The 288,358-nt window shown below is 29.5% G+C and overlaps 1 protein-coding gene across 3 annotated transcripts; it reads right to left on the reverse strand.

Annotated features, from left to right (window-relative positions):
* Positions 1 to 5,632: 5,632 nt before the first annotated feature.
* On the reverse strand, positions 5,633 to 171,135 carry LOC113559929 (protein muscleblind). 3 transcript variants are annotated; one of them, XM_026965712.1, is made up of 9 exons: positions 170,561 to 171,135; positions 110,851 to 110,912; positions 79,701 to 80,396; positions 31,768 to 31,941; positions 20,732 to 20,932; positions 13,206 to 13,247; positions 8,414 to 8,534; positions 6,708 to 6,789; positions 5,633 to 5,997 (listed from the first exon to the last, which is right to left on the reverse strand). In XM_026965712.1, the coding sequence occupies exons 3-8, from the start codon at positions 79,884 to 79,886 to the stop codon at positions 6,758 to 6,760; spliced, it is 756 nt and encodes a 251-aa protein (XP_026821513.1). In that variant the 5' UTR covers positions 79,887 to 80,396; positions 110,851 to 110,912; positions 170,561 to 171,135; the 3' UTR covers positions 5,633 to 5,997; positions 6,708 to 6,757. The 3 variants fall into 3 exon arrangements, with proteins under 3 accessions (XP_026821513.1, XP_026821514.1, XP_026821515.1); XM_026965713.1 differs by lacking the exon at positions 170,561 to 171,135 and adding an exon at positions 111,499 to 111,646; XM_026965714.1 differs by lacking the exon at positions 13,206 to 13,247.
* Between the last annotated feature and the right edge of the window lie 117,223 nt (positions 171,136 to 288,358).

Raw genomic sequence — 288,358 nt, forward strand, 5'->3', positions numbered from 1 at the left:
GTTTATTGATGCTATAAATTTCTTTATTTCTGGTTTTGAATATCTAGTAAATTTAGACGATTTAGTTATAGTATTCATATTGAAACACTGGATAGAATAAAAAAAAAAAAATAGACTTAAAACTTTAACTAGTGCTTAAAACTACTTTAACCATTAACAAAATAGTCACACATTTGTAATTCAATTTTTTATAAAGAATATAAACACAATTATTGTTATATAAGGTGTACTATTTGTCAAATCCCCTTTATAAATGTTACTGTATTTGTTAAATAATCCTGTTACACTCTGTATATTATATATATAAACGTTTTCAATAAATAATAACATTATAGTGTAATGATTATTTAAATAATGTAATTATTAAATAGGTACTGTATTTATTAAAATAATCCATAATTATTGTAAATAATACTCAAGTATAATTTTATAGTGGGTTACTGTATTTAATTGTAAAATTATTGTAGACCACTTAAATATTGTGTAGGGATTTACCGAAGGCTAACACTAGTAACACTAATTGGCTTGTTTAAAAATACATTTTTTGAAAATATTGATAATTATTTTGTGGTTACACAAATTGACACTATTTTATTAGTGTGAATTACAATAAAAAATATATATATATATTAAAGTTGAATTTATTTAGATAAGACATAAGAATATGAAGTTTTGAGCCTTTGAGGGTTACAATATTTGGTTACCTACATATTATACAGTTATACGGTGTGGTTACAACTTTAAAAATCAAAAACATTTACTTTACTACAGCAAAAAAATATGCGAGTATACCTAATACAATTAGAATAATTTAATGTAGATTATAGTATATATTTAGCAAGTACTTTTTGAATTCAAATTGAGATTAATGTATCATTACTAGGGCTCGTAAGTTAATGTATTTTACATTTTTTTTTGGAACTTTTTGTACGATGCTTTCCTGCATACTTCTTATCGTTACTTATCGACCACTATGCCGATAACTTACTTAAGACTTTGAAATTACCACTGACTAAGATTAGTACCTATCCGATTTTATTTCACCGATTACACTCGTCGTTGTCGTTGTCATGTTATAGTGAATAATATTGTATCGAATTTTTATTATTTTTTCGTAATATTTTCGGAATGCCGAAAATTTTTTTATTTAATTCTTAAGGACATTTTTTTGTCATTTTTATATCATATTTTGAGTAATTTGTAAGCTTTGATAAATGTATATATAATTTTAGAGTAAAATAGAGTACAATTAAAAAAATATATATATATTTATTCATTTAAAACAAATATTTGTTAATTTTGGTCATTTTTGTAATTTTTAAATGTTTTTAAGGTCATCAACTTCCGAGCCGTAATCATAACTATATTTATGTTTTATAATTTGAACTTTGCGTATGTACCTAATACCTAATACATTTTATATTTTGACGTACCTAACGTAATTGTTATAAATTATATTACTATGATTACGAACTCACATATTATACTTACTATAGGCTGTATACTATGTAGCCAGAAACTTTCAACTTTATTAATTATATGTATAAAGGACTTCAACTTCAATTATATATAGAAATAATAGGTACAAAGTTTCGAAAGAAAAACCATAATAATTATATATTTTTAGAATGTAAATATGTTTTTATTTTGTCTTAAATATACACCAATAATAAATGTTATGATCTTTTAAAAATTTTCATTGAACTTGAGAATTCTCGAAAATCAAAAAAAAAAAATGTATAATATAATAATAATCACTAAAAATAAATAGGCACATCAATAACAAACATATCTTATCTAACTATAGTAAAAAAATATCACGAAAATCATAATGAAGTTAAAAAAAAAAACTATCCTTAAAAAATATACGTATAAATATAAGCTTACAATATTATACATATACAATTATATATGTTTATTATATTCATATGCATAATGTATGTACCTATATACATACATTATAAATATGTGTGTGTGAAGTGTTGTGCATATTATGTTACAAACATGTTACGGATAAATAATTAATTTAATAATTTTAAGTAGGTTTAGGTACTATATTATATTAAGTTTATATTTTATATTGAATTAATTTTTCACTATAATATAATAAAATAATGAATTAATCGAAAAAAACATTAAACAAATAAACATAATACGAAATAATAATTATTAAGTCCATTTTGAATTAGTAAACAATCGTCATCGTGTGTGAGTCAAGATCAAATTAAAATGTCAATATAATTCTGATTGTCTGTTTTTATGTTGTTCCTTATATGTTTAAAATGAAAAATAATGGTATATCTTTCATAATAATATCCAAAGAGTTGACGTAAAAACTTAATACAACATTTTCATACATTTTTATTTTATGTTACAAAAAATATATTGTAATAATTATAAGTTAAATTGGTAGTTAAAAATAACAATATTATTATGTATACAGGGAGTTATATAATAATAATAATAATAATAATAATAATTAAGACGTTTATAGAAATGTCTGTCCGTCATTAGAGGTAGATAACAAAAAAAGAATGTGTTAAAAAATATGATAGAAATAGCAACTATAACGAAAATATAGGTGTTAAGTATCATATAAATGAGATTAAAGACTCAATAAATTAAATTCAATTTTTTTTGTTAAGCAATAATTTAATTAGAAATTATGCATTATGTTAAACGATATGTGTATTATTATCGGTTTCCTAGAGAATGCAGTTAATGACATTAAAAATGTTGAGTGAAAAAAAATATCTTTTGGCACAGCCTATTATTTTGTTAACTATATCAAAATGAGGACAAACATTACGTCTCGCCGTTCTCATGATAGACTTGCATTCGTAATATTAGATAATAATAATAATAATAATAAAAAAAAAAATTAACAAAAAAAAAACACAAATAAATAAAAAAAGGAACAAAAATAGAAACTTTAAAACATTTTTAAATAAAACAAATCCTATTAGGCATGTTAAAAAGGTTAACTAATTAAAATTAACTATAAAAGTACACTCTGGTATAAATGTATTTATGTAACTTAGTTTAGTACTAATAGTTTAAAATTTAAATTTATACAGGATGGCCCAAAAAGTCGCACATTGTCAAATATACTTCCCAGGAAATTTATAATATTTTTAACTTTTATTTTTCATATTGTGTATATAGAACAGCCAACGATATTTTTTATTATGAACGCTTGTTTAGAAATTCTAAGACACCTAGAAAACTTATAAAAATATCCTTTATCGGATTTTGTTGTCAAAAGTTGTCAGTGTCGAAATGTCTGAAGATGTTGTGTCATCGTAATAAGACGAAAACGTACGATAATTACATCGAGTAAATAACGAACTCGTACGCCTAACATGTAAAGACTGATTTTGGTCTGTATTGGTCGCAAGTGTCGTGTTAATAAAATGTTTCGAATAAAGAATTTTGGTGAGTCTGTATAAACATATTGATTGGTATTAGATAATTTATAATGATGCCAAATGAAACACTCTTATAAGAAGTATAATATACTTAAAATATTAAGGTAATGATAATGACTTAAAATAGATACTTAAAATATTCTGAGTGTTTATTTGGATTATTTGTATGTTTTGTAAGACTACTCTACATAATAGGCTATAAATAATTAATATAAATATATTTCTATAATTATATATACACGTGTTGTGTATGCATGTATATATTATATGAGTGTGTGTGTGTGTGTATACTGTGTAGATTTATATTTATATTTTAAAACTAAACATACAGATATAAGTATATATAAAAGGTATTGGGTAAATATAAGTCAGGGTAGATGAATAATTTTTTCAAATAAAATCAACGGTGTAAAAACCGTTTTTCGTTTTATAGTAGCAAAAAACTAGCATTGCGTGTATTGCGATTGCTTGGAAGCATTGAAATGTAATAGTTGTAGTTGAAGGTGATTCGGTGATAATTCTACGCTTACAAATTTGTTTTGAGATACATGACAGAGTAGCGATTTTAAGAAAAGTTTTCGATGATAGCCACTTAGAAACTTGCGTATGAATCACGACGCGTATATAATAATTATCTTACATTTATACATTTATTTAGGTATATATAAATATATATATACTTATTTTATCGAAAATTAATAATTAGCGACATAGATAGTTAAAAATGACTTGGCTGAAAATGTATTTTTTGATGTAAGAAAGATATATATATATATATTAGATTAGATTGGCACCTAGTGTAGTAGATTGTTGTTTATTTTATCGGAAGATTAAAACGAGATCGTTAAGGTAATATTTAATTTTAATACTCCCAGACTGTTGAGAAGAATTTTATTCATTTTGCATGTAAGGAAGTCACTGGGGTCAAAAAAAAAAAAAAAAGAATAATAATAGTAACAAACTGCAGAGTTACCGTTTACGATTACAGTTTGAAAAATCACGAATTACATTAGACATTTTGTTTGTATTTGATGTGTGCTATACATTTTTTTACATCGCGTATATTATGTTTATACGCAAATGGTAAAATAGATTTTGGTTAACGTAAATGAACGTAAGTTTCAGTAATGTAATAATTTTAAGTAGTAAATTCTAACCAAACATCGCGTATCGTAGCATATATAATGGGAATAGCTTTAGTAGTATTAGGTAGTGATGGTAGTGGTATATGTGTAGTAGTAATAGCAGTATAGAGTAGGTATTATTAAGGTAGAGTAGTAGTTGTTGTTGTAGTTCAATTACGAGCAGTAAACCAAGGGCGCGTCCGAATAGAGTAGCCATAGTACTCGGTGCATCTATAATACCTATATAATACCGGTTCCATAAAAATAATATCTCCAGGTGAATTATATCCCTTTGGGTTCATAATGCGAAATTCGTACCTATATAATGTATTTTACGTATGTATAATATGTATAGGTATACTATACAGATATGCGCGACCAAAACCATCCGAATAATAATATTTTTTTACTGTACGGACGTTCGCCGATATCATTCGTTTGTATTGTAACGCCAGTCAATCGTTGGGTATATAATTGGATAGATAATATATTAATATATATATATATATATGTTTATACTGAGGTTAAACATTTGAACACATATAATATTATTGTTATTATAATATTTTACACAATTAGTCATAACATGTTAAATCTTGTAATTTTTATAACAATTTATTGAAAACTCATTTATATCATGTCAATTAATATTCGATTAATAATATCTTATATAAACATATGCATGTATATAGAAACATACATATATAATATTTATTTATTGTATATAGGAGAAGGATAATTTTAATTTTAAAAATTACTTATATTTCGAAATTTGTTTTCTAATCTAAACTCGATGTTATACAATTTTATTATTAGTAATAGATACATAAATTAATAGTGTACCTATACAATTTGCCTTAACTTAATTTTAAGTACCTAATCTAAAAATATTGTTAAATATTTAATAATATAATGTATAGTAGCTACCTACAATCAATTAGCATAAAAAAAAAAATAAAAAAAAAACTATTGGTGCGTTAAAATATAATAACAATAGATTAATATTAATATATATTATATATTGGTAATATAATTAGTTATATTTTGAGTAAAATAATGACTTTAAATAATATGAAGGGTTTTACATATTATAAATAGTGAGAAACCAACCTGATTCTATACAATTTAAATAGTTTAATAGTATTTTAACATTTCTCTATGTAAAATAGTTTACTTTTGTTAACAAAATACAAAGTGCATCGTTTCTAGTTAGATTAATTATCATTGACATTAGTTTCCGACCTATTTTAAATATTGGATAAAGGAAACTTAAATCAATCTAATTTATTTTATTGTTCAATATTATTCAATTCGTATTCTACAATATTATTTATGAATTATATATGTAATGCAATACACTATAAAAAATTTTTACTGTGTATTAAACTGATGACTTGAATCGAACGTGATTTTGTTAATAAATATTAGGCCACGACCATACATTCCTGTGAACAAAAAAAAGCAACATTTAATTTATAAAAGATCTGTTTAGCACTATACTAGTGTTCAGTCATTAGGCAGTGTACCCACTGACTTAGAACCATGTTTTTTATTTAAAAACATCAGAATGGTAATAAGTAATACCAAACTCTTGTATTTAATTTGATATTATTGAACAACAAAGATAAAATGTCAAATATAATTTGTAATTTATTTGTTTCAAACAAGAAGTCTCATAATGTCTATCCAAGTGTACTTCTAAACAATCTTAACCTCTCAGTAGAAACATATTGGATGACGATAAAATATAATATACTCGATGAAACAGAATGAGTTCAATTTAATCAAGTTTTCGAGTTATTTTAGTTGTTATACTTTTCTCACGTTGAAAATTATTTAAATATTGAATAATTTAAATTATTAATTAGGTGCATCACATACTGTGTAAAAAGCACAATGTGAACATTTAGTTTAATTTAAATACATAAATTATTATTGTAGAATCTTTGTAATAACCTTATTGTTGGTCATGTTTAAATTTATCATAAAAGTTAAAAGTTTCACGCACAATATTATTGTCGTTTGTGTTCGAATGAAAGGAAAATTAATTTTATCACCGACAACTTTAAAATTTAAACTGTAATTCATTTTTAGAATACAACTTTTGTACTTTTGTGTATAATGTTTATATGTTGGGTGCTTATGTTATACTTACAATGGATGCATGGTGTAACACAGATTGATTTCTGGATCGCAGTCGTTATGTTAATACCTCGGGATGCCCGGTGGTGCAGCAACTAATACAAAATAAAAAAAAATTGTTAGCACCTATTGAATTATACAATTTACGGCAATCGTCAAGGTGGTCGAGCATAGGTACATTATACAAAATTATATAATACTAAATATTTTTCTTTCAGCGGTATTTCATTGGTTACAATAATTATGAAATTATAAAATGTAATCTTACGTGCTCTTATATATAGTGTATCGTTTGCCTTAAAATTATCAAAGATGTTTAGCAATTAGCATGTAGACGGACTGATGCCCAGAATAATTGGTACATAGTATCATATTTATGAGTGATGTATGAAATATATTTATTTAAAAATATCTCTCAGTCCGCGGAGGAAATTCTCAGCTCAACGTTTTTAAAAATAAACCACAAGTATGAATCATAATGAAATATTCATAAAAAAAAAAAAAATTATAAATAATATTTTTAATTGAATAATACATTTAAGCTTGATAAGAAAATTATTCATTATACACTACAATAACTATAGTTTATATATCTGAGGGAGAGAGAGAGAGAGAGAGCAGTAGAGTTGCAATCTTAAAAATAATTAAGAGTAGAAATATGAGATAATATTTCATTGTAAATATAAATGAAGGGATGGCCACAAATAATAACCCTGAGTGGTCCATCGTCCATCAATTTAACCAGATAATAAGCTATTTTGTACATTAAACAAAGTTTTTTTTTTTAATTTATTAGTACAATTATTATCTCAAAAAGTATAACGTTTTTTAAAATATTTCTCTTATTTAATTTTAAGTCACTACAAACAAAATTTTTGAAAAATAAATTAGATTTTCATTATATTTTATTGTTAATATCATGAAATTTCTTACTTTTTTAAAATATACATTTTGTACGATCTTATATTCCGGATGATGTTTACAAGATACAAGGTGATTCTTAATCAGATAACACTTATTATTTCAAAATATTTTAGCGTTTTTGAAAAAAATATATTTTTACATAATTTCCGGTCAAAATATTTTGAATTTCACATTCTGAAGCAGAATTATTTTCGGATTATTTCAATATATAAAAATCGAAATTCGGACTAGTAGTTAATGAGTTATAAATATTTAAAGTTATAGTGAAGGGAGGAGCAGCTCAGGGTACATTTTAAGTATTGGTCCACTTCTCTGATCATCTAAACTTTAAATATTTATAAATAACTACTCAGCTACTTGTTTAATATAAGATTATTATACTTTAAAATTGTTAAAAAAGTTAAAAAATAATAAAATGTATGATTTAACAGTCTGTACTTAAATTGCAAAGCAGTTTCTGTATAAAACAATATTATATAATCCAATCTGATATAATATACGAATATTTTTTATAAAAGCAATATAAAGGTTTATATTTTTGATATGGGATTTTAAATAGCCTACAATATCATAATTTTAAAACTGGGTATATTTTAGTAGTCATTCGGCTTTCCAGAACATCTGTTTCCTGCCCCTTATTGTAGTTGTACAACAAGAACCCGTATATTTGCCGAGATTACTTTGTTGATTTAATCAAATTCTCTATTGGCATAATTCATAAGAATACATATTTAGTATATACACCATCTCAACAGGTATCTAACACAGGTTTCGTAAATATTTAATGAGACTTACAAGATAGGGTTGGCACGAATGGCTGAAGCAATTGTTGGTAAGCTCCCGTATTTTGTTGAAACACCGGCATTCCAGACTTGTCGCCCGCGGTTCGTTTGTACTGCATCATTCCCGGAAATGCCTGGAAATCATTAATATTTGTCTTGTATAACAAAATAAAACACCGAATATTTGCACTTTAAATATTTGTATGTGTACTTGCAGTCAGACCAGCAGTTTTAACTCATTTAATAACGTATAATATGAATAATTGTAGTGTATTTACAATTTATAATGATAACTAATAAATTATTGACTGACTGTTAATGATAAATTAAAAAAAAAAAATCGGTTGTATATAATTATTACAACATAATTCAGTTGTCGTTTAAGTAAATGAAAAATAGGTTAACATAATAAATTTAATTTTTTTAATAAATTAACCAAAATTATTTTGCTGATGATGCATATTATTATTACAGCAATGCATTCATAGGCATGCGCATACCGTCGGTGAGCAAGTTAGGGCCTGACCGCCCAACTCTAAATATCCCTTCTTATCGCAACATCACTATTAATCAAAAATATAATAACCAGCTTGTACATTTTAGCTCAGTAGAGTTGTTTTTAAATAAATATTTCATCAGTTTGTATTTATTTATTAGAAATATTATAAAATATAACAATAGGTGTTTTGAAAAAGATAAAAGGCTATTTTCTATTTTAAAAAGGATTTTAATATCTTTTTACTTAAATTTTAGCTTCTTCAAAATATTTTTGTTTTATAAAATCACTATTAAATTGTATGTTGAATACTCAATCAATGAGTTTATTATTTAAATGCCCTTAGAAAGCGCTTACTTTTTATATTTCAGTTAATACTTTTAGGTCAGTTGAAAAATATTAAATTTGCTTTCAACTCCTTTAAAGTACAGATTACTTTGAAATTTAATTTTTTGAGAAGTACCTACTGAAAAAATACTTTACATAAATTTAAATAAAATAATTGATTATTTTCCACTCAAAATTATTAAATAAGAATAAATAGAAATAACAACACCAATGTGCTGATCAAGTTGTTGGTGTTATATTTAAGATAATATAGATTCGGGTTGATCATTGATTTATTTTGTTAATAATTGTTATTAGTAATTATTGAACAATTTTCTGATTTATCGGAATATATATCAATAATATATTTAAAGAAAAAAATGAATTTAGCTTCCTTTTTTACCGTTCCACCATGCGCACGCCTATACCTATAACATTTGCGTTATATAATAATAATATTACGCATTCATATTAAGTTAAATAATAATTATTTTTATTCCTTTAACTCAGTATGGCATAATGACGTACTTCTAATGTACAAATATACAAAGCCAATTGAAAATATTTAAATTATATTATTTTATATAAGATTTGTATTGTGATCTGATTGCACATTGCAGTTAACCTTTACATTCTACACAAAATAAATATAATAATAATAAAATAATAATATAAGTTTTATTATAAAATATTATATTTGTATTATATAACTAACTCGTTACACAAAATACAAAATATATTTAAAACTAATAGCATGTGTACTTTTTTTTAGTTTATGAAAGCATATTATAAATAGAGAACAGCTCAAAGCAAGACAAAAATGTAGTTAAAATCAGCTAAATGATAATCAATGGTGCCGTTTACGAACTATTGATGTACTAATTTGATATATTCATATATATATATATATATATAAATATATTTACGACATGAAGACTTGCAGTGCATGAATTGAAAAAAAAGTAGTAAAATTACTGAACAATGTAAGGGTGGTTTTACTGATAATTTGTTTTCAAGAGATTTATCGACTTGTGTGTCATTAAGATAAATTAGAAGGGGTGCGTTGAAATATTTTTTTTAAAAAAAAGAGTATAATTCGCTCTTTTTCAAATTAAAGTAACAGAGATAACTTAAAACAAGGGGTGCAATAATGTACGTAAATAACGGAAACTTTTGAATGGGGTGTATGTTATTACGTTATTTTGCATTTGTTAAAATATTTTTTGTTTTTTTTTTTTGATAACTTTAGATACAAATTCAACAATAAGTATTATGTTTAAAGTTTTTACATTGAGTATTATAAAATTATAAAATAACCGTGAGTTCATGGATTTAATATTAGAGTCGTAAACTTATACGCCATACATATGTGATATTTTATTATAACCTATTGAATGCGATAGAACTATGTAAACAAAGCAAAAATAAGAAAGCTTTGTAAAAGGTAAATTTTCTATAAGTGTTTCGAATCTGCTGATATTTTGCAAGACGATAATATGAATAATTATGGTTTACTGTCATCAGAATATGATGTGTAGGTATATAGATCAAGCTAATAAATATTTGTTTAAGTATTTTTTATGAAATAGTAATTAATAAATGTAAAACTTTGTTATCTAGGTATTTAATTATAACAGTATTATAAATTGATCAAAATTTAATTTTTAATTGTAATTTCAAAGAAATTTGGTTTCCTTATTTATTTTTAATAATAATTTATTATACTAATGATTTGAATAAAGATTATTAAAGATTATGGTTAAAAAGATTTACAATTTAATAGTTTGTAATTCTAAACAGAAAAATCGCCTATTAGATAGCTACCTACCTAAGAAAAAATAAAGTAACAACTTGCACATAAACACAAATATAATTTTATGTATTTAAGATAAAACTTAAAGAGGAAGGTATAAAATATAAATTCGTATAAAAGAAAATAATTTTATAATAAATATTAGTTTTTTATTCTTTATCTTTTTTTTGTTTATAAATAAATCATATAAAAGTTTAAACATTATTATTATAGCAGCTCAATGATTACTTATATTATTATTTGATTTAGTTGTATACTAAGGAAAGAGGTAAACGGCTATATCTCTCTTCGATATTTTAAAGAAAAAATATTATAATTTCAAATTTCGATCGATAACACAGTTATTAATTTTTGTTAAGCACCTACTTACTTAATAATTTAACGGAGTTTTTTTTATAGGCAACTATTGTATTACTTATAAAAAAATGAATAAACATAAAATACGATACGCCATATATTTCAATTTGAATATACCTCAGTTCGACGGGTGTTGGCGTACCTCACTCAGAAAATAAATCCGACCGAGATGATGGTTAACTCGCCTGTGGTTGAATGGATTATACACAAGCTTGTATCCAATTTTGTTTTTAAAATTGTAACTAATGAACAAATCGGCTTAGGTAATTAGATATATGGTCGGAAAAGCATTAACACGGTGAGTGGTTTCATATAAAAAGTTTTTAAAAGTCTCTATAAAACCCGAGCAGATGGCGCCACGAATTTATTTTTATTTAATCGCTGAATATTTCGGAGACTTTAAATAATACATTTTGCTTAAACTTTATACACGGTGTGCTTTAGTGCTTAATTATTAAAAATAAAACTAGGTATATTTAATTGTTAATGCATTTATTCAAATTCTGTTTTATTAGCATTTTTAAGTGTACGAATTTAAAACATTGTGTATTTAAATAGTTAGATTTTTAATTTTTTTCACCACTTTAGGGTAGTTCTGTGGTGATCCAGACTGTTTTTGAAATGTATAATAATTTTGTTTACTGTTAATTATAAATAGGATCATTTGTTTTGTTGAAAATGTTGACGCATCTAAATCGAAGTTCAAACGAGTAATTTTAGAATTATTTAATTTTATGAAATAAGAATTTATTATATAGTCCTTAATAATAAATGTATATACAATATTAATGTATTATTTAGTTTAATTCTTAAAATACCTATAAAATGTTAACAAACTATACAATTATAATAAATTAATATTAATTACTATAATGTTCAAATAATTTTAGCCTTCAATCTCCATTCAATGGTTTTAGTAGTACCTATTCGTATATTAAACTTTTATATGAAAACAAATTATGAGATAGAAATTGCTTATGAGTTATATAGAAATTAATCTCTCTTTAAAAGTGCGGTAAACAAATTACTGCAATCCGTACTTAACTAAAATAGTTTTGTACGAAAATGAAATGTCTCTTTTGATTTGTACAGTAATCAAGACTGTTTCGAAATGTATTTCATAAATTCATCATCTGAGCACCAACTTCTATAAATTTTACCAGTTTTCGAGGTCAAACATGGAAAATTACGCTTTCCGAAATTTCAAAAATATTAGTCTCTCTTTCGCTGGAAACGTCCGGCGGCGAAAGGGTTAATTTATTAAGGTCCAAAATAGCCGTTGTTACTGTGGTTTTTGCACTACATTATTAACACATAAATCAACCTTCCCGAGTTAGTAAGCTTCAAGCAGATAAGCAAATGGTAGCAATTAACAAAATAAATAAGGCACGTTAAGCAGCATTTTCATTGTATCGATTTCTAAAATGAATATGATATGACGATGAAAGGAAATCGAATAACGGAATAAATGGATAAATCAGACCGTATAAATAACATTAATATTTAAAGGCGGTGACAAAAATGGTCTCATGTTTGCATTGGGCAATTAATGTGTGAACAATAATGTAACGAGACGACAGTCTGTTATGATATTTGCAATAAAAAAAAAAAATTAGCTTGGACCGATTGTTGCTACACCACGGAATGCCTCTTATTTCTAATGCGTTATTATATTATAATATTGTCTTTCGTTCTTTTGCATACAACACATTTTTAGAGCATATTGGAATGTGACTCTTTGAAATGCGTCATTTCGAAATCAAAAAATTGCACATTAACAATATCAACAGTATTTACAAGTTATTTACTTACAAAATTTTCGTAATAATATGTTCCAACGGCTTTCATATCCATCTGAAACACATAACTCGTTGATAAACTAATTGTAAACCTTAACACATTGAGCTGGGAAGTGGGATGTGATTATTCAATGGAAGAAAATAATAATTATTTTCACACGATTATATGCAGTAGTAATTTATTATTATTACCTATATAATGTAAGTATATTATGGGTTATATTTTTACTTTCGATAAAATTGTATGTTAAAATTTAAAATCGTACGGAGTATAACTTTTTTTCAATAATGTTGTGTTGCATTAATTTAAAATTATGTTAAAACAAATATTACCGATAAAACTTAAATTTACACTTAAATTTTCTGATTACAAATCGATTATTTGTAGTCTCAAACCTAACCTGTATATTATATACCTATATATTATTATTTACAATACCAGTATACCTATATAAAACATGTCACGAGTTTAGTTTCGTCAATACTTATAACTATACGTTTTCTATGTGTGTTTTTCAGACACAGTGTTTCATATCTTGGCACGCATCGTTGTACAATTAATTAATAAATAACAATATTTATTACTCTACTTTAATCTTGACAGAAGTCTTTATTTTTTTTATACATCGAGTATGTAGGTAGGTATCTAACGTTGTACAAGCGTTTCAATCAAAGTCAATAATTAGCTTTTCTCTTTCAAACTACTTATATTTCTTTTGAATTTTGTCGATATTGTTTTCTTACAAAAGTCAGGTTTGATGATCAAATATTATGTTGAATGAACTATAAGATTATAATAACGTCTCGTTGTTTAAAGACGTATCGTTTGCTGCTCTTCTCTTAGTTGTAAAAATGATTTGTTTTTATTAATTTATTATTACAAAATATTTTAATTGAAAACAAAAAATTGTGTAGTTGATTTGTTCGTTAACTATTCACAATCACGCTCGTGTGCAATTTTGTTGTATGTATTTTTATTCGCGTTATGATCATTTTTGTTTGTCAAATAGCTGCGGGACACGAAAGGCATAAATTGTTCGTTCGAATGTATTAATGCAATAAATCAAAAGTAGATGCCTCACAAAATACACTTAGCTAATCAACATTTATGAGTTATACATTTGAATATTAAAATTGCTATCTTAGAACGAGCCACGCTTTATTTATGGCCTTTGGACATGGACGAAAATTCTGTAAAGCTTAAGAAAACTTTGGGATTACACGTTGTATATACTAATTCCATTTACACGGTGTCTGAATATTATTATTATTATTATAATATATCGTTAAAACAATTTTGGTACCAGCTCTGTTCGATTATTTTGCAGGCGACAATTATTATTACTACGAATTTCTGAGCATATATTATAATATATGTACGCAAACGTGATAATTATTTAGTTTATGAACGTAAAACGAAATTGATGGTTACATCCGACAACCATGTTGTGCAAATTCATTATTAGTATTGATTGCTGTGTACTGTAGTATACATACATATATACATATAAAATTATTATTTGAAATAGCTATAGGCGCGTATTTAATAAAATCATTATGTGTGTGTGTGTGTGTGTATATATATATATATATATATATATATACACATTTAAATATTATTTCTATACTTATAACGAACATCGTGGGTTGGTTGGTATATTTAAGAGTTTGTCATTTACTAAACGTCATTCAAAATTATTCGAACGAAATTCATTTCCATTTAGGATACATATTATAACCACCCTAGCTATATAACAGCTATAGCGAAATGGAAGCCTACAGATCACAAGTATTTTATATACGATACATAATTTTATTGAAGTTCGTTTATTCACTCCAAAACCAATTACGGGGAACATGAAGATGAACACTTAAAATAAACCGATGTAGCGATAAATTATTGCCATACGACTACAATGTATATATAATATAATACGCGTGTATGTTCTCGGCAAGAAATACAGTAGATAATATACAGCATTCGATAAAGGTCCACTAAGTTACTGAAAAATTAATGTCTTCAAATATTATTTTAAATTTAAATTGTAGGTATAAAACAGAATTCACAATCAAATTGTATTTTCGAATTTGTCATTATTATTTATCTCGTTTTTATAACGAAAAAAAGTCCCCCGCGTGTCTGTTAAGAAGTTATCGATTTCAATTACGTCTGAGCGACAGGATCTTTCCCAATTATTCCTTCAATTATTATTGGTTAGATAGGAGAGAGCGAGATTTTAACAAAAAAAATATATTATATTTACGTTAAACAGTTCTCCGTATAATATATTATATAATTTATATATAGTGTTTCTATTTTGTGGCGTGTAAGCTCCAGTTTTCAGACTAATAAATATTCCGAGTGGTTGACAGTACTGACAATGTGTGACTATTTAGTATTGAGTATATGCTTTACACTTATCACTATATAGCCTATAATATATTATTATTGTTTTAGTTTTGTTTCACTTATTGAATTATTGGCAAATGGAATTCTTATAAATACAATTTTCGAGAAATAAAAATCTTTTTTAACTTAAGTGGAGATACAGTTATTTTTATAACTTTTAAAATGTTAAAACTATACATTATTAGATTCGTTTTTAATGTTTTTATATTTCTGACTGATTTTAGTCTTATACATATTGCCATAAAAATTATAAGTCATCGTGTATTAGATTGTTACTCGTACAGGATTGTCGAATTCGATGCGTATAATTATAATATGTTGATTGAAATTTCGTTCTTTACACAAATCTTTGGGACTATCATCTGCCATATGATTTCTGATCGATATATATATTTTGTAACATTCAGGTTTCGGTGTACCGTAATATAGGGCTTGAAATTGATTTGAATAATTATCTATATACAGTCAAGTCACTGAAAATATACTGCACAATACGTAATAACAATACGAACTCAATGATATGATTTATTAATTTTATCTATGTACCTACACGGCTACGCGATACAATCTGCTCTAGGACAACCGAACTAAGCGTGTCAAAGAGTAGGCGTGAGCAATAATATTATCACTTTGGTTTATATTCGCATTTGATTTATGCAAGTCCGTCCATATAATACGATGTACGCCGTAGCCGTTTTTGTCGTTGTTTGTTCAGGAAAGGATCTGATGGCATTTTAATTAAACCCGGGTTAATTGGTCATCTCATACATTAAATGTATATGTATATATTTTGCGACCCTCGACGTTGACGGTTCTTCCGCATAATTCGTTATGTATGGACATCGGTATTTTTAATTTGCTATTAATATTCTTAACCTAAACGGTTTATGCGACGTCAGGCACGTGTTATAAATGATGAAAGGAACTCTAAATGCGTTTATACATATTTATTTTAACGGTATTTTAGTCATAGCACGATAATTTTTGTCGTGGGACCACACCGAGTGAATATTATATTATGTGTATTGCGAAATACTTACCCAACGCGCAACACTCTTATTCGGACTACAATTAAAAATACGTCATATAGTCGAGGGTTGATTTTGAACTCGAACGCGTCAGCACGTGATATTCGTGTATAATATATAATCGTGTAATAATATTATTCAACTGTGTTTTTCGATATGGCGGTATAGGTGTTATAGACGTCGTGTACAGTAAATGACAAAGGTACACGAGAAAAATTATTATTTAGAAAATAACCGTACTACAGCAGTACATCGCGTATAGAAGAGTATGAACTGACGCGATTGACATACAGGGCAAAATGAAACTATATTTTATATAATTTATGTAACGAAGTAACGGAGAGATAAATTGGTCGAAAAGATTCTGAAATAAGTCACGATGGTTTAAAACATCAACGGCACCAGATTTCGAAGGGTTTTTTCGTACGCTATCTTAAACCCCCATTAATTTGATATATTCATATAAATCAAACCTCAACGACTCACTCGCGTACACTAAATCTCGTCCTTGTGATTTTGATCACCTCCTTAACCGCATCGCCTGCTTCTTACTGATATAATATATTCTTATTTAAATTTAAAAACTTTGCCTCTCCAATTATTATTAATGTAATCCGATAAGTATTAAATACTTAATAATAGCGCTTCACATCTCGATTTCCAAATTTACGATTCCATCGTACACTGCCACTCACTATTAATGATTTATCATGTCAGTTATTTCATTATTATTTTTTTTAAGTATTGATTTTGCGTTTATATTGTATCTTTTAACAGATCAATCTCTTATCAGTTACTCAGTTTTCAAGTTCTTTAGTATATTGAATATAATATAATATATGTATTATGTAGTATAGAAAAACAGAAAAATTATATATTTATATAAGCTAAGACCGAAAACTTAACGCGTGACAGGATTTGGTAATATTACTTAGACGTAGAACGACCATATATTGTGGTCACTGAATAATGGATAACCACGGTTAAATAATATGTGATAAAAATATGAAATTTCTGGTCGGAACGTTCATCATTCGAAACCATCGTCGTATTATAAAATCACCATACCTATTGAGTTTATGTTTATGGTTTGTAAACAAAAATCTAGTCCTAAAACGATCTTGATGCTTCCGAAGTTGGGGATATTGTGTTGGAAAGTCGAAAGTATGTGTATTCACTATATCGATAAATTATACTTTAGACGCCGTACAAAAGTTAAAGTGTAAATGTGTATATGCGTATATGTCACAGCCCAATAATAAGTAAAGGAAAACATGGAATTGAATTCAAATTTAATACATCGATTTCGAAATCGACTAGACGACAGAGCAACTTCCTCGGTGTTTATATAAATACCTATAGCTTACGTTTGATTTTTAATAGGAAAAAAATAATTCAAGTCGTTTTTGTAAATATCCTTTTTGAGACCAATAGCGATCGGAAAATCCGCGGTATAGAAACAGTTTTAAGCCGACAAAATGAAAAGGAATCGTGTTGAAGAGGCTTTAAAAATACCCCTTGCGGCCTCGGTACACACACACACACACACACACAAATCCAGGTATCAGCACGGGAAGGTTTGTCGATTAATTACTATTAGTTGTTAGTACTCGCGGGTATGGTGGGAATAGGATTTCTGGTCGGTAAGAGCACGGTGATAACAATATAACAATAATATCTATATATTGTGTTGGTCGACGTTGGCCCGGGCAACAGATTCAGCTACGGCGCGACCCTCCTATTTGCTGCAGTGCAGTTCAAACGTTACGGGTGGAAAAAGTTACTACTAATGCCAAAATAAATTGGTGGGTTATATATCACACATGTATCGAGTCAGCATACCCAGGGTCACGTAAATAAGCCTGACCGAAGTTCATGCGGCAACCTGAGGGTGTGTTGCTGCAATAAGGTGTGTCGGTGTATATGATGCAATATGAAATGTAATAATAAGTAGCTTTTTTATATATCGTTGTTGGTATCAATTAACAAATTGTTCCGTTTCGCGTATTATAATATTATATATTTATTAATACCCCGAGGCATTTCAAAACGCGAATTTCACGATTATTTGAAATGTTAAGTATATAGTATCAGTTTTATTATTCAGTTCATTATCGATTAAGTTTTTGTGAAATAAAAACAAGTTTACAGTTGTTAATTATTATTGTCACACATAATGCAATATGATTTAGCATAATATATTTAAAAATATTGTCACGAACTTAATCGAATATAATTGATGATGGTGTGTTTTAAAAATAATATTTTCTGCGACAACGCGGATAATAGTGATAAAAATAATAATTTTATTTTTTGATATTTCATTACAATGCGTACAACGTTATTTACTTATTTTATTTTAAGTATATAATTTTAGATATTTAATTAAGTATATAAATATAATGATTTTTGGTTATAAATTTTAATACATTTTAAATTTATCAAAAAGTAGTTAGATATGTTTAGGAGTTATATTATTTTTTGATAAATATATTATGTGTGTATGTATATATACTATATAGGTACATAGATTTATAATTATTAATGGGGAAAATGTTTCGGGATCATTGAGTAAATTAAATTTTGGCGACCAAGCAGTCAACTGGAAATGCATATTAATGATGTCATACGAGTCATTTGATGAGAAAAATATCGATTTACTTATACAATAGTGATTTTTTTTAGATTTTAACCTTTCTCTACTCAACCAATGGCGACTTAAAATAATTGTAATATTAATGAATTTCGCGTACGATATTCGTTAAATGAGTATTAAAATGTTCTCTATTGAACATTTATAAATTAAGATAATTTTTCTCGCTTTAAAATTAATTTCCTTTGAAGTTTGAGTAAATAAATGAGGGATAAAAAATGAAAATGATGTGAATCAATTTATAAAATAGTATGTAGGTAATAGGCATATACTAGAAATATGTAAATAAATATTCCTATTAAAATAAAAATAGAACGATAATAATATTACGAAGGCTTTCCGGAATAATATTTACTTAGGAGATAAAAACTAAATATGTAGTTGATATAATATTATATACCGCCATAACTAGGTAATGCATAATAATATAATATTATGTAGTATTAAATTAAATTAAACTATTATTTATTGAGTTTTAGGTGGACTCATAATTTTAACATAATTGGTACTAATAATTTTGTACAACAGGATCGAATCATCGATACGTACTTTAAATATTGGCACCATTATTATGGTAATAGAATATCGCACGGGCTACGGAGTAAAGTTGACATCGTATAAAATATCGTACAAAAACCTAACCGTGGTAGCTAGGAGGTACCTCTCTCGGTTTCTAGTGATACGTAAGTTCAATGTAAAAAGTGATTAGATAAAAGCCACACGAATACTATGTATGTAAAGTAACAAAATATAAAAAGGTGTGCGCTAAATATAAAAACTTTTGTCGCATTAACGGTAATACGATTTTTATTAGATAAGCAAACATAACTCTGCCAGCGGCATCATATAAATATCTAAGAGGACGTTATAAGTTAAAATAATAATAAATAATAAAACAAATTAAAATATGTCTATACCGGCTGATGCTAGTTTGTTTAGCAAAAGTAAATGTTTATAATTAACAACCGCGTGGCACGATAACATCTATAGTGTTAATTATCAATGTTATCGTAGATACCTCTTTATTATATACACGCACTAGAAGTAGTATGTATAGGTATTATAAGTACGCATATAATAATAATAATAATAATAATAATAATTGTGTGTAAAAAAAAGCTACTATATAGGTATATATCAATATAACAGGTGATAATATTAAAATAGAAATAATTGTACAGTCTAATAATATAAAATAACAAAAACAACACCACGTATATGGTGAGAAAACGTAGGTATTAGCTAAAAAGACGTAAGAATTGAAAATAAAATAAAAAAATGTTTAGCTAAAAGATCAAGTATAATAATGATAATATTATAGTTTGATCTCGTGGTCATGCTTTTTTTTTTTATTCATAATTGGGCGGAAAAAAATTAGTAAGTACTTAAAATAAAGATGAAACTATAAGGTCAAAAAAGGATTTGTTTTTTTTTTTTATTTTACTAACGTCTAGACGGTCGTTCCTAGGCATTTTCTGTTGCGTAACCATTGTCTGCTGTACAGCCATTGCCAGCGGATTGTTCGGATCTGAAGTGATTATTGTGGTCGGTCCAATCAACGGGCCGGCGGCGCTAAAGTATGGCGTGTAAGTGTTGCCGACCTGGGTACTCGCGCCAGGGATTCCGGTCAAATATGCTGTTGGCGCTGCCTGCGAATGAGAAAAAAACACAACGGTCAAAATACGTATTTGTATACATATTATAATATATTCGGGTACGATATTAATGATATTTTATTGTTATGGTTGTATAATAATAGTATTATTATTAAGTACCTATAATGACAATACGTCAACATGTTATTGTGTTCTAATATTAAAATAATTGGATATTTTCTAATTAGATTTCATAATAATATCTCAAACGTGCACAAGATCGCGGATTCTTAGCCGTTTATACTAAAAATTATTCAGAATATTCCGTATTCGAATCCGAATACTTTATCGAGTATATGATGTAGAAATAATCCCAATAAGTATTCTGAATAAAAAATAAAAAATACATTAGATTATAAAATATAAAACAGTAATTTTTGATTTATTTTTAATTAGATACCTGTACACAGATATATTATATAACATATAAGCATACGCGGAGCCAGCCTTCATGTTTAGGGGGTGAAAATATTTCTGAAAATCTTAACCCTCCTCCATAATAAAGAATATTATTATTATAAAAGATACTATGTACTGTATTTAGTAACTAAAAATGCTAGAACTTAACAAACTGCCAGGTTACTTGTATCATAAGTAATTATACACAATGACATGCTCCACTCAGAATCTAAAAGGATCATATGTAAAGAACATTTTTGTTTAAGTGGTGCCACACTTTGCACACTCATTGTCTCCTTTTTGTTGGGAAGTATGAACTTTTATCGGTAAAAAATGTGTGTTATGATTGTTATTTTAATGAAAAGATCTATAAGATATTGTATTGATCATAAATTAATAATATACTTAATAAATAAAATGCCAAGATAAATATGCTAATAGAGTATAACTTAAAAGTACTCTTAAATAATATAATAATAATATAATTAAACAATAAAGCACAATAAGTCTGAAATTGTATGTGTTAATGTTATATATTACAAATTTTAATTACTCTGATAAGCATTAATTGATTAATACATAAGATTTATAAAATAATAATGTTTAATATTTTGATCTTTTAATAAAGGAAGAAAACGATTCGAATTGAAAATTAATCCAAAAATTACGACTAAATAAATATCTAAAGTAACGATTATATAATATCATTAATATCAAATATTAAATTATTTAGATATTAATAATATACCTAAAAGTATTTAAACTAATATCTAAGTACTAATGTTAGGCTTAGTGATAGTCAACAAAATTATTCAAAATATCGATATAGCAAATTGCCCTAAATATACTCTTATATCACTTCTAAAAATATTAATTTGATTAATGTTTTTTTTTTTTTAAAAACTAGCTGAATTTAATTTCAATTAAATTTATTTTATAAAAATTTCTCGCCGAGTATCATTATTTGTGGCTGCTATAGTAATAATAATTCATATTGGGTCGGTAATGAATTCAATCTGTTTCCAAATGAAAACTCGTTTATTTACCAAAATCATTCATAAATGATAAAAATATTGCTTTCACTTTATTGAAAAATTTGTATTATATACCAATGCCCGAAAAACGTTTTGTTTGCACGGACGTAACGATGTACTGAATGGCTTAAATAGTCTATCGAAAAATCACTAAGCTTTCCAGGGATAGATAATAATACTGTATAATATAGGTAGGATACTTATTATGATTTGCATCGAAAAAACACCCACTCCGGATACTGAGGCGATAAAGACGATAAAGTCGAAAACAACATAATATAATAGTAGGTAAGTATATACTAGATACAATATAGCTACCGAGTCTCGGCAGTAACTTAATTTAAAGGATCGAAAGGACGAACTATATAGCTATTTTTTTTTTTGCCCGCGAACAAAGCCGCGTAGTGTACAGGAATGAGTTTCACTTTGGAAGGAACTTTTCAAATACCGGTTAAGGAACACACACACACACACACACACCACCCACATGCGTGCGAATATTACATTATACGATCGTGTTTGTTATCGGCCATCGTTCGTTGTACACTGCGGTGGAAAATCGATTCGGGTGTTTTTCGCGTTTTTTCTATTTTTTACGGCCACACAATGCCGAATGTGTCGTGATACTATAAAATATTATACCGTAAATCGTAACAATTTAATCGCATATAATAATAATAATACATTACTCCGTCGGCGGCGGTGGTGCCAGAACTATTGTAACCTAGTTAAGGGCCGGCCGGCTGGCTGTCCGTGGCCAATTCCGTCTGCCGTTATTTTAATAACATTTTGTTCAGCATTTAGCGACCCGAGCGCGAGGCAATACCCGCGGGTCGCACAACGGTTGACAGGTATATCAAATTATATTCATATTATTATTAGTTCAATCCATATATATATATACCAGAACTGCGTGTAATAATTTATTAACACACGAGCGCCGTTATTGAAGTTTTTTTTGAACTTTGACGAATGACGAATGACGCTTCTTTCACATATTATTATAATGCATAATATTAAAACTGATATCATATTAGTAATTTTTTTTTTTTTTTGTTTAACAGTTCCTAAACTAACGTTTATTTTTTCATACAGTCATGCAATATATTATTATTTTATCAAGGTGGGGTCCTGGCGGGCGCCGTCACTGGCGCCACTGCACCGACAACGGGACTACGGTCTATAAAAATATATAATAAAATCGGCGACGGTATGCCGACTTTAATAATGAAAATGATGCGTTCGTGTGTGTGTGTGCGCGCGCCTGCACAGTAGTAGTGCACTGCAGTACACACATTCCGAGCACCTAAAACCGAAAATAATTAATACCAGCTAGCCCTGTAAATCGCGCGCAGAAAACGCATTGCTTAAAAGGTCGCGCGTGTCGCGTGACGCGGGCGCGGACGTAAATCATCGACCATTGTCTCAGAGACTGCACACACACACACACACACACACACTTGCGTTTCACATTCCTTCTCCGGTGATTACGAGCCGCATTCAATTATTATTCGCGAGGACATTTTGTGCAATTATGCGAACGGAAATCGCCGGATAAACCGACAACATAAAACTATGAGCGAGAGTATTATTATAATCGTCGTCATTATATGATGGCATTCGATTTGTTTAATGTGATAATTATCGTCAAAAGTTACGACTCTCGTATATAATACATCTAAAATATATATATATATATGTATGTATGTATTCGAAAACGAGTCATCGTCTGTGGTCATCGCAATAGGTTGTCTGTGCGCGCAATGTTTGCAGATCTGTGACTAAAAATAATAAGCCAACGTCGCACGCGTGAACTTTAAGATAAACCATATGGTTACATATATAGTTATTATTCTCTTATGATCCACGATCTACGCGTTTATCGTTATTTCGTTTATATTAGTCATTATAGGTGTTTATCTTGACATTGGATTGATAACTATATATATATATATACGGTCGAATGAGACATATATTGTTTTTCTTCATACGCCAAAATTGATTTGCATAAATTTTTTTACCTACCACCGTTTTTCGATTTCGAAACATTTATTTAATCACGATTGTACGGGACCAGCAGTGGTGTGCTCAGATATTTTGAAAGGGGGAGATATGAATTGTTAACATTCTCAGACTACATTATACCGAATAGCAAAAAGTATAATATATTCTTGCATTTACCCATAGGTGCTATAGTTAATCACAATTCAATAAATCATTAAACGTGTATAAGGGGAGTTGTATATTTATATTATTATGTATTATATGTTAATTGTTATACTTATTAGTATAATCTTGGACTTAATTACGATGGACGGAGGTTAATATGCTTTCATTACCTTATCAAATATTTATGGTTATCGATCAATTTAACTTTTATGAAAATGTAAAAACCACACAGAAAAAAAAAATGTTAAAAACGTGAACAATGCATATTTTAATAATAAATTATGTGAATCAATAGACAAAAAAAGCCTAACGAGGATATGACACCCTTGTCCTTCCTCCGTGGACACGTCCCCAAACAGGTACAAAACAAATTCAATTTTTTCGTATTTTTAGCTTGTAATTTAAACTATTGAAAAAAATGAACCGATTACAGGGGGAAAAATGACGTCCGATAACCCCAGTTTTAGTACGATTATTGTTGTGGACGAACAAAAATTAATTTTAGTGACACTCCTCGCGCGCCCAACGGTATCATCGTCGTTTACGATATGCAATATATACATGTATACCTTATACGCCATACATTCATACGATTATATTGTATTTTGTACTTAAATTACCTATATATATATATATACATATTATATTACATTGACGTGCCTCGCGAGACGACGATGACAATAGAAAAACAAAATAAAGCATTTTCCTGGGCAAATGTATATAGAAGACGAGAGAGTAGCAACTAGCAAAGAAACACCCGTTTGGCGTGCCGCTGAATACTGGCATTTCATTTCAGGTGCGGATCGATACGCGGAAACAAAACAATTCGATAAATTTTTATTTTATACGGAATGATGGCGCGCGTGGGGTGTGTATAATCCTGCTGCCTCCGCCGCCTGTCCGTTCGACGTCTGTGAAAAATCATGTAATCAGTGCTCGTCTATGTATTGCGGTCCGCGATAAGGGCGAATCTCACGTCCGGTTTGTTTTATTCGTTGTAAAATAAAAAAAAATAGTAATAATAAAATCGGTATTTTGTTCACGTACGCCGGCAGTCTGATTCGCAGGCGCGAGGAGACCGTTTCTTCCTCGACGAGCGCGTTTGCGAAATACCTATATATATATATATTTACTTTTTTTTTGTATTTGGCGATCCCTCGTAAGTCGCGTTCATCGAACATTCGTCGTATTATTATGTACATACGGTCCGCCCTCCGGCGAAACATCACTCGAATTTATTATTATTTATTATTATCAGATGCTATATAATATATTATATAGGTAAGTACAGAGTGATTTATCTCGCCATTCACCTTAACTCAGTCTCGTATTTGAACTGTTTGTTATTTATTATAATTCTGATTTGGACGTTATATAAGTAAGTACATAAAAAAGAGAAAATAAAGTAGAAACCCACTAATATAAAGTACTCAAAGATAAGATTTTCAAATTCTTAGATTTGTTACAGTATTACTATAGTCTTCAGTGTAGGTTAAAATACTGCGGTGGCGTTTTTCCAAAAATATAGTAAACTTCTTTTTTTTTCTGGAAATTATGGGTCATTATTTATTTTAGCTTAAAAATGGTTGAAATATTCAAATATCTACTTATTAAAATCAAAGTAACAAAAAAACTGTAGGCAAGTGGGTATCGCTCTGCTGTATATTAGGTGTCGAGTGTAAATATTTAATTATGATAATAATATGTATTTTTACTTTTACTATATCAACTTATACAAATTTAAATTTAATAAAATATTTTTGTAAATACTGTAAAACAGTCAAAATAGATTCACAGTCTAAATAGAAAATAAATAAAAATATCATTGCGTAAAATTCATAATAATATAATATAAGGTACGTAAAATTTTTGATTATCCATTATCAAAATTTATGATTTTGAATAAATATAACAAAATAATTAATAACGTTATTTATCGTTTAGATAAGTAATTTTATCCCCATTTGAATTTCAAATGTTTCTAAAAAATAATTGTCTGTTTATATTTTTGTATTTTATAGTTTTAGTATGAACTACTTATGAGAAATCTTGTAATAAGTTTTCAAAACTTAGGTATAAAACGAAAAGTTTTTATGAATTTTTAACTACAAAATAATTTGTAATTTTTAGCGGTTTTAACTAATTTTGTAATATACGATTAATTTAAAACTTTTTTTTTTATTGTTTATTTAACAAAATGCTTATAAAAAACGGAGTGCTAATTATGAAAAATATATGTATGATAAACTAACACATGCAACGGAGCATATCGTGCTGATCGTAATAAGAGACACATATAGGAAAGCACCCAAATACAATTTAATTGATGAGATATAGGAGTGTGTGCGCATAAGAGTGGTAGCTTATGAGCTTTTGTTACCATATTTATTACTATAATTTATTGCTGGTTATCATTATCGAATGAGATCAGCTAATATTAAAGATATAGGTTAAACATGAGACATATTAAAAAAAAATATGTATAAACAAATATTATATATTTGTAAACTAAAAATTATTGATCAATATTTATTTTATGTTTTATGTATAACCCATAAGTACGAAGGTACCGTATTTGAATTATATTCAAATATTCAATAAACTTTAATCCTTAGATCTTAGTACACACATAGTAAAATAATTCAGGAACTACTCGTTTGAATTTCGATTTCAATATATACGTCAGAATTTTCAAACAAATCATCTGCATGACAATCTGCAAAAAAATAGGATGGTTCTCAATGCGTTTTAAAACTTCATGACACCTCTCCCCCCCAACCATTGAAAGTTATGTAAGTAGTAGTTTCTAATTCAATTAGAGGAATATAGGTCAAATATTGTTATTAACATTAGTGGCGGATCCAAGGGAGGGGTAAAAGGGTAAATACCCCCTCTTGACCTTATTATATTTAAATTTTATAAATTTATAAAAGTATAAAAATGTTGTCATTGATACCAGTTTGTAAGAATAAATTCTAAATGGTAAATATTATAATAAGTAAATAATATAAGTAATTAATGTTTATATTAATAAGTATGTTATTAAGTAGGTATGAATAGTATCTGGTAAATATATTTTAATTACCCCCCCTTGATGAATTTTTGGATCCGCCCCTGATTGACATATTATATTGAACATTTTTGTTTTGGAGTTTAATGGCCTATTTAAAACTATTACAAAGATGGAAATTAGTAACTTTTGCCCTTTATAGTCACAAAAAAAAGGTATAGGAATAAAATGCTGTGTCTTTGTTATGGCACTTTTTTCTAGATATGTTAGGTACAGTCACTATTTTTTGTAAATTTTGATACTATACACACTTAACCATTTTCTTTTTTTAGCATATCTAGACAAACATCATTTAAGGGTTGTAAACATAAACTTTTTTTCGTCTATTTGTCATTTGCTACTGCACACTGTGTTTGCTATTGCACACAAAAATAGGGACTGGATAGGTACTTAAAGATGCATTTACAATGTATTTATTTCATTAGTCTCTCAATATTAGCTTTACCCTACCTAAATAGACGTATTACCAAGAATAAAATAATATTAGTATTATTATGTATATTGTTTTAAACTTTGTTGAACATCATTTACATTGTACGTATTTACTGATTTTTGAATGTGCTTACGTTGGTAAAAAAGAAACACAGTTCAAATATTGTTTTTTTTTTTGAATAAATGAGATGGTTAATTTTAAAAGTTAATATTGGCAATAGTATATTATAATATTAATAAGTAAAAGAGTCATTAATTGATTGATACTATGATTATTCATTTTTTTAATTTAATTCCATATAATTATATGGTAATAAATTTGTGTTATTATAATAATAAATATACCTATACTTACAATTATTTATTTTTGTATTTTCATTGATTAATGAAGTATAATAATATTTTATAATATTAGAAAAATATTTTATTTATATTAGAAAAAAACATTTTTTTCAGCAATAAAAGCGGTTTCATTTACACCATAGCTATAAAATGTTACCGTATTACAATATGCAGCCAAACGTTTCGATATGATAAAATACTTTAATAAACGGCACACTCCTTTGCGAAGTCGCGAGCGTTTAATTATAAAACATTACCTATACAAATAAAGAGTACACGGATGGCCGCAATTGAAAGATGTTGTCATCACTTCGCGAACAAGTCAAGTGATACTGCTGTAGTAGCAGTGTATACCTACAAACGTCGTGCATATGAATAATAAAGCACGTAGTTTGAGTAAGTACATTTTCTTAGATAAAAAAAAAAAAAAAACATTCAAAGTGCATTTAAGTATTGGACGCTCACGATCTGCCCATTTATATTTTATTACGTTATGTCGGGCGGCACTTTGCGTTGCGCCTCCCCGGCGTAGCTGGATTCCCGAGATGAATAATAAAATAAAAACATCGGTTCGCGTGTCTCGTTTTATTTCGTTTGCGCCGTCAAGATATTGGTTTGTATATGTAAGTCCTTACTTCGAAACGACAAGTCTCATCAAATGCCCCGTCATCGTCTCGGACGCCAACAAACCCCCATTAACGTCGATTGACATTACGCGTACAGGTCCCAGCATATTATGTACAGAGGACCGAGGTTTCTCGAACATCGCACATAAAATATAGATAGAACATATAATATATTATTTTTCCATCTCGCCTTTGTTTTTATTATTCATATTAGTGATGAAATTCGTACACGGTGATTCTGAGAAAAACGATAAATCACTAAATCGCCGTGGTCACATCGAAATTCCTATTGCTGTTAATTTTTTCCAAAAAAAAAAAACAAATCCAGACCCGTTCACCCCCACTGACCTATTTTTTCTTCGTTATTAATATAAGAAATTGTCGCACCCGTTTATTAATATTGAATAGAAGGTACCCCCATCATAGGCTGCCTAGAATATTGATCCGTGTATTCGCAGTATGTACACTGTACTGGTAAATATCAATTATGAAACAAATTAAAATTAAAAATCATTGTGATCGAGTATGGTAAAATATTAATTTTTATAATAATAATTCACTACCCACCAATATTATGTGCATTGTGCATACTTATCTACTCGTCTTTTGCCTATTTTAATACTTTTACGAAATAGAAATTAGTTGATTATTAAAAATGTTGTGTAGATTTTATACCATTTATACTAAAGCCATTTTACAATAATTACAATAGTTCAACATGTTCAAGTGTGATAATAAATTTAAAAAATGTGTTAATTAGTATTATACACGATAAATAATTTTGTGCGGTATGTTTTTATTTTAGGAGAAAAAATCTATAGTAGACGTTCCCAGGCAGTGATTGCGCCGTAGCTTGGAATAAAATAATATTTAAAATGGACTAGGAAAAGATGAAATTGTTGCCACCAAAACACTATTGACATAATTATGAATCTAACTAAGACATGCCGAACGAGCAAAAACTGAAAAATTATTGCTATCAGTGCTATTATAGAAATCGGAATCGGGATCGAAAATTACATGTACTGAAACCATACGATAGCAAATTAGCAACAACATGTAGTGCAATATGCATTATGCAATCACGGCAGTACAATAATTTATAACAAATGTCATTGATTAATTAAAAACCAAAGCGGGGTTGCTTTTATATTTTCCAACGTATATAATTATTGTTATACTCTACCTCGGAGGTATATGACAATCGCATTGGCATAAAATAATTCGTATGGTACAGGGGAAAAAAACGAACAATAGTATTGAATATTAAACATTGGGGTGTCTCATTTCCCTCGTCGCATATACCTGCACCCGACATCATGAATTTGCGGAACTTTGGTCTACTTATAGTCCTTCAAAGACCCATGGTTTCGTAAATATTATATTTTGTCATCGTATAATGATAAGTTGAAACCCTAAAGTATAGTATTTACACGGTAGACGGAAAAAATAACCGAAGAAAATATAAAAAAAATCCGAAACATAAAACAACAAATTTATATATTTATTAGCCATTAAGGTTATAAGGTATGACTTCTAATTAAAAATGTTAGATCAAAAATTAATAATTGTAACTAAAATTATATTTATCTAAAGATGCATTTAAGTAATTAAACAAATATATATAACTATTATTTTGTATACCCGTGGGTATTATGGTTAGGTATTACCCAACTAACTTTTTAAAATTTTTATGTTGAATTGTATTATTATATACGAGTAACTATATTATAACAAGATGCAATATTTATTTGTTATTTTTATTCTATGACTTAGTTGAACTGACCAAATTTGTATTTGACTGACATTTTAATGTAAGCCATGCGGAATTTAATAAAAATAACCTATTACAAAATGTTTTTATATTTTATTACATTTGACGTATACAATTGTATTGATTTATATGTCTTATATTTTATTAATTGATTTCACGACACCTAAGTACGATTATATCTAACCAAGGCACTTTGGTCAGTAGGATTATTGATCTAATGTCGTGGGTAATTATACAATTAGGAATTTATGTCTATTAGCTAAAATACAATGTGATAGCAAATAATACAAATTTGATTATTTTATTTGTTCCTAAAGTTACGTTTTACCTATACCGTGAAAACATACTCGTAGACCCTTACAATTATTAACGATACGATTTTGATTTCAAATCAACCACGATAAAAAATAATGAACGCAAATGGGTATATCAGTTGCCGCTCAGATATACCTACAGTATATGTAAATAGTATAGCCTAACCCGACGATTCAGTAAATATAACATCATAATTTTATTGACGGTTAAACGGGTTACCGGATATTCGAAAATAAAATTCGTAAAAGCACTTATAATAATATAGCTAAATTATCAATGTGTTCTGCATTGTAATTACGTAACGATTTATACCTGAATCGGCTAAGGATTATGTAGATTTTGATATAAACGTTAAACCGTCCATTTCAAAATGTTAATACTTTTAAAATGTAATTAAATAAATTGTAATTACTTCTGCAGGGTGCTCGTTTATCATCATACAGTCCGTATAATGTATATATATTATGTTTGTGTGTGCGTGCGCGCAAGCACAACGTGATGAGATGAACATTTTCTGATCTATCTAATAAAGTGAACGTCCCCCCCGCGGCCACATTATATTTTATATAGCATTATTATTACACCTGTATAAATTAATTCGTGTACTTTAACTGAAATTATATTTATGCGTTTTGGGCGTAAGCAATATACAAGTTTAATGAACTTACCACTGCTGTAGGAACTTGCCCCGGCACTATCTGTTGACTAGCAGCCATAGTCATTTGCTGCATTAATGCATTCTTTAGGGCCAAGTGGTTACGACCATTTATCAACAGCTGGTCCTTGAGATGCTGCGGTGGATGGAAATATTTGCACGGCGGTTTCTCTCGGTTACACCTGCCCTGTAATTCATTAACATAAATAAATTAAGTATTGAACATTCGCTTATTGTGTTAAACAGAGGTAAACATAAAACATTTAACAGTGTGCATAATTTCCGTTTCATCAAAGAAGGTCGGTAACATAATTTACACGTGTTTAGCAACATTACATGCAGTCGTGCATGTGATATTGTATTCGTTCCGAAATAAGACGCACAGTCATGTCCCCTGCCTCGCTCTACACAAGAGAGACGGATATTATTATAAGTAGTTGTTAGAACATTGGCATACTTTCTAGAACTTTTTTTTTCTTTTGAAGTATAGTAGGAATAAAAATGTCACGTGATTAATTAGATCATAATATTATAGATCAACGATATTGTACTATCGAGTGAAATACGTTCTATTCACGCAAACATTATTAAAACGCGGTCTTTTATTATTTTTCCACTTAACATTTTAGTAAGTTCCATTTTAAAAGATTGTAATCACTTTGGTCGTTAACGCGTAACTAATTGTATAGAAACAACGTCTCATAATAATTTCTAACTACAGTGTATACTATGAACAATAGCAAAACTGATTTTTATATTATAAAATATATGTCCGAACGCAATTCGTATACCGAACGGTGATTAACTGCGGATGCAACTTGACATGTTTATGGTTTTTTTTTTCCCAGGCGCAATTCGGATTCAGCCTTTACCTAAATAAATTTCGATCTACGACACTAAACCGTGCCAATGACGAGAGCGTAACAATCGGATTAACGTGGCTCGTGGGTATTACAATTTGAAGTTAGTGTTTCATTTTTTTCCAGATCGACAAAACTTTATCATTACAAGCCTAGAACAACACTGTCGCATATTAATATATTAATATTATATCGAAAATTCGATTCATACGTTCATATTATGTTTGCGATACCGAACGGTTTTTTAATAGCCAAACTAACCTACATTTGGTCTTTCGTACCAACAATAAACTTGTAATGATATCATTAAAAAAAAAAAAAAAAAATTAATTGGCGACCATTCTACCAAATTGACGATGACTATGTGTGGGATTAATAATACCTTAAAATATATATTAATAAAGTAAATAGTAAATAGCTTTAAAAAAACACATAATGTTTGCCATTTCCTTTATAATATTGTCTTCTTTCAAATTTTTAATAAGTGTTTAGTTAATTTTAGCACGTCTATATATTCAGTAATAACTACATAATGGTCGACCTGAGTCAAAGTGTTTTTAACGAATTTCTATAGAATTTTGTTAGCACGCAACAACAAACAACGGCAGTGACACGGGACCACCTGTAAAACATTTTGAGTTTTTATTTCATATACGTAATAATTCTTCTCTTTTTTTTTTTCAATTTCTTTGAAATTCGCTAAATAAAACCTCATAAAAACATAGGTGAAACTTATTTTTATATTAAAATATCGCGAGTGCAGGCGTGAATATTGTCATAGTAATATAATACATGACGTCCTAATTCTTTTTTTATGCGCTCCTATAACTAATAATAATATGTTATAATGTTAATTGTTTGCAACGTTGTTTCATGTTATGGCGTAATGCGTAACGCTTGTTATGTCTTATTAGATCAAAAACACGGTTGATTGGTCAAATGGCACAGCAAAGGCTCACCGGATTATAGGGCTTATGCGTATGAAAATTGATGTACACATACTCGCCTTGCATATAATATATTATACTCGTATAGAGTAGTTAATCAATCTAAAATAAATATATAGAGAAACCTCTAATTTACAATTTATATGTACGTATATAATATAGTTTTTCATATTCTGCAACATAATATCAAAACGTTCAAAACATTTCAATTTGATTTGTAGTTATATTTAAATTAGTATTTTAATTCCAAATATATTTTATCTTTGATTAAATACAACCGCAATGTGCCTTCATATAATCTATAATATATTTTAATAAATACCTAAAAGTCTATTTCTTTATTTCAAACCGAAATTATCCAAGTTTAAAATATTCGGTTTGGTTCAAAAACTAACTAAAATTGCTATTATTTGAATTGAAGCAAACTATAATAGTTTAATTAAAAATTTCACGCTTAATTTGATCGCTAAATAAAAATTAAATGTTATTATTAGGTATTAGAATGAATGCAATGTTGTTTTGTTATATTATACTTGTTGGCACATATTATAATATTGCATTTATCATTTCTTTTAATATTTTTTTAAAGAGGTTCGGTTCGGGTTGGATATAATTATTCCAAGATTCCGGTCGGCGTAAAAAAATCAGGGTTTCTAGCTGATAGATACCTATATTTGTACAAACAATTCGTCATATTTTAATATACTATGTTAAATATAAATGGCAATCGTCATCCATCGGCATTTAATATACAGTGCACAATTTACGCATATATAATATTATATTGTGTCTAAAACGTTTCTCTAGAAAATTTGATAACGTTGCATTTGTAGATGTGTATCGATCGCGCGGTCAACGGACAGGGAGATACGCGACCAATGACGCACTGGACTATGTAGTATAAATAATTTATTATACTTTATACCTAAACATATTATAATGAAATAATATTAGTTTTTTATCGTCGTCCGTTTTCTTTTTTAAGTTATATGTTGTGGTCGTATAATATTGTGTGATTTCTCAATAAAATGTTCTCTTCTTAATTTTAATAGATTTCTTCGGAGGATACCAAACACTTATCCAGGCAATTCATAAGTTTAACAAGTCGTGTGCTGCACGATTGAAAACCAAACGCACATTATCACTCATCAATAGGGTCGTTAATGTTTAGATTTTTCCTGTAGTTTTATGAAAAAAAAATCTGTGACAAGAGCGAACGGACATAAAAGAAAATATATTACATGAACCGTTTTTATTATTATTATTATTATTTTTTTGTTGGTATAATAGCTGCTGATATCTGCTTTTTCAAGTGCAATGATTTATTACTGCTTTCTGTATTATAAAGATGCGCGCCCAAGTCCTGTGCGAAACTATTTTTTAAGAATTTCTCGAGATGCATATAAATAATATTTTACTATTTGTATTTATGTTTTATACACCATACATGAAACGTATGTTAGTTCACTCGTTAAAATGGGACAAGTAATACTGTAAGGCGGCTTATAATAATACTGTTCAATTCAGTTATATTCATAGCAATGTTGATATACCTAAAATATATGAATGTCATATTATCATGAATTATGATTATTTCCAAATCTGAAATTTAGATTTTATTATCGTAACAATATTATTATACGATTATAATAACTGTATTTAAATCTTAAGAATTTATCAAACACGGTGTACACATAGCTTGCACATAACATTTCTCAATTATTTAAACATTTTCCATAGTAAGTTATGAATATGATTTGTGTTTTCTAAAAAAAAAAGCTTACTGTATATTCGATAGTCGCTATACCTATCGGCGTATTAATTTTCTATTAATGGATGTATTGAATATTTTAGTATAATATTATGTTGAGCAATGTGTGCGCGGAATAATAAGAGTGATCTGACGTGGCATTACGTGAGCTTTATTCAGCTTCGAAAACGAATAGTGGCGTGAAATATGTAATTTGGCAGTTGGCAGAAGTTCGATTTATATCATTTATGCGTAGTATAATATGTAAATGTATTTAGCCAGAAATATCTATGTACACTTATTTATTGCTGAGCAATATATTCCATCAAAAAACTTACCCGCCATAAAAATATCACATTGTTTTAGATAATTTTTCATTACTTAGCTATTAAAATAGGAACTTCTTAAGACATACTCAACGAAATAAACATGTAAAACACGTAATTTGACGAAGTTTCCGTGAAACAATTGAGTAATAATAAATTGGTAATCACGTAGTTGGTTAAAAAATATGTCTACCTGGTTGCCTGGGATTAGACGAATTTACCGATGCAATTTTATAGAATTAAAATAATCAAGGTAAGTTTACTTTTATAAAAATAATATGCGGGTACAACCGCAATATAAAACTACATGTACGTATGGTTGCACGGACGCCCATGATTTTCAACGGCAAGTTACAACTGTAAAAAATATCCAGCATGAGATTTTATAAATTTTAAATCATTATTACTGTCGGCTTGCACAATAACACAAGTGACCTGCAATTTGCATCTATTTATTCTAAAACAACCCGTACGGAATTATGCAGTCATCTATTATTATTTAGTTACCTGCAGATGATATCGCGTCAGGTATAAATATTTTATAAGCAATTCTTTAATGGATTTATGGCGTTTATATATGTTTACGTCATGGAAGATTAAAGTAATAATAATATTATGCTGAATTTATTTTATATTTGTTTTTCCACTTTTAATATATTCAAATTCCGACTATACTTGAAATTTATTAAATTTTTATTTTTAAAAATGCAATATACATATTTAAACGCGTAGTAAAATATTTCGGGTTCGCCCTAGTCGAGTATTCGGGATAGTATTTGGTTCCTTATTAATATTATTCGATCCAAACAAATGAGAATAAATATGAAATACTAATAAACTGTTCCGTGGAATACATTAAGGTTATTATATGTGCGTTGTTTTGTTTTACAGGTCGTTTTCGTATATTATATACTATGTGACTTTCGAAACACTATGATCATCCAATATACAGTACTATTAGCTCGAAGTCATCTGAAGCGATCAAGGGCGTCGGATTTTCAATAAAAAAAAAATAGCCTATTACAAACAGGCGGCGTACATTTTTTTCTGTTAATATGAAATCTTTTTCTACTTTTTATTATTATTAATATTTTTTTTTTTAATACAAGTTCGTATTATACGCAACAACGATCAAGTAAGGTCCGCCGTTCATTTTCCAATCTATGGCTACCCACGAGATACGAAACATTATTTTTATATATGTACCTAATTCATCTATACCACGCTCAAAAAATGTTTTCCGAAAAAGCATACCAACTAAACCATAAATTATACTATTTAGAGTGTATCTCCAATAATTATTAGTACAACAAGAAGTCGGCGGTTGATGATAATAATATTATTGTACTGCGTGTGAACAAAAATAAGTCATTGCCTATATATTGTTTACGGCTGCAGCTGCGTAAAGAAAGAGAGGAAAAAAATTCATCGCGGTAATACTAAAGAAAATATTTGTATAAAATCGTTATACGAATGAATATAAAATATGTTTACTTTCTCTCTCCCTCCCGTCAGCCCCGCCGCGACGAACCGGAGCTTTTAATATATTTTTTTTTATTCAATTGTACACACTGCGTCTAATGGTTATTTAATTTTTTAAATTGCCAGCCACAAAGTCTCCTTCGGGTGTTCAATTTATATCTCGTTTGTTTCGTTTTCGCTGCCCTCGTGGTTATCGACCACCTCGGTGGTCCGCGACCGACGACCGCGAAACCGCCGCTGATGCTGTGCGATTCGAACCCCGCAGAAAATACGTCTTAATTAATCACCGGACGACTATTGCGTTATTACATATTATACGATAGGAGCGTGTGGCAAACGGAAATACCGAAACAGCCATTATTACATACTATATTATTATATCTTAGCCCAAATGACGATTACGATTGTACGTATACATAATATTATACATTATAACTGGGGCCAGTATTTCAACGCAGTGCATTATTCTTTGGGTGCTTTAGGATAATGCGTTTCAAGTAAATGATTGGTGAGATATAGATTTTTTTAACATTTTCGATTAATTTTATTATTTTTTTGTTAATTTATTAATAATATATTGTACTTAGCTATACAAACTCAGTGTAAATTTAAAAATACAAAATATTAAAATGTTTGTTTTTTAGAAAAGATTTATTGGTTTTTAGGTATTTTTCATTCATAGCCTCATAGGTACCTAATGTCAATATTGTTCTGCGTATAGGAATGCGCAAAACGTTTTTGTCAGTTTTCCAGTGAGGCAGCGGTTTTGGGATACAGTGTCTTTACCGGGACTAAAAAAACAACAACTAATAAATAATATTAATTATTCGTTTGCATGCAAGATATCAATCGCGATCGCGTTTATTTACAGCATACCGTTTATTCATTATCGATAGTCGAGTTAAGACGAAGTGCCAAATGTTTTAATCGTCGTTTTTCTATCGCTTGCGTTTCTATAAAATACATTTTGGTCATATTGATAGCATTTTTTTATTCACATAATTTTTATGACATTTGAATCCAGTTTTAATGTATGACGATACATTCGAGTAAAAAATCGAGTCGGTATCGCTAGGGTTTGCAGTCTTTCCGTGTTAGATACACGTGTCTATTCTTTTGTTTGTTTTGTTTACACGTCAATTTAGCTGCATAATGATACCGACGTTTTTCTATTTATTTCTTATTTTTTTAATTTTTTTCCCCGACGTATCGCATCGAAAATAGTACGGCGCCGGCGGTTAACCGAGACGATCGAATTCGTCGAATAGCAGCCGCCGTCACTGCAGCAGACTGCGGTTTTAGTGCGTTCGTTCTAGACGGAACATAATGGGACAAACACTAGTGACGTGATCGGTATTGTTTTTTTTTTTTTTTCAAGAAGCTCTTCTGTGGTTGAACACGGAATCATATAAACGGAAATCATTCGCTTAAAAAAAAAAACAACAATTTTCTCTATTAAATCGATTTAATATTATAAAGAGGTACTATACATATTTTCACTCGCGATGACCTTAGTGTTCAGTGACATTACTATAGGTACCTATGTAACTATTATTTAATCGAGAAAATTAAAGCATAATAGTATTCTATAGTATCTTATTAAAATATAATTTCTGCACTATATATATTAAATAATATACCTACCTACCTACGACGGACTAAATACTAATTTAAATAATGTCTTTTTATTTGAACAATTTTTAAAATCCTTTTAGTTCAGTTCACGCTACAACCCCATTAGGCATTAGCCACAGTAAACTTTTATTTTTTTTTTAAGGCGTGTGTTGCCATGCCCAAATGTAATATATATACGTAACTAGGTCACCTCCGACAACGATACAGAGATTTAAATAGAATGCATTTTATGAAATATTTCATTTTTGCGAAAAAAAAATAAAAAATCATATTTAAAGTAGATTAATGCTGTAGTTGAAAATTACGAAAGTTTAAAATATGAAAATATTTCATAATAATTTATACGTGAACTAATCGTGGTTATTTACTTTTAACGTATAGTCATTCTACTTTTATAAAAAATTATATTACATTTTGACATAATGCCATACGACTGTATTAGCAGTTATCTTCATTAATCATTGATAAGTATTAAGTATACGTATTCACACAACTTTCATTAGATATTGGGCTGAAAATTCACATTCATGTCGTAGTTATATCGTATGATAAAATATAGCACTTTTTTCGTTTCGCACGAATCTAAATAATGCGCAACACCAGAAAATTCAAAAATTATTTCATCGAAAAAAATTACTATTTTTAACAGCCAATGGGATATATTAAATATGTAAACCTTATCGAATTGTACTGCTGTGTTAGAAATTATAATTGATTGGTAATTATTGCGCTAGAATAAAAAATGGCTCAAAAAAAGGTCAAAAGTACAATAATAGTAATTTGCGTCCCAACGATTATTTTTTTAAAATCTAGTTGCCACCCATACTATTAATAATGTATAGAATGAACAGAATTATTATAAGTATTAATTATAATTTCTGTTTTATATTACTATGATTTCACAATAAGGACACACAATTAATAATCATAGCAAAATTGTCACAAGGAATATTATTATTTTGAAAAAATACATGTCATGTCAATAATTATTCTTGGTACTGAATGTATCAGAATAATTCATACATATTTAATTATTCTTATTGGTTATAAGAAATTTATTTTATTTTATTGAACAATTTTAAGTGCATTTTTTCCAAGAACTTAAATATAACTTTAATTTAAATAAAAATAATTATTATATTAAAATTATATTGACATAATATATAAGTTTTAAATGTATATGTAACTAATAATAATAGTGTACAATAATATTGCAATAATAATAATCAAAATAATTTTAATTTAATCGCCACAAAAATATGTTTTACTGCATGTCAAAATTTAAAATAAAAATTGATAACTGTTATCTCAAAAATATCGCCTACCTACTTCTAATTACGTTGGTTGTGTCCCTCTCAAAACCACATTATAATAATTTTTTACACTAAAATAACATCAGAAGAAGTAAAGTCTTCTCAAAAAGCATTTCAATTACTTTACATAGATTTGCAAATTCAATTTTTGATCTCAGTGGTGTACACATACGACTGCCTAAGATTGGATGTGTTATTATTTTTTTATTACGTTTAAAATATTATACTGTATATATTTGCGTACTAATTTTTCGCATCCGCCTGTATATACGTATGTGTTTATTCCACGGACCACTCCAACGTTTTATCATCTCCGTTTGCCACATACACATGTCACAGTCCACACTTCCACCCTTACCTAGCCACCACCTTTGTTTAAATTACAATTCCACACGTTATTTACTTATTCATACGTTTATACTGTTACATTTTTCTTAGTATATTCTAGTGGCGCGTACAACTGCTAGGTACACGGCGGGTACTCCAAAAACCATCACACCTCTTGTATTATATATTTATACCTAACCTACTCGTTATTAATTCTACCCACACAAAAATCTTCATATGCGCGTGTATATTTTACAATAATAATAAGTATTATATCTGCCTCGACATTCTCACTTCCGTTTTTTTTTCTATTTTCATTTTGTTTCGTCGCCTGTCATTCTCAATCGCACTGTAATATATTATATTATAATATCATAATATATTATTATGTTATATGTTCACGTCATTCCTCACGGATTTCTCGACACCCTACTCGGCCTCGAGCCCATACATGGCGTATATTATATTGTTTATACAATTCACGCCGCGAACTTGTATTATAATACGTGTGAAATAATGACCGGAGAGTATGCGATACGTATATTTATGCGATATAATAATATTATAATTTATAATATTGCGCCATCATCACAACGAATCACGTGTACATATAGCGAATAAATTAGTTGAGCGTGCCACGTGCAATCGTATAATAATAATTATTCGGATTGCGATTAAACTTTGAAGTATAATAAATTCAATTATAGAGATGCAGTCACATCTGCCGCCGCACGACTACCAAACTGCAACGTGGCGTCGGCACGACTGCAACAGTGGTGTGTGATATGTGGGGAAAGGGGTGGCAGGGACGGAAAAACGCAAATATATCGAGTGTGACAATAATATATAATGCACCTATATATAATTATATCGTACGCATAATATATATCATTATCGACCTTTTTTTGATGCGGTCACTGGACAACGTTCCCATTTCGGTGCATATATTACCGCTGCGAACATTGTTCTGCCGTCCTACAGTGGTGCAAAACATGTCAAATTTGAAAATTGTCAGCAGCAATATAATTTTTTACCGGACAACCGCCTTATGGCTTATCCTCACTACGCACCGGCTTCCACTCACCCCGATCATCGATCACAGTAAATACATGATTCCGATAAATGCGTTTTTTGTTAACATTGTATAAATTAATATAGACCTATAATGCATTGTGACATAAGCCACCGGTAAAATACATACCTGTCATAATTATACCTAACAATATCATATTATAATGGTAAATCTATAGATTAACAAAATTTTAATTTTATAATTGATAAACCACACTTTGGGCTATATCGTGCCGAGGAGTGTGTTGTTAATATATAACAGTTGGTTTTTTAACTTTACTGAGATTGTATATATTGTAATATAAATGGCAATTCACTCCCATTTTTCATTTAATAGGAGTTTATTTAAATTCTTCATTTCAGGATAAAATGTTCAAATTTTTGAAATTTATTTGATTACTTAAGGAGTGTCTTTTACACAGAGGTACAAACTTCTGTTTTTCAAATGAGTTTCTCCCATTTCTATTGTAAATTATTTAGTATACATATATTAGGTATATATATATATATATATATATATTATAGAATAAAAGAGGATGCGTATACTTATAGTGAATCTTCCTGTATATTATGGTCACTATACGTACTACAAACTCACTGCACACATGTTATTTAAAAGCCCAGCAACGACCAAATCTTCGCAATGGAAAATAATATTATATTGTTGACTGTTCTATTTTACTATGAGAAATTATCGTTTCTCTTGTTTTTCTGTAATAATTCGTATAAAATCCGAGTCGATATTTGGAGAGTGAGTGTTGGGCGAGACAAAACGGACCTCCAGGATGTAAGTAGTGTATACGAATAATATACGAAAATGCACTTTAGAAAGTCCCGTGGGTCGCATGCACTGCGGGCATTTCGCGTTAACAAAGTTTTTCGTTCCGTTTTTTTCCTTTTCCATTTACGAAACCAAATAAAGATATACAATTTATTAGACGTGATTGTTAAAAACGAGTACAAAAGGTCGTCGCATGCCTGTTGTTCTTGGGGAGTGGTCTCTCTTTAAAAAAGGCGACGGCGGCGGTGTAGTGGAAACGAATTGATGGCGCCAGTACGTTGGCAGACAGTATCGCTGTCTATAACCATGGCAACATTAGCAGTGTATATAGTTTAAAAGTTAGATTACTGATTAAATACAATTATTCAAAGGGTTAGCGCCTAGCAGGGTGTAGGGCGGGTCATCGTGTGCACTGTGAGAGGGTGCGGTGCAGGTGGATAATGTGGTGGAAGAGGGGGTGGACGTTCGTGTCGGGATTTACGATTTTTATCTATTCGAATCGGTCAGAAAAAAAACACACCCAAATAATAAACTTTTACGATAATTATGTGGCGTAGAAAGGAAACTATATAGAATACTAATTTCGCGATTGTCGGCCGGTAGAAAAAAATATAATGATAATTGCAGAGTAGGTATGTTTTAGGAGAACAACGATTAATCAATCGCAAAAAAAGTATAATCGAGAAAATTTATCTAAGGAAAAATAACTGGTAAGAAGCTAAAGAAAACTATACAGGACAAAGTCTATATATAATGTCTTATAAAATGTCCCTCCTCATCACTACTAGTTCAGGATTGATAGCTTCCGGGTTTGTGTAAAGGGTCGATTGGATTTTGTGATGTGCTTAGAAATTGATTATAGTTGCAGTGGTCACGATTTTATTATGGTAACAATATACTTACATTTTTATGTAATACACAATAAACTATATACATCGAAAATGCTGGCGTATAAAATTAACGAAAATGTCTATTATAGTATATACAGGGATGATTCACTATGCACGTTCACTCAATTTTTCATTTAATAATGAATTTATTTGAATTCTTTAGAAATTTAAAATAAAATTAAAGACAATATTTTAAAATTCTTGAAATTTATTTATACTATACAAAGGATAATGTTCTGTGAGACGATACAAACTTCGGAATTTTCAATGAAAAACAAATTTTTTAATGGAAGTACATTATTTAATGTACTTAATTTTTTGAAAATTTTGATGAACCTGATAATAATGTTTATCGAATAGTTTTTTTAGATATAAAAATATGTTTGTACAAAAGATATTATACAAAAATATGAAATAGATGTAATATTAGAATATTTGTATTTATTATACTTGAACTAGTTTTGCAAATTATAAAATATTGATAGATTATTGATTAATATTAGTTATTAAAATTTTTATAATCCGAAATCATAACAATTATAGTTCATTATTACGGTATACAAAAACAACAATCTTAAAAATTTACTCGTTTGAATTTTTAATGATTTTACGTTAAAATTTTTAGAAAAATTATTCACTTAATCATTTATAGTAGAAAAGGGAGAAAGAGGTTTAACACAGAAGCTTGTATCTCCACAGAACACTCCTTAAATACTAGAAAAAGTTTCAAAAATTTAAAATACGGGCTTTAAGTGTACTTACAGTTTTTAAAAATAAAATTTTGAATAGCTGCATTATTGATAAAAATAAAAGGATAAGAATGCTTAGCGAATCACCCTGTATAGACCATTTATATACATTCATTACAATTTATCGTTATCTATGCACACATATATTATATATATGTATACAAATTGTTTATCGATAAGGCTAATGACACGGTATATAGTTGTTATCACATATTTATCTATCGGTATTGGTTCATGGTTTTCACTAAAAATGTTCGTTTTTTAAGATATCGGTTATCGGTTTTATACACGATATAGAGTAATATTTACATTAGAATATCGAGTATTAGTAGAATAAAAAGTGCTATCGGTCCATTCTCTAGTTATATAGGTCGGCGCCACTATGTTTGTAAATGATAAAAGTATTCAGTAGTTCAACTATTAAAATGCACAAATATGTATATCGTTTACTTCCGGGATATACAGGCAACATTATATCACCGGGCTTATAATATCCGTATACAAAACTCCCTTTTACCGCCGACTATCTTATCAACCCAAAAACTCTTCTCTCTGTGTTACGAGTAAAATTCACCTATAAATGTAATATAATATTTAGAGACGATAAGTACATAAAATCCAAACACTGTTCCAACATTCACTAATTAAAATATTATGTACACACATAATATACATTTTATTATTATTACTAATTATTCAATTGACATTTTGAATTTTCTAATTATTCTGTACTGATATAATTATATTTTTCGAAATACTTTTAAAAACAATTTTAGAAATGATTTTCAAATTGGAATTTTAACTTGAATGAAAACATATTAATATATATATATAAATGTATTTGAATACCTAAACATATCTATGAAGTTTAGTCGATATTTATTATTTTTAATTCAGTGGGGGACATAATATGCATATGATTAAGCATTCAAGTGTACTAGGGTTTTTTAGTATTTTAAAAATAAAATCACAACATAATTAGTATTTCAAATACTTATTTTCTGAACGTATTTCACATACATTTGAAATATGTATATAAAAAAAATTACCTATTTTAATTTGGAAAAAATCTCAAGTAAGTATAGTTTTGTAAATAATATGACGTACGTAATAACATGTCTGATGTTAAATTGTCAGCACTGAATATTTTGTTCGTTAAATTCATCACGTCTGCTGTTTAAAACACTCAATATTGTGTTATTATATGGGTGCAGTATGTTGGTCCTTGGCCAGTTTTTTAAACGGCGCGTGTCACAAAAGCTCTATTCACACGTCGCTGAACTCGCCGGTACGGACACAGTTCAAACAGCAGTCAACTTGTGACAATTTTAATAGATTTCAATTCGGTTTACATTATACCCATTATATTATGTTTTGGATTTTAAATAACATTACATATTATGTGTATAATCAGATTGTAAATGATTTCTAACAGCGATTGCCTAAAAGTAAGTCAGCTAAAACGATATGCACACAAAAACTCGTTAACATCTAAGTACAAAATTATGCAGCTATACACGCTAAAACTGTACTGCTATACATTATAATAAATTACAATATTTACCGGAAAATAAGAGGCGTTTAAACCAAACAACCCAAAAACCGCTTCGTCGTTCTCACACAATATACTTTACACTTTTACAGAATGGGCACTGTTTTCCAGTTTTATTTCCCGATTCATAAAGTATCTCATCCTCATATTTTTCTTCAATTTTGATTTTATTCAAATTCCGATTTTTGAAAATTGTATCCATGCTTAAAACTATAATACTTACAGTATATAATACAGTAGGTTTGAAACATATATGGAGGCGAAGGCTATGATAAAACACCATTAATTATAAATGGTATAACTAATCTTAATATTTGAAAATAAGGTCTTGAAGAGTATACTCGACAATATTATGGACAGTCAGAATTTGAATAAATTCAGTAAATATTATATATACATGGATAAATGGTGTGGTAGTGGGTGGTGTGCTTGGTGAATCATCCTGTATAATTGTAACATCGAATTAAAAAAAATGGTATTAAATATATATATATATATGTTGGATCCTGATGGTTCTAAATTTAAACTTGCGACCTCAGCTGTAATATGCTATGCAAACGTGGAGTCACGGTATGCCGTATTTAATCACTGTTCTTGTTCACCATATACATTATACACAAACACATACACATACATATATATATATATTATATCATTTCATTACTATGACAAGTCTTAAAATATAAATATTATTATATGTCATACCACTCATAACATACATTTTTATACAGCGTCGAGCGTGTCTAAAAAGTTTGAAAATCTTAAACATTGTGCGTTTACTAATATGGCGTACCCGCGTGACAAAGTGTATCGATTTAAACTTAAATGAAAAACTTTCTTTGTGCTTAAAGAACAAATCAAACGGTTATTATTTTCATAATAATATAATACCTACGTGTTATTATTATAATAACAGTACTTATAGGTACCTGTACCGACTACCCAACACGATGACAGTTATCGGTTATCGTTGTTTTTACGATCGTCGGGTTAGGGTTTATTTACTAACTTTCCAGACATGCATCTCGTTCAACGTTTTCGTCGCTCAAAATCTGATTCGATTATTATTACTATTAATGTTCTACTATACATATTATATCACACGAGTACGAATAATCCATTTCCTGTATTCTGTCGATTTTACAGTCTCATCTCATCATTTGTATAAACCACAAGATAAAATCCGGTGTGTATGGTAAGTGTAGATACGACTTGTAATGTATTTTTTTTTTTTTTTTAAACACGATATCGATTTTTATTCACACGGATTTCCGCGATAGAATTATCAATTTTATTAGTGCGCCTAAAAACCTATTCGTGCACGGTAAACATATTATACCCTTCGTTTTGTTGCGCGAAACCCTATGCCCCGACATTTATATCATAGCTAGAATCGATATTATGACACGAATTAATTATATTTATAATACAAGCAAAACGTTTTTAATAATTATTTGTTATTTTTTCCCGGTATCTCGATGATACAATTATTACAATATTATGTACACACATTACTTTTTCGACGTTTATCGACGTATTTCACTTTTATACGTATTCCCTCAAACCTATAAATATAGTTACCTATAACAAGTATAGCAACAAAGCTACACGCATAGAAGGACTTTTTGTATACAATATTGTTACGGCGTGTGTGGATGCGACACGATATTACGTTCGTTGTCATTACCACTGCGAGAATATTGAGAAGGCTATTAGTATGTTTATTATTATTATTGTCATCTATTTGCGCACGTTGACGATCGCGTTGGTGTATGATATGGAAATGAGGTAGCTCGTGATTTGCATCAAAATATATACGTATATGTACCACCTACCTACGCATATTAATAGTAATAATAATATTATGTTTATGTGATTTTCACCGAATTCGAACGAGATCAAAAAGATATACTACGAGTATATGTTTAATAAATTTGTACCGAAACCTAAAAAGTCATATTGCCACAATTTGAATCATTTCGGTTCATAATAACTCTCCCCTTCTACCCTTCCGCACGTACAACTGTATATAATAATAATTGTGGGAATATCTCGGAAAATTCGGTGCAACTACAAACCCCACATTTGTATTCGGGGTGCGTGTCCAACCGTGTACGCCGTTATATGCTCGTGCGTGGTTTATAAATTGGCACGTCAAAATATTGTCAAACATATACCTACGAAAGGTTATTAAAGTACTTTAATATTTATAGTTAATTTAGTATTTTTTATCTACACGCTACTCCATTATAATGTGTAACTGAAAAGTACCTATAGTTGTATAGGTGATTTGGTAGGCAAGTCAAAGTATTGATTGTCGTTTAGAAATTTTTGAAATATTTGTACAGCTTAAATATTTCGTCTATTCGTTTAACTAATTAAATAAACTAATAAACGGAAAAAGCGTTATCGAAATTTTTTTACGAGTATGAAGATCTAAGGGAAGTCTATATTTTTAGTTTTCGCAGCATTACGTCCTGCGTATTCCATTAAAAAAGAAAAAAGTTGAGACACACTAAATTTTCTGAAACATGACCAAGTACTAGGCCTCTACTTCCCTGCAGCTCTTCACCACTAGAAACTAGATTATATACTTATAATGCGTTTACCATCGATTACCGTTTTCTGCGGTGGTCACTTATCGCTACTTTAAAATACCGGACTATAGCTAGTCTACCACGTCTAGCAAACGCTGACTGACTACTATAATACAGTGACGGTCCTCTGCACCGAGTGCACTGTAATACTTGCAGTGTATATATAAATATATAATTCCAGACGATATTATCATTATTATTGTACACGTGACAAAAACAACATTTCAAGTATCGCGTTGTAATGCAACCGATGATAATTTAAATGGTGTGTACACACTGATTGTGCACGCGATGGCTTCCACGTTTTATCATATTGTATGGATATCGAAACGCGTTATCTGCAGGTACGGTGTACCTATTATATGGCTATACATATATTATGCTTAAATCGGCACGTACAGTTCTATACCTATAATACTCGTATTCGAGTTAAACAAAAATATATACCCAACAACGTGAATGTCGATGTTGCTTTACAAAAAATGAATAGTAATTAATAAGGGTTTAAAAAAAAAAAATAGTAGAAGCGCTCCGTTTCGCTGATTTCATCTCTCACCCGAAAAAATACCAGTTCGAGCTCCGACTTTGACTGCTAACTTTATGTATTGAATTCGGCACGGCGCAATGATATTAAGGAGGACGATAAACTATAACGGTGTGCTGCACGGCGAAGCAAAATCAACGATAGCCTATATTTCTGAGAATATTTAATTACACACCTATATTGTTAATAGCAATACGGTAAATTGCGCCAACTTTTGCCGAAAACAAATCACATGATATAAATTCTATGATAATATTAATGTTATTTTACGTAATATTACTAGGAAAATGTTATTAACTTTTAAGTCGATACCGCCGTATCGTAGAACGGCATAAATAGGTCCATAGTATAAAAAGTTTAAAATTAATCTAAAATCTCCGTAGAAAATTATTAAATTGTTTATATTAAATAATATACGGAATGGCAAAAAGTTCTAAGTTTCTGCGAAGAATATTATTATTGTTTGAATTACATCAAAATAAATAAAATTGTTATTTTTCATTTGAATATTCAGTTTTGATATTTTTAGGTTGTTGTAAAACAACTCGTGAGAAACATTGTATTACATTTCCAAGCCTTAGATATTATGTTCGCATAAATTTGATAGCAAAAATAGTTTTTTATTACAGCAAACAAAATCGATTTCAACAGACTGGTAATGTTTAAGTATTGCATCATTTTCCGTAATTTATCATAAGTTTTTTTCGACTATTCTGAACATTTCAGAGGAGTTTTTACTTATGAGTGTAGACTTTACCCAAAGGTTTATTTCAATTTTCCATCAAAAACCACCTTCAAAGTTGAAGATATTAAAGCAAAAGTAATATTATGTATACATATCTTTATAAAACCAATTCAATCATCAACGTTTTGTTCAGATTCTAATATGTATTTTCAAATCACCAACCGCCAATCGAATGTAAATGCTTAATTATATATCGTATAGCGGCGCCGCCGGACTGTGTATCTACAGCAACAGGTATGAGTAATAATAATTTGGACCCCGAGGACTAATCATACCCGATTCCGCATCAAACACCAATAAATTATACGAGGACGACGCGTATACAAACTAAATAAAATTTATACAGCTACCTGCCTACTGTTTTAAAATTATAATTATACGTGATTGAATTGGATGTATAATTTTATTTTTAAGATACAATATAAGATTAAGTTCGTATACACTGTAATTTTATCGAGTATTTGATGATACCAACTACACCTTCTCCCGTCCACAATCGATCGGTTGGAAATAATGTACAGATATTATACTATGAATCGATAGCAATATCCTCAGCAGTTTTGTTTTTAGTGCTAGGAATAATGCAGAAGATAATAATACTAACTATTAAAGAAATTCGTCTATATTTGTCTGTAATTATTTTCACCGTGCTGGTTCATACGTAACGTCCACCGCGATTTCAGTAGTGTTTCAACAATACTATAAATTCGAAGAAAACTATTTCATCATATTTTATTACGTACCTACTATGTATATTTACAACAGTATTGTCGTATAATGCAATTATTATTGATTTCCATAACATAATAATTATATACATCTACCGTTTATGAAATTATTTAATTTGACTAGTAATTATTTTCGAACGCACAAACGGAATAGTATAACACGCGTACACAATTAACTTTGGAAAAAAACACGGAAAAAATCGTTCAACTCGTCACAATATGTCCTCGCTGCAGGCTGCAGAACAAGAGAATTACTGTGCGCGTCGTGATTATGTGGCAGCAGTTGGATCAAAATATTGTGTTTCATATAGTAGACGAAGGTAAACACGACGGTTTCTAAATTCGACTTGCCTTCAAGACCTACGAATTTTTGTAATATGCGTTGTAAGTGATGATGGATTCGCTGAGCTGAGATTTTCGAGAGAGAAAAAAAATGGGATTTATTTTGATGAACGTAAAGTTGACAATGGTGATTGATGATTTTAACATTATGAACAGAAAAAAAACGAGTAACCTAACATTTGTTATTAATTTGTATAATATTGCCGCTAACTCGGCTATAATAGTTTTCTACGCAAGTACCTATATGTATATTATAATATACTGCAGGGTTTCGTCGATGAGATACCGCCTATACACAAAATTACGCGCTATCGTGTAATAAGTTTATAACTTTCATCTGCAGGTCTTCATAAACATATTATAGCTAGTTGTTCAAAGCGTCTGGTTAGTGAAATAACTGCAAGACACTGTGTATTCGAATAGACTGTTATTGTATGCGCATTAGAAGTATATGTATATATTTATTTTGATTTCATCATAAGACAAATTATTACACGTTTTAAATTCACGAAATAAAATGTATGTGATAAACTGATAACAAATTGTATAAAATAATATTTATAAAAAAAAATAGTTCACTATTATGAGGATCTTTATTCACGAATATCTGTGCGGTAAAACAATTATTATTTGTTTTTTGTTTTTTGCAGTTTTACAATGTTATTCACACGATCGGGTATTGATTTGTGACTTAGTCTTTGAAAAAACTTGAATAATATGCAAAATTTGTACAAATTGTAATTATTATTTATTATAACATTGAAACTTCTATGAGGCGTCGATTAATATTGAAAAGTGACGAAGAAAATAGTTTTTTAAATCACTCAAGACTTATAGTACATTTCAAATAAACCAGGTGAAATATCAGACAGGTAAATATGTTAACTACATATCATGTACGTATATCCGTTGTGTTTATACTTTATAATTTAAACTAATCTGCTTATTTGTTTAAAATTTAGGTTCAGCACTACAGTGGAATATTCAGCATTGATTTTCACGGAAGACTGATATTTTATAAATAAAATTTTAGAAGCACCGGGTAACACGAGAAGAAAAACTACTTGCATCCCATATACCTTTTCGTGAATTAGTTGAGTCTGACCTTTACGTTAATTTGCGTTAATTTTAAAAGGGCTTAGAACAGTTGCATCAGGAATATTTAAAACCATTCTTTTTAGCATAATTATACGACTTTGTTCGGTGTTAAAAACAATTAAAATAAAATAATTACATACATTCAATAATACATCATTTAGAACAAATAATAAGATATCACAAATATTTATATATAATATATACATTTATTTTTTTAAATCGATATTACTTATTACATTAGACATTGTAGTACCGTAATATTATGAAAAAATTAGTTTGATTTTGTTTAGTTTAATGTCACAAACACACAAAGAAATCGTGTAATTATTGACCTTTATTAAAATGATTCGATTGTTTCGTTTATTTGATTATAAATTTATGTATATCTATTCCTTAACAATGCCATTGAATCAATAAATTAATAACTGGTAACTTGTATTCAAAATCCGAAGACACAAATGACGTAGGTATTAGAAAATTTAATGAATATAATTTGGAAATTTTACAACTGAAGTACCTATTTCTTTCTTTTGAGGACACTTCCTCCGAATACAATAAAATTCCATTCATAGTAAAAGTATATCTACGGGTATAGAATAAAACATCTAAATCCTAATAATTTTTGGCGACCCTATTAAATGGCAGTTTTTCGTTAGGTCTATTTTTGTGGGAAATACCTATAGTTTCTTATGAATAAATTATTGCATACTAATATAAATAACCCCACTTCCCCTTTTTTTTAGTAGACAATAATAATATTATTATTATGTGCAATCATAAACAAATTCGCAAAACTGGACGCTAACCCGTGTTAAAATTTTTGTATAGGTTACAATTACGTTTAGTCCAAATTAATTGTTTATATAAATATATATATAATAGTAAAGAAAGCTTTAATTATATTTATTTAAATGAACAAATTACACACAATATATTATGTTCTAACCGGGAACCGATTCTGACGTTTCGGGACCAAACCTATAGGAACTATACAGGAAATAAAAAACACGAAAACCGTATATATATAATATTATATTGTATTTTCACCACACCACCTGACGTCGTGGTTGTGGTCGTCGCCACCACCACAGCGTTTGCATTTTGCACGGATATTAATAATATAAATAGAAATATCATTGAATATAGTTACGTATATCGTATATATAATATAATATTATACTGAATGGTAATATTATTAATAATAGTAATAATAATCGCGTGAGCATGACAAGTTTAAGCCACCGTCGCAGCGATGACAGTCACGCACAGCTGCAAACCAATCAAACGCGTCAATATTTTATAATAATATAATATTATATTATTATGACGGCGACGACGCGGCGCGACGGTTTTGTCCGTCAACGTAAACCTATTATACCCACAACGATCGACACTTACAAATACGACACCGTACGATATACTATTTTAATGGCAATACTATATAGGGCTACATGACGTCGTTATTACGTTAATTCGGGAGAGTATTCGGACGATATTATCACAGAATAGATATGATATCACATCATAACATAAATTATAACTGCAGATGAACCGGTGGTCTCTATCAGAAAGTATTAAATAAGACATAGTCGTATACTCTCGCTGAGCTGTGCATGCGGCCTTTTCGAGATGAGGTAAACAGCTTAATAGTAACTAAAATGATTCAACTATTTTAAACTACTTATACTACTAAACTACTATCTGAAGTTATATAATTTATTAATCTTGCGTGGATCCCTGAACACTATATCATCGTATAGCATCAATAAGCAATTATAATTTTGTGTAGGTTCATCCAAGTTAATATAACATATTGTAGTTTAAACGTACACTTGCATTTTAGACACATCAATGGCTTTACATAGTTAGAAATTTCGTGTTTATGAACTGAAAGGTAACAATAGAAAAAAAATGAACAATTAAATTTATTAATAGAGCGTGTTCAAAAAAAAAAAAAAATGTGATACTTTCAAAATATTCCAGAAACGTTGTTCTCGTTAATAAACACAAATTTTGTGTGAATTCAATGTACAACTGTGTGTAAATAGAGGTATGAATTATCGTGATTAATTAAAATATCATAACGTCATATATTGTTTTTACTGATGTTGGCTTTGTCTCTCCACTGTTATCTTAGAAAATATACACATTTTTCATTGGTTCTTTCAGGCTACACCGCTACGGTATGTTTTAACTGCAGTTTTTGTCTGCATTTTTTTACCTTAATTGTCCGCCTAGACAAATGCGATAAATTGACGTTTTAATAAGATTATAAATTTGAATTAATTTTCCAAAAAAAAATAATAAAATGTATAATAAACCTATGATTTCAAAAATGAAACACGAATGTAGTTCAAAATGACAATTCAATTGATTGGAACAATCAAATAACTGTTTAAACAGCCAATGGAACGATTAATGTATATATATACATTTTTCCGATTATATATTATTATAGTAGCGCTTGATGGACTGCCATTCCAAACATTATAAGTACGTACTTGAATAATAAATGAAAAAAACCACCGACGTCTCTGCGTTCACTTCAGATGAGTGGCTCTACGAGTGACCTCAAATTAGTTGCACCGACCCCATTCATAAACGAAATTAACGGTCCCGGGTTCCTTACGAACTATGAATTTAATTTTGATTGTATAAAATGACTACTAAGAATACCGCTCAGTTCAGAAATCGCGCTTGTCGCCCCCGCCCAACTGTATAGACAGTTTAAAAGTTAGTACCACACACTTGATGCACCTGGTGAGCTGAAACTTGTAATGAAAAATGTTTATAATAACTGTAATGTCTGTAACCATAATGAAAAAAATTTAATCATCACAGAGTTCTCTATAGTTATATATATTGAACCCATTTGTTTGAGGAGTAGGTATAAATCAAATTAAATAATTTCGTTTATGTGCAAGCGACTATGGCGTGTAATATAATATAAATAATATTATGAAATATATTTAGTGATGTTGATAAAAGATTTTCATTACACAATTTTCAAAAGAAATTTCATTACAATAATATTGTTTATTATGTTTAAATGTGAGGTATGTTAATTAATGATTAGGTAATTGAAGAATTAAGTTTATTTAAGAAATTAAAATATTTATATATTGAATGGTTATTTAAGATAATATAATTTATTATATATTAGTTCTATTGTTTTTGCTTTGTTCCGAACTATAGATAAATTAATATAATATTTTTGTTTTAATATTCGTAATTTATAAATATTATAAGTGTTGTGGATAGACTTAACTTTCTTGGGGGTGGGGGTCGTAGAAGAAGTACGAGTTTATAATACCCACTAGTAATTACTGGTCCGCCTCAACGTAGATTAAAACGTCCCTACGATCTTTTTGCCTAACAACTACACACAAATAGCAGTATGTTATCTGTTAAAAGTTCAAAACTCGCATATATTGTTATATGTGCTTTCATTATTGTTGTATATGTCTATATTATTTGTTTATGTCTCATATTGTTATTATTATTTAATCAGTTTACTGTTACTTAAATTATTATTATAGTTACTTCAATTGGCGTAACAATCACTAATGTATATATTGTAATTGTAGATAGCTAATATTCTATGTCACTAGTTAAATTACTTATCTTAATTATTATTCATGTTGAAATAACCAAAAATGTACGATTGTAAATATCATTAGATGCAGATATCCAAGACTAGGAACATCTTATTTTTAATAAATTAAAAAAAAAAAAAAGTAATTAAGTACTAGTAATATGAAGGTTAAAAACAACTAAACGAGAAAAATGAGCACAAAACCCTTGACTCGAAGATCAAATCGGAAATTTAAATTACGATAACTAGAGGTGGTTAAAAAAAAAAATAATAATCCGAATCGTATTTAATTCAAATAAATAGACGTTCAGAGTTCCATCATTCGAATTACGTAGAGTGAAAAAAATATAATGTTAACTTTCGTTGGCGATAGTCAATGTTGTATACGTTCAGTTGGTCTACGTGCCGAGTACTATGTGATTTTGAAATAATGAGTTGACAATAGTGCAATAATTGTATGCGTATAATATGGATAATCATAAAATTATTATACATTTCGAATGAGATTTTTATTTTCCATCCACAGATTTTATTCTCAAACACATTGTCAAAAATATTAACGATTTTTAATGTTGTCATAAAATTGTTGTAGGTATAATATGTAATTTATTGTACTATGCATACACATTTAATTAGATTAAAAACGATAAATGTCACGATTGCGCCATTGTAGGTAGTAGGTACCAAATTACTAATTGTAATTGTACTGTTTAAACTTTAAATTGTTCACATTTAGTTTGTATTCGATCGATCAGTATGAAAGAATTTTGTTTTCTATGAAATAACACATTTTTAAAAGTACTAAAAAATATATATATTTTATTTATGAAAAAAGTTATCAAATTGTTCTAAAATTATTTTCAGCTAAATTTTTATGTACATTAATCGAGAAAAATACGATTTTTTTAAAATTGTAAAACCTACATCAATATTATGTTGCTGGGAGGTTTTTTTTTTGCTGGCTCAAGTGGAATTTGAACCAAAGTAATAATATGCGCCACTATAATGTAATATTATATGTATCAGAAAAAACCTCACTGCTCCCACTCACACATAATCTACACACGCGTGACAGTGACGCACACACACACACCACGGTAGTTGTAGACAGACAGGTCGTATATTTTTACGTTCGGACAATAATAATTATCACATTATTATCATGTGGAATTTAAAGTTCGATAAAAGCCGCGTGTCTGAAATAATATTAAATTATAATAATACGTGCAATGTGTAGGTAGTATATGCCGCACGATAACACGATTCTGTAAATTTCTAATATTATATATTATTATTTTATTTTTACAGCGACGGCGTTTTTTGTTGTTTTTTTTATGTACAAACAATATAATATACGGTTATAGCATATCATTATACGTACGTATTACATTATTATACACAGGTAAACAGTCATTATATTAGTTACGCCGAGGCCGAGGATAGATGTGTACCTACGAGTATAATATACGTTTTAGTCTTAGCTTTTGTTTTACGGGCTGTAGGGTGTGGACGCCTTCAAGACGATATATCCCAAAGTAGAAAAAAAAACTGAACAAAACAGAAATGAATAAATTATAAAACCATTCGTGAACGACATGACACATACTTTTATTATAGACAATTAACAATAATATTGCAACGATCGCTACTAAATAGTTAATTAAAATCATTATGGTAGTTTGTAATATATATAAATGATATGTACCGTGCGTGTATTTTGTATAAGTTAAATTTGTGAATAATAAGAAAAATAATTTCCTTAGTCGAAACACTCGAAATAATTTGTTTTGGTGAAATTGTGTCACTGTTTGTACGGACCATCGATAAACGCAGGAAAAATGTCGGAGTGCATCAGTCTGGAAGCATAACTTTATAGGCAGATTTATCGATTAGTAATAAAACCTTTCGAAAAAATAAGGAACTATACAGAGTGAATAGGGATGATAAGCTTTGTTACCGGCAGATATCGATAGGGACGCATATAATTATAACAAAATAACGTGATCGTGAAATCGGAAATATATTATATTTTATAAAGATAAATGAGACTATGAGAGTACCGACATAAGATAACGCTGTACTTTGGTTTTATAACGAGTCGACGGGTATTTTCAATTTAAATAGAGCGACCGTTTATAAATGTTATAAAATAAGATTTCGTGTGATCCTGTCCGGTACTCCGTAGGTGTACAAGTGATGCTAAAAAAAAAAAAAAATACAACGAGAAAATGTCCTGAATAAAGCTTTATCTCAGCTATTTGTCTTCAACTTGCGTAAGTAATTCGTATGTTCCAAAAATTCTTAAGCTCTCAATATTATATGAAACTTTTATAGTTTAGCACTACAATGTGTATATTACAAGTGAATATAGTCTATAAAACGTTATGATCTCGCAGTAAATATATAGGTACTAAAAAATTATTGTTATCGTATCGATATCCGTGTTAAAAAAAAAGAAATTTAATTTTCTGATAAAATAGATTATTCCGTGAAATTATTTTTCTCCAAAATATGTACGATTCTTTATAGGTATCTACAACTAAATCACCTACTTCTTTTATTGATTTTTTCATCATATAATTTTATCTCTATTACATTGAATATCGGACCAACGAAAATAATTTGTTGCGCCAATATAGTACTTGTAGTAAGTATATTAGGTATAAGAACGGTACATTCACATTAAGAGGTAGGTATCGCAAAATATTTCAGTTGCAGTATGATCTTGAATTAAAATGAGATTTTTGGCAAGAAAGAGAGTAACGAAATTATCCACTTAGAGAAATTTAAAATATTGTCAGTCCTTTGGTCTCGGGCAAGTGCAATACGTTATAGGATACTTAGTATTTTTATATAGCTAAAGTAAGTTTAAATTTTACAAATTATCTAAATACCTGTTTTTAACACATCCGTGTTTTTGTAATTTACTCTAATTTTATTTTTTTGTACTTGCGAGATAAGATAAAATATATTATTTAAGGTATTTAATGGAAATCATAAATTTAAAAATTCATCATGACAATAATTTATGTATTTAAATATTGTTATTTGATAAGCACATACTATATAGTGTTTACTCAAGTATTTGACGTGCATGTAAATGGTAATTTTACAATATCACGGATTATTCGAGTATGGAATGAATTTGGTTAAAGTTTTATGTAATTCCTAAATTTAATTTGATCATATAGTTATAAAAAACTTTCTAAAAAAAAAATAATTTTAAAAACGTAATCTATCTGTATCTGTAGAAAACAATGTACGTTTGTTATTTTAAATAATTGACAAGTTGTATTGCCAAAAGGGTTTAATATTTTAAATTTCTTTTTAAAACGTGTATTTCTCTTTTGCCTCCTCAAAATCATATTTCGATCAAAAGTCAACCAGCCAAGAACTGAAATAAATTTTAGTGAACACGCAGTGTATAATAATATACGCACCCCGTTTTCGAAATAAATTCAATTCCGATTAGCAATACACATGTAATCCATGACCCGTGTTGTAACCGTTTACGAGTCGTTCGTGTAGGTACCTAAACAGGGTGTCCCGCGAGGATTTACCCATTACGATATCTCCTGAAATAATGGAGATATCATAATTCTTGGTTTTTGAATAAGATTCACAGGGACAAGAACTACAAATATTTCATGTTTTAATTTATTTTTATGTTTTGGTAAAAAAGTTAAAAAATGTATGTTTGTAATGTTTAAAAAAAAATTGAAGATAGCCAATTTGTAGAGTTTTTTTTCTGAAAATATTGACGTTTTAATATTTTAATTTCATCAATTTCTTAATTTTTAATATTTTTTCTAGTTTTGAAAAAACTGCGGACAAAACACCTTTTTTACTAAATTCAAAGTAAACAAAATACATTTGTTTTATCTACTTATTATAATATAACCGTATTTAATACTAGGTATAACAAAAATGTACATATTGATATTTTGTACAATAGTAATTAATTTTATTTAAAAATTTAACAATGTTGAAGAAATAAAATATGACGTTTATTGCGAGCCACACTGAAACCTGTTCGCCAGCCGTACGAGCACGCGGGCCACATGTTTGATACCATGATACCACTATGGCACTATCGTATTAAATAATTCGCAGTTTTTTCGAAACTAGAAAAAAAATACTAAAAATCAGGAAATTGATGAAATTAAAATGTTAAAACGTCAATATTTTTCTCTATTATTTCAGGAGATATCGCAATGGGTAAATCCTCGCGGGACACCCTGTATAAGCTATGAGATGATTGGTCAAGCGGCCATTGACAGCTGCCGGATAACAAAATAATCTCGTATGTGATCAAAGTTCACATTTTCCATCGGAAACGGAATAGTATTGGGGCGTATATATTACCGGGAATATCTCTCTCTATATGTAATATTGTCTTCAGTTTAAAGTAAATATAAAGAAGAAACCCGAAAAAAATTATACGATTTTCAACCGTCAGATGTTTTTTTTTTGTCACACAAACCACTATTATGTTATGGTGATAAAAGTTCCCACTACGAGATTTTGCTATGTGTACATTATTATGAAGAGATCCTTTGACCCGGTTTTGAGATATCCGCATGTCGAACGTTTACTCCAAAGGTATCCTTATAACAAACTATCGTAAATCGCCTAGTCTTGATATTTTTATGTACAAAAATAATATAATAGTACTACTAAGTACTAATAATAATAATAACTAAAAAGATAAATTCGGGTTTAAGAGTTTTAGATATTTTGATCATAGATACTGCACTTGGAATGAACTTTTTACTGACGTATTCCGTTAGGTTAGGTTAGATACGTATAGGTAACGTATATTATTTGCACCTAAATATTTTGGATCCGACGAGAGCGCACGAAAAAAAACCAAACAACGTCAGCGGTGACATATTATTATACTAATCCGACTGACCTGACGGCTTGGAAAAAAACTTAAAAAAGTTCCACACGCGTTTCGCCGATGAGTCGATTTTTTTTTTAAAATAATACCATTGAAAAACCAACGCGTGCAAACTGCTATTATTTATTCCATGTAATGTGAGTATGTGACGAAAGTATATACGATATTACGCGTATTTACATTTGTTGTTAACGTTATTTTTATAAAGGAACCCGTTAAATTTATTTTTCCTTTAATATTAAAGAAACTCGTTTTATTTCTTGCCCCTTAACTGAATCCTTTTTCCACCCTTCCAAAAAAAAAAAAATAATAATAATAAAGTATAGATTATTGAACTGTATAAATACTATTCTAATCAATACAATATTCAAATTATAAAAGAGTATTAAAAGCAAATTTTTTAAATACATTTTTGAATAAGTAAATCTGTGATTTATTTGATACCTATCGTCTGTATCTTCCCGCCAATATTGGTCAAACGTTTTTATATTTTAAAATAATATTGTAACAATTAGTAATTATTTGATAATATTATGACCGCTAAAACAACAATACTATAATATAAAATCAATATTTAAATTTTAGTAAATACCGATAATCATATTGAAATTGGCGGAGGAATTAGCTCGTGATTTTGATTAACAAACACTTGGAAGACGACGACGAGATTCTTCGCTTTCAATTATTGCAAAGTTTTGAAAACGTATTTTCAACGGAGAAAGAAGAATTACAACATTTATGTGAAAATAAGGAAATAATTCACGTTTCTATTCTTTTCAAAAACAATGGAACCCGCCGTCCCTTCCCGCGCTCCTTAAAAGGCGAATGGTTCCTTAACAACGCTGTTCACGTAAAGGCGACGGTACATATATACATATTATACCTAAATATATGCCATTACTTGTGTTCGCCACATTAGCCGGTAAACTCGCGGAATTTCGTTTGTGAAAAGACACCGTAATATTTTTGTACAACGATCGTTAGGTATTATTATTTCTTTGTTTTCGTATATCCGCAAGAAGTCGTGCCAGTTCAAACGAAATTCTACGTACATCAACGCGAGCATGTGTGATAATTGGCAACGACTGTCAACTGCTATTAACTATATTTTTTTTCCTTTATGCAACTTTTGCACTCCTGTCGTCTAAATTACACTCAGGTCTCGGATACATGCGCACACACACTCACGCTCGGGCGCATGCACATGCTCACGTGCACGCACGCACGTACACACATCACGCGCACGCAGAGACTCGGGCCAAATTTGTTTACGTGTTTTTAAACGGTTTACAAAAGTAGAAAAAAATAAAAAGGAAATCGCGTACAACAAAATATATATTATTATTATTTATCTACGTAATAATATTATTCCATTGTCCTAGTAAACGAATTTATCGTGTGTTTGAGTTAATAATTGTTATTGTCTTATATACCAGTAGTTATACTGAGATTATTCGGGGCTTGGAACCGCAATTATTAAAAATATTCGTATCTTAGACCCGGAACTTGACCTAACCTCTGTGATTAATTCTCTCGTGGTAACCCATTCGAAATCGCTATCTATTGTTTTTGGTTTTTATAAATTTAGATTTCAAATTATTATTTTTATGATGAGATCTCAAAAAAAAAAAAAAACAAAACTATTACAAAACATTTGTGTAAAGTTATTATTTTATTCAATATTTTAAAACAACTTATACGAGGTAATCAGTGTACAGTGTACCTAATGATTTATTTTTGTATAACTTTTTTTTTTACGTCCGTGGCAATTTCCGAAAACTATACACTATATTTGTGTACTGAATACGATTGTTCGAATTGTTGGTAAAAATTAATTTCGTATCTTTATATAATATTATATTTACACACTAAAATTAGAACCGAAACCATTTTTTAATTTTGATTAATTTTGAATAACTTAACTAAGCCCCGTTCTTTACGCAAAAAAATTAAAATATTATACCTCGTAAGCAATTCATATTTCTATACTTGATTGTTTTAATGGCATACCTACATTTTAAAATTTTTCTTTTAGTTAGGTTTGCACACATTTTTTAGAGTTTCTGTAGTCATAAACATCCTAATCCTAGTTATAGCTCATACATACTAGGTGTTCGATTGAATTATGTTGGAAATTGAACAGAACATACTTTTATGAGAAGTTAAAAATCGAATTGCGTCATCGGTTACGAGTGGCATTCGAAAATGAGAAAATAATAATACAACGTTAATGGAATTACGAAGAGGCGTCATCGCGAATCCGTTTTCGGGTGAAATATATTATTATTATTTGCATCCCGTCACAAACGCACCGTATCGCATCTTTACAATATTATATTATAATACGACTCTAAAGGGTTTCTTCGTGATATTAAAATATGATTTCAAATTATTCTCAAGCGAACAATATTGAAATAGACGAAAATGACAAAATATAAGTAATGCTGAAAGTTACTTTACTCCGATGTTTGATATTTGTTACTATATGTCTGTATCTATCATCATAAATGACGAGTCTTATTTGCACTAGTTTTTGTTGTCTTAGGATGGGTCTACTAGGGGCTCTGAGTCTCTAACACTCTAAATATCTAAATGCTCATCGTGCACACCCTATAACAAAACAAACTAGAGCTAATACAACGTAAGTCCTAGTTCACTGTATATCCTCAAACACTTCCGTCTATGCCTTATATAATATGCTGGAACCGTCTTGATTGTACTATGGTTCTCAGTATTTTCCTCATTTCCGCGTATTCTATATCCTGCGGTTCCACAATGAGTTATAACTAGTAATCAAAGTGTCATTATTGTTATTGCGCCAGTAATTCTAGTACTGCTAGTACCACTACGAATCACATAATAGTACACACCTATATGTCGTACGGCATTGTCTCAAATAATACGTGTTTATATAGTTTCAGATCGTTTAAGAAAATATTTTAAACAAAATACACATATAATATAGAATTATAGATAGAAAAATATTATTAGGTATATTTTGAAAAATGTAAGTTAAATTAAATTCTAATATTTTATTTTTTCCATAGTGCATTATTTGTGTTTTTGTTTTATTCATGTATAATTCATCTGTCGGCTCTTAATTTTTTAATCATGATCAATATTTCTGTTCACACATACAATAATTATAGTCTGAAGCGCAGAAGATTTTAGTATGATTAAATTAAACTAAAATTAGTAAAATACTAACATTTTATTACAATTTTTAAAATATACAATAAAACCACCTATGATTTTCAACATTGCTTAAATATAAAATAAATGTATATTATGTGTATTACAAGTTTGCAAAAAAAAAAAAAAATGGCGAAAACCGCTGTGGGTAGGTACGAATCGAAAAGTTAGAAGCTGCGGAATAAGATATTATAAATTCTGTGTGCGGTATATAAATATAATACACGTAGGTTTATTAAAAATAAACGGACTTTTTAAACAAGAAGGTCTCGCTACGTAATTTTTTTTCTAAACTCCTTTGAATACGTAAATACTTGCATAATGACTCTTGTATCTCGATTATTATAATACGCACGTTATAATCGTATATGTTGAACTTTTGTATTATAATATACGCAGTGTGTGCAATGCCGTAGCAACATGTGTAGTCGCCGAATACGATTAACGTAAAACCGGAAAATAATTATTACAGATGTAATAATTTATTTTTTGAGTACGACGTGAACTCTTTAATAATAATATAATAATACGAAAATAATATGAAAATACATTCGTATCATTAAGACACGAAACGATATTATTATAATGTATAATACGACGCGAGCGATGCTTATGATACGATATAATATACATATACATAGCATGTATATTATAATATATACCTATTATTATTATTATCTCGCGAGGGATGTTATTCAAAGTGAATTCTCCAATTTCAGCGAAAAAAAAAGATGAAAAACACAAGGTGGGGTAAAAACGCGTGCGGACTGTATCGCACACTTATCATATTTAGGCTCTTGAGACCTATTATGAAGTTTCTTACCTGCTGAACTAACGATGCACCGGAATAAATTTATATTTCCATAAAAGTAAAAGACGAAACCAATATTTTCCGAAATAAAAAAAAAATACAACGCCATAATGATATACCCACACATAACCGCGCAATAATATTATAATAATAACAACGACGACGATGATGATGATAATAATGTATTCATGCGCTAACCATAAAGAGTATGTCTGTGAACATTTTATTTTCTATATATTTTTTTTTCTATCTCTCCGACCGCCTTAAATACTAAACTGTGTTGTGTGCATTTTCAATGACTACAGATCTGTTTATTAATTGGGGTTTATTTCGTTTGCATAGTTTGTATTAAACATTTTTAAGATTCTTTAAAATTCAATATTCTGCTTATAAGTGTAATACAAGTATCAAAACTTTTTGGAGCATTTTATGGTCCACCTATAAGCTCTTATACCTACTCACATTATTTAGGCCCTAAGTCTAAGTATATATTTTAAGATATGAAAATATACCTAAAATGAATTAAATAAGATATCAAAAGATTACAGATGAATGCGACGCAATGATAATAATATCGAAATCATCCAAAGGGAGTGTGAATTAATTTTGTATTTAAATAATAATATAATGCATATTATAATACGTAATAGTAATTTTAAATAGTAATTTCGATCCAAGTACGTTTAATTACAGTAATTGAAAGCATGTAAACTTTGTTCAATGTCAAATATATAAATAAATAATTTCTTCTTTATTCTTATAATTATTTCCAATGAAAATAAACGTCAAGTGCGTAATGTCATGGTATAATTGACAAATAAGAAAGAAAAATAATACAATACAGATAAAAAAATGAAGTATTATTATTGTCGATAAGAAAAATAAAAATTTGTTATATAATATTAGTAAATAACAATAACTCGTACAAACGTTTAATTATTTCTATGTAATTGGTCACGTGGAAACGGTTAAAAGTGAAATGTACGCTATAATTTATGCAATATATTAATATACAATGTGTATATAGTATTAACCTCCTTATTGTTTAAGGCGATGTTTTAAAAATAATACTCATTCTCTGCCAAGAGTATATTATTTTTATACTGTATTATCCATCAAATGGGTGGATTTAGAATAGAAGATTTACGTAAAAAAATGTCTCAGAGTAATGTTTACTTTGTAGTATATATCGTTGTATTAAGGTGACCGCACAACGTCATGTTATTTGGAAATTTAATAATAATACAGAAAAAACTCGATGGATGCTTTGCTTTGACGAAAAGGAAAAATTCGTTTAAAAATATATGTCAAGATTTCGCTTTGTACATCAAAATAGAAGCATTGGCATTATTTCCGTCGGTATATTATTATTATTTTTTATATGCCCTTATTGAAAAAAAAACTTATATATATTATATTTATGTATATGTGTATGGAAGCCTACAGTACACGATTGTTCGGTCGGTGTAGACCAAAAACCAATTTATCCGAAATACTGTAAAGGTCAACGTGGACATAGTGCTCTCAAAAGTCCCACGAGAAACGTCGACCTGAGTCAATTGCATATATCTATCTCTCTAAAAATAAAATGAAATGAAAAGGAGAAAAAACCGCTCACAGCAGACACAGACGCATACACACATTTTCACGTTTTATTTATTTTAAGATGAATGGCATAAGCAATTTCACTGAGATTAGAAAGATGGCTGTTACCTAGCTAACGCCGGTAAAGGAACTTCCTATAGGTATATATTAAATTATATGCAATATAAATAAATAAAAAAAAAAACCGGCCTTCTTATAACCTTTTTCTCTTGGCATTTTCAATTTCGCGACAATGTTTTCGAGCGATGTTTTTCCTTTAAATTTCTCATAATAAAATATATTAACTTTTACACGAAAAAAGGGATGGGTTTGCCGGTGTGTTCTGCCCTGAAATAACTTCGCTTCAGGGAAATATACACCGTATATAAAGCGTGTAGTACACAGTGCTGCAACTAGAATTTTGGAGTCCTAGGACAAAAGATTATTTAGGGGTCACTATGTAGCACTCTGCACCAGGGTTTAAATTATTCAACAAATTTATTGGTGTCAGTTAGATAAAATTCAAAATTTTTTAATATCTATCATATTAATTATAAATTATAATTATTATTATTAATTTTTTTATTATAAATAAAAACACATGCAAGAATAAGTTCATTATAATATTTTAGAATAAAGTAATAAATTTTATAAAAAAATATGATGTTAATATTTTAAACGAATTTCATCTTTCTAGCTTTAAAATCAGAAAAAATTTTAATTAATTTGTCTGTTTTTAATTCTGAAGTCCGTTATTGTTCTATATTGAGCTTAGCAATGTTTGTAAGTCGATTTGGGCCACATGAATTTCTTAAATAATTTTTAATGATCTTTAATTTTGAGAATGATCTTTCAGCATTTGCTATACTGTAACTGGCAGTGTTAAAAATATTGTACAAGCTACTAAAATTTCCGAGTAATTTGTTGCTATATCATTAGTAAGTATAAAAGTGGCCATTTCACTTAAAGTTTTTAAATTTTTATTTTTTATTAATTCTTTTAATGATAAAATCTGAACTAATGTCATCTTCATATGTTTGAATAAAATCATATGACTCCTTTACAATATTTTCTTCTCGTAAACTTAAGAGATTGTTTTGATTAAGAAAATCAAATGTAGTGCATACATTCGCTAGTTAGGGCGTTGTGGTGACGTAAATAGCGGAATTCCTCGTTAAAATTCCAACAAACGATAATAATAAATCAATGACGGACTAAAATTTTTAGTCTACGACATCAATATTTTGATAATTACTGTTATTGTACAATGTATAAAATTTTTCAAATTAATTTAATCTTATACAGATTTGTCACAAATTCTCATAATACAGTAGGTATTTTAATATAAAAATTAAAAATTGCGAATATTATAAATAAGGGCCATAAAAAAGCAATAGAGGCCGTTCCCGGGGCATTGCCCCGACTGCTCGTGTGGATGTTGCGGCACTGGTAGTACACGTTCTTTATGTTATAATATGTATATTGTATAATAATATTTTATACCGCGAACGGGGCCGAAGGCTGAAGAGTATAAATTAGTACGTATTATAAATTATAATAATACTATTATAATGTACGCGTTATGCACTTATCTATTTTTAACTGAAACCGTCAGATCACGATGCTGGGGCGGTGTGGCTCGCGTGTGAAGTGCTCTGCGCGGGACACGTTTAAAACACATTTTCTAGTATAGCTTTTGTATAACGTTTTATGTTTATCTATCTATTCAAATATTTAACTACTACGGCTGGCTGTATTGTGTACGAATAAAATTATAACAATAATTAATCAATGAGAAAATCATGCACGGTCTGCAGCAGCGAGGCTTAAAGCGATTAGCGGCTGGCTGCCTTATCTCGTCGCCGTGCGTGTGCGTATACCTGCGTCTATTAAGATTGTTTATAAATATTTTAAACGCCCCGGTTATTAAACGCTACCTGGTTGCTGGTTGTTTTCGGTGACCCGGTAGTACCAAAACGTCAGATTTATTCTTATGTTATTGCCTTGTAGATATAATATGTTTATTCGTCCACTTTATTCGTACCGGTGCTCGGTATAGTTATGTACGTTTACTGTCACCGAAAAAAATCACCATTACGAGCACACACACGCATTATATCTGTTTCCTGAAAATCATTAGAATATAATATTGTGAACACAGATCTCCTAAAATACAATATAATCATCATCAAATAGTAAATATTTTCCGCTAGTAGTGAAATGATAACAAATGGTTTATTTTTATCCAGTTAAAATTTAAAGGATTATTTTTGCTTATCCTTAAAAGTTTTTCAAAAAAATCGTTTAGAAACACTACAAAATATCTTGTATCTAATTGGCGAAAAGTTAATGTATGTTTTTATCGACTAAATAGGTTAATGACGGTTTGGTTAACAACGATTTGCTTTTTGATTCATAATAAATAATAATAATATGGTAAAACAAGTAACTTTTAGACTAACAGAAAAAGACTTGCACAGAAATATCCAAAATATTATCAAAAATCGTGAAAAATCACAATTTGTATTTATTAAATATTACGAATGTTTTGTAACTACTAACTTACCCATAACGAAACGTATTTCTATTGAACACTGCGTTAAACGCTTTACAGGACTACAGGATAAATGTGCTTGCACACAATATTATGTCGTAACTAACTGGTTAGACTAAAATATACAACACATTTATGTAGATTACATGTACTTATATCTACGGAACACCTATTAATCATCTAAATAAATTACGGTAACGTTTAAAATAAATCAATAGTCGTTGTTCAACCTATTCTTCAAAACGTTTATAAATACAGGATGAACATGAACGAAATTATGCACGAAAAATAGATTATACAAAATACTCAATAATACAAATAATACATTAATTATGCATTATAACATTATACGTCTAAGTTAAATAGTGTAATATTTATTTATAAATCATATTGTTATAATATTATAGCTACCACTACCACCACCATCACCTCATAGCGTATAATTATTTTAAAACTGCAGTGGAGTGTTAAACAAATCGAGCATCATGTCACTTTCGCCGCCTTGCAATATCGTCGAATAACGATTTCTGCGGCCGCAGGGCGAACGGTCACAGTTAATATGATTTTATATTTTTAGTACTGTTTTACACAGAAAACCACTACTGACACGCAATGCGAGAATTTTCGTGCCCGCAAAAACTGTTGCTGTAGCGTTCTAGTAAATCCGTATAGTGCCCGTCAGGGAAAAGAAAAATACATCATTACATACAGGTAAACACAATTACTATTATTGATAATATAATATTTTTTCATATATTTTTCTAGCGCAACAACGACAGCCAAACTACTGACTAACACGCCACTACGGCTATGCGCGGACGTCCATACCATTATTGCGGGTATATCGTTAACTAATAGTAAACGTACGGCTAAATGGCTAAAAGCGTTATATTCATTTTCTCTCGTGGCGCAGGTACATTACGAAATTTATGTATAAACATGTATATGAGTATATTATATTATATTATATTATATTATATATTATTAATATTTTTTTCATAATAAAATAAAATACGAAAACGGATAAAACGCATGGGGATAATATAATACGGTTCAACGCGTCACGCGGTCGCAGTGACGTGACGGTGCGGGTTTTCATTATAGTAAAATGGATATCTGACCGAAGTTATGTGACAGATTTAAAAAAATAAATATATTTTTATATATAAATTCGTTTCAAAAATTGTCCTGCGAATACAACAAGCATACGTATATAGTACCTACGTATAATGTGTTGTAACAAAAAAAAAAAAATATTTTTTTTTTACGAAACAAGAACCATTGGTTTTTTCACCGGGTGCGAACTTTGAAAGACACAAATTTTAATATTCAAAACTTTCCTGGGGGGACAAAACTAAGCAATTCTTTCGGCTGTAGTGGTATTATAGCTGCTATATCCATTCGCTAACCAGCAACAAGATATTGTGTTAAATTAAAGTAAAGCAAAATTAACTTATTTTCGAAAACTATTTTTGAATTTATTATTAAAAGAAAACCTTCGTAGCATACCAAGCAGTATATGCGTTTTATTTATTAAAAAAAAAAAAAAAACTCTTAAACTTTGATTACGCACAGAATAAGTAAAACGAAACATTATTATAAAGTAAAACTTGACGCGTGCTTTTGCACACCAAATATTATGTTTTGTGTTTTTATTTAAATATTTTTTTCCCTCACGGTAATAAGCCTTATATATAATACATGATTAAATCGTAAAAAATATTATAATATTTATCGGTCTTGTTCAGGATTTACCTTATTGGCATATATTACTATGAATATGAAATTTTAAAAGTTGAGTTAATTTTTTTATAATATTTTCGTCAGGAAACTTTAGTGTTGTGAGTTTTTTATGGGTTACAATATCGTATAAAGTACCTCGTAAATGCGTAGTTGGCGCAGGCAAGGTCAGATACGGTAAACATTGTAAACAATATTTTACGTGTGTGCACTACATACGTATAATATTATCATGGATAATATTATAACAAAACATCCCTTAACGGGAATATCCAAACACCGCGAATGGCGGGAATCGTTAACTAAGTAAATGTGAAGTTAAAAGCGTAATATGAATCTCTCATGGCATAGATACGTTACGGAATTCATGAATAAAAGTGTGTATACCTATTATTATTTTTTATAATAAAATAAAATAATATGAAAACGAGTAAAACGCACGGAAATAATAATACGTTTCGATGCGTCTAGTGACAGTGGCGTGACGGCGCTCGTTTCATTATTGGTTCTAAAAGGATACCTGACCAGAGATATGAGACAGAATAAAAAAAAATTTATAAGCTCGTTTAATTAATGTTACCTGGACATATTTTGTGAGAACAAACTTTAAAACTAACATTTTGAATAGTGGATAAAATGTTAACAAGTGTCCTGTATATTTAAAAGTTTATAAACATTATGGACCAGAGCTTGGAAATAAAATAAAATTTTTCGATTTTAATTTTAATTTTGGTTACAGGTATTAGTTTTATCTAATACAAATCTAATATGATATATTGATTTTATAATTTTTTTTTTTTTTATTGCACAATACTTATTTAATTTTTTTTCTGATTTTTAACTAAATTAAAAAAAATACTTTTTGGATTTAAAATATACCAATTTTACATTTGTATGATTTTAATTTTGATTTTTACCTACTTGGGGGATTGTCGAAACAGGCCTAAGAAAATTAAATATAAGTTTTTAATATTTTATTGTTATACCTATTGTAGATAAACAATATTTTTATAGACCTGTTTCATATTGTTAAATTTTAAATTGATTTATTGATTTATGTATACGAATATTATAAAACAATTATTATTTTGATATAAACTATTGATTTAGATTTTTTCAATTTGGATATAATATATTTTGAGTATTGTCAGAAAATATTTTTAGTTTTAATTTTTAGAACAGTTTTTAACGATTTTTTATCAACATTTAAATAGATTTTGATTTAGATTTTATGCACTGATGTGCACTGCAGGGTGACTGAGACACGCACACACAATAAGTAAATACTAGGGACGCACAACGCCATGACGACAGTAATTCAAATAATAATATTGCGTAGAGTGGGGAACCCGAAAAATTGATTAGATCGTTAAGATTTTTTGTTTGTTCTCTTCTCGTCGTCGAGCGCGACAATACAACGACGGTATTAATATATCATTAATAATATGCTATTTGTGATTGTTATGCCTTAAACGTACAACAATTATTTTGACGACAGAAAATAATAGAAGAACTGCTACGGAGGAGGACGTCGTCATTGGAGCACAGGAAAAAAAATTATATAATATTATAACAATCGTCGTCGTAATAAATATTATATTTTGTAAGTTTTGCCGACGTACTTAAAATGCGATCCGTTTTCATTCTGCCGTGGTTCCTTCGTTCGGTTATTATACGGCACGTGTAGGCTGACAACCAGCGGCCAAACAATTAATTCTGCATCTACTCGTATACTATATTTTATTATAATACACTCGAGTCATCGTGTAATAAGATGGCACGTTTTATTTATTTGCGGCAACCACACATAATATTATAATGAGTATAGGTATTACAATCGCCATCGTTGTTATCCCCTGCAGTACATGTACACGCATAATATTATTAAACGTGCGCAAGGACGGTCAATGCATAAGAGTTAATAAAATATCATAAGAGTCAAAGTCAATTCCGCACAGTCGAGGCCGTCACGAGTAGTTTTACTATTTTGATTAATTATTATTAGCTTTCGACTTGACGAGTTAATTTTGTTCTGTCGTATTATATTATGTGCGACTATACGCGACGTGCCGAGTTATTTCGCAACCGAACGATACTTTATTATAAGTACCGATACATATATTATAGTATTTTTTTTTATTATTATTTGTACAAGTATACACGCAACAAATTGTTTTCGTTCTATTTTTATTCGTTTGATTCTATTACGTGGAATAGTATATTATTATAAATTTATAACATTATATACAGGGCTATTCAAAATAAATAATCCTATGCTTTGCACCTAGCTTCCTAGGTCACCCGATCTTATGCCATTTCTTCATATTCTTTTAGACCACTGGGAAAAATAATTTTTGTATATATACCATCATTCACATAAACCAAAGAGGTAATAAAAACATTATCAAAAATATTAAGTAAATATTTAAGTCAATTACATCAGATATATGTATGGAATGAATTTGAGTTTTGACTAGACGTTTTTCGCGTGACCAAGGGAACAGCCACAAGGAATGTTAATAGATACCATTACCATACATTTGAAATATTAATTTATTTAGTGTGTTCTATAGTACTTTAAAACAAAAAATTAAAAATATACAAGTATTTAAAATCGGATGAATCATTTTTGTTAATTCTGTATATGGCCGTTAATTGTCGGGATGGGAATATTCACCAAATGATTGTGGACCACAAACAATTTTTTTTTTGAACTTTGAAGAATTTCAAACATTTTTATGTGAAAAGTTTTGATACAATTATTTGTCTGTTATTCGTAAATAATATTTGAATTAATTCCTTGGCTATAAACACGTGTACATGAAAGTATGCACAATATACACAATAATTAGTATATTATATAATACCAGAAATGTTATTTTATATGAGTAGCAACGAAATTTTTGAAAAATAATTGTGTAAAAAATATTTTGGATCTCTATTAGAAGATTATGTTATAGGTACACAAAAATAGAAAATTTGTCTCCGAGAATAAGAAATCGAAAATGTATGTATGTTTAGAAAAAATAACGAAATAATAATAAAGGAAAAAAATAATTTTATCCTCCAAATATGTTACGTTGTAATGATTTCAAATTTGACTAAGAAAAAAAATGTTTTCAAAAATACAGTGGCATAATATTCGCCGATAACATAATTTCGTGATAAATGAATCGGCAATGCAGTGCGCGTGTACGGTCGTAGGCGTTTAAAACAAGTCACCGTACTCAAATTACGTGGTTCGCAAAACTATGTTATTACGTATATGTGAGTAAGTAATATACGGCAGAAGGGTCGTCGCGAAGCGCAATGCGTTTGACCACTAATCCGATTTAGTCAGTATACATAATATGTTATTATACCCACCACTTATTACGTAACGTTAAAAAATCGACAGTTACAATAATAATAGTAATAAAATAGAATCCAAACGAGAGCGTATCGTTAACGACGGGCTTTCGGTTCGTTTCGAACAATACTCTCTATTACTATATTACCATGATAATATATTATTATTATACGTTGCCATTTTGCGCTGTCGGCCGGACATGAATCAGTAAAATATAATATTTGTAAATATACGAATTAAATAGCTCGAGATTTACTCGTACGAATTGCGATTAAAAATGTTAACATTTTCAAAAAAAAAAAAAATTCATCAACTTCCAAATTAATAGTTAATTAAAAAAAAAGATGAAAACTTCGTGATGCTTACTAAAGGTCAAAATCAGAATTTGATTAAACGTGTGAATGATAGAACGAGGGCGCTTAATGAATCGGCCTGTGACTATAATATATATTATGTATGCGTTTATACTATATAATATAGTAATAAGATAAATTACGTACCTATTAATTGTGGTGGAGATAGTGAGATAACGGCGTATACTCTTTTTAAATTTACAATAATACGCATGTTTACGGCTGTATTTTTTAATTTTCAATGACTAAACCAAATAATTGCTTGTAATATTTTTTAACTCTCAGGTGGTATTTATACTAGATATTAGGTGATTATAAAAAAAATATTTTATTCAATATTTTAATGACCTTTTATTTATCTTCCTCATATCCTTTTCCCTCTATAGTATCTTGAATTTGTGTATTTTTTTCGGTTTAAAATTTCAAAAAATAAAAAGTGTCATGAATATGTGGTTGAATTCCTTGGACGTTTTCCATTGGATTTTTATGGTTTAAAAGTACTACAGAACAATGTATCTACAAAAGATTACCTCCAAAAGTATTACGTAAGCACTCGTGTCAGATAGTTAAGTATAATAAGGGTTACAAAGAAACTTTTTTTTATCATTTTTTGACGATTTAATGACAAAAGGTTTTTACCATTGTCACATAACTACGTAAAAATGGCATAAGTATATACATACTAATATGCTTATAACGATATATATCACTGAATAAAAGTGAAATTATTATTGTAATAATAATATAATATACGTGTATAATGTATATTGTACCTATACCTACATCAGACTCTGTTTCGCTGCTACTCTACATACCTGCATTATAATAATAATAATGATAATAATAATAATATATGCTCTCAAGAATAAGGCATTATCATAATAATTATCATAATAAGCGATAGTGATAATCGAGAGAATCAGCAGAGAAATATTACGGTTACGTTGAAACTTTTGTCATGAATATTTAAATGCACGGCCATGTTATAGTATAGGTTTGGATGGATATAATGATAAAATATTATATTGTGTCGCCTATATAACGCTGCATGCATTCGTATACACAGTGTATATAGCATATAACACTATACAATATAGAATGTTTGATGGTATAAATATACGGTTTGGCGAATACCGTATTTTGTTTGTACATTAATATATTTATAATATTTTACGTCAAGTGTCGCATCATGAACCTAATAATAATTTAAATAATAAATTACACCTTGACCTAATTATACACACTGCCACGTGGTGTGATGATATTTTATCGCCGAGTCGACGAACGCCTCGCGGCGGCAAACGTTTTATGATGTCACTGGATGCTGCAGCAGTATGGTGAAAGATCCGCTTTTATAAATTAGTTTTAATTTCCCTACACGGTGTATCAGTATAGAAACTTTTGATTCGTGTTCGTTCCGAACGCCTAAAATATTCTCGAAACGTCAATGAAACGTATATTAAAATAAAAAGTAACAATATAGTTGATATTTCAATTAAGTACGACACACATTAATCAGAAATAAAATGGAAATGGAATACAAAAATCAATGTATACGCGTAAGCTATTGAGGCAAACTGCACTGTAGTGAATTATGTAACAGTAACTGACTCAATACGAATATTTTATCATAAAATATTAGTGTCTCGTCATGCCATCGCGAAATATATACCGTTCGAAAATTCATCGTAAATAACAATTGGTCGCGAGGTAATTTCAAGCAATATATAATTACCAAAACAATAAAAATAATAATAATAAAAATTTGAATAGGTATTAAGTCTAAATTACGTATTAATTAATAAAAATGATAATAACAATCAATACCACCGATCTTCAATTATTGTATATTCTTATAAAATATACGTATATTTTATATTTAAAATTGAAGTTTGAAAATAATTATTCTTCGTAATGCCAATAATATGTTTTTTTAAGCTTAATAACTACAGAAATATGATTTGTATATACCTATAGTATGGTAAGTTATTAATCTATATTCTATACAACGAGAGATAACGAAAGACTAACCCATATTAGATTTTATGATCATCGATCTACGATTAATTGGCTCACGCAATCAATAATTATTGTCATTTAGTTAAATGATTGGGATTGATTATTGTGCAGTGAATTGCTTATCAATCATCGACTATCCACAAATATGACATCAATATAATTATTATAATTGTTTGAATACTGTATCCATTAGGTACTATAATAGTTGTGTCGATCACTATAACGTTTGCGCGAAGACATGAGTATATATGCCAGTCATATTATACTACGAAGTGTGCCGAACGACTGTTTATTTTGTCGACAAAAAATGATAAACATAATAATATATGCTGCTATAATTATCTACTGTTTTTGCGCGTTTATTAATTATATTTCGAAAACAAAAGTTCACGACGAACTCCTCAACGTCAAAAACACTCATACGAGATGCACATATCTAAATACGCAAATATTTTGCATATAGTACTGTGTTATGGCTGCATTTAATTTGCATGCTATCCCTTGAAAGGGTCATCCCAAATTGCATATCATCTTTTAAACGGGTCTACGAGTTGCATGAGAGTCGTGGGCATCAAATGGGCAATTTAATTATGTATATTATTATTAATTGCATTACATTTTTAAAAATTAAATATATTTTTTTTTTAAATACTAAAATTTGTAATTAATTTTAAAATTATTTGTATTAATATTTATAAATAATTGTTACCAATGTTAAAAAAAATTAATTTTATAATTATTTCATAAATCGTTAATTCACTTATTTTTTAAAAAATAACATAAGAATTATTTTTAATTGTATGTATCAGAGAAATATTGTGTTAGATATTTTGCAAGTAGATATAAATTTATATCACAATATAGACATCGCTTTGAAAAAAGGTGCAAAAATGTGAACGTTCTGTATAAGGGTTCAATGATTTTATAAAAAAGTTGAGCAATAAATTATTATGAAACTTTAATGTCTTTAAAATGTTAATCAAGTAAGTAAGTATATAAATTATGGATATTATAACTTATTGTATCATTGAGTTGCTCTATAAATTTAATTTAATGTTTCTTCAATTATCCATAAAATGGGATATTCTTAAAAGAATACGTTCCAAGATTGATGTTATTTACTAGTTGTACATTTCCATACAATTATGAAGAATGACAAATTGTCATTATTTCAATCATAATAGTATGTGTACGATATTCTCTATTCAAATTCAAATTAAAAAAAAGAATATCTATGAAAAATTTATTTTTATTATAAATAACGTGTAAAAGAATTTTTATGAGTATTAATGATCAAAGCTATATAACAGTGTATTATATATGTGGAGGCAACACACAGTACTACATTTATTATAGTTTTAAACATGATTAATATTCCACATATGTTTGAAATGGAAATAAGTCACTGTCAATTAAAAAAAAAAATTAAAAAAATATAAGACTTTTGTTTTTTTTTACTGCGTTTAAATTAATCAAAAATAAATAAATAAAATACCGCGATCCTTTGAACAATATGATAATCCGTTAATGATGTATCCAACACTTCAATATTCAAAAAAGAAATGTACCAGAAAGACAAACTCGTGAAATTGGGTTGGAATAAAATAATACCATTCATCCTGTATTATTGCAATAGTCGTCAAACCTAGCTAGTATACCTGTAATACATTTTATTCACCACGAAAATATTTGTGGAACAAAAGGTTTGACCTTCGGACTGAAATGTCTAAATCCGAAGATGCCAGATGGCGGCCAGAATTCATGTAAAGTAGACCCATAGTGTCCCAAACAAAAATATTGCGATTGCGGCCAATCACACATTTTTTCATAAATTATGAACGTATAAATACAATTTTACTAAAATATAATATTTTTAATTTTTTACTCGTCTTTAGATATATATAAACTTCTAAAATATATTAGTTAATCTTGGAAAAATATTAATACAGATTATAGGCAACTCACAATAGAATAATTTTCATAATTTTCAAAATTTAGTTTTTATGGGACAAATTATTAATATACAAATGTGTATTGATTGTTAAGCATCAGTTGGACACTGTTTTAAAATTTCTATAAATCGAAATAAATTTGATCGTAAAGTATAAAATTAATATAATTTCACATGAAAACTTTTTATAGTTAAAAGTTAAAATACGAGTATACATACTAATGTGCTAGTTTGTGTAAAATAGAATATAAAATTCATTTTAAAATACTTAAAGACAAAATCTGGATATTTTGTTTGTCTTAATAACCACTGAAAACAGTCTTTTAAGCTACCTATTGTAGACGAGCTTCAACCGAGATTTTAAAAAGGGAAAAAAGGTCATTTTGGGTCATATTCTGGCGACACCCGGGCGTTGACAGTAACAACAGGGAGTGGAAATTCGTGGGTGTTGGACCGATAATAGAGAATCAGTATTCATTTTGATTATTATATTCTGAGGTAGTATTATTGTCGACTAACCTTAAATGTTTCTTTTTCTGACAAATTTCGAATTAAAACTTGGTCAGGCCACTAGTACCGCGTTCACTAGGAACGCCTATTTTCGTGGCGCTTTGGTGATAATATTATAATAATTACGTTTACAAAATATACATAAAAAGGTCAGTCGATGGTTTTTGAACTCTTTGCCACCAGCTCACCACTACAAAATATCCATATATATATATATATACGCATTCAAACCGTCTGAATAAAGCGCCTGATTAAAACGCCGCTACAAAGGTATCGAATAACCAAGTTGGTTAATCATTAAGTCTCTCCTTTCTAAAGCCATTCGCCTGTCGTGGTGCCTTTAATTTTGAAAATTGGATTACACGCGAGCCGAATATATATATATGTATATTGGAGCTGCGGCGCGGACTCGCGGATAAATTAGCGGGTGGGCTCGTCTATTGCATACTAAATTTTTGTCGTATATTTACGTTACGCGTATACCCACCCAAATATATATGTATATATATATAAACTGCTGCAGGTTTACCGTACACCCGCATACACGTGTAGGTACTATATTATATTATATATGTATGTGATATATAGTGCGACACGATCGCACTCATATTACATATATATTATATTATATAGGGTACGTATGTATGGTGAATGTGTAATCATATACCACAGTAGTATTAAAATAAATAATAAATATACACAAAAGCACATGCATAGAGCATAAGTGTGAGTCCAGAGAAATATAATTTTTTTGAAGGGGGGGTGGTGTAGTTATACTTCTTTAATTCACATTTGTTTTTCTGTCCCCTCATTCGGTTCTAATTTTTCAAAAAAAACCAATACACCCGTCTCTTATAATTGTAATTTTAAATGCAATGTAATAATATTATTGTTTTTTATAAAAAAATAAAAATTAATCTCAATCTACTTATAGACAAAATAAAAGTAAATTATAAAGATAATGGTTAAAAAAACCGGCGAGAAAACAAGTAAAAGCCCCGGAAATAATTATTATTAGTTGTTCGGTAACCGACAACAATATTCGTATTTTGTGGATATCTACCACGTAGTACCCACAGCAACGCGTTATTACTGTTTCAAGACTATATTATTGTTTATTGCTCGATGTCCCTCCCGTAATATAATCATTTCAAACTCCTTTATCAAGTCCTGTATAATAGTTATGTACAATAATGCGCGATCGTGGCGGCAACACGGTCTAGCCGTTTACAAGTCATCCGCAATAATGTTTAAAGCATAAATCGTAACGGATCTCAAGCAAAACCACTGTAGGTATGATCGCAAAACAAAAGCTCGGGCGTGTATATATATATACTAGGATAGGAAGAATAAAGAGTGATTTTTTTTCGAGCAACACTAGATGATATTCGTGTATCTAATCTAACCTTAGTCCAACCGATGCGCTAGGTTAGGTTAAGGGATGTGCGAAAACGTAATCAACTATTATATATACAGTTATAGACATGGCGCATTATTATATTATTATGAGTATGCATGCAGATGATCTCGAGTGACGTCAATGTGCCCGAGATAGAAAACCGAGGAGTCTCTCTCTCTCTCTCTCAAAAAATAATAATAATAATAAAATGCCATACACACACACACACATTTACACACGTTCAAGTACCTTTATACTATCGTAGCATGCGGTGACGCGTCCGTTTTGAACCTCCACGTTAGCTGCCGGGTGCGCAAACTTGCAATCCGTGTCGGGTCTGGAGCACTTGTTCCGCTGGTATTCCCTGCACACTTCCAATTGCAGCCATCTTGAGTCCTTGCCGTTCAGCAAATTGTTCATGTTCACTACGGCCATGTTATCGCTGTTTTTATATCACGGTCTCTATACGTTTGATTGCCAAAAACGTGAAAAAGAGCTCTGTTCGTTTGCCGGACGTCTGTATCGTATTTTGTACGTGCGCGTGAAGCGTTACAACGGACGGCGACGATAAATCGGGTTGACGGGAGTATCTGTCGGGTGCAGAGCTATAATGGCAATGAACGACCGAGTTCACGCGACTAACAATGCACTATGACGACTACTGTACGCGCCGGACGTTATAGTTTTGTCTCCGTAGAGGACCGACGACAGTGTGCTGCGGCGCCAACGATTCTTCCCTCTCCGGTCTGATGCGTTTTTTCCGTCCGATTCCGGCTCACTGGGTGGTGTACGTAGTGTCCCGTGGCGTACCTATACTGCAGGTAGTTTCGGCAGTGAGTGCTACTCCAAGAACGTGTCTATAATAATGTTACAATATTATTATAACTGACACGGGAGCGGACGAACCGATTCTGGACGAGATTTATTGTTGCGTGCGTGCGCAGTCTGAAAAACATAAGCAAAACAGAACATATCGATGTAGTTGTGATTTGTACGGTGTGCTTACAAACTAAATTATATCATAATATCACATGAATGTGTGCAATTCAATTATAACAACCAATTCTAGACATATTTATTATTTACGTGATATTTCATGTGTTCTTCTATTAAATTAAAAAAAAAAACAAACATAAAACAACGTTTTATTCCTAAGTTAACCCTTTGGGACAATCTTCTGCGGAATGGAAGGGAGAGGGTGAGTAATTTACTCAATATATCAATGACTAGGCCAATTCACGCCATCGCCGTGATACATATCGCTTTCGATAATATTATGTACTTTACAATATTGTTTTTTTCTATAAATTTTTAGTATTATAAATTACAGTTTTGGATTCGATGTCATGTTTCACTTCTATAACTACTATTACTGTCAATAATTTTAGTAAAAAAAAAAAGATACTTTTACATAAAACAACCCACCCACTTATTTTTAACATATTTTTATTGCTAGACGTGCCTATCCGGCGTCCAGCACACTTGTTATGTTTAATACATTTTAATGTTCTATATATATATATATATATGTAATACGTGTCTACATTACATGATGTAATTGTAGTAAAAACATAACTAAGCTATTTATCATATTATATAAATAAGTTCTGTTTAATGTATTTACGTTTGTGCGGGTCATTTTGATTCTATATAAGACGATTGATTGTGTAAAACATTTGTTATTTAATTGCCGTTTGTCATAAACGTTTGCATTGTTTTTATTATTCCCCGCAGATCAAGTGACGTATATTATAACAAAATAATAACATGATCTCGCTCCCCCTCCCAAGACGACCTAAATGTACCGCACGAATACACATTATACAGAGGTTTCGATCTTAAAAGAATTCCCGAGTGTCCTTGAGTAAAGTAGAATACTGTTTGAGATTGAAATCGTCACTTTAACAAGTAAATTATTTTGGGAACGAAGCTACATCGATGCAAATCCAAGAAAACGTTTCAATATTACAATGAAAATAAGATGTGTTATTTAAATGATATTGCTATGAAAGCTGGCGATCAAGTCCAGTTTGTGGTGAATCGTGATGAAGCACAGATAAGTTAATAATATCATATTATGTCCCGGTTCTTACTCCTTTTCGTACGGACTTCAGATAAAAAAAATACTATTATTTATTTTTCTTATTCAAAAGAAGTAGCTGGACACAATTTTCCGCCGTCCACCTGCGCGATTATTATGAAGTTTATTATGCGAAAATTTGTATTTAGTAATTTAAATAATATGTATTTATGCATTTAGGAGACACCTACTACAACTGTCTCATATAATATAACGTTATAAGTTTGTAATTTATAATGGGTATACGCGTATACATATACGCCCGGTATAATAATAATATTATAATTCATTAATTTTACACGGTAAAAAAACAGTTTTTTTCACACCGACCCACGAGTATTTTAAGTTTTGAAAACAGTCCTGTATAGTTGGCACGTGGTAGTTTTACTGTCCCCTGTGCATACGAGGTATATATATATATATATGTATATACGCAACGGTGGCGGTGGCGACGGACCGTGACGACGAGGGATTTTTTTTTTTTTTTTTACTTCTCCGCGAGAAAAGGACTTTCGCCGCGGGACGACGGGAGTATAGAAGAGGAAGGATACTGCTACGGACGGCAGTCGGTGGCGCACCGGGAAGAGCGTGACGCGAATTATAAGATTGCGGCGAAAACGTGTGTACGAGAATATAATCATTACAAAAGGGACGTGGTGGTCGTCGTTGTCGTTGTCGTCGTCGGTGGAGCGTGCTCGAGAATTATTAAGAGCCGACTAAAGACGCGCGTGTGTGTACACTCGCGAGGGAGCCACACACACACAGAAGCAGTAAAGTCGTCGTGTATAGTGTAAAGTACACCGCAAGTCGGTGTAATGTAATAAAGTGTATACTGTATACCATTTATATACGTGGTTGCGGTGGAGGGGGGTAGATAATATGCCATGCGACCGGACGAAAACATAATATAACTCGTTTGTGCCGCTAAGTCCGAAACTCACGAATTACATAATAATATAATATTATATTGTTATATCTTTTGCAGATGCTTGGGAGCGACCAATATTGCACGATAACGTGCGACTGTGGTAACCGTACGACCATACGATTGAAAAAAATATCGTATAGTTGATAAAAATATATTGTCTTAATGCTACGCCAGGTTCTCGTATACAAAAGGAAGACTGTAAGGGCTGTTAAACCCCCACTCCCCTAAGATACTATCTCTAATACATTATTTTCACGTTAGTAATAGTTAATGTCTACAAACAAAAAAGTTCTCAATCAAACCTATCTTATCTAATCAAATTTATTTTATATTGATAAATTGGTTTTACAATGTTTGTTTTTTTAATTTTTGTATCATATAAAAGAAGGTTAGTTTAGGTAAGGTTAAGGGAGGTTTCTGGAAGTAAATTGAATATATTTTGTAAAGTTGAAAATTATCAGTACTTTTTTTAATAATTAGAGAATAAAATACGAATAGTTTTTAAAACGTTGATATTATTATTAAAAATTCTGTTTGGTAACCATATGGTTAAAATATGTAGAATCGTTTTTTGTATAAAAATACAAGTAGGGTAGGTACAGGTAAGTATATTATTGAATTGAAATTGAACACATCCATTAACGATGAGGTACACTCGACGGGTGTCTTCTGATCTCAGCCTAAAGTGACCTTTTTCTGTTTAATACCCCGATTAGAAATTGGTAAGAAATACTGTTTTCAGTAGCAAATAAAACTAAATAAATATTCTGATGTATTTTAATGTTGGTATAAAGAACACAGCGCATTCACATTAGTCAAAAATTTTCGGCGTGAATAGTCTATTTTAGTCTATTAAAGTCTTAAAAATAAGAAAGGCAATTAACTTCAAGATCATTAAAAAAATTTATATTATTTTGAGTTTATAAAAAAAATGAATTATATGAATTAACATATTATATGATAATCTAATGTTTAATATTTGTTGTTGTATTCTTTTATAAATTCTACTGTATTATGTATATGATATGTATGTACTTTGTACTTGTCTTTAAATGCATTTTACTAATTATATTATGTTTAACATATTTACTATTAAAACATTTAAATATATTATTGGTATGTTGCATACAAAATACATTATTAATTCTACTAATTATATTGTCATGAGTTGGCTGGATTTATAATTTTCTTAACTAAAAGTTAATATCTGTGTAATGACGTGTAAAAAAAATTAAATTAAATTATATTTTTAGTTTCATCAAACCTATTTTATTTATATATAAATACGTTTTATAAATGTATGCTTGGACGCAATCTGGATCTATCTATCTACCTACTTAACCGCAGAATGGTTACTTACTTGTCTACTTTTTGACAACCATAAATATTGAATTGAAATTTTTATTATAATAATTGTTATTGTATATCCCCTGTTTTTTTTCATTCCTAGTTGAAATCCAATAAAAAATATTTTATTAGTGTAAGGAATTACACCACCCACACTCCCTATAAAATTCGAAACCTGGTAAAAAAGTTGAAAAATAATTATTATAATATAGGTAAATTAAAATTACTACTTTTATACTCCGACTGTTTTGTTTTCCTTTTGTCTTTATTTTTATTCGTGCAAGATGGTTACAATCAAAACTTTAATGTTAATAGGTGACACAAAACATTAGTTAAAAGAAGATATAGTTTGATATATCTCGAAGTATAAAAATAATAACAGAAAAGTGTTAAACTATTACGTTTTGATGAAAAACAAACAAACACACTCGCTCAAAACCATTATGGTCGGCATTACATCGGTATAATGTGTTCAATGTTCATATTAGTATATTACGTATCAATACGGATTATAACCGGGCAGTCTGCAGTGTTTTATTAGTATACGCGCTTTTAAAGTATACCGAGAACTGTCGGGTCAAATATAATACCTATTACCTGTATCTATTATTGGGTTTTCCGAAAATGAAATGCACCCGATAATCCAATTTTCCGGGGACAATATCTGACGTGATCGTACACCGACGTTCACCGACGCTCACCGATGCTCACCGAATAATTATGATAATGTGCGCCCGTCGATGAGTCGACGACCTCTGGGTCGTACTGCTTCGGAAAAAAAATAATCATTTGCATTCATTACCTGCACCGTAATTCGCCTTGAAACGCGGCACCCCTAATCTATACCAACTCGGCTACACAAAATAATTATATACGTTTTTTTCCAGGACAGACATAAAACTTGTCCAGTCTTCTGGATCAATGAAGTTGTATCTAGTTAAGGCCATGCTCAAACATGACATTACAAAGGATCTATATTATATACTGATCTTCCTCAATCTAATATTCAAATATTGTCAAAGACGTTAGGTATATTTACGTATACTCGCTACATACAATTTCTTAAGAATAATATAGGAAAATACTATTCAAACTCGTAGTTTATTAATTAAATGTTATTTTCGTGACACAAATACATTTTAAAAGTCGTCGCGCACTTTGAAAAACGAGAGCTATTTCACTGTAATTATATCGTATAAGTCCCGACGCGTATACACGTAGCATAAAACATATCAGTTTATGACTATAAAATGGGCGCAATCATAGGAATAATGTTTTGAGGTTACTAAAATTGTCGACAGCTGCAAACCAGTGTAATTGTTAGTTACAAGTATTTGAAATATTATAATGTTAACATCACAGATGATAGTAATACCGACTCTTGTGCACAACAATAACATCATATTTCTATATAGTTTTTATTATTGTATCAAACCATAAAAACCAAAAAGCTTCAAAGGACAAAGCAAGAATCGTAGTTGTATGATCCACCACTGTGTGAACATTAACAACAAGCCCAATAATCGCAATTGGTTGCATGAGTACTTAACATTTGAAATTAAAAAATTTCCACTGTTGTAGTTTTCGTGGGATGAAAATTATGTGAAAAGTATAATTTAATACACATTTAATAGTCGACATGGTGGCTATGAAGGTATAATATTATAACTATAATATTCACCGCACACAAAAAATACCTATGTTTTTCTGGCACCAAGTATAGCATATTATATTATTATGTGTATAGGTAGGTACATGTGTGCTGCTGGATTATTGCAATAATTATATTAGCTCGCTCGGTCGATTCACGATTAATGTGAGCACGACGAAACGGAAATGAGATGAATAAAAACAATGATAAAAACGCACAAAAAACGTACCCTCTGTCCGAACGTTGTCGATATATGCAGATTGCTGGGGTACCTACATGTAATATAGCGGTAATTGTTTCAAACGGGCTTTTTCGCGTCACCGATGACGGTCATATAATATAATAATATAAATATATAAATATAATAATTTATACCCACCGGCAGTATACTGCAGAGAATATAAATTATTATAGCGATGAAATAATATCATTATACCAGGGCTAGGATTTTGCAGAAAACGATTTTTATTATTATTATTGTTATAGGTAGATGGGTACTCATATTATTATACGTTAGGTTATTCCATATTCACTGCACATACGGTTGTTTCTACTTGTTCCGATAATGAATAAAATGAAATTTTTTTGTTACAAAAATCGATTTTCATATTTCTTTTTCTTCTCCGGGTTCGAAATATAAAAAGAACGCTTTTTATATAGGTACAGTAATAATATATTTATACATCGCATGCTCGGCCACGGGGGAGTTATATCCACGGCGACCAAGAAATATTGAAGCTCCATAATACATATATCGTATCATATCCAAATACAATTTGTAAATGCTAGTACCTAAGTACCTAAACTAAACTAAATTGTTTTTATGATTTATACATTTGATTAGACCGCATTGGTTTTTCAGTTGCCGACCATAATATCATATAATTAGTGCTACGAATTTTATGCACTTTGTATTATTTTCCGAAGTTTGAAAAATGTACGGATGTTTGTTTCATAAAATAAACTCGTTTCATACATTTTTGAATTAAAACAAGAAGTTTTTACTTTTGTATTTTCTGACAATGTTTTCCTTCTTTAGAGCATTATTGTTTTTAACATGGAAAACAGGTTATTTGAAATTTTATTTTAAGATTTCTATTTAAATAAAACTTTGAAGCGTGCTAACAAGATTTTATCTAATTGAATATTCGGATATGTGTGATGTAAAAATCGATATTATATGAATGACGGTGGTAAAATAAATGAGAATACGTTTTTTTTAGATTTAACAAAGCCACGTAGAAGACTTGTAAATGTGCAATCCTGAAATTTGTTATTAAATCTATCCAAGAAATATTATTCGATTCAAACCTCATTGAACATAAATAAAATGTATTAACTCATATCATATCTATTAAGTTTATTATTTAGGTGCATTATTTTGAACTTTTAAGACATAAAAGCATTTTGTCTAGGTTATTTTTTTCTGGTTTTTGTATTACATTTGTAGCCCTAGTCACAATGTACCTATACATACTAATATATTTTATTGTTATCATTATTTATTTACCAATGTTGTAAATTGTAAAGTTCAGAAAACAATAATATTATATTGGATTTGTACACGTAGGCATACAATATATAAGTGATAATACTAGTTATATAGCAGTGAATAAGAAGTACAAATCACCGGCGTACGGACGCACGAAAGGTATAAAATCAAATTTATCGAACGTCCGCCGAAATAGACATAGGTACCTAACATAGACCATAAAAACATTTTATATTTTATACATCGCCTATTGTTATTTATCGAAAAACTTTCATCCGGGAGGACTCGTATAGATCTATAAATATAGTAATATTATTAACACGGTTAGGTTAACCTACACTACTAACAACCAGCACGTAGTTTATATTTATGTATATACATATGCGAGCAAACGGTGTCGAACGAGGAGGTAGGACAGTGGAAAAAAAATTACGCTGCAACACAAAATCGTCAAAGAATGAATTCCAACAAAGTTTATGGGCCACGCTCGACCGTTTTTTTCCGTCTGCCGAACGTCCCAGTCGCAGCTCGCTCTCTCGGAATATTATGCATCTGCAGTTATTATTATACTGACACAATAATAATATACGCGTTTGTAATTAAAAAAAAAAAAATCCCTAGACCGGAGGATAAATAGGGTCCTGCAGCAGTCCTGACGGCAACAACGAAAGAAGTCCGCGTACGCGTTTCTCCTCTCCCCACGCACACACGCACACACACAAGCGGGCACGCGTATATTTTTTAAGGACTCTGGATGCTGCAAAACACGCCGAACAAGCACAAATTATAGGATTTATTTAATACAGCTACAGAGTGTGTGCGTGCGTGCCGTGTATAGGTATACATTATATACATATATATATTATATAATATAATAACGTGTAACGAAATCCTGTGTGGGATTTATACCCCGGCTTTGTTTCACTGCGATTTTGTAACTATAAACGATTTTATGTATATAGAAAATATTTGTCAAGATTTTTTCGTGTTATATTATATTATGACGGCGTAATAACGATTATACGCACCTGTCTGCGTAATACATAATATAACTCGGCCGCGTAACCAGGATTTTTTTTTTTAAGGTAGGGTGGGTTGTTTTGATTTTATATTTAAATATTACTACGTGATGGGATGGGGGAAGTCTTTACTCAATCGCCATTGTAGTCATAAATTTGAATATTAATAATATCAAAATATACAAAACAGGACCATAATACATTATGACAAAATATTTTGTAGAAATCTGAATAAAATAGTACAAATACGGCTGTTTGGATGGGGGTTACCCCTTAAATTTAGGTAACTGTGGAATGGATTTTTTACTTATTCTCTACATGTCACGCATATATAAATTTTCATTATTAATTATTAGTGTTAAAAAAATAACATTAAAATTATTCTTAAATTATTTTTAATCATGTATCGCACGATAGTCTGAAAACGAACAAATAATCGGGTAAAGTCGTATCGTATTCAATCAGTTGGCGATACCATAACCATTGATTATAGAATTACCTTATGTAATGTAATGTGGTCTCTCTTCATTTAGAGTTAGTTTTCATTATATTTTCAAAGATTTATTATTGGTTTTTAATTTAACTCATACAATATAGTATCAATACTCAATAACAAAATACGACCGTATTATTTTATTTGTAAGTTATAATAATATAACTAAATATATTTTTATTATTATTTTGACAACTTTAACACAGTATAATATGTATTTTTTTTTAAATGTTTATCATTTTTTATTTATAAAAAAATCAGTGAATATTAAAAAAAACTTACGATATGGATAAGATTTGCTATATTTATTGTTAAAGTATGATAAATCTAAGTGTCTAATGTCCAGTAAAATACTCCCACTTAAAGCAGTTTTTACCGAATCATAACACTGAAAGGTAAGTAAATTTTTCGTAATACTATAGAAGATTGCTCTCTTTTCGCGTTTACCGTATGGCGCGGTGTATTAATGTATTGTTAATTGTGGCGATCATATAATGCTAAGAAAATATCGGAACCCTGCCACAACCCGATACAGGAATATGTTTTATTTTTTCATTAATAATAAATAATAACAAGAAAATGTTCATTTATAATATAACGCTATCCACCGGCAGCTATTATAAATACATTTTTAGTCTCCGAAAATCCCTAAACCATTGCCTGCCTATTTGTCAATTCTATAATCAATGGTGATACTATAATATGTATTAAATTAAATCGTATGAAATATTGAATGTTCAATATATTTTTTGCTATCATGCATATGTTTGCCCTTAAAATAATATTACATATATGATATGTTCAATATCATCGTGTCCGACTCACTGCGTATACTATTTGATATATATCAAGTATAGCAGGTGCACTGTGCAGCCTATAAGGATAACATATAATAATGGTATAAGCAATGTCAACTTTATCAAAATATTGTTAGCTACAATACAACAGTCGATAATAATATTTATTTATATATATTTATGAAAGAGGGTCACCCGGGTGGTATATCACTCTTTAGAGTTTATTTTTTTTATTTATTGTTTACTTTTTTATGTTTCAATTATTTATTTAATACATATAATCATACTTTATTGTGTAATAATAACGTCTAATCATTATTATTTCTAAATATATTTTTATAGAAATGATTTACTCATCATGATCTACTATATTTTGTGCTTTGAAGTCAACCTTAATCTTCGCCAAAACAAAAAGAGAAAACCGTAAAAAGACGCCATTGCAAAGTGCTCAGCATGTGCATACAAAACTATCAAGATGACGTAAAATACATAATATTAATATGGTGAAGATATGGATTACGAAAAAAAGCGTTCTACAAATAAATCAAAATCTATACAGATTTTTGCAGTATTATACATTCCACTCTATGACTGTATTATACACGATTATAATAAAATAGGAAAGTTCAGTTTCCGACGAGCGTGCTAAATTCTCGGTTTCTAGACATATTTTAATACAACACAATACAAACTATATAATTTCACGAGGTCCAGTAACTATGCACAGTAACAGCGACGGTATCGTTAGTTGATATAAACAAATATCTCGATATCCACACTCGTATGATATATATATTATATAGGTATGCTGATAAAATTAGGTATGATTAACAGACGGACGGACACAATAACGAGGATGATATAACCTATTCCAAACTTGTGTTTAGAAACCTAACAATATATAGATACGTGTGTTGTATGGTTGTATTGTACGTATTTTTATTATAATATTATTATATTGTGTGTTTATAGGCGAAGTCGAAGTCGAAGCGTTTCGTAACGTTTCACCGCAGACGCTTTAACACAATATAATAATAATAATATGCTCGTTTTCGTTTTACCTAGTTTTCGCGATCCACGTGTCGTCCCGACTCGAACCTATCGTACTCACCACCACAGCCTGCAGCTGTGATGGAGGATACCGCTTGTATATTTTACTTTGTATATATACCAACGCGTTTATTTGTGGCAGCGGCGGTCGCGTGCGATTCCTAGTCAAAACGGTATACCTATCCTTCAAACGCACCACATCGTGTCTGAGTGTGTGTATATACACTTATATTATATTATGTGTATAGCTGGTGAGTAACACTCAAAGGAATCGATAATCAGCCCCTATCTGCGGTTGGTTGAACGCCGCCTGCATGGGGAAATGGCACGGCCGTAAGACGGGCTCGGTGTACGGATACGAGTACATAGTACATAGGTATGTCCCCCCGACGATATACGTTATGCGAGGTACCCACTCTACTCGTGTACCACCGGAAGGATTGTTCGATTGACAATCTCCCGTTTTTCTTTGTAGGAAGAGTCGCGGATACGACGTCTTCACTGCAACATACACGCGTAGCCGGTCTGTCCACTGCGACACGCGTGAATATCTAATATCATACGATATTATATATTATAATATTAGCATATTCCAGCAGAACGAAATTCCTTTATCGTGTACACGCCCCGGTTGGTAACATCTTGGGGAACACAAGGAATTTCGTACCACACGGGTACTGTTTTACATTTTTCTTTGACGAACAGCATTTGATGTAGACACGGAAAAAAATATATTATATTAAAATATATTGTTTCCTACAAGTCCAGATAAAATGATCGCTCTATATAGGTTACAAGGTTACTATTTCGAAGTTAATAGCTTATATTACCAAATGGTATTACAGTTTCTAGCGATGCATTTTTTTCTCCATAATTTGATGATAAAATATTTTTTGAAAAAAAAAATATTAACTATTTTTGTCATTATTTTTTATTGACAGTGGAATAATTATAAGATAATTTAAACGAATTAAAATCAATTTATGAGCGAGTAGGTAGTTAATTTGGTTGGTAGTTATAACTTATAATTATTTAAATCTATAGTTTTTACATTTTGAATTGTAGTGGACCAACATTGATATCCCTATTTTTTTTGGCTTTTGCCACTGCACTCCGATATACTAAACTTTTAACACTTTTACTCATTACGTATGAATAAAAAAAGTCTGTGACTTTTTCAAATAAGTGAAAATTTGAAAATAACAATAATAACAATAAGAAAGAGTAAAAAATATTATTTTTAAAAATTTTGTTTTCGAAGGACTTTGAGTTATGTAAAACATATTTTCAAATACGTTAATACTTTTCAAGAATACGTACAAGTGTTTGCTTTAAAATAAAATCGCCTTTTTATAAAATGTACACGCCGAACGGTACTCGTCGTAGTATTTTTTATTTCGGTTTTCTCTTCACGTATAGATGAAATCTTAAACGAATCCTCGTATACACAATATAATAATATATATTAAAATATTATGTATGTCAATAAGCTGCAATTACATATGCGAAGTAATATTAAATTTCCATCGATTCGTTTCGAATGTGCGTAATACAATATATCTATCTACATAATACGTGTAGATAAATTATAAGTAATTGAATATGATAAGATATCGCATTTATCCGAGACGGTAAAAATATACAGTAAAAGCATACGAATGAGATGTTATCTTCCTTACATCTTCTTCGTGAAATATTTCATTAATGTTATAATAATTATATTGTAAGTCCCGTACTGAATTATCTAATATGATGATTTTTTTTTTAATCCGATGGGATAGTAGCCCCTTGTGTCCACCATCCACGCCTGACTTTTCGTTATAGACGCTACTGCAGGTGTGCTTTCCAGCATTATTTTCAACCCCGTTTTCCTTTATTTTCTCGAAAACCATTAAACCATGTGCTATTTCTGACATCTGAGTCCGAATTCCAATCTGCGGGAGGCAGTGCTGCATGACGAAGATTTTTCGTCACCCCTCAAAAAGTATGCGTTGATCGAAAAACCACGTAGAAATATCACGTCGTCGCAAACCCCTGCAATATATCGTGCACGTTATTTACTTCGTCGGAAAAAAAGTTTCGTAATCATTCATAATCAACATCACGTGACTCTAGAAAATCGCTATAAATACCTGTAAATATCATATAAATTATGATTGTTTGAAGGGCGCCGCGAGATTTTTTGCAGTCTTCGTCCGCATTATATAACTGTACAATGCATAATATTATACAGTATTATAATAATTATGTTGTCTAGCCGGTCCGATATACCTTTGCAATCTTGTGATTTTTTGCCCATCACAGAAATAGTTTTGAAGCTCCGTTCAAAACACGGTTTATTATAAAATATTTGTGTAAAGTTGTACAAACTTTATATAATTACCCACATCAAATAATTTTGTTATTATCTCGATTTTTATTTTGCCATTACTACATTATATCCAAGAATACATTTATTGAGAAAACATGTTGTAAAGCCTTCAAAGTTTTTGGATTTATCCAACGAATGTGCTCCGAATTTAAATTACGTTCTTCATTCTAAACTCTTTTTTGTTCATAAGTTTGTCTTCTACTTGAATACGGTTCTGTCATTTGGAATCCATCACCACTAATGACTCTTAAATGTGGAAAATAGTACAATGTGAATTCCTAGGTTTTAGATCATATTATACTTTTAATTCAAAATATACTGTCTTTCTCATGAATTCGTAATAACTCTTTTGTCCAATAAGCTTAAAATCTGTCTTCTATTTCAGATCAAAGACTATAGCTGCTGCTAATTTAAACTTTTAAGAAAACTTCTGGCAGATGAGGTTGATTCTACTACATTGCTTTTCCGTAAAAATTTTAGAGTATCACCTCACCAAACGAGAACCAATATTTCTTTCTATGTTCCCTTTATCCTTTAACAACTATTATTATTATTCCTTTTTCCTTAATAGGTCATATGTGACTTGAAAATGAAGATATTAATATTTTTCTTTTAAAGTTTATAAATTATGCTTCAAGTAGGTCAATTATTAGGTTTAAGTTATTTTTTCATTTCCTTTAGTACCTACCTATTCATGTTTCATTAGGCAAACGCGTGTCATAAAATAAAAAAATTCTACCAATGTGTTAACAAATAAATGTTTTAAATAAATATAGCTATTTTATTATTATCATTTACTGCAATAGTTGATGAAAGTGTACTTCTGTAATATTTATGTCATAGGGAACTCGCATAATAGGATAAATGTATAGGTAAATTTATAGGTAGGTAGATAATATATGGTTTTAGTCGTGCAACAAAATTAAAACTTTAAACTTGTGGCGATGAGAGTGGACATAGGAATTTTATCTCTACAACCGCCACCAGTAAATATGCCGCTGATATCCATACTCGTACTACAATAAGGGCGTTTCGAATACCGTCACCGGTAAAATGTTAGCGGTAACGATATGGGTATCTACAAAATGTGCATATTATACAGAGCGAATTTGAAGTTTTGGACAAATTTAGATATTATGTCACGTCTTTCAGAAACACCCGGTATATACGACGATTTTATTTGAATATTATATTTACAACAACTGAGGGCTGTGGTGTCGGCGATGCGAAGCGCATATACAAGGGACTGTACGCGGAAAAGATATTGTTTCGTGTACAACGCAGCTGTTACAGTATTATACTTAAACGTATGCTTATACTACGCGTATATGAATAATAATAATAATAATGATATACCGTCGGCTTAACGATAACATTTTACGCGAATCAAAGAATAAACCAACATCATATATTATGCAAATTTAATTATGTTCGCATATAGAATCTAAAAAATATGATCTTCATAAAATTATTGTTATTATATTATTTTGTATTGTACCGACTACCACTGTCTACTTGTAAGTACTTATTATAATACAACACATATTATGTTACGTATAAGGCTGCAGGTAAGTAGGTGGCAGTAGTGGGTATTATAATATAATAATCACATATGCAAATTGTTTTCCACATTTCTAGTTGAACTGCAGTATTTATTGGCGACAGATGTTTTTTCGTAATTCATTTTACCTACTGATACTTTATTGTCGGTGTGTAATACCTAAATAATAACCGTTACTATCGTGAACACCAAAAGAATTGAACCGTACACTCATTCTCAACATCCTATAAAATATTTATCAAATGTTTGGACAAATCATACTATAGACTGTAAAATTGTGTAATAATATTTTAAGTTTACGTATAATCAGGATGGGCGAGATACTTGAAAAAATATAACTAGATGTAAAAATCCAGATACATAAATTATTTTAACAAACGCAATTTTTCGCTTAAATGTAAAATTTAAGTATAACTTATTTAGCTCGGTAATCAATATGGCTATTAAATTAGTAATACAACGAGATAAATTACGAAAATAATATGTATTTTTTTAGAAATCCAGATAATAAAACCAATTTTGATGTCTATACTCGAGTAGTATACATATTCGTACAACAATGGAGATTAGGCAATATTATGTGTTCAATAAAGATTTTTTATATTTATTTTTATTGCAAGTTAGAAAAACAATTTTTACCACAAAGTATACTATTCACGGTTAGTTTTACGATTCCGTCAAACGACACGAAAATGATAAGTGACATATTAAAAATCATATTTGAATATATTATTCATTTTTTTTGTTAAATTCTCTCGAAAGATGTGTTTTTATATGAAATGTCTTTAGTATCTTAACGCAAAAAAAAAAACAAAAAGTATCTAAATGCAATTAACAAACATTAAAAGATAAACAACATCATTCCATCCCCTGCGTACAGTTTAAACACCACAACGCTATATATATAATAATAATAATATTATCCAATCACCAAGTATAATATCTTATTATATTATAATATTATATACAGGACCAAACCTGTCGACCCACGGGGTTGGCAAACTATAATATATATTATAATATGATGCCGAGAAGGACCACATATTCACAGAGTCCCATAGTGTACATGTACATATAATATGTATTACGGGCTGACCGCGCGCTCGTCCCTTCATATACATATAGACTACACCACTAACATATTTTACGCACGTCGTATATGAAAATAATATATATATATATACGATGATTCACCCGCTGCGTATATTATATTATTATTATTATTATTATTATATGTCCACCGCGTGGCGCCCATACATGGTAAAGGAATAGTATAGATATATATTATACATCTATAATCTATATATAGTGTGCGAAAAGTGAGTCCGCGCTTGCGGTGGGTGGAAAGTAGCTGAAAACCACACAAGACGTTGCGGTTCTTATATTTTCGGTAATATGTATATATATAATATATTGTATAATGTACTTAACTTCTACACAGCTAGGTGCGCGTATAGTATATATATACACACGAGTATAGTACTGTATACGTACTATCCCTGTAGCGGACGACGACGACAAAAACTTCAAATAAAACACCACACCCCGATGGTGTTTTGAGCGCGGAAAACAAGAATCAAGGAGTGTGTGTGTGTGTGTGTGTGTGTGTGTGTGTGTGTATATATATTAAATAATACTTTGTAAAGTTTTCGTTTTCTTTTCAAATCCCAACGTTATCAGACTATCGTTACCGTACCACTAACTCGGTCACGAGATGTAATACTTATACGCGAATATGTGTATCTCCGGCGAGCGTAAAAATAATATACCGAGGTGGACATCAAAAGGAAGTCGACTATAAAAAACAACCACCGCGGTGAAGAGAAAACAAAAAAAAAAAACTTTTCCGGACTAACGACGTTATAGACGCAAGAAATCTGTAAAAAAAAAATAAAACTAAAAAACTATATACTTACTGCAGAACTATCGCCCACGCAGGAAAGAAGACGCGGACACACTCAGCAGCGGCAGTTATCTCGCTTACATACGTACAACTACAGTGTGTGTAATATATATAAGTTTATACGACGTTATTATTATTATTATTATATATTATATAGGATCGGTGCTATAAATAAAGAAAACTTTTCGTATCGCGTGCGTTATTAAAAATAACGAAACAAAACGATTTACGCTCGCGTTTGGCGTCTACGGCGGTGTTATACAATATTATATCATACGGAGTGATCCATTTACACGCTACGCTATCTTTCTGGGTTCTTTTCTGTTTTTTGTTGGAAAATATTGATTTGATGTATACTATAAACAATCATTGTTTATAAAAATAAATATTAACCGTTCACGTCATTTTTTATCATAGTAATTATTTATATTTATACTATTTTTTTAATTACAACCTATATATTTTTCAGCGGAGTACTATTATTTAAAAATGCTGACACGTTAATATCGGATAATATTGAATAACTGGATTGCATTGACTTTTGTGGGTTATAAGTTGATAACCTAAACTTAAACTTTAAATGCCGCTTGATGATAATAATAACAATAAATCAGCTAATATTTCATATCTTGACATATATTTTAGAAAATAATTCGGCATCTGATTTAGAACAAAAAATGTAGGTTGTCAGCAAAAAATTGTAAAACCTGAAAAACTATGAAAATATACTTAAAAACGTATATTAGACCTATTTATATGCAATTAAATTATAGTCGTGAAAAATGAATCACTCTGTACTCAATGTATTGTGCATGTATATACCGACAACTAAACACACGACGATCGATATACAACATGTAATAATATCGTTATCATTACATACATATTATATACATATATGTGTGGCATATAACAATAAAATACCGAATCGATAAGTTCGTCTGCAGTATAACGCGCTTATATTATTATATATAGCTTATAAAAAAAACGAAATATACGTCGGAAAAACTGCGGCGACGACTTTGCCAGCGAGTGTAACTCGCGTTTACTTTAGATTATATCATTTTTTTAGTAACAGATGTTTATTTTATTTTTTTATTTTTATTCTGGCCGAGACACGCGAAATATATAATATCGTTATAAATCATGATATATCACTTCAGCGGTATGTTTTACGCACATCGGGTATACGGTATACCTGCTTATAATACATTGTATACATTGTATATTATGTACAAAGCAAAACACTCACGGTCAACTACTCCTCTGCGCGCGTAATAATTATTAAATTATACTGTAATATATGATTATACGATTATACGATTCGACCGAAACGATCAAAGCTCGGTAGATAATATTGTTAATATTGTGCGAAATTTACAGCGAATCAAACGTTGTGACAACACAGTATTATAATTCTATGACAAAAAACAAACCCCTATTTCGTATAGTAGCCTCAATAACTACATTTAATAATTACAAAAAAATTTGATTTATTATACTTACACAAAATATTAGTTAAAACATTATTTACTATAGGTTTATCCTTATATACATACTACACACAAGCGTCAGTCAGTGGGTACAGTTTTGGTCCGGGATCGTACTTAAAAAATATATAGAAATCGGTGTATGGAAGAAAAATTATTTATTAGTATTAGATATAAATGTATAATAGCTGGTTTTATAATTGAAACTAAAATTTAATGAACAATGTACCAATTATAATTCGAATTGATAAAATAAATATCGATCTTAAAAATATATTAGTTGCGTGTTGATCGTATAGAGCAAGATATTTTTATGGTTCATTATTGTGCACTCCGTGTGGTCTGATATTACATACACACACACTTAATTATAAAGAATTATTTACCAAGCATGCTCAACCCCTTTTTCTTCTTCAATAATTTGGTTATTCAAAATCTTGATTTTAGAATATTTAAATTGTTGATATTTTTTATACTGAAAATATCTTACTTAAGGAATATAATATTTACTAGATCCAATATTATATCTAATGAATATTTTTTTAAAACCATTTTTAAGGACTATTATCCTGAGTATAAAAATTGTAATAACTGAGAAACTACTCGTTAAAATTTGAATAAGAGGTACACTATAATTTAAAAAAAATAGTATCCACGACATAGTTTATAGTTAGTAAAGGGAAGAGGGGTTCTCATTTGAAAAACAAAAGTTTGTAGTATCCCGACGGGACATTCCAAATAATAAGAACAATTTCAAGCATTTTAAAATATGGTTTATAAGTATATTAGAATAATTTTAAAAGATCTGATTTTGAGTTAATTTATTATTAAATTAAAAAATGAGAAAAATCGTGTTTGATGAACCATTCTGTACATACAAAGTAACGGATTTGTTATATATTATATTATCTATATATTATGTAGTAAATATATGGTAACATATTATATTGCATTATCTTACGGGTCTACACGGTCAGAACAGTAATTATTATTTTTTATAGTTAACGGGTAATGCACTTGCGCATTGCTGTGCCGGACAATATCGATCTAATTATTAAAAATGTATAATAATATTATTATACCATTATATAATAATATTATAATAATAATTGTAGGTATACAGTCGTGGTATTATTATACGCACGCGAACACCATATGCAGCCAGACCCCTATTGCAAGAAGGAGGAAAAGGGCACACCTCGCTTTTGGTTCAATGTTTATAAAATATATGATTATATTATGCTGTACGAGTATGACTGTATAGCATTGAGTGTATATTATACTAAACACATTATACATCATACTGTCGAAGGACAGTCTTTTCGTCACTCGAAATGCTTTTGATGCCCCGTCGGGTTCGACGTAGTTTAATTTAATTATAATAATATACACAAGTTTTCCTTCGTATCGTTAAAATTCATTTTTAATAATGTTCGTAACGGATCGAATATTTGTAAAACGTATGGCGTATAATAGGGTGTTCAACATTTGAAAGGTTACGCTAATAATATAGTTATCGCGTCGATTTTTATGATTTTAGAAAAATAAAAAAATATATATATTTTTAAAACACATCAAAGTTGATTGCATAATCTCAAGTATATATTTTTATTTTTATTAAGGGTATCTTACAAAATAGTTGTATAATACTCAACTGAACTTCAAATGTTTGGGTATTAATAATGAAAAAAAATATTTATTTCATAATATGCATCGATATTACGAGTATTTTAGACTAAATTTGTCTAGTATAAATTATTGTACTCATTGTAATAGGGTCAGTTAATAACTTAAATATACATTATTTTATTATATTATACGGGTGTAATAATTAAAATATGCGTTGTATATGGTGATCTACAACGGACAAAATTGTTTCAGTATACCTATTACCTATACACTTCGAGGGCGGGCTTAACGAGTACTCAATTTATAAAAAATCCTCGAGTACCCGTCCGAATCGGGTCATGCTACTGCTTTGCAGCGATTACAGTATTTTAATATTTCATGGTTTTATAATATTAATACTATACCTACTTCGCATTAAATGAGCCCAAAATCAAAATACGGTGCACGTATAGAGGTACTGTCAGAGAACAATGGAAATGCATTACGGTGTATGGAATTCGATAAAATATATTGTTATGCATTTATCGCATATTATATTCATCGTGTGTTTTTGAATACAAACACTGTATAAAAGTACAAAATAGTATTTAAAAATTACGGCTAAAAGTAAAAAACTTTAAAACGTTGAAATATAATATATATATATATATATATATATATATATATATATATATATATATATATATGTATAAGTACCTACACGAATACTTGACGCACGAAAGTAAAAAAATAATAATGATATGCAATCCGCATATACTCATTACATATTTTATGCATTATGTAATAAAGAAAGGTGCCTATATAATTATATATTATTATATTGATAGTTGAGAAGTAAAAGATAATTTGTCACACAATATTTTACAGGAAAATGGTTTTATATTTTATATTTTTTAATTTATAGTTTATGTGATCTTCATTTAAAAATTATCCATTTATCATAAGTATCCACCAATATTCAAATAACAAATAGAAAACAATTTGAAAAATATTTAAAATGCAATGATAATATTATTGTTTATGTTAAAATTTTATTTTACTTCATTATCCATACTAGTTTGGTTATAATTTATAAATCATATTATGTACATAGTACATACCTACTGATTTTATATTTAGTACCATTTTAGTATCCAGATTACTAAGTTTTAAATATTTTTAAATAATAATATTTTTTTTTTTTGTAATTTGAAATGTTTTTGTCATAAGTGGATTTTTTTTTCATTCGAGCTGATATGGACTATCTATGTTTTGATGGTCTTATTACAAATATTAATAATAATTGAAAGAATACAGCCACATATATAATAAAAAATATTATACAAATGCAGGATAACATCAATTTTATTTGTTAAAAAATATAACAATAACACGTCCGTATAACAATGCTGTGGCATGCATATGTGTAAAACATTTTATTTCTCTTTAAAAAGCTCGAAATTGGTTGTTACACTTTTGATGTAAATAACAAGTCCGGACACGTTATAATATATATGCACTTTACATGCTTACATTGAGCCCGCAGTTGAGGTAAATATATATATTTTTTATGTACATTATGTAATATATATGCGTCAGTTTTTTTTTTTTAGGACAAGGATATGTTTTTACACTAAAAATACGTGTGCCTACAAACCGAATACGGAAAAATGAATAAATAAATAGTTTTTTTCAGGTTTATAATATTTGCCATGATGATAAAATCGTTTCAAATGACGAATTTGGGTTTGATCAAAACGATTTTGACGAAATAATTTAGACTTGTCTGACTTCTCAACCGTCGAATAGCCACGATGTCGGGACAATAATTTAAAATAAATTATAATAACGTGTTATTAAATTATTTATCGATTTGTGGACGAACAACAACGAGATTGGATAGCTAGTAGGTCAGACGCATGACATCTAAATATCACGATCTAAACGGGTGCAGATGCTCATCGTTACATTTGAGCACGCCGCGATACGTAATAGCAACAATAATATATGGATCAGATAACTTTTTTTTACCAATATGAACTAACTTAATATTTTCACTATGAATCATTAAGCAAAATATTATGTTTTCTGGAAAATCGTTGAATATCTTTTTTCTAATTCGATCGAATGGTTTCCGGAATTATTAAAATACACAGTATATACCTAGTCATGTTAATACAAATAAAATATATATTAAATGTATTAATAAATATGTTTAAAATGTAGTATTTATTATATATTTCTGCCGAACAATTAAAAAATAATGATAAGATGTTAATAGATTAATAATAAATATTAAAATATTCATTCATCATAGTTTCATGGACCTATCGTATTTTGAATAAGAAATTGAATGACTCAAAACAATTCATTTCAAATTTTGACTTATAAACATAAAAAATGTAAAAATTTCAAAATTTGGTCTTTAAATATACTTAAAAGTTTTAAAAATAGGAATTTAAATAAATTCATTGTTGAAAGATAAAGTTGAGACCACCCTGTAGATATAATATATTGTTATTATTATTACAGCTCGTAACGACATCATATACAATAATATGATATTATATACACGACGTACGTAATATATTATAATGTTATTTTGTGTGTATACTTAAAGTGTGCGCGTTGGAAATATTATGTTTTATAGTACGCATGTGTACGATTAGATTTTATAGTATCGGCCCGCTTAACAATAATAATAATAAATATAAACAACCCGCCGGATCCAAGACGATAGAATTGAGTTTGTCGACGACCGCTGCGCAGTGTTGTTTGTCCTAAAAATCGCTGACTGGCAGATCCTATATAATAGTATGTATTATAATAATATGTTATTACATGGACCGGAGCAGACACAGTGTAAATAAAAACGTCTGTTACAAAAGCGGTGCAAGGCAAGAAATAAAACTAAGAAATAATATACATATTATTATACGAAATCATTGTGTATAGACCAGCTACGCGTACATAATATTATTATATTGATCGCGTGGTTTTTTTATTTTTTTTTTATTATTATTATTTACAAAATATGAAAAAGTTTGAGCAAAGAAGCCGCGCCCGTGTGACGTGTAACGTAGAAAAACGAAAGAAAAAAATTATATATCTTACTCTTACCCGTTCCTGACAACAATAATAATAATGACAAATAATATTAATATCATATCGAACGGCCGACGTTCGGTGGATTCTGCAGTAAGCGCGACGATAAATTTTACCTTTTATCCCTTTCCGCCCGTTCCGGATGACGCAGTACCGTGGTCGACAATCCGACCGCTGTGGTTTGCAGTCCATAGGTAAACTTATCTGAATAGCCAATAGGTATAGATATAAAATATGATACGAGGATTTCTATCAAACTGTCTGAAGGTGGAAATCGCCAACTATACATAGTTAAGAAATTAACGCTTAAGCTTTTCTACTTGACTACTATTATAAGTACCTTATTGGTTAATCATCTATTAACTATTGTTGAAGTTATTGTCAATATGACTTAGCTTTTTCGGTCGATCCGAAAATAATACGTTAAGTTAAAACCGTGTATTTGCACGCATATTATCTGTATAGAACTATAATTAGTTGAGGGTATTTTTTTTCTTCTAAAATCATCATAACTTACAACAATTAAATTTTAAAAATTATACATGTTGGTCTATCTCTTTTAAGTTAATTAGACTATTATAATAATTAAAACTACATACAGTGATTTCAAACAAAAATTCTCTAATACATATTCTGCGGACTGTGATTTAATAATTGAATTAACAAACGTATAAAATAATATTGGCAATGCTTACTATTATACAATTAATGTGCAATAAAAAGGAATAAATTTGAATACACTGTTAATAAAATATTTAGTCATTATTAAAATAAAACTGAAGTAGCACAATAAATGTGACCCAGGAGTTAGTTTGAAATAAAATTAAAATAATAATCAACTTCTTTTTAACTGAGTTGAATTAATATTTTTCTGCATTTGAACTTTTAACTTTTAGAATTAAATATATTGTTTGTTATAAATTAATTTATAAATAAACCGTATTAATGACGACTTAACTTAATTAACTCAAATTATAATCATTTTTATTATTTTTTTTATGGCCCAAAGCCATAGTCGCATTGCTGTATTTTGATTAAAAATATATTATAATATTGTAGCTGTTTTAACAGTTAAATAATGAAAACATTTTAAAACATTTTTTCGCAAGAATGTATACATTTAATAGCGTAAATTAAATTACCTATTACAAAATATAGGATTTTTAGTTTAAAATTATATAACTAATATAAATATATATCTCACTATAATTTGGTAGCGTGGTGAGTTGGTTATTGCTGCATGTGAGGTGCCTAAACTAATTTTCAATGTTATGACTAAGTTACTCAATAATGTTAATTTACTGTGACTTAGGTAAGTATTTTCTTTTATAGTTACACAAAATTTACACAATGTCATGTTGAAAATTTGTATACAGAATTAATGTAAGATTTTGTTTGTGATTGAAACTATAAAATAATGCAAATTTGTTTAATTTCGTTCTTGATTGAGTTTAAAAAAAATATACATAAACTTTTAACTAATTACTTAATTTATGTTACTTTTTCATTAACATCGAATAGTAACTTAAAAGCTTAATCAGGTTAACGTTTCTTGTAGAATAACTTTACCTAATTTAGTTAAAAATAATAAATATAGTAACTCTCCCTGTAACCCTGCTTTTTCACAATAGGCCAATCGCGTTACGATACCGACTACACTTATATGACTTGTTTTTTCCAAATAAAAGCACATAAGTAATATTGTAAAGTTAACGGAAAACCACATGTATTTAATTTAATATATTTATATAATTAAATAAAGTATTCATATCCCCCAACTGTTTTGCATAGATTATATTATACAGCAACTAGCTTTAAATTACTAAAAAATTAAATTCTACTACATTTACGCTTTGTCTCTTAATAACATCTATATTTGGAGAACGTGGCGGATTTTTGGCATTTTACCATGAACACAAGTTCGATAAATATTTACTAAAATAGTGATATATCCATGGCCTCACGTGACAAAACATTCAGATAGTTTACATTCACCAAAACAGATTTTTAGCCATGTTGATCTCAATCTGATAATGGATGGTAGATGGAGAAGCGCTGTACACTAAGATGAAACATACCTAATGAATAATAACATAGACTGATAGACAACAAGCGAATTCGATGGCAATAGATAATATACCTATACAGGTTTAACGTCGAATCGATAAGTACATAATAAATGTCATTATGTGTAGGACGGGTTGTTTCGTATTTCCTTTTTAATTTCTACCATTCGAATGCATATTATTATTATTATATGTTTGTATATTATAATATAAAATATAATCATAATATTATTGTGTACGTCTGCAGTATTGTTCGGTGTGCCGTTTTTAAAATCGATTTATTTCAATGACGCTTTAATTCAAGTCTCGAACACTTGCATGTATTGTAGTAACATATGAAGTATATAACTCGGAAATTACCATTCGTTTAGAGTACAGTCAACTAGGAACGTCCCCGAACGCGCGTCCGCAGCGCGAGCTCACGAGAAACGTTAACGAATTCAAATGGCATTACCGACGAAAAATACGTGCCGGGCTAGTCCTCTTAAAATAATAGTAGTAATAATAATAATAATATCAAATTGTTATTGCCTTGTCCTTTGAACCGCAGTTTGCATGCAGCTGATGGGACTTCGGAAGGGGCGAATGGGCGTGATCCGGCGAACTAAGAACGGCATTACGCGCATAACAATATTATACATTTTTTTTTATTACTCAGCTTTTATTTTCAGTTTTCACAATTTGTTACATAATACAGCGACAATATAAATTCAAACGAAATCTAATGCGATGTGAGCACCACGAGGCGTACACAGGTACCTATGGCGTATATACACGAACTCTATAGCGAACGACAACGATAGTAATAATGATTGAGTAACGGATTCGGGTTGAAATACGACATGAATAATATGATTATTGCTCAAATTGTGCAAGTCTGTCACGGTATCGTCGCTTATTTTATTCTATTTTTTGTGCATTGTTATTTATAATGACTATTGTTTAGGTCTTTTGTGGGGTAATTTTTTTTATCTATGTGTTGGTTACAGTAGTGATTAGAGATGACTTACGTTTTTTATTTTATAATGACGTATTTTATTATAATAAGTAGTACATGTACTATCTATACGCCTTAAGTCTGGCAATATCATATACCAGTCGTGGATCAAAAAAATCACCGTATATCAACTGTATCGTTTAGCACAGAAATTCTCTATTTGAAGCTGTAGAAGTCTTCATTTTTATTCTTGAAACCAAAATTAGCGATATTGAAACCAGAATATGATCATAATCCTTAAATATATATTTAATTATCCCTGTATGCAAAAATCAAAACAGGTCTTCAGTGAAATCTGGTGTTACGGTGAATGGGTAGTATTTTCGATTTATTTAGCTTCTATAATTGCATTTCTTTGAACTATTAAGTTTTTTTAAATGTAATTATTATCAACATCGCCTAGTATCTTAAATGGACGATTAGTTTATATTTATAATAATACGTAACTACTATGAAAATATTATTTTGGAAAGCAATTTTTTTATTTTACTGTGAAGCTTTAAAAATTAGGAAATTAATTGTCACTGTAATATTATTTTTTTTAAATACATTTTGGTAAAAGTTAAGTATTTACTTAAATTGTATTGTAAGTAAACAATTTAGTTTTACATAAATTCTTTGGTATATTTTATTTAAACTTAGGATTTTATACTTTAAGTACTATTATGAACTAAAAATAAATGAGTTATTTTTTTTATTGTGATTTTAGGAACCAAATCTTGACCCGTAAATTAAGTTGTAAAAACCTAAAAATTTAAACGAAAGACTATGAAGATTTAAAAGTCTATTTTTGAGCATTGTTTTGATGTTAGTTACGATAAACTTAATAATATATTGTTATATTATTACAATACTCCTCACTCATTTAATACTATGCATAAGGAATTTTCGAGGTGTTTGTTTAGAGAGCTGGATATTTTTTGCATCCGCTACACCACGACCTCGATCACCGCCCCATTTTATGTCACACTCCAAACTGCCTCGTCGCATAAATACACTCAATTAAATAATCGAAACTAACGCGGAATTAAAGACTGACGTATAATAAAACTTATGGGTTTCGTTTTTTTCCTAGCACCTTTTGAATCCAATTACTTGTACATGAAACGGGCTACATATGTGCAACAGAGATTTAAATAAAACATATAATATCATCGATCATTATGTTATATATTAATATAACATTATCGTATTATTTAAACACGACAATTAATTGATTGTATAATAGTATACTTATTATGGAAATGTGCTACCGTTAATCAAAATTATTTTGTGCAATCATTTACATAATATAAATTAATAATAAAATAAACTGAGCATTATATTACATTTGTATCTATGAGTGGATATTTCGACGGGATGAGTTATTGAGTTGATATTACTTAATAATTTTTTGTTGAACACGAACAAAGTTCACAAGTAATTTGCTAAAAGTTATGATTTGATGAGCTTCATAATCAAATCGAAGTCTTTTGCACGTCTTGAACGGGCGACCGTTAACGTTTAGTGACGAATAATAATGATTTTGTCATAATGTACCAACGTCGTTTAATAATAATATTATACACGTGTATAATAACGAAAAACGAATTAAAATTTTGCATATGTAAAATACTTCTGCTTGTATTATGTAATTAATTTTTGTACCATATAGCTGAACGGCAAAGTCACTGATTAAAAATACAATTTTCCACATTTATTCAATGGCCGAGTATAATATATTACACGAATTTTATTTAAGCACTCGATTATTATACGCTTATTACGCCGTCATCTGTTGTACATACAGCCATATTATAAACAATATTATATACGAGATACACATATATATTACAACTACACGGGTCAAGTAAACTGAATAAAAAATTTCACGGTACTCGGAGCTTTAATAATTAGTTTAAGTTGTTTTATAGAAATCTGTAAGTAGCAAAATTCGCGGCGAAGAAGGGGGGGAGGGCGAAAAAAGGAGAAATATTCTTCTATAATAATTTCAAATGAAAACTATGTTTGCGTGTACGGATAAAATATAATATAGTTTCTTCGTTTCCAATATAAATTAAATAAAAATAATAATAAACTTTTTCCACAATATTCGTTTGGTTGCACGTACAACAATGATAATAAACAATTACATAATAATAATTACGTACTCACCACTCTATCATTCTCTATCCCTCTCTTCCTACTAGTTCATTCGCCATATGTGTTGGTGTATAATATATTAACTATATATATATATATATTATATATAGGGTAAACATATTTTTGGGAACAATATAAAATGACTGAACATAATTTATTTACCCCTCATAGTTATACTGTAGCCGGTTACGGTCTATAAGTCAATTTCCGATATCAGAATATAATTTCATAGCCCATCCGAAAACTTGTATACGACAATAATTGCGAAGATTAAATAAAAGTCTGTTGTCCGAGTATAAAAACATTATTGCGGTCAAGGTAGGTGTACATGGAATTATTTATCGGAGATTGAAGACCGCATAAAATAGGGTCTGCAATGCGTAGCTTCCATATGGTATAGGTTAATCTTATTGTTTTTCCATCATTATAACCAAACTTATGGAACACGACATGTGATTTAATAATAATAAAAAAAAAACTTGATTCCCGCGGGATACGGAGAAGAAAAATCCTAACTCGTCGATCAATGCCGTGTGGTTTGATAAGTCTATTATATTATGTACGTTTTGAACAAAAGCTAATTGGTATATGTTCGAACGCGGAAACACGTGTATTCGCGATGGATTATTGAAAACATCATACTCGTCACGATATAGTTTATATTAGATTTTTAACGTGTATGACGGGGGAAAAGAATAATGTCACGTTATATGCCTATACGATACGATGCAGACACGTCGTATATATTATATTATTTGATTTATTCGTGGGGTAACAAAAATAAAAAATAAATATGATGTAACAACACACAGACAGACTTCCTCTATTTTATATATATATATATATATATATAGTATAATCACCCAGATATCTGTCTCTACGCCGCAGCGGGGATAAAGTGCGATTCCTCGAATATTTTGATTTTTTTCGAGACGTTCGCGCAATGTTTATCCGGTCGTTCGCGAACCTTTTATCTCGCAGACGTACGACAATATAATATTCTTTGTAAGCAGTAAACCTATTTTACCATCCATGAAACCACGTCGCTTTAATAATAGTACATTATATAATACAAATTATACACATATACTTACACTACACCACGTGCATGTCTGGAGATCTCATTATACATTAATCACTCGCGCTCTCGTATTCGCACGTAAATGATGAAATAATAATATTGGTGGGTAATGGCTAGAATATGCAATATTGATAACGACACGTATAGCTTACATTAATAAGAAATGTAGTTCTCGAGTCGACCACTCCGTGATGTAAGTATAATTATGAACTATTGCGTAGACTTTAATACTTGATTCGGATTTTTGCTCCAGGATTGACCCAACGTAAAAAAAAAATAGCAACCGAAATTGGCAAAATATAATGTTACAAGTACGTATATCTTATTAGCTTGTTATTAAAATTTACAAACGTAACGATAATAGCCGGGATGAATAAAAGTTAAAATATATTATGAAAACCGTATATACTATGTGTTATTATTATTATTATTATTTTTATAATAGTACAGAGGTACTTAAAACAGTTCACCTATTCGCTCGATTCCCAGAAATCAAGGTTTTTTTATTCTCCTTGCTAACTTAAATTTCTCTACGAACGCTCCCTTGCCTAAAATAATGTCCAATTATAAACTATTTCAATACCCTCGTTTTTGTACTTAGGCACACGTATAATATTTCAATTTTTATATTTTTTAATTTAATGTAATTTTTTATACTTATATTTGTAACTATACCTACATGTATATTTTTACTTAAAACTTTTTATATGTTTTGTTTTATTTTTTAAAGTTATTTTGTTATCACTTACACAAATAATATGTATGAAATTTCATTACATTTTTTGTAAAAGCCTTACAAAATTATTTCTTTTAAATAAATAAGTATTCAATATGTAGATATATAACTATTATTTTATTGTTGTAATATTGATGTCAACTCGTCTCAATATTTCACAAAAATAACCTACCAACATCCTCGGATACTCTCAATAAATAGGTACTATTAATGATTTTATATTCTAAAATCAATGGTACTATCAACCACAAATAACAAAGGAAACATGGTAGAAAAATTTAAATTAAGTACCACTTACAAACAAATTAAGAAATACGTATAAAATCTTCCATAAAAAAAAAAACCGGAAATTCCCCATTATTTTAAAAAGAAAATTTGAAGTAATAACCACCTGAGTCAATAAAATTTAGGACACAAGCAATTAACCCATTCTTTTCTCATTCCTAAATAACCAGCTCCATTGTATGACACATGGACGGAAAAATAAATTATTGAGATATATTATTATTAATTTAAATGATACTAAAATTTGCATCAGCGGTAATTATTTTATTTTTGCGTGATTATAGAGAATAAACCTGACAAATCTACTTCTAACTTTACAATAATATGTTTAAATTCATTACATCACCATTCAACCAAATGAATGTGGCATACATACATCAAAGATACGTATTTACTTTTGTGATGTGAAAAAATTATCAGCTTAAATTTTGGCACCACTGGTGTTGTACATGTAAAATAACTAGTATAACTACCTACCAAGTATTTTTTTTTTATTATTATTACAATATCGTCTCATAGTCGTATTCTCGTTAATTCGGATAACGAAAAATTAAATGTTTTTAGTATTTTCTTGCAGTGCTTCTTTTTTTATCAATATGAGTGGAAAACGTATAAAGTGAAGTGGTACTGAGTTTCGTAAAAAAGCCGAGGAAAAAACCGAACTAATTATGTCTATGACATCTGTAATTCAAAGTTTCTACAAAAAGGTAAAAACTAGCGTAAAATAAAAATACATTTATAATTAAAACAAAATAAAAAATTTTTATAAATTAGTACTCGTAAAAAATGTAAAATACTTAATTTATAATACTGCAGAGTACGGTTTTATTTAACACGTTTTTTCTTTATTGCTTATTTTTTATAAAGGGCGGATCAACATTATTTGTCATGTATAATAACTTTAATTCTATCCATAGTCTTACATGTTTTTAAACAAATTAAACAATTTCAACAGTGTTATTTTTAATATAAATTATTTTTTCATCGTGGGTACAAGGGTTGTAAAGGGCGGGATCTTAAAATCTATTCTCTTGCAGCATAGTCAATAACCCAGCATCGAAAGTAAGTAAAATAAAAATATAACAATAATATATTCTAATGGAAAAATATAAGGATGTACACACCCATATATTATATTATTTGTATATAGCTTGTTTATTTCTTAAAGTGAGTATAATAATACATATATATATATACCTGCAGTATAGACAAGCGAAGACGGACGACGATGACCACCACACGTGGGTTTTCGGACTTATCTGAAAATAACATAAATCATCTTTCATAATACTGGAATATTCGTGACAAAAATACATTTATAATAAATAGCATGTAATAAAATAAAAACAATGTCAATATCCCGGACACGGAGTTCTCGGAAGGTACGCGAATACAACTATACCACTGAATTTCCTTTTTTAAAATTGTATAAACTGACCCCGTCAAAAAAACCCAAACTGCGAGCGGTAATTGTCGTTAGTATCAGCTCGTTCTACAAAATAATAATATAAGTAATAGGTATCCCGTTGACACAATCCGTATATCTATGATTTCGCAGATTCGGAACGAAACTGATTTCGTGTAGGCATATACCTACCAACTACGTTGTAAACTCTTAAAATTGAAATACACAAGAGGTGACTAAATTGTTTTATAGTTTATAGCCTACAATATTATTATGTCAATAGGTATAACATAGTGCATTGTGCGAGATGCCGCACGCGGTCATTCAGTTGAATTATATAGAAAGTGAAGCGTGTCATCAACCGAAATACCCCAACGTATTAAGCACGTACAAAACCAAGTATTTCAATACGGAACGTGTTTATGTGGAAAAAAACGTACCTTTAAATATTTGGATCAACGTGCACCCTACCGATATGCACTATAATAGTAATATGAAACATATTAAAGTGCTTCTGAAGTTAACACAAAATCGATCGTTACACCTTTAAAATGTCGGCATTTATCTTCTCCTTAAATTTGATTTAAAAATGTAAGAAATTCAGTACTTATTTTCACGATATATAAGTAGTGTGTGTACGAAATTGAAAAATTAAAAATAATCATAAAAGTGGTATTTAGTAATCGGTCTCGGTGAGTTAATTTTTACACGTAGTCTATATTTTCATATTATGATAAATGATTGTAATAAAAATTATTTTCACATAACCTTGCGATGCACTTTCAAATACGCTACGGCACCCGTCAAAATATTAACCGAAATCAATTAAAATCGACACTGTTCCGTCCCGATGTTCCGTTTCTATCGTTCGGTAGTTCGGTCACTACTATAATAGCTACGGTGTTCAAAGCCGGACTCCTGTTTAAGAGTAGACAAACAGTGTGTCATGCACAATTTTTTCGTTCGATTCCGCAGCAAACTTGTGTGTGATAACCGACAATCATTTACATTCTCATCTAATCCGCGTTATTAAATGGTGCTATATACGCGCACCCGCAAAATAATAAATCGTAATAATTGTAAGGTAACAAACTATGAACTAATCAACTAAACCTATGTGTATAATATAGTACAGTTTGACTTTCCGTCACTATTGACGTGTCTTATTCGCGGGGTATATTAATATACGACGTATTGCATAATTATTTGTATGACGTGCATAATATAATATAATTTTATATTGCAATGGTCGTGTAAACTGTATACCGTATAGGTATAATGTATACGCGCGTATTATACTGCACACTTACTGACGGTTGTCCCGGGTCGGCGCTTTTGTGCCACACCGGACACCGAGTGGCCATATAACATTATACTTTTATACGTTTATAATAAAGGTAAGTAATTAAATATGTCTCGAGTGGACCATCGTTTGATCTTTTATTCCGTGATGAAAGCACCTAAACCGACAAAACGTTCCCTACGCGACTAACATTAGCACCATAGTCGGTGATCGGGGAGGGGGGCTTACGGGGGCTTAGCCCCCCAAAATAAATAATTTGAAGTTAAAGCCCCCTTAAAAATATTAAACAAGCAATACCGTAATTTTGTACAGTTTGCAGAATTTTTATCATTATTTTATATTCTTATATCCACATTTATATAAATGTACCTAGTACAGTGGTTCTCAATCTTTTTAGTACCGCGGCCCAAATTTACCCCGAAAAATCTTTCGCGACCAACATGGTTTCACTTTTCAAAAAGTAGTTATAAAAAACAAAATTTGTATAACATAAATATTTATAAATTTGTAATATATATTTAGTATTTTATAGGTTTATAACCAATTTATTTTTATAAATGTACTTTTAATAATGAGGTGTATGCGAAACATGTGCTTGTTTTCTGTTATGGTTAATAACAGCATTGACATCATAATACAAAAAATTGTTCACGACCCACTAAAAATTGACTGACGACCTAACTTTTAAATACAAAATCATATTATTTATTCTTTAAAAGTCTATCTGTAGCTTTATCTGTACTCTATGTCTCTGTGATATGTGTCGGTTCATAAATGTTTCTGATAGAAAATGCATAACTATTGCATAGAATCGTCTTACAAATCGTCAAATACAATGTTTTTTTTTTACAACTAACCTTTTGTATAAAATGAATTAATAAAGAATAATTATTTTTAAATAAATTGGTTTCTGATTTGTGATATAATAAAAACCTATTTGACAAAACCTAACATTTAATAAATACTTTCAAATCTATTTTTTTATTTTTTTTATAGTTGTATACTTGTATACTTGTATCTATTTATTGTTTTAAATTGAAATAAATATGTCTTCAAATAAAAAAATAAAACAAAGTTCATTAAAATCATTTATTATTGCACCAGTTGCGTGTCCATCAGATCAGACAGTCGAATCTTCAACATTACAAATTCTTGAACCACATACAACAAAAAAACGTTCTTTATCGTCCAATATTGATAAATCAAATACATTTTTTGTTGGATTTATTAGATCCCCCGCCAGAAAAAAATTGAAAATACGCCACTGCTTTGAGAAACGCTGATCTAGTACATTACATACATACTATTTACCAATTTATTATTTACGGTAACATATCGAACAATTAAGACATTGTTATTGGTGATATTGAAAATACTAAAAAGAATATTTCACCTCAAATATTTCCTAATCTTTATAAAATGATACAACTTGCTTATTCTGCTACTTATACATTAAAAAAAAATGTAATGAATTTTCAATATAATATATTGAAAAAGATAATACTAAAGCTTTAAGTAATGAAGCTATTTTAAATACTTTTAACAAAAAATGTAATGTAATAATAATAATAAGTTAAAAATGGTAATAGTATTTTATTAATTATTCTTTTTTTCTATGTTTGTAATTATTTAAGTTATTTTGATAACGAGAACAATTTTTATGAGTGATTTAATGTAAAAATGAGTTTTTTGGGGTAGAGGGGCAACGCCCCCACGGGTCTGTTTGGCATCAAATATTTGAGCCCCCCTCAATATTTCACAGGATCTCCACCTATGATTAGCACCCACTTTTACATAATCATGTACACGATATGTATAGATATATATTTATACAATACTAAGGCCAAGAAAATTTGGATTAGGTTATTGGACGTGTGCGTTTGATATTATAATGATCTGTGATCAATTAAACAATGTGGCCGTCTGGGTTTATAAAATACGTTGGCAGATGTACTTTATTCTCTTAATATAATAATATAGGTTATCCTCCATATCTTGGCAAGGTTAGGTTAGCTTTAAAATAATTAAATTTATGGGTAAACAGTTCCATTTAAAAAAATGTAAGACAATAAATCGAATTTTAACTAGGTAGGTAAAAAAAAATGTGTCGAGTCCTGGCTATAATCATGTCTGTTTGCATTGAACAAGAGATACCACGACGTGGAGGATGAGTAGGTAGTAAAATTTTGAGTTGCGTGGATTTAAAGAGCAAATCCAAAGATGAATTTCGTTTTTTAAGTTTTGTAAATTCCTAAATTATTAGTTTTTAACCATTAAAAATGAACATTATTTTGTTTAGTTTGCTTTTCATTGCGTCAATATGTCTATTCAAATATATTTAAGGTATATTTTGATGTTCAAAAATACGCAAAAATATTGACAGTGAACGACTGCATATTATATTATAAGTTATTAATTTAGTTTTATTTATTGAAATTCATATATTCTGTTTGTTTAAATTGCAATATAACTCATTCTATAAATATCTTCATCGAACTATATAATGATTTAGAAAAATGTTTTATTATATAATTATTAAATTTACTTTATTAAATAATGTTATTTTCGATGAAAAAATAAGATATGATTAATTAAACCATTCCAAGAATCATTCAAGCGCAGTCAAAACATAAAACTATATGTTTACTATACACAATTATTTATGCATATTGCACTTAGTAATTAGAATAAATGATAATATAATATTATTTATTAATATGCTATATAAGCAGTAAAATATAAATTCCTAGTACCTACCCACTATATTTTTAAACCTGGTTGGTTTATCGTTTGAATCGATTTTCAGAATAAATTAGTAACTCAAGGAAATGAACAAATTCAAAAAAAATATGTAAACAGTGAGTATCATTAATAATACAATAATATATAGATCGTTTGAATTATTTATGTTACGACTTTTTTCACAATTTGTTTTACCATCGACCACCGTCGTGTTATGATATTAATATTAAGTAAAATATTTTAAAACGTATAAGTCATAAGACATAATAATATAGCATGTATTAATTACTGGACCAAAAAAAAAACCACAAATAGGTACTGAAAATTAGTCGTTAATAAAATTGTTATGTTCCATTTGTATATTATGTACTTAATATTAAAATTATTTTGTTTCGTTACGAAAATCCAAAATTATTTTATATTGTAACTGTTATAAGTTACAAAAACACAAATATGATCAATTGTTTCTAGAACTTTAAAAGCTTTTTATTTTTTCAATTCAAATTTGGTGGTTTTACTATTTTACAAGTACACCTACTGAAAAATAAACATATGCCCACATATATTTTACCGAACGATCTATTTAATGCAAAACTCATTATTTGAAAATATTTTTTTACTTGATTTTAAGTTGTTAAAAACAAATTTTCTAAAAACTATATTTTTACTATTTTTATCACTATTATGTTTTTAATTTATCTACTTATTTTAGTGACTGCGTGCATTTATAATTTTTTAATCCAAAACAGGATATTTTTTAAGTTTTGAAATACTGCGGTACATAAAAATTAAATTTTGGACGAGTAGTTCATGACTTCATGAGATTATATCTTATAAGTATTTAAAGATTTTATGAACGGATTGGAGCAGTACACGAATACCTCATAAAATGTTTGTCCAAAACTCCCTTCACTAGAACTTATTAAAGTTATAACTATAATAAACTGCTTGTTCTAATTTTGATTTTTACAAATAAAAATACACCAAATAATTTTTTATTCTGGAATATGAAATTAAAAACATATGTTGTCATTCAAAAAAGTAAAAATTAAAAAATAAATAATAACGATAAGAATAATAAAAAATAGATTTTTCCCAAAAATGTTTTGTAGCAATTTAAAATTATGTAATAATGAGTATCTTACGATATAAAAACAATCACTCCTTGTATATCAATATAACTATATAATATTCAGAAACAGAAAAAAATCCAATACTTAAATTCAAAAAGTATTATTGGGATGAAAATATACTGTCTTACATGATACGATATATCAAGTGCAGCGGGTGAATATGTGGCGGACTGCAAACGTTCAGAGAGAGAGAGATTTGAAATTTGAGAGTGAGAATTGTCGGCGCGCGGATTTAACGCGTGCCCGAGAATACCGCAGATGAAGGGGGAGTGAAGAGTGCAAGCTGTCAATGGGTAATCTCGATTTTTTTTTTCGAAATGCGATCGCAATGTGAGCAATGTAAGGGGTTATGAGGTACAGTTCACTGGCGATCACGTCAACTGGAACGGTGCCATTTTTTATTTTTTTTTAATCGCAACATTTCGTTTACACTATATTATATAATATATATACACTCTCAGTGGCGACTCGTGAAGGCAGTTTCCGAGATTGTAGGGAACAAAAATGTTTTCAAGCTACTGTCTATACAAACCCGAGTAATGAGAATACTGTTAATGTTTAATGTATAATAGGATCGATGCGATAATAATATTGTTTGAGTTGACATGCGATTTCTCTTTGGTGGGACATTGTGACAATTATGTTGTTTAGGTTATATTAGTTAAATAAATTTTTATACGATGCAATATTTTTTTTTTCTTTATTGTATCGTGTTTTTTGGTTACCCGCACAGCCGCGTTGTCTTATAGTTTTATTTGTTCTGATAAATCGAGGCAAAATATTTATCGTTATACTTGTGATGTTAGTAATTGTAGGTAGTGAATAGTGATGCTATCTGCCGCTGGACAGTTACGGTAGTATATTTATCGCAATACGAAGTCTTATCATACATTTTTTTATAATTTTCAAGATAAATCTATTAGTTAATTTCAGATAATCTATAAATAAACAAATAATTTTAGAAATTAAAAAATTAAGAAAATTATATTAATTACCCGATTGTAACGAAATATTAAAATGAAAAATATGTATTCTTATTTCTTTTTCTTTTGGCTTTTATTATAATTTATAATAGATGTAATATGAAATGCGGCCATACTATTTCATTAAAATAATTTTAAAAATAAATTGAACTATAGTGATGATAAAAATAAAATGTATTTCAGTAAACTTGTGCTTTGTATAATCTAATATAAAATAAATTGATTTTCAATTTCCAATATTATTATCTTCAATAAAGAGAAAACATTTTAATGTTATTATTTGTAATCTATTTATAATGATGACCATATAAAATAGTATTGAACATTTCATTCTAAAATTTGGTCTAAAATCAAATCATATAATATTATTCCACGATAAAACAAAAATGTGTAAAGTAAAATAAATGTGATCAATTTCAAGTCAAGAATTCTCTAACAGCAGTCTCGCATTCACCCGGTCCTAGTCGGATAGCGTATACTAACAATATTTATAGCCTGTTTATTTAAATCTTCCAATCGCAGCAAAATGCGTTGTTATGCGCACGGAAATTCGTGGAAATCGATTTCGATTCAATGGACATGATTAAAACGATAGCAAGAAAATTCCGGTCGAGCGATGACATGACGTATGGAAAAAAAATTACAATCGTTCCTAGGTTCGTAATATATTTGTGTATATTACACGTGTGCACCTTTGTTGTGGCCGACCTTTTAAAATAAAAAATTTTCTTACGACATCGTCGATATAAAATGCACGAGTATAAAATATTTTATCGCTACATACCCAATACATATTTATAAAACAAATATCGAAACGAAAAATTATAGGTTAGAGCCGTTTTTAGTGCAATAACATCCGGTTCCTATTTATATAATAAAATGTATAAACTATTTTATATTATAATATTCAATGTAACCGGTGAAACTATACACTATTACTATTATAACAATAAGATAGGTATCGGAAAGTTCCTAGAACGGGTATGATATTTATAAGATTATTTTAGCGAATACTTCACTATACCTACAACTATGCCTTTTACCTACGCAATAAACAATTAAATTAATATACATTTTTAAACTGAAACACTTTTACATTAATTAAATATCAGACAGATAGGTAAGCGAGTAAATATTTAATAAAATATATCAACGACAATAATGTGTACTTCAGCGCCGTCACAAAGCGAGCAGCGGTTTTTCACCGTAGAGTAGACGCGTATTTTGTTATCGTTCACTGTTTATTTTTTCTCATCTTTCGTTTTCGACGTCGAGACGTCTTTAATTTAACGCAACTCTTATTTTTTACAATACCATTTCCCTTGTTTTTATGCGAAACGGTTTTTTTTTATTTTTTTGTCGTCGCTGACATTGAACATTGAAATACACACACACTCTCTCAAACTTGTATATATACATATTAAATACATATATACATTATTATTATACCGTGAGGCGACTCGTCTGCCAAATATTTAAATTGTTTTTACCGCTTTATGAACGCGCATTTTTACGGATCAGACACAACGCCTGCGCATACGTACAAATTAAATAAATTGTTAACTATATTAAATGTATAATCGTGCGCATGATAGTATTATATTATACGTCGTGAGTATATTACAATTAAATTAATATTAGTATAAACGAGTCGACGCGAATAATAATAATAATAATAATAATAATAATAATACAAAAACGGAATAAAGTTTTGGAATAAATATCCATAATCGCATATACATAATGATGTTATACCAGTTACCACTCGTATAATCTAAATGAGGAAATAAAACAAATTAGGATTTTGTCGCGACGCGTAAGTATAAATTTACAAATAATAAATGTATAAATATTAAGTCGACAGCGTAATCTGCATATTATTATAATAATATGTACACCAATTGTATAATAATGTGGGCAAGAGGAAAATAGTGAATTATAACCATAATAAACAAATGGCGTGTAATAATGTATGTTATACTGTATACATAATATTGACATAGACGTCTGACGATTGCGACGATCCGTCTTGCAGTGACAATATGATGTCTGTATTTGATCTCAATGGGCCTGCGAGAAAATGTTTTAATTTTGGACGCCGTTTATTTAGACAACTAGGCATGTGGGCCTGTCAAAATTATGATGTTACGTATAGTTAATGAATCAAAAAAAAGTAAATACATAGATCCTAGATTTTAACAAGATGAAACTCAAGAGAAACTCACTAGTTCAAATTTATTGAAGGTAGTTGATGTTATATGAGAGATTTCAAACTGAAATCTATACTGCAGTGAGATTCGCTGTCAAGTTATCTACAGGATGGTCTCTTTCGGTTATCACACGCGAGACACAATATCAATATCGGAGAATTCTATGAATATAATATAATGTATAATAAGTACGTGACTTTAAAGTGAAACAGTTTCTTCTAAACTATATAAGTACATATTGATATTAGTATTATTATTATTGTATGATGCACGAAGAAAATTGAACAACGAAATTTTCATTATGTACATGTAACTACATATTATTATATAATTATCTCGTTATGGATTTAACAACAAAAAAAAAAATCCGAAAAACTCGTAGCCTTTTAAAGTGGTTATTTGATTGTGGTGGGAGTAGGGATGCGAGTACAGGACTATAAGAGAGTCTACAGAGTTAGCGTTAGAAATAGCGTCAGAACGGCTAAAAGCTTTACGCCTGTGGGCGGTGTCGAGGGATTAGTCAGTGTGGTCGCCGCACAATCAAATTGAAGAAAAAATAAAGGCATGTACGGTTTTATTTTATCGTATCTAGGTGTATATATATATATATATATATATGCGTATCACGTATGTGTTACTGCTAGTATATTATGTTTCTATACGGTTATCATGCGATTGAGCATAAAACATTTTTTTCACGACAGGATTGAGAACATTTTTCAGTGCATTAAAGGATAAAGATGTACATAAGAAAACCTTCTCGATTGAGCATAAAAAATTATACGATGTTCCCATCATTTGCCACGTTAAAAAAAACAAACTATTTTACACAAAAAATATTAATTTCAATAATATAATTACAATAATACAGGTATGGTATGAGTAAAAAAAAATAACACGATTCCATGGTCATATGAACTGCAGTAACTGCTACATTTTTGTACCTTATTATAGTAGGTATGTGTTTCCGACTTTTCTTGAATAGAATAGTAATACAAAATTGTTAAAATCAGTTTTACAATTCAAATATTAGTTGATAGCTTTTGTATGTTTTATTTATTATTTTTAAATTATTTGGCTGTTTTTATAGATTTATGAAATTTATTATGTTCAATTCAATTAATTGCATCTATGCTCAATCGGAGTTTAACAGTATGCCTAGAGCTACACTAGATGTTGGTTGACGCTACTCCGCAAACGACTGTTGAGAAACAAAGAGTATGGGAACAGTGATTTAAAAAAACGACAGGTAAGCGTTCGGTCGGTCCATCGTTTTTTTTTTTTTTAAAAAAAAAAAAGTAATACGAGTCCGTTATACTATTTATGGTTAAATACTTTTGATAATATTATAATATTATTGTATAACGACGTGGACCACAACGTCAGTGTATGATGGTATATGTTCGCAGCCATCGTTCTATTATGCATTCCTAGCACGAATCCACGGCGTTTTTCGATTCGGTCGCTTATAAAATACAATATAATATTATTATGTATCAGAAAGCGATTTGGGCGCCCCTCTCTGTTAACCTATATTATTATTGTATGACGACCCAACGAGAATTTATTTTTAGGGCAGCGCGATAGTAATTTTCTACACGCATATTTTTTTTTTTATTTATTTATTTCCCTGGAGCCGTCGTCGGCGCACGTCTATTATGGGCCATAACGGGAGATGCGGCGGCAGCACCGCGTATATGTACACGTTTTGCACGCAGACCTCGTTTTCGACGCGTTGGCACCGCAAGCTCGGGATTTATTTAAGTTGTCGAGTCTGTCGGCCGCCACGCACCGCACGTTAGCGTTTCACGGCTGGTGCGGTGCCGTCGAGTATTTTTAAACTCGCGGGCGAGCTCCCGACACACAATAAGCCAGCTGCCGCCGCCGCCGCCTCCGAGAGGCCTCGACGAATCTCGGTGGGTGTACGTGACACGACGTACAATACTCGCCTCTCAGACACGATAGATTTTTCTAATATTTTTTTGCGGCAATAACGTCGATATAAAATTACCATTCAGAAACTATCAATCGTTCGTCGTTCGGGAAACCGTGATGGTTTTTATTTTCCAGCCAGAGAGCCGCGGTGCTGTACGTTGGTGTATTATATTACACTACACATAGTACATGGTAGTAGGTATCGTATTATAATAGTACAATCGTAGTCGTAACTACATTATCATTATTAATCTTACACTCTTGCCTGCATAATGTTATTATTTTTTAGTGTATATTATCATAATCATGACGTGTCATTGGCCCGCATCGTGTATCATAATATATACCGTACACTCATTATTATTATTATTATTATTATTATTATAACACTGCCGTTTAAATTATATCAATCATAGACGTCTATGATATTATAGCGATTGACGACGACCTACACTCACGACGAGCGCATACTGCTGCAATTGCGGTGACATAATAATAATGGTAATGATGATAGTATATGATGTAGGCTTCCTAAACGGACGAAAGACGGTGCAGCGGGCCGGAACGCGTAGGTAGTATAATAGTATTGTAATTGTACATTCGATGGGGCCTGGATGTGTATATATATAGGTATAGATGCGCGAGTTATGTCGAAATTCGGTCTTGTAAAAAAAATTACAATATTATTATTGTTCTCGTCCGGGAGTAATATTGGTATTAAATACCTACGTTGCGTTATTACTCCCCGCCCACTACACGACTTCGGATGAGAGAAACAAAATATTACTATTATTACAAGTCGCGTGAGATGCGAAAAACGGATGTTACCTATTTATAGTTACAACTTACAACGGCCTCGCGGACCGATTAACATAATATAATACCTAACCAACAGTTTATTATTATAAAACGATCACCCATTTTTGTTGGTAGAATATCTGAAATGACGAACACAGAAAGTCTGCGATATTACCGCGGCTATGTGCATGAATTGGAACTACATATACACCGAAAAGAACCGGTTCTGCGGTCAGAACCTTTCCCGGACTTAAGTCACAAGTACGATTATTGAAACCGTAACAGATGGTTCGATAGAACTAAATCTATATTATAATCGATGGTTTAGTAGTTTCGATTTTTCATAGATTTTTTTGTCAAGTCATGCGTATACATTGTATAGGAACTGGTGCATACTGGAAATCGGAATCAACTGAGTCAGGTACTTATTTAGTTTTGAAAAACTCAAATAGAGATTTTTGCTTATCCTATAAATCGAACCAAAACCGAAATCGAAAAAATTTAAAGTCCTCAGTTATAGGTAGAATAATATATGATATTGATAAATCGGTACTTAACGGAGTAGTGAGTACCAATCGATACAACGATCAAATGCACACTTTTTTTTCATATTATACGATTGACCACGAGCGTTTACTATGTTTGAATTTTAGTTTAATGTATTAAAGGATTTTAATAATATTTTATTATCATGCACAACAATCAACATGCACATTTTGTAAATTAATGTAGACGAGTACGGTTTTGAAATATTTTAGAGTTTTTAAACGTTAACAGGGTTATTTCATAATTGAATATAATAATATTATTATATAGGTATACAATATAGGCGGCCGTAAGGATTCTATGAATTATTATGAGACTGGGCGAGTTATTGATAATTTATAACTGAGTTGTGAAGTTGATATAAATATTTAAAACAAGTTCAATGTTGATAGTTTACTAATTATTTTTATTGACTTAGCTATATTTCAAGAGTCTTACAGTTATACGAACAATAATTAACTTGCTAAGTTAAGTTCATATTTTTTAAATATATAAATAGCTAAAAGATATTTTAAAATAGTTGCCTGTATTGTATCAAAAATAAATTATTGTTATTAAATTTAATTCCGATTAATGTGAAAAAGAAGACAATTTGAGAATAAAAATTTTGATTTTCAATTACCACGATAGATAATCATTGATCGATAATAATTTTATTTTATAATTTATAAATAAACGTAACTTGGGTTTGATTGAGATTAAATCGTTATTTTATTAAGTTAATTTCAATAAAAATCAAAAATAATTTATGTAAAACGGTCAAGTTAAAAAGTTAAAATTAACTTAGTTTTAGACTTTTGAATTCGCTTATGCGCACAGCATAGCATTATCATAATAATAATAATATAATGTGTCATACACTCGTGCCGATGATGAGGTTATTTTCAGATGGACAGGTATAATATTAGAACGGCGTATTTACGGTTTAACGTTTATCTATAGAATCATACAGTGTTTAGACATTTAGTGCACACGCGTAAGGTCGTTGTCGCTGTGCGCGTGCACCGGTGCAAAAGGGGGTGAAAAGTAGACGCCACGGCCTTGCTTGGATTAGGCGCGTACATAGATATATGCGTGACCTCTTTTGCTCAGGAGGGGAGTGTGCGCGCGGAAACGAAAAACAAATAAAACGAATCGACTATATTGGATATTCACAACTCACAAGTTACTACATAATATTATGATGTGTATATTGTTGGATCAACCGTATAAAAATGTGCGTATAATAATAATATACAATACTATAATGGGCGGGTATTGTGTTACATAAAAAAAAAAAATAAAATAATAATAATAATATCATGTACAGGTATATGTCAATATTATCAGTAAATATAAAATCAACATTTAGTTTACTCCTCAGACGAAAGTTGAAATTCCGTTCCAGAGGTATACAACACGTCCTATTGCAGTACACGATTTTGTCCACTTATAACGTTTATAAGATTAACACCCGGCTAAATTTTAATTGAAAATAAGCTTTTGTGAGCCAGATAGGTAATGTATTATATAAATAATTTAAAATGTAATTCGTAGATTTTATGTTTACACATTGCATATTATATTGTGTCAATGATATTGTTACGCACAAAAATAAAACCAAACAATAATACTATCAAACTCATTTTTAAAAATCAGTACATTTTAAAGTCTATAGGGATAAATCAATAAAAAATGTTTCTAAAAAGTTGGCCAATTCTGGAAAAATAAAATCCAATGGTACAAACAAAATATTATAGGTATAATAACGAGGTATACACAGACCGCGACGCTTTGTCCAACCATAAATCTATACATTTCGGACAATGCGCTGCCGTCTCGGTAATATAATATACATATCTATTATATAATAATAATATTAAGAGCGATTACCGCTGATGTTGTCGCAATCTATGTATAATATTTAGGTATTGTAATCATTCATTTTGTCGTGAAATTTTAAAGGAATAGTTCAGTGAGCCCAAATATTGCCGGCTACTTGCCTTGTTCTTAATAATAATAATATCATATAAATATTGGCGTATATATATTATATATTATATCCGCCGGACCGGCCCTCGAAAAGCCAATATCCGCGATATTATAAAAGCTGCGTGCGCCGACCGTTTGCTTTTATTACGGCAACAAAACGGCGTAATACCATTCGCAGTATATAAAATCCGCCGCCGTTGTCGGTACAACTTACCGCCCAAACAACCGTGTAATAATAATATAATATGACGAGGAAACGCACTCTCTTTTCTCCGGGACATTTATTTACATTACACTATATATTATACGCTACGCACACACACGCCCGCGCGCGTATTCACGTAATAATAGTGGATATTATATATATACTGTTATATTATATTGTGGTTGGGATTGTGTTTGTTTGGCGCTTACGGACATATACAAACGGATCGCGTCATGTTTTGTATTTAATAGTTCGCAAGATGTGTTGAAAAAAATTACGAGTGGTCGACGAAGACCATTGTTAAACTGTTATTATTATATTGTCATCATACTGTCGTCGTTATATTCGTTATTGTGTGTCTATTGTACAGGGTGATTCTTTTGATTGCAAGTAGATTTATGAGTTTTTGAACATTATTTTTTTTCTACGTGGATAATGGACATTGGCCAATTGATAATAATTTTGTATTAACTAGTATTTTAGTATTATACAAATTCCATAGTAAATTATGCTTTAGTCGGGCTTTCAGTCGGTGACTGGGTGAATATTATGTTAATTGCCTCTGAAAAATCATGAGTGCATCACGCCACTGAGTATCCCCTTGTATGACGTATTAATTATGACAATGGAATTATTATTATTATTAATTATTACTGTAGTAGTCCATATTATGGGGTGATAGTTGTAATCATTTTTGCTATTTCATAGAAGTTTTGGTGCTCAAGTATTATTTATGAACAATTATTTCTATCATTAAAAAAAAATATATATTTATATATAGCATTCGTAATCGTGCACTTGCGTTAGTTTTTAAAAATTATTATAACGTACGATAAAATAATTTAATAAGTATCCGAACCGAAAGTAATAACTACAAACATTATAGGTACCTACCTACTATGTAGGTAAAGTAGTCGGCTAAATGTTAATACTACATAATATTATAGTAAATACGTGCTTATACATTATAGCAATATTATAGTTTTCATTGATTCGTTAAAAATATTATAATTTATCAACAAATCATATTCGAACAATTTATTACGATTTATCATTTTATATAGTGTATAACGAAATGGCGTGGATGACAATTTTTTGTCGTATATATAGTTTCAAACAACCGTCTTAAAATCACCCAACTCGGTCTATACTACACTACGGCATTATGCGGAGAACAAAAAATAATGATTATTATATGTTCGTCTGTTCCGGTCGCGTTTTGCTCCGATATCCGTAGAACCACTACCATTATTGCACTCCGTTCCGGTTCCAAATCGGACGTGGTGCTGTTCATCACGCGTTGCAGTTTAAAATATTATATTATACGTCTGTTTCTGTTGAAACAATAATAATAATAATAATAATGTAATATCATGCATTACCTATAATAATGCCTATTCAATTATTATATGTAAGTATCTTCATCGTCGTCATTGCACTAGCGAAACGTTCGCGGGTGAAAGTGAAAACGGATTAAAACACGATTTGAATTTAAATTATTCCGCACATAGGTGCACATAAACGAATGAACACTCATACGAGCACACCACATAATATATTATAATATTAAGTGTTTGTCGCTAAAACACGTGTATTGATCTATTCATGTATTTGTACAATGTTCACCGTTTATAATTCATTTTGCTTATTTGCATAATATGTATACGCTCGCACGTTTCGGTGCATTGCTGAATATAATATAATATGTGATGATATACACAGTACCTACCTCTATAATAGTAATGATAATAACCATCAACGTGCGTACTATATAGTATTATATTATTATTATTTAAGGTGATCACTGTACAGCATGTTCAACCACATTTTTCCTTTAATATAACGCAGGTCATATTTTCGAATACTAGTGATTTTCGTATCATTTAAGAAGTGTCAAATATGTCGATACAAACTTTTGTTGTTCAAACGAGTACCACCGTTTTTCAAAGATTAATTATTCAGCGGATAATAATTATTATTCAGATAAGATATTTAGTACAACAAAAAGGATACCAATGTAACTTTTGCTATTTAATTGAATTGAAAATTATAGCAGGTAAACTATATTAATCAATTTACATTTTACAATTTTTAATAATTGTCTGAATAATAATTAATAAGAACATCATGACTAAACAAATATTCAATTTACATTCATTTACATATTTTTAAAAACCACAGTACTAGTATTATTGAATATTATACTTAATATAAAAAGTTTAATAAGTCGGAAACTACTGGTCCGAATTTTTATGATACATTAGATTTTTTTTGAACGGGCTTTATATAATTTATATTATATGTTATATTAGGTTTAAGTTATTTAAAAAATTACGAAAATCAGATTCTCAACGACTACATTATAAAAAATAAGTAAACAGGGGTTGATCACGCTTGATGAATCACACTGTATACAAGTAATATACATAATAATATATATTATATTAAACGGTTTAGGTATTAGCTGACGTACTACACGTTCGGGCGTACCGCAAAACGCAATAATTTTCCAATCGATCGCAAGCCGAAAATTGTATTTTTTAGTACGTAGGACTAGAAGATATTTTACGTATAGTGATGTGGTAGAGGAGGGGGATGCGCTGAGTGGTTCCGAAACGATTTATCACCGATTTATATGAGGATTATTGTAATTGGCCGGATATACGTTATGCATATTACACGATTTAAATTATCGCCGAATAAAAATTTGAACATCGATATAAATGCGATCAAATTATTATTATATAAATTGAACATAGGGGTTCCTTTTTTTTTTTTGATAGGGAATGTTTGTGACCTCAAAACCCCTCTCCATCACGCTGTGTTGGCGTAATTTACTTTGCATATAGCCACCAATGAAATTTTATACGTGATAATTGCGTATTTGTTAATTATTATGAATTGTGTACGATGTGTAGATCGCTGCAGTGGAATTGCCCTAAAAACAATGTAGGCTATATAGCTAGTACTATATAAACTTACAAACTGAAAATTTATAATGTCAGGTAAACATATACGTGTTAAGTGTAGAGAAAAAGAGCTCGTTAAACTATACATGGGTAGATAAAAAAAAATTATTCTTAATGATTGACCTTTTTTATATATTTTTTCTATCAAGTATAGTGATAAAGAAAAGCGGCAGTGCAAGAGTGCAAGATAAAAAGACACGGACAACTACTATATAATAGGGGAAATTGGCTTAAAAACTCTCAACAGGACACCCCTCAAAAAACTTTGCACACCTTGTATATATGTACATGAGTACTATAGGTGTAGGCGTTGAATAAAAAAGGTCTAAAAACATCCGTTTCTTCAGATGATAAATCGTACACGACGATGGAAAAAAAATATATAATATATATTCCGATCATTAGGGTAAAACTTTCGACGTCACACCTATCGCGAAAAAAACACAGTTGTATCGTTATAATATGTATATGCTTATGACATAAAAAATGGCAGACATTTTAGGTTCGGATAAAATAAGTTTAGACGTTTTAATGAAATAAATCACGATTTTAATACTCTATTTTTTTTATGCACTCGGCGGCGGAGTATATTTCACATTTTATCGTGTGTGCGCAATTTGTTAAATAGGATTGTATTAAAATTGAAATCAAAAGGCTTATTCAATTTAAAAAATATATTACTATGGTTTACACTGAATAAAATATTTATTCAAATTTGTTTGAATATAAACTCACACTGAAATTCACGGCCTAGATGATAACATAATAATAATATAAATGTGAGTATATTACGATGCATCTATTGCGTCTACAAAGCTGCTTTTTAATCATGGATGATGTATATTTTACGTTTAAGCAGGGAGAATATACTTCATAATACCATCATTGCATTAATGCATTATATTACACATGATAATATGTAATTGCTGTGGATTTTCAAAACACGATTCGTTTTATTATTTTCACAACGGTTAACGGCTGTTTATAGGCATTTTATTTCAGCGAAAAAATATGTAACTAGGTGGTGAGTTGTATGTTTAGTTACTATTATAAACTGTGCGAAACGTTGAGTTGAACCAATGGGAAGATAAAAACATAATTATTAAAACCCAACACCCGGGACCAGGATGATTTGGCAATGGTATCTGGTCGGACGATATAATATTATAACATAATAATTAATGGATGAACAACAAATAAAATTTCGTACTGCTACACTGTGTTTTTGTCGATTGAAGTATTTAAACAAAGAAACATCTACAATTTTGTAAATGTATGTTTTTGATTTGGGGATACGACCCAAAACTGTTGGCCAATAGCATGGTAAATAGACTATAACTATATATAGTGTATAAACTAAATGGATCTGGCAACAATTTCATACAATATATTGTTATATGTCGAGCAGATGTTTATTCGATTAATAGCCATGAATCATATATTATAGTAGTAGGTATATATAGGTAATAGTACTAATTTTTTCCCGACTGATAATGGTTTTATTCATTTTTTTTAAGCTTTGCCGTATTACACAGTGTAATCATTTTTTATTTTCATAAACTTTTTACTTCGTTAACTATGGCGGTGGTCTGTACATTGGAAAGTTTTCGCGCCGTAGTAGTTTTAAAGCGTGCGAGCGACGGACGGACGGACGGACCGACCAGCTGAGCCAAGCGTTTTATATTATGCGGGGCAACTACAACAACAACAAATAATAAATAAATTAACGAAAAAAAAAAAAAGCACCCCCGTAATCTCGACGCAAAATATCTCAACTGTTTTGCCGCCTAGGTACCTACGGCGTTTTGAATTTGATAAATTATTATGTCGTGCGATACGCAACCGAACCTCGGTGCGGTGCGTGCGCGATTGATGGGTACAATGTGATATCGTTACATTATTATTCGTATAACCATATAACAATATATACGATTAATATAATAATGATGTATTACTATATAATATGTGTGCCGACAGCTCAAAAGTTATTTTATAAACAAATCAGTATTATGCGGATAACGAGAGTAAAAAATGAAAAAAATAAAAAAAACGTCAAACACGATTTATTATGTTTTCAAAAAATTAAAAACCTTAAACGGGCCGCCGGTATAATTTGATATTTGTGACGTACGAATTTCGGGCGATATTGTAAGAACGAAAACCCATTATAACCGTCACACGAGCGTGGCGGCAAAAACTTAATCTCCGTATTATTAGCGGAGGATTGTCGTCGCAAATTGATCGGTCTCATATAACCATCACCGTCGCCGCCTTCGTCGCCGAATTCGAGTTCAAAATTGCACGTGCGTGTGCGGAGCGTTGTTCGCAGCCATGGGTGATGGCTGGGGGGGGGGCAGAGACGAGCTGGTTAAGGGAGAGCCGGTGGTATAGTGACGTGATGAAGTTAGGCGGCGGGCGCGTAGGAGTGTACGGGCGAGAGGGTGAAGCGAGTCCAGGATGTGTACGCGACACGCGTACATAAGGAAATAAGCCAAGGATATATACGCATCCTTTTATTCTCCGTCGCCAAAATCGATCGTCGTACACATCGTTTTTCGTCGTCGTTCTCCCATATATACGGCGCGCAGTGTATAGAGTATTAGGCACCACAAATGTATATTACAATATACTTATACGTGTGTACTGTGTATATGTACATACATACATATAGACGCATAAACTGTCAATATGTCGTCGTCGTCGTCGCCTTACATTGTCCGCGTCGTACATCACGCGACGATGTTGATTTATCATCGTCTCGTACCTATGTGTGTATATATATATATATATATATGTATAAACTGTTACGGTATAACAACGTGTACGCGAGCGCCGCGCCAATATACTTTATATCATAGTCGTGTACGCAGCTCATCTCCGACGCGATCGTCTATACACACACACACACACACACACACACACACACACGAGCACACGTGTATAATATATAACATGTACGTACACATAATGTATCGCGTAATAATACTTACGACTCGAATCGCGCGTGTCTCGCCGTTTAACTTCGGCGCTCGTGCCGTATGATATATGATAAGTGATGTGTATATATTATATAGATATACAGTATATTATACACATATACCTATAGCTTACGGACGTTATAATAAATTGCGAAACGCGACTGTACGGTATTATGTGCTTTTGTACTCGCGGCGGCGACTGCAGTCGTCTTCTGCAGTTGCAATATAACTACGCGAAGACGCGAGTCTGCAACAGAATGCGACGACTCAATCGATTCCTATACAGGACGCGTATCCTGTGCGTGAATAATACGATGGGCCATACGTATACACGCGTTCGTGTTTAATTATCGTATCGTATAGGTACACGAGCCACGTCCGTCAAGTCGGCACCGGCGCTATACGATCTCAAAAACACAAATATCAATAATTTTGCGAACAATTTTCTTAATTTTGCTATATATACTCGCTATATACGAGTAATTCGTGTACGAGAGCAGAAAGCTAGTTACACGGTTTTGAAGAACCTCGAAAACTTTGTTCGGATACGCCTCAACACTATTGGTTTGAAAATCGCTAAATTTTGCGATGTAGAATTTTCTTCACTAAGGTTATCCGCAATCTGGGAAAACCGAAAATTTTCTAGCGCTGGCAAATTGTTTAAATACTTCGAAATGCGGTAATAGGCATCAAAGTTTTGAGAATTAGTTATGTTAGAAAACTGAGTCAAGTATTTCATATATTGTTAAATAATACATGCGTGCGAAGAGCGAATTGCGGCCTTTTAACTATTTGTCGTAAAGGTCCCGTGCCAAGAACTTGTGCCAAAATATAGGTAACTACGTAAAAACTTTCAACTTGAGGCTAAAATCGATTTTACAGATTATATTTTTTTGGCATTTTAATAACCAGATTAGATAGATTGGTACTATGATAAGTATATCGCATGTATATAATGTACAATTTTGATGTTCATCGTGAGTTTTTTTTATTGTTATCATGGCAGTTAATATAATATAATATGTGATCATGATTATCATACCACAGACGTATAATATTATATTATGACACGTCCACAAATTTTTCATCTTCAGATGACCGTATACATATTAAACTGGTATAAAGGTCTTACAGAACTTGCTATCTCGTCCACGACGCGAGTAAATGTAAGTGCTCGCTTATTTGGACATACAATCTATGATGGTCTTGTACCTACTGATATTATTTTGATATTTTAATTACATGTTAAGTACCTATATATTATGCGTGAGTATGTCATATTGTATATGTATAAATAGTTTAGGTACTTTCGTGAATTTCGTAGAATTATTCGAACTTTTCGAAACCGTTATTTAAATATTTTGTGATTTATAGATCAACATAAACTGTAGTGTGTATGCCTATATTTATTTTAATCTTTAACCTTGTCAAACATGAAATACGATCGGCTCTATTTTAACCGTTTTGATTTTGACATAAAAATTATTTAATACTGTACCGCGAGGTATACTTTTTGAATAAACGGGTCAAAATAAATACAATATAATATAACATAGTACCATTGTTATTTTCAAATATGCAATAAAATCTGTTCAGTCGAACGTATTTTTAGTATATTATTGGCGGTCGAATGAAAGTTGATCGATCGACCGTATTTTATTCGTCAATAAATAATAGTAATACAAAAAAATATTTTTATACCTTATTATAACATTATCATTTATTCAAGTACATTAATAATTCACCGTGTCATTTTAGCCGTATGTAGAACAATAATAAAAAAAAAAATTAAGCTAAAATAGCCAAAAACGAAGAATGCGTACCTACTTATATATTATATACACATATACATAATATAAGTACACGCTATAAACGACCAAATGTGTGCAATATGTATGTATAGTGCGTGCATGCTAGCGCATTGTTTGTATTATTGAAATATTCATTTCAAGATGCGCTGGCGGTGAGTTTACAAAAAAAAAAAACTAATAAAAAAACGCAATTGCTTCATACCGAGGATCCTCGGGCGGCCTGCGCGTCGGCCGTTAAGCCCGCCCGCGAGTTAAGACGCGTTTTAAAAAATTCACGTCGGGACTCGAATCTGATGGTAACATACACACACATACTTACACATACATAATATACATTATATAATCTATATATATATATATAATATACATTTGTATTTTACGCCAGCGCAGTGCGGACGAATCCTATTGATTTTCAACAGTGTACGAGTGCACCAGTTTTTATTTTCGAAACCGTATGTCTATATAATACTTATATTGTATTATTATTATTATTATATTATTATGCACGAGCGTGTGCTTCTATACACGTTTGTTATGGTGTACGAAAATACAGAATGTAAACGGCGCGGGAAAAACATAATACTGCAAAAAACGAGTGGTTGTTCATATATACAGCTCATATCTATCGTCACCGCCCGTTGCAGAGCGACTCTGTGAATTATATAGATATTGTACGCGGACAATTATTGGGATACGCAAGAATGATATGATATGATATTATATATATTATTATCTGTTCGAACAAAATGACGAGGGTGCAGCGAACTTGTGCGGTGGCTGACAGCGGGTGGAAACGCGAAGAAAATATATACGACACACACACACACACACATATATTATTGTTATAATAATATAATGCATAATAATAACACGATATAATAATATTATGCGGAAAATGGAAAAAAAAAAAGACGAAAACAATCTCTGCAGTAGTATAAAGTTATATACAAGAAGGTATATAGTATATATATATATATGTGTGTGTGTATGTAATATTTACAATATTGTAATATTACTATGATACGATACGCGCACGGCTGTCGAATCCGAAATTGTATAATATTATCGAACCTTGAACCGCCTTCAAACTCGAATGAAAGCGTTGAACGTACTACATAATACTACGGGCAATAGTTTCAAACTCCCAAATACACGACGCGTGTTTTGTTTTTTTTCACGTTCGCGGGGTAGAAAATGTGACTCGATTACCTCTTAGGCTTAGGGATCATATATGTTTCGAAAAGAGAGCTGTACATAGTACATTGACTGTACACTTAAGTTTTTGCCATTTTTTGATTTTCTCACGTTTTCGTGCTTATACTGCTTAATGCGTTCTAATAATGTATACGACACTACACTCGCTACTATAATATGGCATAAGGCACGGTTTTAATATTTTTTTCGCAGGATACTTGAATTTCTCACAGGTTATGTTATTTTTAAATGGCCATGTACCAAAATTATGATTGAATTTAGAAAACAATCTGAACATTTTCTGCCGTGTGCTTTGAACGGGTGAATATTTGTTGGCGTTATACCATTCTATTGAATTTTCAATAGGGCTTCGTTCAGAATCATTTTATTTTGTATTACGCGCATTGATATTAAGTTTTAGAAAATAGTGACTGACTTTAAAAAATAAATTTCATTTCATTCCCGGGCGACGATTATTTATTATAATGGCGTCGAGCGAAAACGTCGTATTATTCTTATTGTCACGCCACACGCATATATAAATATAATGTACCTATACTACTGCAAAGTGTCAATCGCTTTTCCCGCGCATTATAATGCGAGTGTATAGAATACCTGAAACGTAACGTACGCGTACAAAATGTTATTTACACACACACGCTTTTGTGTATAATATGCAACGAAAAGGACCGGCGAACACAAAAGGCGGTTCGGAGAGGATAAGTGTAAATGCGGCGGATGTGACACTATATTATGTATACCTAAGCGGGTGTATACCGTGTACACTAATACAGGGTGATTCATCAAGCATACTCACCCTCATTTTACCCTTATTTATGCATTTGTTCAGATTCCGATTTTTGGAATAAGTTTCAAATATACAATATTTTTAAATTCCTGAGATTTTTTTGTACTATATGAGGAGTATTTTGTGGCGATATAAACTTTTATTTTTCAAATGAAAACCCCCTTTTCTAGTATATATGTTATTATTTAGTAGATAATTTATCTGAGCTGACGTACCTAGTCTAACATTTTAACGAGTAGTTCCTCATTTATCAAAATACTAAAGATAATAGTCTTTTAAAAACTGGTTTTACAAAAATATTAAATAGATATAATATGAGATTTAGTATTTATTATACTTGGAATGTTTTTACTAATTATTATGAATATTGATAGATTAATATTAATTACTAACATTTAAAAATCACGTTTCGTAACCTTCATTTTTTTCAAACTCATATGAATAATAAAAACAAACTTATAGGACATAATATTATCGTTACCTAGTACACAAAGTTAAATAACTCAACAACTACTTGTTTTTAAGTTTTAGAAATTTTTAGAAAATAGATTATAGTAAAAAAAATGAGTTAAAACAGAATTTGTACTTCCACAGGACATTCATTAACTATATGGTATAATATTTAAAAATTCTAAAAATCAGATTTCGAACAACTGCATCATTGAAAATGATATGCTGTATGAATCACTTTGTATGTGATGTACATGATGTTTAGTATATGCATAACGATGATTATCAATGATTCCTTAGACTTTGATAAACATATTTTATTTGTAAAATCACATCAATTATTAAATCTAAATGTTACATTAGCATGTTCACATTTTGTATAGAGCAGTATCTTCTATGTGCAACCATTTTCCTAAATTTGTATGTAGTTGACAACGAGATTATGAAATTCCACATTTAAACATATTTTATTAATAAATAAAATTACGAATATAAATTATACTTGTAATTTATTATTGCATTACTATTAATCCAATTTTAGTGCTTTTATTATTTTATATTCATACTTATTTTATACACGAATCCGATCTCCGAAAGAAAAATATATTCTCGAGAAGATCTTTATCGAAAACAGATCAGCCACCCCTGCTGTGTAGGTTTATTTGCGTGAAAAAGTAAAGGAAAATATACCTACTCAAGTGGGTCATCTATGTGGAGGGATGAAAAAAAACCTTTATCTTTTAAAGTCAACCGATAAGTAATGCCTAAACATGAATATTCATGAATATATAGGCTATGTATGCTTAGCTCGTCAGAGGGTACTCGTAAGTAACTAAAGCAAGTATTTTCCGATTTGCTGTTATTTTTTTTTTCCGTTACTCGAGTATTCCGCGTGGCAATATCACGGCTTAATCTGTGTTTGCATGACGTTTTCCCTAAACAAACATAAAGACGTAATATTACGTGTCGTATTTAATGTCTTATTAATGATATTTTACTAAATATTATATCAGATGGGCTATAAGGCGCTGAAAGTATTTTCTGACCGCAGACATCAAATTTTACACGGGAAACGTTTAAAATATTCTAATTTATTCGTGAAATTTATTATTATTATTATTAAAATAGTAGAAAAAATCGTGATGTTAGACTTCTATAATTCGTTTATGACACATATTATGTAATGATAATAACTATCTGCGATGGACTCATAAAACGATTTCGAGAAAATTTTGGACGTACGATTTTGGGTTTTTACCCAACGGTTTATTAATATAGATGCGGAAAACAGGAAAAGTGAAACGGGAAAAACAAGTCACTCAAAAAAACACAGTGGCGCGTCATCTCGCCGTGATTGTTTGCTAAACACGCCGATAATAATAACACGTCCGTTATCAATAAATCGTTATCGAAGCACGTCATTACGGCCGCGTATTCGCATATTCAAACAGAAGCAGCATACGAATTTAGTGTACGAGTAACAGATATAATATAGTGCAGGTACTGGTTTAGTACGGCCACTATACGGTGGTATAGGCGTCGGGATAGGTACATGGTAGCAAACGCGTGGTCGCGGTACCCGATGCACTGTTACCCATATCATAATCATATAGGTAGCCGATGCACTGTTACCTAATTCATAATAATATAGTGTAGTACGGTGTTTGCATTATTATAACAGTATGCAACCATGTCGTTCAAATATCACACTAATCATAGATAATGAATACGTATAGCGTTGCTGCGGCGGCAGTCGCACAGTGGCTGTTTGAAGTGTACACACCGTATTATTACTATATGGTTGCATTCGACGTCCGATACATTATCATTGCACAGTATTAAACAATGTATTATCGTGACTCGTGCTCATCCGCGTCACGATGTTATAACCGTTTGTAGTTTGGTGAATAGTTAATGGCGGTGAACCGACGCGGGTGCATTTACGCGCGAGTGCATATTATTGTTGTTTGCCGTCCACATGCAGTCGGACGCAGCAACATTATCGTCGGGCCGATTTCGACACACACACACACACAACTGTAAATTATACACATGTGTACGTCGGCCGTGCAGACGTATATCGTAATGTACTTATCTTAAATATTACACGACCGTATATGATATACTGCGACGTTCGGCTCGTCTGTCACGCGATGACCAATAACGACAAGTTAGGTATAATAGGCATAGGTTTATATAATATTATATTCGCACGACAGCGTTTTCGTCGGACATTGCAGTGCAGCAGATTTGCGCTGTTCGCGACTTTATAGTCGGACGGCCGAAAAAATTTTTTTGCTCGTGATATTATCATCGCGTACGCTGTATATTATACACCTACTGTGGCAGTATATTATACTCGTACGCGATCACTCTGAATGTCATTTTTCAATACCTACAACGCATATTATAATAATTTACTACTAGGCGGCCTTACGCTCGCAGGCGTGTATAGGTACTAGTGAAATACGGTTTTATAATATGACTGACGGCTGCCGCGGCGGTTTTCGTTTCGCGGCCGCCGCCGCTCGCCGGTTTTTTTCTCTTGCCTACCCCGACAGTTCCGACGTGGTTTTCCGAAACTTTCTCCCGCACGAAACCGTCTATAATAAAATATATACGCGGCGAGTGTACGACGCGATTTGTTTCGTATACATATATATATATATATACGTACACTGTACACCGAACGATATACAATATATATATCCTTCAGGAATATGACAAATTTCTCAGGGCCCTTTACATAATTGCTTTTGTTCTGCGCCGCATATAGTTATTAGAATAATACCTTTAAGCATTGTGCTTGTACGCGGGCGCGCACGCGCATTGACCGATGATTCGTTGTTAAGCATTTAATACCGCGTTTCATTAATAAGACAATTTTTTTTTTATTAGTGACGCGACAGACGACGAAAGGAAACCGTTTGTTGGCTTTTCAGAGAGACACGCTGCACCTTCCCGCAATGAAATGTTCGATTCAACCACAGTTATCTTTATTCATAAATCTGGTTTGCCTATTTCTTCCGTATATTCGTATACTCCTTATTCCGGTGAATGCCTATAAAATAATACTTCATGCCGTGGTTTGCACTCCGTTACGCGGCCTATGTTATGCACACAAGAGTCTTGTGTAACGAAATCTAATCTATATAATATCGCGAGGCTTTATTTTTCTCGGTGCACTTATCGGCTCGCAAAACTCTTATATTATACTCGTTTGCTACCCTCGGGCCCCAGTTTATGTCTAACAAGTATTTGCAATAAGCAGCATCAGCAACTACTTTCATATTATAGGTATATATATTATACTGTTTATTACAAAGCGGCACAGTATAGTGGTGGAATACACAGCCGTTTTAGAGGCCTAAAGTACGAGTTGTCACCGTGAATATATATATATATATTATAATATTCGTACACGAATAAATGGAGAATATAGTATGTATAATATGTATAATAAATTGGTACATATGGATAAAATGTAGTATAATTTTAAATCTGAGCAATTTAATTATTATCATACGTAATCTGAAAAAATTCATTCTGTTGTGTGATTCGCGCGAGTGAATAAACGGTGAAAACTAATCTGAAAAAGCTCTTTGGAGGCCATAAACGATATATTTTATTAGATACGTCGAAAAACGACTGTATAGTTTACATATTCTGATAGTCCATTTTTCTCGTAACTTGACAATGTATAGTGTATACCACACTTTATTACTGTACACAACATTACACGAGTACATTATTATTATCGACGTGTATACGCACAAGGACGGACTGCAAAGGTTCGGCCGGACGTAGTGTAGGCATGTATACAATAATACAATATAATGTAAGTGCTGCTCTTACGGTAATTCAGTTAGCCCCGCGGGGTGCGCCGAAAGTCTGACGCCACGCCGGGGCGGCACCACCTCGCACCACTACTACTACAATGCCGGATTTTACGTTGGCGTGAGCGGGTGGAATACACCGAGGCCTCAGGACTAAGGAGAAAAAACCATCGGATTTTTGGAGAAAAATCGTACAAACGGATTTCGGTTAATTGGTTGGAATTACTTCCGCTATAGGTACATACGTTGGTTACCGGAGAGTATACCGGTGTTGCAGAGTCACCTGTCGGGTGGTTGTAGGATAAATAGGGGTGGGTCGGTCTCAGCGCGAGGTCGGACAAAAACGATGAGAAGAAAGAAAAATCACACAAGTAAAGTTATATTGTTCGTTTGCGGAGGCGCGACTGCGGTACGTAAACACGATAAAAACATAAATAGCGAATATTCGATTAAAAAAATTCGAAAAAACAACATTGTTCTAACGAGTTCCGCCGGCGTCGAAAAGAGAGGGTGTCGACAAATTACAGACGAAGAAAATTGATGACGGATTACACCGGAAAGGCGGGTCGACGGCGACGTCAGGCGTTATGATTAGCTGACGCCGACGGACGCAAGCTGCCGGAAATTTCGTAAATCCATCCACTCGCGTGTTTACCTATATATATATATATATATACATAATGTTATATAGCTTTCTACTACTTAAGTCCCGACACTGTTAATTATTATATGATCGCGGAAAATTGGCCTGAGCGGTGGCGCTAATTGTTGCTATCCCCTCGGTGAATGGAGAATACATAGGTAATTTTACATCAGCAATTAAGATTATCAACATAAAAACAATAAAACATGATGGTATAATAAATTAATGTTGATGACTGCCTATATAAAATTATAAACATGGTCTAACTTGAACTTAAAAACACACAGATAGTGCAGAGAAACTGGGAAAGATAATAATAATATTATCATGATAATACTATGAGTTCTTAACTGCGGGTTATGACTGAATAAAGTTATTTAGTGAGAGATTAATTTAATATTGTGGTGAAATTAGTGAGTTTGATAATAAAATTCAAGTAGGAATCAAATAATTAAAACCTATGGTAAAATATTGGTAATATTTATTTAAAAAGTGTAGTATTGGATTACGATTTTCGTTATGAGAAGGGGCAACATTTTATCAAACGTAATTAATTCAACTTAGACTTACAATAGTTTACTAGTATATAATTTTAATACAAGCTATAGCAAAAGATGCTGTTCCCATTTAAAGATAATTGAAAATTGTTCATGTTTAATAAATGTCTAAATAGTTACAGTATGACTGTATATTTATATTACAACACATACATTTTTTTTATGCACGGAGTAAAAAATAATTTGTCAGAGGGTGGATGCTCTGTATTCCCCCTAAAATATGCCACTGTAAGTGAAGATAAAAATCTATACTATTGTTTCTGGTTACTTTCGCTGATGATTTTATTTTGAGCAGAGTATGGAACGTTTTTTGGAAAGATATTTGACGTCAATAAATGATATTATTGTTTGCAAGAACAATGTACCGCTTCTGGTTGTAGATTATTGAATGAATGGAAATATTTTCACAATATACAAAATTAAAGTTAAAATTATTTTATATTTTAAGTTCAATTTTTTTTTGTAGTGGGAAGGGGAGGGGGGTTATCGATGGCAATCGGCAGTTACAATGTGATAAAGTTAACAATTTAAGATAACAGTCGAAAAATAATATATAAGGATATGTTATATACAAATTCAAAAATCAATAGGTAGTTCAGTTTAGTATATAGTTTTTGAGCACGTGGTTACGACCGTACAAAATGGCGTGATTTGGAATAGAAAAAGGAAGCTGTTTTTGGGTAAAGTGAGAGATAATTTTAAAAGACACCTTCTGCGAACAGCTGGAGCATCCAGAGAACCATTTAAATGGGAATTAACACACTGTCGGTCAGGTCTAATGCGTTGTGAGGAAAAAGTTTCAATTTCGTGGGACTTTATCACCATTTTAGAAGATGGCCTTTTTCAAACCATTTGATATAACATTACATAACATTGGAGGTATACGTGTGATTCCGTTTAGTAGTGGTTTTTAAACGGAGTAAAAGGTTTATATGGTTAAATGAGTAAGCGTATACGCGCAGAGCGACGTGTAAGTTATAGTGTTCATCTGGGGTATAATTGTACCCATAAAGGACACGAATTGCCGCTTCTTACGATATTTAATTTCGGCGCTCTATCCGCCGAGTATAATCTCGGCCATTAACGCGATACAAATCGTATTAAACGTGTATATATATATATATATATTATGTATACGCGCGTGCGGGTACATAATATTATAATATCATTAATATATACTTATGGCCTACAGTATTTGCGAAACCAGTGTAATACGAGAATACGCAGATTACTACGATACACGTGTATATATATATGTATGTACCTACTCGTATATTTATAACAAAGGTAGGTATACGAACAATATCGGTAAACGTGAATCATAGTGTATGCTATGTGCGTCTATCGCTGTGTTTCGCCAATAAACGTCTTAAATATATTTTATGTTGACGTGCATGCACGTATAGTGTATACTTGCCGTGCTTATATCAGTATTATTGTTTTACGGATGACGTAATAAAAATAATTCGTAATTTTAATAAAAGGACTCAGAGAACGCGACCCCAATATAAAAACATATAAGTATGTATATATATATATATATATATATATTAACATATGTATGTACGTATGTATGTATGCACAGTACATATACTACATATATGCACGCCGGCAGGCTACAGACTATATATTGGATCCAAAGCGAAGGGAGCAATCTATTATTGGTTTCGCGGTATAGCGATGCGCTTTATTTTTCATTTTTGAACGTAATCGGTTTTTTTCCGGTAGAACAAGAAGCGCTCCGAAAGTTTCATTAAGTAGCCCTTCTAATGCAGATACAACAAATCGCACACAGATGCGGTAGGTACTTTGGAGAATATCACTGCGATTGGTAGTTTACCGGAAAATTGCGAGTACCCAAAACCTTTCTGCGGTGAAACACATTCTCCGAACGTGGTCTTGGGTTCAACTTGTTTTCCCGTCGGCGGGTAAAACATTTTCTAAATCCTACTTTTAAAAATAAGATAAAAAAAAAATACATATTTCGATCGATTATATTGATTTGTTTCGGCCAACGTTAAAATATACGTATTATGTATAGTTTCAAAAATTGTTGACGGAATTTCGAAGCTGTTCAAGCTGTTTCGACCTATATAGTATGTGGTCGTTAGTTCGTTTTTAAATATTCGAATATTCAAACAGCTCAAACATTTCAGCTCCAATCACAGTATTTATTTTAAACAACTATAGGCAATACACGTATATTATATAATATTATGTCTGTAGGTGTATTGGTTTTACGGAAGCTTTTTTTTTTTTTTTTTTATTAATAACGTTGCTAAAAACAATATACCTGCTACGTTGACTCGCACCGGGGCGAACTAGACAAAAGAACGGTGATCAATGAGCATCATCGTTCATCCGTACATTTTTCTTAAAAGATTTATCGTTAAAATAGGTCACCTGCAGCTATATATATATATATATAATATAATACACTGGCAGTAAAAATAATACTATGACGTCTGCAATATATAGGATTTACACGAAACAATAATTCACGTTCATATATTTATTTATTTTTTATCGCGCCGTTCGTGTCTGCTACTGTGCAGTAAACTTTTCCTAAACCGTTTTCGGTGTCGTCAGCCTTGTGTAGGTACCGTAGACTTACGGTAAATAGTTACAATACATAGCACACGCGTAGGTGCACAATATAAGTACGCAATACAATATAGTATAATATATTTGTATCATTATTATTTATATTATTATTATTGTTATATTATGCAAAGACGTAAAAAATAACAATTTCAAACTGCGCGTATCGGTCGCACGACGAACACGGCGATTCGCATAATCGTGCGTCGTGTGTGTCTACCGTATACCTCATTACGTATATATCGAAATGGCATTATGAGTTTTATTTCCCACTATATTTTCCAGGACTTATCATCGCGCACGTCCGGGTTGGTTTCAATATTCATTCAAATGTGTTTTATGGAAAATAAACCCTTATAAAGCGTTCGGGGCATTTTCCATTTTTTTTTTCTTTTAGTCAGTCATTGATCGTGCTCGTGAAGAAGTGTTAAAGTTCCCGCGCGTTAAAAGTGAACTATTTAGTTACTTTATATTATACGTATATTATAATACATACACACACACACATACGCACGCATATATATATACAAGGTGATTCTTTTATCAAACAACACTCATTATTTCAAAAAGTATTAATGTTTTTGAAAATATTTTTTTACATAGTCTTAGACGAATGGAGTAGTGAACAAACATTTTGCGGGGTAACCCCGTACAACTCCACTCCACGCAACTAAATTTTAATTGCGTATAACTCATAAACTATTCGCCTTAAATTCGATTTTTATTTATCAAAATACTCAAAAAATTATTCTGCTTTGGAATATAAAATTAAAAATCTATGTTGTCATTCAAAAAAGTAAAAAACTTAAAAAATGATAAGGATAAAAAATATTCAAAAATATAATTTTTTAATAAAAACGTTGTATTTTTAACAATTTGAAACCGTGTAAAAAATATTTTCAAAAACATTAATACTCTTTGAAATAATGAGTGTTGTTTGATAAAAGAATCACCCTAAATATATAATATTATGCATAGAGATGTGCGTGGAGCATAACGACGGTTATTATAATAATATTTAATAATATATTAACTCGGCAGTGTATGTGTACGTGTACGTATAATGATGCGCTTTATGTATGTACTTGGTATTGTATAGATTTCGCCGTATTAAGCGACTGCACACGTACTTGGCGGGTTATGTCTTCGGGGCGGGAGAGACGGAAAAAAAAATATGAAAACTTGGAGCGCGGCCGAGCGTTATCGACGAAAAACAGTCGGATTTATAAGTGCAGATAAAACGAAAAAAAAGAAAACTTCCAGAATTTATCGAAACTTTGTTTCACAGGATTTCCGTGTAAGTGTCCGAGTACAATATTTTACACGAGTATTGTATGATGTTTTAGCAGCTATTGGATCGTCAATGAGATGATATAAATCGTTGATGTTTTGAAGCGTGATGAGTGTTTAACGTTTAACGTAAGGTGTATATTATTTCATAAACAATTTTAAAATTAAAGTTTTGAAAATATTTTTTCCACATAATTTTAAGTTGTTATAATAGAAATATTTTTTTAAAATGTATTTTTTACTATTTATTATCGTTATCATTTCAAATTCAAGATGATTATTCTATGAGTTATTTAAGTATTTAAAATTTAGACGAGTGGAACGAGCATTGAGCGCTCAGTTAAATGTTGGTCTGCTCATCAAAACGCATGTATAAATTAAAAATTCATCATTTAAAAGATTAAAAACTTAAAAATATATAACTACCAAAAAATATACTAAAAATTATATTTTTTCCCGAAAATATTGTTTTTTGACGATTAACAATTATGCAAAAGAAATATTTTAGAAAACGTGTTTTCTGCGATGAGTGCTTGTGTATCTTTATACCCGTATATACTCGTATTTATAGTATATACATATATATATATATATATATATATAATATACGTTTATAAATATGGCTATATCTGCAACTACGCTGAATGAGATAGGTAAATATAAAATAAAAAATATTGTTTCACGCATTCGCTCGATATAAACACCCGCGTTCTGATCGTGACATAGTCGATCGTCAACGTACATACTTGTGCACCTGAATTCGTTATTTAATATTATACGTTGCAGATTGGGTTATTTTAACATTAGCATTGTACGTCACACGGGGATTTATATTCGCAAAAATTGATTTACACGAAGATGTATAATGATATTGTGTGCGCATTGTTACTGCGTACATTATTGTACACAAATCTAATACAATATATTTATTATAATACGATAAAACCCGGCACGATGGTTACCTTCTCTGACGAGATCCAATCATACTATATCATGGCGAACGGACGATGTACTGGTTGGAGTGAGACGGCCGATTTTTCCATTTAATGACGAATATATCCGGATTCTGATTTTGAAATGTTCAAGTTTTAAGGACCAAATTATTAAATTAGAACCACCCTTTATTATTGTAAATATTGGAAAACGTGTTTTTTTTTTTTTTTAATGTCATATCGAAATTTAAGTTTTTTTTAAAAATAAATATGGTATTTAAGTAAGATATTTAAAAATTTCAAACATCAGAATTCGTATTAACGCGTAAGGCGTAACTCAAAGGATTACATTTTAGTGAACATGTTCTTTGTGTTAATGTATAACATTTACATACATATATATATATACAATGGAAGGTACAAGAAGAGCGTTATTATAATAGGCAATACGTGATGCGTATAAGATATCTCGTAATATACTAATATATGTATAATAATAATATGCCTACCTATATTCAACAATAATAAGCGTACCTAAGTATATTCGCTTATGGATGTCACGGCGGTGGAAAGTGATAAAGAAAAGTTTTATTTTTTTAAAACTTTTTACTATGGAACCACTGCGCACTCGAATTATAGCGATGATAATTATGATGATTATTATAATAGAGCCAAGTAAATTTCAGCCCGGAGTTCTGATTGATCGAGACCTAGTGTATATAATAATATTATTATAACGTTAAAGCGGCGACCGGCGAACACATAAAATATAATGATGGTTAAAAAAAATATGATTTACAAATATATACGTATATTTATGTTTAGGGCACGATATAATATATTATTTGAATAAACGCGTTTAAGTATGGCTCACGGGACGTCGTAATTCGAGCCCGGACCACTTTCTAAGGGCGTTGGTCGCAGGCGTCTGTATATAATATTATATACATATATATATATATATAATAGGTATACGTTGTGCTCGTTCCTGACAAAAGGAAATTCCCGCGAGGTCCGCCCGTCCACTATCTATATAATATTAAGTTTAAAAAGGTAAATTGGAAATTCTATAGAAAACCGCATTTTTTTTTTTCAGCCGACCGTTCGAAAGTGCCGTACGTGCGCGAGCCCGTCCCGGCTTATGTGTACACGCGCACGCACATAACTCATACCCGGTTCGGTCCACGTCGCATTTATGGAGGGGACGTTTCGGAAATCGTAAGTTTTCCGCGGCGAAAACCGTGAGAACGCGCTGCGCGTTGACAGGGGTACCGTCGTCCTTCGTCTGGTTATGTGGATATGTGATACTATATATATATATATAATATATAATATACATCCAAACTTTATATATATATTATAATATTATAATATGTATTCCACGCGCACCGCACTGCCGTATTACAATTTAAAATATTTAATGTCAATCTACAGGATATACCTGCACTATATATTATAAAATTATAAAAAGGCAATGTAGCGATACATCATATGTATCGCTACATTGCCTTTTTCGATTAATTTTTTTTTTTTTAGGTTCTTGTATCATTTGTGTACGACACGTATATAAAATAGATCATTTATATGAATCAAATTTTTTTTTCACGAAATTTCTGTTGACGTTTGCTACCCGCAAGAAATCGCGTATACCGTTGCAGTATATTATACGTACAATTTACTAGTGTGTGTTTTTTTTAACGAAAATAAACACAACCTTAGATTATATGTGTTCATTTTTTTTTTCGTTTTTAATAACATAGTTAACCGAGTTGTTCAAACAACGTAATCGACTGTAATTCAACATGTTTTAAACCCGCGAAGTTTTTGATCTTTTGCTCGACCCAATTGAAAAACGGCTCATTAACTCGACCGCTATCGGACGGTACTATACGGGCTGTATATTTTTTTTTTTTACATACGCGTTCGTATGCATAAGGAGTATTACGATGCGGTTATGGCATTGGCGGTACGCATTATAATTTACTGATATATATATATATATATATATATATAATAAACGATACCGCGTATAATATAATAACCGAGTGGTAACGCGAATCGACGATTTGTTTCTGCCGAGAGATTTTTTCCTCCCCCGTGCAAACACAAGAAACATTTATTAACGACGGTCACGTTTTGTAATGTATTATGTGTGACGGATATAAAAGATTGGAAAAAAATCAAAGGCCGTGCGCGTATATTTCGGTGCGGAGGCCGTGAAATTTTTTTTTCTTCCAGACGGGATAGTTTTCGCGAAGAAAACGGCACTGTCGCGCGCGACCGCTATAGGGTTCTATTGAAAACCAAGTGTGTGAAAGGGTTTCCGGTCCAACGGGATGCGAACCGAGTAAAAGGCTTTCTTGAAATCACAATATATATATATATTATTTCTAAACGTATATAATAACTGACGGGCTGTAAAAATACTATAGAAAAATCGTCGGAAACCACTTGCAAAGCACTGACGAGTAATACGCGCGCGGTTCACATTATATTGTACGCGCGGGTGGTGAGGGGAGGTCCTGATCCGGTGGAAGGGTGGCAGACGCGCGTGTAGACATACGAGGGCGAAAACGGTTTGTAATATATGCAATATAATACGCAAATTAAAAAAACAATTAAACTAATAGAAAATAATTGCGACGACGTCTATTATGATATAATATATATATATTATATTCTGACGATCATAATACGAAGAGTGTATACATAGAATAATATTGTGAAGAGCTAAACTCTATGATGATAGTAATATATTATTATCATCATCATTTTTACACAATCGTTTTCATCCCGTCGTATAATGATAATAATATGTCGTCGATCGCCACCGCCGTCGCTGTTTCGCCGTATAACGTAACATATTATTTTATTTTATATTTATATATATATGTTATACACGCGCGTGGGAGGCTCATCGGCCAGCCGGGGACTACGCGTGTGTGTGTGTGTGTATATGTAGGTCGGTATGGTTGTGTCCAAAGGGGAGATTGACTCGGATCCACCGTCGTCGTACAGTTTCCACCGCAGTGAAACATATATATAATATATATGTATATATACGGTTCGTGCACATCAAACCAAGCGAAAAGTGCGCGAGCACCGAGATACAATAAATATATATACACACACATATACAACACAACTACGATACACGGATATATTTTAAGCACGCGCGTGTGTGCGTGGGCGGTGGACGACGACAAAAGACGTATTTCTCCGCGTTCGTATACAGACGATATAGATGCGGCGTACCTCATACATGAAACCTCCGAGTATATTTTTTTTTGATCGAACTTTAAATTAAAATTTCCGGATACGAGTACCTATATATATATATACGAATTCACAATGTGCAGTATCGTGTCGTGTGTGTACACGAGATTTATGTACGCGCACACATATAATACTATACAACATATTACATATATATATATATATATATGTATATGTTTATAGTTGCAGCTAGTGCACGGTCGGATGTGCTCGACGATCTCCCGAGACAATATAAAAATAGTCGCGTCACTCGTCGTTCGGCGTGTACATAAATTGTGGTATGCGAGCAGTGTACATATTAAAATATATCGTGTGTGTGCGCGCGCGCGCATATTGCGCACACTGTTATTGCAATTATTATTATTTCCCTCGGAGGGAAAACGCGAAATCCGTGTTACACATAATATTACATATACTGCAATCGCGACGGACCCGTATAGCTCTCTATACAATAGTATACAGTATACACTGACGGAAACGTCGTCGTAACGCGTGTTCAATGTACGCGTATTATAATATGTTATATACGAATAAAAATAATTCACTGATATCGGATACGCGTATTATGTGCGTATACAACATATTCTACTGACGTGTACATAAAATTAGGGATGGGGTTTCGATGCACTTTGCATTTTTTCCGACTAATGGTCAGGAACGTTTTTTTTTAATGCGAATCTGTTTCACGTCACGTTGAATGTATCAAACGGAATTTGATTTTTTAATGGTATACTAGATTTTCGAAAATATTTCTATCGTGTTTAGGGTATTATTAGGGATCTAAATTTGAAATATTCCACTTGAAATGTTTCAAAATTGAAAATTTCACTCTTTTTGAAATATTGAAAAATATTTTTTCTTTTTTTAAATGTATTCCGTTATAGTTGAATAGAAATAATATATTGATTATATACAGAAAATATTGATAGTAAATATGCAAAAATATGCACTATACATTTTTGATATTTATCACTTGTATAATAATCTAACCTAACCTTATTGGTTATTATTATTATTTATTATATATTATATTTTCTTTGTTTTACGTAATAAACCAACTTTTGAAAATTTTTACTTGCAAATTGACATGATTATCAAATTTAAGACATAATAATTTATATTTTATTTTTCATTGCAATGAACTATTTCGTAAAATATTTCAAGAAAATAAATTTCATGAAATTTTAAAACCCTAGGTATTACATTATACGTGAATTCAAATTTCAAAATCGTATTTAAAGATTCTATCTGAATTATATAAATATTGTATGATATACAGAGTGTATCAAAAGTCTTCATCCGATTTCAAAAATGTATATTTATTTTAAAAATGAATTTATAAGGGTGAAATATATATTCTTACAATAGTCAAAATTTAGATATTTTATATTTCCATTAGTATGTGGGTCGTTTACCTGTGGCTACGATTGCGGTGCTATAAAAATTTGTAATCGGATGAAGACTTTTAAAACACTCTGTATATTACATATAGATCAGGGGGTCTTCAACCTTTTATTTACGGTGGACCGAATCTGGGATACATTTCCGGCATCATGGACCAATAATGATATTATTATTGTTTTGTGAGGGTATGCGCATAGAGATGCAATTCAATTGAAAATACAGATGAATCATTTCATTATACCTATTTTATTTCACCACCGTATATAATTGTGCGAAGGAAAAATGTTATTTTTCTTTTCTTGTTCGTCCGACTGATTTCCTCGCAATAACAACTCGGATATATATAAATGTTATAACTATGGGATCCTGGAGCTGGAAAATATCAGTCAGCTTGGTGGATCCGTTCAAAAAGCTCGGTCGACCAAAAATGTCCTTAGAGGCGTAAGTTGAAGACCCCCTATGGTCTTTCAATGGAAAACTTAATGCACAACGCCCCACCCTGTAATCACATACGACGTACAAGCTAAATATATATATAATGTACGTCGCTTATGTACTCGACAAAAGTTTGATGTGCTCCTGCAGAGTGTGATAAAACATTACGATTGCTCGACGTGCTCAAGTATGGTCGTACGGGACCAAGAACTCAGCTAGGCAAGGATATATTACTCACAACAGGAGAATATTGCGCACACTCACGCGCGCAGGCATATACATGTATACAATATTTAAGTATAACTTTAAAATATTTTAATAGAATTAAATAATCATAGTAAACAGGGAGATTCACAAGGCGTGCAACCCACCCATTTTTTCGTAAATAATTCAATTATTCGTTCAAAATCTAATTTTTGGAATTTTTAATTAATTTTAATAATATATTTTCAAGCTTTTAAACTTATTAGTTTTAAAGATCATTATTATCCTTAGTGTAAACATTTAAATAGCTAAGGAATTAGTCGCTCATATTTTGAATAAAGTACAACACAATTTTCCAAAAAATAGTCAAATAAATATATATAAATGCATAGATATATGTATATATCAGTAAAATAGGTTAGCTAGTTCTCATTTAAAATGCATAAGTTTTTATCACCACAGTACATAAAAAAAAATCTCAAGAATTGATAAATATGGTCCTTTGGTAGAATCGAGAAATTCCTAAAATCAAAATTCAAATAAATACATTATTAATGTAAAAAATGAATGAGCATGCTTAGTAAATCACTTTGTATTTATATACGTATTATATATTTATAAACGGATGAGTGATCCACTTAACTGACTATATCTTATAATTTTCCAAATCGAATTTTGAATTTATGAAAAAAAATTTCTTACATAGATATTTCTTTGTTTGAAAGCATTTTTAATTCAGATTATCTATTTAGCGGAAGGCCCCTGGTAATTTTATTTCACTCGTCCAAATAATTTAAACGTTTGCTAATAAAACCAATGTATTAAATATTTTATATATTTTATACATTGAAATTTATGAATAAGTTACCATAAATGTTGTTTACGAATACCTTCTATATTTTATTGGTGTACTTTTCAAGTATATATATTTATGTCATAAACATAAAGTAAAAATGTAATACAGTTAAATTCAATTTTCTAAATTGTATTTCTACATTTTTCTTTATTGAGAAATATATTATTAATAATACTATATGTATAACACATAAGTACATCTTGAAATAGTTTACGATTAAAAAGTAGTTGAGAATGTTAAAATAATAATTACGTATAATTATTATTATGGTAATAATATTTTAACGTCAAAACTACGCACCTATGCTATTACAAGTATATTTACATATTTTAATATTATTACCTACTTATTAACCTAACCTACCTATCAACGTTTTTTGATTGTATTGTAAAGTGTACTTATTGTATTATACATATTTTGAAACGAATGTTTTTTAAATTGTTATCAAATATTTTTGCTATTTTAAAATTATATTTAAAAAACTTTGTTTTGGAATTTTAAAGAACATACATATATTTCTAATTTTTTTGTTTGTGTTTTAATATTTCTAACTTTAAAATAATGAGCGCAACGACACTGGCTGTCAAGCGTGTGTAAAGTATATTTAAATATTTATCAATCTGTCTATCTAAAACCATTTAAACGTTTAACGTATATTTTGATAAATTTATTTCAGTAATAATATTTTTTTATAAAACTATTTTTCAATAATGTGATAATGTATAATATTATAATAATATATAATGAAATAAAATAATTTATGATAACGTGTTCAATGTGTTCATATAGGATAAGTCACTGCGCCAACTATATCAGTAAGCTACACTTTTGACGCGTATACAAAACTGTGCGACTTATTGTGCGGGCGGCGAAAAAAATTCTGTTTTACCGTCGGTCTCTCTTGATAACTAATAAAAAAAACTATTATGGTTTGTAAAAAATATATTGTAATGAACAGTAACAAATGACTATACATTTATTATTAGAACTGTAATGAGCGCGCAACACGTCATCTTTCTCCGTCCGACCGTGCGTATATACGTTGCAGACTACTTCATTTTGTTACGGCGATAATATTCATGTTGATTTCTACGTAAGCCATCGCGTACATTACCGGCCGCACACTTTAATAATATACCTACCCACTTGCTGTACGTGAACCGTTTTTTGTTATTTGTCGTTTTCGTTTTAACCAATGCATTTTTAAAACAATTTTCATGGCACAAGGCGGCTTGCAAGATTAAATATTATAAATTCATAAAAACCTAAACCATTCTGCATTCGACTCTCGACTCTCGATTACACGACTGTGTGTAATATTATATATTATACAGGGTGATTCACCAAGCATATTCACCCCATACCGAATAACTTTTTCAATTAGGTACATCAACATTTAAAAAAAAATTGATATCTATTGGCGTTAAATAATTTAAAGTAAAAATAGGCCTCATTTGAAAAATAGAACTCTTCTGGCGAGTCAGATTTACATGTTATTTAATGAAAATTGTACAATTACCTAAATTAAAACAGTAATTATTAGTAATTTAAATATATGTCTGTTAATATTATATTTAATGTGTGTATTTAATATTTTTATGAAAAATTGTATTGAAATTATTTTGTAAATTAATAATTCAATTAATATATTCTTGAATAATTTTTCCAGATATTGATTTTATTCAATATGTACATTATACGTGACCAGTGAAGTCATGTTTGATTAACAAAACTATTCGTATACAGGTATGCCACTAATAAATACGCAATTTTATACTCATATTGTTATAATAATGCTTTAACAAAAGTTATTTATTTATTGGGCACTATAGGATATTAATGTCCGGCCAATACCTGGTATACCTTTTGGTTAAATAATGTATTTACAAATGTGTTTGCTCGTTTCTATCTATACTTAATTGTTATTTATTATAGTCGATCTGAATATACATATAATCTATATTTCTAAATAATCTAAATAATTAACAATAGCTAAATTCCCTTAGTGACGATACGCAGTATCTAAATAACAAAAATAAAAAAGAACCACATGTTACAAAATTGTAATTGGCAGTAGAGGAAAATTATTACTTATATCCAGCAAAGGATATAAGTTCTTCAAAATAGTTCAAATTATTATGTATTAGATATTTTCACGAAAATAATATTATAATTCGATTGAATATGGACAAATTTATACTATTATGAATTGCAAAATAGAAATCAACTCGTTAAAATAATTTATTCACAGATATTTTATAGACTATTTTTATTATATAAAATACGAATTTTATTTTTATCAAAAATAGCAAATAGTAATATCGAGTATGTTATATACATATATGATATAAAAAATAAATGAATAAATCAATTAATTTATGAATATTGATTAATACATATATTACGATGTACGGATGTGCCACGATATTGTAAAGACGGGCGTACGTATACTCGTACACATAAAACTGTATTTATAAACAAATTAAGGGACGTTAACATTTGGAGCAAACGGTTTCCGGTTTTCTTATACGATACGAAAGAAAAATATAATATCGTATTCCTATTTCCTCTATTTCCTAATAATTATACAAACGCAGCAATCTGTGATTAAAACACCCCCAAACAATGTTATTTACCAATAAATTGTAATAAATTTATCCGTCGACTAATAACTAAGCTATCGCTAACGAATGTACATATTGTACGAAAAATAAATACATATAACTGATTCGGGGACCGACCACGATGTCGATACTGATTGGTAACTACGGAAACGAATCGTAAAAATAGACCGGACATGACAGGGATGAGGCTCCGTGTACGCGTGTGTATTATATGCACAGGGGAAAAGGGACAAGACTCACTATATGGTTAAAACAAAAATCATTATATACAATCGAATAATTGATAAAAAAAAAAAAAATGTATTACACTACATTATTGGAAGTATAACGAGAATATTTAATGGGAAAATTAGTTTTTTTTTTATAAATATTCTTTTGGTGAACACAAACATTTTTTTAAATAAATCTAAAAATATCGATTTTTCCCCGATAATAAAACTGATAACGGTTTCGTCTCACCGGTCGGTTTATCTCGAGTTCCGCAAAACCATGAAAAACCGAATTTCCCAAAAATACACACAAAAGGAGTGTAATAATAATAATAATATCGTAACTTGTTACTAATACAGATAGCGGACCGTGCACACATAATACGACTAGCGAACAGTGTGGGCAGTGCGGCTGTAAATTATATCGGAGGCGAAGTCGGATGGAAATTATTGTTATGCGAAAAGTTATGCCCGCGCGCAGTGTTATATACGTTATTATTATACGCGGCGTGCAGAATCCTCTCGTCGCTCGGCAGACGACCGCCTGCACCGGTGTGTAATGCATACAAGTATAACATTATACGTATATACGCGCTTCCTCTCCGCGGTTAAGTTCGGATGATGATTGTTTAATACGACGTACGCGCATAAATCAAAACGATAATATTGCGTGGAAGAGTCGTCCGAGTGTTTTGCGGGCAAGTGTGAGTGGGGCAAGGCATATACGCGAAAACGTATAGTAAAAGTATATAAAATACGGACGCGTCTGCGGTGAATACATTATTGTTGTTATTATTATTATTATGGTATTAATGCAAATTATTTATATTATTAAACAGGAATGTGCGCCGCAACGATACGATGATATAATACACAGCAGGTACCGGGAAACAAAATCGAGAGAAATAAAACCATTATTTCGTCGATCTCTGGCCAAAAAACACTCGTTGGTTTTTATACCGCGACGATCTCACGTACGGGCGCGGAAATGAGTATAGATGAGGTACGCACATATACTCGTACACACTTCCCGACAGCAAAGAATCTAAACGTCGCGGACGCCTCGTCATCACGCAACACGTAAAAATGACACACCACGTGTTGTCGTCAAGCATCACTGATCAATATTAACTGAGGTCAGAAACGATCTCCACACGTAAGTATCAGAAAATTTTTTATAATAATAATATATGAAACAAACGGACCGTTTTAAAATACGTATTAGTAAATATTATTGAAACGCGTAAGCTAATAACCTCGTCGATTTTCGCCAAATTGAAAAAACAAAACGCACGGGCACGAGATCGTATGTATACTTAGCTAAGTCTTACAGAAGGTACCCCCACGGCGTCCATATACGCTACTATTGTGGTTTTATTTCGGTTGATCGAATTTCGTTCGCGCACGAGAGACGGCAACGACATCGCTTTTCTACGTCACACGTTTTGTATAATAGGCAGGTCGTAGGTGCCATATTGTGTCATACGCTCGCGGTTGTGACTACTTATACATATATTCCGCGCAGCATAATATATTATTATACAGGGCCCCGCGCCAGGGCGTTGACTTATATTTTATTCTGTACAATATATTATACATGGTTTTTATATGTACATTTTTCATAATACCACATGAAACGATAGCGAATCAATGAAATCACTTTTATACTTTGTTGTTAATTATACTGACGTGGTTCTGTATATCATAGTTACGTTTTCATTATTATCATATCACTATACACGAGGATATTATATTATATTATATAGTTTCGACTTACACAAATACACTATTTTTCATCTCGTAAGCATTATTATTATTATTATTATTATTTTTTTTTTGTAGATCATAACACAATATAAATTAATTTTACCGGTTTATCAGCTTTTTTTTCATTTTCACACAGTGATTTCTAAGTCGAAAATTCTGTGTAATTTCAATTGCATTCAACTTGCATGACCATTGTTTTACCATACACACAATAGTTGCATTTAGAAATAAAAACATTGGTATTCTCGATTTGATTGAAATTAATGAAATTTAAATTTAAATTTAAAAACTTTAAGTCTGATTACTGAGAATAAAAGTAAAAAATAAATTAAAATAAAATATACTTACTGAGTCAAAAAGTTTTGGAAATTATGGTGCTCTGTTGATAAACGCTTAGATAGCTACGAGTATCAATAACATATTAATAATTTATTAACTCGCGCCGTTCGCGGTAAACTAATTAGTATATTGAAGTGTTGGTTTTACAAATCATCTTTGTATTTTAACAAATTTAAAATCATTATGTTATTATTTTATTTAATAGTTCTAAAAAAAATTATATTTTTCTAGATTAAATGTTAAAGGAACTATGTTTTTCTTGAGTTACACATACACACACGTATATTATATATACTTATAATGTATAACCTAATGGTTTCAACTTGTCGAGTACAATAGATATTATTAAAATGGTTTAGAGATTAAAATACGCGTTTCTCTTTGTGTTCGCATAGAAACAGCTGAAAAGAGAACTTTGAAAACAATATTATAAATATGCCCGGTATATAATAATATCACGATACTTTCGAACTTATGGTTTTTAGAACCACAGAGTTGTTTGTGTTTTTAAAATTAAATAACAGTGTAAAGAAGATAATGATCGACGTAGATAATATTTTATTTATTATTCCAAAATTACAGAAATCGAAGTATTAAGTAAACCTATGCAGGAAGTAGTCTTTTTATACACGCCATATTTCATTTAATTATATAATAATATGTATATCTTCATCCGTTTTCTTTGATTGATGTAAGCACGTGACTAATCAGGAAATATAGTTAATAAATACTCTGTGAAAAAAATAATAGATAAATAAGCGACAAATTCTGTCAAACGAGAATTTGATCTCTTTTGCCGGTCGGAATTACACCAAATTAATACTGACAATTCGCTTTCAAACGGTGCGCGAGTTCGTGAATGGAAATAATTTAATTATGAATCCTGTGGTGCGAGCGTTTAATGTCTGAAACGGGTATTTGACGGTATTGAACTGTTATCTAATTTATATTTATGTACAAAAAAATTACAGTCTTTGTCTGACCTCAAAGTACCTTATTGTATTAAATTTCATAATTAATTAGTCGCGTTGAAGTATCAAATAACGAACGGACAGGAGAAAATAATAATAACAGCAGGTGGAAAATATGTAATATTATATATTATATTATATTATATTTAATTTATACACTACACATGAACGTTCTTTCGATCATATAATAATAATGATCATATTTTAAAACACATTGAGGTTGATACAATAAAATATATTACAAAATATTGTTATACATTATAAATAACAATAATAATTATTGTCAATATATAATATTAGGTTGTCACATACATTAGATACGTGATATAGGTATTATTTTCGTGATCTATCAATGGCGGATTTAAGATTGAAATGATATAGTTTGAAAAGAGGTGTCTCGTGCAACTATGAGGCTTGACACATATGCCTATAACAAAACCTTTGCCTTTTTCGTTGTAATTTAGGTGAGCCCCAAAACAAAATGTTGGCGTAACCCCTCCCTCTCTTCTCCTGACTACATTCACCGACTAAACGACCGTTAAATTTGTCACTGTGATCGATATCAAATATTTCGAACGTAAGATCGGTATCTACTTGTCTTTTTACAGCTATTTGTAACTTTATACCAGTGAGTATATAATGGTGACAATCTCTAGACCACTGCATAGTTCCCATTTTCTAATTTAAAATGACTAAAACTTTATTAACTTCAGTAAATATTAATAAAATAGATTTAAGATTTCAGGAAGAATATAAATAGTTAATAATAATGTATTACTAATGAAATGCGTAATACCAACATTTCTTAAAAGTTTTATACATTTCTATTATTCTATTTATATATTGCTATTTTATTACATAAAATATGGCAGACGAGGATATTCATATCCTACTTAATGTCTGGAATAATAAAGTTAACCCCCTTCCCCGACCAAACTCTGTTCACTAATGTTATTCATTTTGCTATACGTCTAAACTCATGACGGTAAAACGTAAAACTAATGTTTTTACATCGATATACCCATAAATTACAATATTATGTAAATATCTAATGCGTTCCGGAGCTCTTTCTTTTATACGTCAGAAGGTATAAACTATAAACAGTAAACACGGTAGGTACAGTACGGTGAGTATATATATGGTGTATATAATATTATATAGTATTACGTTATAATGAAAGGGACGAGAAGTGGTGGGGCGAATACGAAAAAAAAAATGTCTCGTTTCAAAGGATAACGTAATTCACACTGCCGCAGAGGTGCTACCGTGCAAAACAAAGGTCATATTTTAGGGATAATTTTTAGGTTCAAATCCACCCTTGAAATTGAGTTTATATCCCGAAATATATACCCTCCTTTGGTATTCTTTATGAATAAATGCGGCGTAAAAAAGACGTGTCACTGGGCGACGGCGGCGGCGGATTATTCGTTCACTCCGCGCGCTGCAGGTCTTATATACAATGTACTGTCTATCTCTCATCCAGTATGCATATTATATAAAATTGTTCTTTTCGCCTCATCAATTTAAAGAAACATTGTTTAAACTATTGCCGTCGTCTATCGTTCATAGGATATCGTTCCATTGAAATCCGTTGTACTATATACGTACATGATAATACTTCGGTGGGAGCGAGGTCGGCCATTGATTGGTAAAATAAAAAAATCGTTTTTACCTTCAGTTGCACAGAATTTTTAATATAATAGGAAATATTCAAATGGATGGACGAGTTGGAGACTTCAACTTGAAGTTTTGTTAATTTGAACTTTTTGACGTATACCTACAGATGAGTAACTTTTTTCGGTTCTTATAGACTTAATTAAATTTGCATAAACATATTATCAATATTGGCGTTTTAAGTTAAACGACCAAGTTTTAGTATTTTTCAACTGGAGCGCAATTCAATTTAACAATTTTAAACAAACTGTATCTATATAAATCAAAAATTAAATATTTTATACCTATCACATAAAATCATGATAATTTAATAACGTTTTACTTAGTTTTCGTAGATACCCCGCAGTACGCCCGCCCAACACCAGTATCTACTATGTAGTAGAATCGAAGCAGTGTGAACAAGATGTATTCCGATTAAGTAAATTTAAGTTTTCTTTTATAATTATAACGCTTACCCGATATTATTTCAAATATTATTCTTTGACTCGTTCAAGTTTATTTTCTTTTGCGTCGACTTAATCGAGTTAAAATTATTTATAATTTAGGTACTCGGCCGGTTTCGGGGATATAATATTATTAAATTTCTACGCATATATATCTTATAAGTGTTATTGAGTTGGGCGGGCGTAGGCTGAGGTCGCAAATATCAATAATTTAACGATTATAATTAATAATCTTATGGATTTGAGATGTGCTGTCATAGGTGTTAAATACGCGGAGTTCTCCACCCCCACACGTAACCTAATCAAATTTTCGCCACCCATCAGTTAATATGACAATATCATTGTTTGTTACATCGATTTTCTCGTCATTATATTTAATATCATATTATAGTAATACTTACCGCACCGCATACCTACGTATATTGTGCACATACACTCGAGTCGCGATCGAGGCACTCGTAAAACGTGTAAGACAAACAGCAAATAATCGCATGGTATATTATTATAATCATCATATTATATACGATATACAATATACACACATTACGCAATGCCAAATAGGTACACGATAATAGTATAACTATACTACATACGCCTATAATACGCGTACATAGTGAATAGACGAAAGAGTCCGCGAGTACAACAATAATAATATTATAACATTGTACTCGGCCGCCGTGTCGCATTCGTAACTTTTCTGCACACGATAATAGAATAATATTCTTCTTTTGTGCTCGCCCGTCGGCGGCTCTTATTAATTCCTACCTACATATCTGCCCTCCCGGCCCGCCTATAGCCTATATAACCGACGCCGCGGGAGGAGGACCGTCGTCGTCCGCTCGCGGTGGAGACGCGATGGCTGCGCGCACCGGGTGCCAAGACCGCCGACGCCGCCGTTAAATACGGTATACGGAGATTCGAGACCGACCGACTTGCAGCTGCTGGCGACCGACGTATTGCGCGCGCCGCGGACGGTTTTTTTTATTATTATTATTATTATTATTTGACTGCAAAATAGTCGTGCGCCAAACACGGGATTGTGTCCCTAGGATTTTTTTTAGGTTACGCGAGTCCACCGTGTCCTGCAGGCGGAAAAAAACGCGAGCTTGCGCGCAAAGTCGTGTGCCGATAAATTAAAATCAATCCAGAAATTTGTCCGTTACATCCATACATGTTATTATACACAAATTTCTTACATGAATTAATGTCGTTTCGTCATGTTTATAATTAATATAGACTAAAATTATCAAAAAAAAAAAAAAAATTAATAATTGGTCCAAAATGTAAATGAAACTGTTTTTAAAACTACTTTTTTTCAGGACACAATTCGTTCACTGATATGTTTTTTTTTTGTCTGTGATTTTATCGTATTGTTATTATAACCGTTGCGTTGACCGAAGTGTCGCACACATACGTTTAAATAATAAAAAAAAAAAAACAGAAATTCTCGCCCTTGTAATAATATAATGTATACAAATATAATATTATGTACGAGCGAGGTATGACGCAGTTTCGTTGTACTTCATTTCGTCGGGGTTAGGCGTGAGAAGAGCGCGAAAACGTATCCCTTTTTAGCTGAAATTTTCCCAGCTACCTCTATAATTGAACACTGCCTATATTTATGTTATAGACGGTAAATGGCGTTATTAAATAATCATTAAATGAAAATTGTTAACTTGAAAATGTTTAACTGTCAAACGATACAATATCATTGTAATTTAAATTCTAATTATAATAACTACCTACCTACAAAGTCTGCAATAGGTATACTGTACTCTTTTTTTATTTCGACGATTTTTGTACAACAAAGGCGGTCCTGCACTTATATGACTCTTTTGACACATTCCTCATTTTAACAGTGTTTAAAGTCTGCCGCGAATGCGTTAAATAAGCGAATAGAATTCCAATAGTCATCACTTTTGTGTGATTAGCAATAATGATTAATGAGTAAACAAGGTTTTATATAAAATCTAATAAGCATCCTGTCTATGATCAACGATTATTTATTCTATCTACAACGTTGCGGCAACGACGACATAAAACGATAGATAAATAGCTTACGACTCGTTTATACGTACAACGCATCATATAGTGTATAGCTCTAAATCTGAGCACACCGCTCCCTTAAATTACGCCATTGATTACGAACAGAGTTATGTAGTTCAGTAGCAATGTTGACCGCATAGTCTGTCTTGACTAATCCGTCTCGTCGGATGTATACATATTATATTATCATAGGTATTATAATAATATAACAACGGGAGCGCTAACGGATTAAATGGATATTATATATATTATTATTTATTATACACACGACGCTATACGGCGAATACAGAAACAATGACGTTACGATAACATAATAATTATATGCTCAAGAACCGCCATAGAAAATCTCAAAAAATTCAAAATCGCGTTTAATTTATCTGTGTTCATTAAAGGAATCGTATTTTTAAGATTATTAAAATTATAGTGATTTGCTGGGAGTTAGGAATATTCTTTTACTTCTTGAGAAATTTCTTAAAAAAAAAGTTAATTATATTTATACAAACAAAAAAACAAAAGTACTACAGAAGCAATATTTGGATTAATGTATTTTATTATTCACATCAATTGGTTAAATTGCTTTGTTAACCAACATAATATTGATAAGCAATATATTATTATAGATTATAATTGATAACTATAAAATTATAGAAATACTTCGTTATTCGTTATTTTATTTTACACAAATAAAAGTTTTATGTTCATTGTTCATATTTTTATAAACTTAAAACATTTTTAACAAAATTCGCTATTATAAATGGCAGGTAGTAAAAAAAATCAGCGTATTCATTATATTACCCAGAAAAAAATAAAAATGGAAAAAATATATTTTTGTGTATTTCTTGGAAATTGCAATATTCTTATAAAGGCCACATTTAATTAAAAATTGATAGTTGAAACGTAAGATGAATGTTTAAAAATTATAATATTCCCGATAAATTCCAATCTTGGGAATATTCAGGGGATTTCCTAAAACTAAATTCCCGTAAAAATTTTGCATTACGTTACACTCTATTGAGATTGGAACAACATTTTCACTATGGAGAATCAAAATGTCATCACGATATGTCCAAAATCGTCTGTTATCGTGGGCTATCTAAATTTTAATATTACACTGATAGGCTATTTAGGATAACAGGATAACCTATTTCAGATATCAAGATTTATCTAAAACGTGACTATTAATAAAAAAAATCTAACGTGATTTTGATCAGGTTGCCTAACATACATTTTAGATAATCCTCACGTGCGTATTATTTTTAATGTTGTATAATAAATTAATATGACGTGTTACCGGCGTAAATCCAAATTGTTAAAATGCCCTATAAAATCTTATGACAGTGCGTCTTTTAAACATCTCGAGATGGCATTTCGGCACGTGTCTTAAATATGATGTATGTTATTGCATCAGCCGTGAACAATATCATACACAATTTTACATAATATTTACTATTAACACAATCGCCTCTCGTTGACTCCTCTTCACTACTCATCATCAATCTGACCGAATCGATAACAATTTTCGTTTTTCCGGAACATTTCACTAATTCTTTTTTTTATCATTGACAAATTGCATGTTGTGAATAGTATATAACGGACAACATTTTCCACCTACCCAATGTTGTTTTCAATAACAAAAAACGCAATCTCTTCGTATAATGTAATAATTATAAAATATCTTTAGGCTGTAAGAAATATATAACGAAAATTGTTTTTTTTATCGTTTCACTGGGGATGATTTTATTTTTTTACTCTTTAATGCCGGATCGGACAGTGTACCACTCTGCATTCGTTCGTTGTGGTCGCATTCAAACAAAATCGATGTTATCTCAATCAAAATGATCACTCTGCGCAAAGCAATCGGAGAGAAAAAAACCGTATAAACCGTACGGCTTACACAATGTACATATAAACTATATGTAATATATATCTTTTATATATATCATGTTCTAGCAAAAATACTGAAATTACGCCGCCGCCATAATAATATTATACAACTCGCGGCGTGGCATTTTAGCAGGCCACTGCAGAGATAAGAAATAGGAGTCGGGGGAAAAAGAAAGAATAAATAAATGAGAGAAAAAAAATCCTTCGAAACTGCTTCCTCCCACGGCTGTGTTCGTCGATTTATTTATGACGATCCCGACGCCGCAAAAGGCTTAAGTACAGTGCCGTTTCATATAGCTAGCAAAGTCGTTTTTAACTATTATATCCGGCTCGCTTATTATTACATTATTATCATATAATATTATAAGGTAGATACAAAATTCACTTTACATTAAGCTCGTTTTTGTTTCACTTGAACGCGAACGTACAAACGACACCTATTCATATGTGTTATTATACATATACACTTAAGTATTAAGTATAGATATTCGCATAACGTTATTATACGCGTACAGTAAATACGTAATATAATATTCGATAAGCACGAGAGACTACAATATTATAATGGTTGTCTTTATTATTTCACTGCTTCCATTTCCCACGATTTTCTCAGTTTTTTTTTTTTTTTTAATGGGGAAAAAGGCAACGCCAATAATATTTTTTCTTTTATTATTATAATAATATTCAAAATCGGTCGTATTTTCGTGGTATGCAGTTCTGATCTCATTCGGTTAGATAAACGCGTGAATTGTCTGTGTGTATACACTGTGCAGTGTTCGGTTGGAAAGCTTTGGTACCGCGATGGCAATAATACAATAATAATCCGTTTCGTATTATATTATTATTGTTATCGACGAGGTAGCGCAAGCGACTCGTTAAAGACATTTCTCAAAGTCCTACAAACTTCAGATACAATTTTTTTTCTCCGTTAAATGTATGTACTTGCTTGGAGGATTTAGTTAGAAATTTCGAGAGGTTCAATATTTAATAGAAAATATCTCAGACAAGGAATTATTAAGTGGATCAAATTTTAAAATACAGTTTATATTGTGTTTTTAACAATGATGTATTATCATTAAAAATCAGTAAAAAAAAAAAAAAATAAAACGATAAACGAGTTACCACCAAATGAAAAACATTAAAATATGTTTCACATATTATTATTACTCTACCGTTGTTGTAGTTATTATTTTTTCTTATATACTAAAATAACCACAATATAGTATATTAATTAATAGCAATAAACGAATAAAGACGAATATTATTGTACACATTTTTTTTATTATATTCAATAAATAACAAGAAGACCGCGATTGGTGCAAGTTATGTACGCGTGTATGCGTATATAAATATACGATTATAATAAAAATTATAACGTACCATTGATATAAGTGAAAATGTATACATTTTATTTCCAACAAATGTCACGTAGAAGTACAGAATGACGTGGAATAACATTAATAGTAATAGTATAACAACGGGATATTATTATTCCCGTGTTTACCGTTATTCAAAATCGATGAACAGATATCATGTTATCATATTAAACGAGAGCGTTGTTTAATCTCGACACCGAGCCCCATGAATCAAAAGCAGATCCGAATCTACGAGTTAATTAATTAGGGTCGGATATGCGGGTAAAACATTCAGTGAGAGCCAGAGAGAGAAATAATAATCACGAGATTGTATTGGCACGCGCAAAAAAAGCTCGGTTAGCGCTAAATTGGCTACATTATAATATACTTAATCGTGTAAACACGATAATATAGTTATTTAAGTGTGTTATTATTGTTGTAATTCATCGCTGTGATCGAACACGTATAGTATTAATAATAATAATATATTTGACAGGATTGATAGGTTATGACTTTTATAATTTTTGTAATTCAAACGAAACGACAGAAGCTATAGCAAATGTATTACCTATTTGCTCAGCGAATAAGAAAACTACATCAACGGCGACAGCGATAATAGTAATAACATGATGTGAAACAATATCATTTATTTGTTCTACTAATATTATACGCTTGTTTTATTTGTATTCTGTACTATGCATATATACATAACACAATAAGTAACAATATCAACATTAAACTTGTTTATTCATACTTATTTTTTATTTTTATTTTTTCACAGACACTATTACTTTTTTTTTTACCCAAGTTGTTCCACGGACGGTCGGTCAGTCGGTCCTCAACCATTTGAATCTGAATAAAGGTTTTTTTTTAACATTCGTGAATTTTAAATGGTCTATTGTCGTTTATATATTTTTTTTTTATCTTCGTGTCACTCCAGCGCACAGTAGTCAGATCTCTCTCTATCTCATTCGAACCGCATCATCCCACCCCGACAGAATCTTTTAACTCGAAAAACAAAGCCGTATAGGTATATAATAATATAAATCCCGCAGCGCATGTATACGATCCGACAAACCGAGTGTTCCGTGGATTTTTTTTTCCTTTTAAAGATGTCGGTATATAACGCTATTAAGGACATTATTAGAATTTAAACGATAAAACGGAATACTGTAATTTATATGGTTTTGCGGAGAAGAATAACAGCAATGCTTTTGTATTCCCCTCCCCAACCAACCAACCTCCCACTCATTTTATCGTATTTACCATTACCGCGAGTAGCATTGAATAATGACATTATTATTATTTATCGACTCTCACTCACATTAATGGGCATTATTAGGCGTTCAACAGCTGCTGTACGGGGCGTTATAATCGCATATTGCAGTGCGTGTACCGTCTTCGCGTTCTACTTTACATCCAGTGGTCCATACAGTGTTGTTTTAAATATACTAATAACACTGATGTAAACCGACTTACGCAACAACTACATGGGGATAATTCAAAATTAGAGTGGAGAAAAACGTCTACAATATTGAAATTTCAAAGTTTTACATTTTGTTATCGTTAAAGGAGTCGAAAAATAGTTTATGTAAATTGGACTAAACTAAATTTACTATCGTTTTTTTGTTTTTGTTTTGGAAAGGGGGAGCTGACGTCAACCACGAAGGTAAAACGAAAGCGAATCTTATTGATTTTTAGAAGAAAACGACCGTGTAAGAAAATGGTATCTATAATTTGGAGGAAAATGGTTACAACCAGAGAAATAAATAAAACGCAAATGTTTGCAAAAACAAGATATACGTTGCTTGTTTTTACTGCATTCGACTATATTGTATGTTATATTATACTGCAGTCTTGGCAGTGAAGCTTAACTGTATTTCATTCGATGCCCGGCGATTACTTTGATATTATGTACGGGTTGACTTGATTTTACATTTTAAATATCGTTCGAACGTTTCGCATAAAATATTTCTTTCATCAAGGACAATAGGAATTATGGTTTTCCTCGATGAATAGAACGGACAACAGACGCCCATGCCAAGACGGTTGCCGCTGACAACTCTATTTATGCCGTTTAAGAGATTTAAAAACGTTTCAATAATTTCGTTCGTATCACATACGCACGCAAGTATATTGCCTACACGAAGCAAACAAATAATATTTATACACAAAATATATACATTTATGCGTATATTTGTGTGTGTGTGTGTGTGTCATGTGTCTTGTGTGTCATGTGTCGTGTACGTATATGAGTCACGCTGAAACTAAACGACACTGGAAATACGTCGTAAATATTAATATGTACATATATTACTGGAAAGTTTGGTTCTACAGCGTTCTTTTTAGTGGCATTTTCGGTTTTTGTACCGAAGTTATTTGCATGATAAATTGTTTGGATAAACTAAAAAATAAACACTAATAAAAAAACGTTCAATTTTTTTAAAATTTAATAAAATGGCGACGCGTATTTATTTATTTTTAAGAAACTCAAACAATAAAATAATATGGTAATCGTTTGCGTCATATTATTGCAATTCTATAGATAGACATTAATGATTTATAATTATATACAATTTAATATATTTATAGCCATTTATCTCTTATTGTATTAATTTAGTATAATAAATTATACTAGACCTATAAATATTTATAAGACAAGAAGATTTTTAATTATTAATTTAAAAAGCCAGTAAATAATTCAAAATATTATCTTACAACTGTTCCGTTTGAGAATGTAGAGTAAAAGATTTCTCTTTGACGAATATAATTAGAAGTTAGAGCGCTTAGTAAATTCCGGAGTAAATTCAATTTAAAATCGACTTATTGTAAACTATAAAGCGAATTCCATGATTAAAATACCATAAAAATACTAAACTACGTTTTTTAACTGACGTTCAACTGTTTATTATATTCTATTATTTTAAAATATTTTTATAAAATTGTTGTGTATTTGTATTGTACCAGTCTGTTTTTAAATCTGTAGAAAAAAATAATAATCCTACATAACAAATCATTATAAAGTACTAAAGTATTAGCGATACATTAAATATAGTTAAAATTTCCGTTTAACAGTAATATTAATAATCATACTAATATAAAAAAAAAATGCGTATAATATATTATTATTATTATTATTATGATAATTGATAACTGACGAATCATATTTATTATAGTAGATCTTAATGTGATTTTATTAAATGTTCCTATAATTTTGTGATTTATTTTCAACGTACAATTTGAAATAGCTTTAGTATATATAAATTCGATTCTTAAGTGTATTTATAAACTATTTCACGTATTTTAATTTTATAAGCTCTTGTATGTTAAAAAAAGAATTTTAAAAGCTGAATTAAAGTATGTAAGTACATAATATTGATAAATTATAGATATTATATGTGGTGAAATATGATTAAAACTAGGTATTGTAGTATATATTATATATACTACAGTATATTACTATATATTGTAAGTCGAAGTATCTACCAAACAATTTATACCTATAGCGTTCAAAACATTTAAAATATGGTATAATTGTGGTAATATGAAAGCTATTTTTATTTGGTATAATGCGTTTGAAAAATCAAAAATGCTTAAATATAACGCAAAGTAGGTAACTATCTTTTTTTAATAACATTCCTTATTTTCAACATAAAAATAATAATGTATAACATACAAATTATTTACCTATAATGAATTCATTATCATTCGTTATAGTATCATTAAAATTACAAAATAGCAAACAATAGTTTCCTTAAAACGTTTTGGATGAATAAACACGCCCTGCAGTACCTATCTATATTTATTTTAACTATCATATAAAAAATATTATCTTTTGACATTAATTATATAGGTAAGGCACCTTATAAAATATAATTATACTTAAAGTCGATATTATCTTTATTAGTATAGTTAATAAAAATGAAAAACGATTGTCTGGTTTTGCTGTAGTGTGTGTTATTCATTTGTTTTAAAAAACTTATTAACATTATTTTTTTTTTAAATGATAAAATATTTGGTAATCAGCGGAGGCTATAAAAGCTTGTGCTCACGTTTCATTAAACAGATACCTTCCGATATTAAATTCACACATAACCACCCTCGTAATATGACTGGTCATCCAATAATATCCGTGAGGGTTAACAATAACATAATCAATTCTGTTGATTGATATCGGTTAAGACAATTCGGCCATTCAGAAATTAATCAGAAAAGTGGATCACGCCGCCACATTGATGAGAAAGTGAGCAATACTAAATTATCAACATTTTGAATTGGGGTGAATATTTCAGGGGAGGAATATATAGAGATGGAAGTAAACACGAATAGCGGCTGCGATGACCGTGAAGCGACTGACGAATATTTCCCTCCGCCTATTATCCTACATAATATACGAGTAGGTACCTACTACCTATTACTGTTTAGCTTTCCTTAAACGACTTAATACTGTATCTATAAAATAAATTAATAACATATAACATATATTTTTAAAATACGATTTAAATAAATTATATTATATATTTTATACAAATATAATTTCAGCATTACTGTATACACGTTAGATTCAGTAAAATATAATCCCCACAGTGTAATTAGAGAAGGGGATTGTTTCTATATATTATTATTTCATAATTAAATGTTCGTAGTGCCACAAAAAGCGCAGTTAGATCGCAAAAATTATTTTACTACGGTATAACATGGTAATTCGTCATTTTGAGAACGTTCTAAAACGTTTTTTTTTTATACTGCCAAAAGCAAAAGAAAAATGGGGTTACTTCGCTCGGTATTGAAACGGCCTAAATCATTTACTATACATATTATATAAGTTTGTGTATGTGCGTGTGTGTAGGATGTATTGCTCGATATACATTTTATAAGTATATATATTCTGGAGCCTAACTTCCTATACTCGGCCAATGTTTAATAATAATAAAATATTATATAGGTCACCGATAATTTTTTTCAAACTTTTAACTGCTATTTTAAACTCTTTCATATAAACCGTACGCTACAGCAGTACCTAAATAATATTTTGCTGTGCTCGGCTGCATACGGTGCGTGTCCTAAATGTATAAATGCAGTTGCCGAGAATGACAATTTTGGCGAGTTAACATTAAATAAACGTATAATATGTGTATTATATTTTTATAAATTGCATTGAATCTATTCCTAAATTTAAAAGGAAAAAAATAATGTTTTGCCGTACCTACAGACATGAGCTAGGAATTTGAGATTAGACGGATATGTAATATTAAATATAAACGCATTCACGTATGAGTGGTTTGGATTGCACGGGGAAATTCTAATAAAAGTTAATAAAGTATAATAAATGTATACATACGGTTTATAATAGGTGTTTATTAAAATATACTGCAGAATTCCACTATTTCTATTGTAAAACATTACCTATAAATATACCTAATAAATACGAATCAGAAACCTCTCAAATAGTGGCAATATAAATTTTTTATCGACTTATTTTTAAAAATTAAATAGGCAATATTTTTTTAACGACTTATATATGCTTTGCCACCGTTTCATTTTCTATGTGCGTATAAAAGTTATATTATATATAACCGTGACCAACTATTACGATAGCGTGGTGCGCGTTAAGTTGCAAGCCCCCCAACTCCCCGATTGGAACATAAACAAATTAACTATAGATTTGCAGACGTTAAAAATAATTGGAGCGAAAACTTGGAAAACGTTAAAAATTTTCATCCAACCGCTATTGTTATCTAAGCCATGTAATAAACGGCAATAATGTTTGTTTCGTGAGAACTATTATGGAATTTTTTTCTTTTTATCAGAATCCGTGTAATAAAAACACATATACACACTACTCACACGAACCGTACCGCGCGATAAGATGGAAAATTGAAATCTATTATAATATAATTACACAAGTTTAATTTATTATTTATACACGGTTGTTGTGCGTCCATTCGTGTTAAGTTTAAGTAAAGTTTACGGTGTAATACCTATACGAATAACATAGGTACTATTGTCGTGTATATAGACGGTAAATTTAATATTATATATTAAAATTTAAAAATATTACGTAATGTCTACGAATAATAACGTGATAAAAATATTATAATGTCGTCTGTTCGTACTTACCTCTCTATAAATATATATATATATATATATATTATAATATCGCAGTCTTGTGCGGGCGAGATTGGCGTAGCAGCGTGTACAGTGGCTGCTGTGGCGCGGCGGCGGTGGGGTACAGTACCGCGGCGGCTGAACGGGACCGGTTCTCGCGGGCGGACGAAAGAACGAAAAGTACGATAATGATATATGTATGTATTATAAAAATAATGACGCCGAGCGGAAAAAATTTATAGCTGAAAGGGGAAAAAAAATTTTTTCCCAAAATTTTCGATACCGCGAAATTTATCCGGATAAAAAATTTGAAAAAAAAAAAATATTATAATTTTTTTTTTTTTAAATTCGGTGGGCTTACGAGGGGTCGGTGGGGATGTCGGCGGCGGTCGGTGTATAGGTGTCTCACGACGGGCGGCGTGTACGTGTGGGTGTGTGTGTATGTGTTTGGTGGTGGTGGTGGTGGCGGCGGCGGCGGCGGCGACGGCGTCGAGCTGCAGTGTGTTATTATACCGCGCTAGGCGTATAACGCTCGTGGCAATGGTCTGCTGCAGTTGTAGTCGTAAGACGGACTGTCGCGCGGTCTGCGTGGCGGGTCCGCGCTCGTGTACGGGTTGCGACGACGTCGAGTGGCGCGGCGGCGGCGGTTTCGGCAGCGACGGTTTCGACAGCGTCGGCGGCGGGGAGGGCCGGAGCGATGGCGAGCGAGGCGACCGAGCGTCGGGCGGGCGAGGGACGGACGCGGACGGACGGACGGACGGACGGACGACGGCAGACGAAACGATATTATGCCGCCGCGGACGACGCGGGCGCGCGCGGTAAGCGTGGGCGGCGGCGGCGCGGAGACGCAACCGCCGTGGTTGGTATCGCCGCCGGGCGGAGCGCCACAGTCGTCGGCGCGCCCGCCACCGTCCGCCGGCGCACGGTCGGCGATAACTTGCCGCCCGCTAGCCCATTACACACACACACACGCGGCGCGCCGACATCGCCGCCGTAGTTTGCCGGCCGGCCGCCAGAGGATCGCCGAGGACTCGACTGGCGCCTATCGCCGCCGCCGACGCGACGCCCGAAAACCGCACCGACTGCACGGTTTCGCTCCCTCCCTAGCGCGCGCTTCGTCCGTCCATTTCGCATCAGCCAGTTTTCGTTACACCGCGTTTTCTCTTCTTTCTCGTTTCACCCCCTCGCGCTCCCCCCCCCCGACCATTGCTCGCGGTAAAAATGAGTTATTTTTTTTCCGTTTTTCCTCCACTCTAACCGCTGTGTACGACGCGTTTTCCTCAAATGTGCGGCACTACCCCTGTTGTACGTACTCTATAGTTCTCGGCCGCAGTCTCATTATCGCGCGTCTTGCCACCACAGTCGACCATATTATCATTGTATTATACATTACATAGGCGTTTATATTTTGGAATATCATTTTACGAGGGAGTTTTAAAGATTAATTATTACCGTCTAGTTACGGGTCGAAGAGATCTATTATTATCTATACGCTATATTGTAGCTGTTCAGCTACCCATCCACCCTAATACCGCATCACCACAGAGTTATTATATTTAAACTCGGATTTGCTTTGTAAATATTTTTTTTTTAAAACTTTTTCATCATAATATATTAAGAATTAAAGTTTAGACTTCACCCGCATGTGTTGTTTTTGTCTTACAAACGTACAACACGCAAATTAATATTCAGCTGCAGAACCAATTTTGTGTTATGAGCTGTTATTATAGTAATTATATAGGTATTGACGGTACAGTAGGTATGTCCAAGAACTCTCATACCACCCTTGGTATATCCATGGAAAATTAATATATTATTTAAATATAGGGTTTTTACAGTAATTTGTAAAGAAAATTCCTATTAAATAGCCGTTTCAAATTTTTTTCCGAAAATTTCAAAAAACGATTTTTTTTTTATATGAAATTTTACATTTTTGATTTTGGACATAGTTTTTAAAACAATTAAAAAAAATAATTAACATTGAGTGGAGAAACAAGTTAAAAAAAATTAAGTTTTTGATCTAGTAAGGAATAATAGTTATTCTAGTAAAACACGAATCACATAGGTTACAAATCAATCTTGATTGAGACGAAGATTTTCTAAAATAGGTTTGTCGAAAATATTAATCTTCACTTCTTCAGATATTGGATTCTGAGTCCTGACTTATTCTATGTGGTGCCCAATTACAAAACTGTGAATGTCTTTCTTTATCATCTGCATGTATGTAACTGTTGAACATATTTAGTTTTATATTGCTTTATTGTATTATTATGTAACGTTATACACGAACGAACAATTTGCTTACTTTAGCCTCCGTGCACTAATCACGTACATTAATCAATGAAATAACACAATACTACGCTGTTTAATCATACGCTACTTAACACCTTTACGATTTCGTTGAGTATCGTTTTAATTGTATACACATATTTTTTTTTTTAATTTTAAAAATATAATCAAAAAATGACCTATTTAACCAATACAAACATTTTAAACAATTTAACATAAATTATTTTTTTAAATTAGCGAATTATTAGTAATTTTTAATAAAAGTACGCGGAACCGTGGGTGCTTCAGCTCCCAAGCATCCCCCTTAAATCCGCCGCTGGTTTTTACTATAGTAATTATAATTGCTATACAAAAATTAGCATTTAAAATTTAAATACATTAATTTACCACGCTGATTTATACTATAGTACTTTATAAGGATGACACAGGATTTAAAGTAAAAACTGTATATTAAAGTCAATTTACCTAATTTAAAGTAAGAAACTGGTAATGCATATAATATATGTATAGTATATATATAATATTAAAAATGAAAATAACTAGTTCAAAAATATTAAAATATTGTAAAAAAACTAACGTGAGCAATGGATAAGGGGTTCGACTTTAATTTGCAATATTGTACGCCTGATGTAAGACGGAAATAATAATACGTCACGTGGGCGTAACGGTCGCGTAAGGCACGACAACTATAAGCTCGTGAGCTAGTCCGTCGATTGTTTCTTCAACAGTTACCCACAGGTACGTCCCGATGAATGTTCACCAAATCAACATGATATATTTATATATATATATATATATTTATATATATATATATATATATATTCAACCTATTTTCCACAATTATTGTATTTCTTAAGTAGGTTATTTCCCGAGTCACTGTAGTGTGAAAAATAAACGTTTGCTTTTCACCGCCGTAACCGGTAATGCGGATAGTATGACTAATACCTACAATTATTGTAAATGGTTATTATTTTCATAAAATAATAACAATATTTTGGCAATGTTATTCCGCAATTCGCTTCAAAGAAACCCGAGTGAATAAAAATTAAAAATAAATAAGTTAACGAAATTATGTGCCTGTACCATCGATAACCGCGTACGCGAGGTACCTATATAACTTGTAAAACTTTTGTTTTTGCGTGCAAACACTGAGCATAATACTATATACGCGCGATATTCGAAATCAAATAGCAGTACAACACTGACCGACCGTCTTTAAATACGAATCGTGGGTGATGATAATAATAATAATAATAATATACTGGTGCAGTGTATAGGCGGTTGTTCGGTGGCAAACAATTATTATTACACAGGACGTCTTCAACGGTGACACGCGTAGATATCGCGTATTTTCAAGTGTATATTCTGCAAGACGTTGAAAATTAATAGGACACCGCAACTCAGCGTATTGTCTCTGTCATACTGCACCCGCGCGTATATATACATGACATCATCACAATTGGTTTCGTACATTTCCGTTGATTATATTGTTATATATACAATAATGCGAGTTCTGCAGACCAAATTTTCTTTACATGTCATAATACATTTTCGATTTCGAAACGAAATTATTTTCACGGCGCAAAAATATAAAGGGTTAATAAATTGCCCGATGGATATAACGCATAGTATAAAAAATAAAATATTAATATAATATATAATCGTATATATTTTTTGATAAATTAAAATATATCATACAACAAACATAAATTTTCCTCTAAATGATGAGCTACAGAAAAAAAAAACTATATTAACGAAGACACTTCAGAGTTATATTATAATAATATAAATTGTACTTCGGAAGATCAGCTATGTATCTATAATACTTGAAAGTATTAAACCGACGGATCACAATAAACTTACAAGACATTTCAAAAGAAAAACACATATCATTAAAACTATACATACATTGAAACCAAGATCGTGTGAAAAAAAAAAACAAATTAAATATTCCACAATTTAATTTGACGTAATTATACGATATTGTGATGTATTTATTTATTTAATTTCGATATAGTGTAATGTTGTAATAGTTAATTTTTTACTAATATAAAACAGTGGGCTTACAGAGTTATTTCGTAAAATGTTAATAACTGCCTATTGTTGTCATATTTATTTTATGAATATATAGCGTTGAATAATTATACAAATAACTGTTAAACCGATAAAGCAATAAATGTATCAAACATTTTGTTCGATTAATAATCTTTGTTTTTGTTATTTCGATAATGAATTGTATATTCAACAATTCGTATATATTCCATTGACGTCATTTATAATTTGTTAATTATTTTATGTTAAATTGTTGATTTCATTATAAATGACTGTTGTTTCAATTTTTAGAATATATACAGTTCAGTCGTACGACTGTAGTTTGCTTAAAAAAAAAAAATTAATAAAATCATACGTGTCAATACAATAATCGACGAATAATATTACTGTAGATGACAACACACTTGCTCTTACTTGTTTTCCACACATTATTCTTACATTAAACTGTTATGAACAAGACGTTTAAGATTATTTTTAATTGTTATTTGTTTGTTCATTAATAAGCCGACATTAGTTGCAAAAACAGTACTATTACACTAAAATAGGACACAAGTAAAAAAAAAGTTAAAGATCAATGAAGTAAAGCATAAGATAAAAACTTGTGTAGAAAATAAAACGATATTTTTTCAAAATTTTATTCTCCGTCTTTTTTACATTAATGCCAAAACTGGTCTGTCTTTGCAAAAATCTCATTTATTGCGAAACAGTGTACCTTATACTATAGTAACCAATAACCATATTATAATATTAATACCAGTCTGGAATAATTACCAATGCCCGATAGCGACAAACTGCTCATTAATTTATTTATTAAAATTTATGCCAAATTTTCGATCGATTTTTTGAATTTTTAAATAAAATATATGTTTTTTATGTAGATTTATTATACCAATTTATAAATTTTCACAAAAATACTATACACATATAATATTTTACTCATTTTTTGCACTGTGGTGTTTTAGGTTATTTTTTTATGCGACGACCTATATTTCTAATTTCACACTATGAACACTTTTATAAACATTTAAAGTTTAATATTTAGATGACCGAAGTTATAGTAGACCACTGTGGTTTGTTTTGGTATCTACTCATCTTTTCTTTTTATTCCGCTCATCTGCAATATATATTTAATATAATATAATACATTTTAATTTATAGTGCGTTTACCTACCTTTTTTTTTTATTGTTATTATTGTTTTACGCGTTTCGTACAACAATAATAATATAACAACAGTACCGTATGTCCAACCAAACGCATTTCCTTATAATAATATTATTATTATTATAATATATGATTATCCTATACGTTTTATCCGGTTTCCGTCGCCGTTCTCGGTCGTACTATATATACGCGTCATCTCTCGCATTCACGAGTTCCGTAAAGTTCTATACTTTTACCTACATATAGGTATATATAATATTATCTTCACGTATTTTTTTTCCTTGTGTTCACCCTTTTTGACGCATTTTTACAAAAATATACGCTCTCCCGCGAGAATTTTATTTTCGCCGATTTATATAATATATAAACGGCATTATAGTATCGTTATCATCTGCAGCTGCTCCGCGATTCGGAATTATTCTTATATAACATTCTGCAAAACAACTTTATCGGAATCGGAAAATATGCTTTATCGAAGTTTGTTTCGATTTCTTGTCATCGTTGTTATAAAAATAATAATTATTAAGTTTTTTTTTCTATTCCAGCGCCTGTAAATATATTATATAAGTATAGATGTTTACAAACTACTCGAACAAAGTCTCTTTGATGTGAATATTATTAAATTATCCTCTTTTGATATTCTAGTTTTTCATTAAATATTATATTAATGTACAATATTCATAATGGCTATAATACTTATATACATACCATAGCTGTAAAGCACGAAATAGCTGGTATAATGTTTAAGGGTAAAACGTGTACCTAAATAGAGTTGATATTTTTTACTTAAATTTTTTTTCCAAATAGTGCTTAATTATTTCACTGAAAACTTAATGATATATTAAACAATATGTTATAAGGTTACCCATATGCCCATATATATTGTATAATGTACAATGGAAATTATAGTACAATAATAATATATTATAATGACATAACGGTGGTACGTCATTAATATATTATATTGTGTAGTCGGCCATTTTAAAATTGAATGTAAAAACACTAAAACCTTAATACGATTTACTTTGATATTCACGTTTTTTTACTTATCGTATTGTATTGATTCGTTAACAAAAATAAAATACAAATACAAAATAAAATAAAAATCCCCGATTACAAAACATCCAACGCGTATATTGCATACTAATATAAGCCCATAAAAGTATAACATACAGTGTGATTCACCAAACATACTCACCCGTTTTTTCTCTTCGGTATTGCAGTTGTTTTTTTTTATTTTTAAAATTTTTAGATTCTGAGTGGAGCGATGTGCTTTTATTTTTTATGCATTTTTTTTTTTTTTGTACCACATGAGCACATGACACTTTAAAAAGTAGAAAAAATAACTCGATATTCAAATTTAAGGGTGATTGTTTGTAGCAAATTAGATCTAGTTCGTACTTCAGAAGAGAGTGGGGAGGTAGAAGAGGAGGTTAAAAGTATAATTTCGCCGGAATAGGTAAGCCAACAAAATATTATTGAAAATCGGGCATTTTTATGCAAAACTAGTTTTCGACCAAATCACATTTTGTTTTATCGGTGTTAAAAACAAACATCAATAGACACTTGAATTTTTCACCAAATTTAATGCTTATGTTAACATTTTTTGTATATAGTACCTATCTATAGTTGAAATAAAAATTCGTTAGCTAATTTGTTTTTAGCTATTTATAGATATTTGAAACTTTTCATTTAATTTTAATTTTTGTTTTTTTTTGTTTTTTTATAAATGTCGTTAAAAAATTAATTTTATCGTTGAACATTTTTTTATATAAGTATTTAAATTTAAAATTTTCACGACATTTGTAAAACCTCAAAAATTATTTTTTAGTTATAATTTTTTCTATCTATATAAAAAAAAGTTTATTTGAAAGTCCCATTTATTTTTTATAAACGTTAGAAGTTCAAAGTTTTACGACATTGGATATTCACTTGTAAATTTACTATTTCTCCTCAATTGGATTTTGATATTTTGCTACAATTCAAAAACAAATTTGTAGAATATAAAATGTTTTTCAAATTATTATGACTTTCTATGCTAGATAAAATTTAAAATATTTGACTCTTTTTTAGCAATTTTTAAATATGGAAACTTTTCGATTTTTTTTTCAATTATAGCCAATAAAAAGTAATTCACAGTATAAAGACTTGCAAACATAAAATATAAGTTTTCACTATTGATATTTAAGTTATTTTAAGTCAATTATAGTTATTTTTTTATAAGGATTTGAAATTAAAATTTGGACAAAATAATATACCTATTTAAAAAATGAATAACAAATCGATTAATTATATTTTTATAATATTATTCAAAGAGTCTTAACATTTTTACATATATTATTATTTTATAAATTTTTCAATATTTGTTGATTAAATTTAAAATATCAGTGATATTACCGATTCATATCATGAACTTACTCATACTGTTTTAACGTTTTGTGGTATGGTGATAGTGACTCAAATTTAAATAAAAATAATATAGTATAAATATAATATATACTGTTATAATAATAAAATAAATCTATTTTCAGAAAAAATATTATCAACCTAACGTTATACTAATAGTAAAATAAATAACTTTAATAGAAATAGTATGGAAAAAATTATAATAAAATATAAATACTGATGATATAGGCTGACAGATTGTCTCCATTCAGAAATTTTATATATATACAATGATAGATATACCTTTAAATTAAAATTAAATACATCCGTTATACTGTTTCACTGAATCCTTATATAGCAGAACGGTACCCACGTTTTTAAAATATATACTTTAAAATCATAATATTTTAAAAATTTTTTATACAACTCAAGGAGTGTTCTATGGCGTTAACAATGTCTGTGTTTCAATTAAGAACCCTTCTTCTTTAATGTAAGTTTTTAAGTTTTAATACATACATTTTATCATAATAAACATTTTAACGAGTAATTTTTCAGTGTTAAAATGGTTTCACAAAAATGGATCTAGTATTTATTATAATTGGACTATTAAAAAAAAAAATTTAAAACATACATTTTCAAAACCCATGGTCATAGAATTATTATCTTTATTATACAAAATTAAATAACTCAAAAAATATTGTTCGAATTTTGATTTTAATACGTTTAGATTTACAGAAAAAAATATCCACAAATAATTCACTGAAATAAACGGAAGAGCTCTCATTTGAAGTAGTTTGTAGCTCTATAGAACACACCTTAAGTAGTACAAAAATCTTAAAAATTTGAAAATATGGAGTATCCTTAGGCATATTTAAAAATTCTAAAAATGAGGTTTAGAATAATTGAACTATTGAAGAAAAAGACGGATGAGAATGCTCGGTGAATCACCCCGTATAGGTTGTATTTATAATTTGAACACACTATATGGTGATCCGCTAAGCATGCTTATACCCTTTTTATCTTTTAGTAATGAAGTTATTTAAATTCTAATTTTTGGTATTTCGTATTATTCTTAAAGATCGCATTTTCAGATATAGTTAAACTTTTTATACCATTTAAGGAGTGTCAAGTAATGATATAAACTTAGTTTTTGCAAATAAGAACAAAGTTTTTTACTTTTAATTGTTAAACGGATGATTTCATGAAAATTTTGTTACGTCTAAATCGCAGTTCAAAAGAATAAGTTCTAAGTGAGTAAGCAATATACAGACGATAATCATTTATATTAATAGATTTACTACCTATTTAAATACAGAATAATTCATTACTTAATTTAATATTAATAATACTCGGACAATTTGTTTAAATAAAAATAAAAACTATAAAATATGCTAAAACAATATTATTATTATTAATACATAATACCTATAAATATCAAATTATTTTATCAATTTTTTTTTTATTTATACACGTTTTCATCGTATAACTCTCATGTTTGACAGCGCACAAGTGAAATATTCAATATTTTTTTAATAGCTATTAATAATATGAAATATGAAATCAAAATCATAAAAATTATTTTATTAGGTTAGAAGTTAAAGATATTATTCTAATGCAAAATAATTTTTACATTTTTTAAGCTACTAAATATATGTGCTTGGGTGCCAAGTCTTCTAAATTGGGGTGCTCAAAATCCTTAAAACTTATAAGCAAAATTAATATTATTAAAACAACTGTTAACTATCGTCCATCACCTATACATTATGCTGATTCAATAATTATATAATACTTTTAAAAAGTATGCAATTCGTTTGACCAATCGTGCACGTGCCGCGCAGTAAACATACTTTACAATAGTATTATTTATTATGCCTTGCACAAACTAAATATTTTTATAATATATTATTGGTAAACAACAAACTTTTATCGTAAAAAAAGTAAGATATCTTGATTAAAAACATATAGATATAGGAATAAAAAAATTTACTAGCTGTGCTGTATAAATAGGTTTCGAGTGTACCTCTTCATTAAGTAGGTGACGCTACAATAAATGTGATTAATCATTGTATAGTTGAAAAAATAATTCGGAGTAAAGAGGACGAGTGGATTAGTGTATATTTCTAAGAATAGATCACGAATGTTGTAATAATGTATTGTTATAATTATAAGTATTTTCTCAATTTAGTAGGTCGATCTCATATTTATGCAAAAAATATTGCATACCCATAACATAATAGTAATAATACCTTATGAGCGAATACTGATGATGTACCATAAAATGGTGTGAATATGTTCGTGATATAGATATTAGTCTAAATATTTTTATACAATAATAGTTAACGTATAAAATAATATTATGAAACTTTCAATTGTTAAGAGCAAAAAATTATTTTTCGTTTCAATATAGAATTTTAAAAAACTTTAACTTCGAATGTACTTAAAATATATATATATAAAAATATCTATGAATATTTTCGATATTTCTATATTGCTATATCTTGTTTTTGGTGTAATTTTCCTACTAGGTTTTAAATGAAAAAAAAACAATTTCGAATGTCTATAAATAAAAGAGAAAAAATATCTTGAAAATGACTAGAAAATGCTTAAATATTCGAAGAAAAATTTCAAGGCATTTCGGGGTAAGTAATTCCTTTCTGAATAATTACAAAAAAATTCACCTGCTTAAATATTCTTATTTTCCGTCTGTGCTTAATAGTTTCACCAAATTGTTAACTTTTAACCCTCTTCCCCACTAAAATATAGACTAGATCAAACTGCCCAACGAAAATATCTTTAAAATTTAAAAATTAAAGCAATTCTTTCGCTCCGAAATTGTGGATACCCTAAACAAAAACTTTATACAATGTATGTATTAACATAGGTACCCATCATATCCTATGCTTCTATGAGATTCTGAAACGTCCATCGATACACTCGACAATACCATGAAAATATTACCGATAAATCATCATTGTCAAATCACTATATATTGTACGATCATAAATTATAAGGACAAAGCCCAAACAGTAAGTCGTATTTATCTTTACCCAGATTATCATTATTATATACTACTATTACATTATATATACCTTAAGAGAAGAATAAATAAAAATTACTAACCGCACGAAAGTTGTACACATATTTTCTTTTCGGAAATATATTTTATAAATGTTAGGAATGCGAGCATTCTTCGCACGTCGCGTGTAGATTATTAACGTTTTAGATAGGCCGCTGTTTTCGCCCATCGTTCGCGGGCGTGGGACGTACAGGCGGGTAGTATATGTTATTTATTTCATATGAAATTTTAAAGCTACTATTATCGCATTCGAGAGACGATTCTGATCGGAGCTCGATATTTATTGCTGTATGTTTACGCCATTTGTCAATATGTTTGAGTACTACGATATACGCGTGTTATTGTGTATGCAATATTAGTAATATTAAAAAATCAAATCGCCCGTATAATAATGTATTGAAATTTAGTGAAATACTATGCAGTAAAAAATTTTTAAAAATCTTACTCAATTTCAGTACATTTTATACGGGCGATAAGGTATTTTAATATAATTTATATTATAATATATTACATACATAAATAATGACGCCGTGCAAATTAACATAATTAACATAATACACGAAATGACTATGGTAATATGTTAATTATTAATTATCGTGTAAAAAATAAATAAATAATTTATATGGTTAGGTGGGTATTATACATATAGGCGAGTCGTGTTTATACGAACGTCTGTTTAAATTGCAATCGACGATGTTAAGTAAATATTTATAACACGGAATATATATCTACGTGAATTCAGCAAAGCAATTATGTAATCGAAATCTAAAATCCGGTTATAAGGTTGATAAATGTCAACCTTTCAAAGAAAATACATTTACTGCAAATCGTATATTCGACAACAATACGCTGGACGCGTCGATATAATAATACATGGTCATCGTGATTATTGTTATTATACATTATATGTTATTTAGTGTTTTACACCGTACAGATACGTCGATTGTGTATATCGTATAACGTATAACTAACGAGTAATATGACTGTCGCCGCGCATTTATTTTTCGACCAAATACTTCTTACGCTGTTAGCGATTGTTGGGATACAATATCTAAGTCGATGTGATTAACCTTGGAATAACATGTGGAGTCTTAATGAAAAAAAAAAAAAAAAAATATTAATAATTTTTGTCGAAACGATTATAATCGTCTAATCTCTTGCTCGAAAGAAATCCCGATATCAATATAGACGTATATATATATGTGCATAACGTTACATATATGAGCCGTGTATACTACTGTACACTAAAATTGTATTGTTGGATCGTTAAAAACAATAATTTAAGCACTGCTGTACACGAACGTTGCACAACACAATGACGGTTTTAAGATATATTTTTTTTTTTAATGCACCGCCAATAATAAAAAAAAAATTTTAAACCACTACAACATGAACATATTTTTGTTTCCATTATTCGACGTACTAATAATGTAGTATTTTATAATGTTAACAGTTATACGTTTGGTACCTAAATTTATCGACAGTCGTTCATGTCGGTTAAAAACGAAAAACCGCCCACCTAGCTAATGTCGGGACTATATGTTTGCGTACGATTTCTGAATTGGCGACGTGAACCTTTTAGAACACTTTTTCTGTTTCAATAATCATTTTCTGTTAAAAAATCGAAGACACCGTCATATAACAGTGTTATCGTATAATACAGTAAATAGAACATATGACTATGTACCTATACGGTCTGCAGGCGTAGCAATACTATACTGTACAGAATCGGTTCTAAAGAATAAATTAATATTTATCTCAAACTGGTGTCTTATTGTAAATTATAATATACATAATTATTTATGTGATATATCATCGATACAGAATTAAATTATGATAAGAAAATTAAAATGTTTAACGATTTCATATTATAACGATACAGTTATTCGTCTGCAGGTCACGGCGGTCATATTTATTATAACCGAAGTTACTCTATTATTATTTTTTTAAAAATATTAAAAAAGAAAAAAACTAAGTACACCAATAACCTTGTGCCTCAACGATAATTAGTTAAAAGTACAGCAATAGCAAAAAAATTGCATGAAAATAGTCTAAACGTATAATGTAGTTAAATTAGGTTTCGTTGTTATGCTTAAGTACATTATTATATTTGTATATTAGACTTTAGACTGTTGCAGACACACTCGAACAAATTTCTTTATCGAATGGATACAATTTCATTATTCGTTTATTATTTTTTTTTTCCAGGATACAACTATATACACGGATGGTTATACATTATCATGACTAATGAAGTATGACGACAGTGTACTATTAATGGCAAGCATTTCACTAACTATTACTGAACAGGACTTTGGGGAACTCACTTTTACATTGTAATCAAGTTAAAGCTATGGGACGCGCGCATATACAATATACATATATACATATACTTATTATACGCTTTTAGTATTGAGGTAGTTTTTTTTTCTCGCGTTCCTACAGTTCTTTAATCATCTTCTTGTTGCTTACTCGCCTTTTCTCTCCATTCCGGACTTGATCGCTGCGGATCCTATATAAAAAGTAATTTTCTTTCTTTCAGATTTTATATAGTAGGAAAAATGCGAAATTATCTAAATCACTGTTAAAAAAAAATATCTAATGGCGATAAAAAATATAGAAGTTATTTAATCTCGGCTTGTTGGCTTCGTGCGGAGGTTAGTTTAGCCAGTTTAGGTTACTCTTGGAGTTCATACTTAGTTTGTAAGGCTTCAATCTATTTCCCCAACAATTTTAGTGTATACATTTTATTTTAATTTGTACAATAATTTTAGATATAAACAGTGTGATCCTTATAAGCTTATGATGTAAGAAATTTCTTATTTTGAAAATATAATTTTTATATAATTTTAATACATAACAGAAAAAAAATAACAAAAAGTTTATTTTTACTATTTTTTAACTTTTTAAATTTTTCCATTTTTCCATTTTTTTTTTTTTTGAATGACAGCGTACATTTTTAATAATTTTATTTTCTCCAGATCAGAATAATATTTGGAGAATTTCAATGCGTAAAATTGAATTTTGAATGAATACCTAGTTCATAAGTCATGACTTACAACTTTACAAGTATTAATAACTTGTAAGTGCAGAGTATTAAACTAACATTTTTTTTGGTATAGGTACTCTTATACTATTCGCTTCATTCCGTTCATCTAATCTTTAAATACTTTTAACTAATTTTAGTCAAAAACAGTCATTACGACTAAAAATAATGTAAGAAGTTTTTTTTCATGCTTTTAGAGACTCTTTACTGTCTTACGTTATAGGAATTATCCTTTATAGAAAAACAATGTTTTATGCGGTTTTCGTGTGTTACAAATATCTAGTGTTTAACATATTAAGAGTTTCTTAGTTTCGGTATGATTGATTTTTCTCATTATTATCTTAGTTATTATTAAAAAATTAGTTATATTTTTATTGTTTAATAGAATCAAATATTTTTATTAATTTGTCATGAGTATTTATGATTTTGGTACTGTTAATGTACCTCCTAAATATATAATATAGTAAGTTGTATATTTATTTCGTTTAAGGCTACGCACATAGTGACGAGTTAATATTTAATATTTGTGGATTTTTTTCAATGGTTTTTTAAGCTTAATTAACCTAATCTATCATAACAGTGAAAAAATAATAATATTTATAAACGGTAAATAATAATGCAATGTATCAAAGTCACACCGTTTGTATATAGTGAAACAATAAATAGTTTGTTATTTTTGTATAATAATTATGTGTCGTAAGTATGTTTAGCACGTTTCCTTGATGGTCTTTCTCGGGCAATTTCAGTACTTGAAAAATAAGTAGGGGCCGCGTTAATTACTTGAAGTATATTTTGAGCGTGAACTGTAAAATGGGTGTGGAATATTTTAATTATAATGGTGTAGGGCACGATTTCGATAATGACCTGTTTATGCGATCTCTTCTCTTGGTGTCACAATCAACTGAACATTCAAACATGCATAATAATGAACTTACGTAATGTGCACTTTACACACGTATAGAGCATTTTTGTTCAAGAAAGTTGAAAATAATTTCAAAAAAAAAAAAATCTAATATTGATTTATTTGTCAGGCTCCTTCTATATTGTGCTGCAATAACACAATAAACTACAGTTTTTTTTTCGAGACCAAGTACACGCCACGAATAATAAAATAATGTTCAGGCCAAGAACGGCTAATTATAGGCCGTGAGTTGCAAAGTTATCTATAACACTTGGTGTACATCGCTACTCAGGGGCGTCATCGTTATCCATCGCAACAAATTTCAGTTTTTAGATTTTGGTGACCCATTGTTGTAAGTTATTTTGATGTGATAGACCATGTAGATAATTTGTCCACAAAGGGTGCTTTATCGCCGTTAATAGGTACCTAAAAGAAAAACGACTGTGTTAACATAATGGGTTCGCCGAGTGTGTAAATGTGTGTCTAAATGCGGATAAGTGACTAGATTTATAATATATATATAAGTAAAATTAGGTAATACTTAACATATATAGTTACCTACAGGCTACAATTACTGGTAAGTAATGTTTCTGTATTATATATTATGGGCGAACATTTAAAAACAATAAAATAATACATTTCAATTACAGTTAAATGTGTAATAATTGTTACATCAATAATTATATTATAATAATGCGGTCCTTATTATTTAGACCCAATAAATAAAAAATAATAACATAATATTAACTCAATTTGTGAGAACAACTTGTTGTTTATAAATATATAATAATATAATATGAACATTACGAGGTTCTGTTGGAAATGAAAAGGATAATAATGAAAATAACTCACATTTTGACAATAATAGTAAATCGCAGATTGGCCAGTTTTAATCAGTTTAATTATTAAATGGTAAAAACTATCACATTAAAATGCTTAAAAAAGTAAAATTATGTATAAATAGATATCTTCGCAGTGGTGATTTGCAGCGCACACATTTACAGTATAAAAAAATAATAAACAAATATTTATGATTTGTGTACACGTCGAAGGATCTAAATAAATCAGTGGCGATTTGTGCATTCGCACAAACCTTAAACATTTCAAATAATATGATGATATCTAAGCAAGAACAACTGTCACTGCGGCGGACGCAATACAAAAAAAAAAAAAATATATATACGTCGTATGACTATGGTAATATTTTTACTAAAAACTAAAATATATCACTAAGACAGATGATGATAATATGCAGATTGTGCATATGTGAGTTTATGTGTATGCATATGTATACGACATCGGCCGTTGTACGTGAATATATAATGATATAATATTATATAATGTGCCTGCGCCAATTGATAGAACATCAATGCGTTTATCACGAGGGAATCAGCATATGTACTCGATACAGGCTTGTGGTCCTAACATTTATTTTATTATTTTTCTATTCTATATGGTACACGCGTGCACGTGCGGTGAGTGAACGATTAACACGGAGCAATATTAAACAATAATTACAACATTAAAAAAAAAGGCTAGTTAGTGGGTATCGTTCTATATATTGTGCGGTAGGTGTCTAACGGGTCACTGTGTTGGGTGCGTTAAATTTTAATTCAATGATACATGTCTGTATACTGAGTATATTTAATGTCATGCCCTTTAATATTACTGTTGGGCAAAATAACTTTATTATTAAAATAATATATAAAATAACTTTATTATTAAAGTAATATATAAAATAATTTTTTTTAGAGTTAAGAATACAGTAGGTTGAATTAATTTTTGTCGAAAATATTGCATTTTAAAATATTATTGTATAATAAAAATATAACATATAAAATCTAATAAAGTATATATACGTAAAAATGTCCTCACTATCCCCACTAATAGTGTTTTTTAATAACTATAACAATATATCGGATATCGTTATTTATTGTTTAAATATGTATAGTTACATCGAAATTTAATATTAAAATTAATAATAAAAAAAAAAATTATTAAAACCTTGGAAAAAAAGTTATGGTTATAAAATTATAATTTTTTTTGGTTTCAATACAAGGAATTTTGTATATAGTTTTTTTTTGTCTAATTATTGTGCTTACTGTCAGGAAAGATCGATCATATGTGTATCGTTAATTTGTATTTTCGTAGTTGGACTTATATGGAAAGAGAAGGTCTACGTTAAATTTGTACAAATATAAAACACTATTATCGGTAAAACTACACACTAGCACACATAAGTATCATCGAATTTACTTAGATAAAATCGGTTTTTGTATATACTACGAGCCATATATAGAAAAACTACTTTACAATTATAGGTACCAGTATTGTACCACTGTTATTTAATTAAATTTACTATAATCCTTGCTAATATTTAGTAGAAAACAGCTTGGTAGTATATTATACTATAAATAATAGTAATTTCTACTATAGTTATTTATATTATTTTATATTTGACTCTGCTAAATATGAAAATAGATTTAGCTGTTTATTTTATTATAAATGGTCATTATTTTATAATATTGTAAGTCAACTAAAATAAATATTGCTATTTTAACTATAATATAAGTGTTTAACTAAATCATATTCGCAATTTTAGTTTATTTTATAGCTGCCCCCAGTCTATTATTTTTTAGAATTGAAATAAAAGGATATGAAAATAAATAAATGTACAAATATAAATAGAATATTTTTTTATGTGTTAAAATAAATTCTATTAATTGAACAACTTATTTTTTTTCATGTGCAAACTTTTAAAAATCATATATCTACTGTTACAGATGATAAGACCTGCTATAATTAATTTTGATAGAGATTAATGTGCATTAAAATAATATATTTTTTTAAATTTATGATAACATTTTTTTGCGTGTGTTATAATTTTGACGTGTATTGCAGTAGCAGTACGTATGTAAAAAAAATTGTACATTTATGTATGTGTTACTGTAAATTATGGTATACGCATTAAAATAACGTTATTTTCTAGTAAATAACAATAGTTATCTAAGTTGATAAGTAATTATCGTGGTTAATTATTTTTTGGGTTCGATCATCGCGCAGTAATATATTTACACACAATAGAACATGTTGCTAAGATGTTAGCTAAAATATATGGTATGATAGGTAGTACTTCAACCGCAGTAGATAGAACCACGGAATATAGATACTATACAGACTTAGGTATCAAATATTTACTAAATATTAGTTTTGTGTCTGACTATAACCACTATAGTTATGTTTATAATCAATAAGTTTAGTAAGGCTTACTACGGCTCTATATTGTAACTACTTTAGATAATATTTTTATCTCATGGTATTAGATCGATATCGTCGCGTGATAAAATATTCGTAAATGTTGTATTAATTTTCTTTAAATTGTATTATTAATACAGTTTAATATGGATGAACTTTATGTGGAAAACAAATTTAGCAATATTATATCTGATATAATTAATAAAAAACCGTAGCAATAATGACTAATTTCTGTGAGTACAATATTCGTGTTGAATGTTGAACAATTTATTAAATCATTAAAAATTTGTGATGAAAACACCAACTGAAAAAAATCTATGAACAGTTTTCGAATGGTACCTGAATATGGTATTTTAACAATAAATGATAAAGAGTGTTTTATTAAATGTGTCGAGTGTCTGTAGAGAGAGTTAACCGAGGCGTCGAAGACATGCTAGCAATATGGATGGCGCTAAATATACATTAATATGAGTAATAAATGATAATTATAATTCATACCACACCCGAATGAAGTAAAATGAAATATAAAATTGAAATTTATAGGTATTCATCATGTATTTATATTTGAATTAGGTACCAAAAATGGTTTTCTTAAATATAAATTTACGAGATACGCAAAAAAAAAATTTTTTTGATATTAAAATTCTAGATTTAAATCATTTGGAGAAAAATAAATAATGCTTAGAAAAGCAGAAGGATGCACACAAGGCTATCAAAAATGTCTCTGCAATTCGAAAAGTCAAATAGTTCATTATAACGTGAAAATAAATAATTATAATGTAAACATTTAAATACAATTAATATGATAAACTAATATTGTTTGGAATCAACGTAAATCCTTAGTAATTAACGTTAATATTTCTGCTGAATAACGTTAATATAAATTTGACGTATTTTTCTGTAACATATACATGCATTATGTGATTTTTGCCGATGGTCAAAGTGTCAAAGTGATTCATAACTAGCGAAGGGATGTAAATGTTTTGTATGAATTCTATACGTTTCGCATTCTATTAAATAATATATATATATATATATAAAAGGTAGATACGTGTGGGGAAATGAAAATGAAAACTATATAAAGATTAAGAGAAGACATCCCTTGTTTCCGTCTCCGCACCACGAACATTCTATACAGCTGTCTGGCTGTATGTATTGCAATTAATTTTCAATAACATTGTCTATGAATGAATGAACAATCTTATTTTATTTGGCGATGACTTCGTATGAATGAATACAATTGATAAAATCATATATGGAATATATACATTTCACGATACAACATTAACCCAACCGTCCCTTTCGAACATGATGTTTCATTGTACATTTTATTAGATATAATAGGTACTTTCAGCACTTATATGTGCTGTAAAAATCAAACGATATTTAATTGTATTTATCAAGAATGTATCGGTATTGAAAATTTATTTTCAAAGCGTAAATTACTTCCATTGAAAATATGTGTATAACATTATATTATGATTAAATTGTACGATTACATATTATTATCTATTCGTATTGTTATTGAAAAAAAAGGACATGAAAATTTATTAAGTTTTGAAAAATGTACAAAGCACGTAGGTATTTGTTTTTTTTTTTTTCAAAAAAATTTCCCTCGTCAACAGCTATTTTATAGTACTTATTTGAAAGATTAAGGATTTGTTCTTAATACGTTTTATTTTCGATCCGCATTTTTTTATCTCCAAATCTCGTTTTTTATAACCACCACATATTAACACAATATTACGACGCCTTCGTTCTTGATAAAATCATGCATATTTCGCTATACATAAAAAAATGATTTGGTACGGTGTGTGTGTCGATGTCATAATGTTTCAAACTACAAAATTGTGTAATAATATTGTCAAATTGAACGTCAATCTCGAGTGACGCGCATGTATTGAATGAATATAAATCTGTGTGTAATTTATTTTTGCAACAAAACACTTACGAACAGTATGAGATAATTTAATGATTTTCAATGATGTACCACTAACTTGTTAGAGCCGTATACGATGTACTTGTAATTTTGCGAATGTTAAAGGCAACAATGAATGTTTTGTACTACAACATAGGCATTTATGGGTACGTCGTAAAATCTGAAGGCGATATTATATATAGTTATCGTGTTATCCTTTTACACTATGTTTACCGTGAGTACAAAATAAATATCGTTCATTTTCTCGGTTATGAGATTTTTAACCAATATATTAATTTTAATTTTAATATAAATATTTTATCTTATTTTCTTATAAAACTCTAAATAGTGAAATAAGTGAAATAGTTTATTATTTACATACGTTTAAAATGTATTTAAGATAATTTAATTCCGCTATGTTATGGTAATTAACTGCACCGACAATTTAAAACTAAAATACATAATATAAATATTATTTAATATTTATTTTCATACATTTAAAAATATGCTTTTTGTTATGAAATTATATTTAATTTTACCATTTTCATTAAGTGGGTAATTGTATGTGTTATGTTTGAGTTTAAATTCAATGATAAATAAATTGTTTACATACTATAAAAATGATTTTGAACGGATACACTTGCATCCTATAATTCTAAGGATATTCTATGACTTAAAAATATTTATGATAGTAATTTATTTTTCTAATCGTCTTCTAAAAATATTTCAAATTTTGTATAATAATATTATGATACATATTAATATTAGTGTTTTAAAGAAAACACCGAAGAATCGTATAATGGTAATTCATGCTTACGTACATGATAATTTATACATAAATTAAAATTAGTCTCCACATTTTTTAAATTTTATTGTGTATATAAATCAATGAATTAAGTAATATTGAAATGTTTCAACGGTTTTTTAAATAACGATAAAATAACTAAAATTTATTGTACACAAAATTTTTTTTATCGATTTACGTTAAATATGTTTTAAGAACAAATCTTTATGAGTTTTGTAATTGGCTATTTATCATACCTACTAACCACTAATTTTCTACTAGAGACCATTGTTAAATATAAAAATGAAGCTTAAATTTTAGTACTCCTAAATTTGACGTTAGATAAATAATAAAAAAAAAACCATTATAAAACCAATACAATTATCGCACCGATCAGAACTTAAAATATGGTTGGAAATTAAAAAAAATAAGAATCATACATTTGATAATATATATAGTATGTATACTGTTTATTTTAAATAAATATCTTTACTGCATTCGTAAACATACTATATAAAAAACTTTACTCTTCTTTTGTTATATTTTTATAATTTTTTATGGACACTCTCATTGTATATTTACTAGAATTATTTATTGCGCGATAGCAATATAACATAAATTATAATATCAATTATGGTTTCTACTGAACTATAGATAAAATTCCTAATATTTAATAAAAAAGTATAAATATAATATCACATACCTAGTTAATCCATAATTTATTATAATTTGTTTTAACAATATATATAATTTAAAATAATTAATATATTATTTTATATACATATTAATTATTATAATTATTTATAATTTATATATTATATATGCGAATATTTAATTAACTAGGTGAAGATGTTATTTTTTTAGAACGCGACGTATAAATAATTTCCAAATAAGTAATAACAACATATTATACGATAAAACGCCGTGGAAGCGATTCATTTGCGAGGCGAATTGGAAAAAATATAGTCACGTTTCAGCGAATTTAAAAATGACAGCTAAACAGCACACGTGTGCTCGGCTATAATAATAATATAGGTACTTCATCATCGTAATATGACATGTAACTTTTCTGCATTTTGAAATTTTAAACGTGTCGTGACTGCAACGAAAATGTCATAGTATATAATGTTATGAGTGCGGTGGACAACGTGCGGTCTGCATTATAACATACGCAGCTACGCTATCATCATGTAGCGTTCGAAAAGAACATTTTAAACTTATGAACGATCTCAAAACCTTCGGTTGGTTTAATAAAATAATTATTATTATATGTGAAATATCACAAACAGCCTAAGTAATAGTAAAAATAATACAATTATTAAATTACACAATTATTTGAAAATATACTACACAAAATTCAAACTTGGGTATCGAGAAGAATTCTAGGAAAAAAATACGGAAAGCTGTGAGTATATGGCTGCAGTTGTATAATTATCCCGAAGACTTTATTCCAACAGAGTAAATTTATGATGAAATATAGTGATAAACGTTTTTAAATACGTCTCAATTCATGTACTAAACTCGTTGAAGTAATATCTTTGAAATTGTTCGTTGTTTACCAGCATGTTTTCCTTTTACTATTGCTTTGGAAAACTAGTTAAAAACAAATAATAATCAATCGGTACCACTTTAGATTTTTAAGAGTTCTAGTGAAAAGTTGTGTTTACAAGTTTGTTTTCTAAGAAAAAAATTAAATTGTTTTTAAAAAAAAACATGATTGCATTTCCATTTATTGCTTCATTCAGAATGTAATAAAAAACAATAATGATCCTATTATAAAAATAAATCTTTTTAGATTCGAATGAAATTAAGAAAATATTGATCGTATAATTATGCGTGTTGGGTTTTATTTTATATTATATACATGTTTTTTTCTAGTAAAAAGGTTCAAAAAAAACTTCATCGAAATTGACGAATAGAGCATTTATTTTTACCAGAAAAAGTATCATTAGGAACAAAAATTAAAACCACACATCATCGTAAAATCAATAAATTCATCACGACGTTCAGAATCCAAAATGATTTAACATTTCCTGCTTTTGTCTTGAACTGACTGTATACAAATATATATTTTATATTTATTGAAATGCAATTTCTCACTAAAACCAAATTTATATTGTGTTTATTTGGAATAAACATTTTGTTTATTTATATATTATTATGTTATATAAACATTTATATAGGTTTTTTTGTGTGTAGTATTTCAATAGAATTTATAGTTTATCCTTACAATGACTTGACGTTTACAATGTTCTGTAAACGACAGAACTAATTTTCGTGTCAAAATTGACGGTAAAACGACATATGCGTATTTAGGAATATGGCGCCTCAGGTACACAATAAAGTTGTGCCCCTATTCCATTATTATAATAACATACAGACATAATTATAAGATGCTTCATGACAATATCCCACAGTACCAAAAAAACCCCTCGGTAATTTTTCAAATAATCTAAATGCTCCAAAACGAGTGTTACCATACATTTGTTTATAAAACTTAAACCCATTTATGCGTTTGGGTGGCTATTAGTTGCATCTCGTAAGTAAACATTTCTTATGAATTGTGACCAAGTTTTTTTTGCGTTTTTCCTAATGTGTTTTTTTGAGGGGGGTACATAACAATTAAAAATATAAAAGTAAATATTGTATTAATATATTAATATGGAACACACTTAATTTTCTTTTCGCAGTTTTTACAAAGACTATATTATTATTACTACACGCAGATTAAAAATGTTGTTTTGTAGTTTCAATTTAAAATGTTTTTATATTTAACCACTTTTATGGTTAAAAGCCGTTTAATATTTTTTTTATAACTTTAAATTTTCTACTGTCATTATTACAAACACTTAACCATAATTGTATTAATACAAAACAAGTGTCTTATTACGATGAACAATAAAGCACTAATATAATTATAATACTAATATGACAAACAGACAACAATTAACCTATAAGATGATTGTCGACTGTCGTTATTATTAAACGGGCGGCGATAATATAATAGATAACTTAGTACCTACACGAATTTATGGTAGACACGTCATCTTAAAATAATAAATATTAATAGGGAAACCGCTCAGACATTATAACGTAAGAAACTCGGACATAAGGCACGAAAACCCGAGTTGCAATTCGAATTAGACCTTCCGTTGTATAGGTATAGTTATAGTCGGGACTCAACTGTGCAACAGTCAATATTTTTGTTTTTACACTCGTCACTATTATTTAGTTATTTATTTACGTATTTCATTTAGTTTTTACGAATATTTCATTAATACGTGTTAAATTGTAAAATTATTTATATAAAGTATAGTGAAAATAAAAATTCATCATTCGATATTTTGAACCTCCTACAATCGACTGGACGCACGACGTAGAGTTCGCACGATTTATTTACGATTTCCATCGCCTGCAAACATTTGATATTTAATTTCTCCACAGTCGGTGGCAGCCACAGCAGTTCATATACATTTATACGATTAAAATTCTACTGGTCGAGTTTACTGAAACCATTGGCTAGTGTGCTATGCGGCTACACATAATGTACATAATATTGTGTATGTCATATTATTCGCGTATTACAATAATAATAATAATAATATGTCAGCGATTGTAGTTTGCGGCTTTGTGCTTTAACGGTGGTGATAATAATAACAATATATTATCTACTTGATAAAAAAAAACTGTTTAATCATTTGCCGCCGACCGACGTGTATTATATTTTATAAGCATTATATAGCAGACATTTATTGTAAACTGTGCAGTGTTTAGATCTGAACGTCCAACAGTGACTGCAGATGGCTTATTATGTTTATGTTTAAAAGTTACTCGCCGGAGAGTTCGTCAAAAAAGGCAATTCATAAAAAGCTTTATTGTTAAAATTCGCATAAATACAGTTAGTCAATTAATAATATTGTTTTTGGTTTGTTTTAAAATCCCACGTTTAGTGTTCCCATTCGACAAATATATAATAATAAAAAACTGTTTTATTATCTTTCAATTAGTATAATGCCTGTATATTAAAGTGGCACGCTGTTGAGGTCATATCATTATAATGTATATTTATTTAACTGCCGTTTTGTATAGTCATGTTATTATGATATAGGTACATTTAAAAACATTTGTATTTTTTTTGTTTTAATAAGTTGCATGACATGTAATTATATGATTTCAGAAAACAATTATATATTAAATTAATTTAAAATGTACTTTTATATACACATCGACGTCAATAGTTTTAAAAACTATTGGAATTAGTAAATTTTATTTTTATTTTTAATGAGTTAATTTAATGTCAGAAGTAAAACCAATTTCGAAATTAAGTACATAAAATATTTTTGTTATTGACGAAAAGTACTGACAAAAAATATCGAATCATTATTGTTGAGATGGTTTTGACCAACTGTCTGTTTATTTAGTAATATTTTATTAAGAATAATAGAAATGTTTTCATTATTTGATGACAGTCAACTGAAAATAATTTGTATTAAAATACGGTATTGTAATATTGTTATGCGATTTACATTCGTTTTATTACTGGTTGACATTATTTGAACTTAACTCGAGTATCGACACTAAGGAGTGAAGGTTTATAGCAAATTGCAAAAATATTTACTCAACGATTATCCGTTTGTCGTGTCGTTTTTACTGCAATATATTTACTAAAATATAACAGTTATTACTGTAAATATATTACTGAATACATGATACATAAATGACATACACACGACACACATTTATGTTAAATTGACATGCTTAAAACTTAATATTAATGGTATCAAGTAAAATTAATTACAGTCAAACTTCTATATTTCGAAGGCTCGTGGACAAAAAATTCAAATTATAGAGAAATTAGTTAAATATAATTGATTTGGTTCTAATTTGGTTTGGATAATACAAAAAATATTTGTTGAATGGAAGTTTGCTTCATAGAAGTTTTACTGCATTACTTGTATTTATATTATTAGTATCATGCTATAGGTACACTGCGCACGTTACAATATTTACTAAACCTCCATGTGAAACTCTTTACAGAAGTTTTTTTATTTGTCTTTTTTGACGTTTTTATCGTTTCTTTAAATTATGATTATTGAAACGTTTTTCGATACACAATATTTGTTTGTTTTTCCGTCTAGTGCGTATATACGAATAAATTAAAAGGTTTTTCGACGCACGAACAGGCCATATTCCGATGGATGTTATAAATTTAGACCACATACTTATAGCAATAGCGATTAATTGTCATTGTGGTTTTTTTTATGGTTATTCCACGTTGTTCGCCTGTTTATGGAGCTTGTGATGTGATATTATTTCGAACTTGAGGTGTACATTGACCAATTGATTTTTGTTTGGGATGAGGCACAATTGAAAATGTGAGTATTATTATTGTATATTATATCTAAAAAAAAACATATAATTGACACGGTGTCTCAGTCACAGTGCAATGGCGATTGATTGACGGATGTGAACCACTTCCCGGAAAAACATTGAAGCGTGGATAGGTATGTTGGATTAGGTTGCTAGGCAATTAAAAACACATACAAATCTTATTTTTATAAATATTTACATCTATTTGTTTTTAATATATTAAATTAAAAACTACTGGTAATGTATATTACATAAAATAGCTAAATCGAGAATTGTAATAGTTTTATAACTTTAAACTTCCTCCGAACAACGATGAGAACCATTCTTTAAAGAGCTACGCGTAAATCGGTTCAGATTTTTTTTAGTATACAGCAGATAAAGAAAAAAATAAGAATTTATATAATTATATAGATTATACAATATTGTTTTATTATGAAATACAAGTATTTTTTATAAACAGTTTACATGTGGTGATACATTAAATAAAAGACAATTATTATTTCAGAAAACTTTTAATATATTTCTTTTACATAATTATTTAAAGTCATTACTCATTAGATTATTACAAAATAATGATCTTGACATTTTTTTTTCGTTATCGTTTTTTAAGTTATTCACTGTTTTGAAAGAAATCATACATTTTTAATTTTATATAGAATATTTTACAGTGTATTTAGATTTATTAAAATCAAATTTTGGACATGTAGTTCATTCGTTATAAGTATTCAAGGATTATTTTAATTACTAGCAGAATAGTGGACCAGCATTTATCACTTTTCCACTCTATTTCGCTCGTCCAAAATTATTTTACATCAAAGTACTCCAAAAATATACTTTTGGTAAGAATTTGTAAGAAGTACAACATTTGAAAAATTATAGCAATTACAAAAAAAAAAAATTTTTTGAAAAATATTGTTTTTTAACGACTTGAAATAATGTAAAATTATATTTTCAAAAATATTTATAGCTTTTGAATATTGAGTGTTTTACGTTAAATATATCACCCGATATAAATTATATTCGTTTAATAATTTATATAAATATATTATAATTTATTAAAACTATTCAATTTTAATTTAGCGATAAAAATATTCTCAAATGTCAAGAAATATATAAAAATTGGTGATGCCCTTAAAGACTTTGCTTACCATAAAGCTTAAAACTGTACAATCATTGGATTTGGTTTGATCGATATTATAATGGTTATGGTTATGGCAAATTGTATGCCTCAAATTTTGGCCGAACGTCTTACAATAGATTGTGAAAATAATTCAGTTAATATTTATGGTTTACTACGCGTTGGAATAGTAAATATTAAAAACACACGAGACCTATATTAGAGTGCGTTACCAAGCAAGAAGACAGCGTTGATCCTTTGATTTGCAACGGTTTGTTATGTGTAATATACAGTTTTACTTTTAATAATAAAAATAACTAGAGTTTTATGGAGTTAATGACACGCAGACAATTTGTACGTATAACGTTTATACAACTATCATTTAAATCGTTAAATCGGCTAAAATAAATAATAATAAATAGCCAAGCCGGTAGAAAAATCTGTGAATTAGATTGAAATATTGAATCATAATTTTACTTTAAATTAAAAACAAATTTTATAAAGCGTCGAATACGGCTAGTATAGAACCGAGACAAGCGAAAGAACATTAAAAGGGAAGAAACATAAGAAAAACAGTTAGAAAAAAAGTGCTAATATTTTTTACCTTATCATAAATTGTACTCGATATCAGAAATATAAAATTATGGTATTGTATGTAATACATTAACTTACATTAAGTAAATTTGTAAATACAAGATATATTGTTTGTTCTGAGAAATTGTGTTATATTTAGTATTGTACACACGTTTGATGTAGTAATAAACATTTTATGATTATCAATTTCAAACAAAATGCTCATCTTTTGATTCTGATCTAAGTTAAAAATAATATAATAAAAAAATGCATAGTAACAACTATAATAACATATATTAATTTGAACTTTATAATTTAGTAGATCGATGCTCAATACATCATTTGAATTTCAATGATTAATTTAAAAAATTTAAAAGTACAAATTTGATCGAATTTTTTATTATTAGTATAATTATTGCTATAAATATCACGTTTGATCATAATATGACAGAAACGAAAAAAAAAATAGATTTAAAAACGTATTTAAATAAATAATTGCAATAAAGGAAAATTGTAAAATAATTATTTAAATTCGAAAAAGATGAATTTATGTATAAATTATTTTTTTATAAAATTTTATTATACGAGTATTGTGTAAAACATTTTTATTTTCAAAAAGCTTAAAGAAAATGTAAAATATCCGTTAGCTCTTCAAGTGCTTAAATATTTTGATATTTATTCCACGTCTCAAATATTTTAATAAATTATTAATGTTTTCATATCGGTAGTGAAAAAGGACACAGTGAATACCCAAAATCCCACTATGTAATTTATTATCTTGTTTCTGTACCGTGTATACAAAATGTAGTAAAATCAAGAACAAATGCAAGGGTGGGCAAGAAATATAAAAAGATAAGAACAAATAAACTCTTGATAAAAGTATGAAAAAATGAATTACATGTTTTTTTTAAATTTATGATAATTACATTTTAGATAAATAATTCATGACACGAGATAATTATTAAATATTAGTATGTCGTAGTATATTGTTTTAAAATTTTACTGAATTTTATCAGTTACTTACATTTGAATTAGGTGTTAAATTAAATTTATAAATTATGTAAAGTAATTAGGTTTTTAAATATTAAGTTATAATAAATTTCAACTTAGTCTACAAACATATAAATGGTACTTAAAACTTATAAAGATGATATTAAATTCTATATTCTATAGCTTATTATAAATCTATATTATGTTGTTATAGATCTATAACTTTATACAGTCAAAAAGATTAAATTAAGACTATACACGAAAGAGATAATATGTTTAATATCAGAAAATAATTTAAAATTAAACAATTAAAACTTTGGGCACCGAAAAATAGATAATAAATTTATTTTAAAAATATATCAAAAAGATTTTACTTACACCATTGTATTAAAAAAAAATAACTAACGTAATGTAAGAATTAATTTATACGGGTATTAATCAATAAGAAGTATTCAAGAATTCAAAACTAGTATTATTTTTCGAATAATATTTTTGTTAATTCTTTAGATTTCAAAAAAAAAAAATTAATAATATCTGAGAGCTGATGCATTAATGGAATGCTGTCCTGGATAATCGATGATCAACGTCGTGCAATACAATATTATGAGTAAAAAGAATACACAACCAAACGATTGATCTAACACACCTCCGCTATCATTTTTAAAACAATAAAATTTGTTGGTCTGTTAATGTAATGTTTGTAAAGATAGATATTCACCTTTCAAGATCACAATGTGAACGATATTTTCCAAAAAAATATAACAAAGAAGAGAACACATCAATAAGACAACCACATATGGATGAAGAAATTGATTAATTCCATAAATTCTGAATACAAAAAAATAAGTGAGATAATTTACAGTAGAAAACGTTTACTTTTAAACTAGCAGCAATAATAACAATATATGATACAAAAATAATACCACCCACAACTCACAAGCCAATTACGTTGAACATTACAATAGAAATAATTGGACATATCTATATGTTAAGAATATATACTGCAACAGACACCATACGAAATGGCCTTGCGATTTAGATAAAATAGAAGGGTGGATAAATCAGTGAAATTCGTCAGTAACGAAAGCAGTCAGGAACAAATCATGAAAGTGACAACATCGAATAGACAAATAGAAAACGATAGGTATTAGATTTCCGACCGAGCCTGGGAAATAAAAACAGAAGAACTAGAGTACAATTGATAGTCAATCGAATAACGAATAAAGTAGAAAATAACGAGAAGAAAGAGCTATCAAACACAACAAATCAATAGAATTTTTCATTAAACATTAGAAACACTAAACCAAACTAAACTACAAGTTATCCAATAGCATAAACAATCAAATGAAATGCTATATATATACAAATACGAGGGACCCTATGCAATAAAGAAAATTATAAACAAGACTACATTTAGCAAACACGGGATAATGAAAACTACACAACAGAGTTAGTGAACGTGTTTGACTGTGTTTATAGACAAATATAAACATTTAACACTACCGCCAATCAATGCGATCAGAGTATCATAACTCTGAACAACCAAATAAAAAACGGGAGAAGGCACAAGCAGAGTACAAAAAGCATGATATCAGAGTAACAAAAGCATAAATCAATATGAAGCAGTCAACGACATTATTTGAAATATAGGTACAAAATACAAATCAATCTCGAGAATCCGAATGTATTCTGCGACATATTACTATGACCCTACTAGTAAGTAGCAGATGATTGCAGTTGGCTTATGATTCCGAAGACTTATTTCAAATAAAATAAATCAACGATAAACTTTCGTGAACGATTAACAATTCTGAAATACTCGTAGATTTAATTTAAGCTATATACTTACTGAGATATATTCTTAAAATTCTTTGTAATTTATTCATAATTTTTTGATATATTCTCTGATAAACTAATAGATCGGTTAAACTTAAATTTTTAATTATAATAAAAAAATATACTAATTTATTTTATAAAGGAAACAATTATGTGAAAAAGTTCAATTATTACACAAAAAAAAACTAATTACGTTAACAACCAATATTCATTCCTCCATCTAGAGTATAAAATAAAAATAATGACTTAAATATAAAAATAAATCATTTTTAAATTCGGAATAGAAAAAAATTAAGAAAGTACTCGTTGTAAAATTATACACGTTTGGTTTTATTTCGTTCTTCAAATATTTTTCGTCTAATGAGAATCTTCAAATTGTTGATGCAAACTCTCTTCACTATTTTTAACTTTTTGATGGAATTTCAAAGATATAAAATCCTTGTCCTCTCGTCGTAAAGTGAAAAGACAACATAAAAGGAGTGCAGTTGATGAATTATATATGGGTTATTTTTGTTTGGCTGTTATTCAGAAAATAATGGGCAATACAAATTTTAAATATATTTATATATTTATTGATAGGATATATGTGACGAGACGAGAAAGTGCTAATGGTTAATAAAAATAAAAATTATTAAAAAAACATGTTGAAGATTCTAACATTTTTATTCAGATACAATGATTTATTTTAATATGTGATGAGTATCATACACCAATACACCATGGAGTATGGACGAACAAAATAATTTAGTGGATACTAAATTGCTGTATTGATCGTTTATTATTTTGCCCCAAGATATTGGAATAATATGACTATTTCAAATTTTTAAATTTTGATTATTCCTCTAGAGTTTAAAAAACGGTTCCTATTTTCCTAACGGTGTTTGGTGTATTTGATAATAATTACTGTTATTCAAGTGTCAAGATTATGCAATTTTTTAAACCAAGATAACTATTTATAAAACTCTAAAATTGCTCATTTGGATAAATAATTCTAGATAATTTCTCATAATCAGTATGCATGAGTTCTTCAAAATTTCCATAAAAAAGGATGTACTCCATTTTTATATTTTTTTGAATTTATTTAGATGTCAATTGGCAAAATTGTAAAATTGTATCATCGTTTTAAATTAAATCCCAAAAAAATAAAATATGTCAAAATAAATAAATAAAAAATAAAAAAACATTATAACGAATTAAAATTTAACTTTGAATCTTTAAATTTCGAAATTGGTTCTCTAACTAATTGTAAAAATGAAGTTACAGTCTTCGCAACCGAGGACGTCAATGATAATAATATTTCCTTAGTAAGCTTTTTTTTATTTTTGAAAATATTTTAGTGGCTTTTTGTTTCTATACAGTTTAACCCATCATCATTATTAGACCAATCCCTACCCTTTACTTTAAAAAATAGATATATTTAAAAACAGTTATTTAATTGATGTGTTTTACTAACATAATAATATTATTATTACATTATATCGGTGAAGCTAAATGTCTAAAACCCATACTATCAGACGTTCGAATCCCCACAGGTTTCAAGTATAAAATATAATTGGCAGCTTCGTTTATATTTAGTACAGCGTGATGATTATTAAAGCTATGGTAGACAAACGACAACCATAATGATATTATACTATACAGTGTCAGTTATCAGATAATTACTAGATATACATTGTACAACGACGAAGCATTTACAATTCACTGGAAAAAATCGTAATGTTTCGTCATAATAATATTATAGTAAAAGGTGGGTAGTTATTAACGTCAAGTCATAATAACTTATCGTTAATAAGTATTTAATTTGATATACTTAATTTATTTTTTATTTATTTATTCTTCAAGAAAATAATGTGCCCCACTGAACATGTTCGTGTGGAAGCCCACAAGCTCACGATTATTTCACAAATTTCACTTTAAAAGCTTAAAGTTAATAAAGAGATAAATAATTAAACTAAAAAAATTAAATTTATATTTTTTAATACCTATCGCCTTTGTCACATTTAGAGGTTGTTTAAATTCGCATTGTAATTATACTATTTGATCAAACATGTTTAATGCATATTTAACAATAATTCACGTTGTGGATAACGAGTATTATGATAGTACATTTTATTGGTTACATTTTGTTTAAAGTCATTATATAAGTATACCAGTGCAATCTAACACTAATGGACGCGAAGTCATTTAGACACAGCCGTTTGGGCGCGAGTACATAGTTGTAATTATTCAATTCTTTTACTTTTACATATACCTATGACAATAATAAAACAATAAACATATATAATATGTAACCTAAGCTAACCTACATTTAATAGTTACATTACACACATGCATAAATTAAAAACATTTATGCAAAATATAATAATTAAAAATTTAATAGTTACTGTACAGAAATATTTTGAACTGTTTTGTCTTGCTACTTTTTTCAATGCTAGACTTGACGATATTGCAACCTAAAATAAAATAGTTATTACATGATATTTTGACATAGACTCTAGGAAATGGAATAATAATATTAAATTCAGAATTCAATTATTCTAATTAAAATTAAATTCATTTTATTATTTTGATTTTATAACCACGTATATTTATATATAATTAATAACAAAAATATTAAAAAAAAAAAAAATTAAACAATTTAGTATTACCTTAGCTGCTTCTGATAATCCAGAAATACATTCGTCGGTTACAGTTGATGTTGATTTTGGTTTCAGCCGCTCTATTTTTCAAACGATTGATGACAACCTTCGTCGACTCGACTTTTGCAGCCTCCGAATCACGAGTGTGTTCATTAATGCGTTTTAGTACGTCTAAACTATCAATGTCTGTATGAACTCGTGCTTTACTCACGTTTATATTTACACCGCCAAAATCTTTTAAGCGAGTTCAAATTTAGTGCATAAATAAGTACATAAAACCATTTTCGGTAAAAATAGATTGATCTCGATTCGACTTCATTAATGGCATATAGCTATCTAAAATATTTTATAATGCATTTAAATAAGTCAATATTACATTAAATTGGCGGTTGTTAAAGTAAATGTGACCACTGGTTTCGCGATTAAGTGTTAACTAAAATTGTCGTCGATTTGCTGATGGATTTTATCGATCTCGATAACGTATATTATGTAAAAGTAACAGAATTGAATTACACACAGTTTTAAAGTCTAAACGATTTTGTGCCTAAACGACAATATCCCTAATATTGTGATACAACTATAATGCTATATACTATATCATATACCGCTATATTATTGTCATAGGTATACGTAAAAGTAAAAGAACTGAATGACTATAATTTTGTCCTCTCGTCCGAACGTACTCGTGTCCAAACGGTTGCGCTAAATGAGACTTCGCGTCCAAATGACCGCATCCAAACGGTCGCGTATAAACGGCCGCGTCAATTTATCCCTGTCCGATATCAATGTATACCTAAAGCGTGAATTAGAAAAATCCATAAATTAAAATAATTTATAAACTTGATTTTTAACTTAGTAAAAGATTTTTTAAATTCAATTTAAAAAAAAAACTACCAAAAAAAGAATGGTGAAGCTATTGCTATTGAGCAGTCACTATTAAAATTTCTAGCTAGAACTTAAGCTAAAAAAAAAACTCGGGACTTGAATTAATCAATCGGTAATGCCTAATTAGTACGTCTGCGTTTAAGATGACGGTAGGTATAACGATCAACCGCGGTCGCGAGCCGTTTTTTGGTCTTTTGTTTCTGCTCATCTTTACTAAAAAGTTATTTTTTAACGGTCGACGATGTGGTGCAGCTGAGTTCAATGCGCGCTATATAGTATTATACTACAATGTTTATTTTTTATTTGTTTATTTTTAAAACGCAAACACTGTGTGATCATGTATGAGATTCAAATTTCCACATTTATATGAATCAATTCGAGACTAAATTATGCATAATATTATACTCCTCGAACCGCCATAGTATAATTTATCGATTTTCGTAACAACTACCGCCCGTGTAAGTCTATCTTTATATTGTGTAAATGACGGTCGGCCGTAATGCAATATATATATTATCGTGCGATGCAGTCAGCAGACGTTGATGTCCGAATCAAAGGCATTTTGGCACCGTAGTCTGTGGTTTACGATCGACGCACGGACCTCGTCGGTAGTGATTTATTTTAGCGTACTTAGGTTTAATATGGCCGTACTTCTTTTTCCCTTTTTCCGGCGAACAATATGGTATTGCTAACCGCGGTATGTTATGCTGGTGTTTTCTCGCGTGGCCCCTCAACCAAGGTTTCAGAGGTACCGTGCCAATGGTAATGGTGGACTTGAAGTATTCGTTTTTCTCTCGTTCCCAAATCCGTTGATACTCCATGGACAACAAGTAAAACACGTTGGGCTTTTCGCACCGTGTATCGTAAGACGGTATAAACGCCTGGACGTCGTGGTAGTCGGAGCTCACCAAATTGTCACGATGCTTTAGCGGAACCGTCCGTTCAAACGTTAATTTTTTTTGGTATCCCATTGAAAAATTAATTTAAAACTTTGAATTTTATTTCGGTCGATTACAATTTCATAACGTTTTTAATTCGGTGTTTATTAGTGAATAAATAGTTTGATTTGTTTTCTTTTGACTAGTCGTATTGGCCAACAAATAAAATATAAGGTGACAGGTGCCATGTACAATATTATGTCGAATGATTTTATTCGACAGTGCTACATTATTAAAATTTAATTTCGATTAAAAATATTCTGATTAGTTATAAGGTGTAACGTATTTTTCTCGAGTAAAAAACCAATTACACAGTCCAGAGGTAAAAGTGTGCATTAACAACCGATATAAGTTCTAAAACGTCACACTACACAATAATCCCACGACTTTTACTGGTCCTACGTATAATATAATAATTCCATTATATTATATGACGTAAAAGTGGTGTATTTATTTTCTTTTCTTTTTGAGAGTGAGGGGGCTAAAATATAATAAATATTGTTTACATTGTGTCTATGAATATAGCGAAATGAAACCACAAAAATAATTTACCAACAACAGATGGCGGAATCAATATATTACAACAGTATAATACATTCCTTGAAGTCTTGTAAAATTGGAAAATTTGTACAAATACGAACCTTTAAGTTTAAATTTTGATGCTCTGTAGCTAAAGAGGTCAACGCAAGTATTTTTTTTTAGTAATATATTACTAATAATTATAATTCTATTATCAGGTCGTTATAGCAATTTAATCCCTTGTTCATCCTGCTACGCCGTTATCAAAATCCACAAACGGTAAAATTTTATTAAAATAATGTGTTTTGGGTATGTGTTGGAGGGGGGAGAAAAGGTAGAGCGATTTGAAGACAAATTAGTGTTTCCCCTATGTAAAAGATTAAATTTAAATATTTTATGTTTTACACTATTGCACGTCATGTCATGTGTAGTGCGTACATTAAATTGTTTATTAATATGACGTACACACACATTATTAGGGTTAGATTCTGTACTTGTGTAGAAATTCTATACTCATATTTTGAATGCACATATGTAATGAAACACCGCGGAGTAGAACACAAATATGTCTAAAGGTATGTATAGCGAATAAACGCAAATATGAAATTTTACTAGTATACGCATTGAATGATGATTCGGTGTAGTGTGGGCTTATACGAAAAATAGCTCAAAATAAATTTGACTATATTATATTGTAAAACTGAAAATGATTTATATTATTATAATATGTAATAATAGTCGTATGCATCTTATATATGGGGGAGGGGGGTGAACTCATTCCACTATTTAAAAATTTTAAAGGGAAAGCCTCAAGTCTCTCGATCTGCTATTTTCGTCTATGCGTATACGTCTAACAACAACTACTAACGTTTCGAGTTGTTAATCGCGGCAGAAACGCACGGCTATAATATATTTTGTATAATAGAGTATAAAACGGTTGGGTTATCACGGTTGTATTACAATTTACAGCTACGGTTTCCGTGGGGAGCGGGTGGCGTAAACGACCGAGTAGAAAAAGCTGCAAATAGGGTTTAAAAATAAAAAAACGAGAAAACAAACAAAAAAAAAGGCCCCACGTTTTTATTCAAAACATTTTTGTTGTTGTTTAAAGCCATGTCTTAACACGTATTTGTTTGTTTGTGTTAATAGCCATGTGTGTTTTAAACAAATTATTTTTGTTATCCGTGTCTATAAGAAAATTATTAAACATAAAACTCTATACACCATATTATAATAGAACACATAATGTTTATTCGTGTTGTGGGTGAATGTTTAGTGAAAAGGCGATGCTATACGAGATAATATTATTATAAATAAACTGGTTATATTGTCGACGATTATTTTTTCGTTTCGTTTTTAAATTTTTTTTTTTATCTATTGATCTATTAAGCATTCAACTAAAAAAAATACTGTCGATTTATTTCTCATGTTAACCCGATACTTACAATATAACAACCCTACGAGTACAATATGTCCTAGGTGGTATAATAATGGCAAAAGCAAATTATTCAATAAAATATGTAAGTTGATTTTAACTTTAGAACTTGAGGTCACACTTTCGTTTTTTGTATACAATAACCTTTTGATTTAATTGATTTAACTATTGTATACACTTGTTATTACACATAGTTTTTATTTAGAATTAACTCCACTAATTTCTATATGGTTACAATTTAAATTTATATCGACACATCTGAGAATAATATTATTAATCTAACTTTTACAAAACTTTAATTTTTTTCTTGTTTACTTTTGACTTTGCTAATTTATTTAAAAAGTGTTATTTTTATCTTACATTAAATTAATATACATTTTTTTTTAACTCGCGTTATATTGTCAGAGTTAAAGTAATTGGATAATTTTATCAGAATTTCAATTATTAATTATTATAACTTATTACGAGTTACTTTTAGTTTATAAGCTTCAACATAATATTAAACAAAAACAAAAAAAATAAAATAATAACAACAATAAAATTAATAATTATTATGATTTGACAAAAACTTAAAAAGTTTTTGTTTATTATTTATACGTATATACATTTATTAAATTAACGTTTAGTTTTATTTTTTTTTTAGTTACATAAGTGTTTTTGCATTTTCATAATCCAAGGGTCAAAATGTACATTAAAAATCAATATGTGTCAAACTATTCTAAAACCGTAGGTAAACTACACAGTGATTTCCACAACTTTGTCTTACATGTCATACAATTCATTATATTATAATAATATTAATATAATAGTATAATATCATATTATTGTACATCATATATATCATATACAGAACTACTTGATGTTTTTTTACAGTTTTATAATTAGTGAGAATATATTATATTACACATTATGTTAGTTCCATTCATACTTATAATGAACATAACTTTATAAGTATGCCTAAAGAATATAAATATTTTAACGACTAAATAGTAATTATACATAAAATGCACGCTGAAGAAAAATGTTTATAGTATATTACGCCTATATGTATTTAACGTGATCTATATATAAGTGTGTCTACAATAATTATTTTGAAAAGTTGTAAGGCCTTTGAAAATATGTATTTTATATTATTTTATGCCATCGCGATATAACTTTTTTGAAAAAAATTCATTATTTTTACAATATTTAAGTTATTATTTTTTAAGTTTTTTTTATTATTTATTTAAATGACATTATTATACATTTGCTTTTCATATTTTCTACACAATTTTTGACGTTCTTTGATGTATAACATTCAAACTTTGAACGGGTAGTTAATTCGTTATAAATTATATCTAACATTTAAACACTGTTAGTTTATAAATAGGTATGCAAAGTTTATAGATTAACGGAGTTTTAAATCATTTAAAACAATATTTTCAAAAAAGCCAAAACTTTTCAAAATAATGAGTAGACACTTAAATGGATCACCTTGTTTATAATACATATATATTCCATCTACGCTGTTGCAATAATAACGCGCACCACCGTTTCCGTGTTCCCTCGTTTACCTATGCAATAACAATATTTGCGAATTTTCAGTTTATCAAATCTTAGAGCGGAATGAGCTTATATATATATGTACAGGTATATTATATATTCGTACGTATTTTGCTCCGCTCAAAACATAATATTGTTACGATAGTATAATATGTATATACCTACGTATACCTAATATACTGTAGGATTTGTGAGTACAAAATTATTAAATTATTTAGTACACGAAATAATGTTTTTACTGCGAATACGTTTGACTGCTAAAGGAGATATTTGTATTATCATACCGTCTTTCCGTACCTATATATAATACCATGTAAATAATTTATAGGAATAGGTATTACAGTGTACATACAACTAGATTTTACATTTTTTCATTTTTCATATTGTACGTCTGCGTATTATTATTATTATCAGGCGCATAATAATATGAAAAAAAAAATAAAATTCCGAAATAGTATTTGCAAGTTACCTATATACTATAATATATTATTATACCAATCTACATAAAATAATTAAATTTTATAATGAAAAGATCGCTGTTATCATAATAGTATGTACCGAACGCGATTAATAACATATAACCACGGTACATGTATATAAATATATTTTACAACGTTTTATACTGTCTATATAATATTTACTAAATCTCTACAATATATTACATAATACATCTGTCCGTTTGTTGTGATCGTGTAACTTCTGAACGAAAATTGTCTGTTTTCAATAAAAATTATATCAATATAGATTATTTAAGACTCGTGGAGTGCTTATAGCTTATTTTTCAACCCCTATAGCCTATGGAATAAGGATAGCTTTAGCTTATATGACGTGAATGTGGTTTTAGCTCGCAAAAATTAATTAATATTTTTTGTTTATTTAAACGATTGCTATCGGTTGCAGATAATAAAATTGTTATTATGATAGAGTATGGTTTTCAGTAGGTATCGAATTATATTTCATAATTTAGACTAATAGCTTTAATTCTTTATAAAAATAAAATTTAACTACAACTATATTATTACATATAGGGATCTAAATAGAATATGGCTAGTTCTAAAAAAATACTCGACCGATTTTTACAAAAAAACAATCGAGAATATTTCAATTGAAACAAAACGGAAATAATAGATGGATAGATTACAATAGATGGTCGGGAAATACAGATTTATTAATATCGGGTAACCTAGCTAAATGATGCATGTGCAAATCCACAATTTTTTACCAATCAGAACGAAATTTTACACACATTTAATTAGAGATCCTGGTCGAGTCGCTAGAGTATTATAATTGAAGCGGCGGGTATTAACCTACATAACATTATATCTATACTTACATAATATATTGTATAAAAAGCAATATGTATATCTAAAGCTTATTATAGAATCGAAAAATACTCGATCAGCGTTAACGAATCGAGGAAGGAGAGAATAATAATAGATTGAATCGGTTGTTTTAGGGTGGCTTATTTGCTATTGGCGATAGTCATAACCACACATTTATTTATATTTTCTGCTTGCAATTGATTAGATTGGATTTAAAAAGTTGCTGATTACTATTCGTCGCCGTCCGATTGCCCATCTCGGTTTTATTTAACCTCGAGCAATGCCGGATGATTATACATTTAGTTTATTATATACTGTTCATATATTTATGACTTTGTAATTTGTATGTATATTATATGCATTTTATTATACATTATGTGTATAACACTTACGGGGATCATATATGTTTCGATTTGATGATATGACTTTTTTTTTAATTCTTTAGTTTTAAATAAGCATGTACATTATTTTTTTTTCTTCATTATTTTTACTCAATCAAATTATATTATAGTGAACATTTATGTTTCATGCACTTTTTCGATTTTAAATATCTCAATAGTATTATGCCTAATGTTTGTAATCCAATTAAAACATTAAATAAACTCACATGACTATACATCGTATTGTAGCTACCTATTTATATTCTGTTTGAAAGTTATCGGTTGAAAATATATATTTCAATTAAAATAAATATCAAGCTCAGATGAGTAAGGTTAGCCTAAAACAACATCAGTCTAATTAGTCCTGTCAAATGTGGAGTTAGATATATTATATTACGCATATGTTGTTCGGTTCGAACTTGTGCAGATTCCAGACCATCGGCATCGTTGATTAAAAGGTAAACCTTAATAATAATAACTAATAATTTTATGTTAGTTGATATTCGTGTTATTAAAAAATTAATATTCCTTTATTAAAGCTGGAACTTGAGTACAATACCCTAGCATTCACAATAGATATTGATATAATATCGATATCGTATCGAATATAATATTACGTTTGGTAAAAAATTATAATCCATTTAATATCAATTGAATTTTATCAATTTATCGTGTCGTTTAAAATGTATTTCAACGGTTTATATCATTCGAACGTTTTACTTGGTAAACACTAGACACAGACTAAACGTGTACAAGGCTTGCGACGTTTGTAGTTCAAAATGTTGGTAACTGCAGCTCACTGGTGAATGGTGTGTAATATTATTGGATAATTAGTGTTTTAGATTTGTAGGGTCGATTGTTTTTTTCCACACAATCATTCTTAGAACAAGAGCACAAAGTAATCTGTAATTAATAATTAATTAATAATCTGTTTCAGGGGATAAAAAAAAACTAAAAACCAAACCAATTGAATTTTTTTTTGAAATAAAGCGCACACATCTGCAACGGTTCACTCTAGTAATTTTTAAAATGTTGCCTATTTATATGACCAAATGTATAAGTATAGCTTGTTTTTGGGTCGTTGTGAGTTAATGATAATACGCGTGTGCTCGAAAAGAGAGAAGAAAAGTATCGCAAGCACATGATTATCACTACACTTTTGTTTCTACTCGTCTCGCCGATGCAAACAATTATAATAATATTGCGTTTATATATGAATCGTCGCAATGTTCCGCGGCTAGAATTTTGAGAAGACATCTCTCGAGAACTGCACAAATACTTTAGTACAAGGGTGGCCAAACTATGACTCTCGTCATAGACTCGTGGCTCGAATCTTACCGTAAGATATAAAACTTTTTTATAACATATATATATACAGTGAAATTTCCATACAACAAAGTCGAATAAGAAACAAAAAAAAAAATAAACCGTAATATGAAGGAATTCGTTAAATAGAATTACGTATTTATTAACAACGAAGTTCATAGTTCTTAAAAATATTTCGTTTAACAGAGAATTTTGTAAAATAAAAGTTTGTTATATGAAAGTTTCACGGTATATATGATACACACATTATAATATAATAGGTATATCTTGATATGACCTTTTTGTTTTTATTTCGGCTCTTCCATATTTATTAATATATTGGGGGCTTGCGAGACTCTATTTGCTGGCCATCCCTACTCTAATGCGAACAATAATATATATTATCGTACTATGCAACAACTATCACGTCGACAAACAACGCATCGCGTGCCTTTAGAATGCAATAATATATATATGGATGTTATATTTATTAATTTCGTTTACGGTGTTACAAGAAATCTATCAAAAGGTTTGACAGCGCTGAACGTTTCATTATAATTAATATATCTTATTGATGATATATATATATATTGATGATGAGTATATTACATGAATGTGAACAAAATTAGATTAACATTTGGCGATGTCCCCAATTTTTATTGACTAAAAATTATTAAACGTTTGCAAATAGAACATTTTATAACTGCATAATATATTATTTTATATGTATATATATTATAAATAAACTCGAGGTATATTTTACATTTCAATGGATAGTATTATAAATTATATTTTTAAGTTTTAAAACGTAGATCTACTAGTGGAAAATGTATTTTAGTGGATCCTTATTGTTTTGATTTTATATTTTTATTTTGTATTATTTGACAAAATCAATTTTTTAGTGTATTTTTTTAGCAAACTGTTTACAATTCATTTTGGAAGCAAACATAAATTGTATCAAAGCATTCATTGTCATTATAAAAACATGATATTGATGGATATACCTAAAATGAAAAACATGATGGGACTCATTGGCTACTGTTTCATACCTTTATTTGCATACGAATAATTAAAGAGTTATGTATTATTTCTCAAATGGTCATCAATATATTTTTAAATGCATCTTTATAGTGCATATTTTAAGATTATTGCCTTTTTCAGGCCATTTATTTTTACAGTTTATTTGGTCATTAATAATAAAATCCTACCCAAGTGGATTAAATATTATATTATTTTTAATAAAAACAGTGGTTATACTAACATATTTAACCACCGTTAATAATGGTTGGTATAATAACAAGTCTTACAAAATACTAAAATATAATTCCATACAGATTTCAAGCTTTATCGTAACTTACGGCCAATTTGCTTCTACTTTAAATAATAATAATAAAAAAAAATGTAGACTTACCGTTTATAATTTTTTAAGTTGATATGTTCATATTTCATATTAAATAAAGGTATATTTTATAGCTTATTTGTTATTAAAAATCGTAAAAATTTGTTCCGATTAATTTTGTACCGCAAATCAATTTAGTTCAAAATTCGTGTTACGACGGTATAATAACTTAATACTCTTTATTGTCATGCTTGTTTATTTTGAATAATTATTCTTTTTATATTCCGAGTAAAAATATGTAATAATGCAAGGCCGTATAATATTATTCATTTTATTTTACTCATAAATACACAGCTGGCATATTTAAGGCATGTTATTACAATAATATTCAAAGTTCGTTTCGTAAAACGAATAACACGCGGAAACTGATCAACTTTCTTCACCGAGTATAACGAAACTCAATTTCTTTAGACTTGCAATTATTTTAAAAGTGGCAAGTCCGTAGTATTAATCAGGAGAGAGAGAGAGAGAAAGATGATTATCTAATTTAAGACGTTTAACGTAATTTGATCACAACATTGTTGATTATGTGTAAATATTTATTACATCTTTATTATTCAACCACTTATGTAATTATTATTATTTAAAACGATCAATTTTGCGTTTTTGCATTTTTAAATCCACTATATAATTTTGCGACAGTAATAAATTACTATAAACAACAACAACAAAAAAAATAATACATCTGTTAACTTTTAGCGTAATTTTTAAACACTGAGTAAGCGAAGATTTATCAGATTTTATCACAGCACCGGTATTATTGGTTGTTGGACAATTATCAAGAATTTTTAAGTCGATTTTAATCATAATACGCCGTACGGTATGATATAAAAAAATAAACGACCGTACTGCTGTCCATATTTTATTGTATTGCATTGTTGCTTGGATCAGATTTAAGAGTTGGCGAAACTAGTGTGTTCAAAAGGTAAATTTGTAACACATTTCATATGCCAGACGCCAGCTATGTCCTTTCGCGAGTACACATTATGCCGCACTCGCTGCACTACACTGCAGCACTTGCAAATCTGTGGACCTAAACGTCGTCGGTTATTTTCTACATCGAGCAAGAGATTGTATAGTGGTTTTTCGTTGTAGGTATATAATAATGACGTATAGAGGCAGACGTCGGCCTTTCGACGACCGACGATTTCCGGACGCGAATTACCTATATATTAACATATTATAATAATGCATTGATTATCAGTTGGTACAACGCGTGAAGAGTTAAGTATTATTGTTAACATAGTCCGCACGGATCGTAAATTGATAAAACCAAACGAAATTTCGGAACCGAAAATGTTTTTCCCGAGCGTTCTCGGTCGTTATCTTTATACTGCAATACATTTTTCTTTACTTCACGTCAAACCTATATATATATATATACAACTGAGAGTTTTTATTTTTTTTCAAATTGTTTTATATAAAATCGTAAAACTAAAAGTACTTATGTATAGTTTGAATGTAGGTACATTAATTCGTGATTGCTGCACTTAAGATAATGCAATTGAGATTTAAAAAATAAATAATGTTTTAAATTCTAAGTGATAAAGAAGCTATTACAGTGCATAAGCAACTTTGTCGTATTTTTTACCCGGTGTGTTCGCGAACACTAATTCGTCGTAAATTCGTAATGCTAGTCCGGATTAGAAGTAGAAATTCTTTCTCCATTTCAACGCCTGTTGTAAACTTATAGTTTATTATTATTATTATTTTACCTTACCTACTATTATATGAACTAATCTGCTAACCGTTGAATACAAGCGCCGATATTAATATGATCATCAGTTATAGAATTGTTACGACTTAAAATCACAAAATAATCTGCGTATACTCGTTAAAAATAAACAATTGTAATCCTATTATCGTGCGTGAAAATATTTTATTTAAATTTTAAATTCGGTGTAAGATTTTTCCTCCGTCGATATCGGTAATCCGAATAAAATCAGAGTAAACAATAACACTGAAGTGTGTTAGGTACACAACCGAAAGGGTTCAACAGTGAATAACAACAAAATTGTATGTACTGTACTTATAAATAAGCAGAAAAAAAACGAGGAACGACGATAAGGAGCAGAACGATCGACTCTTGTAAAGGGTATACAAAAACCAACGGCATCGGTGAAGTCGGTATCTGCGACTGGTCGGTGAGAGGGTAGGGCGGGTAAAAGGATTTGAGAGGACTTATGAAATCCAGAACTAAATCGGACAAAAGAGCAGTGCGAGCAACAACAAAACCAATAATCCGTCATCATCATCGGAATAAAAACTCTGTGTCAACATTATATATAATAACGTTATAGATTTTGAATTAACGGTGTTTTTTTTTTCGTTTCTCTTTTGCACGCCGCGTATTATACAATCGTTGTGCTCACTAAATCAGTGATTTTTAACCCCCGACGACCTAAAAATTCAAAATTTAATTTGTCTTTACGACTCCTGAAAATATTTCAATATGAATGCATCCCCCGGGTTTAAAGCCACTCCTCGAAAGGCCAAAAAAAACCTCAACTACAATACGCCTATACCTACCTATAATATACTGTGCTACATAATTATAATATTTGACTGCTGTTTTAATGCATTAATTTGTATTCTTAATGATCGTTGTACTAAAAAAAGTGATGAATACATGAAATTATTATTTGGTGACAACATACTGGGTCCTTACATCCATGACGACCCCCCAGGGAGTAGGAAAGCGTCCCTCAACGTAGCTAAATTAGAACTATGTAGACGACGAATCGTGTAATGAATAGATCTACTATTTGTGCAGACCGAACAGTGTAACTGGATTTAGATTTGATTTCGGGAGTGAACATGCAATTACCTATAAATGAAGCGCTATAACTTACAATTTATTTGGGACGATTTGATCGTAGTCAGTGGGGAACGCTGCCGCCCAAACTTCAAAAGCTTCCCCCGGATATGTGGTCAACTTACAAATTTCAAGAAGAGAACTTACAATTACTTATAAACGAAGCTCTATAACTTTCAATTTATTTGAGACTGTTTTGTTTGTATGAGGGGGGGGGGGTAATATGGCAAGTTCGTCCTTACATTTAATTTATACATAATTCAATGTATAGGACAAATCGTTGATTGAAGCAGATTGGGTACTGTTTCTAAGGGATGGTGGCGAGTTGGTTGTAACGAAAAACACAAATAAGTACTAGTATTAAAAAAAATGTATATATATATATTATTAATAATAATACTATGAATTTACATCTAAGGTTGCAGATTAGTTATCATTTATAGAATATTTATTTATTATAACAACGTTCACCTGTTTCATATATTGTAGGTTAGGCCGGTTGGTATACCTACAATAGTGTTATATTTTAGTATTTTTAATGATTTTTAAAATCATGACAATCCTGGACTACTTTTCAGAACTAGTTAATGTATAATATTCTAGCATTGGTGAAACTAAGGGTGAACTTCTCAAACATAGATTAAGCCTTTTCAACTTTGTTACAATATGAAAGGCTTAAGGGAAAATTCGTATCAATCAAAGGATGTCAGTTCACTGTTTGTGTTTTCTCTCTTACCCACGTACAATAATATATACAAAACGCATTCATGCGAAATAATTTTAATTTTTGTTTTTAATTAATCTTAGATTAACATCACCCATTATGGAGAACCCATATACGGAGGATAATATTTTTTTGAAGTTATGACATATTATCGATTTGTCTAAATATTGTTTACAAATAATGTAAAATAATTTTTTTTTTTTTATTTCAAAGTTAAGTAATAATGAAATGTAAAATCAATTTATCAAATCTTCAAAATTTTTTATTATTAGATGATTTCACTTTGTGGTACTCAATAATCATAAAAACGATTTTACATGAATACGTTTTATCTACATGTTACGCGTGGGTGAGAGAGAAACAAATATCGAGCCAACATCTTCTTAAATATACCGTTGCCCTTGAATTAATTTTTGTTTTGGGAATATAGTTTACTCTAGTTGTGCTTCTAATAGTTACTATTAAATAGTAAAATTACAATTTAGAAAAAAAATTGTTATTGATTATGCTTTTCTTATTTATAAATTTATATAAATTGGTTATGTAAGAATGTATAATATTGTCGATTAAATATTCAGTTTATAACAAAGTACTCTAACATGAGTAAGTTCTCAAATTAAGTAAAAATGTTTTCAGTTGCATAAACGGCAGGTACTGTAGTTCATTTAGAAAAACTTTATTTAGTATAACTAGTAAGCTATTTAAAGGGTTTGTTAAAGAGCCAACACTGTCTTTTTAAACTACCATAACAATAAGTCGGCCTCAGTATTTAAATAGTGTACACAATATGTAAACTTCAGTAAAGCCATTAAAATTTAAATAGTAAATCTATAAAAAAGGGCTTCCCTAGACCGTTCTCACAACGTGGTTCAGCGTTGAAGATATGTTTGGGGAATTTGAGGGTGACGGCGAATTTAATATAGAGCATCCAATCAGTTTATTAATGATATTAATGAATTTTAAAATATACGATTTCACAGTACGTGCATTTCGAATATATCCTGGATGTATATATGTATATATTTTACTCGATTACAATAAATGCTGTTAATATTATGCATTATAAACCTCCAAATTTGACATATTTTTACTTATATTTTTATTTTAGTTTATTACATACATTAATTTATTATAAACAATTAATAATATTGAGGTTATAAAAGATAGAAATTTTGATAAAAAAAAATAATAATTCAATAAAAACATTTAGATAAACCATTTTCCCACTAACTTACGAAGAATATTGTAAAACGCTATAAATTAGACTTAAGAAACAAGTTCAGAAATAAAATTACGATTTTGGTTAGAATTAGAAAATGCTTCTAAGCAATGTCTGTAATAAATACTCTAGTGTAATGTAGTGCCAGTAACAAATAAAACAAAAGCACCAGAAAAAAGGTCATAGAAGGGATAACTGCACCATTCACCTATCCTTAGAATGTCACTGGATTTAAAAATAAAATATATTATGTCGTTCATACATTATCTTGTTTTTTGTTTGTAAACCTTTACATGTATATTTAATAAGATAGGATGACAATTATTCTTCGTACGTCGGGTAGAACACTATTATTATACTGCTGCAGTACTACTGATCCTCATCAGTATTAACTCGCTCAAAGTTGGTTGAATAAATTGCGAATGTTTAAAAAAATGTACAAAATCTACACTCTAAAGGAAGCTGATCCTGAGTTTAGCTTATTAGATTAGGTTAGTTTTATGATATTTGTATAATTTATGATCTCAGAGTACCAATAAGTAAGCGTTTTCGCATAAAAAATTTAAATTATAATATACAAACATATTAAATTGTGAACAGAACGTTTCAACATTTTACAAATAGAATCAAAACAGTGATGCAAACATCAAAATAATAAGCTTGAAATCATTACTTTATTTATATAATAAATATAATGTATATTTAATAAGTTCTAAATATGTATATCTATAGCATGAATTGATTAGTGCTTCGTTAATGGTTAAAAACGTAATGCATTTTGTATGTTGACGCATACAAATATAATCAATCTGTCAATACATATTAACAATGCCTACGCGTCCAACAAATGTATGCAGTATATACAATACATTTTCTCAATGTGTATTTTAGATTCTCTCAGGGGATAGATGATTCTATTGATTTTACAATGGTGTGTTTTTTTATTTTGTATCTGAATATACGTCTTATTCTTCTAGAAAAAATGCATAGATTTTTAAGCCATAGAATAGTTTTTGGTAATAAATTGGTTTAAGCTGTTAATTTGATTGAATGGTGGAGGGGGTAGGCGAGTAAAAATAAAATAAAGATTAACTGAAATGTTTACGCGAAACCGATTTCTTATAAAACTTTTGTTTATTTTGCGACTCAAAAATTAATATCTATGTATAGATCTATAAATATTTAGAGTTTTCGCCAAATTATATTAGTATTTTCTATATAATATGATAACATTTTTAAAATATTTTAAGTCTATTTGATTAATGTTTTATATTATATTATATTATACTACTCACTAGTTCAATGATGGAATTAAGGTAATGATGTAAATACATAGCCAATAACATTAATTTCTAACGTTAATAGCCATATAAACAATGTCGTTTTTTTTTTAATTGTTTAAAGATTTGACTGGAAAATTACCTTAATATTACTTTTAAAATCTAAATATTTTTTTTAAAAAAATATTTAAACCGGACTATAAATTTAAAACGACGCTGTACAGTGTACAGAAAATTCGGTCGTGACTATAAAGGTAAACTTTTTCGTAATAATGTCTCGGACGGTTACATATTATAAATACTTGACATTTTCGATTATTTTTTTCAATAAATGTCAATAAAAAATATTTTACTCGACCTAAAAGCAATATAGTCTTTTCTTTTTTTTAGTATTTGAAGTTTAAATTTTTATAAAATTAGTCGAATTCACGAACATTTTCCAATTATTTTGTCATTAATAAGCACAATTTTTTATTTTTCATATACGAAATTAATAGTGTGCGGAATTAGATATTTAAATGAAAAACAGCGATTTTAGTTATTTTGTCATAATTTAAAAATATTATTCGCGGGCACTTGAAACTTAACGTTTTATTATAATATTTTATGTCAACCATAAATTTTTCAAATGTTATGTTTTCGACAAAAATGAATTCAACTAACCGTATTACTAAATGAAAAATAAATTACTTCAATAGACTGAAATATAAATATAGGTATTATACAAATATAAAATATACTTAGCAATATAACACGCTGACAGACCGCTTTCGCTCAAAATAGTTTATCGCGTGCAATGATTTATCATCGAATTCAAATTTCACACAGAGGTTATACGGGTGATTTGCCCAATGACGAGACACGCTTGACACCAGCTAAAGCCTACTGTTGTACGTCAGAGTGGTTAACTTCGTTCCCTATTTTTGATGAATAATTTACTCGTTTTATACTCGTGAATTTGAGGGTAGTACAGAGATAAGCATTGAGTTATGTCGGACACCAACCCCGAGATAAAATAGTAATGTCTGCAGTAACCTAGGATTGTAATAATTACAACTCGTATAAAATTGTTAAGGCACGTACCTATATAAATATGATTTCAGCAGCATTGTAAATCTAAACTAATATATTTTCGGTATGAATGGACGCGGGACAGTTAAATCGATGTAACGAAACGGTTTTTACATGTGTTTTAGTCAACGTTAATCAATTAATCATTTTGAATATTATAAAAACCCCGGTAGGTACAACGCTAAAATTTGAGTAAAATTTGAGAATACTTTATGTCCTCGAAAACATAAATTTTAACACTGTTTTTACGGAGTGTATTTTATTTCTGTTTTATAACATGTATTTTTCGAGAATTCATTTCCATCTATATATTATTATGTCCTATCGCGTTTAATTTTTTAGCTGACACACGAAATTGTGCTGGCCGTCACAAACAAACTTATATTGAAATTAATTCTTTATTAAAATGACGCATCTGTTTGCGTTGTTTTTGATTGTATAAACGTAGAACATTACAAATTGTACGTTCACAATAATCCATTCTAATCTGATGTCTTTACAATAAGACTGAAATGTTCTATTATAAAATGCAAAGGTAAGATTATTAACCGGGCTATCTCGGACTCTTTAATAATATATAATATATTTTAATTGTGAAAACAGTTATGAGCATTTAAACAAAATTTTCTTAAATTTTAAAACGAAAGAAAGTTGTGCTTTAATCGACATCGACAAAATTCTCCGGAATTTCCTAAACAATAATCTTATCTTAAAACTGTATAATAGTTCAATTCAATTCACTTTAGTTTTCAAAATATAACAGCAAAATAAAATTAATAAGTGTGAACGTAAAATTGTTTATGTTGTATGTTTGCAAGACGGATGAAAAACATTCAGATGTAGCGTTCTCTATTAATGCTTCTCATAAGATGTTAAAGTCATATCTTCAAGCGTTCTACGTTATTGTGACTCAATGTTTGATTTGAAGTATACAGTTATTTTATTAATTTGTTTTAATAACAAGTGGATAATTTATTATTTTTTCGAGCAACATCATCGAACACAGCTCATTCGACATTTTGAAGTTGTATACGAGTAGGTCTGAATGACGTACGAACGTGCAGTAATAAAACTATATAATTGTGTTCATAATATGATTTGATTTCCTTAGACGAAATTGTAAGTGTAAATTATAATATTTTTATAAAATAATTGGTTGCCTGCTATTTTGATTAGTAGCTGAGAATTAATTTTTTTTTATTTAGCGTAAGCATTGATTTCGATATTGTTTTTGGTATCTTAAGTGTTGGACTGATGATATGCGTTATAGTGGCGGTGGCAAATTATATGAATATTACGTGCCAAAAATTACCTTTTTTATTTCGAAAGTCCATGAAAAATATTAGGTATGTATATTATATTAAATATTGTAAGAAGAAAATTATCAAAATTTTATTGTATGATTAATGTATTTATATACAAAAAAAGTTATTTTAAATTCATTATATAATAACATTACTCTGTTAATTATTTATTTTGTTTAATATTTGATGTCAATTTGGTAATTTTTGGTATATAAAAATATTTTAATTTTTCGCGTGCCATGGATTTGCTATCCTTAATATAGAGTGTATAAAAATCTGCTCACATTTTTTTACACTTATCCTTCAGAGTTATTTAAACTTAACTAATTTAAGTGAATATATCACGAAATAAATTTTACAAAGAAATCGATTTCATGTCATCTTCAGTGAGAAATTGAGAACGTCGTGTTTATAATTTGTCGTACACATTTAATGTATGTGGTATTTCATGTTATAGTAGATAAACTGAAATGTTGATATAAAAGTATACTTAGCATTTATTATTGTTCGTTTTGCTTACCTACTGACAATGAAGTAGTAGATACTTAAAAATATGGCGTTAAATATATCAGTAAGATTAACAATGTATTCTATAATGAGAGACGCATGAGATGAAAATATTATATTATTTAGCATTAGTTATTATATATATATAATACCTATACATACGTTCATAAAAATATAAAATCTAATGATATCAAACGCACATTTTACACGAAGAAGGATTTATTATAGTATATATTGGAAGAGTTTCAAAAGACATTTTAATGAGACTATAAAATATTATAGTAGATTTAATCATTTTCAGTGTTCTCTTTATTAGGATACCTGTTGAAGGCCCAATCGTTCTCATGTATATTGGTCACGAGATCACTCGAAAAAAATCTTTTGGCAAAAGTTTCTGGTGTTTTATAGTACACTGTAAATTATAATCATCATTACTGTATGATGTTTACTGTAATATTGCATTTATGGTTCTGAGGTGAATCAGCCAACACGAGATAACGATATTAAATATTGGCGATGTTTACGTGGTAATATATTTTATTATTTCACTCGTAAAATAACAGCGTAATATTTGATTGGTTATTTTATTTTTTAAGTAAGAAATATAAATTGTTTTGGCACCTTTTTCGGTCATGTACTGCATTAATCTAAGTAAACATGATCCTATTTAAATGAATAATTTTTAGTCTCAGAATCATTCCACACATGCAATAATAACCATCTTTTTTGCTTTTTTTTTTTACTGAAATCATCATCATATTATTATATCGTGTAATTGTACTTTGTATATTTTTCTTAATGATTGAAAAAGAACTTGGTTCACCTTAAGTGGGCACTAAATTTGAAAATCAAAGACTACAAAACACAATTAATCGATCAATTTTTATTAATATATATATATTTATTTTAATTTCTCGTTTATTAAATTTGTTTCGTATAATATAGTTTTCTGTAACTATTATGTTTTTTTTTGGCTCGCCAGCTTAAATTATTCTTAATGGTCACACAGATCTTTTTTTTTGGTTTGAAAAAAGACTCGGCTTGTATAATTTGTTAAAAACATCAGTATATTGTCTCAGAGTGGCATTCTGAACTTTGACATTAATTGTTTGTTCTTCGATTCATCCATCATATTACCGATGCATTATTGAAATTGAATTGAAAGGTCTGATTCTAAGTATTATTTTTTATTTTATTTTTTTTGAATTCCGACTTATGTAACGAGAATAAATAACTGGAGACGTAAAAATATGTTGTCTTATACAGTCTACGTTACTTCCTTAGTCAATTTATGCGGTAGATGTAAATTGTGTACCACTTTTATCAAATGATATCACTGGGAATATTGCTAGTTTTCACACAAACTATGTACATTCTATTTCCCCCCCCTCAATATGGCAAATGTGTTTAAAAACATAACTTTTAATAACCGAATCTTGTAAAATTAAAAAAAATATATATTAAAAAAATGAATTTAATGTTTGTTGATACTATTTTATTTTATTCATTGCTATATTTTAGTAGTACATTTTGAATACAAAAATCATTACCGAATACTTATATTTAAATTAAAAATAGGTAACTATTCAAATACTATTCAAATGCCTATCATTTAAATAACTTGAAATAATTTTTATTTTTATTAGGAGTATATTCTGGGCCTTTATCGCTATCATACATGTAATATAACTTTCTTCACTAATGTCACAATTACATAAAAATATTTGAAACACTTAATTCATCACCACTCTAGAATAAAGTAACATATTATATTGTTACAATATTATTATTCACTGCAGATAACCAGATAGGCAATTGTTATAATAATTGTATTTTGTTGGTATGTAGGTAATTACATTAGCATTTCTTAGCAGTAAATACTTGATAACAAAAATATTAAAATTACTTTAGTCTAACGATCAACTAACGTTTATAATACTGATACTTTTTTAACGAACAAAAAAAAAATTATAGATAAGACTTTATTTACCGCTTTTGTGATTATATACCGTGGTCGTATTTGTACGCTCTTTTCGTTGGAAATCAAGATTTTAGTAAATTGTAAAACCATTTTATTTATAATCACTCTGGATGACTGGATATACGACCTTTTTCGTGGGCGATAGAGAAAAAAAATCGATTATCAGATGATGATGATGATGACAACTCGGAATTGAGAAAAATCGAGAATTCGTTGAGACAGAAGGTATCAGAGGTATCTGATTACTTAATTTTCTAGAATGATGGAAATCAATAGAAAATAGCAAAAAAATAAAATTTACTCTATTCATTGATTATACCAGTGTGCGAGTATCTGTATCCCTCACAAATAATAATAGTTAATAACGTTTTTGGGATAAGTTAAACTATGTGATGATGTGTAATTATGGTATAATCACTAATTAAAATAGTTATTATAAAGTTAGTGGACTTGAACAGAATGTTTCGGAGAATTCAATAAGGCAATAAGGGTATATTGTGTTAAAAAGAGAAGAGTAGTTGTTTTAAAATTGCTTATCCTGTCATCCACTCACAAAAGTAATGGTTTTGGTAATTTAAAACATCGGAAGACAAATTCAATCAGATAAATCGATGAAAGAAGCGATTATTCAAAAATAGACTTATGGTCATATCAAGCTAATAATATTACTATACTTTGTTATACTTTTTTTTTTTTTTTTATTTAGTACGTATAACTTTTACGCTATTTTAGCAATTCATTTCTGCATAGAAAAATAACAATAGGATCCTCAGTATAAATTGATTGAATACAGTTGATCATGTATCACTCATAATAATATTATAATATTATTACAATACAATAAATTTCAGTTACAAATATTGATTTTTGATACTATACACAAAGTTATATAATTTTACAAAATAATAGAAAGATAAAATTAATATTTTCTTTAAACCAATTTATTTTTTTTATTTTTAATGAATCTGTATTTTGTTTTGGATGTTAAAAATTCAAAATATGCTAAAAAAAAAAAAATGATGGACTGATAATTTATTTTTAAATACTGCATTAAAATATTAGTCTCAATAAGGTTAGAAAAATAAATATCAAAAATTCAAAAACTAAAAATCAAATTGTTAATTGTTTAAATTTTTATTTAATATTGTATTAATGTTATTCTATGAATACCCTTTTAGAAGGATTTTAGTCCTGTCCCTACAAATCGCAAAAATTTATTTTACATCCGAAATTGCTTTCAACGGTAATAATAAATTTTCTAACACCTGCTGTATGCTATAATAGTGTTCAAATTCTAAAAAAAAAATAATTAAATAATTAACTTTAAAATTACGGATGTCATACTCAGCTTTCAATATTAGTATCTTTTAGTTTCCAAAAAAAAAAAAGCTATTAAAATGCACTTTGTTATCTTCATAAGCATTTCTGAAGCCCAACTATTGTATTTTCCTGTACCAACTCTGACCTAGATGAAATCTGTATCTTTAAATTTTTTTGCTGACTAGAAATAAACAGAACATCCCGATCCACAATTTACGTACATTTGAAAAATACTCGGACCTCAATTTACGTGGTATACGACTCTGACCTTTTTTGTGGACGCAATTTACTGACTGCGGATAAATCGTCGTCACCGCAATGGTAGAATTAATGACAAAGCAAGACACTTATTCTAACAGCGGGAACGTTTTCGCATTACAATGTATTCACGAACCAGTACAAATATAAGCTAATGAACGCGCGCTCGTCCTAACCTTAAATTGTGAAAAATAAAAAAATCTATAATCGATACGTAAAACACAACCGACGGATGTTACAAGTGGCCAATGCTTACACTACAAGTGAATGCAAATATCATTTGACCAAAAATAATACTTCTCGTAAAAAAAAAAAAGAGATAACGTCATTGGTCCCCAACACCGCTACGTCAAATGGAAATGTTTTATAAAAAATAATGTGGCTGTTCGTATCACTACATAAATGTTTGAAAAAAGAATTCAATTACCATTGAGATATCCTATTCATAAAGTATTTCCATTAAAAATAGTCCTACGAATCATTTTAAAAAATTTTTAATTACTATGCATAACGAACGTGGCATTATACATTTGTTTATAATTTTTCTCATCTTGCTCGTGCACAATTAACTCAATAAAGTGAGATCATTTATTTTGCAAGCGTTATTTTAACACTTTCGATTAACATAATTTAAAATACACAGTGAAATGACAGTTAGCACTTGAACTCATAAATAATATTTGGAGCAAATAAACTAATATTCTGTTATTATTTATTTAAGCACTTTGAAACTGTGTTTCTCATAACAGGATTTAGGAGACAGAAAATTGCACTTTTTTTGAATAATTGACATTATATATAATTAATGTGTCATTAGGGTTTTTCTCTGTTAAAATACACAGTTCTTTTGAGAACTACCTAGGAACATTGAAACTTAGAGCTTAAGCTTTTGTAACCGTTTGCATTCGACATGACTTAATAGAAAATATTCGAAGCAGTATTAAGTGAATATATTACAAGTTTTGATACTATTAACATAATTCAGCTTATGAATCTTAGACCAATAAAAACTAGTGAATATTATATTCATATCAGTGTAATTAGTTTTTTTTTTAAATTATTAAATTATGAATTTGTTATTGTTTTATTATATCAAATTTGGACTCTGGTGATAAATATGTTGATTCATTGAAAGAGCATTATTAATTATTATCAGTCTTTTTTACAAACACTTGTGGATTATTTGATTAGTTGAAAAGACTAAATCGAGTTGTTGGCAATGAGCATTTAAATGATTATTTAATTGGTACAAACTTAGCGATGAAAAAACATCAAAAACTTTTTTTAAATTGTGTTGAAGTACAACCGACCGTTACATATACTAATCCAACATTACTACAAGTAAAACGCACATGAAGTACATTTCAACCACCGTTAATAATAAGTTTATATAATTATATCAAATCACTGTGATTATTAAATAACTGTCTTTGTATGGATGGAATGACAACTAATTGGTCTTAGAGTAGTCAGAATATAACAGACGTATGTTCGTATGTAATATTCGTATTACTATGTACATTGCGCACACAAACATTTTTCATAATTTCTCAACTCAACAAATACAAAACGCTATTATATGCTAGCAGATAATAGTTTAATTATCTCAACTCCGAAGTCTTTAATGACAGGTTTAACTATACTTCACCACCTTTAGTAAATTGACTAGTCTTATCGCCCTGATCCACACGAAACGCATTGTAACAATAAAAGAGAAATCAAAGATATCAGCGATCAACCAGGTTTAAACTAAGACGAAATAAATGATAATATTATGTAACGATTTATTTTTAAATATTTGGTTTGGTACGTATAAGTACTATAAAATATTAACAACTATTGTCGTTTAATGGAATAATGTGGAATAAAAAGTTGACTAAAAACCGTATAAAAAAATCGGAAAACGAGTTAGTTTTGGAATTATAACCACTTCCGTTAGTTTAAAAATAATATTTTCATATAAGATAACTAATTACAATTATGAAAGGGAATAGAAATCTAACACCATACAAACTAAAAATACAAGTACACTACAAATACATATAATACGTCTTGTGTGTTTAAAAAGTTTATCGTCTTCACGGGAAAGTTGATAAAGAACTCGACTGAACTATCACGTAACATTGTCCTACTACTAGGAATAGAAAACAGAGCACAATATTATCTTTTGAATTTTCGGACAAATAATTCAATAACAAACATAGAACATATAGTTACTATAATAAATTTATTTATTCTTACATTGAGATTCGTTTGTAAATAAAAAGCGAATAAGACATTCGAACTTATCACCTAGATATTTTCTGGCGAAATTTTACAAATAGGGGAGTGGTAAATATTCGCTAATGAAATTTTACCGCTCAAGTAAAATTTCAATAAGGATAATTTACCGGAGTAGTTAAAATTAAACGTGGTAAATAATTTCGGATGCACCGGTATAAATAGAACATTTATCGAGAAACCTCTTAACACAACATATATAACGAAAAATTGTAAAACTAAAAAATCAAGATTATTATTATTATCAAGCTATTAAATATTTGAATTATTAAGTTGTATATTTCTTCGTTTCTTGAACATATCTGTGATTGTACATAATAATTCAGCATAATATTACACGCTATCTTATTTATGATTATTTAAAATTTGTCAGTTCTGACGACATTCGTGATTAAGTCATGAGAATTAAAAAAATAATATACCTGAATGATTTGCTAAAGTTATAATTGCATAACATCATACCTCCGTAATATGATGATAATAATCAATATGCTAGTAAATTTGTTACTATTGCATCTCAAAATTGATATCGTGATGATTTTATCGATATAAATTTTATTTTATTGATAATTGAAAAGTACATTATTACATTTCAGTACGTGTACTTTAAGTATTGAAATTTGTTTCAACCATTCTATAAGTTTCGTATTTTTGTAGTTGATATACAACTTTATTTTCGTGTCATTCCGATAGGACTTCTTTGCAGAATTCAAAACAAAAATGATACTATAATCGTGCAATTGCAATTCAAAATTATGCCTTCTTTAGTGGTACAGGTTGTAATAAATTATGAATCTAGGAAATCTAGCACACTTTTATTGAGGTATGCCTATACTTTGTATTTAGGATAGTATCACTATGAGATCACAATTAAAAATACACAGAAAGAGCTCTTTATTTATACAGCTGGGATTTGAGTTCAGCTACATGGACATTAACTGAGTAAATTACAAAAGGAATTGGAAGTAATTGCACCAGTTCTGTATTATGTTGGTGAATCTAAAACAGTAATTATTACACACTATAAGTGCGTATTAACGGTAACATTACAGTTTATATCGTTATAATCATTGAAGATTTAATTCGTTCATTGTAGCTACCTATTATAGTTTAAATAACATTGTTAGTATTCTTGTACATACCTAAATTAAATAATATATTAAAAACAGTATTTTTCGTTGTTAAAAATAGTTTAAGGTTGAAATATTCATTGAGATTAATTATCTAGTGATAAATCGTGAATTTGATGTGACTCGTTCTCGTGAACACATTTTTATCGTCGTAAACGTCAAGAAAAATATCGAAAAATGAGCAAATTGAAGTTTTGGTAATCTAGGATTCAGAAAAAAAATTAGTTCTAATATGATATAAATCCCGAACGTCAACTTTCGATAGCTTATGATTTATGAAAATGTATAACATACACGATCCTCCATACGCATTCGGGTAGGACATATTTTAAATATATTTGGCTTAATATGTAACGTGGTAAAAATTTAAAATCCTAAAAATCTCCAATGTGACTTGTACAATAATTCGAGCAATATACATTAACCTCTATATGATAATTGGAATGCTCGCTAATATTGCGTATTCCTCGAAATAGGACGTTAGAAAGAGATGACACATTTACTATGTGCGATGTTACTATCTTTATATTACTCATGACGCTAATATCTAACATTAATTGACTGCGTTATGTATTACTTTATAGTTTGGTAGATATAATATTATTTTACAATTCCACAAAATATTTTTGAATCATTAAAATATATAAATAATTAATTACAAAAAAAATCTAATGATAGATTAATAGTTTATTAATAGATATTTAATATGTATACCATTAAAAGTATTGAAATATGTTTTTTCATGTGGACTTATTCTATCTACCTAAATATAAAGGAAGTTTACAACACTGCGGAAAATTATAAATCAAAAGGTTTCCGTTCATAACTACTACAAGCTTATGAAATAGCAATAACTTTATTTTAAAATATTTATCAAAATATAAACATAATATTTACAGTGTTATTCATACTTCGAAAAACAATAAGTTTACACAAATAGTTTACGCAAATTTCTTAAAATAAAAATTATTCAAAAATATTAAGAGAACTTTTATAATAATATGTAAATACTGAAACTATATATTCATCACCTTGGCGTTGTATAGTTTTTGCTTTAATTAAGTATCTATTAAGTTGAATCGACTTCGCAGCTATTTTTTTTTCCATTATCAACTACAACACTTATAAATATTTGAATAAGTTGTATGAATGATTTTATATTTAATAATCCTATTCGTCCATAGGTACATGATTATTTTTGCTATAGTATATTTTAAATAAAATATGTTTCTTAGTTAAATACTTTTTTAATTTTTTTATAAGTCAAGTTTAAAAAACACTAACAAAACGTCAAACTATAATAACAGTATTGGATAAGTCGTGTCGTGTAGTATGTGTGATAGCGACACCATTCTTATCTGCTCTCTTGTTTTAACACATTATCTCGGTTGGTTGTGTTTACTCTGGTCTTACGAAGGGTGCGTGTATTGCTGCTATCAAATAATAAAGTCCAACGTGTATCTACTTCTATTTTCGCATTTCCCGTCAACGATGATATGATACTATAAATATTCCAATTCTTCCGTTGGCACGCATAGACTTGGTGTAATGTCGCTACTTTCCACGATAAGATTGAAAATCAGCTATACGTTACCGTATACAGGGTGTCCCGGGAGGATTTACCCATTGCAATATCTCCTGAAATAATGGAGATATCATAATTCTGGTTTTTTAATAAGATTCGCAGAGACAAAAACTACAAATATTTCATGTTTTAGTTTATTTTTATGTTTTGGTAAAAAAGTTGAGAAATATATTTTTTTATTTAATTATTTTAAAAAAAATTGAAGATAGCCATTTTGTAGAGTTTTTTTTTTTCTGAAAATATTGACGTTTTAACATTTTGATTTCATCAATTTCCTGATTTTTAATATTGTTTTTCTAGTTTCGAAAAAACTGCGAAGTATTTAATACGATAGTGCCATAGTGGTATCATTGTATCAAACATGTGGCCCGTGTGCTCGTACGGCTGGCGAACAGGTTTCAGTGTGGCTCGCAATAAACGTCATATTTTATTTCTTCAACATCGTTAAATTTTTAAATGAAATTAATAACTATTGTACGAAATATCAATATGTACATTTTTGTTATACCTAGCATTGAATACGGTTATATTATAATAATTATAATAAATAGATAAAACAAATGAATTTTGTTTACTTTGAATTTAGTAAAAAAAAAAGGTGTTTTGTCCGCCAACGTCTAAATACGTAATAGTTGGTATTTTACGGCTTGTTGGTAATTTAAATATGGCATAGTCCACAATTTAAATACCTAATTTAATGTTTTGAAATTATTGACTTGTCCCATTTTTTGGCAAGACACAAACATAATAATAATTTCGCAGTTTTTTCGAAATTAGAAAAAAATCAGGAAACCGATGAAATTAAAACGTTAAAACGTTAATATTTTCAGAAAAAAAAAACTCTAAAAAAATGGCTATCTTCGATTTTTTTTCAAATTATTGAATAAAAATATACATTTTTTGGCAAAACGTAAAAATAAATTAAAACACGAAATATTTGTAGTTCTTGTCTCTGTGAATCTTATTAAAAACCATAATTATGATATCTCCATTGTTTCAGGAGACATCGCAACGGGTGAATCCTCGCGGGACACCCTGTATATATATTGTTCAAAACCTTTATACCGCGATCGCGATAATCGCGTAAGTTGATTTCGGACTTGAAAATCCTTGACGCCATCGATCGGTGTGCATTTCTTTTACAAACGTTTAAACCTAAATTAATAAAAGTATAATGTATAATATTATCCGTTGGCAGTGTATTAGATTAGTAACCGCGGGTCCGTAGGACAGCCCTTAGACGATTTACTCCTATACTAACGGGTATGCACAACGATAAGAGACGAGAGGCTACGCGACGTACGAACGGAGTGGTTGGTTTTTTTTTTCACATCCGCCCACCAGAACCGTCACTTCCCCGACGATAAAAATACACTTTATAATATATCACATGGTGGTAGGTACGCGCGTGGCGCGTGTTCGCGAAACGTCTCCGCGCATTATATGTCTATGTAACGCCGTAGTCTGCGGAACGTATTTCGCGCGCGTAACAATGAAATGTGAACTGTTTAATACGGTTTGACATTTCGGCGCCGGTGGGAGAGGGTGCAAATAAAAATAAGTCGCTCCGTTCGAAATATCACGAAAAACCGATGTACGGCCGGTCGCGATAATGAGTCACTCGCTGTTCTAGTCCGACGCGCACGTGTCGTGTTGCGCGCGCGTGTATAATATCATATACGCGTATGCATACGGTCGGAAATGATTGGTCCGGGCGGTTGAATGGCGGGGGGGGGGGAGGGGCGGTCGGCGGGTGGGAAACAGAAAACCGACGACGACAATATCGTCGCGTACGTGCGTCGCGCGATATCGTACGCGTATTATGCGATATGCGATTGTATTATAGCGCAATAATATGATCGTGACGACGACGTGCATGTATACTACAATCATAGCCGCTGGACGAGACGATATAAGATGGGGGGGGGGGGGCCCGTCTGCCACCTAACCGATGACAGCAGCACCAGCGGCAGTGGTGTCGCGGCGGTGCGGGTGTGTGCGTGAAGGCGGCGGCGGCGGCGGCGGCGGCGGAGGGTTTATTAGTCCTCCGGCGGGGGCCGGGGGTTTTGAATTGCACGCGAATATTTCGCTGTATGTGTAACTATAATACGCGCCGCCGAGAGCGAGCGCCCCGCGCGCGACGACGAGTGTGTGTGTGTGTGTGTGTGTGTGTGTGTGCGGCGGCGGCGAACGCTGCGGAATACGCGAACGAGTGACGGAGACGGACAACGGAGGAGAGGGTGTGCGTGTGAGAGTGAGCGAGAGAGGAGTGAGAATACGCGCGCGCGCGCGCGTGTGTGTGTGTGTGTGGGCGATTGCGGGCGAGGGGTGCGGCGGGAGAGAGATACCGAGTGAGACGGGTTTTATGAGCTCAATGGCGTCGCCGACGCGCCGCCGCCGTAAAAGGCTGGCGCCAAAAGACTTGCTACGCCGCTCTCCTCTTTCCGCGCAACGATGCCAACCGCCTCGCCCCACCGCATCGAAATCGCCCTACGCCGCCCGGCCCTTCCGCCGTCCGTCGGTCTCTCTGTCGCACGCGCGCCCTTAAACACGACGACGACGACGACGACGACGACCTCACAGCCGTACTTTCACCCCTCGCCCCCTCCTCCGCTCGCGCCACGGCCACACCGACTATCGCCCGTCCCGCCACCGGGTCTGCGCCACCCTCGCCGACCACCACCACCGCCGCCGACCGTTTCGACCGTCGCCAACCCTTCACGGTCGTCTATAAGCGCGCCGTTGCGCCCCCCCCCCACCACCACCACCAGTCCACACACGCCACCACCTCACGCCCCTCCCGTCCACTGACCTCGTTTCGGGAGGACCTCTACGTATACATTAAACACACACGCACACACATGTGCACACGACGTGCATATAAACGTCGCCGCCTCACATTATTTTACATACAGTCCACGCACACGCGCGCGAGTTTACAGTCTTTTATGATCCGACGACCGCGTCGTTAATATTATTATTATTATTATCGTTACTATTATAATAAATATAATATGTGCGTACTGTACACCCTCCACGACATTATTATTAAAATAAAACGCACGGCCGACGAATGCCGTGTAATATTATGATACTCGTAAGCACTGACAACAGCGGTATAAGCGGTACGCCCGCGACGATAACCAAACGATACCGCGACGATCGCGTAACGCGCGTCCTCGTGTGTATCGACGTACCCCGTACATCAGTGATCTCGGACTCGAATTACCTACGGGCCATGAATTTTTTCGACAACGAAAAATTCGCGGTGTCGTTTTTGCACTTATACGCTAAAAACTAAAGACAAAATGAAGGCAGAGATACGTGCGAAATCCGTTTATCTGAATGTGACTTAATGTATTACGAAATTGCTCTTATTGCGATCACTAATACCAAAAATATAAACGAGGTAGTTGTTCCATACGTTATTAACATATTAACAATATTTTTATTGCGGGCCGTATGTTTGAGACCACTGCTAGGCACGACACCGCACGCGCATATACCACTGCTGCGCGCGCGTATGTAATTTGAAATAATTTAAACTTCAAAGGCGCGAGCTCGTGTGTATTATATCATTTTTTTTACGGTGTCGGTGGAGTGGGGGGGTGGTAGGGGGGGTGGGTGTTACGACATGCGTGCCCGTTCCCTTTTTATCCTTTATGTTATACATATAATATAATGATAATGATAACGTGCATTTATTCGTTTGCTGAACTTTGAGTCGTATATACTCTCGTCCAAAGTCGCGTGATTACGAATTACGTTTTTTTTCAACGGACCGCCGCGGCCATATTGTCAAATACCCTTTAATCTTTAGAAAAAAATAAAATCTGCTCGACGATAATTCACAATATTGTAAAACAGGGTGGTTCTGGTTTGAAAAATGTTAAATTTGTATCGGCACTTATTGTATGTAATACTCCTACGAGAACATGACATTATGTACATGTCATGTCGTGTATTTAAGAACACGGCCGTGGTCTCCGTGTATGGTGAGTACCGCCCACAGTAGTCGGAAGTTTCAGAAAATAAAATTTTAATAAATTCATTATTAAAAAGGAAAACGAGCGGGAAACTGAGTACTGCTGTACAGTAAGTGTTGAATGTATGTTATGTTTAAATTCATCATAATAATATGACACGTCGTGGTAGACGAAAAACGATTCTGATCGAAGACAGACCAAAAAGACGATCAGCCTATCAGGATATTTTATATCTTGTCATTTATATTGTCATTAGTAATTTATTTTACTATTGGTTTCATAAATGGTATAGGATGATTTAATTTTTGCCGAAAACATTGCATTTACTGTGTTAAAAATATTTTTACAATCTATTACTGTTGTTGACTTTTTGGATAGTGTTGTGAATAAGTTGTAGTCGTAGTATGAGTAGGCGATAGCTTAAAATAACGTTAAATGCTTTGAAAATTTTATTGTCTGTGTATTCGTAAAATATAAAAATATACGTAAAAGTTTCAAGTTACTGCAGATAATATTTTTGTATCATAATAAAATATCTAATTAAAATTATCACTGGTCATTTAAACATATCTAATTTTGTCCAAATATTAATTTAAAATATTAGTAACGAAAAAATAATGATAATATATTGTAATATAGTTACAGTATATGAGCTACCTATGGTTATTAGAAACCTTTGTATGACGTTTTAAACATTTTAAGTTAAAAATTAAACATTTTATACGTTTTAAACTACGACAAATTTTTGTGATTTTGATAAATGATGTCAAGATTTAAGATTTAAAGTCCTTACAGAAAAATAAGCTTACTAAGTTCCTTTAGTATTTTTAAATAGTTATAACAAAATAACGAAATATAAACACTTACATTTTCAAGGATTTTAAACAACCAAAATTATCGACGAAAAAAATCAAAAATGTCAAATGTCTACAAATAGCTTTAATAAAGTTGAAATATTTTGAAAATCGTATTGTATTGTAATTCAAATATTCAAAATTTTGGTTTTAAAATTACAATAAAAAAAAAAAATCGATCTTAGAAAAAACTAATTTTACTAAAAATTTCCGTTTTTCCCGACTATTAAAATAAAAGCACTGGGAATGTTTTTAGTTTGATCCCCACCCCCCCCCCACACACACACACACACATAAACACAAAGTATTAGCTAGATCCATTATCCTTAAGGAAAATATGATAAAGTCAAAACGTATATTTCATTGTAAAAAACGTCTTCGGACATACAAAAAAAAAAAAAAAAATAAAATAAAAAACAGACAAAATTGTAAAATCAATACATTCATCGTTACGGCTCAGAATCTAAAACGGGGGTGAACGTGCTTATTAAGTCGCCGCCGCGTACGCAAGGTAATTATCATATCGAAAATCTGCCGATATTTAAAAAAAAAAAAAAGAAAAACAGGGCGTTTTTAAATTGTTTTTTGTTTGGTATATAATTACGGCTGAAAAACGTGAAATAGTTCTTAAACGGTTTGCACGAACGACGGATATCAAGAAATTCCCGGTTTTTTTTACACCATGCGATTTGTTCGTGACATGAAATAAACTCATGCATGTATACTGCGGGGACACGGCGTCCCCCCCCCCCACACGCGCGTACATAAAAATATTTATCATTACGCAACAATAATATATAGTTTAATACTGTCATAATATCTTGCGCGTACCACAACGAACGGTGTTATTATTATTATTATTATTATTATTATTATAATATTACATAGTGTCTTGGCGCACAGTAACGGCGTATTTCGACGATATCGTTTGCATGTATATTATTATTTATCATTACGAGTATTGTCGTCGTTTGCAAACATTTACAACATTGTCATCGCGGAGTTACGCAAGCGCGCGCGTGCGCTATTGTCGTACCTATTATCATAAGCTATTATGATATTGTAACGGCGTCAGTAAAAAAAAAAACTATTTCGATGTAATATAATACAATAACAATATCATCGCGGTCGTGTTATCGTATTTATATCATACGAAATCAACAATGACAATATACGAGATTATTGTTTCATAATATTATAATATTTATTACATTGACGATAAATTTATATTTTGGTTTCCAATAATATTAGAAAAAGCAGTATAATATATTAATATCACTTGTGTACACTTTTGGCTGAACGAGTACGCGCGTGCCCATGAAGATGCACTGCAACTCAACATGCCGTTAAAAAAAAAAAAAAACAGTATATACGGGGTGCAGCATTAAAATTTAACTTAACATTATCGTTACAATTTATCTATACGTTGCGCCGTAAGGATTTAAAATAGATAACACACTCCAGATTTCAATATGAATTATACATGTGTACGTGCAGAAACTAGAAATGTTATACAACCGATAACTTTTATTCGATTTGTTGTTGCCTTCGATACTATTAATAATAATTGTAATATAGTTTGTTTGTTATCGATTTATTTCATTCATTAAGCATTAAGTAAATAATTTAAAATGTATAACAATATTATATTATAATATACTATCAAAGCTATAATTGATACAGAACATTATTAACTTACAATTAACTCAATTTATATTTGTTGCGTTAAAAGCAATCGACTTTTAATTTTGATTTTTAATTTTTTTCAAATAAACCCCTGAGCAACAACCGAATAAGTCAAGGCGATACGGCGTAGAGACTTAATATATAAATCTAAAAGTAAACAACATCCTTTTATAATGACAATTTAAAAAAATATTATATTAATTACAGAAATACACACAAGTTGCCACACAAGTTATAAAAAATGCCGAAAATATTTGCTATATAAATCAGAACAAGCGAAAACCGAGAGTAAGTCTAAATTATGTTGGAAATTAATTAATAATTTTATTTGTAGATGTATAAAAAATAAAATAATGTAAATGTCAATGTAGTAATGTCTCTTTATTGAAAGACAGAATTGAACTCAAAGTCAATAGTGATGTCCATATTATTTCTGAAAAGTTCAACGATTACTTTATAAACGTAGTATCAGATCTATTAGATAAATTAAACGACGAGCGAAACTTAACTAACGGCAAATCAGAAATACCTCAAAATAATATCAATCAATTGCAGTCTATCTTTAGTGACTTTACCCACATCAGTAAAGACGAAATTATTAGCCAGATTTCCAAACTTGATAACGGGTCCTCTCTCCGGGTTTTGATAGTATCTCAGTTAATTTAATAAAATCGAATTGATTAACATTAGTATCTAAAACCATTACAATACATTTTTAATCTAAATATTCAAAGTTCAATTGTATCCGATCTATTTAAACGATCAATTTTCAAAAAAGAGAGACAAAATTCATATTTGTAACTATGATATCAACCTATTTTCATAATCTCAAATATTGCAAAAGTCTACGAAATTTACTAAAGTTAGATTAACGACTATAATAATACTATTATACACAAATCTTGATATGGCTTTCAAAAAGGAAAAGAATAAAGCGATTAATAATACGACTCAATTTATCTATGACTCAATAGTTGATAATAAAAAGTGCGTTAGTACGGTATATCTTGACTTAGCCTAGGAATTTGACACTGTAGATCACAAAATTCTGCTCCGTAAAAGAAATCAAATAAGTGTTTATGCTTTTAAAATTTTCCCATCATATTTTGATAACGGACAATGCGTCAAAGTCAATTGATATCCTGCTAGTTCTCTTTGATATGTAAAATTTAGTGTTTCTCAATGAACTGTAATCTCACCCCCCCCTATTCTGTTCAATATTCTTTTAAATGGTATTAATTTACTTCCTTTAAAAAGTCAATTAATTTGCGATGAATACGATACCGTAATGTTATATGTTCGGACGATACTTGGTAGGAAGTATTTGATATCATTAAAAAATATCCAACAATATTAATAAAAAAACACAAAAAAAAAATAGCTAGTTAATAATAACCTATTCTTTAACCTAGAAAAAACCTGTATTGTCCCACATGCATTAGTAGAAAAAACATTACCCACTGATTCTAAAATTAAACTTCACGACAATAACTATCTAGAACTAAGAAACTGTTCCTGTAAAAATCAATAACCAATAACTCTAAGTACTTAGAGTTTGAAACCGGGAGTAACATGAAATCGAAAGATCAAATTAATCAATTAGTAAAAAAAACTGAAAAAAAAAACGTTTTATATTGTTAGAAATTTAAATTACCTTCTTGAATTGAAAGCATCGCGCCAAGTATATTTTGTTATAGAATCACTGACAATATTTTAAACAAAGAAGTGAACAATTTTCGGAATGAACACTCAAACCGTGTATGACATCAAACATAATATTTATAACGGGTAAATAGGTATTAGCTATATATATATATATATTATAGAATATCTGTATAATACAGTGCGTTTTGAGACGAATTGATAACTTGACTTTCCGTTAAATTCAACCACAAACAGTTAATATTATAAATTAAAACGACGAATAACAGTTTTCTGTGATATTCAGTGATCAGCTATGGTTTTTCTTAATAATAATAATAATAATGTCAGCATGAGAGTATAATAATACATATTATACTGTGTTGTATCATGTCAATTATACATTTTTACATTGGACGTATATGAAAATACTCACTACGAAATGGTCGTACAAATTATTTAAAATTTTATTACGACAATATTATAACGGACTTGCATACCGTCGTCGGACGGAAACAAATAATTATATCCGTCCATTTACTCGTCAGCATTTATATCTTAACGGTCTAGTTTCGTGTCGCCGTGTGTGCCGCCGCGGGCCCTATATACAATCATTAATCACGCAAACGCATTATATAATATGATATTGCAGCGGTACGCGTGAGCCAGAAACGCAGCGAAAGACGAAAATATTTTTGAAATTTAAAACCACGTCATATAATTTATTCGAAAATATGTGGTAGGGTCGCGCGTGTAGGCTGCGGTTTGCCGTTGTTACGGGCCCCCTTTTTTTCGGATTACACGTGCGCGTTATATTTTATACTATATCATTATACTTATATAGGAAGTCCGTAGAAATTCGCCTAAAACACTGGAAAACTTTTAGCCCTCACCTCTCCACTATATATAACCCCATCAATCGATCATATTTATATTTCGCGGGCGAAACGGCTATATATCAGATGGCTACCTTACCTCCTCGTGCTTTTCCGGCTCTAGCGATATATTATTGATACGCCACGGCGGTGTGCGCACTGTAAATCTTAAATGCAGATCGCGTAAAATAACGACAAATTGATTATATTTATCGTATCATAACTCATACAACATTAGTTGTTAAGTATTAAATATCTGCCTGCGGTGGGAATGGAGTTTTAAAAAAAACGAAAATACATTTTGTAAACTCTATAATATTTGACTTATTGTAGGGTATTTACTCGATCGGAGTTCCCTCGACCCGAACTTGTCTAAATTGTACCAGACCAATTTATTGCAGGTATATTATTGTACTATTTGATTTTTAAGTGATCGTATAAATGGAATTTTAGAATTTGTGAGTTCGTTGAACCCGCGACGGCGCGACTATTTATAACTCCGGTACCCAACTTCACTTATTCCTCCTCTGATTGAATTGACCAACTCATAGATTTCATAATCACTAAACATCACTATAGTTCAAACGTTCTAAAATTATGTAATAAACCATTATCATTCATAATAATATGTGGATTTGTCAACAATAAAATTGTATACTTCAAACCGTTTATGCTACTTTTTAGAATTCTGGTAAAATACGAGGGACAAGTCAAAATCGAAATCAGCAAAAACAAATAAGGACATGTTTTTGAGAAAACCAACTTTAAGTACTGTTCAAAACCCTACAATAGTTGCTTTTATGGTCAACAGTGTTAATCTTACTGTTCTATAATATTAGTTATATTATATGTATAATGTATACCTATATATTATATAGCAATCACGTTTAATAGTCTGTAATGTCGTACACACTTAAGAATAGATATTGTCAAAAAATAAAATCTAAATAAATACATGAAAATTATAAAAATAAAAATGTTCGCGTCGTTCTCGGACTTCAAGTTAACACTACGCGGGCGTGTATTTAAATTTTAAAAATTTAACAATTTTGAATTCCGACGATACATATTAATATAGTTGTTATTCGGATTAAATTCAAATGTTCGACATCACAGGGAATCACATACATTTAATATGGTTTATTATTAAGACATTTTCTATACGGTTTTCCTTTGATTAGCCGTAAAAAATAACTAAAAGTCGAAAGTTCATAGTGTGTATTCCAATTTTCCGTAGGGCTGAATTCAGAATAATCCCGACGAAAGCCACTACAATATCAATTGACTGCAACTACAATACAATTTTCTTGGATTCGTTTATTTTAAGATTTCGACCAACTTTCTTTTGAAATCATAAAAATAAAACATATCGGTGTGTATTGATTATGCGTGTAACGGCTTCCGATTGCTGGGCTATGAGAACATTGCTCGCTATTTTCAAAGGTTGTATAAATAATAAAATAAAATATTTACAAGTATAGGCAATATATGGCTGTCTTTGAAATGACGTAACAATAATATTGAAACAAATGTGAGCTGACACACGAATTTGAATAACAACACTTTTGAAACGAAACTTTACGAATTGTTAAATATACTTAAATGATTGTTTTAAGACTTTTGAATTTCAACGATCGAATTTTTTTTCTCGCGACCGTCGTACAATGTTATAGAACATTATTATTCTTTTTATTAGGTTTGGCGTTGCTAAGTTAATTGGACAGGGAACGCCGACGCCACTGCCACCGGCGAAACGGGCAAAACGGGTGAATGCAAATCGAACAAATTGAAAATGGAATTAATAACCACTTGAAATAGTTTAGTACGGTGGCGTGTATATAAGCTGTTTATAAACAAATGGTACCGGCGCCGGCGGCACAAACGCGATATATGCGCGCATGACTGTATACATTATACCTGCACGTACTATATGCTTTTTGCACACCATTAGCTGGTATAATAAGAATTTCAAATGTTGAAATTCGATTGTGCAGAGACTGCATAATATATCTGCCAAATTATTTTGGACATTTTGGTTTTCGATCAGTGATGTTGTTATGTACGCGTTTAACATAATTTATTATTATTTTAATCCGAATAGATATGGCCGTACATATTATATGTACGCTATGCCCTACACGTCATCAATTGGTACACGTCAATAATTGCGCCAGACGATAATGTTGCAGGATTACCTACCACGGGGGTATACGTTAATCGCGCCAGGAGTCACAGGTTTATTACAAATAAATTACTTTATGTTGTTAATATTTTTTTATATACAATTTTTTCTATTGTATATATTTAATTTATTGTGTTCGAGTGGATGTAATTATTCTCAACAAGTTATTTTACGGTTTTTGATAGTGACTTATAACGTTAACCTATATAATATGCATTATAAGTTGATAATATGATTAATAAAAAATTTGAAACTTTACACTTTACAGTTGTATTTTTTTAACGTATATATTTTTATTTGTATATTTAATTAAAATAAAATATCTAAAACTATTATAGCGAATATTTTTCAGGCGCAAGAGATGAATATATTTCAAATAGTCTAAAAAAATTGGCACAAATAACAAACACTGCGCTATGGGTACTCACAGTCAAATACGTTTCATCGATATCTCGTTAAAGGTACAAAGGTAAAAAAAAAAAAAAAAAACTAATAAATATTCAATTATTCAAAATGTTGAACCATATAGTATAATAGTAATTACCATAATGATAACGATTCAAATACAATATTATCTTAAAATTAATTACATGCCTATAATGTTATTCGTTACAAATAAAAAGTAATTTTATAAATGTATTGATGTTTTGTAGTATAACGAAAATCTAAAAAAAAAAAAAAAATTATTGTATATAAAATATGTTGATTGAATGTCCCATAATGACCTTTCCTCCTACCCCCACTTCCTCACGCTATACTGTACATTGAGCTAAAAAAAAGTATTAAGTAACAGCTGTAACGGATTAAATGAGCATTGTTCTGCATTATATTACATATTTATTTTTTATTTTTAATCAAACAAAATGTCGATAGTTTTAGTACTTTTTGTGTGCCGTGGGGTATACCTCGGTATATAGGAATATCATCAAACAATGAGTTTTAATGAGACTAATAAACTAAATTCTCGCTTTATGTTTAATTGACGATCCATCGGACTTTAAAATAAATTAGACGACGATAATGATTAACATTTTTTGTTTCATCACAAAAATATATATATTATCTAGAAGTTCTATTTTGCAGTAGCAGGTACAAATCGATTAATTTATAATAATTATATTATATTATGACAACACGTATTCCGAGTGAAATAATATAAGTTTATGATGCGTTATTTTAACTACTAAAAAAATACGCCGTATTTAAGTGAAAAAATAATTTACTTAAACACCTCGAGTGAAATGTCGATGTCTCGACCATTAAATAAAAAACATAGATGTATCATATAATACTATTTATGCGATGACATAACTTTAAGCCGGGTGTACGGAACGGTTCTTTGTTTAGTTTTTTACGAACAGATGCCCTGACAAACATATCTAACATATTCACCTGAAAATTCAAATAAGAACCGTTGACTTATTTAGTAGGTGCCTACTGTTTATCTATATATATATATATATATATATATACACACACGTGTATAATATATTATTAACGTTGTTGTACGTTCGGATATACGAGCGAATAACGTGGTCAAATGCTGCGCAGACCCTAGCGAGACATAAAAAAAACCATTAAGGTATATATGTATATTATATATTTTATATGTACTATCATGTATATAATATATAATATATACGTGTATACAGACACGTGGGAAGCTCGCCAACACAACTCCCAATATGCAACCCCTTTTCCATCTAAATAACCATAGCGATGTTTGCGATAAATGTTTTGTTGAGTTATAAATTTTTTTTTTTTTTTCAGTAATCGATGGTTTATAAAACAATAAAATACAATTAAAACAATACCCACCGTACCAAACCCCCTCTATTCAGAGAGGCATATTTATAATGTTCTAGTCCCGTTGTGCTTATTATTTTATTTTATTTTTTTGCCGCCACATCCTTATTACATTAAACTCATCAATTTTTTAATAATAAAAAAATATATAAATTTCAATATACAATAACGGCGATGGTCGCGAAAAATTAAATATGTAAAATAAACTCGCGTATTAAGTATATAATATTGATTAATTTTTAACCGTTTGAAGATGAATTCAGATCGCGATGAAGGTCAAGCAATCTACCGAACTGTTAACAATGCATTTTTTTATGCATAAAAAATATATAATAAATATAACAAAATTCGTATGAATACGTATTACAAACGACGTACTATATACTGAAACCGTTGCAGTGTTAAACGAAACATACAAGGACTTAAACTAAATTGCGTCGCAATATGGCGAAACGACGCTAAACAAGGATTTACCGCGTATATAATATGATTGGTGGCTTTTGCCCGCTTAGTCACGCCAATCTACTCCGTCTAAATCATTCGCGTACCTATACGCGCTTATTACGATATGCAAATATACGAGCTAGCGTTATATTATTATATTGCAATATATACCAACGGGCAACAGCTGCAGCTGTGTGTTGGTTAATTTACCGAATTATCGTGATCGTATCCGCAGCATTCATCGAAATGGTGGACGTCGCGCAGGGCGTTGAACGGCGAAATAATTATTGTATTCACCCGATATATACGTAATACGTGTGCGCGGCGGCTATTATTACGACCAGTTATAAATATCGCAATAAGCAAGTACCTCCTACGCCCTTTATAACGACGACGGCGGTGATAATCATAATTATTATCACGCAGATGCACTAATGCATACGGCGGTTTACTGTTGTTCCAAGTATGTAGGTATTACATCGGGTGCCGACGACGACCCTGACGCGGCATAATGTCATCTGCGGTCTATTGTTTTTTATTGTTTCAAATTAAAAAAATCCGTCTTTCGACAATTAAACGGGGCCCCGTCGTCATCGCGCGCGTAAAATATAATAACGACGATATTATTATTATAATACCTAACGGACACGCGCGCGCAATAACACAACACCATGTTTTATAACCGGCGGCGGCGGTGGCGTTGTCACCTCGAGTTCGGAACACGTAAGCTCGACCACTCGGTAATCGACAGATATTGACCCGGTGACGTCATGATATAATATCGTAATAATAATAATATGATATTATAACCGGAAATGATGTCACGACTCGTGAAAACCATCTGCGGGACAGTCGTTGCGATAGTCGCTTGATTTGGGGGGGGGGCGGATGAGTGGACAGGCGGCGACGGACCCGCGGAGGCACGTTAATGATCTACACGCGGCTGGCGGGAGCGAAAATATCGTTCTGTCCGCCAGTCGCCCGCAGTGTCCGATCGCCCGCACCCGGCAATATAACAAGACCCTGTCGTAGTGCGAGGTGTCATTACAACGATAATATAATTATTAAATAAATTATAAGATAATAATAATATGAACGTCTTATGAAATTATATACGCATCTAATACGACGACGACGCCGAGTGTCGGCCGAGAATTATTCGAGACAATAAAATATTGTATTATTTATATTGCTCAAAACATTCGCGGTGTCTCTCACATACAATAATACGATACATTTTTCGTATTTTTATATAATTATCATATCGTATCATTTTGTGAAAACACGACTTAGGATTTGATGTCAGGCCTTACGAATATCCAAAACTGTTGTGGGGAGGGGCGGACCCCTCGGACCCCCCCCCCGGAATTCGCAACTGGATATATATAGGTAACGTCGTATGTTGTGTCGGATAGAATATGTGTGGTTATACCCATACGGTGATCTGGTGCAGCGCAAGTGACTTGTATGGTTATCGTCCATCATAATATAGTGATACCGTGCCGTGCTATCCGTTAGTCGAACGGTAACGACGATGAAGACAATAATAATACGTAATAACAATAATTAGTTCGAAGACGACATCTATAGTGATATCTCTCATCTGCATAACAATTGAAACGAGTATAAACCGTACTATACTTAAGTGTGTATCTTGTACTATAAAAGCGTATGAATATAAAATATATATAATGACTGGATAAAAGGTCAGAGTATATAGTTAAAAGGTTCACGTCGTTTTAAACGAGTTATCTAACTGGTTACAAAAACACAAAGTGTTGTTAAAGCAAGTATACGCAAACATTTTCATATCCGTTTCGTTTTATTTGTTTTTTTTTTTGTTTTCATAAAGATGATTGTGTTTACTAATTTACTGATGCGCGCTGGACAAAATAATAAAAAAAATAAATAAAAGTATGCAACAACAATTTCGAGTAATAAATTAATACTTTTTTTGTTTTCGTTTTGATGTAAGCTTTTTAAGACAAAAAATATAATGAAACATCTAACTTTTAATACGACTCAACAAATTAAAACCGTTGTGTTTAAAATATCGATTCAGTTTAATAAGTGAATAAATGTTAATAATGCCGTATCTATAGTTGCATAACTATTATTATATCATTCGAAGGCAAAAAAGTTTTAGGATTTGAGTGTATTTTTCTGAACGTCTGATTCATAACAAACATTGTGCAATTATTAATTAAAATTAAAAGTTATTTCTCAATCACTGCATCGATAAAGATAAATAGTAAATACCACTGTTTTACGTATAATAATATATTGGATGTTTCCAGTCAAATTATACATTTCGTGATTTTAATAACATTGTTTTACATTTTTTGTAGGACTTTAATTATTTAGTTTACTATTATCGTCACTGGCATTTATTTTTCATTATAAACGTTGTGAATAGGTATACCGTAGTGAATAAAGATAAGTACTTGTATTGAGCTACTCCGTTCGTTCGTGTAAACTTTTTATAATATACCTAATATAATATTATACAACGGTTGTACGTACCTATATATTTCATACTGAAATACAAATAATCGTCAGATCGTTGCCCACGCGTTACCATAACATACAGTTCGTAGGTAACGATATTTTTTCGTTCTTAAGGACTGCGGTTTAATGTGATCCAATTGTTTCAATATTATAATGATAATAATTATTTAATTGAAACGTCCGTGCCGTTTATCTGTAGCTGCGTTAATGTCCGCTGTTTTAAATGTTAAAAACCGTACGTAACATTAGTTCATCACGAATAAAGTAATTATTGTAATAATTAGTCATGTATTATGATAATATGTAACAATTAATTAATGTGCGTGGAAATAATTTTACGAGACTCAATTTCCATACTACGAAAGGAACATAAATAATATGGTCTATTCCGAGACTTATGATTTGTGACGTTAAATTCCACGTAGAAAATATTTTATACTATAGCACAGTGTGTAGAAAACAAACTAATAATGATCGTGGACGGCTATTAGCTTTCCGACAAATCAACAAGTCTGCAGAAAATAAACAAATTAGAAGTTCAAACACTTCTGATTGAAACTCTAGTGGAACTCTATTTGGCTTTTCTATACGCAATTCAAATTAAGGACTCTTACTATCAACCTTTAACTGTAACCCAGTATGTATTAGAAATATAGGATTGGTCGATTATTCAATATGGCGATACATATACATTATACGTCATGACGTAAATAAGGAGGGGGGTCTTGGGTGGACTTAGCCCTCCCTTCAGCTTCTCAAGTCCACATAAAATGAAATATGAATCGAAAACAAGCAAGTTATTGAGATAATACATTTTAATATATTTTCTTGTTTATTAAGGGCGAGGGTCACAGTCGGCTAACCCCTTCCCGCTGGTTAACATTTCAACTATGAGCTTGAGCCCACTCAAATTAATGGCTCCTAGTTGCGTCTGTGCGATACGCGAAAGGTAAATTGGTCTAATCGCTAGGTGAAGTAATGCAAGATTTTGAGTCTTAATAATAAAAGTATAAGACTTATACGAAATTGAAAAGTAACGTTTTATAAAAATGAAAAATTCATAATATTATCGTTGTACAAGCATAATTTTGTCCATAGTTCGCATCCTCGATGATTGGTAAACATTTTTATTATTTTTTCTGTGACTCGCAGTGAATTACAACAAAATAACTTTGGCTCGAGTATATAGTATAATAACATAGATTAGGTTTGTTAACAGCCAGCGTGTGCTGTAAATTTCGCCATCTCTCCTTTTTAAGTCTAAGTAACTTTTGCTTGCACTTAGAAAATTTACCGATAAAGCTAGAAAAGTGACGCATCAACAGTAAGCTAAACTAGTGAAACTACTTTGGACTAGAAATACCCGACACATGTACGCACAGACATTATACATATATAGATATATGGAATAATATTATATATTATATATCACACATGGTCACATGAAACTTTTAGAGCACTCTAATACGCGAAAATAAATTTAGGACAAAATATTGGCATTTATACTCTGGCTTAATCCACGGTTAAGAAAGCCGTGTACGGTTTATTCGACTGCAGAAAATAATACAAATCAATAAGAAGTTTCACCAAAAGCGAAATGCACACTCGACAACTGGTTTACGTAACAGTCGAACTGATAAAATATTGTCATTTTTAGTTATCGATTTTGTAGGTGTACGTTTCAATTTACACGTAGGTACACCGTGGTGCGCGCATATTAAGTATTATGATGTGCAATATAATAATAATTTTGTGTGCACAACAATAATTATTATTATAAAATTTATTATCTATTATATAAATATTGAAACGACTTGTGATTTATATAACAGGAACAATGAGGCCAATATATTATAGATTTATTGCTTCCAATTACAATATGATAATTTGTACACGACATGTAACGACGAGTAATAATAATTATAATTATAATAATCAACACAAATGTGTTTGCCTATGGGTTATGGTAATCACAAGTATTAACTATTAGTAGGTATACCTGTTGTAGCCTGCGGGCACTATATAGTTGCAGTAGTTAATATTAACTTATTAACTGTCTATTTGCTATTGTAGTTTAACCCTTTATAGGGCAAGGGGATATATATTTCCCACCCAAGAAAAAAAATTCTAGCACCGTGTGGCCAGAGGTAATATTTTTCCCACTTGTTTGAAAAAAACCGTTATTTTTTTCTACATACGACAGTATCAATTACATGTATTTGATAACATTTCAAATAAGAGAAATAAATCAAAAACGATCAAAGTGGGAAATTATCATCCCATTGCCCACCGGCGATACACGTTTTTTCCCTCTAATAAATATTCTATCAAAATTGTTATTTGTTTTAATTTTGATAAATAAACAGTTTAACTTATAAAGTCTTTGGTGGTATTAATTTAAAGATAACATTTTAGCGCGTTTTTCTGTGTTATCTTACAATTCATTTGAAATGTATTTTCTGTGTTATCAATTTATAAAAATAATTGAATATTATTTTCAAATATGTGGTTGTGATTTTGAACTTAAAAAAAATACTCTTGAACTTCAATAAAAATCTTGAAGTAAGTACATTCTGAATCATTATTTCATACTCTTTCGGTAAATATACACTTTCGGGGCCAAAAATGACCCACTTACAAAATATTTACGAATAATTATCAATTTTTTTCTTAGATGTTATCAGAATATGAGATTCTAGAAGAGTTGAATGCTATTACCGATGATATGGCATTCGATTCGGAAGACGGTGGAGATTCTGATGCAGAAGACTATACCACCAATGTAAATAACTCTCTAAATAAACAAGTTTGGCATTTATCTACCAGATCATCAGGTAAATAAAACTAATAATATTTTTTTTAATTTCTTATAATATTTAATTAGAAATTTTTTGTGCTTGCAGGTTCTAGTATGACTGAAACTGAAGTGCATGTGCCTAATGTAGAAATTTATTGGTTGATTCTATTGAAAGGATGTATATTTATTATTTATTTTTTATCAATTTTTTTTCTTACATTTATAAAAAGAAATAAAAAGAATAACATTATGATTTGTAAACTATACCAAGTAATTGATTATATTATTTTTTAAACGAGGTTTGTAATGTTTTGTTTTATCAGAAATATATTGTTTGATTTTAATAACATAATATTATTTACTTTTTTTTAATATTTATATTAGTTTGAATGAGTCTTATATATTTATCTAAGTAACCGCATAAGTGGGAAATATATTACCATTGCCCGTTCAGTAAATCCCATGGTCGTAAAGGGGCAAAGGGAAACTATTTTCCCACCGCTTCTCCAACCATGCAAAACAAATAAAAAATTTTCCAATATTTTTCCCAAAATCAGTGTACTCCATAGTGCATGTACACCAATTTTTAGAATAATCTGACGATTTTTTTGTTCTGCCCTATAAAGGGTTAATACACGTGCGGCAGAACTTCACGATATTACCCACATTATCATGTCGAAATGTACCACACGTGACGCGCGCGAGTTAAGACGAATGTAGTGGAATTCGCTATACGTATAGGTTTCCGACGACGTAAAGGTCTGATCTTACCTACACGCGGCGCACGTTGTAATAAAATAGACATTTTGACTGCTACAATTTTGGCGAATTGTATCACGTAAACACGGTATATATCAAATTATGTAGGTAAACGATTAATTTTATTTCGTGTCGAGAAAATGGATAGAACAAATTTCGCAGAAACTGTAGAATTTGAACAACGATTTTACGCGCTGTCGTCGATACGACAATATTATTGTCACTCCGATGTACAAACAGATCGAATCAACTCGTATATAAGACGTGTACCTGTTATATCATACGCACAGACAGTTATAAATAACATGTCTGATATAACATAACCTCGTTTTCGCGGGTTAGGTAGGTACTAAACGCAATTGCTATAAGTGTTTTCGCGTTATGCGCGTTTAGTGTTTTCGGTCGTCCCGTTTGGTTCGGCGTCGGTCTTTATGTTATAATATATACAGTAGGCAAATATTGCCGTCTACGCCGCCGCTCGATGTCCCGACCATATTTTTTTTAAGAACAAAAATATAATATTTACAGTCTGTAATGTTATTATTTTATACAATAAGTATATTATTTGACAGTTTGACTGAGATGACAACAATAAGAGAGAACGCGAGGTAGGATGCCGCCCGCCGTAATCGAACTCCTTAGCAAACCAATCTGACGATAATAACGATGACGATTGTCGTAAACCACAACGGATAAATTGTATTATAAATTATTATTCATTAGTAGAAAATCACTCAAACTCGACAAATCGCCTAAACGTCCTATAAACTAATTCGTTTTTATCGTATTGTATTACTTACCTATACAATTTTATTACCCGACCTAACCGTCATATAAATCATACAATATTATTGATTTCGAGAGGTATTATGTAGGTAGGTACCCATATAGTAATACTCCGCGTCGAAATAAGGTATTACTGCGTCACGCGCTTGGCGTAATGAATAAACATAAAAATGTACTATGTTGTAGCCTCCTCTAGACGTCTAAAACGCGACCTTTTGGATTACATACTTTATAATATATACTACGTGTATATTGGATATTATTAGGTAATATAAACCACCGTAAACAGTTAATTGCAATCGCGCAACGTTTTAGAACCAAAATAATTTAGATTTATGGTGGCCCCGGATTAGGTCCTACTACAGTTACGCCGCGCCGTAGTCGTCACTATAGTAATTCCGTTGGATACCGTCGGCCGGAATATCGGGATTTACTGCGCAATCACTGGGTACATCGATATTGTGCTCGGACACAATGTACCATTTTATGACACGTTTACGTCACTGCGTTATTACCACCACTGCAGGACTACCTACCTATGTAATACGCCCTACAGTGATATAATATTGTGTTGCAGGAAATACAATTCAATTTTACATTTCTGCGTCTGTATAATATAGCCGTTATTCTATCGATTTGGAAAATGTACAGAAATAATAAACTATTATGAATACGTACATTGTAATATTGTATAAATTGTGCATATAGTTTTATAATTAATGTGTAGTACAATATAATTTACAATATAGAAAATAGACTTCTGTTCAAAGACAGTCATTGCGACTCGTGTTCTCTTCTATTTAATATCAAAGGTTGCCAAAGACGTATACAACAATTTTTAAATACTACACTTAATATGTTTTGATAGAAGTTAAAGGTCTAGAGATGAAGAACCCGTATAAAAACACTACAGTTAAAAGATTCTTAGTAAAATTATTTTATAAATGAATAAATTTAAAGTTTTTTTTTTTTTTTTTTAGTATCTACCATTTTAATCAAGTTTATAGCGATAATTTGCAGACATAGATATATATATAAAATGTAATTTTTAAATAATTTTAAAATAGTGTAACGAATTGTTCTAATACCTATCATAAAGCTATAAAATAATAATACTCTACAAACGTGATCTTTTTTTCTGATAATCAAAATTTATGTGATGTGGCTAAAACTCCACAAATCCACTATGGTTAGGCAATCATGCGTGTATGGTGTAAATTATCTAAAACAGTTTAAGACCTAGATAGGTACAATGCTATGTTATTCGAGAGCTAAAAAAGTCAAAGTTGTTTTTCTTCTACACGGGGAAAAAACAGTAAAAAAATCAATGTTCGTTGACAGTAACGTACGTTTTTTACAGTCGACCTCACGTCAACGGTCTGATACGATTTTGAAATAGAAAAATAAAAATATCGAATAGGACACAATGATTATTATTCGTATTTCTAGTAAACCAGCATGAAAACAACTATTTCAAAAATATTCAGCTAATATGAACATATCTCTGACTATTTTATATTTGCGTTTGTTTTTATTGTACTGGTATTCATACATATACTCGTATACATAGCGCAGAATTAATGAGTTAATTTTGAGCATTATATCGTTTTTAGCGTAAATAAATATACTGTAGAACTTACTATTTTATTTTAATCGATACAGAAATCCAGTATTTAAAAATGTATATTTATTATCTAATGAATATAATAATAAGACATTAGATAGAATATGACTTGAGTAAAGATGAGAAATGGATTTCTTTCAGCGCTGGATTTTAGAAAGCCCTTATCTAGGGTGACGTGAAAATTGGCTCAACTTTGATGTTCAATAAAATGCTTTACAATATTAAGTTTAATAATTAATTAGTTGTTTTTAGAAAAGAATCATCGGTGTTTTATAGCCATGACTTAGAATTTGTATTAAATGTATTAATTTATTTATTTTGTGTATGTAAATTATAGAAAACAGTTCTGTGTGAAAAGATCCACACAATGTTTGAATTTCGTAACTAATTTAATTTCAAGACTTTTATTTTAATTTTTTTAATTTTTGGTTTTTTTTTTGTTGCTATTCAATATGTTTAATATTTTCCATCAATTAAACAATAGTTTTAGTATTATTTAGAAAAGTTTTTTGTGTAGATAAACCGTGAAGAAACATTTTGTAAGAAAAATAATGAAAACTTATTATTTAAAACTTTTATTCTTCTATTTCTAGATGTAAAGGAATTTTGAGTGATATGGGTACGCAAAGTCTATTAACTGGTCGAAGTGGAAGTCCAATATTCTGAACTCAAGTAAAATTCTTTAAAAAGCAGAATAAATGTGTATTTCAACGTAAAAATTATGAGAGTAATATAATATATTTAAAAAAATTGTACTCGCCCCTCTCACTGTGTAATATGCTTTAATTTACTTTATGATATCAGTTTGTCATCCTCTTAAATGATGAGCTTTAATTTTTACGGTTAAAATATTAACCGTGTTTGGTTTGAAAGAAATATTGTCGGGATTTCGTCGAATTCATCTAAATGATAATAAAACGGGTTGATTAATTGTAACTAACTAAAATAAAAAAATTTTCAGTAAGAAATAAATAATAACATACTGGATGCGTCACAATTTATCAATATATTCGTCATAATTTGTCTAACTATACAGCATTAGTTTAATGTTTTCGCGTAGATACTGTATTATTGTAGTACATTTATACAAATTTGATAACTTTAATTTTTTTTAGAGAAATTAAAAAAAAAAAATGCCGTGACATTTTTATTTTATATTATTTCTATATCCTATATGTTGAATAAGTATGAATACATAATATCACTATGAATACTTAAAAAAAATGTTAATAGAATTATTATTGAAATAATAGTAGCCTAGTAGGTATAGTATAAACATAAGTACTAATTGTTTTTTAAGTTTTTGATTACCTTTTATGGTATATTATTGGTATGGAAATTAGTTCGTAGTATACGACCGTAATTTAAAATGATGGTATAAGATTTTACGAATACTGATTTTTAACAATATTTTGATTTTCAATTTTATTGGGTATCGTTTATCAAATTATTACGTGTTTGAATTGCTGGTTTCAATAATTTTTTTTAGTCACGTCATAATCATTAATAATTATTGTTTTTGAAACGTAATAATGTTAGGTATTGTTACTAAATTAATTATATTTAACTTGTTTTGTTTATTAACTATTTTAAATATTTGTTATGGAAAATTTCCAGCAGGTATCTAAGCATTTATAATTAAATGATTAAATTATATATACAGTTAGAGGATCTGCGTACTATATTTTACATAAAATACAAAATTTACCTATATAACTTCACGTAATTACATTTATGTACAAGTATATTTAAGTAAATGTTAAAGAGCTGGCTTATATTTAATCACGAAATCGGCTTAAAGATCGAGGATGAAGACTAAACTAATTAAAACATAACTTGCCCAATAGAGTCCGCTCTTGCTTCCATAACGTCGAAACCCATACCACGCACGCAGTGTAACAGGATTGAAATTGGACCCGTTTCATGAAATGTTTACAAAGTAACGAGGAAGAAATATTGTAATTTAAACGTATTTTCAGAAGAGGTAATAAATTACTTAGGTAGCGCAGTTGCTATAAATTAACTTACAAAGAAATGGTTAATTAAGTGGCACGATGTTAAAAGTTCTATATTATTTCTCAAATATCAAATTACAGTAATTCTAGCAAAAATAAAGCTGGACGAATATAGTAATAAACTCGCACGGACCAATATGGTTAGTAATTAATAAAAAATTGTAATAATGCAATACACGTTTTACTGGCAGACTGCAAGACATACTAGTTAAAAGTTTTAACGTTGAAAAATAGTAATCAATTTAAAACAACTATTAATAATTGAATACTATATAATACACCGAAACGTTAACTTTCAGACCATGTATAATAATGAATCTGAATAGATTTTAACCTTTTACATAATTAAATTACTAGTTATAATCAACTTAAGATTTAACGACTTGCGTGTTTTTTTTATATTGGTAACAAAAAAAAAAACCGATACCTAGTCAATTAATTGTTTAATTAAAAATGTAAATGATTTAAAGTTAATTAAAATAAAATAATGAAATTAAATTTTAACCATTTTTTTCAACTACCCAGATAACAAATTTATATTCTAAGAACCTCAATACAACATTTTGATAGTAATATATATTTATAATATTATATATTAAATAAAACTACTTATATGTTTTATAATATGTTTATAGTAATTAGTAGGTACCTAATATATACATTTTGAGTGGATAATTTTAATACTAAATAAAAATATTATTGGAGTAAGTTAAAAAAATATATATCTTTATTCTATATAGATTATCGGACTGGAAACTATAAAATATATAAAATGTCGTATACATGTTATTAATCGTTTATCACGTATGAACAAAATTATTCTTATTATCAGACGAACAACTAAAATTACGAATAAGTTTTGCATAATCTTATCGAAGTGACGGATACAGACACGGTTTGAATAAGTTAAAAATCACGTACAAGAACATTTCGAGAAAATGTCAACCTATACACATAGAGAAAGGGATGTATCAGTTTTGAATTGATGATTTTTTTTTCCATGTAAATAACGTGACTTGATCATGAATATCATGTTGACATTTTTGTTTTTAGGAGCGGCGTTCTCTTTGGGACATGTAACTATAAAAGATATTTTAGAGTCATTTCTGACATTTCATTTGTGAGTGATGATTGAAGTCCCTCGATGTCACCTAACATTCTTTTTATAAAAATAATCAAACGCCCACAATACACAATAAAGTAAGTGTTCAAAGTGTTAGCGAAATATATAGTATTTTTGTCAGTTTGTACTCATGTAAAAGAGTCACAGAATAATAAAATACAGCTCTGCTAATAAATTATATATATACAACGACAATTACTTAACAATAAATGGAGAACGTAATAATAATATATCTAAACCGGAATTGTGTATTATGTATATTGTATACTTTTTACACAATATCTACACAATGATGTGCATTTTTTTAGGGTGGAGTGTAAACAATATAGCCACTCAAGATATAAATTTCTGTTATGCCATCCCACTTACGTAATACGTATACTAGGTTACACGCCTGAGTGCTCCCAAAGTTCCGTGTAAACCTATAAATAATCGATTAAAAATTAAACGCAGATGATTTTTCTTTCTACATTTTTAAATTTTTCGGATAATTCCGAAAAAAACATTCGATCAACTGGGGGAAAAAACCCTACAGCTAACTTTTGATAGGTACGCCCGTTTTTTAACAAAATTGATTTCGATTATTTCGTTGTAGTTCGGAAATAATGAAACGTTTTAATAATTAAATTGTTAAGAAAAATGAAGAGAAAACCCATTTTCATTGAGCTGCGTAATTATTATAGCATTGGAAAAAAATGTTTGACTTAGATTGTGTTTAAATGAATGAAAATAATTATTCATAGTTTTAAAAATACATCGATTTATAAAAGGTTATATTTTCCAGTACCATTTCAATGCGGTGCTTACAAATAGTAAATTTAATTTTTTCGTTCATTAAATTAATTATGTAAAAAAAAAAAAGTTTAATTTAAACTTAAATAAGCTCCCTATTTAAATTTATTTATGCTATTGTATCATGCACTGATAAAATTTAAAAATAATTATGATTTAGTCAGTATACACTATACACTATATACAGTGTTGACAATAATATCATTAACTTCATCAGAGTAAAATAAATATTTTTATTTGTATGATTATTTAGACAATTACAGGATATCTAAAACTAATTATCATAAGTTAAATATTATGATATATTATTAAAACGTTTCCTCAGGTAAGACATTATTTAAATTAGATTGCAATGTTGTTTAAATGTAGTTAAAATTAACTTTGGGTATTATTGCAGTTCATAGTGGACATTATTATGACCAATTATAAAAATAATTATAAAATATTACATTAAAATGTTAACTAGTAGTATTTATTTTTCGTTATTGCATTCGTAATAGCTACTTTAAAAAAAGTATACAACCGTATAATTGTTCAATGTTTGCTGTCTTTTTTGAAATAAAAACTATACTCTCATACATTTAAAATTTAACTGATTTATGTATGTTTACTTTTTAACATTATAAATAAGTAACTCTGTAGTAAGTAGAAATACACAAACAAGCCGTTATTGGAATTTTTTTTTTGTTAACTATAATGATATAAGGGTAGCCATTTGTCATATATTACCTACATTAAAAAAAACTGCACTAATATATTCACACTACATTTTGAATTAGGGCTACTGACTTTATAATTAGGTAATTAATAAACTGTATGACATTTTATAATACCCATACATTAAAAACTAGAAATGTCGGTAATATTATCAACCTTTTTTTTTATATAAAAAAACAGCTCACAGTTTAAAGTTTGGATTATTCCCGAAAACTGTTTATTTTCGTAAATTATGTATGACTTTAATATTAAATTTTATATTTAGATTTAAAAATAATAATTTCTGTGTAGATAACAAATCCTTAATAATTCAGCGGTAATCATTGAATGGCATGGGCGCTACAATATCTCAACGTGTCCTTAGCCATCCACATAATAAAAATAATATCTCAAGTTGTGTTATATACTCGTTCAAATATATAATATTATAATTAACTATATAACATTTTAAAATACAATATATAAAAATTAAAATTGTACAAATTAATATTTAAATATGTTTAAACTAGATGGAATACACGATGGCCAAAATAAAATAAAAGGTGCAATAACAAAAATAAAATATTTATGTTTACAACACTATTATAGAAGGTACATTTAATAAAAATATTTTGAAAAAATAATACGATTTCATACATAACTTAACCTTATACCTGGTATATATGAAATTATTCGACGATATCTAGGTAGGTATTACCTACCTCAATAGTTATGTTTATTATTGAACGTATCGCCCTTTTTCCAAACTATTGTATTTTTTTTATATAAAGTTATACAATGATACACATACGCTTGCATAAGTTTACGTGTTATTTGAAGTTTATATCAGTATTTCAAAAATGTTTAGGTATGTATGCGGTAACATACGTTTCGTATCATTCAGGTTTAGTTTAATAAGTTTTGTTAGTAAGTTTTTATTTTTAATACACATCAACATTCACTTTAACTGTCACAGCAGTATTATATTTTATAATACATAATGTTAATACGGCCAATACCAATAAAATATTGTCTTATCATTGAGTAAATTGAAATTACCCATGTGTCATCTTTCTATAACATTATTTTATATATATCGTATAAATCTTAATAATATGTAGGTTGTGATATAATATTCTTTTATTTATGATTTTTTTTCTTATTTTACTTATTTTTAGCTTTTATATATTGACACTGTTGAATCTAAAAGATATATAAATTAAATGGTTTGTTATTAAAAATTAAAACGTGTTTATTTTGGCTAATTAATATATTTGTTTCTCGAATAGTTTGTTATTAAAAATTATAAGGTAATTATAACAACCTTGGAAACAATTATTATGATCTGAGCCAGATAGACCATGGTCCGTGGCCAAGTCTAATGGACTCATTTTATCCTTTATAAATTAAAAATATTGAATTAAAACAAATTAATAGTTATTAATTTTTATTGTTTTAAGACCATACTATATATAGACAAGTTAATAAAAAAATATATTGTTCAACTTACGTTTATATGATATGAATTAAAACTTAAATATATAATAATATTCAGTTATACTATGAGCTATGTACAACTTATATTTGTATTTTATTTAATAACAATTACAATTTTACAAATAATAACATAGACAATGATAAAAATAATTTATTTAGATTACATTTTATATTACTGAGTAAAATAATATTTTATAACTTTGACAAGTCAACAGACTATGTTGTTAGAATACACAAAGTAAAAACTCATTAATTGGAAGAAATTTAATGATTTTAATAAAACGCTTGCAATTTAATGAAATAATAATTAACCATAGATAGGTTTCTAGCCACAACTTAAACAGAAAGCGTATCTTAAGTTGATCGAACGAAGAGTTATTAAATTTCATAAACAAAAGTATAAATATTCCAGTATGATAATGTATTTTAAAAAATAAAGCGATATTTCTATTCTGTAATTTAAATTCAAAATTTAATAATAAACTCCATATTTTACATTGCAGGAGGTACGTGGAATGAATCATTCTATTTTAGGAATCATCATAAAAATATGACATGTATATGAGTATTTATACAATACATGTGTGTGTGTATGTGTAATATTTCAAGTTTAATTAAATGCAAAAATACATAAGACATTACAGTATATGATATGATATAATCTCGCCGAAATCGTGTCTATTAAAAATCAATTACGTATAGTCAATAATCAAGTTCGTTTGAGAGATAAATAAATAAATAGTTATATAAAAAATAATAATAAATAAAACAATTGAAAACACGTAGTTTACTTAAACAATATTATTTTAATAGCTAATCAAAATAGACGAAAACAGCGAAATTTATAAAACCCATCACACGCGGACCGCGCAAAGCCTTTGCAAATCCAGTACAAACACTTCAGGTCACGTCGAGCTCGCTCAAAACTAATCGTAACATGTTTCACATTCAGTAGTATAAATTAATTCTAAAATATTATTTACACAATAGTTTGTGTTCTTTTATTACTCGAAAAAATTATTTTTAGTTTTTATTAACAATAAGGTCTGAGTGATTACCGCAATGAGAAATGAATATTGGCCGTGTCCTTCACAAATATTATAATATATTATAGTTACTAATTTTATGAGTAACTAATATGGCGTGCGTTTATGTACCGGTGTACTATTAATTATGGAATTTACATGCACAAGGGGGATCAAGTACACAGAAACACAGGAGGGTCTTGGAAATTAATCACTACCCCCCTCAAATATCATAAAACCAAAAAAATATTTAGTCACTTGTCGTTAATTTAAAGTGTATCTTATTGTAATTATTACCATTATACAATTGGTCGAATCCTCCCCCACATCGAAATATTATCCCGTGTTTACTCTTATGCATAATAGGTATACATAGTTTAAGTTATACATTTAAAAAAAAAAAACTGGCTTCGATGGCGTGCTCGTAATTTTTTAATCGGGGAATAGAAAAAAAAAGGTTATACAATTGAGTAACTCCCTCCGTATGGTCATGAAGGGGTCTTCATAATTACAATATAATTATGTAGATTACATAATATCATTTTAAATACGTGTTATGGTTAATATAACTTATATTTGATAGAAAAACCATTTTCCTTGATATAGTAATTATTTATAAATTTAAAAACGATATTTATTTTGAAAAAATAACAAGCAAATAATACAATACACAAACACCTTACAGTTTTTACTTATACAATACATTTTTCATCGAAAATAAAGAAGTAGGCGCAGAGTAACGAAAACAACCACCCGGAAAATGTTATCACGCAATATTTAATGAGTATAATTATCACTGTTTTTGACCTCCATATTTCATCATACCTTCAATTTGGAATTTTGTTTGGGTGCATTTACCCAAAAACAGAACACTAGGACGTAAATCCATACAACGTATGGGCGTAACATTTCCCTTCATAATAGCACATTTGGGCACATAATTCTTTGCATATATTAGTATATTATATTAAATCTGAGCCTATTAGCCTTACCCAAAAGACACCGCAAGGAGGTTGGCTCAATAGTCTTACAAAAATATTTAAAGGTTTTTTTTTTATGTCCTTATTTAATTTTGTATATTTCTAGTTTATTATTGTATATTATGATTTTTCCTATTAATTAATTAATTAATTAAGACTTGGTTTGTAGATCAAACATAAAACGATACGATTTACTCGATTGAGTATACTTAATATTAGATTAGATTACACAAGAATTTCGATTACAAGTTACAATATTCAATATTGTGCTCAAAGGTGTTTTCATAAATACACTTAAATGTGTTAACAATTTTCAGGTAATTTTTTTAAATTGTGCCCAAACGGATTATGCCCCTTCAATTTACCTACAGTGTTATTCACTTAAAAACTGTTTTTTATATCATAATTATTTACAACCACATTGTTCTAAGAAATGACAGCGAATCAAAAAATATTTATCAGTTATCACAATATATAAACATATTTTGTCGCATCATCTGCAGCAAGTGTATAAAAACTCAAATATCAATCACATAAATATTTCATTATTTTGTAATTAAAAAGAGAAATATACATGACAAAAAAAACCAAATGAAAGCGCTTATACAGTTATACGTGTTTTCAATATAGCATTGAATATTTTATATTTTTACATTAAAAATAAATGTTTATTGCGGCCCGAGCGTTTGATATAATAATTAAGTGTAATTGTTATCAACTACCAGCTACCTTTACCAAAGAAAATCGATAACAGTATTATTTATTATATTTGTTTGTATAATTATTTGTACTTAGAATAATGTCTTGTAGTTTGTATCCATAGACGTCGTTTGAAAGTTGTATGCTTTCATGTTTGTTTCACGGTTTCTACAATAAATAAACGATATATGTTATAAAATCGATTTTATCTTATTCGATTTGATTAGTCAATGAGATATAATGTATTCGAACAAATATAAGTAGATAGTAAATAATATGGTCTGAAAACATTTTGACACCAATAAGAATTAAAAAAATAAAATAAAATAATGAAATGAAACGACGCCCCCGCAAAACACGTCGTATACTACACGAGGCTCACCGCGGTCAATATACCGTATAGACCTTAATATTTTTATAAAAGTGAAATCAATGCTCCACAAACACTAACACCCCCGCGTGTGACACGCTTCGAAACTCCTCTTAGCCACTTAGGGCTACGATATTGCACGTTGCTGTGTATAATATATAGCTACTATTGTATGCCTGTCAATCCACATTTGTAAGTGTCATTGTACAAAAGTCCCCCTACTATATTGTATCATAATGCGACGTATACAGCAGACGAGAAAAACATAATAATAATAATAATAACTGCGAAGTTCAATCCTCATTGTTTAAATATCACTGCAAGCCGCCGTCGTCGTCGTCTGCGGTCTGCTCCAACCTCTATCCGCGTAGAGTAAATACGCGCAGTATTCATAAGGTCTAACCGCCACCTCCTCCCGCGAACGTTTTGTATATTATCGACGGACCCCGCCCCCCCTTCCCCCGACGAACGCGTTAAAATATAATATTATTATTGCGAGTATAACGTCATACTTACTAACTTTTATACGCACTAGCTGCTCTCCGCACTGGCATTCGTCCGCAGGCCAATGTTATAATCGCCAACGTCAGCGCGCCCCACTGGCCATCGTCGCTGGCTGTGCGAAAAATATTGTGTTACACTGTCGCATAGACCCAAACCCAAGCCATCGATTTTAATTCACCCGCGCTTTTAAAACTTCGTGGAAAAGGAGAAATCACGCGATTGTATTGCGACCCTCATTGAATATTCTTTTTTTTACTTATTTTTTACGAGTCGCAGAGGTTAATGAGCCTTATCGTGATGGTTGTGCAATCATATCAAATAATATTATATACCCCCGTACAATACCTATATATATATATATATATATACATATATATATAGTATATACTATGATATGTATTGGAAAAACTCCCATTTTATTTTATGCATGAATAATGTCACTCGCCAAGTTTCTTTTTCACTACGAATATTATACATTTTATGCTCAAGCTAATATAATATGTACGGGTTTTTTTTTCTTTCGAAAATTGTTCATTTTTATCGATTCGAATACGCTGCGCTGTAACTATATATGTTTACTTATTACACGATATATATATATATATATATATACGTATATCATTTTGTGTGTGTGTGTGTGTGTATAACGATAAGATAATTTCCGAGTTTAAATGGATATTTTATGATTGTCTAAATGAGATGCGTGACATCACTGTAATAATTTATAAACATACACATACACTGCTGCGGTTGAATAAGAAACCATAAAAAATAGACTATAATAATAAATACAACAACATTTAAAGCAAAACCTCCTCGTCGTTGTTGCTTATTGTATATGTTATGAAATTTGTTCGGGCAATTCGTGCGGTTGTTATGTACCCTTTAACTACGTATCGTATGATTGCAAATGCACAAAAACTAAAACAGCGGTAGATGCGATCTTGAAAACGCTTATTGAAAGTTACATGATATGCAGTAAAACGTATAATGTAATACAATTATATATTTTACTCGTATTATATTGTTTTACGTTTGACATGTTACATTATAATATATTTTCTTGTTTTAAATATATAAATAATATTGCATATTATTATAATATATATATATATATATATATATATATATATATATATATATATACATGGCGGTGTCTCGTAAAAAATTTTTTTTCTATATTTCAATGTATTTGAAATGTGAGACGACGAAATTATTGCCACTATTTATTAGAATACCTAACGCAATTATTGAAATACGTACAAGTATATTTTTTAGCGTACACGAACTGAAAAAAAAAATAATAATAAAATTGAACTACGTGTTTCACAGTAATTATATCATTTAGACAGTCATTTCATAGAGTTAATTTATGTGAATATCTTGGATGTCGAATTATTAATTTTCATTAAGTATTCAAATTGTCGAGTTGATACGGTAGAGACGATGAGGAGTGAATATCACCAAAGAAGGCGGCAACGGCAGGCGCTGTATATACGATTACAAACACGAAGAAACACTCTGGTATATATTATGTATAAATATATATTATAATTTATGTACTCACACACACACACACTTATATAAATAATATATATATATATATTAGGTATATATTTACCGAAATTGAAAGTTCGTGTCAGTAGATGTGCCATGCGGGCAAAAAGTAATAGTAATAAAACAATACCAGAACTCTGTCTCGGTATGTGTGGGCATGAATTTTATAATATTATAATATATATATATATATACATATAGATACTGCGGTAGGTATATAGATAATAAATTGGTCGTATTCAAATAATTCAGTATAGCTGTAATAAAATAATAATACTTATATCCGCTTATCCCGTAGATTCGGATTGTACATCATTATAATATACAATTATATAATACATATTATGCGGCGAACACCTTATGTATTTGAATTGGTAGGCATACGCGTATAGTATAGAATATTAAATTATACACGGGACTACACATAGTTCTATCACTGTAAAATAGCTGTTTTCTCTGTAAAATTGCGTGTTTTAAAAAAAAAAAAAAATTGTCGTTACGTAATAATTTGAAGCCGTATAACAATACAACTTTTTCGATAAGTATATAATATATATTATATATACACGCGGCTTGATAATATGTATTACGTTTTAATCGTTATAGAAACTCGTACATTTTTTTTTCATGTTTTCCAAGGCGGAATATTTTTCTGAAGTTTTCGATAGATAGATGAGTTCCAATCCAATATAGATAATTGGATATGACTAGTCGAAGTTTAGACGACCCAAAGGGGGAGTGCGGCGCACATTTTTCGGATGGTACTGTTTTTATATACGTACTACTAATACATATAAATGTTACGCGTTTTAATGGATTGAAAATTACATCCAGAAACGCAAATTACTGTTTCTATTTAATGATAAAAGAACCACTCTGTACATCTCTACCGTGTATTGCAGCTCGTCACACGACACAACTATATATATTGCATATTAAACAGTTACAACGGCGTCGTTAAAATTCGAGTAATTTTCCTTTTTTGTTGTTATTATTATTCACATATAATAAAAGCAGACATAAACAATAAAAACCTGTTTATATTTTTCCATTTAAAACACGTTTTAAATACACACACCGACTTTCCGACATTTTTTTTTTTTTGTCACGTTAATTTTATGTATTATCATTGTCGTTGTGCAGATTTCCAAACACTCAACTGAATGTTATAATATAATAATAATTTAATTGTAAAGATATTTGTATAAAATCATTTTTTCTAAAGACACTCAATATTTTGAAAAAGTTAATAATTTAAAGTTATTAACATTTTTCGAAAAAAATTGCACCACTATCATTTGGAAATGTAATTTTACATTTTTGAACGATGACTTACATGCCATCAAATGTTATGAAAATAATAGGGTTGACAGGATTCCGATGTATAAAAATCGGATTTCGAACTGGGTAGTTAATTAGTTGTAAGTATCTAAAGTTTAGATGAACAGATTAATGTTAAGTGTGTAGGAGTACTCCGTAAAATATTACTCTGCTACTGTGTTCATCAAAACTTTAAAACATAGTAGTTATAATAATACTAATTAAAAACTTATTTAAAATTTAATATTATACATCGATGAAAAATTTAATATTCTTCTTTATATAGGGTGTAAGATTAAAAATGTGTATTTTCATTAAAAAAAAAAGTAACAATAGTATTAAATAATAATGTATTTGTTTAAATGTCGATTTTTACTTCTTAAAATAAGATAAAAAATTGTTTTCAAACATGCAAAAAATGTTCGTGTTTCTTGCGTAAAAAAAAAAAATCACACTGTTTAGGTATTATATACATAACGATAATATATAACCGTAAACCGTAATCGGCTAGTGCCTCACGAGAAAAGCGCTTTTCTGAAACGAATTAAAACGGCAGTACATTCGCGAATCGAGTCCGAAAATAATTAAATAGAAACGTTTCACTCGCAATTGTCTTATCATCCGGACGAAAACGGAAAACGGTACCCCGCGCAGACGTCCCTGAACTGTAATGTTATATCTTATATACGCGTATAAATAGATACTCAAATCCTATAATACGCGTGCCCGTGTAAACGTGTTGTTTAGTTGTATATCTGTATATGTATATATTATTATGTCCGTGTGTGTGTGTGTGTGTGTGCGATGGCAATTATAGAAAACTGTTCGCGGGCGGCGATGGTGATTCCGGTGGAAATTGGAAAACGTATGGTCGCTAAAGTTATTGCCGCTAATAACAGCGGAAAGCCGGACGAATTATATATATATATATATACGTTATAACATATACGTATATATGTGGGCATATGGCTATGTGCGCCGGTACCTCGCGGGGGCTTGGTATAGTCTTAATAGGTATTTAGGTACTTTTATTTGGGGTAAACGAGTATCGTTTGTTTTCTGGCGGAAACCGTAAAGAACCATGATAATAATATATATATATATTGCAACAATAATATAGAAACCTTATATAATGTGAACGTACGGAGTGATTTACTTTAGACATTATAAAATCAGGCGGAAGGAATATAAATATATATATATAAAAAAAAATAATAATAACAAAATGTGCGCACTCCGAATAGAACACAAATTTAGTGATTAATCTATACGAATACACCAATATATTTTAGTCTTAGGACTTAGTCTTCATGTGAGTATTGACAGTGTAAAGTGGTCACGATTATTGCATTTAAATGTATCATCTTTGATAATAAATACGTTTAAAAATACGTTCAACGTTAAGTAGTGAGAAAGTAATAAACAATATCGCGTAATTTATACGATTAAATAAGAATATTATTCTAGCCTATCAGTTTTTGATAAAATACAAATTATATTAATTTTAGTAAATCAGTTTCGGAAATGTATTTTACTGCATTTGCCCAGTTTTAACATGTCTCCTTCTCGTACGAGTAGTCCGAAACGAAACCGATTTTTCGACGAATTATTGTAAACGTTATTGCGTATTAGGCGAGTAATAATAGGTAGTATTTCATAGTGTTCATTACAACGTAGACTTCCGTACATACCTAAATATACGACTGCGGCGAGCAGATATATCCTTAAAAACAAAAAGAACTAAGGTGCGACATTTAGAGAACCGTTTGAAAAATTGTACACGAGTGTATGGTCGACTACGGTCACCGGAATATTAAACAACAACAACAACGTTGTATTGAGAGTGTGATGCATGATAATGTCTATTATTATTATGTGCGGAGTGTGTGAGAGAGGGCGAGCCGCCAGTGAGAAGACACAGGAAATCGAAGACAGCGGTAATTGTGTGGCCCTCGAGGAGGAAGAATTTTTATATAAACAAATAACGCGACGTACCTAACCAGTACCTACTTATCTACCGACAATGCCGATTACAAAGTTAAAATGATTTTAGTTGTTATTAATCATCGCACCGCGTCGTCGTTCTGCGCTCGCTTTATTTATGCGATTATTCCGATCACGTGACGACGATACGAGTAGAAAACAATACGTACGATGGTTTAATGTATCGTTATTATTAGTATTATTATTTTTATTATTATTTTTTATTGTTATTATCTACGAACCATCCGGGAGAAAATTATCGCGGTTTAATCCGAAATTAATTTATTACTCCCATACGCTGCGTGCACCGTGATGGTCGTCACAAAAAAAATAAAAAGAACTCGAGTGTCTGCATAATATGTCGGTGTGAGTCTGTGTGTGTGTGTGTGTGTGTGTGTGATGGGAACAATAATAATAATATTATTATCATACGCGAGCATGTATAAAACTCGTTAGAAAATATTGATTACGACCACTATATAATATTGTATTAAAAAAATGATCGAAATTCGGTTTTTTTTTTTGTAAGGATAAATTTTTTGCAGTCACCAATGACAAAACACGCATAATAATATCATACAACAACTACAATAATAATAATAATAATAATATAAGTAATTAGACATTATTATTATATGCACATCATAATATCTGATAGCAATTATTTAACGAATTAACGTGAACCCAACGATTCGTATTGCATTGTCGTAATGTATGCAGTACGACTTATCTTTAATCAGTTGACAGTCATAATATTATCGTCGGGCGAAGTTAATGTATTTTTAAAAACATTTTTATCGTACATAATATATTTTAAAGTCATTAAAACACACAATGAAAATAATATATAATTACGAAAATTAAAAACATAGGTTAGGTAACCTAATCTAACCTTTTTAAATTGCAATTTCTCTCTTGAGAACTTTAGAATACAAAAATCAAATACTAAACTACCTAGTAGGTAAAGTTTATTTGATAGCAAAACTATTTCAATTTATCTAAACGTTAAATGTATCGACCGGAGAGTACTCCAATAACCTACCCCGTAAAACGTCGATTCGCCACTTATCTAGGTACTCCGCTCATTAAGACTTAAAAAACTTAAAACGAATATTAACCATTAGTTCCAAACTCAATTTTAATAAATACAGTTCTCTGGAAAAAAGTATTCTACTTCGAACAAAATAATTGAAAATGAATGTTGTTGTTTAAAAAAATCAAGACATATATTATTATATAAAAATAAAAAATTGCGAAAATATAGATTTTTTTCAAAAAAGTTGTGTTATAGTAATCAAATTATGTAAAAAAAAAATGTTTTTAAAAAGACCATCGACGAAACTACTATATAGATGATAAATTAATCATATAATACTAAATATATAATATCTATTTACATTGAATACCCTGGCACATTATATCATAGTAATAAAATAACTATAGCAAAAACGTTTCGTTCTTTCTGTTCTAGTGGTCGTCTCTGCACTGTAAAATATAATATTACTGTGTCACCGCCAGTTTTAAAACATATGTAAAATAAAGAATAAACGTTGACATTTATTCACAAAACGAAGTATGTATGTGCGTCGGTGTAACCTTTTACGTTTTTATACGAGACAAATAAATATAAAATACCTTTTATTTTGGAAAACTTTCAGCTATGAATAAAATAAAAAATATCCAAAGAACACATGAATATGAAAAATATTTAAAAACAATTGATTTATTATATTCTTGTTTAACTATTTTTCACCTCAATCATACTTAAGTTTAAGTTAGTAATAATTTTTTTTTTTGAATTATTCATTACACCGTCAGAAGAGAATTCTCTGCCGATAATATTTTATTTTTGTAAACCACACTTTTCACTTTATTCGTTCGAATACTAAAATAAACTACACTACTACTATATACTCAAATATTACCCATTTTTAATATTTATATAATTAATAGATATTTTTTAGTGAATTTCAATGCATAAAAATATAATTTCGAAGATTAAATAATTAACTTTAAGTATTTTAGATTTTGATGTATACTTAGTGAACCAATATTTTTTCATTTTTGTGATATTCTTATAGGTAGGTACTACTGATTTCCAATCATCTAGACTTTACATATATTTTAAATTAATTTTTTTTTTCACAATTGTTTTTAACTGACTTTCAATGATGAAAAAAATTTATATTTCCAAAAATGGTATAACTTTTTTAAAAATATAATTACCTTGCACAATGATATACGTTTAAGATTCGGTATGTAACATAATTACACAAAGCGTGTTCGTCTGAAATTAATGACAAACGAGCTTAATGTTTTTATAGTATTGTTCCTAGATTATTCGTTATGCGTTAGCTATAAACAATTTTCGACGAAAAAAAATGTTCAACTGATGTGCTGTATTTGCATATTCCGAGTAAACCCAAACTTTAAATTATATATTCAGAAGAGCTTAAAGTTTTATATACCTATTATATAAACGTACGTCATTGCGTGAAAAAATAATCGATTCTGTTTCTCTGGCCAATATTATGTATTAAAGTTTCCTTGTGCGTATAACTATAATATTATTTTACTCCAAACCTGGGCATTAACAACGAGTCAATAACTTTCAGTCGGGTTTTAATCGATTTTAGCATTTGAACTTGATGAGCTACTTTTAGTTTAATCAAACTTCTAAATACCTATTTCTGTGTGAGCATATAACTGAGTAAATAAAACGAGTTAATGTTGAACTAAATCTCATCGGTTATCAACCGAAATTTGAAAATAATATTTACTTACACGAATTGTATTCAATTTTCGAATATTGTGATTTATAATGTAATTATTTGAATCGTGTAAAGTATTAATGGTAGATTATCATTTCATATATATGTATATCAACTTATCCAAGATAATACGTATTTACCTGCCTGTCTCGGTTGTCCTACCTATATTATAGAGATTTAATATTGATATACGTATAATGTATATAATTTAATATTATATTTTTCGATTTTTGTTTTTGACTATTTATGGTTAGACCCCTGTACAGTTTGTATAATACAAGGTTACAAATACTGATTTAGATCATTAATAATGACTTAACTGCGGCGGTGGTATAGAAGGGTAACGAAGTTTTAAGAATTAATCATTTAATCATTTTTGTTATGTTTAAAAAAAAGTTCAAAAGAAATTTATAATGTTACAAAACGTGATCATGACCAAATGGTTCATAATAATGTGTCCAACACTATCTGATTCAAATATCGATTTGAGTTTTAAATATTAAAACGTCTTATACCTCAGTTACCGTTTATTTTATACAAAACTCAAAACATTGGTATACTGAATGAAAAAATATAATAAGATATGATTTAAAGATTATAGTAGTATTTCGATCATACCTAATTTTGATGATCGGCTTAATCTTCGATATTAACATTAAAGACATAGAAAATTGCTCCGAACGTATCAAAGAGTTTGCTATGTTATAATTTATAAATTATACCATAACGGTTTAATGATAAATTGTTAATTTATAAAATTGATTGGGTTAAAGGGCTGAAACTTAATGCTTTCCTCGGGACAAAATAAATAAAAGATTAAACAACCGAGATGAGTAATCTTTATGTTTAATCATGTTTTTGTAATAAACACAATAAGAAATAATTATTACAATAATAATTATTTTCCGGTATTCAGTCGGTCCTAAGTTACAAAGTTTATTTATTTATTTGTTTCTGTGAAGTTTTCACTGTTGTCATTTATTTTTCGTTATTACCTACCTAAAATGTTCAACGTAGTTTACTTTTACTATGTACAAATAATAAGACATTTTATTATCAAAATATAAATTGGAAATTATTTGAATTCTCTATTACAATATATGATATTGTATTATTTTTATTTTATATTATACTTAAGGCTTTGATCAAAGAATTTATTGGTTTTTCTATAATGTTATTGTTGTTATTATTATTTTTGTTGTAATTTTTTCGAGTGGAACTAGGAGTGCTTCAAAAGTTTCATGTGACCTATGTCGATTATATTTTCATTTAGTTGGTACTTGCATGAAGTATTTTTTTTTTTTTTTTATATCCTCATGTTTCTTTTTGCGTAAGTATAAGACTAGTAAAAACTTAGATAAATGTACTCAAAATTAGTTCTAGTTTTTCGCAAAATAGAATTTTATTATTTTGTTGTAGTTCAATAAATATTAAATAATTATTATTTTATTGACAATTCTTTAAAAGAAATGTTAAATATTTATATTATATTAAGTTTTATAAATGTGTATAAATGAACAATCATTTTCAAAGAGGCCTATCCGTTTTTATATTTAGTTAGTACATTTTAATCATAATATAATATTCTTTTTGAAAATTAAAAACAAATGACTATACTCACTATGGTTAAAAATTCTACAGGACCTTAATCATAGTTATATACTTATATCTTATAAATGCATTAAAGTAGTTTAATTGTTGTTCTTTTAAATACATTGTAATTATAATATTATACCATGCATGTCCTTTTTTATGCTCAATAATGCATTTTTTGAAATTTTTAACTAAAATTAATTTATATATAATATATACAGGTATATTTAATTTTAAATATTTTTCTTACACATTATATTACACAAAATAATATATTATTATACCAAACTTTAATTAGATATGATTTTGTGTGTGTGAAAAAAGACATAGTTCATAGAATGAAAAACTCTTCCACCGGTGGAACTTTGAAATACCTTCTTATTTATTATTCTTAGACAACTTTTACAAATTATAAATATTTAATAAATACAATTTGATTACTATTATAATAATTATAGTTCAAAAGCTTCCGATCCCCATAATACCTTGAAAACGTATTATCATTAAAAATTCAGGAGCATATACGTAATTTTATAATTGTAAAAGGGTGGTGAAGATCATGATATTAGTAAATAATTGTTTACAGCAATGTAACCAATGATATACAAGTATAAGATACAATCAAATTGTTATACAAGTACACAACACAATAAATAAACATTTAACTGCCAACTTTACAGTGTTATTATAATAATATAGTGTTTACATGATCACATTTTCCACGGACAAGAAGACACTTTAAGAACTTAAGGAATCCTAGTCAAACTTTAAAAATAATTTCTAGACTACAGTAAAAATGTATCTTTTTTTTTTGTCTGCTTACTCATCGAATTGTGTTATACTTTGGAGTTATTAATATTTTTCTATTCACCGCTTCATGGTCAACCCATTAAATGGTTTTGTAATTTATCTCAATATTCACGCATTCACAAAATGTATGGAAATTTAAATACTTACTAGAACAATATAAATCATACATAAACATAATTACATAATGTATGACAATAAATTTAAATACTTAGTAAATAAATAATTATGATCGTGTAAACTATTCAGTAGGTAATGTATGTGCAATTAATATTATTTAGTTAACTTTTACTCGTTAAATTTGAAAAACGAATATTTAGATTTTCTGTTTTTTTTTTTTTTTAAAAAATAGGTCTTGAACCTTTTTAGACAAGGAAACACCCGTTCAGGTGTAGAAAATGGAACTGCTACGGGAAGTGTACAAAATAATCTTAATAATTTATATGATATGCTAGGAAATATAATATCATGGTTATAAAGTTTAATGGCATCTATTCCAGTATCTACTTGGGAAAGTTTCTAGCCTAGAAAGTTTTACTTTCTATAAATACAACCCTGCTTTTATAGTTTGCACATAAGTATAAAACTTCGTTAAATAATCAAAATCTTCTGACTCTGAAGGTATTTGAAAAATGTGATTTTAGTAATCTTTTAAAATAGTATTATGCATTAACTTATTGTGTAAGTTGGTATAATATTATATCTAATAAAGTTCTAGGCGGTTGATTTGAAAAATCCGAAGGATAATGAAAAACATCTTGTTAGTTTTTATAAGCTAAGAAAAATATAGGTAAGTATAGTTTTTTTTATTTAATTGCACAATTGTTGTATTTTATGGTAGAAAATTGTTATCAGCGATTAATTATTTTCATTAGGCTTCTTTGTGTTGATTTAATTTATTTATTAGTCAATAAGAAAAACATATTTTTACTTGGCACAAGTGTTTTTAGAGTTTGTCCATTATAATAAACAAATTGTTTAATTTAAATTCATAATAATATCTAACATAATATAAGTAAAAAAACATTGTTAGTTTCTTATTTTATTATTTAAAAAATCTTATAAACACCATTGTGTGTTCCTCTTTCTATAATATTTTTTTGGTTTTAAATATTTACTTATTTATCAAAATAAAGCCTTGTTTTAAGTATCCAACCACAGGCTATTTTACTTGTTCAATAACCCCTTTTTTATTTTAACTGGAACTGATTTTAATTTATTTTTGCAAAGTATTTGAGTGAATGTATTTAAATATTATTTTATTTATAATTAAAATTAAATTATTAAACATTTATTTAAATATTCATTTATTTTATTATTTTATTAACAACTGTTTATTGTTTAACTAATATTACAGTATTTCAGAATTATAATAATGTAATACATTTTATTTTATTTCTTTCATTTTTTAGTATAACATGAAATAGGTAGTATAAAATTATAAACTATAATAATAATTAAGTATGACGTTACAATTTTCAAATTAAAAATTACTCATTTTAGGGTTAATTTTCTTTCTCCTACTTGTATTCCAATACGTAAAATTAAAAGAAGTATTTAAATTGATACTAAATGTATTTAATTATTTTTAAATACTTTTTCTTAAAAGCGTTTGAAACGCATTTGATATATTTGTACCTATCTGTATTTAAATAAAATAATAAAAGTATTTTTCACAAAATTTATTTTTTGCTTATCGTTAAGTGAAAATTTGCCTGAAGTAAAAAAATAGTTAATTTGATTTTTGAATTATAAATTCATTAATTACAAATAGGTTATTATAATATCGTTATAATGCGATTTCGCATTTGCATATTAGTATTATTACAAACAAATAAATGTACTATTATATTTTCAAACAGTATAATGTTATACTAAATCTAATATAATATGTTCAAATAATAATATCGATATATCGATATAATATAAACAGAATATACACAATTACATATAAAATATAATAATAAAATAAATATCAATAATCATAAATAAATATAGCCAAAAACAAATTTATATATCTTTCATACCCCCATCGACGTGTGCATGCCACCAATTTATACACAAAATTTAATTGTTCAAATCCACATTTTTTTTTTCATTCAAGTTCACATTTAAATTTAGATAATTTATAACCATATTATAAAAGAGTCAACGGCTTATCAATTCAGAATAAAGACTAATTTCTTATATATATATATATATATAACAAAAAAATTAAGTAGGGCATATTATCATAGGGCAATCCTTAAATGGTATAAAAATCGAATTATTCAAATAAAATAAACTAAAGTATACTTAAAATAGGTACAAAATAAAATCACATTTTGTATGAATAATTTATCGTATTTGCTATAAAAAGAAAAATGGGAGTGAGAATAATTATTGGTACATCATTTTTTTTTTTTTTAACGACTTTGTCGCCAGTTGTCTACATACATCAAAATCATATAATACCTATGGAAATCTAATAAATTCTAATAATTTAAATGGTATTTGTTCGATAACGTTCAATATTTTTAATTACTAATAAATTATTATTATTTTTATTTGTTAATTGTGACTAAACGCTTTTTAAAGTCTTATTGTATCAAGTTTTTCAGTGTTATTTTTTAATTTATAATGAATTATATTTATCTTAATTAAAACTATTGACCCCATCACATGATGTAAACTTAAATTATAATCGCATAGGAGTATTATATTATTATATTTATTAGATAGGTAGTGGATGCTTCGTTATCACCAGCTTGACAGCTTAACGTGTATTAAAAATAAATTGTAGTTTAATCACACGAGTTTTATTAATTTATTTTGATACGCCTCTACGAATTTTAACCTAAGGGTTAAATGAAGGTGAGGGAAAGTAATTTGTAATCCTTATAGAACCGATTTAGTTAACGTTACTAATTTAAATAGGTTATTTAAAAACTATTATTAATGTTTAACAATTAAATTTCACATTTTTATTGTATATTCTGAGCGGAGCGATGAATGTATTGATTTTATCACGATGTGTTTTTGTGTGTGTGTATTTAAGTACAAGATAAGTTGTCGATAAAAAGCTTGGATTTCATAAATGGAGGTGGCCATGGACACGAAATTGGTTCTAGTTTTTAGTTTGAAGAGTTCGAGTTTGAAAATTCACTGTTCTTATTTTTATAATTGGAAAAATCAAACAAAAAATTAAGGAAAACCGGGAATTTCGACGCAAATCTTATTTTTGACAAAACCGATTTTATTTATTCGATGTAGTTCGAAACAGAATAACTGTAGAAATACGGTATAAATATATATTACTATAATAATTAATTACTAATAATATTATAATATAAATGCATTATTTTCGTAAAGAAATATATCAACTCACTATTATAATACTAAAAATTAAATGAATGACTTTAAAAGCTTTTAAAATAAAATATTATTACTTGGTGGTATATTGCTGATAGATCCTGTTTCCATTTAGAATCGTTTTTTGTAAACAATAATGGGTAAATCATTGAATTAAAATTTAACACATCTATAATGTGACTTACTTGACACCCGATGTACAGCATAGTGGTACCCACTGACCTAACTTTTTTTTATTATGTACCTATTGTACCTAACCTTAATGAATTGACTTGTATAGTCTGTCATTTATTTGACATGATATTACAAAGTACAACAAATAGGCATATAATATAGATATTAGTGTAATATATATATAAGCCTTAACATTATAATTTACATAGGATTTTGATTGGTAACCTAACCTTTTTTACAAAAATTTTTAGAGCACTTAATAATGAAAAAATTATGTTCTCGAAAAAACTATGATATTCATAATGGTCATATATTTGTAGAATGAATATTATTTTGAGTATAAAAACATACACTATAGGTTAAATGATATTATGGTGGTTGGGTTTATTCTGTAAAAAAAAAAAAAATCGAGAAAGTATAAAGAATAAATTTCACTACAATATTGTATTGTGAATTAATGTTTTTTAGTCAGGGATGCGTTTTCGTTAAAATAAATTCAACGTCTTTATGCTCTATTTCATCCAGAGTCGTAAATGAATTTTAATTTACGTACTTTTATTAGTGAATTTCTTTTAAATAATATGCAGTACATTAATACAAAAATTAGTTTCTTTCATTTTAATGTATTACACAATATACAACACTATAAGGGCAGTAGAATAATGTAAAGTGAAGTACCTACCGTCGTAGCATTAATTATATTAAAACATTATTTTGATTTATTATTACAGTGTACTATTTGCATTCTACTCGTGTGATTAGCCGAATTCGTTTTAATCGGGCAAATACGCATAGCTGATCACATGTTTTAATTTATTTATATATATATATATATATGCATTATATGTATAACATTGTAAGTTTTGTTTCCGTTGAAATATGACTAAACCGCGAGGATTACGGCGTGTGAGCCCTCAAAAATGTTAATAACCTGTGTAATTCAAAATGTCGAGTGCCTTCAGAAGAATGAATTGTTTTCAAGTGTGAAAGGAGAATCCTTAGTGGCGTTTTCAGGGTAATGGCTATACGTGGAGCAAAGTGTACTCACGCGCTAATTCGTTGATTTTGTGTACCTATTTATTATTTAGTCAGAATAACTGTATTTGCATATCGTTATGCATATCATTATACCGTGAAACCACGTGTTTCGTTCAAAAATACCTATTGCGTTAAGTGAAAATAAATTATTTTCATATAATTGAAAATTTTACCAGCGTTATGATTTTATAAGCAATATTTTGATTAAACATATATTTCTTATGGGTTTTTTTTTTTTTTTTTTAACAAATATCTGTTGTACCTGTAATGCTGTAGGTATATATACATGAATTTGAACATTTCAAAATCAATTTAAATAACTGACATCACCGACTGCGACCCCTTCATTAAATCCTTTTAAAGTCTGCTTTAATAATACCGCAGGACAATAATATTATAGGTCAAAATATGATACACACGACAGTCGAAAAATCACTAAGAACCATCTTTCATGGTTCGTTTTACGTAGATCGAAATCGTAAATTAAAATATCATGCGGGCGAACGGGCGGCGTATTATTATATTATTATTGTATCTGACGAGCGATGTTATACGGACGTCAGACTAAACGCTTTAATTTCGTCTTCTGTTATATGCGACATACACTAACCGTACAAACGACGCGAATACAAAAGTACCGATTCATAGCACATTTTCAGCGTCACAGCGCGTAAATTTACGATTTACGTATAGGGACGGATAACAGAAAAATCGAACGTATCAATCGTCTCGTATCGATCCATTCTCACGACCAACAATAAAGATGTGCGGGTATATGAATACGTAGTTATTAAACGAGACGAAAAATCAATGTGCATTATTGTCGTCGCGGACTACAATATAATACCTATAGCGATAGCATTATACCTAGGTAGTGATGTAAATTTTCATGAAATCTTTTTTTGTGAAAATTTTCAAAACTTTTTAATTAATTATCATATTAATTCCATACCAAATAAATTTTTTGATATTATATAGTTATACTTATAACTTATAATAAATTATATTATTATTCATATATTCATAACTATATTTTAAGCTATGTGTACTTAACTATACCCATTTTAATGTTATTTTGGTGTTATTAAATTGAACATAATGATATAGTAAGTTCAAAATACAAATCATTAAATATTTATCATATTATATATCTATATTAATATATAATATTTAACTCGGTAATAAATGTTCATTTTTTTCTTTTATTAAAAATGTTGTATTTTTACTACAGTATAAATGTTGAGTGTATAATCGTTTTGCTACAATTATTGATTTTTTTTTTGTAATTTATTGTTTGAGTCACTTCCAGAATTTTACTCAAATTATAATTTTTTTTATTATAAGTGTTTTGTTTGACTCTGACATTATACTTGTTACAATAATATAAACAAAAATGAAACAGAAATTGTATAAAGTATTTGAATATATTTAAAAATTAATTTAATATATTAAAAAAGTGGGCTAGTGAGTATCGCTCTGCTGTATAGTAGAGATGGAGAGTAGATCACTGGTCACTATAATGGATGTGTTAAATTTGAATGCAATGACGGGTATCATTGTATACGAAAAACGATTCTGAACGGAGATGATTTGTCAGTTAATGATAATTAGTAGGATATATTATATTATTACCTATATTTAAATTGAAATATATCGTTATTTTACGCGATTTCGTAAAAAATTAAATTTCTTACGTTCATAAAATGTTTTCTGTGTTGACGCTGGAATTTTTTTTTACAGTTACTTGAAAGAAAAATTATGGATAACCTTGTATTGGATTTTTGAACTTTAAGTATAAATCACAAAAATGTTATGAATTCTCAACTTCAAATTTCCTAGCAAATTTTCGCGATTATGATATATTTCGTAAACATTTGAACTTTAAATGCTTATAAACAAAACTTACGACTAACGATTTTTGATTTTTTTTTTTACTACGATAAATACAACTTATAATAAACCTTGTAATACATTTTAAAGATTTTTTGGATAGCCAATTTTTTTTTATCAGCATTTTAAGAAAAAAACTTAGAAAAGTCGAGCTTAAAGTAGCTTAAAAAAGGTCAAAATATTCTGAAAATTTAATAGTAAATAGAAAGCCATAATATAAACATTTGGTGAAAATTTTCAAGTATTTACAATGATTCGTTTTTGAGTTACAGCAAAATCAAAAAATCGATTTGGTCGAAAAGTGGTTATGCGTAAAAATTCCCGTTTTTCCGTTATTTTTTCAGGGTTTTTCCCGACGCTTTTGAAAAGTACTGGACATTTTTTACTTTTGACCCCCCCCCCCCCCCAAAGCACCAACTAGATGAATTTTCCTATTCAAAGAAGGACTGAAGTCAAAAATCGAAGCATTATTACTACTCCAAAATGTGACGACAGACACAAAAATAAAAAAAATAACATACATCATTGTAAAATCAACACATTAATCACTCAGTTCAGAATCTGAAATTAATTAAGTTAAGAAAAATACATTTAAACTAAAATTTTTAGAAATTTTTAATGAAAAAAAAATTTTTCAACTGAAAATTGTCAAGCTCACATCTCTACTTATACCTATTCCGACGTGCGAGTATAATGCGCGCCGCACGTCAAACGTATAAGTACGGTTTGAACTCATTGGCGCGACGACATCGTGACGTAGATAACCTACTCTGTCACCGTCGCCGCCGCAAACGAGATGAGCGTTTCGTGTATACGACGATAATCATTAACGGATAACGACGACACTCGATTGCTATATCTAGACGTCCCAGACTATACGTATATATAATTTATCACGGCCCAGAATATCGTCGTAGTGGTATACCTATTAAAATAGTATCGATAATATTATAAGAGTGTATATCATCATATATTATGACGTTTCGTCCCATTTTGCCGACAAAAAATCAAGTTGTATTTTATGGATTGATAAAAAAATCCCATTTTGCCGAAAAAGCTTAGGCTTTCATTCATCAGCGAGTTGGGACGTGTAGGCGCCACATAGGGTATTAACAAAATTGTTGTATTTGGAACGGAAGGATTTTTAATAAGACCGTACAGAAGTGAAATTATTTTTTAGGATGGGACATTTAAATCAGCATCTCAGTATTTACTCAAATGTATACATTGCACAGCTGTGTCGTTGGGATAATGATATTGTTGGTAATTATTATTATAAAAGTAATTTTTAATGAATTTTTAGTTCATAATTGTATTATTAATTATATCTAATTTAGTTTTAAGGCTCAGGTGTAGGCATTGCTCCCGAAACAAAGAACAGCAACGTATTCAAGAATGTTTAAAATAATAAAAGATGCAGCTGTAAGAAATTGTTTAATACTTAGCCCAAATACATTTCGAATTGACTGGTATGGTTGTTTCTATTAGATAAACTTTTGGTTTGACACCTATCTATTTTCATCTACAAAAGGGTGTAAAATATATGTTTTAATTTAGATTTGGAAATGGACAAATAATTATCATGGAATATCTAGAAGCAATCATCTACCATTTCTATCTCAATTAAAACTAACAATGTATGACGAATTTTTATACAATTTTACTAATTATTTAAAACAACGATAACAGTTTTTAACCTGGCAATACATATAGAATTTTTTTTTAACAAAAATGAAACAAAATTCTATTTCATTATAATTTGGCGAGATAAGTATTCGACGAAATGGGCTTAAATTTTATTATGAATATAATATAATAACGAAGCGTACTATATTAAGCCCAAGACGAACGGCACCTTTTACTTTTGGTCGTCGCCAAGGGTTTACAACACAGTTCGCCACAGAACAACCGACGGTATTGGAAACCTCACACGAATTTCGCTACGATAGATATGACATATGAACCATAGATCGGTGCTCGATGTATTTCCGTGTAATTTGGGAAGCTGGGCAGGTGTTCAAAATCTCGTCCGGATCGAACTCGTCTCTAAATTTGGCTATTTCGAATAGTAGAATCGTCGACGATTGTCGAGTTGTGATAATAATAATTTTTCAATATCATGAAAATGACAGTTTGGTAGTTTACTGTTTAAAATGTAATATTTACACAAAAAGACAAAACGTAAAAAATTGATTCGCTATTGTCTTTTACATTTTATTTAAAAAAATACAATTTAAGTGTTCCTACACTGCAGCTCACTGATATTGAAATACCTTTATGACCGCTGCACACTAACTTGGCTTAAATAGATTTTTTCCCACTTTTTTTTGTTAGAATTTTGATTGATGTGACAAATCTAATAATATATTATAAAGCACCACTTATTTTCTTTTTTTTAAAATAATATTACTTAACTTGAAATTTAGTCACACTTTACACATATTTTATAAAAATACCTTTTATAATGCATAATCGTATTTAGTTTTTTTTTTAATATGTGATTACTGATTACCTCATATGTTCAAATATTTTATCATATTTTATTAGTACATACTGCATTAATCCTGTGCAATTGTATGTATGTCATTTTCCAAAAAATTCAAAAACTGCTGTGATTAGAAATGGACGTATATTTTTCACTGGCGTGATTCTAGCTTAGGCAATAACAGGTGTGATTGCGTCCAGAACGATAAATTTAAAAAGTTAAATGCAAAATTAGCTATTTAGTCTAGCCCACTCCTCTCCATCAATATAACATATTGATATTAATATATCATCATACCTCAATAAATAATATGTTTAAAAGTAAAAAAGACAGTTCTAAAACATGATTTGAAACTACAGAAAAAATAATAATTCACATTGGTAAATTTGTTTCTTACTTTAGTTCTATTAGTATTAGATTTCGAACGACCTAGTTTATTGTGTATTTATTAGGTAATATTGACTTAACGTAAAAAGTCTATGGCTGTTTTTAGAAATTAATTTCTATTTTTATTTAGTTTTGCTTGTCATTTTCTTAGTCTAGCAATAAGCCAATAACGATGCAAATGAGTCAAGATTAAATGAAACGATATTTTCGAACGGCTAATAAAGTGATGAATGATTATCAATAGAAAAAAAAAGATGACGAATTGAAAATTGCCAATTAATCAATACCAAATGCATATTATTATTGATCAATAATTATTACCAGTTGTTATGATTTATAGCGAGTGTACGGTAAACATCACAATACCAAAAAATGTATCCACCTGTTTTTCGAGATTATAAAATAATAAAGACCACAGAGTGAATCTATCCATTTCTACTCTTCACCACCCGGAGGACGTCACGAAAATTTACAGTAATATACCGTTCGTGCGACCGTTTGTTTTATCATAGTAAAATTGTACGATACGCGTTTATTTAGCCGGCTTAGGTGGCAACGGCAGCTATTGGAATATTATTGTACACGCAGGTATCTGTATAAAATAATATAGGTAGTTAACCTAACCCACAGCGACCGCGGTTACCTACCGTTCGTGCAATTGCCGCCGGAAACGTCTTGGCAAACATCGCGGTTCACGCCTTATTTGTACATTTTGGTCAACTCGAATTGCCGCAAATTTCGAACCCACGTTTGCACACAACCATTTAATATCATAATGTCGTTGCACTATTATTGTTATTCGCAACGGTCAATTTATTGTCATACTGTATATAGGTATATTACCTTTTGTCCCCGGAAGGGTTATCCGAGTACATTCGTAATGTACGTCGTGACATTATATATTATACTGTATAAATAATTGCGAATAACACAAGACGGTAATAATTGTTTACACGTATTATTAAAAAAAAATAATAAATATTTTAAAGTAAAATGATAATTTTTGCGATTTGCTGTAATGATCCAATATCCAATATTATTTGCCTTTTATAAAACTATATTATTTTATTTTATTGGCAGATATTTGGTCGAATGTGTGTATGAGGCTGTAATGATTATCGGAATTTATTATTCTTACTTGAGCAGACTTCAATTTTCAAATAACTGCCTAAATGTTACTCGAGAACCTCTATAGTAAAGTATATAGTTGTAAACACATAAAGCAAATAAATACACGGATAACATGTGATAGTAATATTGTGTTTATTCAAATTATACAATAGGTACAATTCATTAGAGTTCAAGTTTCAATGCAATGTACCATAATCTATTATTTTTCGGTAGCTTCAAGAAAATGCATTCCGAATATTTAAATTTTTTCAGTTACAGATGCTTCAAATTTTTTAATGTGTATTATTATGAGGGCCCGGAAGTTCACGTATTTGCACGTTTTTACTAGGTGCTTCAAAAAATTTCTGGATGAGCAAACAATTTGAATCACATTCTAATGAGTTCAAAAATGAAATTTCAGTGTGTCTATTTTTGTATATTTTGAAGTTTTAAAAAAAGATATGCATATTTTAAAATAAAACTCCATTTTACTTGTGTTATTATTTTTTTTTATTAATATTTCACGAAAATGTCGAACTTTGAGTTAATTTACAAATTTATTTGTTGAAAAATATGTCCTTGTAAAAACATTGCCAATATAAAATAAAATCCTGATTATAATTAAAGGTCGTTGCTTGGTCTTGCTGATTTTGCCGTTAATTTGTATTTGAAAACCTGTCAAAAATACCTTAGTTGTAAATTGTACTTCTTGAAGTAAATAATATAGCATACCTATTACTATTAAAATCGTGAATATTTTTCATCTTTTAATTATTATTTTTTCCAAAAACACGCGAAAGAAACTTAATATAAAAATATAATTAAATGCATATTTAGCGCATATTTTAATGATTTTAAGTGCATATATTATTTTGATAGTTTTTAGTGCACAAACTTCCGGTCCTATATATTATTAATACATTATACAAGATTATGGAGTAAATTATGAAATTCCAATAAATGTTGTGTCAGTAAATATTGTTTTCATAATATTTGATTTAATATAGTTTTTAGGTATTTCGCATCCATGCCAAACGTTAATCGTTCTATTTATAAATAGATAATCGCTATCCACAGAGATTATTGAATGTATAATGTCTTATCGGGTCTTACCCAAACAAATAATAAATAATTGGCCAGTAGGGATTACATCGCAATCGCGTTTATTTTGAGTGCCTATACTGTTTATTTATTGCACGTGCCTAAGTTTGGTATTTTGTTTTTATATCATTGTTAGTTTAGTTAAGATAAGGATGTATTAAAAATTCCGAAAGTTAAACCACCGCTTTTGCTCGTGTTCCTATCAAAATCATTTTATTCATTTTTTAAGGGCATTATTGCGTTTAAAAGCTATTTTAGTTATTTTTTGATAGCTTTTAGGGAACTTATACCCGAACTCCGGTTATAAATCCATTAATAAGTGCTGTAGAGTGTAGACTGTAGACAGACTAAATCTGTATTATTTATATTTTTTAAAAATATCTCAGGAGAAACTGAGACCATTGGCTATGCAATTGTTGGGAAGTTAAGATGTATAATAGTAACGCCAATGTGTTATAATAAAATACAAGTATAATATAATATTACATATGATCATATTATATTGTAATGAGTAAGTTACGAAAAATCAGCGTGTTTATTGTGTTCAAATAATAACATGCAATATGATGGTCTCGAGTCTCGAAGTAAACCCGAAGGCGCGCACATTTAAGACTTTTATTTTTAGTGGAAAAAATAAAATCTTACTGTTTATTATATTTTAGATAAATATTTATTTGATTGGATTATATGGTAATAAATAATTATTATCTATAGACCGTGTTATAAAATTCCTAAATAATGCATGTTTATATTTTAACTGTCAACCGTTAACTGTACAATTCGTACAATTAAGTGTCAGCAGAACTTTTACGACAATCGCAATTTTCATTTATAATCAATAATATTATATTGCCAATATTTTATAAAGCTATACAATATTATTATATTGTAATATGACATTATACTACGAGACGAATATATTGGCAGAATAATGTGACATATTATATTATTATATCGTAAGCGATGGCGTATTCCATTATCCAATGTTAGTATGACAATTTTCAAAAATATTTGTAAATATTTTATTATTTTTACTATGAGAAATGTGTTTAATTCAAGTCGGTTGCTGTTTTTTCGTGAATTTAACTCGGGGCAGTTCTTCGATAGAATTTGCAATTTTATTCAGCCGATTATCAATGCTAAATTTTCAATTAGATATTGCGTGTGTGTAACACCAATTTACTGACTTCACTCTCTCCGTCGCGGTGAGAGAATTTAAAACAATGTTTTTTTATACACATTTTTATTAGTGTTTTAAAATAATATTTGATCGTCTCTAACAATAATGAATTCTTTAACTGTGAAATTCTATTATCTCGGAATGTTATCAAAAACTATATGAATATTTCTGCTAGTCATATATTCATGAATATTTACAGAAATATTTTCCACTCCGTGGTTACAGGACAATGTGGCGTTCTATACGCATATGATAAATTGGTTTAAAAATGTATGTATTTCAAAAAAAAAAAAAATGCGTCTAAATACACAAAGGAGCTATTACGATAATACCTGTAGTATTGGCATTCGATTTATTTGCTACTGCGGTTTCCCGTCGGCCGCAGTAAAAAAAAAAAAAACAACTGAATAATCATAAAAAAAAAAAAATAATAATAAAACAAAACAAAACCCGTAAACATCACCATAAAATTTGATAATTCATTATATTTTTTCCGTTTATTTTATCTACACGACCTATAACAGTTTTGTAAAATTGTCGTAAGTAATTTTTACAGAAAATGGCTTAAGACTTAAAAATTTTAATTTAGTGAAGTCACCCACTGTAGATGAGGATAATGTTAATGATAAGTTTTCCATAAAAATAATTGTGTAGTGAATAATTCACGACAACGGTTTCTTTTCATCGTCATGACTTTTGGAGGGATTGGAAGTAATCGATTGAGATAATTTGCTTACAAAGATATTTGGGTGGTCACTAAACTTCTATTGTAACGAGTTCTAAAACGGGGTAACTGCAATTATTTTAATTTATCAATCTATACCCAACATTTTATTTTTACATACAATGGTTCCTTAACGGTTAGTCAATATATACATATTTTTTAATTATTTTAATTTAAGTTTAATTAAGTTTAGTTTTTTCGATATTTATTTTGTGTTGAATTCGATAATTTATCTAAAGTTAACAATAATATCACGTAAATAAATTTATATTTTTATTTCAAGCTACATAGATTCACCATTTCCAACTTATACTTATGTAGTGAATACTTGTTTTAAAATATTTAAAACTATTAATTTAAATTAAATATTTATGTTAATTAAATTATGAAGAACGCTAACCAGAAAAATTACTTATAAATATACTTAATTAATAATATAAAGTATACAGGTATTTTGTTTTATGTTGAAATTTACGAGTTTATATTTAAAACAAAGTTCATTGCAAAGATGGCCGATAGAAGCAAGTTATGTTCGATTTAAATAAACAAAATATTTTGATGGCTTGCAGTTGTAAATATTTTTGTATAGATATAGACTAGACAGTATATATTATCTTAATCGTAATACACATTTTTAATTTGTAAAAGATCCCCTCACTGGTAACATTTATATGGACATATTTTCATTACACTACTATACTTGCAGCATAGTGTATAGTTATGTTATAATCAGGACTGTTGTTCTGCTGGGTTAAACCTATACTTAGCATTCTAAACGAAAAAGTATTTAAATCATGCTGATTTTTAAGAATAAATTCATAAATAATTTCAAAAATATTTAAATAAATATCATAACTACCACACTGGAAATGAATAACAACATTTACTTTTAACATAGCTTAAAAGTTGTCTTGTGCTAGAAAATATTATTTTCTCTATACAATACGAGAAGATAATAAAATATATTACAGTGACCTACAAGTTATAAACTATAATTGGACCAAATATACAATGCTTTTTTTAAAACTATAAGCTGCTAATTTATATTTATTTGGTATTTTTGTTTTTATAAATATTATTTTGATTGACAGATTTAATAAATTTTAAATAATAAAATTAGTTACCTATTTTGTTAAAATCATGTGTAATATGTTACGGTTCAAGTGGGCAAATGGTCATTGCAAACGCTGTCAGGGAGTTGTATACATACATTGTCCAAGTTGTTTATGCCATGTGAATAGTTATAATTTATACACATATTGTATACGACGACCAGTACTGATAACGCTAAGCGTAAAAAATAATAAGTTTAATTTAATAATAATAAAAATATTAGGTTTAAATGTAATACTTATTTTATTTTACACATAAATGATTAAAATTGGATAATTTTTAATAATTAAATTAAATAAAAAATTTAAATTAATTAATTTATGCTTATTTATTTTGACACGTATTGCCACCATGTCATCTGGAGATGTATATAATTCCAGCAATCTTACACTTGCACCTCTTTGTTTTGCATTTTTTACCACAAATGCAGTGGTTACAGCATTGTTTTCGTAGGTCGGAAAACAGACTAACTACATCCCCAAGTGATAACTAAATATCAGGAATATCGTAAATAGGTACTAACAAACTCTTTTCTGAAAACTGTAAACCGATTTCTACTATGACAATATTGTAGTTTATTTATGGTTAACCTAATTTGTAATTTTCGTTATCCACTGCAAAAAAATGTTAATAATTATAATGTTATATTAGTGAATAACGATAAATGTATTGCTTACCTATAACACTTGATATTATTACTCCCAAAATAAATTGTAAGTCGCTTCGAGCTCTGTCTACACTTGGTATTTTTATTTTTACAGATTATCCGTATATTTTTCTTTGCAAAACTTTCTTCTTGAGATAAATCTGATTTGATTTGCTTGAATTTTTAAATTTTGTACAGATTCAGTTCTTTTTGCGAGTACTTATATAAAGTTTTCTAAAATGTAATACATCTTTTTTACTATAATTTTCTTGTTAATTTATTTTTCATTCTTCGATTATTTTCAAGATTTTTTTTAAATATTCTTGTTTTTTAATTTTG

Source organism: Rhopalosiphum maidis, chromosome 3 (assembly GCF_003676215.2).
Source record: "Rhopalosiphum maidis isolate BTI-1 chromosome 3, ASM367621v3, whole genome shotgun sequence".
NCBI classification, from domain to species: domain Eukaryota; kingdom Metazoa; phylum Arthropoda; class Insecta; order Hemiptera; family Aphididae; genus Rhopalosiphum; species Rhopalosiphum maidis.

Excerpts from the sequence above, each read along its gene's own strand:
- LOC113559929 (XM_026965712.1), bottom strand. The coding sequence starts at position 79,886 with ATGGCCGTAGTGAACATGAACAATTTGCTGAACGGCAAGGACTCAAGA. Across the intron at positions 31,942-79,700 it reads CATGCTACGATAGTATAAAG|GGCAGGTGTAACCGAGAGAA; the intron begins GTACTTGAACGT and ends AATGAATTACAG. Across the intron at positions 8,535-13,205 it reads CATATTATTACGAAAATTTT|GCATTTCCGGGAATGATGCA; the intron begins GTAAGTAAATAA and ends AATGATTTCCAG.